This window comes from Pogona vitticeps, chromosome 3, assembly GCF_051106095.1.
Source record: "Pogona vitticeps strain Pit_001003342236 chromosome 3, PviZW2.1, whole genome shotgun sequence".
Lineage (NCBI taxonomy): Eukaryota > Metazoa > Chordata > Lepidosauria > Squamata > Agamidae > Pogona > Pogona vitticeps.
Window position 1 is genome coordinate 114,849,391 of NC_135785.1, and position 228,636 is coordinate 115,078,026.

General features: G+C 42.0%; 1 protein-coding gene across 45 annotated transcripts; it reads left to right on the forward strand.

The window, feature by feature from the left end:
- Nucleotides 1–3,974: 3,974 nt before the first annotated feature.
- CAMK2G (calcium/calmodulin dependent protein kinase II gamma) lies at nucleotides 3,975–219,661 on the forward strand. Of its 45 annotated transcripts, none has more exons than XM_072994965.2 (25): nucleotides 3,975–4,397; nucleotides 6,155–6,249; nucleotides 55,701–55,744; nucleotides 98,720–98,779; nucleotides 127,721–127,775; nucleotides 130,808–130,873; nucleotides 133,312–133,384; nucleotides 147,232–147,334; nucleotides 150,538–150,621; nucleotides 151,624–151,718; nucleotides 152,559–152,681; nucleotides 152,986–153,069; nucleotides 154,312–154,354; nucleotides 164,704–164,766; nucleotides 176,084–176,124; nucleotides 184,249–184,281; nucleotides 197,606–197,674; nucleotides 199,108–199,152; nucleotides 200,905–200,953; nucleotides 202,792–202,905; nucleotides 205,589–205,732; nucleotides 210,338–210,413; nucleotides 211,508–211,602; nucleotides 213,491–213,736; nucleotides 217,141–219,661. In XM_072994965.2, the coding sequence occupies exons 2-24, from the start codon at nucleotides 6,179–6,181 to the stop codon at nucleotides 213,721–213,723; spliced, it is 1,863 nt and encodes a 620-aa protein (XP_072851066.2). In that variant the 5' UTR covers nucleotides 3,975–4,397; nucleotides 6,155–6,178; the 3' UTR covers nucleotides 213,724–213,736; nucleotides 217,141–219,661. The 45 variants fall into 45 exon arrangements, with proteins under 45 accessions (XP_072851066.2, XP_020646876.1, XP_072851064.1 ...); XM_072994966.2 differs by having other exon boundaries at nucleotides 4,272–4,393; XM_020791217.3 differs by lacking the exon at nucleotides 55,701–55,744.
- The last annotated feature ends 8,975 nt before the right edge of the window (nucleotides 219,662–228,636 follow it).

Here is a 228,636-nt window from a genome sequence, read left to right on the forward strand (position 1 = left end):
GAACCAATTAAGTTTGTAAGTCAAGGCACCACTGTATCGAATGAAAGTACTCCGGCTTTAGAATTAGTTTCATTAGCTAAATGTATTAAATTAAGTATCCTTCTCCTTAAAAGTGACATTTGTCTACCTTGTATAAATCCATTTTGTTTTTTTTCAATATAAGCTCCCATAAAGTTACAGTGGTGCCTCGCATAGCGAGGTTAATCCGTTCCGGATTAACCCTCGCTATGTGAAAACATTGCTAAACGGAATGTAAAAACCCATTACTTACCGTTCAGTGAAGTTTCCTCCATAGCGGCAGCCATTTTCGCGCCCTCAGTAAGCGAGGGGAGGGCGCGAAAACGCTGCACGCGGCCATTTCGGGGCTTCCGGCGGCCATTTTGGAACCGCCTAACAGCTGATCTGCGGGCATCGCGAAGTGAAGATCGGTAAGCGAAACGCTTACTGATCGTCGCTATGCGAGTTTTGCCCATTGCGACTGTCGGTATGCCTCCGCATTAGCGATCCCGAAAAAGGGATCGCTATGCGGATTCGTCGTTATACGGTGCGCTCGTTAAGCGAGGCACCACTGTAATCTCTTTGCCATTATTGCTGTGAATATCTTAGCATCTTGATTTATCAGTGATATGGGTCTATATATACTCCATATTCATTGGATTTTTATATGGTTTCAATATTAAAACACTCAATGACTCTTTCTAAAATTGTGGGATTTCTTCTCCCATTAATATATTATTAAATAACACTTTTAACTCTGGTACAAGAGTCTTTTTAAATACTTTATAATATTCTGTGCCTAATCCATCTGTTCCGGGGGTCTTTCCTGTCTTTAAATTATTTATAATATCCTCTATTTTTTATCAGTAATTAACTGTTCCATTTTATTTTTATCATCATCTGAAAATTTTTTATTAAAATTATTTTTATATAATCTTCTATTTTTATTATAGAATTTTTACTAGTATATAAAGTTCTATAAAATATTTGAAATGCTTCCAATTTCTCCTTCATTTTATTACACCTTTTTCGATTCAAATCTTGAATTACTCCTATATTTATTCTTTTTTATAGAAGATGTTTTAGCTAGTAACTTGGAGCTCCTATTAATGAATTTTAAAAATTCTCTTTTCAAATGAATTAAATTTCTTTGCAGAAATTTAATTTCACCTTTTCCCAAATGAGTAACTTCCAATTCCTTCCTTTTTGCCTGTACAGTGGTGCCTCGCTTAACGAGCGCCTCAGTTAACGATGAAATCGCATAGCAATTTGTTTTTTGCGATCTCATTGCGATGTTCCCAATGGGAAAACATCGCTTTGCGACGATCGGTAAGCTGTTTCGCTTATCGATTTTCGCATAGCGATGTTCTCCCAACAGCTGATCGGCGGTTCCAAAATGGCCGCCGGGTAAAAAAACATGGCTGCCTGCTGTGTTATGGGATGGATTCCTCGCATACTGGGCAGCGAAAATGGCGCCGTATGGAGGATTTGCGCTTAAAGGTAAGTTTTTTGCCCATAGGAACACATTGAAGGGGTTTCAATGCATTCCTATGGGCTTTTTAAAATAGCTTAGCGATGTTTTCGGTTAGCGGCGATTTTTGCTGCACCGATTAACATCGCTAAGTGAGGCACCACTGTAATTCTATTATGGCTTTCTTATTCCTAATTCTTATAACTATTTTTTGTAATTCCCTTATATTATCCTCTAAATCCTGTATTCTTCCCCCCCCCTGCTTTTTTTAAGTATATAAGATGGTTTACTTGCATACCCTCTCTGCACAGACTTCATAGTGTCCCAGATTATCTTAGGTTGCCCTCCTTGCCTCTCGTTTATTTCCCATGTCTCTTCTAAGTTTTTTTTAAAGTTTCAATCAGGTTTGGATACCAATAAATATTTGTATCAATTTTCCACCTTACAGCCTCCTTATAATCATATTTAACCATCAGTTCCATATTCACTCTAGCATGATCTGATATCTGAATGACTTCAATAGCTGTGTCGTTCACCCTTGGGAATAAGTCTTTAGCGACAAATATATAATCTATTCTTGAGTATGTGTTATGCATCTGTGAGTAGGAGAATTTTCTTTCTTCACCCTTTAATTCTCTCCAAACATCTTTCAAATCTGTTTTATTAATTAATCTATTTAATATTGCACATTTAAATTTCCCTTCCCCAATTTGCAATTTTGACATCCGTCTTCATATCCATTCCCATGTTAAAATCTCCTGCTACTATCACGTAACTTTTCCTCAGTTTATCCAGCCTTCTTAATAGATTTTCAAAAAATTCTTCCTGTCTCTCATTGGGTGCATAAACATTCAGAAGTGTAAAGTCTTCTCCTTTTATTTTACCTTGCAATATCAAATATCTCCCTCGGGTATCCTTTCCCATTTTTTCAATTTTAAATTCACATTTTGCAGGAGGATGGAAGGCTGAATCAACCTTTAGCTGGCTACGTGAATCCGTGGGGATCGAACTCATATCCCAAATTAAAGCACTGCACAATTGCAATGAAACCAAAAGACAGTACAGCCACTTTAATACTGTGAAAAAACTACCCAGCCAAGTGTTCAAGTTCAAACGAATAAATATACCCCAAAGACCTTCGTCTCAGCCAAAGGTCTTGGGTATGCGCGGATTACTTTACTGCGGGTTTCAGTGTCGTTTTATTTTTCTTTGAAACGCCTTTTTAAAAGCCATGTTCTGCACTTGCTGCAATGGCACCAGCGCTAGCTGGCGTGTTCCCGAAGCACAGTTCCTCATTTATCGACGTCGTTCACCTGAGGAACGGGCAGCCAACCCTTTCGGCTCCTTATCGGGGGCCTCTTTCCCTGCTGCCACCCACAAGGGCGAGCCAGGCGATCCGATCCGAGCGGCCCTCGCTCGCCCTCCCACCCCGTCCACCACACGGCGCCTCCAGCCCAAGGGTACGCAAGCGGGGAGTTGCCAGGCGGCCTTTGGCGCTCCGCAGCCGCCTTCTCGCGCTGGATTGGAGCGGGTCAGCCCCGGAGGGCGCGCGCGCGCAGCAAAAGGGGGCCAGCGGCTGCAGAGACCAAGAGAGCAAAAGCGGCGTCGGCGTGTTTCCCCGGCGGCGCGAGCCACCGGCCCGGCGCGCGACTTCCCTGCGCGTCAAAGTTCAAGTGGAGGCTCTTCGCCCAGGCGTTACACCTCTTCCAAAACTGCTCCTGGTTGTATCCTAAAAAAGCAAGCCGGCCCACAACGCCCGCCCCCCCCTCAAAAAAGCCGCGGGACATGAGGTTGACCTTCGCTGGGCGAGGCGTATTAGGAGCTAGTCTCTGCAAGAGGCTTGAGAAGACCACCCTTTTTTGGTTGTGTTGTTGGAGAAGAGTGGCTTCTCCTTCCGGCCATTCCGTTGCCTTGCTTGCAGGCTTTCTTGGAGGTTTGTCCGCACCGCTGGGACTGGCGCCCAAATAAGGCACGCACGGACTGACCCCCTCGGCTGTTTGCACGGAAGGCCCACTAGAGACAGCAGTCTACTTCAGGGAAGATTGCCAGACTTACCTCTCCAAAACACTACTGAGGAAGGAAATAAAGCAAGGCTTTTTATTATTCTCCTCGGACCTCAACCCCCTCCACCCGCCCTGCCGCCGCCTTTCAGTTTCGCTGCGCCTCCCCGAAGCGGGGCAGAACTCCTCCAAGAACCGCTGAAAGGCCCGCAAGCGCACCCCTGAACCGCCGCCGCCTCCTTTCCTACGCGCAAGAGGCCGCAGCCCCGTTCGCGACCCCGTCGCCCCCGCCACACCTCTGGGGAGGGAGGTTGCCTGGTAGGCGGAGGCAAGGCAAGGGCGAGACGGGAGGCGGCCGAGGAGGAGGAGGAGGAGGAGGAGGCGAGGGAGGCGCTTCTTCACTCCCACCCCCCTCCCAGCGAAGATCTCGCGGTGCTGGGCGCGCTCCGCCTCAGACGCCTCCTCCTCCTCCCTCTCTCTCGCTGGGAGCGGTGACTGTGCGCAGTGGAGCGGGCGGGGAGCGCACAGCTGGGCGGAGAAGCACGCCGGCTTCCAGCTCGAGGAGAAGGAGGCGCCGCCGCCGGCGGGAAGAAAAAGAGGAGGGAGGGAGGCCGAAGTAGTACTCGGCGCCGTACTAGCAAAGAGTAGCCGCCGCCGCTGCAGGTGGGAGGGGAGCGCGTTTTGTTCCGCCAGCCGCCGCCGTCACCACCTCGTCCGTCCCAGTCCCGCGCCCGAGCCTCGCCCAGTCCGATGTCCCTGCTGCTGCTGAGGCGGCGGCGGCAGCAACGCCAGCAGCGGCACTGAGCGAGCCGAGGTGCTTGTCTGCAAGCCGGCCGAACCCTTTCCGCCTTCCGCAGCCCGAATATGGCCACCCAGACAACGTGCACCCGCTTCACCGACGAATACCAGCTGTACGAGGAGCTTGGCAAGTACGCAGTCCGCTTGCTCCTCGCCGGTCTCCTCCTCCTCCTCCTCCTTTCCCCCTTCCTCCTCTTCTTCCTCCTCCTGCTGTTCTGCCGCCGCTTAGCGCAGCCCCGTACAGAGGCAGCTGGGTTGTTATTGCGCCCGGGACGCTGCTGCTCCTTGCCTTCCGCACTCCCTTGCCCCTCATGGCTGGGTCGCATCCTGTCCCTGGGTCCCACTGCCCTCTGCTCCATTGTGCCAACCTCGGAGCTTCCCCTTCCCATCTTGTGTTGCATTCATTAGTTTAAGCTCAGGAAGTCTTTCTAGTAAACTCTCTCTTTCACACACACGCACGCACGCACCCGCCATAATGCGGACTTTCCTTAACTGTTACCGGATCCGGATCGGAACCTTGATGCGGACTTATCTTCCAGTCTACCTGTGCGTTTGTACTGCGGTTTCATAAACCTGGAGTCAGCGACCTGTTCCATAATTGGTTGAAGTATACCAGAACAAGCTGCTTATCAGTGAGGAAGAAAGCGACGTGTTTCTCTCTTGTTATGACAAGTCAGTTACAGAAAGTACGTTGCAGAGTAATGGAAACGTGGTGAAGAATTCGGAGTGTGTTACTCTTCTAGGTTGCACAGACTGGACTCTGCATGGTACCTAAGTGATATGCGATTCCAGGCACTATAGAACTGCCCCCTCCCTTATTAAAATGGTTGTTCTCCTTGGGGGGGGGGATCCCTGTCTTAGCGCCCCCCTCTTGTTGGTGCTGCAGCAGCTTGCAACTTGCTTTTCGTTCCCCATTTCTGTATTATAGCAAGGGGACATTGCTGCATTTTTCATGCATCCAGGAGACGTCCCTGTGCAGAGGTGTCACCACTTTCCTCTCTCGTACCCTGAGAGTTCCAGCGCTGGTCTCTCCTTCAGTGGATTCTGGAGGAGATGTGCCCATTGGCATTCAGCGAGAGGTGAATAAATTCTGTGGAGGGAGGAGGGATTAGATGCAGGTAGTGCTGCGTTTGATTCCTCCTCCTTTACTGCACCAGTCACTGGGTGCTACTGCACCCCCACCCCCAATTTTGAGCCCAGCTCACATGCTGCTGTTCTTCAGCTGTTCCTTGTTATCAGCTTCCTTCTGGCTTGCAGGAACATGGGAAAGAAATGTCTCTTCTTTAGTCGAAGCCTTGTTTGTAGAGGTGTATGTCCATGCTGGTTTGATGTGTTTCTTGTGCCAGGATGCAGACAGGTTTTTATTATGTGCAAAATAATAATTAAGCGTTCTGTTCCCTCCATCATAACAAATCTCCAGTCATGCCCTTCTCTTGTATTTCTGCCCGCTCTGTCAACCTTTGGGTCTGTTTTCCTGTACCTGTTCCCATGTCCTCTATCTTATCCGAAATGTGGGACTTCTCTTTACCAGCTCCCCTACCCACCCCTCGCCCGCCTTTTCTGTTGCACATCTCTTGCTAAACTTGTACTGATAAATCATACTAATTAGGATACATTCTGATAAACCAACCCATCATGCTTTTCTATGGGTTGGACAAAACTTTTCATTTCACAGATAGGATGCTAGGCTGCAGGAGGAGCAGTCTAAGGTGTCCTGATTTGCCAGGGGAGGGGGTAGGAAATAAAGCTCAAAATAACTACCTTCCACTTTTTGAGGGAACCTCAAATTTGTTAATATGTGCATCTTGAGATATTTTTGTTTCATTTCTTGCTTTAGGCTTCATTCTTAACTCAGTGTCACAGGTTCAGCCTTCCCTTTTTGTTCCAGGGGAGCTTTTTCAGTTGTCCGCAGATGTGTGAAGAAAACCTCGTCCCAGGAATATGCCGCAAAGATCATCAATACCAAGAAGCTGTCTGCCAGAGGTGAGTATTGGAATACTGGCTTTGAGGAAATTCCTTTGCCGGGTCACGGCAGCAGGTTAAACTTCTGTAGATCCTATAGTGTGGTGAAATGCAGTGTTGGCCTTTTTTAAAATCTGTGTTTCTTAGATTCTTTTAGCCTGTTCTCCCAATCTTTTATTAGCTATTGGACACTGGAGAACTGCATTACTTTCTGCAGTGGTATCTGTTAAAAGATTTGATGTTGGCTTTGTGAGTATTCTCAAAGGTACAGAAATAGATGCGTCTTGTCGTGAGAATTGGTTCCAGTGAACTGACTGTGAGCCTACTTCTGAACGAGTAGGAACACCACTGGACTGAAAGTGCTCCTCGAGGTAGCACGTACTATAATACGCAAAATAGATAGGTGTCGTCCCTTGCTTTTCAATGTCTGGATCTGATCATTCAACACACCTGCGTGTTGAACAAAAAAAAAATTGCTGGAAGAAGTCTTTACTGTTGACAACAAAAAGACAAGCACTTCTGAAGGAACTGAGTCTGGGTGAGTTTATAGGTTGTTGTGGAGTATTGTTTTTGTGGAAGTCTTAGCCCTTGTTGACAGTGCCTGCATGCAATCACTTTTTTTCTTGCTTTCATTTTGGTTGAACAAGGGGATGAAATTCAACATTGCAACATAGCTTCCCCCCCCCAACATGGAGACTTTTGTTGCATATCATGTAATATATATAATATATATATGAAGAGCTGGAGGGGTCAACTTGAAGCATGTTTTCTTTTTGTTAACGTCATTCTGAAACTGTATGATTGTCTAATACAGTACAAGAAATATGTGGCACAAACCAGTTACCTTATTGGCAAGTGATTGACTGTTCTATCTAGTAATTAATTAGGAGTTGTGGCTAACATGTTTCGGTGAAAGGTGGGGTACATATTATTATCCTTGACATAAGTTATTGTGAGAAATATAATCATTCTGTAAAAGGATTGCAGATAAATATGCCTGTTCCCAAGTTTCAGTATATAGTAAGACCTCCATTATCTAGGAGATTGGTATCTGGAGTTTCGGTTATCCGCAGTTTACCACAGCCCTAATATACGTACAACATACAATACAACAGACCTTGTGGCCTTTATCCTGCCTTCTTGTAAGTTGTATGTAGAGTTTGCTACAATCCACAGTGTCAGGCATTTGCAATAGATTGTGGAACAGATCCCCCGTGAATACAAGGGCCTTACTATAAGGGCAGGAAGACTTCTGCTTGTGTAATGGGTTGCCTTCGGTAAAACGTAACAGTTTTATTTTCTTTTGCCCGTTGCCCCCCTGCTACTCCCTCTCCCCATCCTGAGACATGTGGGTTTCTCAGGTACTATTTAAACAAATCTTACAATATTAGCCTCCATCCTTTTAATAATGGAAATTGTTCTGTTGGTGTTTTCTTCTACTGAGAGCAGGTTTAGCATCTGTACGTCAGTCTCCCAAGTGGTAGATGGCTGAGGACTGGCTAAACTGACGGTAGGCTAGCTGAAGCTGTGATGAATCCAAACCTGTCCCAGCTTGATGCTGTTGGAAGTTAGTTGCGTCTACTCTGTCTGCAGCCTAACCTTGTGCGGGACATGTCCTGGTCTACACCTCTTCCTCTCCCCCCCCCCCGCCCCGCTTCTTGTCTGCTCGCCAGTCTCAGTTTTCTCAGTGTCAGTTCCCATCGTGACTGTGAAGGTGACCGGCTACGTAAGGTTTTCGTAAGGCTTATTCAAACATTTGGTTATTTCTGACGTGGATTGTTTGAGATTGGACAGGAAATTTACCTGGATTATAACAGTATGCAGAGAATGAATCACTGTGCTGTACATTTAATCCAGGAGTTTTCTGTCTCAGCAGTTCCCTGTTGCAATACAGAAGTTTTATTGGAACAAGATATTGTGAAACACCTATACAGTCATTAGTGTTCTGATGCTCAAATAGGTTTTCCTGTGTTGCAATTCCCTTTCTACTTTCTGCAGCATAGGGGAGGAATAGCCGATGACGGTAGGTCATGTACCAAAGGTGGAGGGCGAAAAGCAAATAATAAAAATGGGCATATTGGTACTTAAATGTAGCTTAACTTGTTCTAAAAGGGTAATATGATGTCCTTGCCATAGGACTACAATACAAAACAATGATATAACTGAGAATTAATCTGTAAGACAACCTGGTCTAACATTAATGGATCCTTCAAAGAAATGAATGAAAGAAGTAAAAAGGGCATCCCCATAGATTCAAAGACAGTTCTGAGAAGATTGGAAAACAAAGATGGCATTAAAGGATCTGTTTCATTGCTCAGTCTCAAAATAAGTGAGACTAGAAATTAGTAAGAATCCTGAGTAAAAGTAGAATATATGGATGGGAGGAGAAAATATACATGGAGGTGATGAACATCTCTTCAGTGATGGCTGGCTTTGTCCTGAATTTGTCTGAGTCTTGTAGAGCTTTTCGAGTTGTCTTGAATATTTTTTGTCTGCAGAGTTGGGTAAATTGATGTTGTTTCTGCAGATCACAGAAGGGTTTATTTACTCATTATGGAGTGGAGGAAGCTAAGTGCTATTAACAGACAAGTGGAATGGTGTTCTTGGCTGGTAGCATGGATGTCCCAACCATAGAGGCAAACAAAGCAAATACTGATGGCGCCTACAGTCATGAGATATCTTCCCTCAGCTATGTAAGTGTCTTCTGGGAGAAGAGCAGATTATGGAAGGAATTGCGCAAAGATAGTTTGGCTGAATGAGAGATCTCGTGCAATCCCAGCAGCATGACCAAGAACTTGACTGCACAGTTTTAAAGGGGGGAAAAAGTGGAAATAAACAGTATTAGAAAATAACAATAAAAAGATGGTACAGCGGTGCCTTGCTTAACGACGATAATCTGTTCCAGGAAAATCGCCGTTAAGCGAAAACATCGTAAAGCGAAATAAAAACCCAATTGAAACGCATTGAAACCCGTTCAGTGCATTCCAGTGGGGTAAAAACTCACTGTCCAGCGAAGACCCTCCATATGGCAGCCATTTTCGCTCCCTGTATAGCGAAGAATCCGTCCCTAAACATAGCGGGGAGCCATTTTAATTACCCAGTCACCATTTTGAAACCGCTGATCAGCTGTTAGAAAAACATCGTTTTGCGAAGAATTGGTTCCCGAAGCAGGGAACCGATCATCGCAAAGCAAAATTCCCCCATTTAGACCATTGTTTTGCCATCGCAATTGCGATAGCAAAAAGATTGTCGTAAAGCAGATTCGTCGTAATGCGGGGCAATCGTAAAGTGAGGCAGCACTGTATCCCTGTCAGCTCTTGGTTGCTTAATGTGATGTTATTATGCTGTTCAGCATAAAAGAAGACACAAATGGTGGAGGACAATACTGTCTTATTTGCTTGGGGTAGCAAACCCACAGACTGTCAGTGCTGCTGCAGATAGCGAGGGAGGGATAGAGAGCAGGGAGAAAGGTGGCAATGGCATGGCCCTCTCTTCCAAACATGATTCTTATTTATTGCGTTGCTTGTCTCTTCCTGCCCTTCCTCCCACCAAGTCCCCAACACACCAGTAATGTGTTGGATTCAGGATCACTTCCTACCATGTGGGAAGACTGTAGACTACAAAGGCAGCTAGGAAATGCATTAAACAAGTAAATAAATGAAATCTGTTCTGAAGCTAGATTTGATTTTACCATCTGTTGTGTATGTGTGATGCGTTTGTCATACAAAACTGTTCCATGTGATTGCTCCACTAAGTGGTGACTGGAGAGGAAACTGCAGAATCAATCCTTGGCTAAGTGTATAGCCTGGGATAACAGTATAGAAACTGCAGTAGTTTGGGAAAATAAATATCTGTCACTCAGTTGTCATGGTGTCCAAATCATCAGATAATGGGCTCATGTAAGATTTTAAGTATCCAAACAGCTGTTGTGCTGCAGCAAAATAGGGGCCATCAGCAATTGCCAGCTAAGTAGAGGGCAATCTAATGAGATTCAAATCAGTGAAAACAACTAGGATGGAATGGTTTGATGGACAGCGTCAGTGACATGAGATCATTCCTGTGTCAGTGACTGTGAGTTAATTAAATTCAGCAGTTTTGAGAGTACGTAGCTGCCTAGGACACAGGGTTTATGGTCATTGCATATTGCACAGAAGAGAAGGAACCAGGGAAATACAAGGCTTGAAGGGTAGTGAGACTCCTTGAATTTCTGTGTCTGAGGAACCTCTGCTGGAAATGAATGGAATCTGGCAGGGTATGTAAGATCAGATATAGCTCTCTGTGACCTAAGAGGTGTTTAGTTTCTGTGGTGCTGCAGGGCAGCCATGCAAATCAAGGCTATGTCTAACTATTAGGCTCAGAAGGTACTGGAGCAAAAGTGACACCAGATAATGTAGTCAAGCTGCAGAACAGCAGTGGGGGAGGCCCCAAATCACTTTCCCTGTGAATCAGAGTAGGTTTTAAGAAGCTTTTGGAGAAAACTGTAATGCTGCACTGTTTCGTCTCAAAAGTCATGAGTTTACCTTGTTGGCTACTGCTTCTGCATGCATCCGCCGTTTTCCTGTTGCACCAGCATCCCACATTATAATCTGGTTCCACAATATCATGGTAAATTCATGTATTGTTTCTTCCACCATCTATTCCCACTTCTGAAAACAGCAGTTCGGAATGGAATAACTGACACATGCTTAACACGTATGTTGGAGAACTGAACATTGGTTTCTACAGAGATTTGTGAGGCTGCAATCTGGGGCTTGCAAATTGTAACCTACAGGCCACATGAACTCCTGGATCATTTTTACAGGGCTCATCGATACACTCATGGCTCAGAATTCAACACCCCCCCCAAGAAAACAGCTGTTCTGCTCCTGAAGGCAGTAGTTTCCCCATTAAACAAGAAAGGAGACTGCCCCCCCACACCTCTGGTCAGAACAGGAAGTGGACATCCAGACATCACAGGTTTTTATTTTAAAAAAATAAACTAGAAAAAATGGTCCATAATTGCACTATGCTAGTTATTTTTTTTTACATTGTTTAATGTGTTTTAATTTTTGTAAGCCGCCCCGAGTAGACGTTGTCTAGAGGGGCGGGGTAAAAATTGAATAAATAAATAAATAAAAATAAAATTTGCCTTGCAGCTCCACAAAAGACTTTCCCCCTAGGCTGTAGGGACATAAAGAAGGTAGGGGGCAGCTTGCTTCATTATTGGAGTGGCCATTACAGTCTTCCTTCTGTTTCCAAGTTTTATTTACAATATTTATTTATTTACAATATTTACAATATTTACAATATTTTTTAGCCGCACCATTGCCAGTGGCTTCTGGGCGGCGTACAACATTTTGACACACTTGAGGATAGTAACTGCAAGATGGAGAACCTGTCAGCCAATGGCCTGTTAAGGTGTATGGGTCTTTGAGTGAGATATCACTCTGGTGGTGTAGGTGCTTCATTCATTCATTAAACATACATATTTGTCGCTTTCTTGCCTACAAAGTGATGTCTATTAAACTTTATTTGAAAGCCCATTTTTAAAAAAATTAAGACAAGACCTTTTTGAATCCTATAGTTGGCTGTTTGCTGATGAAGACAGCCTGACATTACTCGGGAGGGAGTTCTGCCGTTGAGGTTCTGCCACAGGGAAAGCCTTGTCTCATTGAGTCACCAGCCTGGCCTGTTGGAGTGATGGGGCATGGAAGAGGGTCTCTGTAGAAGATGTCAAATTATGAGAGGCTCATAGAGGAGAAGGTGATCTTATCTTCTTTTGAGCCCACAGTCACACCTCTGCTTCCCATACTCTAGTTGTGTCTATGGCTCTTGCATAATGGTGGAGCCAATGTGGAGGCGGTATAGAGTTCACAATGTCACACTGTCAACTGTCCATGTGGATTTAGAATGGTAGATTCTAGTAGTGATTTTGGGACATGGCACCAATCTTTAAATTTTTATTTTCTTTTCAAGAAACTGATGTGATCATGAACAGAGGAGGATTAAGAATTGCTATTCTTTTTCATCGCTCCTCTTTCCCAAAGACCAAGTAGATCTGCTTACTGGAAGCAAGAGGCACAATCCCAAATCAGTCTTCTTACATCATCTTAATTTTAAAGTGGATTTAGCATTTTACTTTACTTCCAGTGAAAAAATATTCAAAGCTTTCCCTAAGAGTCATTTCACTCTTTTTGTATCAAGAACCACAACATATTTCCTTTGTTGCTGAATGGAGAGGCTGTGTATTATTCCAGTCTCTCCCGCACAATCATCTTTATGACTAAGAGTTGCCTTTCCCCCCTTTCTTTTTCCTTTTCCCTTTTCCTTCTTCCTCTCTTTTCCTTTCCTTTCGTGCATGTGTGATTTCAAGCTTCTGATCCAGGAATGTGACCTCTCCAGAGTTCTGGGCTGCAGTCAATTGCTCCATCCTTTCAGTGTGTGTGTATAGGATCACACAGTGTCGTGCTCTAATATTTGTGTCACCCTGAATGATTAGGAAGGAATGAGTGCCCTTTTCCTCTTCCTTCCTCTCCCTGAATTCAGTTCCTTTAGAAAGAGAGTTTACGGAAGAAGCCCTGCCCCCATCTCAGCCCAAGTACAGACCTCATTCTGCTCTGCTTTGGAAAGATCAATACCTCTTAAGGGAAGGCATACACTTGGTCTTGGCTGGTATGCAAGTTCCAAGACTTGTCAGTCTGGCTTAACATCTTTTCCCTACAACCTTTGAAAGTTGCCAGGCCTGATAGACTAGGAGGTAGTGGGGGAAAGAGGGGAGCATTGTGTGCTTTGCCACATCGGTACACACAGAGGGGCAGTTGTGCTTGCCCAAGGTGCATTTGTAGGTACCGTTGCTCTGCTGCAAAGCGAAGGGTTCAGACACTTGCACAGTTTGTAATTTCCTATTTGGCAGAGGAGAGGAGAAAATGCGACTGCTCTCTGTAACGTGGGAACTCTCTGGAAGTGAGCAGTTGGGTACCATATGTCATCAAGTAATATTTGACTGTAAAAGAGAGCATAATGTGTGATTAAGCCTCAGGAAAAGGGATAGAGGGAATCAAATCTGTCCTGGACAGTCAACGAACGGTTCCGGATCTCTTAATTAGCACTGATCTAATGTGTTTGTTGACGGTTACGCTAAATATCAGAAGTCGGTGGGCTGGCAATAATGTGTGGTTCTTTTGGCAGTCTTCTAACCCAAACCTTCAGAGCAAACATAGCATTGATATTTTAAAAAGGGCAGTACTGACAGCTTACAGTCTGTTAAAACTTTGTCTCTTTACAGAATAATAAAGCAAATATTGAACTAGGTAGGAAGGAATCTTGAGGTATTCACATCCTGCTGTTCAGCAACTAGCAAAATGTTTATTTGAAACAAATTGTTTGGCAAGCCACCCAGCTTAAAGAGCTGAAGAAGGGTAAGCACACAATGTAGGTTTTATTTCCAGGACTTTGTGATGGTTAAAACAGGGGCTGAAAATGTCCTACCTCCACATTCATGAAGTACTGTATAGTGTGACCCAGCAGGGTGTTTTTACATTCAAGGCAAAAGAGCAAAAACTTCTACCTCCGCCACTCCACCTCTTCTCTGAGTGCATCTTACCTGAGCAGCAGACTGCGTTGCCTGTAGTTAGGATGAGGAAGGAGAATTTTTTGGCACCTAGGTTGTTCTGAGACCTGGCTAGGCAGTTAAGATGATGCAGTTGACTTAAAAAGGCGTTCTGTAGTATGCTGAAAATCAGATTGCCTGCAGGAAGCATAAACACAAGGCTACAATGCAGAGAGACTGTGGGAAAGTGCCTGCTGAGTTTATTTTGTTTTAAAGTTTTTTAAAAAATTATTATTTTAATGAAGGTGGCTGTTAGTCTTTCGGAAACCTACTCCTGTCCCCAAAAGCTCTCTTACATAAGGGTGAAGATCTTAAGCTTAGTGAAAATCTTTCTTGTTCAGACCTAGGCTCCTTGATGAATCCCCTCACTGGGTTTGGGGAACTCTTTCTGTAATACAGAAGTAGTGGTGATAGCTTGTATTATGTGAAAGTATTAACAGGTTTTGAGAGCATGTGGAGTCAGGTGGTCATTGCATAGCATCTCTAGCCAGAAAATGATAGGTAGCAGAGATCAGGATCCAAACAACAGCTGGCTAGATGTTAAAAAGACCCCGCCTAGCTCAGTGCAGCTTCACAGAATTGCAGGTGGGAGGGGTCTCTAAGGATTATTTAGTCAAACCCTCTTCCAGTGCAAGAGATCTTAGGTAGTGTCTCTGAAAGATGGCCATCCAGCCTCTTTATAGCCTTTGAATCCTTGTGGGGGGGGGCAAGGTGCTGTCTTAATGAATAGGGATAATTAGAGTTCAATAAGTTCACAAATGCCATGTTTCTGTTTTGTTTAATGTCTTTGCTCTTCTTCAAATACTTTACATGTTTTAACCAGCGAGAAATATGCAGATTTATCTTTGTTCTAGCAACTTTTGGAGTGGAAAATATTCTACTTTATTTTTCTGTGGTAAGTGTTTTCAGCCTAAAAAGGACTCTTTTTCTTTCTTTCTTCATATCAGAGAGTTGCACAATTTAAAATTATGGCTGCATATGAAATACAGGTAAAATTTAAATGTTAGGATAATTAGACTATTTTTGACCAAAAGTGGGCTACTTCAATTGTGTTACCTCAGCTATTTGCTAGATCCTTTTTTATGCGTATGGTGGGACATAAATTGCAAGCATATCTGTGCTGCATTGATTGAATTCCTCCACAGTCACCAAACATTTGTCCTGTATTCAACTAGTCGCGTTTTATATGATTACTCTTTGATTTTCCTACTACACTTCAAAGTGACTTCCAGATGGTCCTGCTAGAGTCTCGTCCTGGTGGGAGAAACTCTTTAGCATTCATCCATTTGGCAAGGTGTGTTGCTTTTGCTCTCCATAGGTTTAGCCTAGCCTCTTCTGACACTAATTAACAACGTAATTAGTAACCACAGTACCAGTTCAATCTAGCTAAAGTAGTTGTCTTTTTTTTTTCAGATGACTGAGATATGTATGGTCACATGTTTTGTAGATCTGAAAGGGCTCAAATGCTCAAATGCACATAAAGCTCAAATGACATAAAGCTCAAATGCACATAATCCAAACATGCAGTTTGGATCCTTGTTTGTTTTTCTTCAAGGATGAAGAACTGGCTTTACATAGCAGGTTTCCTTACCTTGGGACTGTGTAGCAAATGTGGGAGGAACTGAGGTTGGCAGTGGACATGCCATCTGCCAAAAGTAAGCAAGGTCAGGGTGGTGTGGGACCAACGTTTCCTCTAATTTTCCTCCCTGTTGTGTGAGAACCTCACCTGGGGTTTTATCCAAAACTCGGAAGTAAAGGGGCATTGACCCTGGCTCCTGTTGCACTGTTCTGATGGAGCTCTGTGCGCCCGCGCACCCGCACACCTTAGAGGAAACATTTTATGGGACCCATATTCCTTCTCCTCCTCTTTTTTCTCCATCCCTCCCTGATGAGTCCCCCAATAGTACAATAGGTATCAGTGGATCCCCACCCCATGTAATTCCACTTTATTTTGGTGAGAGGGCAAAGAAGGGAAGCTGTGGGCTGGATCCAGAGTCACTGTGTGCTAGATCTTCCTTGATTTAGAATGTCTTCTGACTCATCTGTCTTACCCCAGCAAATAAGTTATCACTGATCCTAAGGTCTGGTGATGGTGATGATTGTGCATAGGGCTGAAGATCTTGCTTGCAGAAATTGCCTTTAAAACATGGTTGGAAGGTTCTTTGGATCCTCATCTGGCCTGCCAGCTTCTGCCCTGGTCTCTCTTTCTTTCCCCACCAGTAGATCTCTTCAGTTGCAGAGATGAGAGAGATTCCTTACTCTCTATCCATTGCACTTCAGTTTGAGAAAACCTCTAGTGGTGCCAATGAAAGCTTCGTGAAAGCCTCATTGCAGCATTGTTTTGCGAATGTGTTGGGGATACTGTTGCTGAAATTCCTGCCTCTAAAGGCAGTGGCTTTTTTTTTCTTATAGAGGCTCTTGAAAAAGCCTCATCCTTGCAGAGGGAATGGAGGTTGTGTGTGAATGAGATCCTACTGACCAGGTTGAGAACTCTTGGTCCCGCCTGTTGCTGGCATGCTCTTCCATTGTGTCGGTCTGGAACCAGTTGAGCTCCTGGCACAAAGAAGATCCTTTGCCTTTGCCTTAAAGTGAAATTTGGGCTGAGTTTTTGAGATGCGTCTGCCTAAAGGAGTTGACAGTTGTTCCATCCAGGATGCCACCCGCTCCTTCCCCTTTGAGTTCTTGCATTTTTGGGGGATGCAGAGTCTACCATAGCTACGTTGAGTGGTGTTATAGTAGGATTTTCAGTTGGTAAATCCTTATTTGAATTATGGCTTAGTCATTTTGGATTATGCCTGAATGTGCATTGGAGGATCGGCTGCATAATGTAGTGTCTGTTAATCGGGCACGTTGGATAGATGCCTGCCATTGAAAGGAGTATTCAGTAGAAGTTATACATGTTGGAACCAGGAAACTACCTGGTTCCTGGTTCCTGATGATGTCTGATTTAGGCCAGCTCATGCCAAAGCAGTTTCTTCCCATTGTGTGCTACAGCTTGTACCCAGCATGGCCATTGGCCACACAGACTGGGGATGATGGGAGTTATGATCCGGCAATCTTTAGAGAGCACCAGTCTAGGGGAGTCCTACACCTATGTAGTCAGGAGGTGGGTTATGTGTCTCTTGTGTATAATGTTTTCCCTTCTGGGTGATACTTTCGTGTTTCAGATGTTGGGACTGTGCTGCTTCTGGAGCAACCAGGACTAACTTTACTATTAGGCAGCACGAAGCAGATGCCTCAAGCCGCAGTTTTTGTATGGTGTGAAACAGTACCAGATGGAGACTTTCTTACCATTATATCTTCTAGAGATGTTAGGAGATGCTTATGCAATTAGATGTCTACATGATTTAGCAGTCTTGAATACTATTCAGCACAATGGGATTGGGTAGGGATCACCACCAGCTGCTCTGTCTTTCTTTCTTTCTTTCTTTCTTTCTTTCTTTCTTTCTTTCTTTCTTTCTTTCTTTCTTTCTTTCTTTCTTTCTTTCTTTCTTTCTTTCTTTCTTTATTTATTTATTTATTTATTTATTTATTTATTTATTTATACCCCGCCTATCTGGTCGTTTTGTAGCAAAGTGTCTTGGACAAGCCCTGAGAATGATAGTCTGCCTTGGAACTACTGTAGTATGATCTCGGGCTGGAGATGCTGGTTGTTTGTCTAGATTACACTCGTAGTTTAACCTGTGAAGATTTGATTTCTGCCATGAGGGTCAATGCTTGTCCTCCGCCCTCTCCTTTTCTGTCTCTGCAGTCATTTATGTTGTTCTCTGTGTCATGCAGATCAGTTTGGTTTGTTATAGACTTGAGTGTGGCAGAAGCTGGTGCTCACCTTGCCTTTTCCCACCTCACACAACTGAATTGGATACAGGCAACAGGGTACTGCACTGCAGCTTAGCAAAAGGTCTGTTAGGAAAGAAGTGAATCCACAAAACAAATTAACTGGAGCCTGAAGTGCTGTCACAGGCATTGATGGCCAGAACACTGGAAGAGAACCTTATCTGGATATGGGGAAGGTTGTGTGTCTGAAGACATTTCTCAACAGTCTGACTGCAAATTTTCTCACTGGTTGGTGCCCTTTTCTAGGTGGGGACTAGTTCTCCAAGGAGGAGCTTATTGATCATAATTGCTCTCTCTCTATGTGTGTGAGAGATTTGCCCTTTCCCCCAGCTGCTCAGCCTTCTGGTTTGTAGTATATAAATTATAGTAGCAGGTAGGTGTTGCAAGAGGAGGAAAGCTGGAATAACAAAACACAGCTTTCTTGATTTGTTGGTCTTGTTGGCTTATTGTCAACCAAAGCAGTCGGTGAGGAGCAGTTACTGGTCAGAATTTGGTTGGTTGGTTATTTTCACTCTTTAAGAAGATATTGTATTGTCATGATGGTGGAAGTCCTGGGCTTTGTATTTTACGATATATCCATGGAGCAGGAAAGTATGTGTGTATGTCAGAGGGAGGAGGAGAAATAAGGTGATGTCATAAACTGCAGCTTTTGCTGCTGCCAGCTGGCTTTTGCCTCGCGCTCTCCCTCGCTCTGTTTTGTGAGACCCTGCTTTTGAGCAGTATAGCAAGACGATGCACATTGTGGTGATAGAATCTTTATTTATTGTTGAAATAAATTGACTTAGAAGGGATCACTGAAACAGAAGAGATTATGTGATGGAGCTCTGGATCTTGCCAGAAGCTCAGGAAATATTTAATGGAGGATGTATTTCAGTAGTGCCTGGAATAACTTTTGCAGAGACTGGGGGTCCGGGCAAGGAGCAGCTTTGCTGTGGGCTCTCCCAGTAAGAAGCAGCTACTCTCTCTGTGTGGAATGAAGCATGTTTTCAGTCGGGATCCGCCTGCCTTACGAATTGCCTCTCGGTTTACACTATATATTTTATAAATGTGCTTTGGCAGGCAGGATTTCAGCCTGCTGTTTGTCTGTCCTGTCTGTGATCATGTGGAGTCTAGGATTACCTACACCAGTAATGGTGACTAAGAAAAGAGGATTAGAATAACTTGCGTTGTGAATGTCTCATGAGTCCTAAATTTCTAAGTTAGGGGTTAACTCAGCCTAATTTCAGTGTTGGAGGACAGATCTCATGGTTGTCCCTTTCTGTACAGGTATATTTGAGCAGACACCCTCCTTGTTCAGTCTGTTAGTAATCCAGAAGATTTTGGTTTCCCAGATGCTTTGTGGGTGCCCAAAAATCTAATCAAGATCTCCTGTTGGATCTGGATACAAGATTCTGGTTTGAGAAGCTGACAACAGTGTGACGGAGCATAGAGACCTGAGTCTTTACTGTCATCATTATATTATGGGTGACTCCTCACGCCGTTCTCCATTTTGTGAGAGGAGGCCGGCATGATCTGTGTGCTGCTGAAGTCTGTGTGCTGAAGCCCAGGATGATGCTGTATCCAAAGAAACATTTGGGTACAACACCATCCATTTGTTGTGGACTGTCAGTCCACTACAGGCAGCTTGCAATAGATTCTTGAATGACAGGAATAAAAAACATGGTTTGGTGTTAATAGTTGTAGTACAATTGCTGCCATATGACAACCCTTTGAAAAGTTGTTCATATATCAGATGTGCTGGGATGCTATTTAAATTCAGTGCTGTAATTGTAATAGTAGTGACCAAGGCACATGTATGCACAGAGGCACATGCACAGTGTGTAAGTCAATTTTGAACCCAGTTAAACAGTATTGGAGGAGGAGGAGGAGGAGGAGATGTCTGAATCTTTCTCTGTGTTTATGGTTAGCTTTCTTGGTGTTCATTTCCCAAAATCAAGCCTTCACAGAAACATATACTACAACACAGACAAACAAATAGACAAAAAATATGTTAGAATAAGTTTATGGCTCAGAAGATTCAGCAGCTTAATTAGCAAAGTGGCACTTCAAACAACCTCATGTGCAAAGGTCTGTTGTATGTTGTCGAAGCTAGTTGTATGTTGATCCTTGGCTTTCAAGTATGTCACTCCAAAGAACTGTATAAACTATCCTTGGTTTTTAATGCTACATTATTTATGCTCTGCCCTCTGCAGTAGCAATTTTTGATGCTCAGTTCCAGATATAAGCTCATTGCACCCTATTGTTAAGATATGTAGTACCTGTTTACACACTCCTTACCCATCAACTGTTCTCTGAGGTTGGTGTTCTCTGGAAGGAACCACACGAGCCAGTTGAAATATACAAGTTCAGTGGGCAGCAGTTCTTCCTCTGTACTACTGCTTTTCTTGTTTACAAAATATAGCTTCCTTTACGCAATGCTGGAACTAAGGGCAAGTTGGTGCAGACTGGTATTGGCTCAGAATGGCACATGCATTGAAATTTGGGCTGGTAATGATGTATAAGGAATGACCAGACATATAATGCAAGGGCTTGCATTGAATTTGGTCTCCGTGTGTTTAAATTCTGGAAAATAAAATTTATATGCTTTAAATGTATGAGTGGCAAGATGTTTCAGGGAAATGGTGTAGGGTTTTTTGTTTTTCTTTTGATGATAGTTGATTGTGTTTGCTTTTGGTGAAGTCATTATACCTTTGGCTTATTTACTTTATTTACAAATATATGAACAGAGTGTAAGTGAAGACACACAGTCCTTTCTGCAGTAGGCAACAGGTCTACCAACCATGCATAAGTTTCCCAGATGGTTGCCAGGCCCCATGTTGTCATAGCAACAGTCCCTCCTTTCCCATCCTTGAGTTCAAAATTAGAAATTGGCCTTCCCACAATGTCCCCTTTCCTCCCTGAAAGTATGGTCTTCTGTGTATGATGGTATATTGGGACCAAGAGTTCCCCACCTCTTTAATCCATACCTTACCACTGTCGATCATTTCTGATATTTTGTTTGCAGGTAGGAGCAGGCTTAATGGCAGTAGTCCTCAGAGATATAAAGCACATTATGATGTGGGGACTGGAGTTAGCGCCCTCCATTTCATCCCATTTTATTGAATGACTGCAGAAAATTGAACTTGCAGTTTGTGGCAGGGTTACGATGGGCACCCTTTTTATTTTGTTATACTGGGATATACAAGGTAATACAGCAGTGTGAGTGTTTAGTTGAATGTGGCTGATTGATACCCTTCTTTCAGTAACTTTTCTGTACTGCTGGTGTTGTAAATGGAATTGCACTGCATGATTTTCTGATCTACTAATTAGATGGCATTGACCTGTAAGGAATATGAATGATGCTAAATGCAGGCCCATTTTTCTCAGTTGAGAAGGAGGGTGTCATAAAATCCTAAAAAGAACGTTTAAAAGGTGCACCTCGTGCTCCAACAAAGTTCCCCTCACAGACGGTCACAATCTCTGTCTTTTTTGCTTGGGGGAATCTCACCAGCCTTCTATTTATCAGTTCTGCAAGAACTTCACTAAACAAGCCCTTAAGCTCAGACAACAGCATCTCAGGTCATTCCTTTTGGTAGAAAGGAGACATCAGGGAAAAGAGTCTCCTAGGCTTTATGGCCTCCACCACATTGACCATTCAGCACTCCAGGCTAAAGATGCGCTCCTTACAATCATGGTATCAGTCCCTCTTCAATCCTGCGACGGACCCATCTTCCAGGTTTCTCCAAGTCACCCCCAAGATCTCTTCTCAGCTCCTCTGGTGGGACACTCCATCCAACCTGTTCATCGGACGGTCCTTTGCTCCTCTCCAGCTATCGGCTCTGGTCACCAATGATGCAAGCCCTACTGGATGGGCAGCTCATTGCAGTGGCCTTCATATTCATGCTACCTGCTCCCGCGCCGAGTAAGCTTGTCATATAAACAATCTTGAGCTCTTAGCCATTTTCAAGGCCTTCCGAGCCTTCGAACCCATCATTCTCGGCAATGCCGTTCAGGTCACAACCAACAGTACCACTGTGTTGTTTTACATAAACAAACAAGGAGGCACCGATTCCCTTCCACTGCTGTATCTCACTGTCCAATTCTGGGAATGGTGTCTAGAACACCACATTTTCCCCGTAGCAGTACATATTGCTCCTCAAGACAATCTTGTAGTGGACACTCTCAGCAGACTCCATACCCAGATGCACGAATGGAGTCCAAACCAGTCCGTATTTCACCACCTTTGCAAGATCTGGGGTCAACCACGCATAGACATGTTCGCCACATCCCAAAACTCCAAATGTTCTCTCTTCTATTCGAGGGCAGGCATTGGACACAGATCCCTCGGAGATGTACTGATGGCAGACTGGACTACACATCTCATCTATCTCTTTTCCCCCATTCCTCTTCTTCTCAGAGCAATAGCCAAGATCTATCACGATCGCTCCAACGCGATCCTCATTGCCCCTTGGTGGCCAAGGCAACCATGGTTCACCATGCTCCACTCCATCACTACAGATTACCTCCGACTGCCTCTCACTCCTCACTTCCTCTCGCAACATCAAGGCAGGACTTAACCACCCTGATCTTCACACGCTCCATCTCACGACGTGGAGGATTCATCCTCGGTAGTTGCCATCTTAGCTATCTTCCTGGTTGCCATTACTTCCGCTCATAGAGCCTCGGAGCTTGCTGCCCTCTGGGTCGATCCTCCATTTCTTCAGTTTCACCTGGACAAGGTCACTCTTTCCCCTGATGTCACCTTTCTACCAAAAAGAGCTGTGTCGGATTTCCACCTCTCCCAACCTTTTGTTTTACCTACCTTTTTTCCGTTACCTACGACTGACTGAGAGCCGTCTTTACACACGTTGGACGTTGGACGTGCACTTACTTTCTGTGTCTCACAAACTTCTTCCTTCTGCAAATCAAAATGACTTTTTGTAACACTGCACCTCCCTCACAGAGATTGTCATATTTCATCTCAAACTGTATCCGATTGGCTTGTTGCAACTATAAAACTGGTGTGCCAACTCGCCAAACAGCTGCTACCTGTTGGTATTAAGGCTCATTCTGCCAGAGCTCTGGCTACCTCTCCGGCCTTTCTTCGTGGAGTACCACTCCCAGACTTTTGTAAGGCTGCTACATGGGCAACCCCATCTATGTCTGCCACCTATTATTGCCTGGATCTGAGAGCCAAAAAGGATGCAGCATTTGGGAGGGCTGTACCTTCTTCTGTTCTTCCGTGACACCCCTCCTCCAGGAAGTTAGCTTGTTAATCACCCATTAGTGTGCATTCACAGAGACCACAAAGAAGAAAGAGAGGTTACTTACCTGTATCTCTCGTTCTTTGAGTGGTCATCTGTGAATTCACACTTCCCTCCCATCCTCCCCTCTGTCCATCACTCCTGTATCACCTTGATGTAGTGGCGTGCTCTTCTTAGGAACTGAGGTAATTGCCAGGACAGGTGGACCATGTGTACTGGGGGGGGGGGGTCCTTGACGAAGTATCATAAAGCTCTAGAATATTCCGGAGACCTCTGCGCAAGCACAGATTAAACCCATTAGTGTGAATTCACAAATGACCACTCGAAGAACCAGAGTTAGAGGTAAGTAACCTTTCTTTCTCTTTCTGCTTGGTTGCATCTCCAGTGTTTTCAGGGTACTCACAAGCTGTAAATGAAGAAGAAGGTGGCCTTTTTTTTGTTGCAGTTTGTCTCCAGCATCTGTTATTCTTCATGAGTTCCTGTCAGTTGTCTGTAAGGAAGAGGACCCTGCTCTGTGGTGGCATCCCAACTGTAGAATGCTCCCAGAGTAGTTTGCTTTTATGCTGCTTGGTGTTCTGGTTTTTCATTTTACAAACTGCATTTATACTGTTCCTTTTATTTCTTGCACGCTCGGCATATTTTCTTTCCATTTGTTTTGTTGTAACTTTGTAAGCCACACTGGGAGGTGTAAAGCAAACAAACAAACAAACAAACAAACAAACAAAAATACTCTTAAGTCTGCAATCTTTGAACATGAAGGTTCTGTTTAGTCTATCTGATCATAAGAGTTTTAGCTTGTGTCCCTGTGCTGCTTCTTTTATACATGACTAAAGCTGTGTGGATCTTTGGCAGAACAGGGAGAGAATGGGATTGTATTTTTTCCCTCTTGCCTTGGATATATTTAATCTCCCATACTGTTTAACTGGTTGTCGCCAGAGGAGATTTATCCCTCTGAATTGTAAAAGAGATTCCAGAAGTGATTTTCTGCTTCTACCAAATGACATAATCATGATCACAAAAGTTCCCCGGGAAGTGATGAGTTGATTCTTTAAGCTCTTTTCCCCTCTCCAGTAACTCTTCATTTCCTGACACTTGCTGTGATCCTCTGTCGGTTGGTTAGAATGTTCTCTGTTTGGTGAACTCTGCATTGAGCGGCATGGTTGTTGCATAAAAGTATCTGCTTGCAAAAATGGAACTGAGTCAAATGTTGACCCATCTGCATATTCCATCTGCAGCTATTTTGTTCTCCTCTTTGGCCATGTATGAGAAGTGCTCTATAAGGGTTTCCTTGGCTTTGAGTTCCTGAAAAGGAAAGGTGGTGACAGGGATTTTTGAAATATGCAATTGGACAAAAAGTGTGCCGTTTGGGGGAAACTATGTGCAGTTAGAAATTCATAGACGTGTGGCTGGAGAAACGGGAAAAGAAAAGATAAGTTACACACATAGCTGTTTATGAAGAACTCAAATGACAATCAGTGTCATGTTAAAAGAATTTGTAAAAAAAGTTTGGAAGTGCTTGATTTCTGTATTGAAATCAGACTGCTCAAATCATATTAAAACAGCATTTTCCTCTTTTTTAAAAAAAGCTGGAACCTCCTCCTCTTCACTTTCAGCAGTATCGAAAGTTTGCAGTCTGTATTTACTATAGTGTAAAATGGACTAATTTAAGCCACCAGCTGAGTTTTGTGGTTCACCAGAAATCAGGGTGAAAGCCAGAGAAGGTAGGAGCACAAGGTTCGCCTGTTCTTAGCAGACACTAATGCATCCGCTCAGCCTGGAGATTCGTGCTTGGCTTTGGTAGGATGTTCTGATAGGACATTGTTGGAAAATGTACTTCTAAATGTACAGTACTGGGTTGTAACTGATGACAAATACTTATATTTGGAAGATAGTTTGGAAATTTTAGGGGACATGGTGGCACTATGGGCTAAACCGCAGAAGCCTGTGCTGCAGGGTCAGAAGACTAGCAGTTGTAAGATCTAATCCAGTGGTTCTTAACGTGGGCGATAATGCCCCCCAGGGGGCGATTTCATTTTTCAGGGGGGTGGTAGAACGAAAAGGGGCGTTGCGGGGGCGCTGGAGCAGAAGGGGGGCGGTAGGGGGGCTCTGGAGCAAGCCAAACCTGTGAAGATGGCTGCAGCCTTTTTACAGTGTGCATGAATATATATTTTCCTACAATTTTAATTTAGTTTCAGACTTTTTGTCTTGAAATTTTTAGTTCCTGCATTTGTTTTTATGCCCTTTTTATATTTCATCTTGCGTCTTAAAATTCACTAGCAACTAAATCATTAAATGTTACTTTTTGGGGGGCATTTCATTTTCTTGGAATTCAATTTTGTTTTCAGGGGTCATTAGATTTAAGTGTCTTAGATAGATAGATAGATAGATAGATAGATAGATAGATAGATAGATAGATAGATAGATAGATAGATAGATAGATAGATAGATAGATAGATAGATAGATAGATAGATAGATAGATAGATGCGAGTAGATAAATAGGTGGGAAGGTAAAACGGCGTTCCCTAGTCACGCTGGCCACGTGACAACAGAAATTGTCTTTGGACAAGCACTGGCTCTACAGCTTGAAAAACGGGATGAGCACCGCCCCCTAGAGTTGGACACGACTGGACTAAAAATGTCAAGGGGAACCTTTACCTTTACCTTTTGGAAATTGCAGCCAGTACAAAATGAGGCAAGCTAACAAGGTGTGCAGAATCCTCAGGATGCAGAAGAGTCACGTCATGTGGGATCTGTTTTGGGCCAGCCACACTAATTACTGATATAGTGTTCACCCCCTTGTAAAGTCCTGATGTTAATCTTTAAAATTTTGAATGGATTGGGAACCATTTTGCTACAAAGAATGCCTATATGCATACCACCTGCCAGCACTATTAGTGATGGAGGCTCTTCTTACATACCTGTATTTTGAAAGCAAGTAAGGAACCAAGTAAAAAAGAGGACATTTCTTGAAATTGCCCGACATTTTGGAATGGGTTGCCATGTCTGGTCTAGGTTTGTCGAGCATTGGAAAGTTTTAGGAAAGCTACAAGTCTTGCACATCTTTAAAGAAATCTGTTTTATTTGGCCTTACCTTGAGTGTGGATATATGTTTTGGTTGTTCCTGATTTCTAGCTGCAGTGAATTTTAGGTTCTGTTACTGCCTGTAATAGATGTTTTTATCATTGGAGTTTGATTTTATTTGTTTTTGATGTTTTATTATTTTGTGGATGTTGGCGTATCAATTGCTTTGGGAGGATATTTGCCCTGGAAGGCAGCTTAAAAACCCTTTTAAGTAAATAAATGGGTTTCTGAGACCTCTTTGGATATGTGTATCTAAGACTCTGTATGACAACAGATTTAGCTTCTTATACAAAAAGGTCTCTTTTATAGGATTGCATGCTTTTCTCCTTTTCCTTTTCTGCTCTTTTTGTTGAGCTCTTTTGTTCTTCGTTTTTTATAATTTGAGTGTAATGTACAACACTTCGGGCCTCTCTGTTTTCTTGGTTATTTAAGCGGTAATAAATATTTGCCAAAGCTGCGTATATTCTACACAGAACACAAACAAGAAGACAAACATCAAACCCTAATTTTGCAACACACATCATCCTATGCATCTTGAGCTAGTGTGTGTATAATGCATATGTGTAGTTTTTTTCTCCCTGAAACTTGCTTTGAAGTTTACTGTCTGCAAGGAGGCTTATACTGGGCATTGGAAGTCTGTATAAACCTATCTCCTGAAATCTGTGTTTTTTTTTTCTTTTGAGATTTTGAGGTACTGTTACTTTCACGTCTGCCATGACAATCATGGTGAGAAGTATAATCCTGCTGATTCTCTTGGATTTGTCTGTGACTTTTGGTATTGTGAACCATGGTGTCCTTCTAGATAAGTTGTCTGGGTAGGGTTGTGGGAGGTGTCAGTTGTCAGTTGGTTCTGTTCCTACTTGGACTCCTTAGCAGTCATGCTTCAATATGTTGTAGGGTTTTTTCTTCCATGTTGTTGAACAGCTACACTGAAATACAGGAAGAGGCTGTCTGGAGATTGGCTGGAGCTATTACCGCCAGTACTGTATAGTGCAATGCACGACACCCAACTTTTGCTTGTCATCAGAAGCGGGCAAAGCTGTAGCAATCCTGAGCTGATACCTCGCATCTGTCGTTATTGCTAGATTACTCCAGTAGATGAAACAGAAAATGTAGGATAGCACTTATCCAAGTGGGTTTTTTACTTTATGGAATATTTGTCAGTATCTTACAGTCATTAAATAAAAGATAGCAAAATGACTAAAATCCCAGCCATAGTTGATTGACAGTTGAGGCAGACTGTATTGGGATATATGGTTTGCAATCTGCCTGGGCATAAAGTAAATCTTTCACCTTTTCTTGCCTTGGCATAGAGAGACATCTTTGCCGTCTTTCAAATCTTAAAATATTTTTTGCAGACCTTCTGCTTTAATAGTCCTCTAATTCCTTATGGGCTTTGCAGCTGGTGGGTGAGCATGTGTCTAGGGGGTTTCCTTTTCTGTTGTTGCAGAAGGTAGCATGGATATAACAGATGACGTGTGTTTAGCTCTCTGGCTCCTTGCCTGGGACTTGATGCCATGCATCTGAACTGATGAGTGAAGCGTGACCCCAGTGAGAACTGCCCAAGACTGCATCTGCTAGGAAAACGCATACACATGGGGTTGTCTCTTAAACCCTCCTCACCCTGTTGGGTCTCTGTTGCTTGCTGGATATGTTTACGGTGCCTGCTTTGCTGCAGCTGCTGCTCTGTTCTGATACCATGGAGCTGTGTCAAAAGGTTATAGCATTTCATGGTGACAGGCTTAGGGTTTGCTTCAGGCTTGTGAGATGAGGGTCTTCATCCTCAGGACTGTCCTGTTAGGACAGGCAGGGTTTAGCAGCAAGGATGATGGCTCTTCCAGGCTAAACGTAATTGCTAATTTGCTCTGGAAGGCTTTTTGTATCCTCACCCTCTCAGAGAGAGTGTACTCAGCTGGCTAATATGAACTGTTGGAGACTTGAAGGACTATATTAATTCGTTGCTTACTGAGCTTGAAGGACCCCTTGTTTCTCCTGACGAGGATCTATGCCATGAAAAATGATTACAGTTTGAGTAATGTTCAAAGGATTTGGCCTAGAGCTCAGCACTGAGCTACACTGCTAGAAAACTCATGCAGTTGGAATCATGCAGGTTTGGGTGGATTTGAATGAATGTATTCCTGCTTTGTGTGAGGAGGTAAAAAGGGGATTATTAGGAGAGCTTAAAAACTTTACTGAGTTCTCAGAAGTCATGCTTTATTCAGGCACACACCTTAAGCTTCTAATAGAAGTTATCAGTATATTACTATAGAATACTTTGGTTTCTTTATGTTTCTTTTTGACGGTTCAGACCACTTTATATTTTTATCTTATTTTTATCCCTACAAGTAATAATAATAATAACTTATAAAGTAGGCCAGCACTATTATCCCCATATTTCAGAAAGGAGTACTAAGTACCGATAACATTTTGCCTTTTGATTTCATGGAAGAAGCAACATTGAATTGGGTACTATTTACATTTTATTTTAATTTCTCTGGTCAGATTATAAATGTCCTTCTTATTTCTTAATTCCTAAGATTCTGAGTAGTCTTTTGATTATATACAGTACAGGGACTGATAATTCCAGATAAACTACAAATAACCAAATCTTCTTTGTGGTGTCTGTGAACGTGCACCGATAGACTACTCTATGCATGTGTAGATGATCTCAGAATTTTCTAGAGTTGATCTGAGGCGTTTTGGTGGAGGCTCTGCCCATTCCTAAAGTATGATCTGCCCTCTCCACCTTCTTTAGCTTAGTTTCCTTCTGTCCACCGATGACTACAGATGTTATGAATTTTCAGTCTTCCTTTCTGCCTGCTGAGCAACCCATGAAGCACTCTAGCATCTTGTAAATGTTTTTCATATACTGTATAGTTCTTTTGGTCTTCAGTTTTTTTATGGCTCTAGCTCCTTGTTGGACTTCAAGGCCCTAGCATTCTGCAGTCACAGGACAAAACCCTTCTATAAATCCCAAGAACTGTTTGTCTGCTATGCATCCGAGAAGGAAGGTTTTCTTGTCTCTATCGAAAGGTTCACAGTACTGTATTGGGTTATCAACACTATCAAGCTCTGCTGCCACTTGTATTCCCCTTCCCAAGTTTGTTCTGGGACACTCTTGTTTAAGCCACTGGGACACTGACTGTGTTTCTCAGGGGAGTTCCACTCCTGGATATATGCAAAGCAGCAGTATGGAGCCAACTAGACACCTTTGTGTGACGCTGCTGCCTCAATATGAGGGCCTGTCTCAATACACATTTTGGTAGGGGGAAGTATTGTTGTATGTATTTACATTGACATTTGTCTCCTATCGTAAGGTAAGCTCTCTAATCGTCCGTTGGTGTATGTTCACAGAGGCCATGAAGAAGGACAGGTTGCTTACCTGTAACTATAGGTTTTTTTTTTAACTAGTCAACGGTGAACTCTCACAGTCCCGCTCCCCTCCCCTCTTGGATGGCTCCCATCTTTGTGGCAGAGCTCAACAAGATGGAGCTTTGGAAACAGAGCTTTGGAACAGAGCTCAGCAAGATGGAGAGGGGTGGAATCAATATCCTGGGAATGAATGGCACCCCTGCGAAAAAGGCCTAAGTTCAGTTCTATAAGACTCCAAGATGATCTGCGCATGCACAGAATAGGCCATTGGTTTGAGTTCACAGATGACTAGTTAAAGCACCAGTTACAAGTAAGCAACCTGTTCTTATTAGTTTATGTTTATGTCAGTAGGTTCTGATTGACTTCAAGAGACCACTTAAAAGATTTGCTCTAATTGAGACTGTAAAGACATATTCTGCACAACTTGTTTACTAACAACACTTGTTTTAGTTTTACCAGGTGCTCAGTTACGCACACTATGAGCTGTTGGTCATGGTTAGGACTTACTGGCTTTTCAGTAGCTTTTCATAACTGCCATAGTTGAATAGACTGGCATTTCCTTCAGAGACTTCACAATTGTTTTACTGGTAGAAGTAGCACGATTGTTAGTACAGTACACTGGTGTAATGACTGAGTGGGAATTAGTGGGCTGAGTACCTGCCCATAGCATAATATTGTTGAGCATTTAAGACTTCATGTAAGTGGTTTTTATACTCTTAACTCTAAAGACCCGTTAAAGGGAATTCTGTCTTTGTTTATAATATACAGTACCTGTCTGTCTACAGTTCCACATATTTCTGGTTCTTCTGATGTGTTGTTTAAAAAAAAAATCTAATTGATGGTCAGCTGCCTGGCAACAGATAATTTTCCTTAGCTGAGGATCTGAGCTTTTGGTTGATTGCAAGCAAACGAATGAGTTGTGTCATGGTTTGCATTCATCACAATGATCAATCTAATAATTTGAACAAATTCAGTCTAACATTCAATCTGTTTTCAGTAATAATACAGGTGAAAGCAATTACATCCTGTTAATTTTTCTCAAATCATAGAAAAATTGCATGTTTTCCTGTTCAGCTGCTTTTAGAAGCAGTCCTCTTCATGTCATACAAGGAACCCCAAGTTTATTATGTCTTAAAGCACAGTTTAGTCCCTCTGGCCTGTCAAACATGTTTTTAATTCCCATCATCTTTAGCACATATAATAGAATATTACAAACTCAGTCCAGAATCTTCATTATATGTTTACAAAGAGTCGCCCACATCTTGATCTGCAGGAAGCATAGCTCCTATAATGAGCCTCTGCAATCCTACAGTATCAGTTATCCAATATATTTCAAAGGCAAACTCATAGCAGGCCTGCTAAATGTCAGATACAAGGCTGTAACTGCAGAGCTTCAATGGTGCAAGAGCATCTTCCTCACAGGATTTCATGTTGTCAAGTGAAATAGCCTCCATAGCAGAGGTGGGATGACATATGCCAATAGGCGCCATGTGGGCTTTTTTCTGCCCCACACCCTGGGGGCCTCAAGCCCCCCTGTTAATATTTCATGCTGAGAATGTTCACTTGAACCCACTGTAGAGGTATTGGGGGTAATTTTTCTGTTTTGAAAGGCCCCCAGTGTCCCATATATCAGCAAAGATGTAATAAAATGTTAAAAATGTATATATTTGGCCTTTTAAAAACAATCTTTAACAGCTAAACATTTTCAGTTTACCAAAAAATGATAGTAGCTTTTACAAGAGGATTAAATAAATAAAAATATGCAAATAGTTATGCTCCTTGACCATGAGAGTATAGTCTTCAGGCTGTCAGGAAATCTGAGATGTGACTGTCAACCCTGCTTCAGTTGCCCTCTCCTATTATATAGGGACTTGCACACACCCTTTGCCTTAATTATTTCAACCTAAGTGAGCATTTTTCAAGCTTTTAGCTATTTCCTGCCTTTCTCTCAAACATGCTAAGAGCTTCCCAGCAGTTGCAGTTTTAGACATCTCCGGAAGTCTCCATTCTTTCTTAACTTTGGAGAGAGCCATGAAAAATGATTCCAAGGTAGGACAACTTTCAGTTCTGGGGAGAGGTGTTACTGATTTTTTAATTTTATTTTAAACTAGGCAGGATCTTTACATAAGAAAATGACATCAAGGGAGAGGGGGCTGTTCCATTAGATGGTAATAGATTTTTGATACTGTTTTTTTACTAAACTTTCGTGATGATACAAAAATTCACTTCAAGCATTGCTTCTGTATCCCCTTAGTTTCTCACATTTTAGTTTGGAGTTAGGGCCATGGAATTTGGATATACTGTATGTACCAGGAGCCTTGAACACAGACTAGCTTAGCTGGATCAAATGGAATGGAATTTCCATTTGACATGCTTCTGGCAAATTTTCATTAAATTCAGAGTGATCAAACTAAGTTTCCTCACTGTATAAGAAACAGACACATTTTTTTCTTTCATCTCTGGTGTCCATAAGCCAGTAGAATGGATGCTGGAGTTGGTAACTGTCCCCCCCAGGAAGTTGATTTCATGGCTGATGGACCAGAGGACTCAGATGGTGTGGTTGGCCCAGGCAGTTCTTGTCCCCATATTTCATCTGCATATCTCAGTGTCTCCTCTGGTGTCTAGATCTACTGAAAGTCAGTTAATTTCCCCATGGCCAGGGTACTAATTTTTTTACCAATTTTGAGGCTCTGTAACATCATCATCATTTGCTATTTGTGAGCTAGAAGAAGATGTATTTGTGACACTTTTCTGACCTGTGAATGGCCCTTAAGTAAGGTATTTAACATCACTTGGGAAGCCCTTTTTGGTACAACAGGAAGGGCAAAAATCCAGTAAAACTGGAGATTCTGGAATCATTATGTTTTTCCATGATAAACATGGTGGTTAGATTTTTGCAGTCTCTCACCAAAGGACCCAAAGCACTGGATTTCTTCTGCATCCCCATGACTTGGAATAGAGACCAGCTGGAGTTTCATTGCACTGCAACTCAGATACTTTTTAGTCAAAAAATCAGTGCATTAAAGCACCCACATGCCCACTATTTCAAGTAAGGGTGCGATTACACTGGAAAACCAAATTGGAATGACTACCATTCCAAACCACAGCTTTCCTTACTTCCTCTGGTCCTGTCTCTCCAAATTCTTCTCTCATTGGGTCCCATTTCTACAATTTGTTTTGTTTGCTGTGAAGCTGCTTTCTCATTGAAAGCTTCAGATTACTACATTTCACAAAAACTTTTCAATAGAAAAAAACATGGAAACGTACTTAACAGTCTAAGAGTACAGAACATCAAACATTTGAACAATGCATCATACATGTCAGAATGATTCCATAACCTTCCCCTTCCCATCTGATATTTTCCATTACTTTCAGGTAGCACATGCAGGAATTACCTCATCTCTGATCACCATTTATCATGCCAGTAGTATGCCATACATGAAGAGAGCTGATGTAATTCTTGCATGTATTACTTTAAAGTAAGGGGAAAAATTGATGGGAAAGGGAAGGTTATTTTTATGACATTTTAGACCTGTCAGTTAAGTAATTAACAGCATTACACTTTTGCTTCACAACAAAAGGGCCTTCCCACATGATCTGACAAGATTCAAGACTAGCACCCATTCCCTACATTAAAATCTTGGTGCTTTGAATTTGCATGTTATTATTTATTATTATTAATTTATTTGATTTATATCCCGCCCACTCTGGGCGGCTTCCAACAGAAATGTATACAATACAACATAAGAGTATTACAAACAGTATAACACAGGGGTTTTAAACTCAATTTACCTGGGGTCCACTGAAGGCAGAGTCTGGGCCACATCAGATTTTCCGCCAAGCGGAGCAAGAGCCCGAGGAAGCCGCCCAGGAGTTTCCTTAGCCGACAGACAGGCAGGCTGGCTGGCAGGCTGCAGTTCCGGATGGAGGGTGCAAGAGGCGCTGTCTTGGGAGAGAGCCGGCGAGCAAGGCAAGGCTTTTTTTTACTCTTGACAGCAGAGGCTGTGTGGGCTCTTTGGGGGGGCAGGCAAGGCGAGGGCCACAAACTATCATCGGGGGGCCGCAAATGGCCCCCGGGCCGCATGTTTGAGACCCCTGGCTCTAACACATACAAATATAGAAGGGGGAAAGAGTTAAATATTGACAGGAGGGAAGGGCTGAACGTATAACCATGTTTTTAATTGACTCTTGAAAGTGCCCAGCATAGGGGCCGCACGAATCACCGGAGGAAGGTTATTCCAGAGGCGAGGAGCCACCGCCGAGAAGGCCCGATTTCGTGTCCTTTCCTTCCGGGCCTCCCTCGGCATTAGGCTCCTCAGCCTCACCTCCTGGCTCATGCAGGTGATCCGAGTAGATCTAGGTGGGAGCAGGCATTCTGCCAGGTATCGAGGTCCTAAACTGTTTAGGGCCTTATATCTAAGCATTAACACTTTGAAGTCAACGCGGAAACGAATGGGCAGCCAGTGCAGCATGGCCAGAGTAGGAGAGATATGTCAGTATTTTCTCACTCCAGTAAGGAGTCTGGCCGCCGCATTCTGCACCACCTGAAGTTTCCGCGTCAGCTTCAAAGGAAGCCCCACGTAGAGCACATTACAGTAGTCTAATCTAGAGATTACGAGCGCATGTACTAAAGTAGTGAGCGCCCCCGTGTCTAGGTAAGGTTGCATCCGGGTAATCCGCCAAAGATGAAAAAAAGGTGGTGCGGACTACCAACGCCACCTGTGTTTCCATGGGGAGCGTCGGGTCCAGGTGTACCCCCCAGGCTGCAGATCCCACTCTTCGCAGCCAGGGTCACCCCCCCCCCCAAGACGAGAGAGAGTCACCCAAGCCACCAGCCACAGGGCCACCCAACCTCAGGACTTCCGTCTTGTCTGGGTTCAGCCTCAGCTCGTTCTCCCACATCCATTGCAGTACGGCCTCCAGGCAGCGCTGGAGGGACAGGACGGCATCACCTGCAGTTGGTGAAAAGGAGATGTAGAGCTGGGTGTCATCAGCATATTGTGACACGATGCTCCACACCCCCTCATGGCCACACCCAACGGCCTCATATAGATGTTAAACAGCAGTTCCCTACCTGGGCCTGAACATCACACCTCAGCTGCCTACATCATTGCAACATCACTTACAGACACACACCCAGTCTTTACAATAATGTATCACAACTAGCTGCATGGAGAAAAGCCCATTCACATCTTTCCAGCACGAAAAGAAGTCCTCCAGCACCAGAGGGAAAAAAATCCACCTTGGGAGCAAAAAGAGCTGGACCAATTTGAATCAGCCTTTGCACCATGCAGTCAGTACAACTACTTCTAAATCACCCATTGTATAAGCGGAGGAAATCCTGCAGTATTTGACCATGTCAGCACACTCTTAAGTCATAGTTGCCATAGCAAGAGTCAGTTCTTCACATCTGCAGATAGGATTTATGAATTTGGCACCATTTCAAGTGAACAAAAATCTGTGTATCTTTTCTAAGAAAGAGGTGACTGTCATGATGAACCATTAGTTTATTCTAATGATCAGTTGCTTTGTATTCTTGAAGGCTTTCACAGCCGGGATCAGATGGTTGTTGCGGGTTTTTCGGGCTCTTTGGCCGTGTTCTGAAGGTTGTTCTTCCTGACGTTTCACCAGTCTCTGTGGCCGGCATCTTCAGAGGACAGGGGTCGGAACTCTGTGCTCTGTCCATGCTCTCAACAGAGCATGGAAAAAGTTCCTACTCCAGTCCTCTGAAGATGCCGGCCACAGATACTGGACGAAACGTCAGGAAGAACAACCCTCAGAACATGACCAAAGAGCCTGAAAAACCCACAACAGCCATCAGTTGCTTTCCTTGGAGGTCTTTTGGCTATGTCTGAACCTTTGTGGCCCAAAGAAAAATAGAATTAGATGCAGGGAAGGTCCTGAGTCAGCCAAAAACCTATCCCAGTAGGTTTTTTCCAAACAGATAACTTGATCATTGAAGCTCAATAAAGTCACCTTGTGTACCTTCATGGAACAGTTACCAGTGTTCCCTCTTACCAGTCTTTCTTGCTCTGGAGTGAGAAAGGTCAGCTGTGAAATGAGCAAAGGGAAGTGCTTCATCTTGGCTTGGCAGGTACAAAACAATCACCACTTGTCTTTCCAGTTTTTGGATTTGTCAGTGTCGGGGATCCCACTGCACAATTTAGTTTCAGAGTTGGGAGGGAGGAAGGATGTTCATCGCACTTACTGGTGGGCATCTCCCCATGGACCAACTCAAGAAGATTGTGGGAGGTCCACAAGCAATATTTGTATGTTCCACATTCTGATCAAACCCCCTTTCCACAATCTGTTTTCCAGTGATATTGGGATGGCTGCTTGACCAGATCACTTGTATTATTGTATTGATTACATTTTCAACCATCACGTACTGTAATATCAAATCTCCTTCCTTCCTTCCTTCCTTCCTTCCTTCCTTCCTTCCTTCCTTCCTTCCTTCCTTCCTTCCTTCCTTCCTTCCTTTTTGGGGGGGGGGGGACAGGTGGTGGTATCATATCTACAGTCCTTAAATGAGAAATGGAATTAGCTTAATGGGAGATAATGTTTTAGAATAAAACTGAGGATTCAGAAGGTTGGTAATAATGACAAGAGATCTATGCATCTCTTTCTTGTTCTTATTTTTTTTTTTTGGACATTCCCCATGAAGTAGCACTACGTTTGAGAAGGTGGGCTGTGCGGATGGGTGTGCGACAGCATATGTTGCTTTTAGATGAGACCCGGCTTGTCATGCTCACTTTGGAAAAGCTGCCTGTTGACTTCAGTGTGGATCAGTGCTGTGCAGGCTGGCTTCGCAATGTGTGTGTGTCCACTTTAAGAGGGTTCATCTGCAATGCAGCTGTTAGCTGGGAAGTTCTGTAAATCAAGAAGGAGCAAGCAAGTTCTGTGCTTGCCTGCAGTTGTAGCTGGGTCCTTATTACATCAGTGAGAGGGAGAGTAACTTGCATAGAGAGGCATTTCATTGGAAGGGATCATTGTTAGCAACAGCGGCTGGCACTGTGGCTCATTGGCCAGAGCCCTTCTTCTGCCTCTGTCTGCACTGATTGCCTGGGTAGAAAGTGATCCAGACAGAAGTGGGCAATAGCTGCGAAATTCTGATGTCCTCATCTTCTCCCTCTTTTCACTGCCTTCAGCCATGCGTTTCCTTTGCAACTGATGCTCTTATGATTTTCTGTGGTGGCCATTTTAATTTATGACCATGTTCTTGTGAAGGGGCTCCACAAGATCCTGTTCTTATTCGGTATATGAAAGAATGTATAGGTTTTGACATAAATGCGTCTTTTTAGGCAACAGCAAAATGCTTCTGCCGTTGGGAGTGTCATGTGGCCATGTGACTTGCTGGGCAAAGCCACAGTGACAGTCGCATGATTTACTCACAGGCATGAGAAATTGTATTCGTACTGCCAGCCCTTGCTATATTTTCCACTTGTGTGTGACTGTAACTCCCTGCTTGGCCCCAGCAACATGAGGAACACACACTGCGGTCAGTTTTACACACCAGATGGCTGCAGTGGGAAGAAATGCGAGAGAGCTGTACTTCCTGTTTTCTCTGCAGCTGGTTCACCGATCAAAAAGGTGCATGTGGGGAAAATGTTGGAAGATGCTTCTGCATCCATAGCCTGAACGTAGCTCTGATTTACAATGCATCACAAGTCCTGTCTTGATTTTAATGGTTTTGCAGGATGCTGAAATACTGGGGGAAGCCTCCACAGATAAAGGAGGCTCTCCTTTGCAGACAAGACAGCCTCTATTGGTAGAGGGCAAAGTGAAAGGTAGAAAGGACCAGAGCTGGACATTCCGCCTAGCTCCACATGATTAAATTGAATGTGAAAGAACACTGTAATATGGCCTATGTGTTTAATGCAGGTGTGGAAAACAGGAAATGCACATCTTTGCAAGCTTCCAGGTAAAACATGAAGCCTCTTTGAGATTTGGTAGTACTCATTCTAAAATTCCATGGGGCTGTGAGGATAACACAGGGGAAAAACAGGAGACAGTGCTGAATTAGTGTTCATCTCAGAGTGCAGGACGTAATAATGAGCTCAAACTACAGGAAGCAAGATTTAGGCTGAATATCAGGAAAAACCTCTTAACTGTTAGAGTGGTACAACAATGGAACCAGTTACCTTTCGAGGTGGTGAACGCTCCAACACTGGAGGCATTCAAGAGGAAATTGGATAGCCATCTGTTAGATCTGCTTTGATCTGGATTCCTGCATTGAGCAGGTGGGTTGGACTCACTGGCCTTATAGATCCCTTCTGACTCAATTATTATATATTTCTGTCACTGTAATAATAGATTGGATGAAAGCAAACAAACAGAAGTTTGATCCAAATGAGGTGGTAGGGCTGCGGTTCAGTAGAAAATCAGATCAGTAATCATGCTATGGATGGGATTGTACTCTCTTTGAAGATTCAGGTTTGCAGTTTGAGTGTATGTCTGCATTCAACCCTAAATCTGCTTATCCAAATTTCTGCAGTGCACTGCAAAGCTGTCACATTAAGGCACCAGTCAGGAGAGTTCTCCTCCAGTAAGCTCCTCAACCAGTGAGCTGATTTGGACATGTGGAGGTTTGCCTGGCTGGGGAGACGGAGGAGAACTGGGTCCCTGAAAGTGGCCCCATCTCAAAGAACACTCCACCAGCTTGTGTGTTGATTACCGTGCCTTTGCTTGGCCAATATTTTCCCCCAACCCCCAGTGGGGAGAATGTGAGCTGGTGTATAGCGCATGAGGGAGTACTCCCTGTTAACTGTGGCAAGGATCAGTGTAAAATGTGGGAATTCTCCCCTTTGCTAGTTTTCAGGGGCTTGTGGTTTGAGTGCCCTCCGCCTAGGATGGATAGGAAGCCAGACTAGGCTCTCTACGGGGCCAAAAGGTTTCATTTCTTAATAAGTGTCAACATGTCTATTCCACCTTACTGTGACTCATTCCAGGGTTTCCTAAGTACAGTATAGAGTACTCTCCTTTCTCTTTTTCTGAGGCACCCTGGGGCTGTGGTGCTCACCCAAGGATATACAGGCTGGCTCTTCTCTTCAAAGATACAATAGGTAACTGAACTTTGGATCTCTGGCTCCACAGCCGGATGCCTAACTCACTGAACTATCCAGCCAACCCTTCCCATTTCTAGCATATAGAGTAAAATTCTGCCAAATAGGATGTTTACCTTTCTATATGCCATGTTGTTATCTTTAAAAAAAAGTTTGGATATCTTGCTTAGGACTCCTACCTCCCCATATCTTCGCATACTCATGTTTATCTACATATAAGAGAGAGTGCCAAGGGATCATGCTCAGACAAGACAGGATGATGTGTAAACTAGTATAAGCCACGTATAAACCATACCCCCATGTCCCATCCCCCTCTGACTTCTGCTGTGTAAGAGGCTATTTTTAGGGCCTGCTTCCTGGGATATGCTGCTCACAGCCGCCTATCGTGATGAAAATGTCACTGAGGCACAGGAGAGGACTCTTAAACCTTCTGCGAATATCTTTTCCATCCAAAATGTGCATGTGTTGGGTGGTAGCTCCAGAGAGAGCTCATGTGCTGCCATCAACTAAAAGGCATACCATAGAATGGCTAAGGTATTTTTCAATTAACTGAGGCACTGAAATTAGGTATTAAGATCCCCCAAGGTAATTGGAAAATGGGATATGAAGCTTGCCTTATTCCACAGTGTTCCTTGTTCAAATTTGGCATTTTCTACAGTGTACAGTTCTGTCTCATGGCACTGCTTGTTTCCTCAAAACTTTAATAAGTTGTTGGCAGAAAGGTATGACCCTGTCCTGAATATTTAATTTTACCTTTTTTAAAATCTTGGGAAGAGGGCATCTTCCTGTGGCACACTTTGGGCATAGAACTCAGTGCCCTATTTCTCTCTCCGTGTTAAAGCCAGTTTTAAGTTCACTTATTTTCCATATAGGGAATGGAAATCTTAAACACAAAGGCTGTGTGAAGGCGGAAAGATAGGTATTCATGTCTGAGAGAGAGAGAGAGAGAGAACTAAACACACTGGCTGAAGGATCTCTTGTGCCCTTAACTACTTATGAGCACATGTTAACTTTCCTTCTCTGCTTTTTCAGCAATAGAGTTTAAATATTTCATCCAGACCTTTTGTTCAAGCTTTGAAGGGTGGGAAGCTGTGGTGCCGTTGAAGCATTATGCTTAAATGTTTCTTTCCTGAGCCTGCAGGAAAAATAAAAAAGGCTTGAAAAGTTGTTTATAACTGCCATCCCAGAATGTAGCATCTCATTCCAGGCATCTCTTGGCATTTCTGGTTTCTGATTTTAACATTTAAGATTACATTTATCTGCAATCTAGAGGTTTTAAAAAACAAGCAAAACCCTGACCCTTCTAAAGGGTGTTTAAAACCATTTAAGTCCTTAGTAGTTGATAGGGCAAGTCGCTGATACCTCAAGGGCCACAGGTTCTGCATTCCTAATGTATAAGTGGTCACTTTGCGATCCATTCTTAAGAAATTTAAAAATTATTTAAACATAGAGATGGAATTAATATACTTTACATTTTGAAAGCATGTCATAAGTCATTCTTACTTAGGTTTAGTTTATGGTTCTTGGTAGAATCCTAAGAAGTTAAACTTTGCCTCAAAATGCTTTCATGAACTCCTCACGATTTCAGAGAAGTATGAAACTGGTCGTGAGATAGGTTGCTTAGACGTTTGAACCACTGAGGCAAGTAGAACAACCCAAGCCAATAGTTATCCCTGAGGGCGAAATATTAATCCATTTACCCCATTTAGACTTCTTTACGGGTTGTCTCACTTCCCTTTTTGATCTCTATCTATTGCTTTTCTGCTTTTCACTATAAATGTGGGCGACTATCTAGTATTGCTCCTAAATTACAGTATTTTAACAATAGTTCTTTGACTGTGTGGACCACAGCAAACTATGGCAAGTCCTTAAAGAAATGGGAGTGCCTGACCACCTTATCTATCTCCTGAGAAACCTATACGTGGCACAGGAAGCAACAGTTAGAACTGGATATGGAACAACTGATTGGTTCAAAATTGGGAAAGGAATACGACAAGGCTGTATATTGTCCTCCTGCTTATTCAACTTATATGTAGAATACATCATGCGGAAGGCTGGACTGGATGAATCCCAAGCTGGAATTAAGATTGCTGGAAGAAATATCAACAACCTCTGATATGCAGATGATACCACTCTGATGGCAGAAAGTGAGGAGGAATTAAAGAACCTCTTAATGAGGGTGAGAGCGCAAAAAATAGTCTGAAGCTCAACATAAAAAAAAAAAAAAAACTAAGATCATGGCCACTGGACCCATCACCTCCTGCCTAATAGAAGGGGAAGAGATGGAGACAGTGACAGATTTTACTTTCCTGGGCTCCATGATCACTGCAGATGGTAACAGCAGCCATGAAATTAAAAGACCCCTTCTTCTTCGGAGGAAAATGATGACAAACCTACACAGCATCTTAAAAAGCAAGACATCACCTTGCCGACAAAGGTCCTCATAATCAAAGCTATGGTTTTTCCAGTAGCGATGTATGGAAGTGAGAGCTGGACTATAAAGAAGGCTGACCACCGAAGAATTGATGCTTTTGAATTGTGGTGCTGGAGGAGGATCTTGAGAGTCCCCTGGACTGCAAGGAAAACAAACCTATCAATTCTAAAGGAAATCAATCCTGAGTGCCCACTGGAAGGACAGATCATGAAGCTGAGGCTCCAATACTTTGGCCATCTCATGAGAAGAGAAGACTCCCTGGAAAAGACCCTGATGTTAGGAAAGTGTGAGGGCAAGAGGAGAAGGGGACGACAGAGGCTGAGATGGATGGACAGTGTCACCGAAGCGACCAACATGAATTTGACCCAACTCCGTGAGGCAGTGGAAGACAGGAGGGCCTGGCGTGCTGTGGTCCATGGGGTCACGAAGAGTCGGACACGACTAAACGATGATCTAGTATTGCTCCTAAATTACAGTATTTTAACAATAGTTCTTACTCTGTTGGGAATTTCATCTGTACTTAAGTGTTTCAGATTAAAACAACTCAAAAGTTGCACCGGGGAACTGTATCTTAAGAAAGCTTTAATTATAGTCCCCCAAGAGTTCTCTTTCCATGTCCTTGCTGCCATTTAAATTATGCTCTGGCATTATCTGTTTCTGTCACCTCTGAAGAATGGAAGTAGAGCAGCCTGTAAACTCTGCTGAGGGAGGTAAAGTAGCACTTTTACCAGTAATTCAGGGTGCATTTGGATACCACAACCAGCCAGAGATCTGCAGAATCAGGACCAAGACAGCAGGCTGATGCATACTGCTTGGTTGCTCAGAACGGTTATAACAATCTGTCTCCTAATTAGTGCAACTTTATTGGCGTAATATATACCAAAGAAACTTGTTACATTTCAAAAAAAGAAAACACTAGGTTGTTGCTAATACTGAGTGAAATGCTAAGGAAAGCAGAATTTTTCAGAAATCGGGCTTGATAGGAATGCAGCAAAATGTTACTACATGCTGCCTGGTTACTCCTTTTACAAGAGGAAGGGCCTAAATGTATCACAGTGGATTGTGATGGTGGGATAGGGATAGGACAAGCCAGAATATTGGCTGTGGGTATTAGAATGGCTGAACTCATATTGCTTAGGATAGTAAATTGCCATGAGAGTATGCCCATTTGAATCTGTGGAACTTAATAGAAGAGTTGACTCACCAAATCACTGATTCAGTGGGTCTACTCTAGTGTGACCTACTATGCTAAGCAATGGAATTTCAGCCAATAAGCAAATCATAATTGGAAGGTATGTTTGTTGGGTTGCTCTGTCTCACATGGAGGGAGCAACTGGGCAATGTCCATGCTGCCTTACTAAAAAAAAAAAAATTCTCACAAACGATGTTTAATAAGCTTTTACTAGGTTCAAAAGATAAAATAGTTAAGAAAATGTATAACTATCGGTTAGAAATCAAAATGCAAGATGAAATGGTTAAAGAATGTATGATTAAGTGGGCACAAAACATAGGCCATAATATTGATATTGATCAATGGTTGAAAAAATGGCAAAATAATATAAAGCTTACAAGATCGGTTAATTTTAAGGAGAATATATGCAAGATGTTTTATAGGTGGCATATGACTCCAGAAAAATTGTCGAAGATGTATACAGATGTATCAAATGTGTGTTGGAAATGGGAAGCACATGTGGGAAGCTATTATCATATGTGGTGGTCATGTAGAGTAGCGAAGCAATATTGGAAAAGAGTACATGCTGTGTTGCAACAAATATTGCTCTGTAAGGTGCCATTAACCCCAGAACTGTTTTTATTGAGTATGATACCTGATAACATAGATAAGACAAAGGAGTATATAGTTATATACATAGTCACTGCAGCCAGAATTTTATATGCCAAAAATTGGAAAAGTCCGACGGTACCGAAACGAGATCTTATAGAGAAGATAAGGGAAAAAGCGGAAATGGACATTTTATCAGAAGTGATGAAGGACTGTCCTTTACAAAAAGCAACTGAAAGATGGGACTTATTCTATAAATGGATTGAGTCAATAGACACCCTATGAAGAGCATACAGTGAAATGAGAATTTAAATCTGGAAGGCAGAAAATAGTAAAAAGAGCAATCTGAAATTTTGATATGGCAATATGTATAGAATGGATGTTAGTATGTTTATTGTTACTCCTTTCCCCCCTTAACCTCAATTCCCTTTTTCCTTTCTGTCACCCCTTGTTAAAAATAAATTTTTTAAAAATTCTCAAGATATATTTTTATTGTAGCTTGTGTTTTATTTTTACAGTGAAACATGTTGCAGGGGCAGATGTTATCCCATTCAACTTTTCCTCACTATTCTATGAGGGGAAACTGAGATTCTAATATATATTTAATACATTGGAACAATCCCTACACCTTCATGGTACATCTGATACTGCAGCTTGTCTTCCCTTTTTCCTTTTGGCTGCCATGCACTTCAGCCAAAGGATATACCGTGCTTTTACTTTAGAGGTGAGAACTCTTTGGCTGTCCAAATCTTTCAGACTGCTACTTTCTTAACCTCTTACTTTTGTCTCTGTTATGTAGGGTTCTGAAACATCTGCAGTGGTTCTGCACTCCTGCTTTACATAAAGATAATCCCTCTTCCTCATTGAGCATGTATGCACACACATCTACACACACGCACACACACAATCAGAAAAAAAAAAAGAATGCTGAAAGCCTGATTGGATTAGCTCCTCAATTATAACAACTAGGTGTTATACCCAGCTTGCTGGGGTGTAGCCTGTATAATTAACATGTAAACTGCCCAGAGAGTGCTTAAAGCACTGTGGGGCAGTATTTAAGCAGCGTGCTTTGCTTTAGGTTTGTTTTTACTATGTGACTTGGTATGTTTTGTGTGATGTGTCTGAGGGAATGGATTGTAATCTTCTGCAGAGTCAAACTGAAATAAGACTGGTTTAAGATGTTAGAGTTCGTTTTTGTTGTACATATTAAACAGACTAACATGGTTTCCTCTTCAAAAAATCCTCAGTTATATTTATATGGAATTGTTGAAAAAGGAGGCAGAGAACGACCAACTGATTCAGTTCACAAATCTGTTTTTTTGTCTTTTTGTGGCACTGACAAATTTAAATCAAGGTGTGGTTAGAAATTAGCTTTCAAATTCTCATTTAAGGGAAAGTGACTCTGTAGCCCTCCTGTTCAGGCATTATCTATTCGCCCCTACTTCCATCCCCTGTATGAACAGGAGTGCCACCTAGCCCCTTCCCTATCCATTGTCACTTTTTAAAAGATGAAAAGTGACACATTTGCAGGGGGAGCGGTTCTTGCTTTTGAGCATAGCCTACATACATGCAGAAGTGTTTTCTTAACAAACGTATCATTTTTCATGTGAAGAAAGCAGGAATGGGGAAGAATAGAGCAGCTAGGCCCTTGCCTACTCTCATGATGGAGAAAAGCAAAGTAAGCAACATTATAAAAAGGCTTGTGTGAATACATCTGTGTAAATGATTCTAACCCCCCCCCCCCAAATCATCCACCTACTAAGAAAGCAAGGATTCCTCCTGCTGATCTGCCCTGTTTTGTATTTTCGTAACTGGCTCCAATGATTGATGACCAACTACTGTCCAGCTATCCATGCTTTGTGTTTGTGAATTCCATAAGGCTCGCTGATGTCAACTTTATTACAGAAATTGACCATCTGTTGGTGTGGGCCAATCTGCTGAGTCCTCCGTGTTGAAGCCTGGACGACAGAGGTACCTGAGAATACAGATATCTCACTCTAGTGCAGAGGCAGAAATACTTGCAAGCTTTTCTTGGCCCGTGTATCTGGAGCTGTTATATAAGGGCCTGGCATTTAGAGCAAGCAAACCTATCCTCTTTATGCTGCATTTTGAAAAATGAAGTTTTCACATGCACTGGTTTGGTCCAGCACATGCGTTCCTAGACACAGAAGCACTCACGTTGATTGACTGGAATTTCTAACTTTAATTCAGACACCTAATCCTCTTATGTGGTTATGATAATTAATATGACCATTCCTCTGCAAAACAGATTCTAAAAACCCCTTCAGACCTCGTGAACGGTAATCTTGCACTGCAGAGCTAGTTGGCTGGAAGAAAATAAAGGGGATCCTGTCATGTCTTGCCTTTCATTGACAATGTTTCGAAATGACTTGTTTGAAGAGTGATCTGTGGACTGGATATAGAAGGGCTGTGTGGGGGTTGTGGAGCTTTCCCCTCGTAGAAGTGTGGTTGTTGTTGGCAATTTGGAGCATACAATGGTGTGTGCGCTTTTTTTTTGAAGTTTGCAGTGTCATGTACAGAAATCTCGAGCTATTAGTAAAGTACATTACCTGCACATTTGTGTACTCACGGGGATGGGAAAGCCAGTGATGAAAGAATGTTCATTGACTAGAAATAAAAGGGTACTTAGATAATGATTCTAATAATGGAGGGACATCAGTGTTGCTGTTTGCACAAATCACCATCCTTTTCACCTTCTCATGCCTGTTTGTTCTCGTGCATGCTGTTTACTCTCCTTCCCTAGTTCCTGTGAATGAGTAAAAACGGAAGATTTCTATTTATGAAAAAAGAACACCTGTCCCTCCTCGCCCCCAGTAATTGTTTATTTTAATTTTGTGCATAGTAGAATTACATTATCCAGGTCGCTGTATGTATAATCTCCTATAACCCAATGTCTTATGGTTCGTTTTCCAGCAGGAATCAGAAAGAGTGTTCATCCCCAGGAAATCCTTGGAGGCCAGGCAAGCCCTTGTGCTTCTGTTTGGCAGTGGAGTGCAGTCCACTTACCTTATTATTATTTATTTAACTGATATGCCGCCCACACTACCCAAAGGTCTCTGGGCAGCTTACAACAATTACCTTTAAAAAAACTTAACCCTTCTTCCACACTGCAGTCTGTTACTATCACAAGGGAATAATGTTCTTCCTGTTGCCATCTTAAGAGAATGATGTCAAGATGGAGGTCCAAGAAATATTTTAACTGGATGCTAGTGTGTGTATGTGGATGCACAAGCACAAACGTACAAAATACTATCTTCTCTCTGGGACAGAAGAACCAATTGAAGCTGTAATAGTTATTAAATACAAGCACTAACAACTGATTTATGGAAGCAGTCTTTGGAAAAAAAAGTATGGATTTTCAGAAATAATATGTTAAGCTTGCTGTCCTTCGTGGGCCATCTATTTCTTGGCTGGATACAGCATTTTTTTTTTACAAGCTGATTTCAAGAGCATCTGGTTACAAGCATGTTATGTTACAACCATGGCTGCTGTGGTCTAAAAAAGAATTTGCAAATGCAGGATGCAGTTAGCTTCAGCGGGTCCAAAAAGCTCCAGCCAGGTTGTTAACTGTCTGGATATAGGAATCACATACCCTCCCAGCCCCCCAAAATCAGCTCCACTGATCGCCAGTCTGTTTCTGGGCACAGTTCGAAGTGCTGGTTCTAGCTTATAGATCCCTAAATGGCTTGGGTCAAAGCTATCTCAAGGACCATGTCTCCCTCCATGAGCCTGCTCAGGTGTTAAGATCATCAGGAGAAGCCTTTCTCTCGGGTGCATTTGGTTGGGACCCGGGAGAGGGTCATTTTTGTTGCTGCTACCAAACTTTGGAACTCCCTCCTGCAGGAGGCAAGGCTGGCCCCATTTTTCCTGTCCTTCCGCCTTTCTCTTCAGGCAGGCTTCCCATTAGTGCTTGGCTGTCTGGGAGTGTTGTGCCTTGTTGCTTTGAATCTGTTTTTGCTGTTGATTTTGTTTACCATTTTCAGTGTGGTATTTGTTTTATTCCTTCGGATTATGAGGGTCCAAGAGTGCTGGGAACTCTGATTCAGTCTTTTAATGTATTAACTACCCTTCCCAGTTTGGCATCCTCCACAAATATTAATATCTTCTATATACTTTTATCCATGTTGATCAAAATGTTAAACAACCCCAGGCCCAGAACAGAACTCTGTGGGCTTCCTGCTTGTTGCTTCTTTCTGAAATGATAAGGAACCTTTGGTGAGCACTCTTTGGGTGTGGCCCATCAAACACTGCAAACCCACTTAATAGTCACATTGTCCACTTCACATTTTACTCGGTTGGCCACAAGAATGCTACAGAGGGCTTGCTGAAATCTTATCTGAATGTTGCATGAACAGCCTTCTCCAGATCCTACCAAGCTTGTAATTATTATTTTTTTTAGAGCTCTTCCTACCACTTCTGCAGCTTGGGAAAAGAATTTTCTGGCTGGTGCACTTTCCTTATGTGGGAGCTGTGCCCTGATTTCCCTCGCTTTTATTTTATTTTATTTTACCTTTCTCTCCTAGTAGAGAGGGGCAACATATAGCAAATTTAAAATCAACAGTTAATTAAAATAAATTGATTACATTTTTAAAATATTATATATGTGCATTTTAAATATTGTTTTAAAAATAAATTGCAAAAGATCTCCCCATTTCAATTGCCTCCTGGCTTCCCAAAAGCCTCTTTAAAGAGATATTTAAGAGTCACGAGCTGTGGACCCTGGACCTGGGTCTCATGAATTAGTCCTGGTAGTGTCACTGAAACAAAATCCTCAGCAGCCGTCTGACCTATCCTGTTTCTTTGTATTTGTGAATTTAATCAGAGAATGCCAACTGGAAACCTGACTATTCAGGCAAGCCTTCCCTCCAGCCACCTCTTGATTTATTTTGTTCTCTCACCTCGAGTCTTTGTCTATTGATATATTATTTGTACCATATTTTAAATGGTTTATTTTATATGCTGTTAGCCGCCCAGAGTAGTCGGTTGACTAAATGGGCGACGTACAAATTCAATAAACAAATAAATAGAAACAAACAGAAAACTCAGAACTACCTCAAGAAGCAAAAGCTACTAATTAAGAGCTAGTTAATGAGATGAGAAAATAAAACAAATGCCGATACTGTATTTCATGAGTAAATAATACTGTATACGGAAGTAACAAGTTAGTATTTTATGACCAGAAAGTTTGGATTTGACATGTTTGTAATGATTTTTAATTCTAATAGTTATCTTTAGATTAAAATTTTATGCACAGTCTTTTTTTGTAAAAACTGAGACTTCTAAAAATCCGTTGTGAAGGAAATAATCAATCATTCAACCTGCAACTCTGTGATATTAACCGTCTCAGTGAGAAAATGAATATAATTTGCCACATGTCTCCATCTAATGAAGCCCATTTGTTCTGGGCAAATTTAATCAAGTAGTATTGTTTACATCTGGAAAATACAAGATTTGTTTCTAAAATCAAGTAGTGAAACAAATTCACAAGTTGCATAGTCAGGAATCGCATCCTAGTTGTATCAGAATGGTAGATATTTTGCCAGTAACACCTATTGAGGGAAGGTGACCAGCCTTTTGCAGCCTTCTTCCATTTTATAAGCAGAAAGAACATTCAGGTTTTATAATATTCTGACTCCAAACCATTATGTCCAGATTTTACCATTTTTTAGTCCTTGGTTTTGATTTCTGTATGATTTCTTTCTTTTCTTATAGGAAATTCCAGGCACTCTGATATAACAGGAGAAAATAGTTTTGCAACAGTAATGATTGCAGAGTAATTTTTTTAAAGTTTTCACATTGTGCTTTGTATGGAAATTGTACTTAAGTGTTCATTCTGATTTCTCAGTAGAAGAAATGTTTCTGTTCCTTAGTCATCATAACAGGTAATTATGCCCTCTTGCTCAGTCATGTCATCTTCTGGTTGCTGCACAATGGTGGGGGGTGGGGTTTCACTTAACTAGGGCTTATTGGGGGGGTAGCGCTTATATTATGAGCATCCTGAAAAATCATACTAGGTCTTATTTTCAGGTTAGGTTTTATTTTCAAGGAAACTGGGTCCTGAAACGAAATTTCAGCATCTTGTTGTATATTTATTGGTTTCATTCTAAAGAAATACTCTTCCTCCTCTTTCATTTAAGCCAGCAGGCCAAGGGTCTGAAGTTCTGTGGGTCAGAGAGTACATTTGGACTCTGGAGAAAATTCTGTGAGCATGTTCAGAGAATGACTTTTACTGTGTTAAGTAGCCAGGCAAAAAACCACAGATTTCCCAGAAAGCAAACTGGTGAAACTAAAAGAAAAGTAACATGCCCAAGAATCTAAGTGAAGGATAAATGTGAGGTTCAAAATTTGAAACATAAAATCACTCTTTCAAACCCATAGTTTTTTAAAAAAAAATTGTGTGTGCTCATTTACATACAAAGATCCCCAGCCATCAAAAATCTCTCTGGCAAAACATGTATCACCTCCAAACAAATCTATGTATTAAGAAGATTGCCAAGGTGAGGAAAACAGTCAGTTTTGTCCATTATTACATTAATATATTTACTTTACTTTTATTGAACTTTTACCCCGCCCCTCTAGACAAAGTCTACTCGGGGTGGCTTACATGAGTAATAAAACACAATAAAATAACATACATAATAAAACCTACTAACTAACAAACTAATGTCTATATACATTGTCAAGATGGGATAGTTAAGAAACAGAAAATCAGTTAATGGTTGAGTTTTTATCTCATTCATTGTAAACCACTTAGAATAGCACATTGCATTAATGGGGTGGAATACAAATTTAAGAAATAAATAAATGTGCCTAAAGAGGTAAGAACTCTCAAAATAATCTAAACTGGAAATAACTCTTAATTAAAAAATTAAAAAGTATAATCATATTGAGGAGTTTAAAACACGACAGGCACTCGATCCTTATAGGCATCTTTCAGTCTTGAGAGACTATGGTAGCATGCTCTGTATGGAGGACTTAGAACAGCATCTAGTGTTTTGATGCTGTATGTGAAGCTGGAGTGTCCTCTCCAGAGCACGAAGCCTGGGTAAAATAATATGGAGGATAGGCTGTTACCCAACCAGCAAATTCCCCCCCTCCACGTCACTGAAATAGTCCAATGGAAAGGCAAGAGCCAATACAACTGGTTTCAGCAACGTCGCAGAAGTTGACAGAATGACACGAACTGCCTCCGGGACAATTTACCCAATTTACTGATCTCAAAAGGATGGAAGGCTGAGTTAACCTTGAGCTGATTTACCTGAGCCTGTTGGGATCAAAGGTTGTGAGCAGAGTCCTGGCTGGAACTTGAAAGTTTTCTTTTATTTTGTCAACTCCTAGAATATTTCAGTGAGGACTACACAGGCAGTGCTTCCTTGGGGATTGCAGAAGTCTTTGATTTAAAAAAGTATATGTTTCCAAACACTTAACCCAACTAATGTGTAAATGTGGCTTGCAAGAAGCCAGTAGTTGCAGTCTCATGAAGCACTAGGTCTAAGTGAACACTTGGACCCAATTTAGATGTGTGGTATGTAACCATAGTTCCATCTTTCAGGAACCTCAAAATGCCAGATGCAGGGGAGGGGTATCAGGAGACAAGAATCTAGTTGTCTCATGTGCTCCCAGAGGCGTCTGGTGGGGCCACTGTGAGATACAGGAAGCTGGACTAGATGGGCCCTTGGCCTGATCCAGCAGGGCTCTTCTTATATTCCTTATGTTCTTATGAATCAACCTGCTGAGGAGGAGGAGGAGAAATATCTGATTCTTCATTTTAAGTAATTGCACTTTGTCTTTAGCTCTGAATTGACTGAAGTATGAAATTTATTAAATTAAAATGTGATGAATCTCAGCCTTTTAAAAACAAATCATACTTTAAATTAGCAAGAGTTTGGTCTTGCTAGTACATGAAGACATACTGTTGTTAGTTTAAATTTAGGGATTCATAAATATTTCTGCTCTGTATGTATATTTCATGCAGAAAATATTGCAGGTGTTTGTTGTTCACACACACATCGGTAAGTAAATTTGTGTATGATCACCAGTTGCATATATACATGTTTTCACTGCACAGCTTACCCAATATGCCTTTTTATACACTGTTATCCCTAATGTGCACATTTTTATAAGTCACTTCCTGCAATTTGAAAATATGAAAACTGAAAATTCTGTTTGCTTTACATTTTACTTTGGAACATACATTGAATGATATTAAAGTGCAAGCCAAGCAGATTACGCTAAGAGTGTAGGGTAGTTGTGATGGTCAACTTTAAAGTGATTGTGGCTCTTACTGAATTGTAGGACAATGGAAAAGAAAAGAGTAAGGGACACTAACTGTTTGCAGCAGTAAACTTCTAAAATCGGGTGCATGGATGTTTGTTGATCACCCTTCTGCATGCCAGGGCTTCTAGGGCAATTAAAATAGTCAAAACCAGATTTAAAACAGTGAGAACAAATTAGAAACATTAAAAAGAGAATTCTAAAATGTTTAAAAACAGATTTTAAACAGTCTTCAGAAGAAAATTTTTTAAAAATCATAGAGACCAGAGAACTTTTGAAATAGGTTTAGTTGCACATTGGAAATTGAACAGAAAGAAACTAGTTTAATTTCCTTTGGGACGAAGTTCCATAATGGAGTTGCTGCTACTAAGAAAGCCCAGTCTTTTGTATCCATCAATCTAGCCTCTTGAGGTGGTGGGGTATGTAACAGGCCTCTGTCGGAGACATCAAATTCCTTACAGGTACATACTAGAGGAGATGGCCTTTTAAGATATCCTGACCTCAACTTATGTAGGGCTTTATATGTCAACACTGACATCTTGAATTGAGCTTGGAAGCAAATTAGAAGCCAGTGTAGTTCGTTCCAGACCAGGGTTGCATGGTCTCTGAAATATACTTCAAACAAGAGACTGACCACTGCTTTTTGCACCAGGTGCATCTTCTGAACACTTTTCAAGGGCAGCCCCAAATACAGTGTCACAGTAATCTGATTAACTAGGTTCAAGATTTTATGTGTTTGTTTGTTTGTTTGTTTGTTTGTTTGTTTGTTTGTTTGTTGTATTTATACCCCGCCTATCTAGTCATTTCGACCACTCTAGGCGGCTTACAACAAGTGATAACAAGTTCTAAAAAATTTATAACAATTAATTAATTAGATGATTCTATAAGATGGGAAAAATAAAAATAAATCAAATAAAGAGAGAGAAAAAAGGAAAGAGGACAGGAATTAACTGGAAGGGAAGGCCTGCCTAAACATCCATGTTTTTAGTTGGTTCTTAAAAGTACCCAGCGAGGGTGCAGCGCGAATCTCTGGAGGTAGGTTATTCCAGAGACGAAGATCACTCCAAACTTACAAAACTGGTTCTTTGGGGAAGTACAACCCCATCCAGATCTGAAATCCCAATCCCACATAGGCCTTTTTAGTGTCAGTAAAGCTTCTGCATTGTCTGGATTGGGCCCCAGTTTCTTTAACCCGTGTCCAGTCTCTTAGTGCATCCAGACACTGATTCAGGACTTCTACAACATTAGTAGACAAAGGGTGCTGGAGCTGGATGTCATCAGCATAGTGATGAGCCCCAACTCCTGAACTCTGGATGATCTCTGCCAGTGACTTCTGTAAATGTTAAAGAGTAGAGACGGCATTCATGGGCCCTGAGGATGTTGTGAGGTTTATGTCTGATGTTGTGCTCTCTTGTGTGGAAAATAGGGTCCTGACAGATCAGACCCAGGCCTTGTCAGTTAGGTACATAAATCCTTCTTTCTTCATTTCATGCCTATCCCACATGTGAGGGATTCCCGGTAGGGATTATCACAGACTAAGATACTGTTATTAGAATAATCGTAGCCCTCTGTGTGGACCAGCTTGTAAGCCTGGAAATGATGGAAGAACATGACAGATCAGGCTACAGTAATAGCATCTTGTACATAGTGCTCCTGTTCACAGAGCATGGAGTGCTCATTTGATTAGCCTGTATTGTGGAAGATTCTATGCTAGTTCAGGGACTATGTGACCTCCAGCAGTTCCTGCCTACAGTTTTAGGGTTGGATTGATGTATGTGACATGAAGAGCACTTCCTTTTGGGGGCACAATATCACATAAAATTAATGAAGGATTTGTTAAGCCCAGGGCTGGTCACGTTCTGTTCTGAGAACCCAAATGCAGGCTGAATTTTTGCAGATTCATATCAACTGACTTAAGTTGCACATTTCATTGCCATCATTTTTTTGTTTGCTTTTGCTTTCAAGGAGAAGTTTTGTAGGTAAATGTGGGAATGAGTGAGCTTGTTTATACTGGGTGGCACCGCAATGGAACTGAAGGCTTCACTGTCAAATGCTGAGGTAAACTTGAACTAAACGGGGTGCTCCTGTAACCACACATAGCAATAGGGCATTTGTTTTAGAGCACCTCAGAAACCTTATTTTATCCTTACAACAACAGTTTCCTAAATTAAGTTGTTATTATCCTTGTATTCTAGGTGGGGAACTGAAGCTTACAGAAAGCAGCTTGCCTAAGACCATCCTGATATGATTGTGATTAATGGCAAAATTATAGTCAAACTGAAATCTTCCTCATTTGCAATCCCTTAGCCATGTGGCATCCATTTTTGGTATCACTGCTTTTTATAATCAGCATTTTAAATAAGCAACTTAAACTGGTAGTGTTGTGAAAGTCCCTGGCAGGCCATCTGCCATTCTTCTGATAGTGCTGGTGTGTGTGTGAGAGTGAGGGTATACATGTGCACACACACCAACTGCTCTTGATAATTGCAGTTTCAAATTTCTCCCAACAAAAAACTTTGTTACTGTTGTTGGGGACAATGCTTGCTTGTGTGGCCTTAGAGGTACTAAGTTCAGCGGGACACCAGGTATGGCGTTCGCCCTTGTGGCCCCTGCTTGTCTTTCCCTCACAAAGGCTCATGTCGCGTTTTCCTCTCACTGCCACCAGTGAGTGAGTGGATTACCTCAATCCACAATATAAATGATGTTTGTCTGAACACTTGACTTGTGAACAGAAACACAACTTATTTATTGAAGTGAAGCAGATTGAATAATAACAGAAGTTTCTCAGATAAACATTATACACAAGCAAATCATCAACAGTTCTCTCAGTACATACTTCTTTTCTCTTGCTATATCATTACCACCTTCTCTAACTATTTTCCTAACCAGCTCTCTCCCAGTATCTGTTCCCTCTCTCTGATTAACCAGCCCCTATCTGACTCTTCCTTTTCCCGCCAAGCCTCATGTAGCTGCTGACTCCGCCTCTCCAGTCCTCTCATAGGTTCATGCAAATCAGCTCATGAATATGAATAGCATGAGTGAAATGGGCGATCGTCACATTAGGCATCGTTTGTTTGTTTGTTTGTTTGTTTGTTTGTTTGTTTGTTCGTTCGTTCGTTCGTTCGTTCGTTCGTTCGTTCATTCATTCATTCATTCATTCATTCATTCATTCATTCATTCATTCATTCATTCATTTATTTATTTATTTATTTATTTATTGCATTTGTACCCCACCCATCTAGTCAGTCGACTACTCTGGGCAGCTTCCAACATATATGATAACAATTTAAAATATAACAAGATTTTAAACATCAATAAACAAGTTGTTCAAAATGGAAAAATAAGGAAAAAAGAGTGGGGGGGAAATCAAGTGTTAACTGGAGGGAAGGCCTGCCTAAACATCCAAGTTTTCAGTTGGCTTTTAAAGATGGCCAGCGAAGGGGCCGCATGAATCTCTGGAGGAAGGTTATTCCAGAGGCAAGGAGCTACCGCCAAGAAGGCCCGGTTTCTTGTTTTTTCCTTCTGGGCCTCCCTTGGCATCAGGCTCCTCAACCTCACCTCCTGACTCGATCAGGTGATACGGGTAGATTTTGGTGGGAGTAGGCTTTCCGCCAAGTATGGAGGCCGTAAACCATTTAGAGCTTTATATGTAAGCATTAAAAGTTTAAAGTCAACCCGGGACCGAATGAGCAACCAGTGCAAAGCGGCTAGATTTTCAAATATTATATTACCACAGTTCATGTTCTGCTTTCTACCTTTGACAGGGCAGGGAGGTGAATGCTGAAATAGTTCCTCAGTTGAAACTGAGATACTGTAGATTATTATCAGATAGATAATAGATAACATGAATGAAACTGAAATTCAGGGCTTCCACCTGTCATAACTCCAAAATCCAGAGGTGTGCAGTGCCTTGCTTAGGACTGACTGTTATCTCCAACCTTTGGATTTTGTTTTACTCCCTTGGATCAACATAGCCTCATTCTTTATTGTTCCTTTTGAAGAAATACAGATGTTAGTTTGTCAGCTTTAATTTGTGCATGAGATGAAATAGGGAAGTGAACTTTGTAGCAGAAGGCTACTTTCTATATGGTAGGGTGTATGTAGGCTCCTGATGTCTTCAGAGGAAGAATCTTAAGTAATACTCATGAGAGAACCTTTCCTTGGGTATCGCTGATAACTTTTGAGTTTTATAAACAACGATGTGAACAGTTTAAGTTTGCTGTCATGCAAATAGTATTTAGATAAAGCATATAAATTTGATTCCAAAGTTGGAAAAGAAGCACATAGTAGTGGAAGGCTTTGCTGAAAAGATGAGCAATGTTTTCTTACTTTATTGTGAATATCTGTATTCTATCTCTCCTCAGTAGAGCTCAAAGCAGCTCTCATATCTAAAGGAGGGTCATGACTGAGGGCTGTGTGGTAAGGAATGGGAAGGTAACAGCTGTCCTTTGAATCTGAACTGGACTTCATGCTCAACTGCAGATTTCTTTTGCATAGCCCTGTATGGCAAACAGCAGAGATGAACACTTCTCCTCACAGTCTTGTCTCTCTACTTTGGCATCCAGGTTTGTTCTGTTTCTTCTGAGGAATTGCATGTGGTGACATACGACAGTAGTTGGAACCACAAGCTCTTATTTTTCTCCGCCAGCTGTTGTGATCCATGCCTGTTTGTTTTTAATCAGTCAGTTGTGTTATTCCAATAGCTATGTATTAGTCATGAAGTCAAGTGGAGAATCAGTTTTAATAATCTGATTCACCCACTCTGTCCTTTCCTTGTAGGGAAATAAGGCTGAAAGATGACCGTCTCTTCTATCCCCAGAAAAGTACGTGGTGAATTCCTTTACGTTCCTGCTCATTTTGATGACTATTTACATGTGTCTGTTCTCTATGTGCCAGATGGCACTGTTTACACTGAACTTGATTACTTGCTCATAGAGAAGTACCACACCAACAGTCAACAGGTTTTCTCCAATTCAGTGGACGTATTTAAATCTTTTAGTTTAAAACTGTTTTAGTGTTGTATGCTACTTGGTTTTGTATGCTGCATTGCCTGATTTATTTTTATTGAATTTTAATGCGTTTAATTTTTTATTGTGAGTTCCCTAAGGACTTCCTTATAGGTGGCATAAAAAGATTAATAAATTAATGCATAATATATGAAACGTTTTCTGCCTGGGAAGGATTCAGTCTTTGGTGTGGCCTAGAACTCAAATTCATGAGCCTAAATCTCATTGCTAGCCCCAGGTAGAGCTAACATTATCTGTTGCATACTGAGTCATATGCCTTGGCGTACAACAAATAAATGAATGCTTATGAAATCTTTTTTAACTTACAGCAGTTTATGTATAAAAGTGGAACTGTGCAACAGAATTTTAGCATAGCTCAACACTTAAGTAAGTTCCATTGATTCAAGGGGTCTCTGATTGGGATAGAAGTTAAATTTAGGTCAGAGGATAACAACTTGAAGGTGATAAAAATGTTTGCATCTGTTTCAGATGCAAATAAATATAAAGCAAGTGTTCAGCTATAGTGCATGTAAAAAATAAAAGCATCCATTCAGTTTCCTTTTGACAAGTTGAAACATTGCTTCATTCTTTAAACACTTATTACCTGTCCCTTCCTAGATCATGGATTCCCAACCTGTGGGTCATGACCCTGATGGGGGGGTGTCACAAAGTGTTTTCTGGAGAGAGAGTTGCCACAGTTTTGGAAGGAGGGGGACACGGAAGCTGGTTGCCCAGACGTACAACCATCTCATTAGATATTAGGTTAGAATTATATTCTTAAAAATCTACTTTTAATATATATTTTCTCTACCCCATTAAAATGCCTTTTGATGCAAATGAGCAGGGGGTCATAGGTTACTTGGCTATTATAAATAGGGATTATGACTTGAAAAACATTGGGAAATATTGGGATGGTTATCAAATGCTTGCTTTTTATTTACATTGCCCATGGCTGCCTTCTGTGTTGGTTTTGCAGCTGCATGGGACCAGGTTTCATAAACACAACAACAACTTCATAGCACATTTCTCAATGTACAGTATGTATTAGAAAAATTTCAAGATGGTAGGAAAAGAGAAGGGCTGAATATGAAATGGACAGACTCAGTAAAGGAAGTCAAAGACACAGAATCTAGTTTGCAAGACATAAGCAGGATTGTAAATGACTGGACCTTCTGGAGTTTATTCACGAAGGCTTTCACGGCCGGGATCTAATGGTTGTTCTGGGTTTTTCGGGCTCTTTGGCTGTGTTCTGAAGGTTGTTCTTCCTAACATTTCGCCAGTCTCTGTGGCCGGCATCTTCAGAGGACAGCAACCTGTGCTCTGGTGTAGTTAGCTTGGGAGTGCTCTCAAGCACAGAGGACAGGTTGCTGTCCTCTGAAGATGCCAGCCACAGAGACTGGCAAAACGTTAGGAAGAACGACCTTCAGAACACGGCCAAAGAGCCCGAAAAACCCAGAACAACTTCTGGAGTTTATTAATTCATAGGGTGACCCATTAATTGCCAGCTAGAGGCAGCTAAATGTTATGGTGTTTGCCCTCTGCATTCAGAACAAATTCCGAATTTGTTATCAGCCAATAACAGCTGATGTGAAATTTTAAAAGGAATAGTGGAAGCTAACTAGACAGCACAATCCAAGGCATGTTTATTCAGAAGTAAGTGCCATTGTGTTCAGTTGGATTTGATTCTTAATATATGTACTTAAGGAGTTCTGCCATATTTAGCAACAAGTTCATTTAAAGGCACTCAAAAGAAATCTGCAATTACTGTGATTTAATGTTATAAATTACTAGTTTTGCCTTGAAATTATGAAAACCTTTTCTAGACTTGTTTCATGTGCATCATCCACATACAAAAAAGTAGCAGCGATTAATGTTTAGTAAAATATACTGTACAATGGCTTGGAAGTGCAGCTTCTGAAGCTCAGTTTTTGCCCAGGATTAGGAGATACCTTGCTTAGATCAGACCTAGTGCTTGGGATAAACCAGAATCCCTCCATCTCGCGTAGGCATAGGAAGAGGTCAGAAGTCTGTCTCCCTTTTTAGCACCAAACCTGGTCTGAGAAAGAAGACCTTCTTTCGGTTTTTGGCATCCAGGATACTCAATCACCTCTTATTGATCTTTACTGTCTGTTGCTTGACTTGGCAGGGGGTGCTACAGGTGTCTCTTGGAGTCTGGCATCCACTTTCTGCAGCAACAGCCAGCTTCTGCTTGCTCTACACCTTGAATTTGATGAAGTAGCTAGCTATCTTCCCAAAGCTAGGTTGAGCTCATCACAACTGGTGGAATGGCTCTGGCCCCTCCACAGCTCCAGACATGCAAAGTGGGCTTCCACCTTTCATTTTCCCCTAACATGGTTGTGTTGTGAGTGGCTGCAAGTGTTTGGGCCATATTAAAATCACTGTGTCTACATTGCCTTTCTCATAAAGAAAGAAAAGGAATCAATTCTGTGGTTGAGAAGTCAAAATTCACCTTCACTAAGGAAGGGTAAATACTGCCACCTGGAGAGGTTACAAAGATTAAGCAACTTCTTCTCCATTGCTGTTATCTGCCACAAAGGAGGAACAAAGAGAGATAAAGGGCGCTGGCTCTGTCTTCATCTTCCTCTGATCACTGGAACTCTGGCTCCACTATGTTCTTCACAGAGTACAGTACCAGGTTTTGCACTTATGCAGTAGACTTGTAAATTGCACGTTGTGCTGGGAATGGGAGTCCCTTTTGAATCTAGCAGTGCATCAACACAGGTTATTCTCAGTCTTGATTTCAGAAATTGCTGCTGTGTAGCATTGTCCAAAAACATGGGAATTTTTTGCATGCAGCTTGGGCCTCTCCCCTATAAAAAGTGGTAGATGAACAAAAAGAGACTAGAGTAGTGCAGGCTTGATTCCCCCCCCCTCCTGAAAATGGAAACAAGTGTGTTTCTTGATTTTTCTTTCTGCCTTAGGGAGATATTTCCAGTGTGTCTTGTAGTGTTAGCCTCTGGCAGGGAATGCGTTTGTGTTTGATCCCTGATAGTGTCACCACCCACACAGTGAGTCACTGGTAATGCCTTAGCTCTTATTTTTAGTCCTGTTGCTGGCATCCGTCTGTAACTGTTAGCCAGCAAGAGACTTAAGCATTGCAATAAACATGTTAATCTCTCTCTGCCCCATCAGTTGCTTTATCTCCGGACTCAGTTTTCTGTGGGCTATAATCACTGGACTGGGCATCCCAGCAGAGAGTAATTCAGAGATTTAACAACAAAGGTGCTGGAGTACTCAGTTTAGTGACAGTAACTAAGGAGGACCAATTTTCTGTGGCTAGGTTAGAGCAGTTTCCAGCCTGTTTCTGACAAAACAGAGTCTACTCAGAGCATCTTTGTTCTGGAGTTTTTTTAATTTAAGATGTCTGGAATTTCACAACCTACTGCTGGTTTTCTGACATTGGTGTTTCGTTTGAGTAGCTAGTTCTTTTGACCTTTTGTAGTTGTACTATTATATCTTCTTTTTAAGAAGTAGGCTTCTGTATAGCATATAGCTGGTGATTTCACAATTCTGAATGAAAGAATATTTGACAGCTCTGTATTCCAAGCAGTAAAAAGTTCCTCTTAGTATTGAGGAGTTCATGCAGTCACACGCAGGGCACATATGTGTTGGTGGGAGTAGATAATATGTAATAAATTGGGTAAATATGAAACATCCCATATGAGCTGGGCATGCTTTACCCCTACAAAAAGGAGGAAAAACATGCCTGGACTGCCTCTTAGAAGGTGAAGGAATCTGGCAGCTGAGTCACATGGCCACTTCAACTGCATTGCGGATGGGCAATAAAATTGGTAGGTTATCTGTTTCCTTTGCTTAATCCATATGTATTTGTTCAATATACTGTATGCTCCCTGTGTTTTTTTTAAATCTTGATAACAATAATGTCCCAGATCAGTCTGAAGGAACATGTATAATGTACTGACCACAAACAATGGAATTCAAAAGGCTGACAACAGCATTAGCATCAGCCAGTGGGACTTAGGATGTTGGTGTCCAAATATCCACTTGTTTATGAAATCTCCTAGGTGACTTTGGCCCTGTAACATTTCTCGGCGTGACCCACCTCACAGAGTTGTTGTCAGATTAAAATGGAAGAAGAAGTCACTTCGAGCTCATTAGAGGAAAGTCTCATTTTGCATGAAGATGTTTTGTTGTATGAAATGTGACAGACAAACAAACAAACGGGGTAGAAGGAACCCTAGGTGCAAGGATGCCCACAAGTCAATATTAGGGGATGTTAGGCTTGTACCAGTCGTGAACCTAAGATGGCTCCAGCAGTGGGGACAGACCACAGGCCATAGTGCTAGTGGAATAAAACATGTACATCCATCAATATCCATTTACACGTGGACCTGGCAATAAGGTACCACATCTCTGTGCTTCTGAGATATTCTTTATGCCTCTTCAAAGCTTGGGAGGTCCCTCTCCAGCAAACCTGCTAAGATAACCTTCTCATGCACTGATGGTCCTTTTTGGTGACACAAGTGCTGTTACTTTCTGGCTATCCTCAAACCCAGTGGTTTCCAAACATTTTGGATTTGTGACTCCCTTGATTTACTGACTACTGGCCATGGCTCCCCTTGCTTGGCAGGCTATCAGGAGTCTCACTGCCACCAGGAGTAGGATCTTGACACCCTTCCCCAGCCACCCCTTTTTCTCCCTTCCCCCAATATCCCTGAGGGCCCACCTCCTTGAAGCAGGAAACTCACAAGACCATCTGGCAAGTGCCTCCACTGGGGACCCTGTGGTCCAAGATGGGGCAAGGAGAGGCAGGTACATGACCATCCCTTCCAGTTCGTGTTTGACATTGAGCTATGAACAGCTTCTCTACATAGAGTTATGAACAGTTCCTCTAGTCTACAGTCTTCATAGCTCTATGTTCCATCCCTTTCCCCATGGCTCGGATCCTGGATGCCCCACAGGGCCACGGTGCACAAAGGATGGCATTCTGCGCTTATGTGGAGTGTGAAAAGAAGGGGAAAGCTGGTGGCTCAGAAGGTTTTTTTGGAAGGGGACAGAGGATCTCAGTTCAGAAGGTTTTTAGGTAAAGGTTCCCCTTGACATTTGGTCCATTCGTGTCTGACTCTAGGGCATGGTGCTCATCCCCGTCTCCAAGCCGTAGAGCCAGCATTTGTCCGAAGAGTTTCCATGGTCACGTGGCCAGCACAACTAGACACGGAATGCCGTTACCTTCCCACCGAGGTGGTACCTATTTATTTACTTGCATTTTTACATGCTTTCAAACTGCTAGGTTGGCAGGAGCTGGGACAAGCGACGGGGGCTCACTCCGTTGTGTGGATTTGATCTTACGAGGGCTGGTAGGTTTTAAAGCCCCCTAAACTCAGGATGTTGGCTTCCCAGTCATTTTTGGTCAAACCCAGGCTTAAAGCTAGTTTGTGGGTAATTTAAGCTCTGCACACTAAATTTATCTTGTGCCAATAAGGAACTCTTCCAACCTTGCTTCCTCTCTATGGCCTTTTCTAGCTGACACGGTCAAGCTGTGACTTCAACCTTTGCTGCAACAGAAAGCCACTGTAGGCTCTGGAAAAGGCTGCAGTGGGGTGGGGTTGAAGGAAATGGAAAATCTTCCCTAGCTACAGCAAGCAACGGAGAAAATCCTTAGTTGCCCTTTTCCCCCCTTGCTACCATCCCAAGCTTTCACAGTAGAATGTGATTATTATCGAACATGTTTTCTTGTGGCTCAGTACCACTCTGGAAATGTGAGAATTAACACGATATTGATGTGGCGTATAACAAAGGCAGGTGGTTCTTTTTTTTAAACCCCCCCCCCATCATTGGGAATATTATATAAGCCTATATTATGTAAACCACTAACAATATTTGATCTGATTTTTTAAAATACATTTTTCTTTTTAAAAACATAGAACCCATGCTAATGCTTAACGTAAACCCATTTGTAGTCTTTTGTCTGTCTAGACACAACTGAACAGCAGAAGAAACCTTACTGACTAACATAACTATTGTGAACTTTTCTACATTCTTTCTTCACAGATGGTTGAGTTTTCTTCCAATTGGCTATTAGCCAAAGCAAATTCAGTTACTCTGTGTTTTCAGACATTTCCTTATCTCATTTAGGGAAAATAGCTTGTGGTAGCAAACAGAAGCCTACCTCCTGTTCTGCTCTGTGTCATTGTTGTCCTTACCACCACTTGAAATAGTATGTCAACGTGATTATTTTTGTGACATCATATACAAAGGAGATGATCTCTGATGTTCGCATGTGACTTCATTACACATTTTGTTCAAATCACTGGAAAGCAACATATAAATAAGCATTTAATTACAAAGTACGTTGTATCTTTTTTACATAGATAGTCCAATATCCTGTGGTTAGCATAGTAAATCGCATGAGAGTAGGCTCATTGAATTTGTGGGTATTTGATGAGTCAACTTTTCCTCAAATTGCATTGATTCAAATGTTTTTCCTCATTCTTGAGCTAGCAATGAGAACTAGCAGAGGCTAGAATTTCTTAACGGGTATCAAGATAGCCCATTTCACTGAGACTGAGCAATTTTATGGGTATTCTTTATACCACTGGTCAGAACTAAGCTCCACTGCTTGAGATGAGTGTGGAAAACCTTTCCTCAGTTTTAGTCATCATCTAAGGCACTGGTCTCCAAACTTTTCAGAGTGAGGGCCATACCATATATCTTCCAGATTTTCAAGGGCCTAAGGGAGGTGTGTGCATGCATATGCCCGCCTGCACACCTGCACATACTCCCACATGCCTAAATGCACTCCTGCCCACCCGCGCACGCACACACACGCCTGCATGCCGGGCCAGATAAAAATGCAAGGTGGCCCGGATGTGGCCCACGGGAGACCCCTGGTCTAAGGGATTGTCGTTCATGAGCTGGATGAGTTTGATGCTTACCTTATTTCATTACTGTACCTTAATTCATTGATTATTTGCTAGCACCTCTCTATTTCTGGAGGAACAATGCCAGCCAAATAATAGACTTTTCCTATGGGGTAGGTTTCAGGTAGACAGTAATAATCCTTCATGATTCATTAAGAACTACTTGCAGCGTTTGGCATGTACTGATTTATACCATGTGGCATTTAAACCAGTTCTACTCCACAAAAGAATAGTACTGTATTTGTGAAATTAGTTACATTAGAAAAATCTTTGATGACATAGAAAAGTAAGTGCCAATTTAGTTCCAATTTCTGTTTATATTTGTTCCACAAATATATAATAATTGTCCATATTTTATTTTATGAGAATCCATTTTCTGTATTTTATGAGAATTCATTTTCTGCCTTCTGTTTCTCATGCGGTCTTTTATTTGAGCTGAGGTTCAATAGGCATAGTCATGTATGGAAAGCTGGCAAAGTAGTGGGCTGGCAAAAGAGGTGTGGAGTATTCTATGCCCACAGGGTGGGCTGCTAAAGGAACCCAGCATGGAAATCTGTTCTCTGGAAGACCTTGAGTCATCATTCATAGGCATCCTTCAGTCTCGAGAGACTATGGTGACATGCTCTGAATTGAGGAGTGTCCTCTCCAGAGCATGAAGCCCAGGTAAGGTAATATGGAGGATAAGCTGTTACCCAAGCAGCAGATCCCCCCTCTCCACATTGCTGAAATGGTCCAATGGAAAGGCAAGAGCCAATACAACTGGTTCCAGCGACGTCGCAGGAGTTGGCAGAACGACACGAACTGCCTTCAGGACTCCGGCTCTAGATTTTGCCTCTAGGTTAACTCCTGAAGCCTTTACCATGAGTGGATATAGCCACAAGGCAGTGGAGGTTTGAAATTGGAGTTTTCCTTCTCCTAGATGGGCTGCCTTCCATGGCTGACGAGCCCCACCTACCTGGCCTGCTCTCTAATAGTGCGGAAGGATGATCTGACCCTTAAAACTTTCCTGCCTCCCAGGCTTATGCAAATCTAATTGGATTTCCTATTTACCATATTAAGGCCAGAGACAGAATTTGAGAATTTCGCGCGCCGTTTGGGTATGCTGGTAAATATTTTCACAAACTAGTAATTTCTGAAGATTTGTTTATAAGACTGCTTTTGCTTCAGAACAGTGTGCTCAGGGAACACTTGCCTCGTTTTCTAAAGTATTGGGTGCTTGGTTAAAAACATGGAACATGAGTTGTGAACAACATCTTGAAACCTTGTTCTGAAGCAAAAAAAATTTTTAGAGAGTTGCTTTTCCTTTTCTGGCACCAGACTTGAGCAGCGAGCTCCACAAAAATGTGGAGTGCACATGCAGCCTGTATTCTTCCTGTTGTAGAAGAGGAGTTGCTGTATGGCTCTTGTGTAGTGCGGTGTGTAGTGTAGCACAAATGAATGGTCTTTTCTTTGTTTCCCAGCTGTGACTCACTGCGGTCAGGATTTCCACATGATAACAGTTTATAAAAACCTCCCTGTGTTAAACCACGTTTGAAGGCCTTCTGCTGCATTATGCTCGGTCTTACCCTTAAAGGTTTATTTTTTGACATGAAATAGCTGATTGGAGATAAAATTACTTTTAACTCCTGCTGTGGTGTTCTTATTACCATAGTTGGAAAAAAAGGATATGAATTTTGGCAGTACATTCATTTTTATACAGCTGCAGTCCTTGCCATCCATGATATTTTTAGCTTCCACCATGCATGGCTCTCTGTTACCTTCAATGAAATTATCCTTTTATTGGTCCTCACACTCTCCTTACACTTTTTATTCTATCGTAGCTCTGAAGGTTTACTTGGAAGTAAGCCATACTGAACACAGTCAGTTTTCCAAGTTGGTCATGCACCATTATTCTTTTCAGTATATGTGGAGGCGTAACTAAAGTCCTAAATTTATGCCAAGCTATATTTCCAGATGTATATATAACACATTGTTAGTTCCTTTACTAAAACTTTGGAATGTCTTAATCATTGCCATCCACATGGCCCTGGTTTAAATGTTTTCTCTAACAAATGAGAAAGTTTTCATATGGAAATGAGAGGGAGGGGTAGTTTATGTACAAGAGTGAATTGTTTATGTTATTAGTATAGGCAGTTCTCAACACATTTTAGGACTCTCATTTGTTTTGTCATGTCTACAGACCTATAAGTGAAATTGCACGGAGCCGTCATAGAGTGCAGCATTTGCAACACAAGAAAATTATCTTTTCCCTCCTTCCAACCTCTCTTTGCTTCATATTGCTTTGTTGTGCCATTGCTGATGCTGTATTGGCTTAATGTTGACCCTATGAATTGGTGACCTCCAGAAGGCTGTGTAATCTACAGCCCTGCATATCTTGTGAATTCAAGGCTTTGGTCGCTTTCATTGTTAGTCCATCTCTTACTTCATCTTACTCTTTTCAAATTTCCCCAGTGATACTGGCTTTTCCATTGATTCTTGTCTTCTCTTGCTTCTCACCCAAGCACAGTAGCCCCAATTGGCCTTTTTTTTTTTTTTTTTTTTGGCTTTAGACTCTGGTTCAGGCTTGATTTGACCTAGAACACATTTATCTGTCTATCTTGCAGTCCAGGATGTCCTCAAAGTTCTCCTCCAACATTACATTTCAAATGATTTTTTTCTTTCACCTTTCTTCATTGTTTATCTTTCGTGACGATACATAGAAGTGAGGATAATACAGGTACTGTATAGCAGAAGTTATCTTGGTCTTGCTCTCATATTATTACACTTAAGGGTCTTTTCTAGTTCTTTTATAGCTGCATTTTTGAGCCTGCAGTCTCTGCTTGGGCTGATGACTGAACTGAGATATAGCAAATCTTTTATACTTTCTGTTTCTTTACTTCCAACATTAAAGTTATGTAATTGTTTTCTAGACACAGTTTTTGTCGTCATAATATTCAGTGCAGATTTGGCTTTTCATTATATTCTTTCACCTTCATCAAAAGTTGTTTCAAGTCATTCTTACTTGCCAGTGATATCATACCATCTGCTACATTGCCACTAATACTGTATTATCTGCATATTTTAGATTATTGGTGTTTCTTCCACCAGTTTTCACTCCTTCATGTGAATCTAATCCAACATTCTGTATGATATATTCTACACACAGATTGAACAGAATGGAGACAAAATATATCCTTCTCTGACACTTTTGCCTCTATATTCTGGTTCAACTTTAGCTTGTTGTCCAAAGTTTCAGTTAGGCATTAGGACAATCAGATTTTGAGGCACACCCATTTCTTTTAGAGAATCCAGAGTGTTCCATGATCCATCAAAGGCTCTGCTGTAACCTACACATTGTAAGCTGACTTCTGAAATTATTTGGTATACTCCAGTAGCCAATGCATATTTACAATATGATATTTGTTGTCTCTTTTATTTATCCAGCTTGAACATCCTGCATTTCACACTCTGTAGTTGGCCAAAGTCTTTGCTGTACACTCTTGAGTATCTCTTTGCTTGCATGAAAAATTAGTGCAGTGGTGCTGTAGTTACTGCATATCCTTTAAGGAGATTGGAATGTATATTGAATATTTCTAGTTTGTGTCCCATTGTTTATTTTCCATATTCGTTGGCATATTCTTGTCAGGATTTTGTCATATTTAGTCTTTGTAGCTGGACTAGTTCTGTTCATATCCCATCTGCTCTTGATTATTTATTTCTTCACCAGAAATGGATGGACTTTCATGTCACTCTTTAAAATTGCAGATTCTATTTTTTTTATTTTAAAAAGAAAAATAAACTAAAAAATCACACAAACCGAACAATACATAACAGAACTAAAAAAAATTAACCGATAACAAATGAACAATAACACTTTGTCATGATAATCATAGTCAGTCCAGTTGCTTTAACGTGTACTCCTTTACTGGGACCAATATGGACACTTTCTTTTTTCCAGTTATTTGAATAATATTCCAGAGTCCCTTATACCCTTCAAAACTGCAATTTTTCTTGGAAAAGTAGCTATCATTTCCCTTTTAAAAATACAAATTCTGTGGTCTCCCCATATGTCCTTAAAAATATTCTTGTTTAACAATCTCTTTACATTTTTAATATGACATGTTAGCTTATTCTTAATAGTCGTATTTCAGATCTCATTATATCATTTAGATATCTGAACATCTAATTTTATTTTCAGAGTTGGTTGTTTTTTGTTTGTTTGTTTGCTATTGTTAATTTTGCTGCTGTTAATAAGGTAGAAATAAATTCTTTTGTCAACCCTCCACATTGAACATTATCTAAAATAAATAATAGTGCTAATTTAGGATGAACATCCATGTTTTAATTTAATATTACATTCATTTCCTTAAAACCCAACTTCCACGATTTCAGAATAGTTTTGCATTCTCATTACACATGTAAATATGTACCCATAACTTGATCACATCTTCAACAGAGTTTAGAATATTTAGTATCTGTATGATGTAATTTCTTGTTGTTGTTTAATCGTTAAGTTGTGTCCAACTCTTCATGACCCCATGGACCAGAGCATGCCAGGCCCTCTTGTCTTCCACTGCCTTCTGGAGTTGGGTCAGATTTATGTTGGTAGCTTCAATGACCTTGTCCAACTATCTCGTCCTCCGTCGTCCCCTTATCCCTCACACTTTCCCAACATCAGGTTCTTTTCCAGGGAGTCTTCTCATGAGATGGCCAAAGTATTGGAGCCTCAGCTTCCGGATCTGTCCTTCTAGTGAGCACTCAGAGTTGATTTCCTTCAAAATGAATGGGTTTGTTCTCTTTACAGTCCAGGGGACTCTCAGGAGTCTCCTCCAGCACAACAATTCAAAAGCATCAATTCTTTGGCGGTCAGCCTTGTTTATGGTCCAGCTCTCACTTCCATACATCATTACTGGAAAAACCATAGCTTTGACTATGCGGCCCTTGTTGGCAAGGTGAGGTCTCTAGTTTTTAAGATGCTGTCTAGGTTTGTCATCACTTCCCTCCCAAGAAGCAGGCGTCTTTTAATTTTGTGGCTGCTGTCACCATCTGCAGTGATCATGGAGCCCAAGAAAGCAAAATCTGTCACTATCTCCATATCTTCCCCTTCTCTTTGCCAGGAGGTGATGGGACCAGTTTCCATGATCATAGTGTTTTTTTTTATGTTGAGCTTCAGACCAATTTTTTTTTTTTGCACTCTCCTCTTTAACCCTCATTACAAGGCTATTTAATTCCGCCTCACTTTCTGCCATCAGAGTGGTATCATCTGCATATCGGAGGTTTTTGGTATTTCTTCCTGCAATCTTAATTCCAGTTTAGGAGTCATCCTATCCAGCCTTTCGCATGATGCAGCCTTGTTGTACTCCTTTCCCAATTTTGAACCAATCAGTTGTTACATATCCAGTTCTAACTGTTGCTTCCTGTCCCACATATAGATTTCTCAGGAGATAGATAAAGTGGCCAGGCATTCCCATTTCTTTAAGAACTTGCCATAGTTTGTTGTGGTCCACACAATCCAAGGCTTTTGCGTAGTCAACGAAGCAGAAGTAGATGTTTTTCTGGAATTCTCTGGCTTTCTCCATAATCCAGCGCATGTTAGCAATTTGGTCTCTAGTTCCTCTGCCCCTTCGAAATCCAGCTTGTACTTCTGGGAATTCTTGATCCACATACTGCTGAAGCCTACTTTGTAGGAATTTGAGCATCACCTTGCTAGCATGTGAAATGAATGCAATTTTACAGTAGTTGAAGCATTCTTTGGCACTGCCCTTCTTTGGGATTGGGATGTGGACTGATCTTTTCCAATCCTCTGGCCACTGCTGAGTTTTCCAAACTTGCATGCATATTGAATGTAGTACCTTAACAGCGTCATCTTTTAAGATTTTAAATAGTTCAACTGGAATGCCATCACCTCCACTGGCCTTGCTGTTAGCCATGCTTTCTAAGGCCCACTTGACTTCATCCTTTAGGATGGCTGGCTCAAGATTAGCAACCACACTATCTGGATTGTCCAGGACATCCAGATCTTTCTGGTATAATTCTTCTGTGTATTCTTGCCACCCCTTCTTGATGTCTTCTGCTTCTATGAGGTCCCTACCATTGTTGTCCTTTATCACGTCCATCTTTGCACAAAGTATTCCTTTAATATCTCGAATTTTCTTGAACAGATCTCTGATTTTTCACTTTCTATTTTTTTTCCTATTTCTTTGCACTGTTCATTTAAGAAGGTCCTCTTGTCTCTCCTTGCTATTCTTTGGAAGTCTGCATTCAGTTTTCTGTAATTTTTTCCTATCTCCCTTGCATTTTGTTTCCCTTCTCTTCTCTGCTATTTTGTAAGGCCTCGTTGGACAGCCACTTTGCTTTCTTGCATTTCCTTTTCTTTGGGATGGTTTTTGTTGCTGCCTCCTGTACAATATTACAAGCCCCCATCCATAGTTCTTCAGGCACTGTGTCCACCAAATCAAGTTCCTTAAATCTGTTCTTCACTTCCACTGTGTATTCATAAGGGATTTGATTTAGATTATACCTGACTAGCCTGGTGGTTTTTCCTACTTTCTTCAGTTTAAGCTTGAGTTTTGCTATAAGAAGCTGATGATCAGAGCCACAATCAGCTCCAGGTCTTTGTTTTTGCTGACTGTATAGAGCTTCTCCATCTTTGGCTGCAGAGAACATAATCTAATTTCGGTATTGCCCATCTGGTGATGTCCATGTGTAGAGTCGCCTCTTGTGCTGTTGGAAAAGAGTGTTTGTGATGACCAGCTTGTTCTCTTGACAAAACTCTATTAGCCTTTGCCCTGTTTAGTTTTGAACTTCAAGGCCAGACTTACCTGTTGTTCCTTTAATCTCTTGACTTCCTACTTTAGCATTCCAGTCCCCTATAATGACAAGAACATCTTTCTTTGGTGTCAGTTGTAGAAGGTGTTGTAAGTCTTCATAGAACTGGTCAATTTCAGCCTCTTCAGCATCAGTGATTGGTGCATAAAGGTGGATTACTGTGATGTTGAAAGGTCTGCCTTGGATTCGTATGAAATCATTCTATCATTTTTGAGATTGTATCCCAGTACAGCTTTTCCCACTCTTTTGTTGACTATGAAGGCTACTCCATTTCTTCTATGGGATTTTTGCCCACAATAGTAGATATGATAATTGTTTGAATTGAATTCACCTATCCCCATCCATTTTAGTTTACTGGCACTCAGGATGTCAATGTTTATTCTTGCCGTCTCCTGTTTGACCACATCCACCTTACCAGGGTTCATAGATCTTACATTCCAAGTTCCTATGCAGTATTTTTCTTTGCTGCATCGGACTTTCATTTCACTTCTAGGGGTGCCTGCAGCTGAGCGTTCTTTCGGCTTTGGCCCAACCACTTCATTAGCTCTAGAGCTACTTGTACTTGTCCTCCACTCTTCCTCAGTAGCATGTTGGACGCCTTCTGACCTGAGGGGCTCATCTTCCAGCGTCGTATCTTTTAGCCCTTTGTTTCTGTCCATGGAGTTTTATTGGCAAAGATACTGGAGTGGCTTGCCAGTTCCTGCTCCAGGTGGATCGCATTTAGTCAGAACTCTCCACTATGACCTGTCTGTCTTGAATGTCCCTGCACAGTATAGCTCATAGCTTCTTTGAATTACTCAAGCCCCTTTACTCAAGGGATGATGTAATTTCTACCAGTGTTAAAACTTTCTGCAGATGAATTTGAAATTATTTCCCTTTATTCTTACAGACATAAACTTTAAAATTCTTTTGTCCCAATATTCCTCAACATTTCAACATTTATTTCTTCTCCCTAATCTACTTCCCATATTGCTTTAAAGCCCTTCTTATGGTTGTTTCTATCAGTATTCTATAAATTTTTCCAATCATCCCTTTATTGTCATCCCATCCTGTTTTTCTCCCTGTAATATAATTCATCAGCTGTCTGCATTTACCACTTCTTTTCAGCCATTCAGTTTAATTCAATCCAATTAAATAAAATTAAATTAAACCAAGATAATATTTCTCTTTTTCAAACTTTCTGTATTTGCTTCCTACTATCTATCTTTTCTAGACAATATTTTAATCTGTTAATTCTTTTCTTTTTTATTAATTTCTTCAAATTCACTGGAAAATTTACTGTTGGATATATAGGAAAAATTATTGGGATTAATATTTTTCTATAATTATTCCAAATCTGTAACATATTTTTAGGAAAGAGGTTTTCTATTGTTTTCATTTTGCTCTTATTTTTTTAATTTAAAAATGATATTTATCAATATATCCATCTATATCCTGCAGTTCTAAATTAGACCATATTCAGTTATTTGAATAAAATATCTACCATATGTCTTATTTGATTACCTATATGATATAGTTTCGGCAATAGGAGTACATTGTTTGCATATTTCCCTGATAAAATCTCTGGTTGTGAGCCACAGTTTTTCTGGTTCATGGTCAGTCAAGTTCATTAATGTAAATCTGTTCTTGATATGGACTTTAAATTCATCTGGAATAAATGATGAAGTGTGGAAGAATTCAAATTATATTTAGCCACTGTTTTTCTTCTAGTGTTCTTCTTCACCTTTTTGATCCTTCTGTGGCATTTAATTGTGTTCCTCACTGTATTTATTTAAGTTGCTTCAGTATATATGCTTGCTTTTAAATCATGTAGTTTGCTCTTGCAATGTGTAAAAATTCTTTCACTGTTCAGATTTCTTTTTAAGGACTCCTAAGTTCGTAGTTGTGTTCTCATAAACATTTTGGCTTCGTCATTCCTCTTTGTGTCTTTCTTTAGCAGGTAGGTTGAGCACTGTTTGTTTTTGTTCAGCCTCAGTGAAAGGCCACGAAGAACATAAGAATAGGTAGATTCTTTTTTCACTTGCTGAAATTGATTACTGTAGAAAGAAACTTTTCTTTCTAACTCTTACAACCAAAACACTCATCATCACCCTGTTTCTCATCTGGGGGAAGCCCTGTTGAACACCACTCTCTATATATACCTCTGAGAACCATTGGAAGAGGGATCTTATGTACTGTAACACAGTACATAAGCTAATACAATAAAATGTAATAGTGTGCAGAAACAGAGATGAATCATATATTATACTGCATTTTTCAAAGTTGAAATGAAGAACAATTTTGCTCTAGCAGAAAAGCAATATGAAACTGTATTTCGATGAATGAGGATAGGAGGCATCAGTAGACGCTGGCTTAGAAGAACTAAAATTATCCACCAAGAATATTGAATTCTGGATGAACAAGCAAGGCACAAAAAGAATTGAAGACCACTCTTTCAATACACTGGGAAAGTATTGTCTTTAGTTCCTTCTTTCCCCCTTTCCTATGATTTTTGTAGACTTTCTCCACAATTCACCCTATCAAATTACAGTAGATGAATGCAGTGCCATTCATACCTAGCAATTCTGTTCTAAATAGACCTTTTCCCTTCACTTGTCTTTCCATAAACCTGTGTTGCTGATAGCACAAACAAACATGCAATGTATGTATGCATATTACATGTATAAGTAATATCACATGCTACATATCTACATTTTGTGTACCTTTAAGGTAGGTTTCCTTTTCTGCTGAGAGACTGACAAAACTGCTTTCCCTCTTGGAAGAAAATAATTAATGTGTATTTTGCATTTTGTGGTATGTAGTTGTGGTTCTGCTGGCTGACTGCAGTTGAGGAATGAAAAGAATATGTGTACTTAAGAGTGTACATGTATTTCTATATAAATAATTGCATAACTTTCAAATCCTTATATTTAAAGCATGTAGATTATTACAGACACTCCTGAGAACAGAGCAGCTTGAAACTGTGAGGATGAGTTAGAAAAATGTGTGGCAGAAATGATATGGTAGGAATTTCTACACCATTCCTTCTATCAGATTCTTTGTTTGGATGGTGCTGTTTGAGACATACTGTAGCACTGAGACAGATCCATTTGTCCTATGTGCCATATACTTAAAAAGACCAGTTTCTATATCTGTTCCTTTAAGTAATGAAATGCTACAAGATTAGTAACAAGGAGGAGGCTGTTTTCACTGCTGGGAGAGGTCTGCCAAGGTTGGAGTTAACTGGCAGCAGGCAGATGCAGGTTAAGAAGCTCAGGAGAGCCGGTCAATCCTTTTTGCTTTTTTAAAAAACAGTGTATTGGATCTTCCTCAGCAAGGCAACAAATCCGAAAACATCAACAACCCTGTTGTATCCAAGTAGAGTATAGCTCTGCCTGGTTCTTCAAGTGAGGTTCTTTTCACGTATTTCTCCTCCTCCCTGCTCTGCAGTTCTAAGAATATTTGGTTGTGGTACTGCATATTTGTGTCAAGAGAGCCCAGGTTCTTTCTGTAGGCATCCTTCAGTCTTGAGAGACTATGGTAACATGCTCTGAAAAGAGGTCTAGTGTGGCTGAGAAGGCCTATTTATTTATTTATTTATTTATTTATTTATTTATTTATTTATTTATTTATTTATTTATTTATTTATTTATTTATTTATTTATTTATGTATTTATTTATTTATTTATACATACATACATACATACATACATACATACATACATACATACATACATACATACATACATACATACATACATACATACATACATACATACATACATACATACATACATACATACATACATACCCAACCTTCCTGGTCATTTCGACAACTCTAGGCGGCAATTTGAGAGTGACAATCGCTTCCACACTGAAGAAAAATACAATCTGTCCCCCTGTCCAGCTCCCTGATTTTGCTAGTTTCGGGACTGCCTCTTTGCCTCAGCCTGCTGGACAAGTGTCTCTTCGAATTGGGAGAGGCCATGCTGTACTGCCTGCCTCCATGTTCTTTAGCTCCTTCAGATATGCAACTGCTCTGTTTTTCTTCACTACAGAATGTTAGAAATATAAAAGCATTTGTTTCTTCAGAGGCATAGGCCAGCCAAGGGATAACAAATCAGAGTAATGACTAGAACCTCAAAAGTCTTTTGTAAATTGGACAGGTGTGGAAACTGGAGAATAACTGATTTGAAAGCAGCTACTCACATGAGTCAGATGTAGCAAGGGGAAATTGGGTCCAGGTAGATTGTAAAAAGAAAATCAAAACTGTGTGTGGTTTTTTTCTCTCTCAGACTACAAATGACTGACAGCTAGTCTAACAAAAAGCTTTATCTTGCCTTGTTTATGAGGAGGGGGCAGGTTCTTGTAGGAGAGGCCATGAAAGTTTCCTCATTCTTGGTGACAGTCTCATTTTGTCCATGGGGAAATGTTTGACCATACAGTGGTGCCTCGCATACCGATCGCTCCGTTTAGCGATGAAATCGCTTTGCGATGTACTTTTTGCCATCGCAAGAGCGATCGTTTTGCGATGGCCCCTATGGGGAAATTTCACTTTGCGATGATCGCCTTTTGGAACAGCTGAGGGGCAAGCCTTTGGGCTGCTCGCAGGGAAGTGCTTCTCCGGAGCAGCCCAAAGGACCGCCCCTCAGCAGTTCCAAAAGGCGAGCCTTTGGGCTGCTTGCAGCGAAGCACTTCCCTGCGAGCAGCCCAAAGGCTCGCCTTTTGGAACAGCTGATGGGCGGGCCTTTGGGGGGAGAGGGAGGAGCCCCTGATTGGCACCTGCCTTGGGAGGAGAGAGGGAAGGAGGGGCAAAGGGCCTGGCCCCAATCCCTGGCCGCACTCCTGGGGCGGGCGTCGAGCCAGAGCGCTGCAAAGGAGGAGGCGCCCGCCGTGACTGGGATCAGGGCCGCAGAGGCTGAAGGGGGGGGGGCGGCGCACCAGAGACCTCCTCGCCCCGTCTGCGCCCTGCCATGGAGACCGGGCGTCTGGGGCTGGCTGGCTGGCTAGCGGTGGGTGGCGCGCCCCTTCTCTCCCCTCCTCCCCACCCCAGGCGGCTGCCTTTCTCCAAGTCCTCGCTCACCGGAGAAAGACCCTCTGGCCCCCACCTGTCTGTGCCCCGGGACAGCCCCGGCAAGGAGGCCGGCCGTAGTCCGGGGCTGGCTAGCAGTGGAACTTCGCTTTGCTTTGCTATGATTGGTTCTGATCATAGCAATGCTTTTACAACAGCTGACTGGCGGTTTCAAAATGGCCGCCTGCTGTTTCTGGGATGGATTCCTCCCTTACCGAAGAGCGAAAATGGCTGCGCTATGGAGGATCTTCGCTGAACGGTGAGTTTGAAGCCCATAGGAACGCATTAATCGTTTTAATGTGTTTCTATGGGCTTTTTTGCCCCGTATAGCGATGAATCCGTATCACTGTAGTTCCCTCAAACAGAATTGAAATAACAGAAGAGGCAGAATTTGTCACTGTAGCCAGAAGTAGCTTTCATTGAATGGAATTCTAGCAGAATTTACATAGTTGTTGTTGTTGGTTTTGTTGTTGTTGTTCTTCTTCTTCTTCTTCTTCTTTTTCTTCTTCTTCTTCTTCTTCTTCTTCTTCTTCTTCTGATGATGATGATGATGATGATGATGATGATGTATTTAGCAGTTGACTGAATCTTGCTCAGATCTTTTCCTCAAGGTAATAAATTCCAGGCATCTCCAGTTTTGGAAAATGAAATTGCAATACAGTACTATATTGGAACAAGCAAGTAACATGGAGAAAACACGAGATTATTTCCAAGCTCCCCCCCCCCCAATACTGAAAAGCATGGATTATATAGCTAACAGTCTGTTAGCTGTTTGTTAGCCTGTTCCAGGACTCCTCTGTACCTGTAATTTTATTGCAATGGGGCCTGTATGAGTAAGAACCAAGTTGAAATCTTCTCTCATTCCTTTGCTGAAGACTGAAGACAACAGTCTCCCTCCCCCCTCCCCCCTCTGGATTTTCTTAAAGACAATTAACAAGCCATTTCCTTATTTGCCTGAGAGTGTTGAGGAAGGTGCTGGCTGGAAGGCAGGAAGGGTGGGAGGTGGAAAACCTGCTATCCCAGGAGGCAGTTTGACTTCAGTTAGCACCCTTCCGCCTGCCTTGCCAGCCAGTCCAGCCCTGAGTTTTACAATACTGTTCTGGGAGGAACCTGCTGGGACTACAGTGGGGTCTCTACTTAAGAACGACTCTACTTAAGAACAATCCAACTTAAGAACAGCTCCATTTGCTAATTTTTGCTTCTACTTGAGAACAGAAATCCAAGATAAGAACAGGAAAAAAAACCTTTCCCGCTCTTTTTTTAACCTTAGGTCATCTGAGGTTAAAAAAAATTCTCCCCCTCATGGTATATGTATTAACCAGCTTTGCATTAGTTCCTATGGGAACTAATGCTTCAATGTACGAACGCACCTCTACATAACAAAAAAACAGCCAGAACGGATTAATTGGTTTTCAGTCCATTCCTATGGGAAATTTTGCTTCAACTTAAGAACGTTTCAACTTAAGAACACCATTCCAAAACGGATTAAGTTCTTAAGTAGAGGTTCCACTGTAGTTTCTATGGACGGAAAAGAGCAGATACAGATTAAATGGTTTTCAATGCATTCCTATGGGAAATGCAGATTCAACATAAGAACATTTCAACTTGAGAACCACCTTCCAATACGGATTAAGTTCTTAAGTAGAGACCCCACTGATGCAATATCAGTAGCTTACCCTACTAATGTAGTGTTTGGTTCCATCTAATGGCCAGTCTTATAATTACAACTTGAAAATCTATTTGTAGGTATTTTCATTTAAGATTTTTAAGATTTTCAGACCGTGGATAAGTGAATCAGCGGATAGTGATCCAGCAGATAGAGGGGTTCTACTGTACTTCTGAATAAACAAGAAAGAAAAACATACTTACAGAAATCAGAGTTCTGTCAACAAACAACCTCAGAAATACAGAATATACCAAAATTGCAACGGGCCAAACACTAAGGCAAGAAATTAAAAGAATATGGAAGCTCAGATCAGGTTATCCTCCTCCCCACATTAATTTCAACAACTGTAGTTATTCCAAAACCTTTGGTTATCCGTTTAAAACAATTGCCAGTAGCTGCTAATCGGTTTCCTGAAATTAAAAACAATAAATAAAAATCAGTGATTTTGCAAACATGTCATCTCAGGTGCAGATTCTTAGGACTTGACTCCTGATTTTTAGACTTCAGTGTTGAGTTGCCCCAGTGCACCAATAATGATGATGATGATGATGATGATGATGATGATGATGATGATGATGATGATGATGATGATGATGATGACGATGATGATGATGTACTGTTGGGCTGTTCCTGATTTATGGCAATCCTTTGCAGGATTTTCTAGATATAGAGTACTCAAAAGTGATTTACCATTCCTTTCTGGGGATGCTCAGGGGCTGTTTCTTAATTTTTTATATAAATAAGGGTTACAAAGAGTATCAGTTCATTATCAATTGGATAAGGCCTTCCATAAATCAGCATGTGATGTAGGAAGAGAAACATTCACTTGAGTTTACAAAGTGCATAAATTAGTGCCAAATTTTGTAAAACTGTGTGCCATCACTTCTTTGTAGAGTCTGGACTTGAGCAGTTAGGTTTTCCATAAGTCTTATGTACCACATATTGGCATATGAATGGGAAATGGTAATATCTGTCATATGGAGCTGTGTCATTTGCCCAAGTCTACAGAAGGTAACTCTCCTACCTGGAGATATAATGGGGTATTGAACATCTGATGTCTGCCAGGTACTGAGCTATTCAGCCAGCTACAGGGGGAATTATTAGACAGATTCATGAAAGGTAAGTCTAACAGTGGCTCCTAGTCATAATACCCATATTAAACCCCCAGTTTCAGAGACAGTACTGTATATCCTTGAATACTAGCTACTGTTTAGCAACTACCCCTGAATATCATCAAGAATGATGTTAGTTTCATGTCATCCTTGTGGGTTTTCCAGGGATGTCTAGTTGGCTTCTGTGGGTAATTGGGAGCAGGTTTTAGTGGAATTTTGGTCTGAAGCTCCATAGGGTAGTTCTTTTTAAAATAATACTTTAGTGTTGTCAACTTTCAGCATGGCTATAGTTTGCAGTAGGTAATGATTTATAGTGCTACGTGCCATTCTGGATTGTAATCTTTATTTCATTTTATTTATATCCCTGTTGCACACAGAGGCAGCTTACAACAGAAGTTATAAAACAGGCTCAGTTAGGAAACACAATATATAACAATATTAAAGCAGCATTAAAGGGATTATAAGATTGAAACAGAACATATAATTAATACATTTTAAAACCATTTAAAACCACTTTAAGCCACAGAGAAGTGCCAGTCCTTCATAATGTTTGGGCATTTTGACACCCCCATTTTTGTGAAATTATGTTGTGGCCTTTAATATCTGCTAATATCCAGTGTACTGTCATGTACAGAATCAAGAGTCAAGAGACCGGGGTTGAAATCCCTGCTTAGTCATGCAAACCCATTGAGGGTGGCAGTGGTAAAACCACTCCTTAACTATCTTACTTACCTGGAAAGCCCTATTAGCCATCGCTGTAAATCAGTTCCGACATGATGGGACATAGCAGGGAGACTCTACAGAGGCTGGAACTCAAGATTGGCCTTGGCCCTTCAGCTGCCTGAACCAGCACACATAGAGTACAATGGGGAGCTTATTTTGCTGGGAAAGAGCAGAGGGCACAAGTATGGTCTGATCATATAAAGAAGTGGCTTTAATAGGAAAGGATGGTGGGCATAGGAGAATTTATGGAGCATTAGATCTCTGGGCTGAGGGAGGGATAGCAACTGCTGGAGTCAGAACAGCTGAGCCCAGAGGAAGGAAAGTCAGTAAAGGGCATGATTCTCCAAGTGGGAAGTGTCAAGTGATTGGTTTTGACAAGTGTCTCTTACTGCATTGTCTTCACTTTGAAAGTTGGCAAATAAATAGTGGGGAAAAAATTAAATGAACAAAAGTAGTTTATTGCTTCTTTCTTGTAACTGTGATTGAGCAGGCTGCTGGTTAAGACCTCACCAAGACTGTATTCAAGTAAGCAGCCCGAAGCAAACTACTTGGGAATACTTCCTCCCTTTGCAGGGCTATTAGAAAAATTATAAAGAGACTATGACCAAAATCCTGTTTGTTATTGCACTGGAGTAGGCCCACTGAATCAATCGGGGGAGTAAATGAGTCCAGCTCCTCCACAAGTTCCATGATCACTCTGACTTACTGCGTCAAAGTAAATTGTAGTTAGAGTAGGCCCATTTGAATCAATGGAACCTATGGAGGTGTTGACTCACCAAATCCTCAATGATTTAGCCGACCTACTCTAGTGCAATCTACTACAGTGGGGTCTTGACTTGAGAACTTAATCCGTATTGGAAGGCGGTTCTCAAGTCAAAAAGTCTGTAAGTCAAGTCTCCATTGACCTACAGTGCATTGAAAACCGATTAATCCAGTAACAGGCCGTTTTTGTTCCATTTTGGTTTTTTTCTGGTCTGTAAGTCAAATCTCAGTCTGCAAGTCAAACCTAAATTTTGCGGCCAGAGAAGTCTGTAACTCAAAAAGTCTGTAAGTCAAGCCGTCTGTAAGTCAAGGGTCCACTGTACACTAAGCAACAGAATTTTCACCCATGTATATATATTTCAGATGTGGGAAATATACGAATTGGAGAGGTACCTTTTTGTGGTTTCGGACTACAACCCCTAGCAAGGTTCCTGCTAAGCTGGGCACTTGTATGCACGACTCTGATTCCCTCTACACATCTGTCTTCCTCTTCCGGATAGTGATCATGTTAGGTTCTGGTCACAATGGAACCCAGCGTGGGTGGTGGGTGGGGGTGGAGTTGTGCTGCAAGAGTCAGAGCCGTGCCCAACAGGGCTGAAAATGAGACGGTATGTTGACCTCCAGAATTCCCTAGGCAGCATGGCCAGCAGTAGAAATATTATGAAGATGGGAGAAGGGAGGAAAGTTGAAAGCAGATGGAAAAGTGTGTAGTCTTAAGGAACAGAATGGCAGAATCCCACTATTCCTGAGGCCCGTAAACGAGCCTGACCTGAGAAGTCAAAGATACAAATTACTTCTGGTAGGATAGTTTCTACCACAACGTTGAAGATTTGGCATGGTATTTTCAGTGACTAGAATCCAATTGGTGTCTATGTAAGTTTTGTTTAGACTTGCTCCAGCTAATTGCAGCCAGTTGGTGAGGTGCTGGGGCACATCTCAGTTACTCAATTGCACACGTGACCAGGCATGCGACTGAAACATGTCCTGGTGCCTTGTCCATTAATTGGGGCAAATTAAGCAAACCTTAGTACAAATAGCAGTAGGATTTGAACAAGTGATGGGCAATGTATGTGGATTTTCCTAAGCCCTGCTGCAGTTTTACTAGTATATCTGGGCCCCTGTCCTTGATTATGGTCATTGGAAGTCTGACAAGAAGATAATTGTCTTTGCTGCAAGAATTAAAAGTCTGAGTGTTTCCTCAAGTTAAGAATTCTCTGGCGATGGATATCCAGTAGGGTCTTCCCTCTATCATTTATTAGCTTTCAGCTAGGCGACTTCTGCTCTCAGCATAATCTTCAGTGGAGTTGTGCTAGTGAGAAGAGTTCTGTAAAGATAATGAATTCTACTACTGTGTTTGCATCTCTTTCTCCCTCCCACCCCCACCCCCATTTATTTCATTGAGGTGTGACCTTTTCCCTTTACTGTTTGGCGCTTCTCTTTTGTGCATCAACATCACTCATTACTTGTCCTAAGCTTAAGCTCCCTGTGATGATCTTCCGGTTGATTGGATACCACAATGCCTTCTAACCTGCAGTGAATACCAGCTGTTGTTTGAAGGTTAGTTTAGGTGCCCTTGAGCGGCTGGATTAGTATAATGGCATTAATTAAATTGTTAGGTTCCCAGTTAGTGGCCAAATAATGGTGTGGTGTTGTGAAATTAAGAGCTCTTGTATGGTGTGGGTGTTTATATTCCTATCAAATAATGGCTTTTATTTGTCCAAGAACATTGGAACTTTGGGTTGAAATTGGGAAAGGCTTGACTGTGGTGTAAAAGCACAAATCATCTCCAAATAAATTAAGTATAGAGTGGATGGGTTTGGGACTTGACTCAAAGGAGAATTTCAGATGAGTCACTGCATTTTAAAGGCTTGAATGCTTGCTCACTTTCCTTAGTCTTCTTGAAAATGCATACGAGTAATGCTACATGCAGTTAGTTCAGAGAGAAGACTTGTCAGTGGTGAGATTCTGGAAAGAACTCCGTTGCTTACACGTACAGTAATACGAGCAATGCAGTTGTAACTATTCACAAGTCTCTCTATGCTAGTTGTAAGTAGCATTATTTCTCTGTTACTTTGTATTTCTGCAAAGTACATTTTATATTCTGGACAGAGGCGTGACTTGCTTATGTTGAAATATGGAGTGGGCTGTCTGTGTAAGAACAGAACCATGGTTGCAAAATACAGCATCTTATCCAAGACACTTGTATAATTTTGAGTAGTATTTGCAGTCTCTATGACTTTGTGGGGGGTACAGTGGTGCTGCGCTTGACAATCACCTCGTTAGATGAGGAAATCGCTTAACGATGTGTTTTTTGTGATCGCTTTTGCAATCGCAAAACAATGTTTAGATAGGGAAAATTCACTTTACGATGATCTATTCCCTGCTTCGGGAACCTTTTTCCCCCCTTTACAACGATCAGAAAACAGCTGATCATCGGGTTTCAAAATGGCCACCCGCTGTTTAAAATGGCTCCCCGCTGTCTTTAGGAAGGCTGTTTCGCAAGACAGGCACCGGAAAATGGCTGCCCCATGGAGGCTCTTTGCTGGACGCTGAGGTATTTCGCCCATTGGAATGCATTGAACCGGTTTTCAATGCATTTCAATGGGCTTTTTCATTTCGCTTGACGAGGATTTCGTTCTACAGCGATTTTGCTGGAACGGATTATCCTCTTCAAGCGAGGCACCACTGTATATGGAAATCTAGGACCAGTGCCTTTTTTCTAAGGTGTTTCTCTCTAAAACAAAGAGCTACTCTGGCTCACTGAACTCCTGAAGCACCACCACATAAGAGAGTGGATTTCTTTTTTTAATACGGACAAGCTGATGCCGATCTGCCTTTAGCAACAGATGTGTAATCACTAAGAGCTGGTGACGTGTGTTCTATGCTCCTGAGACAGATGCTGCAGGGAAGTTTAAGCAGAGATTAAACTGCATCAGGATTGGAAGGGCAAAGTCATCTGACAAGAATATATCCATTCTGTCCTGCTCAGCTGACAGGCTTGTTCCTTGCCTGCCATCTGGCACTTTTATCTTCTTCTCAGAAGCAGTGAAGGGGCCAGTGATCCAGGTCCTCAGTCTGAACTGAACAGCATAAGAGCTAACTTTTCCAATGCCTGGCCTTTTATTTGGGTTATATTGTGTTTTGGGATATGTTTTATTGACTTTAAAAATAAGTGAACCCAGGTATCTGAAATTTTTGACCGGGCTTTGCAGCTTGCCATTTTTAAAAAGCAGTCTGCCTTTTGGTGTTTTCATTCCCTGCTCCAGAGAAACAAATACATCCCTTTTGTATCAGAAGTTGCATGACAGGTTTTATAGGGCACCACGGGGAGGAAGTAGGTTGTGTAACTTCTTCCTTCTGCAACACAGAGAGGTTCATTCTTGTTGATTTTGGCTTCTTACTATGTGTCTTTTATCACTGGTCTGTCAAGATGATTTTTTGCTTTGGGGACCTACATTTTGGACTTTTGTGGACACAGGATACTAATCCTAAACTGTCTGTCTGTCTATCTGTATAGTCTATTTTATGTATATTTCTGGCCTATTCCTTTGTATAATATCTTAGAACTGCACAGCTGGAAGGAACCCTATGGAACATAGAGTCCAGCCCCACTTAAGGAGGGCACAGTGGGGAATCAAACTCCCAACCTCTGGTTCCGCAGCCAGATATACCTAAACCACTGCATTATCCAGCAGTTTTGTGTTGTCTGTTGGTCACAAACTGGGTTCCTATTGGAATCATATAATCCTTTGCAGAGGCAAAATCGGGCTGATTACAGCTTTCATTTCCTTTTTCATGTGGAAGACTCTTTTCAGTCTTTCAGTCAATTTTTAAAATGTCTTCCCCCTTTCCAAAAATCTTTCCCTTGTTGAACATGGTTCTCTTCACTTTGAATCCAGTGTTCTTCCATGCTTATATCAATTAGTTCCTTCTGTCACATTTATCTTCTCTTTGCACTGTATAGTAATATGATTTGATAAGCCTGGTCTGGCTGCTGCTTCTGGTGTAAGATATACAAATTTTGGGGCCACAGTGTTGCCTTCATAATGCTTGTTATCCCACATGCCTTGCAGCCACATCTGGAGTATTAAGTTAATTGGATATAGTGTTGAAGTGCAAACTCTAACCCTGGGAGAATTGTTTCTATGTGCAGGATTGCAATCTTATTATGTATGTTACAGCTGTCCCTAGGGCCAAAGTGCTATTTGCCCAGTAAAGTCTGAAAGACTATTAGATAGGGAGAGTCTGTGTTGGGAACCAAGTGACACTGATATAGTTGAAATCAAAGTTATTTGGCTCTTTTTTGTGAGTGTCCTGTATACTACAGTACTTTGGATTTTGCACATACACATGTAGAAGTACGTTGTTAACTTTTCTTCACAAGAAGTCAATTTATATTCAGTGAAGGGAAGAGAGTATAGCAGAAACCAGATACAGTGGTGCCTCGCATAGCAATCGCTCCGTTGAGTGATGAAATTGCTTAGCGACAGAGTTTTTGCAATCGCAAAAGCGATCGCTTTGTGATGGTCCCTATGGGTTTTTTTCACTTTGCGATGATCGCGGGGAAACGATCATGGCAAAGCGACCCTTTTTTAACAGCTGATCGGCAGTTTCAAAATGGCCACCGGGAAAACAAAATGGCCACCCGCTGTTTGTCCTCGCTTAAGAGGCAGCGAAAATGGCGGCGCTGTGAAGGATTTTCACTTAAAGGTGAATTTTTAAACCCCTAGGAACGCATTAATTGCATTTTAAGGCGTTTCTATGGGCTTTTAAATTTTGCTTAGTGATGTTTTCGCTTAGCAACGTTTTTTCTGGAACGGATTAACATTGCTAAGCGAGGCACCACTGTAGAGTGGTGCCCTGCTTAACGCTTATCCCGCTTGATGACGAATCCGCTTCACGATGAAGTTTTTGCAATTGCAAAACAATGTTTTAATGGGCAAAAAATTCTTTACGAGGATCAGTTCCCTGCTTTGGGAACCGATTCCTCGCATTACGACGATCAAAACAGCTGATCATCAGGTTTTCAAAATGGCCGCCGGCTGCTCAAAATGGCTCCCCGCTGTGTTCAGGAAGGAATTTATCGCTGCACAGGCATGGAAAATGGCCGCTCTATGGAGGATCTTCGTGGGACGCTGAGGTATTTAGCCCATTGGAATGCATTGAACTGGTTTTCAATGCATTTCAGTGGGCTTTTTAAATTTCGCTTGACGAGGATTTCACTCTACAGCGATTTCGCTGGAACAGATTATCCTTGTCCAGCAAGGCACCACTGTACTGTCTTGAGGAAAGAGTGTTGGGGAAGGCTCTGCTTTTGAAGTATTCAAAAGAAGGAGGATTGATTTTTTCTTTTTGAGAAAACAAGTCCATTAAGCAGATGTGGCACATACTGTTTGTGAATGTGTCCTAAGACTGAATATGTATCAGCAGTGGAACCTTGTTTTCCAGAGGGCAGGTCCAGAGGCATATCTGACTAAGGCAATTAACAAACAATATGAAAATATTCAAAATAAGGCAAGTCAAAGGTAAAACAAGAGGGGTGGGAGGCAGGAAAATGTGTCTGGCTCCATTGCCATCTTGCTTCAGCCCCTTGATAAAGACGCAGCTGGCTCTCTCTGTGTGTGGGTCTGTACCCTGAATGGTCTCCCCCCCACACACTGTTGTTTGTCCCTGTTCTGTTTTTCCTCCTTTCTGGAGGACAGACTTGGATCTTAAGCAGGCAATGTCAAGCATCCCCTCTGTCTGTGGCTTAGTTAGAAGCGGTGATTGTTCGCTATGGGCTGATAGCTAATGTGCCTCCTGCTGCTGACTCACTCTTTTGGCATGGAGGATAGTTTGTGGGCCTTGGGCTGGCTGGGAGAGGAGCAGCTAGCGTGCCACAGGCTAGAAGAGTTGCTTCTCTGTTCCCGTGCTTGAGTGGCAGCAGTGCTCATCTAGGCCAGTGAAGGGATTCAGGGGGTGAGTGACTCACCCTAGGTTCCTGAGTCTTTTGCTGTTGTTGCAACAGTGGCCAGCTTTATTTGGTTCCTGCTGACAGTTGTAGACTTTAAGGGACTCTGAAGCCAAAGAGAGGTAAGAATTCAGCTCTTTTACCTGCTCAGAAAGAGAATAGCATCTTTGTGCCTTTCCTGCATCGTGGGAAAGCCAAGCCAGGCAACAGCTATAGGATTTTAGTTGTCCCCTGTCCCCTCAATAGGGAGCGCTCATTCCATGTACGTTGTGGGTCACGGGCAGAATACTCATGCTCTTATTAGCAAAAACGGTGGCGTTTACTGGTTTTGGGGGATGATGAGGCACAGAGTGAACCTATGGAACTGCCCGGGTGGTTGGTTGGTTTGTTGAACTAATACCCCACCCACCTAGTGACAAGCCACTACTCTGGGTGGCTACAAAATAAATAGAGGCACACCAAAACAAAAATTAAAAACAATAATCCCAACAGCCCCCCCCCATTATCTAATAGACATAATGTAACTCTCATATTGGCAGAAATAAAAGCAATTAATTAAACACTAAATAGTAAATAATCAACATGGGGCCAGTACAGAATTACCAAAAAAAAGTAGATTAACAAGGAATGAGACATTAAAAGGCCTGGGTGAAAAGCCAGTTTTGTATTTGCTTCCTAAAGCTAACAAGGGTGGTGGCCTGATGCTCTTCCATTGGAAGGGAGTTCCATAGTGAGGCAGCCGCTACTGACAAGGCCCGGTTTCTGATTGATAATTTCCCGGTGTCTCTTAGAGTAGTTACCCATAACATCAATAATTGGGAGGTGTGGGTGTAATGGGAGACCGACCTGAGGGAGAGGCAGTCACTCAGGTAGCAAGGTCTTAAACCATATAGGGCTTTATAAGTTAACATTAGCAGCTTGAATTTGGCCAGTAACATATTGGTTGCCAGTGCAAATGGGCCAGCACAAGGAAGATGTAGTCAAATTTTGAGGTGTCCATGACCAACTTTGCCACTGCACTTTGCACTTGTTGCAGCTTCCAAACTGCCCTCAAAGGCAGCTCCACGTAGAGAGCATTGCAATAGTTAATCCTCAAGATTACCAAGTATGAACCAGTGTTATTAGGGACCACTTGTTGAGAAAGGAGCAAAGGTGTGCAATCTGCCTAAGATAGAAAGAAGAAGAAAAAGAAAGCAGATCTGGCCACGGCTGAGATCTGATTCTCCATTCAGGGAGCTGAGTCCGGAAACATATCCAAATTATGAACCTGATCCCTCAAGGGGGAGTGTGACTCCATCAAGACCAGGAGGCAAACCCTATAACCAATCAAGATGCCTTCCTAACAACAGGAACCCTGTTTTGTCAGGATTTACTCAGCCTATTCGCCCTTATGCAGCCCATGACAACAGCCAGACAGCACCCCAGGGTCTGTACAGCTTCCCCTGCCGAAGAGGAAAAGGAGCGATAAGAGTTGTGTGTCATCAATGTACCGAGGGAACACACTCCAAATGTCCGAATGACCTCCCCCAGCGACCTCATGTAGATGTCGAACAGCAATGGGCAGATGACCAGCCCCTGTGGGACACCACATTGCAGGACATATGGGGACGAAGCAGCATTTCCAAGCTGAACCATCTGGCACCGGTTGTTGAGAAAGGGACGAAGCCAGCACAGGGCTGTGCCTCCAATCTCCAGTCCCATCAGCCGGTCCAAGAGGATACTGTGGTCTACAGTATCAAAGGCCACTGAGACATCCAGAGCTATTGTGGCTGGAGTCTTGTAGTGACTTACCTGTTCTTGACCAGAGATGTTTGTCCCTTATTCTCAAGTTCTTTGAGGGTGGCCTCATTTCAGTTCCGACTGGTAAATTTTTACTGTGACTTTCTATTTTTTTAGTAGTCCACCCTTCAGGAAATTGGGGTGGAGGTGGGGTGATGGATAACTTTCCCTGTCCTTTTCTTCAGCCATACTTGTGTTATTCTTTTATCCTCCACATGACAGCTGATTAGGCACACTGACCTTTTTCATCATATCTCTTTATTTGTGTTACATAAATGTTCCTGGTTGACAGCTCTGAGGTCTGCTGGGATTTGCAGATGGCGATTGCGTTGTATGTCTGTCTGAAAAATCTTCTGCCTGAGGCTTCCTCCCACCCTCCAAAGAGGGGGGAAAAAAGGAGGAACACGGAACTAGTTAAGAAATGCTAGTATGATTTTTGTGGGTAGGCTGAAGAATTCAGAGTTGAGATTTCTATCTCTTACAAGCTGTGAATTGCAAGCACCTTGGCTGCATTTTTGATACAGTATGCTGCTACTGGAAATGCAGAGTTATAGAGACTTGTCATATTGTTCAGTTTGAGCTTGGGATAAAGAGAGTTATGGAGGTGTATAACATTGCATCAAGTGTGATAGAGTTGACTGAATGATCAAACTCTGTTTGGAAGTACAGTAGGACTCCATATCTGTAGGGGATTGATTGATTCTCTCTCACATATATACACAGAAGCTCAAAAGGCTCTGTGGGTTTTCTTCTTCAAAGACAATAAAGAGTGCATTTCCTTGTTTGCCCGGGAGTGTTGAGGAAGGCACTGGTTGGAAGGCAGGAAAGGCGGTAGGTGGGAAACCTCTCTCAGGTGGCAGTTTGGCTTAGGTTAGCGCCCCTCCTCCTGCCTCACCAGATAATCCAGCTCTGAGTTTTACAAGGATGCTGCTCTGGTATGTAGAGAAACCTTCGTCAAGCTGCCAGCAGACTGGGTGAAATGGTGGTGGCTTATCTATACAGTGGACCCTCGACTTACAGACGGCTCGACTTACAGACTTTTCGAGTTACAGACTTCTCTGGCTGCAAAATTTAGATTCGACTTGCAGCCAGAGAATCGACTTGCAGGCCAGAAAAAAACCAAAATGGAATAAAAATAGAATAAAAACCACTGGTTATGGGATTAATTGGTTTTCAGTGCATTGTAGGTCAATGGAGATTCGACTTACAGACTTTTCGACTTGCAGCCACCATTCCAATACGGATTAATTCCTTAAGTAGAGGGTCCACTGTACAGCATACGGTACTGTATCATAGTGTCTGGTTCCCTCTAGTGGCCAGTTCTGATAATTACATCTTGAAAATCCATATTGTATTTCTGTATTTTTCCATGCAATATCTTTAATACCTGTATTGTCAGACTGTGGATAAGTGAGTCTGTGGATATTGATCCTATGGATAAGGGGATCCTCCTGTAATACAGTGGTGCCTCGCATAGCGAGGTTAATCCGTTCCGGATTAACCTTCGCTATGCTGAAGCATCGTTGAACGGATCAAAAAAACCAATTGGAACGCATTAAACATCGTTTAATGCGTTCCAAATGGGCCAAATACTCACCATTCAACGAAGCTTCGTAATGGCCGGCAGCCATTTTTGCGCCCTCGCCTCGCTTAACGAGGGCGTGAAAACGCTGCGCGCAGCCATTTTGGGCCATTTCCGGGCTTCCGGCGGCCATTTTGGCCGCCGAACAGCTGATCATCGGGCTTTGTTTTGCGAAGATCGGTAAGCGAAACGCTTACCGGTCTTCGCAAAGCGAATTGTGCCCTATAGGAAAAACGTTAAGCGATCGCATTAGCGATCCGAAAAAACGGATCGCTATGCGATTTCATAGTTATGCGGTGTGCTCGTTAAGCGAGGCACCACTGTACTAAACTTTAATTATGGAAGGTAATAATCCACAAACCTTGGGTTTATCCAGTTTTCTCCTCTGTTGTGGCTGTCCGGAGGAGGTTGAGAGTTTCTCCTTCTGTTTCAGAGCCATCACGTTTTAGTATTTCTGAACCTTCAACTATTTAATCATCAACTGAGTGGGAACAAGCCAGCTTTGTAACTACAGTTTGAAGAGGGTTTGTTTCAAAGTATAGTGAAGATCAGCCACACAGTCTCTGTTACTGTTTGGAGATCACAAAAAGTTGCTGTTAATCTGAAACACAATTTAGAGCTTTGAAATTTCTTGTGGCCATGACAGAGTCAGGGGGAAGTGGAGATGAAACAACCTAAAGTTCCGGTGGCTTGTTGTCATAATGTAAACTATGATATTGTATACACGCCAGCTTAATAATAGTTTAACTACAGATCCTATATATTGGAACATAGTAGTCCTATACTGTGTTATACATAACGATAAATATCTCACAGATTTGATGTTTAGAAATTCAGAAGTTATTTGCAGTCCCACTTCTGATGTTAAGAAAAGGGGTGAGAATGGTCTCTCCTTGAAAAGTTGATATGTTTTTGCCTTAAAATATATATTTTAAGTCTGAGAACATTAAGAACACCTCCCATATGTTTTAGGGCAGGGTACGAAAGATATGCCACCACTATTTGGTGCTTGGCTCCTTCATGAGCAGACCACTCCTCCAATATGAATAGTGCTGTTATCTTTGCTTACAGGTGACTGTACATCTTTCTTCTGTCTACCAGGATCTTTTTCTACCTTAAGTTAATTACATTATAAACCTGGTTCACATGTCTTGATAGCAGAGAAATGCACAGCTTTCTTGGTCCTAAGAGCCAAGGGTCATATGTGCTCTTGCATCCTAGCCAGCCTCTTCCTTGCTAGATGTGAATGAAGGCTGTTTGGTGACTTTGAGGGACCTGTCCACACTGTGAAATTTAGTGTGATCTGGAGGGTGCTTAAAAGGTTGTTATCTTCAGTGCAGTCTGTTTTAACTCTTGGTACCCATATGCAAAGGCAGAACAAAGAGCTATTTTTCATCTCAATGAATTCCCCCCCAAAATATTGCATGCCCTAGCCCTGTGCCAGAAAAAGATACAGGCCAGCTCTTAAAGGGGAAAGGCAAACCATTTTAAGTAGAAACATAAGTGGATGAGGACTTTTGCCAAATAGTTCACTCAGGAAACCGTATACCATAACGATATGCTAGTATGAACAGGCTCTGATTTAAATGAATGTGCCTGTTCAGATTCACATTACCTTGATACAAACTTTTGAATTTGTTTTACAGCCAGCATGGCTAACCTTTCTTTTTGTATGACTTTTTGGAAGTTTTTTTCCCCCCATGTCTTCAGCCACTAGTCATTGAGTAATTTCCAGTTATATATGGATTAGATCTTGCATCTTACATTTAAATTTTCATTTACTTAGGTGTATAATTTTTTTGTTCCACTCTGTCCTAAATGAGATAGAAAATGATTAGCGAAGTTGTCAGTAATAATAATAATAATAATAATAATAATAATAATAATAATAATAATAATAATAATAATAATAATAATAATAATAATAATAATAATAATAATAATAATAATAATAATAATAATAATAATAATAATAATAATAATAATGTGCTATCAAATCAGTTCTAACTTATGGTGACCAGGGTCTTCCAGGTAGAGAATACGCAGAACTGGTTTACCCTTCCCTACTTCTGGGGGGTGCCCGGGGACTCTGCAGCTTGCCCAAGGCCCCACAGGCTGGCTCCACACTCAGGAGGCACAGTGGGGCATTGAACTCCCTCCCTCTGGCTCTGCAGACAGATACCTATGGTACTGAGCTATCATACAGCTAAGTGGTCAGTACTGTAGATGCATTTAAATTCTAAAACAATGTAGGTAATACTATCAGATGACCTCTAGAACAGGGGTCCCCAACCCCTGGGCCGTGGGCTTTGCAGGACCGGGCTGCGTAGACAGATCTCGCCCCTGGCCCCCCCCCCACATGGTGAGTGTGATGCGCTCACGCACATGGGCAGGTAAGCAGGCATGTTTGCAGATGGATGTGGAGCATTCGTGGGTGGGTGGGGTGTGCACAGGCGCCCCACTCACCCACGAGTGCGTGCCGCACAAGCACACCATGCCCACCTGCAAATGTGCCACGCCCACCCACGAGTGTGGGGGTGCCTGCACCCCCTGCGCACAGACCCCCCCAACCGGTCTGCGGGTCCAAAAAGGTTGGGGGCCACTGCTCTAGAACACCTGTTAAGCACAAGATACGACAAGACATTGAAATATCGTGTGTAATGGTTCTCCTCTTGGGAAGTTTTAGCTTATGTGAGTTTCACTTGGAAGGGAGTTGCCTGGTTCAGAAATTGCAATAGTGGAAAATCTTATTCCCAACCTTTTGAAGGTCTCTCCTTGTGGCAGACTAGCTGTCAAAGACTCCAGTTATATTTACAGTGTATAAAGCTAGGTATACAAAACACATGGAGAGTCCTATTTAATGGACTCAAAGACTTATTTTTGACTGAAATAGATTGTAATTAGTCGGGGAGGAGAACAGGCAATGTGAGAGGTAACTGGAATAAATGTGTCTTGTTCTTTACGGTTTGTTTTATAGGCCTCCTTTCTCACAATTAGGGAACCCAAGGCAGCTCACAATCTTAAAAAGAATAGAATTAAAAACATAATACGTTAAGCATTAAAAAACAATTAAAGAATATGCTAATTAAAATACAATTGATTAAAAGCAAGTAAACATTAAAAAGCTATCTTAACCTTAAAAAGGCATTAGAGATTTGTTCATGGTTGTTAAAAGCCTGCCTGAAATGATGGGTCTTCGATTGTCAGCAGAAGGATAAAAGGGAGGGAAGCAGCCTGATCTCCTGAGGGAGAGCATTCCATAATCTGGGAGTTGCCACAAAGAAGGCTCCCTCTCATGTCCCCATCAACCCCGCCTGCGCTGGCAGTGGGATAGAGAGGAGGGCCTCCTCTGACAATCTTAGGCCTCCTCTGACAATCAAAAGGCTCATATGGAGAGATACAGTCCTTCAGGGAGCCTGGACCCAAAATGCATAGGGCTTGATTAGGTAATGGCCAGCACTTTGAACTGGGCCCAGAAATGGTCTGGTAGCCATTGCAGTTGATGTAGGTGGGGGTGTGAATAGGCTCCCTATGGCTGGCCCCAGTCACTAGTCTGGCTGTTGCATTTTGAACCAACTGAAGTTTCCAAATGGTCTTCAAACACATTCTTTTAATGAACGTAAAGTGGAGCACATGGTTGTCCTCCTCCTGTTCTATCCTCACAATAAACCTGCACAGTAAACTACGCTCAGGGGGTATGACTGGCCCAGAGTTATCCAGTGAGTTTTATGGCCAAGAAGGGATTTATTACTCTGGTCTCACAGGTTCTGGTTCCACACTCTAAATCTTTGAATCTAATTGGTCTTACAGGACTTATTAAAAAAGGGAGAGGGAATATGAAAGTGTTCCTTGTTCTGTATCAGGCTAGGATTAACATTTGTGAGTACCCAGTGAGGATCCAGTAGCCCATCATGGTCCGCCACCGACCCTTCGTCAGCACTTCTTGTCCCTAGGCAGCTGCTCTTCCTCTCCCACCCCACATGCCCCCACAGCCTACGGGCATGGCTCCCATTCCTTTTGCCAGTATGGAATGTCAGCTGCCACAGCAGGTATTTAAGTGGCCACAAAGTAAGGCACGCAAGTGACTACACCAAAGGGTTTTGTGCTTCAAAATCAATCTTGCTAAAAACAAAACAAAACACCCAGCAATAGATGATGAGGGAGGCATTCGGAGTCTGAAGTTTCCACATCCAATGGTAAGAAACCGTCACTGAGCATAAACCTCCTGTGTTTGTTCCTAGGTTCCTGGCAACAAACTTGCTTGGGGGTGTTTTCACCTTTACCACTGAACAATGAGGGTAATGACTTGTACCCCAATGTGCCCAGAAATAAATCTTTACTTATTGGGTTACTTATTCCTTAATGAATAGACTGGAGACCCTTTGTTACAGATGACAGCACGTATCTTGATGCATGAACCCCTCTTCTAGAGCAGGAACAAAGAGTGAGTAAAGGCTCCTAAATCGTCAGCATTTCTTTCTTGGCAAGTCAGATCGAAAAATTAGAGAAGTATCTCGTCCTGAAGGCCGGTGTGGAAGAGGATTCTCAGGTTGATTGCCTGAGTTTGTTTCAAAGTGAATAATTGCAGGGTATTCTGAGAGGGCCGTGTGAGCTTTCCGAATCAGCCCCTGGACTGGAGATCTGTCTGCATTCCAAGTGAGTCAGTGGTGGGGATCCCAATGCCGTTTTTACCTGACCTTTTACAGAGCTTGATGGCTAATGCTGTGGAGTTCCACGAGGAGTCCCATACAACCCGAGTGAGCCTGAATTCTTTGCTTTGTGCTTGTCTTGCCTGTTTTGTTGCCCTGGAGACAGAACAGTGTGGAATTCTTTCCCCCTGACCAGAAATAGTTTCCTGTACCTTATGACTGGAGTGCTTTCCTTCTTGGTTTTCAGCCTGTGCTGTGCGATTGCAGGAGAGGGGGGCTTGCATCTCTAAATGAGGCAGATTTCAGGGAGCATAGAGGTCACGGCTCGGTTGTTGTAAGTGGTGTGGTATCAGTACACTTGCACTGCATCTTCTGCCTCCTGTGTCTCAAGAGGGTGTAGGGTTTCCTGGAGCAATTGCTCTTGATTTACATCTCCTATGGCACTTGACTAGTTATGTCATGTCTGTTGAGGCCATGAGCCGGTCAGCTGTCCATCTTGGCTGACTGGCTGAACAGCACGTGGTTAGCTCCTATCTTCTCCAACCCACTCCAGCTTGGCTGATCAGCTGTTTGCTTCTCTGCATTGTTGCCCTAAGAAACAGGTTCACTGCAGGCATGCCAGTGACATGATCCCCATAAGATACAAACAGCTGGATGTACTGTATAAGAATTAGAAAGCTAGGATCCTGAGCCTCTGAAGGGGGTGTCACCTGCAGGACCTAGTGTCAGGAGGACACAGGGGAAGTTCCACTAAAAGATGGGTTGCATACCATTTTTCTTCATGTGGATGGCATGTTTCAGCTTAGTTTCAAGTTTCTAGTCTCTTATCTATCCAGCTTTCCTTTGACCAAGCATTTTTTACCCCAGACAACTGTTGAACATTCTTTTAAAATTCATTTTGAAATGCAGCTGGATTTAGTAATTGAGTGGGAAATAAAATTGCAGACAGCAGATATGTGTAGATGTTTCACAGAGGGTTATACTAGGAGTTCTTCATTTTATAGTGGCAAGTGGCATCTAAATCCCTTTGTTATGGTTCCTTTTAAAGCAGAATTCACTGCTTGAATGTTGTGGTGATGTGCGCAAAATGGAACGGGTGATTCCATTTCCCAGAGAGTAGGACTTTTGTGAAGTGCACTAATAACCTGCCTTTTCATCAATCCCCAGTCCATACATTTTAACAATCCCATATTTAACCCTACTGCCCTTTTTGGTGTCACTGTGTTATTATGAGGGAAAGCATCTCCCATATAATACAGGAGCTTTGACTATCATTTGAATAAAAGCTGAAGAGTAAGGTGTTTTTCCTGAATTCCTCTTCTTCGGAATATTGTGACTCAGGTAGTGTTTGAGCATTTGACCTCAGCCACTTTTTGTGTGTTGCATTAACGGAGGCTTTTGTTAACAGTGTTGGTACAACTTGATGTATGGCAGTGGGAACCCATGAGAGGCTCAGCCAGCCATTTGTAATACCTGAACTTTGAAGGAGGGTTTGCAGTTATTCATTTCTGTAGACAAACAGTGTCCAGGAACAAGATCTCAGAGGCCTCAAAAATGTGTAGTGTAGTGTGTTATACAGAATTATGTCACTAGATCAGTTCTTCGTCCATGTATCAGTCCACAACTATATACTGTGCTGTATAACTCTTGCATTATGTAAAACAATTATTAGGACATTTCCTCCCCTCCACCCCATGCACCCCCAGCCATGGTTGGAAAGATAAAGAGTTGCTATGATGCATAATATGGTTAGTGGTGATAATTGCCCTAGATTGAGTTTCCACATGTACTATTTTGGAAGGCTTTGGTGTGCAAAGGAGTTTGTTGTTTGAGAAGTGAAAGCAGAACGTGGGGAAGAGGAGCTAAAGAATACACACTTACTGTTTCCCATCTGATGCAGAGTGCCTCTCTCTAGCTTCCTCACCTAGGATGTGTACTCTGATCACCAGGTTGAATCTCATTTTGGGGCCAGAGAAGTACTGTTATACTGGTGGAGTTTAATATTTTTTTTTTCACTTACATGCCACATTTCTCCCCGAAAGGGAGATGCAAGGATGAGACCCAACCTACAGAGATAGAAATCTTCTGAAGTGCAATTGCTTGTGCACCTCCCAATCGATCAGATCATCAGAAGCTTGCATTGCAGGGAGGCATCCTCTGCAACTTAAAAAAGCACCATTGGTAAGGTCGGAAAGTGTCCAAAGTCAGCATCAGTGCTGTTAAAATAGTTGTATCCTTTGCTGACTTTCAAGTAGTTTTCACCTTGCCCAATGATTGCCTTCTCCCCTCCCCTCCTCTTTTCTTTCTGCTGCTTGTTGGAAAGGGGACTTGATCACTGAGTTGACAAATCAATTTTCTGTCTGATCCTTGGTGACTGGAAAGGGCCCTCTGGCATCTTTTCTCTGCCTTTCCCCACCCCCAACTTCATGTCACATTTTTCAGGGTTATGGAGAAGCTGCTGCCTCAATGCCTTTTCTTCCTAATCCAGATGACAACCCTGTTGGAACTGACATTGCTTTTCTGTTGCAATGAATGTCCTTCTTGGAATATGAAGGCAACTGGCAGCACCTCTTCCTCTGCTCTGCTGCCTTTCTAAATAAGGATTGCGAGTCTGGATTGCCCTGCCCTGCCTTCTTATTCTGCATCTCTCCTAGAAAACACAGATCTGTTTGCTTTACAGTGCAATTAATCTACTGTTTTTTGTAATTAGTTTCTTCATTAGTTCTGATGACAGCTTTGTTCTATGCTTTGCACCAAGCGGGTTCAGTTTCACATTCAAAATAAATTGATAAGCCAGTTGCTTATTATGAGCCCTATATTTGAGTTTGGAATTTCTGTTGTGCTAAAAAATATAACAATTTAAATGAGTCAAGAAAATATTTACCGGCCCAGTGTTTTGCAGGCTGTGTACCCTTTCTACAAATAAATATCTTGGTGTAGTTATAGGAGTGTAATAGTATACATTAAAAACTGAGGAAAAAGTTGAGCCCGTTGTAAACACGATGGAGTGCTATAAGATAATAACCTCCACACAGAAAAACTAGCATGTCATGATTGTTTTCAACATTTTTAAATGTCCATCAGTATGAGTATTTTTAGTATATTCACTGATTGTGAATTCAGTAGATATAAATATTTGTATCTTCCACTTGGGATGAAGGGATGAGCTGGGGTTTAATATGGTAGTTTCTAAATTTACCATAAAGCTGGATCACTTTCCCTAGTACTCTGGGAGTTGAGAGCAGTGTTGTTGGTTAAAGTCCAGATGGCAGGGGTGGGGGGAGGCAGGTAATGAATGCAGTCAGAATCTTTTGTCTCACCTCTGTTGTGATGATGACAATAAAAAGATCTTCTCTGACTCCATTTGTGTTTTCAGTGTTGTCAACTGGAACTTCTGGGGAGGGAATGGTAAAGGCCCTGGGAAGCAACAGATTTCATAGCAGGGCTTCAAAAGCATTTTGTGACTTTTGCTGAACATTGCTCATTGTATCTGTGCTGGTTCAGATGCTGCTGTTTCAACAGTCAGTTTGCACAGCCAGAGGGTGTGGGTAATCTTTCTGGAGCACTGAGGTCTTTCATGGGCTTTCAGGACACTTGACTGGACTGCTGTGTGAAATCAGCTAAGGATGAGCTAGTCAGAAATTTGGATTTCAGTGGTAATAAATGACTGATTGAGGAGTGGGGTAGATTCTGTTAGCTTGGAGGAAGCATTCATGAGGCCTCTCCTGAGGAAAGTTGGTTTAAATTCAATAATGTTTGAAAATGGGGTTATAAGTACTTAAAGCTTTTGACTTTGTTCAGTAAATGAGAAAATATGAGAGTTTTTCTGCAAGTTGTTAGAGGGTTTTTTTTTTTTACAATCTTAGAAGAATTTTGTACCTTTCCAAGACTGATTTTTGTCAATTTTTGGAAAATTTGCATTATTGAAAAATACGTTTTAAGTGTTCCCTTCCAGTAAACGTAGTAATATTGGGAGGCTACTTTTTCCCTTTTTAAATAATCCGCTTGCCCTTTTGTGCTTGTTCTGTGCATATGCTAAGTGGAAATAAACTAGTTTTCTACTGCTGCATTTTCAACAAAATGCAGAAAACACACAAAACGGGCATCACTTATTTCCATGCTGAAACTTTCACAGGAGTTGGAGAAATCCTGACATACTATCTCACCTTGTTGAGATGGCCTGTTTCATCAGGAAATAAAAAGCTGGCATGAATTCTCTAATTGATAATTGTCAACCTTTTTCGAATTTGTTATTTTTGGACAAGACACTGGAGATTCTGATAACTCTAGATAGGTAGGTGCATGCCACTGGTTTTTTAGGTCCATACTGATCTGTGTTCATGTTCAAAGCTATAAGTAGAATAGCTTTGCTCATCCATAATGGGAACAACGTGATCCTATTGGTGGGCCTCTTGGCACCTTTCAATGTTATCAACAGTGGTAACCTTTTTAGCTGGTTTATCTGATTTACACGTAGAGGATGTTGTAGTATAGTCATTTCAGAAGGTGATACTGGGAGATTTTTGCACAGTCCTATGGCTGTTGGTCTAGAAGATGTGGCCAGACTTGTGTCCCATGTTTTTCTATATCTGAATTTCAGTTGGTAATGAAAGTTATTGGGAGGTTTGGGCTGAAATGCCATTATTATATGAATAGCAATCAGCTTTCTCTCACCTTTCCACTTCATGAAAATTATGTAAGGAGCCTATAGAACCATTGAACCAGTGTCTGCAGTGGGATTGATGTGGGGAGGGGTTGAGAAAGAGATACAGTGGGTGGTAAAATTAACAGTTTGGAATAGAAAAATATATTTTATGTTATATGGGGTGCACTTTTTCCGAGGGACCAATAAACAGTTTCAAATGCTGCTGGATTTGGTGTTAACTGAGGGATGCTCAGGTGGCGGTAGCAGCCAGGAGTGCTTTACAGCTTAGGGTGGTAGGACAGCTGTGAACCTGTATGGAAGGGCGGATCCTGCATTGGTGACTTCTGTGCAGGACTCTACACAGTATGGTCTGTGTATGTATTCTTAAAAGAGCTTCCAGAACTTCAGCAGATGTCATTTCCAGCTTTTCCATCTGTTTCTAGCCAAGGTTCATCACTATTTTGGTGTACTTATAAGCTATGTGAATGCTAAACATCACTGTGTGTAGTGGCTGGAGGGATGAACGTGTGTGCAGCTATTTATATGGAATCAGCTCACTGGTTCATATAACTGACAACAGTTCTTCAAAGTCCCAGACAGAGCAGAACGTTTTTCCAACCCTCCCATTAAAGACGGAACTATGGGCCTGGGGGGGGGATGGACTTCGGATCTGGACTGGACAGATCTCAGTCCAGTTCTTACTCAACCGTGAAATGTCACAGGGTGATAATTTGACTCAGAATCTTAGGCTGCCCTTTTTTATGAGGTTGTACTAGAGATGACTGAGAGAGCACTTTGAAAACTGTAAGTTCTGTGTAAGTGATGCTTTATTTGTCTGATTATTCTAGCATTGTGTGTAGGAGAAAGGGAGAGCGACTGAGACTATGATGGGAGAAGCTGGGAACAATGGCTTTTCTAAAGTAACCCTAAGACTGACTTTCAGCTAGGAATGTACTAGTTCGTACCTTATATTCTTTATCAGTGTAGCCCTTTATGTCTGGTAGTAATTGCTGTAGCAATGAGATGGCAATTCCCATAACTGAGTTGAACTTTCCCCCCAGCATTTAGTGCAAGAAAATAGATTGCCCTTTTTGTAGATCCATTGCTTTCTATTTATGGTTGGTCTGATGGTGTGGTTTTTCTGTTTCTTTGTTTTCTTCTCCAGATCACCAGAAACTGGAACGTGAAGCTCGAATCTGCCGACTATTAAAACATCCAAATATTGGTACGTGCTGCTGAAACATGCCCTCAAAGAGACATGAAGTCTACTAGACTCCTTCCCCCCCTCCCCCTCTTGTGAATGGTGAGGAAGTGCATATGTAACAAGACATTTTGTGAGCTGGAATCGGATGAATAGGGATGGAATTTAGTGTTGACAAATCTTCACAGTAAGGTTCAGCCTCTGGGATTGAGATGAGATGTTTGCATCTTTTTAAATACGCTATTTCAGAGGAAGTGTGTTTCACTATTGCCCTCCATCTTCCTTCCCATCCATCCCATTTTCAGCAGCAGCAAAAAAAAGGCTGTTACAACAGTTTGATAGTTCCTCTGGCTTAGCCCGACTCTTTTGCCATGTCCCTTTGTGATTCTGTTCTGCTTAGGGGCAAGGGTAGTGGTGGGATGCATAACATGGGCCAGATGGGAATATCTTATTGAACCAGACAAAGTGACACCTGTTCTTCATTCAGCTTCCTAGAGCAGGTGGCCAGATCACACTGAAAGCTCACAAGCAAGGCATGGAAGGTCATGTGTTTTGGTTGTTGTGGGTTTTTCGGGCTCTTTGGCCGTGTTCTGAAGGTTGTTCTTCCTAACGTTTCGCCAGTCTCTGTGGCCGGCATCTTCAGAGGACAGCACTGTCCTCTGAAGTGCTGTCCTCTGAAGATGCCGGCCACAGAGGCTGGCGAAACGTTAGGAAGAACAACCTTCAGAACACGGCCAAAGAGCCTGAAAAACCCACAACAACCATTAGATCTCGGCCGTGAAAGCCTTCGCGAATATGTCATGTGTTTTCTTTGCTTGTCTCTGTTGATAATTGATCTTTGGAGGTCTTTAGCTATAACAGCTGATAGTTCATAGACCCATCACCCTTCTGTAGGCATTTGTGCTATTTCTGGAGTGAAAAACTTTCCACTGTAAGGTCTCTCTAAATTACTTCTTAGGACAGGTAAGCTTAAAATATATCACCTCCTCTACTGAAGCATAGGAACTCTAAGAATCCCACTATTTTGCAAGTGGCATTTCAGTGGAAAGGTAGAGTACACATTTAATGAAGTGAAGTGCAGAAAAATAACTGCAGAGGGAGGTTGCAAAAGCACAAATCAGACTGGGAAAAGATTGAGCAGACTCACCTTATCCAATGAGGGAATCGTGTTCAACGACCACCCTGCTCAATGAAGGAATTCAATTCAAAGTATAATGAATTACTTTGATTTCACACTTGGGGTCATGCTCTTCAGCATCCTTGATGGGTCATGAGTGATATACCCCACCTCACCCCACACCTCTCTGCAGTCCCCCACTCACTGCTTTACATGTCATAGGTTTGGGTATCCTGTGCTTCCTGCAGAATGTGTAGATCCCTCATTTTTGTTAAAAAAAAACTGTTCTATGCTGTGATAGAATAAAATGCGGAGCCTTTGGCTCTCAGTCTGAGCTCCTTAGCAGGGCTTTTGCTTGACACATTGTGCCCCAACTGAACTCCTGGATGCATCTCCACTTCCGTCTCTTGGCTTTTCTCTCTGGGTGTCTATTTAAAGGCTGCTTTCAAAAGATCCAGAAGTCTTTAATGTGGAGTCTTAAGCTGCCAGCTTCTCAGCCCTTTGACCACTTGCTTCTGAATACGAGAGAGCTGATAATCTTTAGTTCTACTCTATAAATTGTTTTGTTTCTTTCTGGAGTGCCATTCACTCCAGACCTGTGTTTCCATGGTTTTCATCCTGTATGCAGGATTTATTTCCCTTCACACTGAGGAACAAGGAGCAGGATAATTACCCGCTTGGAGGATTTGATGAAGGACTAAAACTTAAGTGGTGGGATCGTGGGAACAATTTCAACTTGTATTTTTTTAAAAAAAAGGAAAAATAGAAGTTCAGTTCTTGACAAAACCACTGTTTACTAGAGCTGCCAAACAGCAGCAGGGTTGTCACTAGTTCTGTAGTCCTGTGGAATTCTGCCCTTTATGTCCCACTCATTGTGATTCACCATTTGGAGCACTGGGGTGGGGTGGAAATAGGTCTTTTTTCCTTTCCTAGGAAAGGCAATCTTGATTTGGATTTCCTTTGTTGCCCTGCAATACTAAATAGTCAAGATTGCATTTCTGGGAAGGAACACTGATTTGCACACTACATAGTTTAGAGCTGGAATAGAGCTAGAAGAGTAATTAGTTACAAATAATCATAGAATCATAGAATAGTGGAGTTGGAAGAGGTCTATTAGGCTGTCGAGTCAATCCACTTGCTTAGTGAAAGAATCCAAATCGAAATATAATGAATTATTTTCAGCTAGGCAGAACTAAGTTATATTACTATTGTAACTCAAGGAGGAATAACTTCATACTTCTTATAATCACAGAGGGAGGGGGGCTCACTAGTGTAGGAGCAATATTACATGCTTGTCCTGGTAGATGCTATGCTTTGGGGTTCTGCCTTGCACTCAATTGTGGGTGCTGTGGTGCTGAAGAGGAGGAATAAGTTTTGTACCAGGAACTAGCACCTGTGTTCTAATTTTAAAATAAGTCTCTAAATTAACTGTGATAATTACTTCTGAAAATGGGAAAAGAACAAGTTATATTTTTTAACTGTAATGGTACCTACCAGATACTGAGCCTTCAAACAGTAGCTGGAGTCCTGTTGGTTATTGTAGTAAAACACACTAGAGGAGGCACATAGAATCAGTGGGGATTTGATGAATCAGTTGAGCCTGTTCTAGTTGCAACTTGCTTCAGCATAGTAAGTCACAACTAGAGTAGGCCTGTGATCAGCCCACCTGGCTAATCACTTTTCCAACTCTCTAGTCCCACTGCTGGGCTATCCTTAAGCTCAAAACGTAAGAGCCAAACTGATTCCATTATAAAACAAACAATAATGTATTTTTTTTGAAGCGTAATGGTTATGTAGCTAAGCAGTTTCTTGTGTGTTAAAGCAGGGGTCCCCAACCCCCAGTCCGCAGCCTGGTGCCGGTCTGTGGGCTTTCCAGGACTGGGCTGTGGAGACGGATCTGGCCCCCCCACATGGTGGGCATGTCGCGCTCATGCGCATGCGAGTGCAACACGCCCACAGCCAGCACGACATCCCCGCCCACAAAGCACGGGGGTGCCCCAGCCCCCGCACGTGGAGCCCGCTCCCCAACTGATCCGCGGTTCCAAAACGGTTGGAGACCATTGTGTTAAAGAACCAACTTTGTAACAAGTTATTCCTCAACAATGTAACTATGATAGACAATTCTCTTTTGGAAGCCCACACTCCACGCTGTATGCGAAGCCGGAGTGTCCTGTCCTACTGAGCAGGTAAACTATGAATCAACCTCCCTCCAGCCCTGTCTGACTGTTGGCTCCCTCTTCTTTTTTTTTTCTTCCCTTGAATGCACCTGGCGAGACGTAATTGGCTCAGCCCTAACCAATCAGCTTCTCCTTGCTGACACTGAGACTGCCTGTCACAATGAGGGTTTGATGAGTCAGCCTATTCTGGTTGCAACTTGCTTCAGCATGGTAACACACAACTAGAGTAGGCCCATTTGACTCAGTGGAAGGTATGGAGGAGCTAACTCACCAAATCCCCACTGATTCAGCTGCTCTAATGCGAATTGCTTCAGGGAACAGCAGGATTCTGTAACTAATTGCTTTTTAAAAGTAATTTTTCAGTCTGGGGGATAGAATGAAGAAGTTACCAGAAACATGGTGCTCTTGTTAATTCCTTTGTTGGTGAATGGTCTGCTGATGTTTGAAACTTTTGTAGGAAAAGAAAATGCTGGTTCTTGGCAACCCTGGCCTCCTTGAACATGTCCCAACATGTCAATGGCCCCACCCACGTGGGTGGTCATAGTTAGACCTGTTTTTTTCCCACCAATTGGAGCGAGTGTGATCTGATGGTGACTGACCTTATGTCGGTCCCCTTGTCATGGTCAGATCACCACCTAATAAAATGTAACCTCTCAGTTGCTCTCCCCCCCCCCCCCCCCGCAGGGAGCAGGGACCTATTTCTATGGTCCACCCTCAAAGACTACTGGATCCTGTTGGATTCCAGGATGTCATGAGAGAGGTTACGGCAGACTTGGCCGGCACTTCTGTCGAGGCTCTGGTTGATTGCTGGTTTACTGCCGCCACCAGGGCTGTAGACATGATTGTTCCTAAACACCCTCTCCAATGCAGAGCTCGGCCTGCGCCCTGGTTTAACCAGGACCTACGAGCGATGAAGCAATTTAGGAGAAGGCTAGAGCGCAAGTGGAGAAAGAACCCAACAGATTATAATTGGATAGCTGTCAGGGTCGCGACTAACCTTTACCTGGCCAAGGTAAAGGCTGCTAGCCAAGTACATCTCGCTAACCGGATAAGCGAAGCTTCAGATCAGCAGGTGGAGCTATTCTGTATAGTGCACGACCTATCCAGAGTTGGTCTAAGTGACAGGCCTCCCCCTAGTATTTCACCGGACCAATTTGCAGCATTTTTAAAATCTAAAGTGGAGGCCATCCGCTAGGAGATATCTCCTTTTTTAGATACAGTAAGTCGAGCAGAGATGTCCAGCGCTCCGCCTTGCCCGGTGACTCTTGATTTCTTTCAGACTGTGACGCCAGATATTGTGGACAAAGCGCTTGATCACTGTCGGGCCACCTCCTCATCCCTTGACCCTTGCCCAGCCTGGCTAATCAAAGCAACCAGGCCTATAACAACAGAATGGGTCACCACAATAATTAATGGGTCTTTCATTGAGAGCAGAGTACCTCCTGCCCTCAAGGAGACACTCATTAGGCCCATAAGAAAGAAACCTAGTTTGGCGGCGGACAAAATTGGCAATTATAGGCCCATCGCCACTGTTTCTTTTATCAGCAAAGTGGTGGAGAGGATGGTGGCCAATCAGCTTCAGGCTCATTTGGATGAAACAAATGCCCTGGATCCATTCCAGTCGGATTTCAGGCTGCGCCATGGTACAGAAACAGCATTGGTCACCCTGTATAATGACCTATTGAGCGAGGCTGACAGGGGTAAAATATCTCTGTTGGTCCTTCTCGATATCTCTGCGGTCTTTGATACCGTCGACCACAGTATCCTCCTGAGGAGGCTCTCCGAGTTGGGAATTGGTGGCCAGGCTCCGATCCTTCCCTGGGGACTGTCCTCAGAGAGTACAGCTTGGGGAGAGAGTATCAGCCCCGTGGAGCCTCAATTGTGGGGTCCCACAGGGGTCGATTATCTCCCCAGTGCTGTTTAATATCTACATGAGGCTGTTGGGTAGGTTCATCAGGCGGTGTGGGGCGTCGTGCCATCAGCACGCTGATGACACTCAGCTCTACATCTCCTTTTCTCCAACTGCAGTGGATGCTGTTCTGTCCCTTCAGCGCTGCTTGGAGTCTGTGCTGCAATGGATGCAGGAAAATGGGCTGAGGCTGAACCCGGACAAGATGGAGGTCCTGAGGGTGGGTGGCCCCATCATTAGCAGTCTGGGAAACTCTCATTTGGGACGGTGACTCTTACCGCAAAGAGTGAGGTTCACAGCTTGGGGATCTATCTGGACCTGGCGCCCACCATGGAAACTCAGGTGGCGTTGGTGGTCCGTACTACCTGTTTTCATCTTCGGCAGATAGCCCAGCTGCGTCCCTATCTTGATGTTGGGGCGCTCACCACTTTGGTACATGCGCTTGTAATCTTGAGATTAGACCACTGTAATGCACTCTACGTGGGGCTACTGTACCTTTGAGGCTGATGCGGAAACTCCAAATGGTGCAGAATGCAGTGGCCATACTCCTTAGTATAGTGAGAAAATATTATATCTCTCCCACTCTGGACACTTTGCACTGGCTGCCCATTCAGTCCCGGGTTGACTTCAAAGTTTTAATGCCTACATATAAAGCCCTAAACGGTTTAGGGCCTCGATACTTGGCAGAATGCCTACTCCCACCAAAATCTACCTGCATCACCCGATCGAGTCAGGAAGTGAGGTTGAGGAGCCTGACGCTGAGGGAGGCCCAGAAGAAAAAAACAAGAAACCGGGCCTTCTCGGCGGTAGCTCCTCGCTTCTGGAATAACCTTCCTCCAGAGATTCATGCGGCCCCTTTGCTGGCCGTCTTTAAAAGCCAACTGAAAACTTGGATGTTTAGACAGCCTTCCCTCCAGTTAACACTTGATTCCCCCCTTTTTTCTCCTTTTTTTTCCATCTTGAACAACTTGTTTATTGATGTTTAAAATCTTGTTATATTTTAAATTGTTATTATATATGTTGGAAGCCGCTCAGAGTAGTCAATTGACTAGATGGGTGGGTATAAATGCAATAAATGCAATATATAAATGCAATAAACAAACAAACAAACAAATAAATAAATAAATATTGTATTAAACTGGCTGTGAACTTAACTAAGGGGAATTGAGTGCAGGCAAAATGTCAGGTCCATATATATTTTCTGTTGCTCTGGAGGACAGGACCAATTTCACCAATGGGTGAAAATTTTGTAGAAGCGGAATTGGACCAAACGTTAGAACCAATGTCTCAACAGTAGTGGCTGTTTTAATGTGTAACACACTGCTTTGAAGAAGATAGTGAGCTATCTTTCATTAGAAGCTGTTTAATGAGAAGCTGGACCATCATGTGGTGGGTGTTGCAGTTGCATCCCATAATGTAGTTCCTGCATAGCAGGTAGACTAGTTAGTGTTGATGGAAAATTGATCTTTTTCCTCTATGTTAAAGTTAACCTGAGAGCAATAATTTCTCCTCAGATTATGTGCAGTTGATATGCATATGCACACAAACACATTATTAATGTTGCATTATATACAACTCTACACATTTTCTTTAGTTCCTTTAAAATTTAAACAATTAGTTGGCTTATTTCTGGATGCAGCCCTGCATCTATTTATCTGGAAATATGTTCCAGTGAATTCAGTGGGTTCAAATTTATAGTACATATAGAATACAGAATGAATTTATAGGCTAGAGTACATCTAGGACTGTGTGGTAAATGTCCATAAGGAAAAAAAAACCAAATCTGCTTTCTGAAGAACTGGGAGAAAGTTTTTTGATTATGAAATAACTCATACATAAAGCGACAAAGTTGCATCCACCCTGAAATTGCCAAAATGAAGCCTTTAATTATTGGAGATTTGCAGCTGCTGCTGTCATACCTGTTGCATACACAGAGATGTGCAACAGGATTTCAGTTAGTTTTAACTTGGTGAAGAAACTATTTTGCTGTCATAGTGCAGAATGATGTTGCAAGAAAATACTGATATACAAAATCGCCTCGCAACAAGTAGTGTTGTGACTAGAAGACTCAGCTGCAAATCAAGAAGGCGGTAGCTTTAGTCTTGCCTCTGCCATTCCACCGGTTGGTTTTAGTCAAGCTGCTCTATGTTGATTCCCACATACTCAATGCAATATTTGATACCACCCTAAACATACCCAGTCTGATTTTAGCACCTAAGATAAATCAGATTTGGTTAGTTCTTGAATTATTGATTCAACTTACACAACTTATACAGCTTTATTTTAAAATGGCAAATGTGTGGGGAGTGCTTGGTACTCTTAAAAGTGCTAACAGTATGACGGTAATCTAAGGTTCAGTCATTCACATTGATTTCAGATGAACAGTTTATCAATTTGTTGTCAGTGGTTATATATGCTTCACTTCTGAATGTCAAATTAATTAGGCATTTTTAAAGGTTCCATCTTGTCTTACACTTCCAAATATTTTCAAGATGGCTTGGATCCATTGGAAGATCATTAGAAATCTAACCCTACAACTGTGGTTTGATACCTTTTTTGCTCCCGATACTTCGCGCTTCAGTTCACAGAAACCCCTGCCAGCATCAGGGATGCTGAGAGAGCAGTGTAAAATAATGTGAAGGGCCAAAAAACTAAAAACTCCTGTCCCGTATGATGCTGTGTAGTGTTAGTATAATTAATCACAAAAGCTTCCAGAACACACACAAAAAAGACAATGTTTATTTGTTAATTTGTTTATCCTAGTTTTCCTCCAGTCAGTTTAGAATAGAGTCTATGGTTCTGCTCCCTGCTTTCTTCTCAGCAGCAATACACCCTGATTGGTCAGCTTTCTAGATTTCTTGTAACTTGCCCAAGGTCACCCAGTGAGTTTTATGGACAATTGAGGAATGGAACCCAGGTCTCTTGAATCCTACTTGAACACACCAGCTACCCTGTTTCTCGAAAATAAGACCTAATCTGAAAATAAGCCCTAGTATCATTTTTCAGGATGCTCGAAATATAAGCCCTACCCCCAAAATAAGGCCCAGTTAAGTGAAACCCCCCCCCTCCAACATTGTGCAGCATTGTGCAGCAACCAGAAGATGACATGACTGTAAAATAAAACATCCCCTGAAAATAAGCCCTAATGTGTTTTTTTGGAGCAAAAATTAATATAAGACCCGGTCTTATTTTCGGTTCTCTGAAACTCACTTTGAAACAGTGAGAGAAAAAAGAAAGATGCCAATTCATTCATTTAAATTTTAAGTGTCTTAAATAAAGAACCTTTGCTTGTCACCTAAGGCCTATTAGGCTAAATAACCAGTGAAGATAACTAGAGAGATCATTGCAGAATCTGGGGTGCCAGAGTGAAGAAGGCAGCTTTTCTGTAACTTGAGCCCATTGTTGCATGTTCTACAATCTGGAATGATTGAGAACAGATCCTGGCCCTCCTCTGTATGACAGCCTTTCATGTTTTTGAAAAGTGCTATCACATTTCCCCTCAGTCTTCTTTTCTTAGGGATAAAAATGCCCAGTTCTTTCAGCCTTTCCTCATAAGGCTTGGTTTCCAGCTCCGTGATCATCCTTGTTGCCCTCCTTTGAACGTGTTCCAATTTGCTGGCATCCTTCTTGAAGTGCAGGGAGTAGAATTGGACACAGTACTCAAGATAAGGTCTAACCACTGCAAAATAGAGGGGGACTAGTACCTTGGGAGATTTGAAGACTATACTCCTGTTAATGCAGCCTAAAATAGCATTTGTCTCTTTTTTGTAGCCACATCACACTGTAGACTCATAGTCAACTTGTGATCTAAACAACTCCAATATCTTTTTTCACCTGTAGTATTGCTGAGCCAGGTATCCCCCATCTTGTAACTGTGTGTTTGATTTCTTTTTCCTAGATGCAGTAGTTTGCACTTATCCCGTTAAATTCCATTGTTTTCAGCCTAGTGCTCAGGCCTCTCCAGATCATTTTGAATTCTGTCTTCCATGGTATTTACTATGCCACCCAATTTTGTGTCATCCGCAGGTTTGATTAACATTCCCTGCACCCCCTAATCCAGGTCATTCATAAAAATATTGAAAAGCACAGGACCCAGGACTGAGCCCTGGGCTACCCTACTTGTTACTTCCACCCAGTTTGAAAAAGAGCCATTAATCATCACCATGTGCATATGATTCTGTAGCCAACTGTTTATCCACCTGACAGTTCTATCCAGCCCACACCTAGCTAGCCTGCTAATTCAAAATATCATGGGGCACTCTGTCAGAAACTTTGCTGAAGTCAAGATATACAGTGTCTACAGCATTTCTTCTTTCTGTCAGGGAGGCTACGGCTACCCAATGAAAAATGAGATAATATTAGTCTGGCAGGATTTGTTCCTGACAAATCCGCGTTGGCTTCTAGTTATTATTGCATCGTTTTCTACGTGTTTGCATAGTGACTGCTTTATGATCTGTTCCAGAATTTTGCCTGGGATTGATATCAAGCTGACTGGTCTGTAATTCCAGGTTCCTCCTTTTTTGCCCTTTTTGAAGATAGGGACAACATTAGCCCTCCTCCAGTCGTGTGACACCTCACCCATTTCCCATGATTTCAAGAAAATAATGGATAGTGGTTCTGAGAGCTCTTCAGCCAGCTCCTTCAATACTCTTGGATGCAGTTCATTCAACCCTGGAGATTTGAACTCGTTCAAGGTAATAAGGTATTCCTTGACTATTTGTTGATCAATCTCCAGCTGCAATCTTCTCCCCTCCACCTGCACTTCACAGTTGTCGGGGGGGGGCATAGTCTGTCCTTTGGGAAAAGACTGAGCTGAAATAGGAATTGAGCACTTCTTTCTTTTCTTTCTTTTCTGTTATTTTCCCATCGCCATTGAGTAGCTGAGCCACTGTTTCTTTTCTTTGTCTTTTGCTACGGATGTACCTGAAGAATGCTTTTTTGTTGGTTTTAGTGTCTCTAGCTCTATCCTCAGCTCATTCTCAGCTTTTGCCCTTCTAATTCGATCCCTGCAATTCCTTGCTACTTGTTTATACTCTTCCTTGGTGGCCTGGCCTTCCTTCCACTTCCTCTGTGTGTCCTGTTGTTGTTGTTGTTGTTGTTGTTGTTGTTGTTGTTGTTGTTGTTGTTGTTGTTGTTGTTGTTGTTGTTGTTTCCAGGTCCTTTCTGAATCTTTTGTGAAGCCACCACTGGCTTTTGCTGTCTCCCACCTATTTTTCATGTTGGAATTGTTTGTAGTTGTGCTTAAGGCTAACTGAGACCATTGCAGACACCTAGATGATTGGCTATTTGTCCCCTTTCAGACTCCTCACTCTTTGTTAGGGTCTCATGTTTTCAGCTGGACCTGAAAGTCAGTCCATGAGGTCCTGCATCACACCATCATTGTCATAGTCTGGATTCATGGACAATAATGGTTTCATTCCTGTTCAGGGGGGCACATACTGTCAAACTCCTTTCTACTGAATAATCAAGAGCAAGGCAAGTGCAGGTCCCCCTTGGAATGTTTGCATTCACCATGGGAGTTACTCCACTGGTACATCTTTGCATGTGGTCTTTCTAGCTATGCTTCCTCCGCATATTCAAAACAGTACAAGAAAAACAAAGAGCACACTTGTGTCCAAACACTGTACAGTGATGGACCTCCTGGTCACACATCTGCAAAGGGCTCCCATTCAACTCCCCACCCCTGGCACCAACAATTATTGCTGCATATGTTTCCAGTCAAGATGTAGGGGCTGCACACTGCAAATGGTACGGTGCCCATGGCATTTGGACTGCAACCCAAAGAAGGCATTACATAAACGTGCAGTTTCTTGTGACCATTTATGCATTCTGCTCTTTTGAGAGGATATTCAAGGGTGAATCATACATCTTGCCACCGACAATAATACCATTGTTTACTATGTATATAAATAAGGGGACACAAAGTCTGCTCAGCTCCTTTTCATGGCCTTACAACTATTCGATTGGTGTATTGCAAGACGAAGCCATCTTGTTGCAGTACATGTCCTCAGAGTGGAGAACACCCAAGCAGACCTCCTCAACAGAAAGTCAGTTATGTTGCACGAATGAATTTTTACCCTCTCATAGCATGCCACCTTTTTGCCACAGAGAGAAAGCCTCAGCCACAAATATTCATTGCATCTGATACTGTTCCAGGTACCCAGGGTTTTGCAGTTCTCTAGGGAGTGCATTCCTGCACTGTTGGGATGATCTCCTCCTGTTTGCATTTCCCCCATTTCTGCTGTCAAGATCTGTCACCACAGTGTAGATTGTATCCTGGTAATGATGTGGTTGCCTTGACAGCCATGGTTTACCTCTCTCCTTCTCCTGTCAGCAAGGGAGTATTAGGTTCTTCCCCTCTGGCCAAATCTCATATCCATACACCCCAGCAACATTCTTCATCCTAATATTTGCTCCCTGCGTCTGATGGTGTGGAGAATTTGTCCAGCAAGAAATATCCACCATACACCCAAGAAATACTGCCACCCTCCAGAAAACCCTCCATGAAAAAAAATCATGTGTGTACAAATGGAGTGCATTCCAGCATCCTGTAGGCCTCTCTACAGATGTTTGGGGCCCAGTCTCCATTCAGGCTATCCTTCCGGTACTCCTACCTCTGAAAGCCAGGGGCCTGACAATGTCTTATCTGAGGGTTTACACAGCAGCTATCTCAGCCTTTGCTCCTCAGCCTAGCTGTTGGTCTTGGGTCACCCATGCTTTGTACACAGGTTCCTCAAGGCCCTGAGCAACACATTTTCCCCTCACACTCCCCTGGTTCCACCAGGCCCAAATCTGCCCTTGTACCAACTACTAGAGGCCCTTTTAAACCCACGGTTACTGTGACCTTCAAGCTCCTACCCATGAACGAAACATTCCTCGTAAATTATTATTTCTCAGCCAGGCCGGCCAATGAGCTCTGTGTGCTTCTTGCTGACCACCTTAACTTATTTTTCACCAGGACAAGGTTGTACTGAGGCAAGACATTTGCCTTTCTCCCTAAGGTGATTTTGGACTTTCACATAAAACATATCCCTATGTTCTACAGCAGTCCTTTAACAACCACTGAGCACTGTTTCCATACATTAGATGTTTGCTGTGCCCTTTTGTTCCATGTACACAGAATTAAACTTTTTCACCAATCCCAGAGACTTTTTGTCTGCTGTCTCTTCAGGAAACAGAACTCACCCATCTCATCACAATAATCTAAATGGGTTGTTGATGCTATCAAGCTCTGCTACCAGCTGGCCTGTGTTCCTTTAACTAAGACTGGGTCATTCCATTCAAGACAAACATCACCACGTCAACAGCATTCCTGAGGGGAGTTTTCCTTCCTGATATCTTCAGGTTGGAAACATTGGAGCCAGCTGGGCACCTTTGTAAGACACTACCACCTTGATATGAGGTACCGTCTATACTCACATTTTGGCAGGAAAATGTGGTCATCCATCCTCAAGTGACATCTGCCGCTCTCCAAAAGGCGAGCTTTCGATTCACCCACCCATGTATGTTCTTGGAGACCACAAAGAAGATCAGGTTGTTCTTACCTGTAATTGTGGTTGTTCAAGTGAACTCTCACAACCTGCCCAGCTCCTCTCTCAGATGTCTCTTCTTTTACTGCGGGCCAAAACTGAGTCGAATGGGACAGAATGGGGAATCCATACTCTTTGAAAGGGTGAAGCTACCACCAAAATGTATCTGTTAGGCTCTAGAAGGTTCTGAGATGGTCTGTATGCACATATTAGCCGTTTGGTGTGAGTTCACCAGTCATCACTGAGAAAATCACAGTCAACACGTAGGCAACGTGTTCATACGCTTCTGAACAGAACTGCTTAATGTAATACCATTCCAGTTACAAAGGGATACATTCCTTGGAAACAGTTGTAATGTCAGGACTAAGACTTACCTTTCATAATTTGTACACCTTTTAGTGACTCAACAGATTCTGTATCTGTTACGGGCCAACACAATGCCCTACCTCGTTTTTCTCATTTTCTTTGGTTTTGTTTTACGTCCCTTGCTCTGATTCTACTTGTCCTTTTTCTGTTGGTTCTTTAAGGTACAGGAAGGGGCTACATTGCAACCATCTGCTGAGTTCATATTCAAAGTACGATTCATTCTTGTTGCATATATGAAATAGCAGTACTATCTCAAAAATGTGGAAATTCCTGATGTTATCATCCTATTTCTTCACTTTTTTTTTCTTGGTCTTGTTTCTGGCAGTAAGCTACCAGCAGTTCTGTGTCTGGAATGTGTCTGTATGTCTAGATCCTGCTCGTCTTTCTTGGCTCACCCTGAAATGTTTTTCTCACATTGTCTCTTGAAGAATAATTAACCTTGCTCGTTGCCTGGCAGTCCTTCTTAATTAAGAAGAAATGAAAAGTTCTTACTAATCTCTTTGAAAGAGAACTTTTGCTCCTCCTTTGGAAGGAGAATGTGTATGTTACTGTCTAGAGATGGTCACAAACTTCTGGTTTGGCTGTTCGTGCTAGTTTGGCTGTCGTCCCAAAAGGTGTTCTGCAGTTCCAATGCAATTCTGAGTCCCACCTTTTCTGGTGGGCACCCACTCAGAGGCAGTACCCTGGCTTCCCTGCTATGCCTCTTGTTGGCGTAGCCTCTGAGTGAACCTCCTTCTGTGTCTGGACATGCTTTCCCATATATAATCAAATAGGTCTTTAAAATTGATTTTTCTTGACTGCCCCACACCGTTTAGCCCAGTGTTTCCCAGCCTTTTATGAGTTGTGACCCTGTTTTATAATAGCCAAGTAACCTGCGACCCCCCCGCTGCATTTGCATTTTAAATGGGGTAATGAAAATACATTAAAACAGATTTTTCAGAATATAGCGCTAACCTAATAGGTTGACATTAATGTAATAATACAAGATTGGAGGAGGGGAGCTGTAAATCTGCCTCTGCTAGATAAAATTTGAGAAGGAAACAAATACATTTTGAGCTTAATGTACTTCTTTAGGTGTCGAAACAACTCTCCCTTCATGCTTACTCCCCCCGCCCCAAAAAGCCCCGTCAGTGAAGAGCCCCTCCCACTCAAAGCCAAATAAACACCTCCCCCACAGGCCCTACCCTGTGCCTCACTCCTCCCTGGTTCTCCCTCACCTTTTTGCCCCTCTTGCCATTCTCTTCCATGATTCAGGTCGGGCCCAGAGGCATCTTCCTGCTCAAATCCTCTCTTCCTTCATTGCACCACCACTGGCCGCACCTGGAAGAGCAGGAGACTCTGGTGGTGTGAAAAGCACCACTGCCGCAATGGCAACAACTTTCCAATCCTGCCATCATCTTAGGTGTCAGTGTTCCCAGCATGCACTGATGCTCACCTCATTCAGATCTCTTTGAGCCAGGCTAACATTTGGGTTCAAAGGGCTTGTGTCAGTCCTCCAAAGGCCGTTGAAGAGGAGCAGAGAGAAGCAAGCAAGAACGGCACTTCCAGAAGGGGTAGGAGTGATGTTCACACATAAAAGGGAAATCTTCCCTAAGGGATAGAGACACAACTAAGAACTCTAGGTTGCCTGCAATTCCAGTTCAGGTTAAAATTATCTATTTGTGGGCCAGGAGGATTAAAATAAAACATCATTGTTTATACCACATTTAATATAATAAATGTTAAAATAACTGCAACTAATAATGTCAGCGACACCCATCCTCTGAAACTCTTTGAAACCCCCTTGTGGGTCATGACCTCCAGGTTGGGAACCTATGCTCCTTTGTTCTAGCCATTCGTTGTTTCTTGTGCTTCAACTGGCCAATGGCTTATTAAACTTTTGGTCATTTTTCTGAGTCAGCTTTATTGAGGTTTGGACAACCAGCTGTTATTATACAGCACTGCAAGAAACGTCTACATTGTAACGTTTATTGTTTTACTCACTCTGTTTCTAATACACTTAACGATGCCTCGCTTAACGATGTTAATTGGTTCCAAAAAAACATCGCTATGGGAAAACATCGCTAAGCGAAACACCATTTCCCATAGGAATGCATTGAAAACCGGTGGGAATGGGAATGGATTACCGTCCTTAAGCGAAAATCGCCATAGGAAACATCGCTAAGCGAAACAATGTTTCCCCCATTGGAATGCATTGAAGCCTGTTCAATGCATTCCAATGGTTTTGCGATGTCCGTTTTCGCTATTTTAAAAGTGTCTTAAAATGTTCAAAACTGTTTTAAATGCTTGGGATCGTTAGTGCACCTTGTAAAACCTTTGCAAACTTAATTTGGCTTTGTTCTGAATCTTCGTTAATTTTTGGTGAATTTTGTTCTCCCCCATTGAAATGCATTGAACTGTAGGTTTGACAGCAAAAAAAATCACCAAAAATTAACGAAGAGTCAGAACAAAGCAAATTAAGTTTGCAAAGGTTTTACAAGGTGCACTAACAATCCCAACATTTAAAACAGTTTTTGAACATTTTAAGACACTTTTAAATTAGCGAAAACGGACATCGTTAAGCGAAATAGGGGGACCTAAACTGTCATTGCTAAGCGAAGCAAGGTCCTGAACATCGCTATGTGAAATTTCCCCATAGGGAACATCGCTAAACGGAGCGCAAAATCGCTCCAAAAACCTAATCGCTAAGCGAATACATCGTTAAACGAGGCAATCGCTAAGCGAGGCACCACTGTACTAAATTACTACTGCCACAACTGTGTTAACATACTGACTATTGATTCCAAGAATTGTTTCCTGGACAACTACGGGAAGCCTGTCGCTCCACTTATGGCTCAGTCAGCATTTGTGTGAATTTAAAGTTTGTTCTGTCCTAATTTACACTTGATCACACTGATAACATCTGCTGCACTGCAGCTCGTCTACCTATTGATGAGATGTATGGAATCATGTGCGAAGGATTAGATTGTTTGATATAAGTTAAGGAACAGCAGGGTTCCAGGTGTAACTGTGAAGGAAGTGTTGGAGTTTCTCCTGGGGGTCCAAACCCTGGGCTTAATGTCCAGCACTTCAGTAGGTAAATCTAAACCTTTTCTAGTATACATGTGGCTTGCAGTGAGCCTTTCTAGACTTTGGATGCCTCCTTACCCAGAATTCCAATTAACTATAAGGAAAGCAGGATTAATTAATTACCAGTAGAGTAGAGCAGTCTCAAAAATAAATCAACCTTTTTGTTGGATCTTGTCTTCCTGAGAAAGTGATTTTTTTTTCTCCCTTGTAGTTTGCCTGTCAGCTCCTGTCAGAGTATGGAAATTGCTGGCTTAAAATCTCCAGCTACGTAGCAGAGAAGAATCCAGACAGAGAAGGGGCCTACAGAACAGATTATTATAATTAGAAGTCTCCCTTAAATATACCACCCCTTGCTGTTGTTAGTTTAGTTACCTCAATTGGCAGTAGTCTTAATAGATTCTGATTAGAGATGGGGTATTCGTATACAAATATGCATACCCCCGCACAGGTGGCAATAATGAGGGTCCAACCCCACGGGGTCGGATGGTCTACTCACAATGCTGCTGCTGCCACAACCTCAACAGAACCTTCCATTGGCTCCGGAGATCGCAATCGGCTTGCCACTCCTGGAAGGAGGCGGGACGACAAGCCTCTCTGCCAGGTTGAAGAGTGGCTCACTGAACGTGATCTCTGGAGCCATTGGAAGGCTTTGTGGAGGTTGCGGCAGCGGCAGAATTGTGAGTGGACCGTCTGGCCCTGTGGAGCTGGACCCTCTTTACCGCTACCTGTGCGGGGTTATTTGTATTCATATAGGAATACCCCCATCTCTAATTCCGATGTTAAGAAAAATGTAAAATGTTTCTCTTTTATTCGCGAAGGCGATTTCACTTATAAAATCTTCATATTTGTCAGATTACAAATATACTTACTACGTACATGAAGACATGCAAATGGCAGGTGGATTTTTTTTTGTTGCCCTTGGCCTAATGTGTAAGATCAAGGGACTATTCCTTCCCAGCTAGATTATTTACTGCCTGATGTTGTCACTGTTTGAGAACTTGAAATCAAGGGTTTAGAAATATTATGTGCCTGAGAAATCAAAGGCCAACATACTGTACCTGATTGGGTCGCATAGCTGAGCACTTATTCCTTCAACAGATGCTACTTTATCTTCATTTTTGTCTTACCTGATACACCACATTTTTTCGTGTATAAGACACCCCCATGTATAAGACGCTCCCCACTTTTCTAACCCAAAATTAAGAAATCTAAGTGGGGTTTAACAAATGTAGGGTAAAAAGGATCAAAAGTGCTCCATTTCATAGGTTTCAGGGTTAGGTTTATGACCTCATGCCTGAGTGTCTTTTGTGCCACCATGATTATTGTGCCACCATGAAGCCTACAATTAATGTTCCAGAGTATGGAAAACAGAAGGTTTTTTTTTCCTTCCAACCTTTCATTGTTTTCCTCACTAACCTCTATTTGGAAGCCATATAGTGGCTCCCCAGGATACTGTCAGTAGTGAAGTCCTAGTGATTGAATCTGGACATGTTATAGATAAAGCATGTGGTTTACTACTGAGCATGACTTCTCTTCAGTTGCATAGAGTTTATTGAAGAGAATTGTGTGAAGTGAAACAGGTGGTTTCACCCTCAGTTGCCCAGCATCAGTATTTATGGGAATGATAAGCCAGAGCAGAAATTCAGAGGTAATAATCAGTTTCCCAATTTTAAGAGATTTCTCTAAAAGTTTTCCTTGAGCTGAGAAGTTCAAGTTGCATTTTAAAAGAGCTTAGGAGTAGTTGTTCTAACAACATCTTGAAAATCTGGCTGTGGATTTTCTTTCATTTCTACCCCCAGTTTCTCCCTTAGCAAAGCTGAATCACTACAAAACTTACTCATGCCAGTGGCATGCACTACAAGATTTATGCATGCCAAGTTGGCATCTCTGCCCCATGTGTTCTGTGTGGGGTACTCCATTTTTCCCATGTGAACATGCAGTTGTGAGGGAAAGGCACACAACTGCCTTCTTTAGGCCTTTTTGATAGTAGGCACAGTTCACTGTTTCCCCAGCTCCTGCTTTGAATAGTTGTGCCTTGGAATAGTCTCATAGCTGCTGAGGAGAAGCTTAGCTTGTCATGGTTCCAGGAGCTGTTTGTAGGGTAAAATATTAATCCTTATTGCAAAAACACTTCCCAGGCAATGCTTTGCCACTGGGTAATGGGTGCTGTGGGGAGATTAGAACAAATTGCTTGAGGAAATGTTAGTTCTCCTTTCCTGGAAGTTTTAAGAGGATGATTGATTAACATCTGTCATTGAGGACTTTTGTGTAAATATAATTCTGTCATTTTGGAAAGGGAGAAAAGTTAGTGTGAGTGGCTTTGGAGGTACATAGGAAAATTAATACTTCTAGGGACTGCCTAAAAATTAAACGTCCAATATTCTGTTTCTTTTCCTTGTTTTCATTCAACATTATGACTACTGCCAAGCACTGCAGTTTTCAGATGCTTTGTCTGATCCGTCTGTCCTTATTTCCCCCCCTTATTTTCTGTTTATCTTAGATAATTCCCATACTGAGAACACAGCTCCTAATTGAGCCTTTTGGGTGCTTTGTGATTGCTTCTCCTGGCTCTTGCAAACAGTTAATGTCTTGATGGCTCAGCATCTCTATGCTGCCGTTGGCCCTTGTCATGACCTTCAGTTTTTCTGTGGTATTTTCTGAGTTGTATTGCCAAAGCAGGGGGATGTGCTGGCACGGAGACGGTGAGCCATATTGTATTGTAATGGGCAGTCGAGGAAACAATTCTCAAGTTTCCTGAAAAATCTCAAGAGAGGGCAAGGCAAATGTTAGATATCTGCATTTTATGAAACGAAGCTTTGAAGAGAAAGGATACACCAAGAAAGATCAACATTTCAGCAGCCCCAGCTTGAAGTACTGCTAGAAAAATGGCTAAAGTTCCATCATTCCTTTAGAATGTATGTGCAAACTGTTTCGTTGGATGATTTTTCCACATATATGAGACACTTATTTACAAAAAACCCAAGGGTTAGCAGTGTTTATCTGTTACGGGCCAGGGAAAAAAGTTGGTATTTTGAAAATTATCATCCGTTTTCAAAAATAGAAAAAGACTTCTGTAACAGAAAGTTAATCGTAACTGTACATCCCAAAAGAAAGATGTTCAGATGGCAGAGCAACCACTCTCAAAACATGGCCACGTTGACCCACCTTTTAAACTTCCACCTCAGGCAAAGAGTACAGCGTAGTCCTCCTGGGTGCTCCACCCTCTATGTAGCACTTCACCAGTGGTGTGGAAGACCCAAAATGAAACACAGGTTTTGATGATGTCAGCATCCACAAATAACAAAATTTGAAGAATAGCCTTACCCACAGTTATGGACAGATGTTGAAGTGGGTTGAAATTGCCTTGTTTTTATGGGTAGAATTTCAACCATAATTTCTTATGTTACACAGAAAATTCTTTCTCTAGGGATTTCCTTGTTTTTTGATACGTAATTTTTTGTCTAATGTAAAGATTCATTTTTATTAATTTCAGGTACATCTTCAGAGTTTACATTTATAATTTATATTTTTATCTGTTCTGCAGCATCTTGAGGTAGCATCTGCTTTTCTTCATAGAATTTCTCAGTAACTTTTTTCCTGTTTCTAATTTTATTTCCATCTTTGTTCTCTATAACATTATTTGTTTTCACTAATGGTCATCATATACTTTTCCAATTTTTATTTTCACGAATTGCTTGTTCAGTCATTCCTTCTGTTTTTTTATCTTTCTTTACTGATTTTTTTAAAAAAGTTTTGCTAGTTTCACTGTATTCTGCCATACTTTGTTTCCTTTGTCATAGAAGTTCTCTTCTTCTGTCAAACAAGCCTTTCATTTTAAGACTCCATTCTTTTCTTTTCTTTTCTTTTTTTTTAAGAAGAACAAAGTGCCAGGAAGATACGGAATTGGTAAGGGTGTGTGTGAAACAATAATAAAAGCACTACGTGTACTTTTCAGTAAATGTATAATGGTAAAGTAGCAGAATACTAGAACAATTGTCTAGTACTAGTAGAATTTTTAAAAGGAGATAAGAAAACTATAGACCTATAGCCTTGTTAATGCAAACTTGTCAACTTTTAATAAAAAATAATAAACAGCTTAGAAAAAAACTAGAATTTTAGCATTCTGTTGAACAGTCAGAATTCAGGAAGAATTTCAGTTTATGAAAACATTCTTACTATTAGAACACTCATAGAAAAATCAGCAGAATATAATTTACCTTTATGTCTGGCGTATGTATATTAAAATGTGATAGCACTGAATTGTGGGCAATAGGAAAAGTGCTACAGAATAATGGAATACATTATTGATATGTACAGTTTACACAATTAATTTATGAATAAGAAACAGTGGTTCCACAGTTGTACAAAAAATACAAGGAAAATTCCTGTTTAATGCAGAGTGAAACAAATAAACTCAAACGAGTCTAAACTGTTTTTAATAGCGTTAGATGATGTGTTCAAAAATCTCAGCTAGGAACATAAAGGAATTGGTATTACTGTAATGGGAGGTATTCAATCACCTTAGATGTACCAGTGGTGTAGTTATAAAAGATACCTTTGATGACTTACAAAATGTGTTTGAAGAATTGAGGATGAGCCAGAATGGCTTCAAAATAGGACAATAGTTAATCTAAATACCTGTTATCTCTAATTTTCTGGGAAGGGTTCATTGGTTCTAATTATATATCTTCTCGAACATCCCTCCGCCATCATTTTTTCCACCAACATGGCTAGTTTGTTAATAAATGTCAAAAGTTGGTAACAAAAAAATTCCATTGTCATTTATGAAGCTCCTAATAATAACTTCATCCTGCTTTCCAGAGTTGGGTCATTCTGTTGTGTCTGGCCAAAGTATTTTTAGCACTAGTGTGAGAAAATTCAGTGGGATCCTCTACTGTTGTCTACAGTCCACCAGGATGTTCTCCTGTATGTTAGATTACATAACAGGGATGCTGTAGTGCTTCTAACATGTCTTCCTCTTTGCCATTGAGATTATTATAAGCCATTCGTAATGGTGCTTCTAAATCTCTAGTAAATGTTGCTCGTGGTAGAGGCTTCTCAGTTGTTCCTTGTATCTTATTACAGCCAGGCTGTGGCACTGCTATCATCGCTTGTCATATGAAGGAATCTCTTTGTCTTAGCTTGATAAGAGAATGTGCTCAGTTTTCAGTTTTGAAAGACAGATAATGAATATTTTTTGGCTTGAAAGGTATAAACCTGTAAGTTCCCGGCCATCTTTGATATGCTTTAGGTAGGATTGCAGGGTTTGCATGTCGGGAGGATTAATCTCAACTATCCTGTTGGCTAACCATCCTTATGTCACCAGTTACCACTCTACTGAAGCCTGTCATTAGCTTTTGAAGCAGATGATTTGCAGAGGATTATTTGTATTACACTCGCTAATGCTTTCTAATAGCAAACTTCTAATTAAAAGGAAAGTCTTTCTGGAAGCAGTCTCAGCAGTTGCAGCAAAATTCTCCCTGTTTTAATATAATTAGGAAGAGGCTGGGAATGGAAAGTGGTGCTGCCCTTGATAGTGACTGCTTTACAGTAAACTTCTGTTGGGTATTGCATCAGAGTGCTGGGAGTCACACTAGGGATAGGTTACTACCTAGCCTCTTGTTGACATGATGGTGAAACCCTGCCTCTCTGATGTGTTGGGAAAGCGAGCAGTTGGGAGAAAATGGTTAGTGGGTGGCAGCCATCTGTACCAGTTTGTCTATTGCTGCAGATGCTTGCAGTTGCTTTGCTGTCTGCCAGCCCATATGTGTTCTCTCTTTGCAATGGCAATGTAGGCTTTATACTAAACATACTGTTTGGAAGAGAATGTGGAGGGAGAGAAGCAAGTTGTGGAATAATTCATTCCAGCCATACATGTCCCCTTATGACTCAACCTGTGGCAGAATTTGGTAGCGTAGGTGCTTTGCATTGCCCAATAGCCAATGTAGTAGTGGTGATGCGCAGTGAGGGAACGATTGCTGATACTGAGAGATGCGGATGCTTCCTAATGGCTGCTTGGCATAGGCCCAGAGCTAAATGAAGTTAGTGCTGACTCCTGAGTACCTGGCATTTACACAGAATATCTCATTGCAAGAGGATCCCTAGAGCCATTTGGAGGCTGAACCGTGTTTTGAGGCTGCACTATTGCAAGAGAAAGAAAGGGAAACTACAGTTATTGTACAAAGAATTTGAGATTCCTCACTGCATAGTTGGCTGTGTGTGCATGTCCATTTCGAAAGACAGACAGCTGCAATTAAGCAGCCTAAATCTTGCAGAGAGTTTGTAACAGTATGGAAATCTGCCCCCTTTTGGGTTGTGAGGTAGAGGCTTCTTATACTTCAGGGTTTGCTTTGGGCGAGATGTAAGAGAACAGTGTATTTGCTGGAAATGAGAGCAAGGAAGTAGCTTCTAAGAGCAAAGGGGTTAAGGTTTCAGATGGCTAATAACAAGTATATTAGGCATGGGATTCATTTATTATTCATGCTACTTGTTGCATTCTTTGCCCATGGATATTTTCTTTCTTTCTTTCTTTCTTTCTTTCTTTCTTTCTTTCTTTCTCTCTCTCTCTCTCTCTCTCTCTCTCTCTCTCTCTCTCTCTCTCACTCACTCACTCACTCACTCACTCACTCACTTACTCCATCTTTCTCCTTGAAAAGGACACAACAGTGGTTAACGTCATTAGACAATATTTAAAACTACTGTATGAACAATGAGTAAGGAGGCATCTTACAAAGTTAACAGGCAATATTAAGGCAAAGATAAATAAGTATACCAAAAAGTCACTCTGAGAAATGGAAAACACAAGTAGTACTAACGTGGATACACCAAGCAGCACCCCGCAATTTAAATGCAGTAAAACATGACAACACCAGAGAAACTGAAACACATATAGACACTAGCTACCAAGAAGTAAAGATGGGCGTTAGATCCTTGACTGTGTAAAAGTGAGTAGAAGGCTAAAAGTAGCATGTGGGTTTGAGTGGTCCAGATGGGTAGAATTTGTTTTTAAATGATTTGATAATCGTTCCAGTTTAGAGATGCCATATTGCAGAATTTTTGTGAGATGTATACTGCCTTTTATTTCACTAAATGAGAGCTGAACCAAAAGGGATGTGTGTCCTTTTTTCGCGGAACATACTTTTCAGTGTGAAACACTTCACCACCTGGAAATTTTCTACATTTGTTTTCATCATGTTAGAATTTCATTACTTGCTTGTTATAATCTGGAGGTTGGACAAAAGGTTTCACACTAAATGATAGTGTCCATCTATGATTGCTTCATGACAAGTTAGTAAAGTTAATGGATCCAGTTTCATTTTATATTCAACCATCTCTTCCAAAGAATAAAGAGCTTGCTTCCAATCACTACCCCATTTCCTAGCTTTTTCACCGGATATGGAAGATATCTGTGATTTATCACAGCAAAACTGGCAGTTAATTTGGATTTTGGTGTGTGCAGCTAGTCTTGCATGAGTGGACTTCCCCATCCCCTATTTCAGCATACATGCTGAATGGAGTGAGGAATGGTGTGATTTGGAAAGGGGGGGGGAAGATACTCCAGAACTGGGTGGAGGGAATGGAAGACAAACCTTGGATCCAACCTAGAATTCATAAATCTTAAAGATGGTGGAGGAAACTGTGACAATACAAGAATCTCTAGTAGTTCTCCTTAATATTAAGATAGGGAAATACTGCAAGATTGTAATACTGTGTTCCGAACATTTTTGGAAGTAATTAAGTATAACATATTTTAGATACAAAACTATAGCTCAAAAACCAATGAATGAATATTTGTGTGTCAGTGGGTTGGGGCACCTGTCTGTGGAGTCAGGGTTCTTGATCACAGAAGTGTTGCAAGTGTGTTCTGATGAACATATTTATAAGTGCTTCCTCAGACATTCACAATGAAATAGAAGAATCCTGGTTGAAATCTGGGTGAAAGGGACATTGGGGGTCAGGATTTATTATGTATGCTTCTGTCTGCCCCATAGTTAACATATCTACCTGCTTCCTGGCTATAACAAATGAATAGGGCGGTAATCATCTTGCAGAGGTGCAGTGAGAAGCTAAAGCCAAATTATCTCATGGTCAACATTTAGCTTTTTGTCACAGGAAAGGTGCTCATACCTTTTGATAATTTTGATTGCTTATTGCTACAACATTTCCTGTGATATTATATTTTTTCTGAGATGGGATGAAAATAACTGTACACAGTTCTCCCAAGTGTGAATGAATCATAGCCTCCATGAAAGCATTATGATATTGGCTTTTTTATTTTCATAATAAAACCTGTAATCCCTACAATGCCTTTTTCTGAGTTACTGCACTCTGAGCTGTTGTTTTTCATTGAGTAGTCAACCATAGCTACCAGATCTTTTTCCTGGACAGCCATGGCCAATTCAGATCTCGGTGTATATGTGAATCAGCATATTTTACATTAATTTATACAGCATGGGAGTTCTTACAACTCCCCTTCACTTTGGAGAGGTCCTTTTGAAGCTCTTCAATCAGTTCTTTAAGCAGCTGGAATAAGATGTTATTCATTGAGAGGAATGCTTGCTCTGCGCTCCCTCTGAATTGCAGTCCTGGTTGTAAATAGTTTTTAAAATGCCATTATTGTTACTGTTTAATTATGAAAGAGGAGGAAACAAGTTTATTTTATGATGCTTGTCTGCATAGATGGATGGAGCTTCCTGCTTGATAGGAACAGTAAGTACTTCTGGCTATTACATTTTCAGAAGAGGATTGAAAAATTGCTGTAGTAATATAAAGTTGAAAAAGGTAGAGGCAAGTGAGAAGTCACCCATACCATCATTCCATTTTTTTTAACTATCATATTTTTACAATTTGAAAATGCTAATTTTTTTAAAAAAAATATATGATTGAACTTTTTAATGTTACAAAAGTATTGTAAAACAAGAGTAAGTTAATTGGTGGTTGCAGCAGGCACTCATCGTGTTAACTAAATAACAGGAAGTTGATTAATTTTGGGTAAATGTCCCTTAGCAGCAGCTTTTCCAGTGATGCTCTCAAGTCCTAAATAGTCTTTTGGGTAATTAGTCCAAAATTATTTTGCTGGAAGGAGGGATGCGGGGCAGAAAAGCCTGTCCTCTGTAAAGGCCACAGAGAGGAGAAATAATTTAACCTACAGTAAACCCAAAACACTGAAATGTACTCAGGATTATGCAGCATTATTTTGGCCTGCCAAAGAAGAAGAAGAAAAAAACAATACCTGTCTACATAGCACTGTAGACGCATTCAGATACATTTCTGGCAAGCTTTATTACAACCCAGGTCAATGATGTTATCATTAATTTGAAGATGGCTGTCTGACTCTGAGAGATTGACTTACTTAAGGCCACGTATAATTTATGGCTGAGCTGTGATTTGCAATGGTTGTTCTGATTTATAATTTATGCAGCCATTATCCAGTTTTTGCTGTTAAAGGGTGAAGAGGTGCTCAGAATGGAAGCTATAATCTTGGCCATTTTTCATCTTCAACACCCAGCACTCGTTTGACTCTAATTTTTTTTTCATTTGGTTAGACATAGTATGTCAATATTAAGGTAGGAAGAGTTGGAGCCCAACATGCTACCCTGTTGACTAAAATTAATGCATTTTCATAGACAGCAGTTGCTTGTTTTCTCTTCAGTTAACTTGCTCTTCTGCTATAGAAGTCACAGATGACGTTCTTCAGCGTTCCTCTTTGTGAAGCTGTAAGGGTGCCATTCTGTTCTTCTTGTTTTTCTTTTATGGTGCTTTTGGTTGAGGTCTTGGCTTTAGTCTCATTTTTTTCTGTATAGAGGCCAGGCTCTATCTTGACCTTTTGAATTCCTAGCATACCTCATATTTCCTTGTTTTAGAATATCAAAAATCCATGGCTTGCAACAGCAGCAGAAATTTGCTAATCCTTGCTCTTTTCAATTTCAGTTTTTCTTTTTCTTCCCTCTTAAACTTGAAGAATTGCTAACTGCTGCATTAGTCCTTTGTCTCAAATTTGTCTGTGCTGCAACACTCATCCTTCACATCTGTGCCTGTATTCACCTGGCTTAATGCTTTGCATGTAGTCTTTGGGAAATCCAGCATGTGGAGTTTGCTGCTGCTGGCTGCTTTTACAATGGTGCCTTGCTTGACAACGTTAATTCGTTCCAGCGAAATCGCTGTAGAGTGAAATCGTCATCAAACGAAATAAAAAACCCCATTGAAACGCATTGAAAACCGTTCAATGTGTTCCAATGGGCTGAATACCTGCTTGTCCAGTGAAGATCCTCCATACGATGGCCATTTTTGGTGCCTGTAATGCAAGGAATCCGTCCCTAACATAGCGGGAAGCCATTTTCTTCAGCCGGTGGCCATTTTGAAACCTGACGATCAGCTGTTTGCTGATCGTCGTAAAGCGAAAAATCGGTTCCCGAGGCAGGGAACCGATCATCGCTAAGGAAAAAAAAAACATCTAAGCATTGTGAAGCAATCGCAAAAGCACTCGCAAAAACTTCAACGTGAAGCAGATTCATCGTAGAGCGGGGTAATCGTCCAGCGGGGCACAACTGTAGCTCATATTGTCACTTCAGACAAGGCCTGGTTGGCAGTCTTGGACAAGGCCAGTATTCCTCAGCCCAGTCCTCTCCAGAAATGTTGGACTTCAACTCCCATAGTCTGTTATTCAGTTTACAAATGGCTTTTTTTATGAGTGAAGCTGCTTTGCCTCTACAGTACTACCTTCAAATCCTTCTCAAGAGCTTCTGTTCCTTTATTACGCATGGCAAACACTGTTTATAATGTTTTGCAGTATTCACAAACTGCTGGTGAAGAACTGGAGTTTTTATTCCATAAAGGCTTGAATTAATGGTCTAATAAAAAGATCACATTCTTCTACATTTGTGTTGTGTAATGACGACATGGCTTCCTTTGTTGATTTTGTTCTTTATGGTATGTGAGCTACTGTCTCAGTTTGCACTGATACAGAGCAGTGGTTTCCAATCTTGGATCCCCGGATGTTCTTGGACTAAAACTCCCAGAAGTCTTCATCACTAGCTGTGCTGGCCAGGATTTCTGGGAGTTACAGTCCAAGAACATATGGGGGACTCAAGATTGGGAATCACTGATATAGGGGCTGCAGCTCTGTGCTGGGTTTTTGGCAGCAAATGCTTTACCTTTTCACCCTTCCCCCACCCACCCACTCTGCAAATATGTTTTTAATTGCTAAACTCTGTTTGCCACTCTGTAGACACTGACTGTTATAGATACTGCACAATCCAATTTTGGAAGGTTACCCTCATGACATGACTATTAATGGAGAGTGCCTTGAAAAGTTTGGCTACAAATATAAAACCTGCTGTATATTGAAAACAACAAGCGCTCAGAGGTTGCTTACCTGGCAGCCAGGTGTAAGAGTTTATAAAAATGGTGGTGCTCAAGCAGCTGATGTAGTGTGATATAGTAGTCTGGGGCTCACTCAGCTGGTAAGCCCATGGTCAGTGTGTATTTTCAGTATACAGGGGAGGACGTCATGTGTCTGAATAGCATCCCCCTTGAGAAACATTCCCACGCAGTGCAGACTAGAACATTAGTGAACATTCTCCCTGTGCTACTGTCTGTGTGCAGGGAACTTATTTGTATAGGGACAGATTGAGACTTGCTATTGTTCTGAAGTGGGACATCTCAAATTTATTTATTTATTTATTTATTTGATTTTTACCCCGCCCCTCTAGCTTTGTGACAACTGGCACTGCACATCTTCTTAGTGCTTCTAACACATCTGCATATGAGGCTAGTTTTAGTTCCACATTGCAGACAGTAGCAGCAGAAACTGAGACAATAATGACTTTGATTAAGGCAAACTAGGAAGTTTGTGGTTTGGATATAGCTCAACAAAAGGGAAGACAGCTGCAATCTGAGTTTCTTTTTAAGTGATAAGCAGCAGGGGTGGGGGACAAATAATACCACAGGTATGGGGCACACACACACACAAAAAGGAGTTTAGAGCTTTTTTTTCCTTTAACATTATTTTTGGTGAGGCGAATTGCCCATGAATTCTCTTGTTTACTTCAGGAGAGGAAATTTACATGGATCATAGCTGCTTTTGGATATAGTGACTTAATTGTAGAGATGGTGCAGGGGAAGAAAATGAAAATCTCTTTCCTCTCTAGCCAATTCAACCTTTGCCTAGTTGTTAAAACCCACCCACCCACCCACCCACTCACTCACTCCCCATTTCTAGGACTCCTTTCAACAGAGAGAGAGAGAGAGAGAGAGCTGGGATGGGTTACAAATCAGGAAGGAGGGAGCCGGGGAAAAGGAACCTGTGAGATTATGGGTCTCCTGTTTGTTGACCACTTACCACCCTAAGGCTGAGTTGGGGATATCCTGATTCATATAAATCATCTACTATCTGTAATCTCCCTAGATCACGGCCTTAATATAAACTCTTATTTTGTATTTCTCCTCATTTGGAATATGGTGATGAATGTCTTCATGCTGTCTTAATGTCATCATGCTGTGTGGTACATTCAGTACTTTTGAGTACTCAAAAGCACTATATAAATATTTGCGATTTAATAATTACTAATCACTGGATACATATTTTTGGCAGTAGTGCACATTTAAAAGATGGTAATGTAAAAAAAAAAATGAAACATGATGGTTTCGGGAGGGGGACACTGCATTTAGACAGAGGAGCCCTAGAACCTTTTGGTTCAGATTTTCCAGTGGGTTCAGCCTGTTTCTGAAGGAATTAAATGTTGCCTTTCTTGCTCCATTCCTCAGTTTCTTCCTTCTGTCTCCTTATTTTTATTCTAGTTCGGCTCCATGATAGTATTTCAGAAGAAGGTTTCCACTACCTTGTCTTCGATCTGTAAGTGTTTTCTTTTTGCATTTGATCCTTCATCACTGGTACAAATGTGTAGAAAGAGTTGCTAAACAAAATATGTTTTTGGAATTATTCTGACTTATATTTCCATTTTGTTCCTTCCGTCCTCTCAGTGTAGCTATATCTGTTGATAAGCTCAGGACTCCCTGATCTTTATATTAGAAACAGAAGATGCAACTGCATTCAGTGGCAAAGTGCTGTGTAAGAAAAGCTGAGTTCTACAAACTACAAATTCTGTCAAATTTCTTGTTGGGCAGATATCTTCATGTCATTCATGCTGTTCCAGCCATAGTTATGTTTGCAGTTAAATCAAGACATGTATTTTCTTGCTTAAAAGCATTGTTTTCTCTTCCCCTTCCCAAGTGCAAAGCCTACTATTTATGTGGTTTTCTAGATCGTAGTTTTATATTGCCGTTAGTGCTTCTTGGGTGACTCTTGCTTTTTCTTCTGTCTATCATCAGAATTCATTCATTCATTCATTCATTCATTCATTCATTCATTCATTCATTCATTCATTCATTCATTCATTCATTCATTCATTCATTTTATACCCTGTCCATCTAGACCGAAGTCTACTCTGGGCGGCTATAACAGTATATGAAAATAAAAGCAATTTAAAATAAACAGTAGTATTAATTCAAGACAGCAACAAATAAAGTACCATATTTTTCCATGTATAAGACCATACTTTTGTATAAAAGCTTTAGAATAAAAATTGAGGGTCGTCTTATACACGGAAGTAAGCTGAGGAGAGAACAAAAACAAGTGGAAGGGAAAGCAGGGATCTAAGTCACACTTAGATTTCTTACTTTTGGGTTAGAAAAGTGGGGGGGTGTCGTATACACGGAAAAAACGGTAGGTGATGACAGGAGGGAAGGCCTGTCTAAAGAGCTAGGTCTTAAGTTTGCTCTTAAAAATATCCAGCGAGGGAGCTAGGCAGATTTCTGCGGGTAGACTGTTCCAGTGGGGAGGGGCCACTGTTGAGAAGGCCCGGTTTCTTGTTCTTTCTCTCCGGGCCTCCCTTGGCGTTAGGCCCCTCAACTGCCCATCCTGGCTAGAATGAGTGATTCGGGTAGATCTAGGTGGGAGGAGACATTCCACTAGATATTGAGGCCTTAAACCGTTTAGGTCTTCATATGTTATCATTAGCACTTTGAAATCAATGCGGAAACGAATGGGCAGCCAATGTAGGACAGCTAGAGTGGGGGAGATATGCTGATTCTTTTTCACCCCAGTGAGAAGTCTGGCCGCCGCATTCTGCACCATTTGAAGCTTCCGCATCAGTCTCAAAGGTAGCCCCATGTAGAGCGCATTACAGTAGTCTGATCTCGAGACTAAAATCGCATGCACCAGAGTAGTGAGCACTCCAACATCAAGAGAAGGATGCAGCTGGGCGATCCGCCAAAGATGGAAATAGGCAGAGCAGACAGCTGATGCTACCTGGGTTTCTATGGTGAGCGTTGGATCCAGATGATCTTCAAGCTGCGAATCTCACTCTTCATGGCGGGGCCACCCAGTCTCAGCACCTCCGTCTTGTCCAGGTTCAGCCTCAGTCCATTCACCTGCATCCATTGCAGAATGGCCCCCAGGCAGTGCTGAAGGGACAAAATGGCATCCACTGTTGTTGGGGGGGAAAAGGAGATGTAGAGCTGGGTGTCATCAGCATACTGATGACATGAAGTCCCACATCTGCTGATTACCCAACCAAGCAGCCTTATATAGATATTAAACAGCATTGGGGAGATAATCAAGCCTTATGGAACCCCACAATGGAGACTCCACGGGGCCGATACACTCTCCCCAAGCTGTACTCTCTCTGATGATGGTCCTCCAAGAAGGATTGGAGCCAAGCTAATGCCAGACCACCAATCCCTAACTCGGAGAGCCTCCCCAGGAGGATACAGTGGTCAACCGCATCAAAGGCAGCTGAGATATTGAGGAGGACAAGCAGAGACATTTTCCCCTGTCGGCCTCCCTCAACAGGTCATCAAACAGGGCGACCAATACAGTTTCCGTACCATGGCGCGGCCTGAAGCCCGATTGGAACGGATCCAGGGCATTGGTTTCATCCAAAAGGGCCTGGAGCTGGTCAGCCACCACCCTCTCTACCACTTTACTGAGGAAAGAAACATTGGCGACAGGCCTATAATTGCCAGTGTCGTCCACCACCAAATTTGGCTTCTTCTTGATGGGCCTAATGAGTGTCTCCTTGAGGGCAAGGGGAACCTTGGCATCCTGGAGAGACCCATTAATTATTACAGTGGCCCATTCTGTTGTTATAGGCCTGGCTGCTTTGATTAGCCAGGTCGGGCAAGGATCAAGGGAGGAGGTGGTGGCACCACAGCAATCAAGCACTTTGTCCACCATACTGTATCTGATGTCACACGCTTAAAAAGTAAGAATAACTGGAAGGTTCGGCCAAGTGAAATAATATCCCATCTTGGCTTCTGGATGTATCTACCAAGAAATACATTTTGTTGGAATATAGTTTATGAATTGCTTGTTAGTGTTTTTACGTCATGGTTCCTCTTAATTAAACTTGTCTCATCAGGTGCACTGGCATTTTTTCAAGCTTGAATAGAGCCACAACTTGCCATTTGGTATCCAGGCAATGGCATCTTGCATCCACTCGGTTTATGAGACAGGGGTGTGAGCCCCTGCTCCAATGGAGAAGGAACAGAATGTGGTTTTCTTCCAATAAAAATAGAAAGTGTTTTTTTTTAAGGGAAGAGGATAGGGCTAAAGGTGTTAATTGTTTATCTTCCTAGCACTCACCAGTCGATTCCCTTCTGGATTCCAGTGCTCTCTAAATGTAGCTTGAACTATATCCTAGTTACAGTCCTGACTTCAAGCTAATCTATCTGGGAAGTATGTCTTTCCAAGAGTTTTCTTTTTAATGAAAGTATTATGAAGAAACAACTACTTCTTGCTCTTTTGTGCTAAAGTGTGAGTTTTAGCAAGATCCTAGCACAATGTCCATTAGGTGTTTTATCCTCATGAATTTAATCTGATTTCAGGGTCACTGGTGGGGAGCTCTTTGAAGATATTGTTGCCAGAGAATACTACAGTGAAGCTGATGCCAGGTAAAGACACTTTCCCTAAAATGCCTCATAATTTGGAGTGGCCATATTGGGTTGTGTGGCACTGTTATTGAAGCTGTGTACTGCACCATCCTTACTTTCATACCAAAGTTCAGACTCAATCATCCATAGGGTCCCTTCCAGCTCTGCAGTTCTAAGACTCTTAAGTAGGACTTCAGTAGCCAGGACATTGTGTTAATTGATGCCCTGGTGCTTCCTTTACTTACAGCAGTGGTTTCCAAGTGTGGGTCCCCAGATGTTTTCAGACTACAACTCCCAGAAATCCTGGCCAGCACAGCTAGTGGTGAAAGCTCCTGGGAGATTTAACCCAAGAATATCTGGGGACCCAAGGTTGGGAACCACTCACCTGCAGGGATATTTCCTTCCTGTAATCTATGATCTCTAACCCCTTTCCTTTACATCCTTACCAAATGATAACAAGACATTGTGGCAAACGACAGTAAGAGGGGCAAGGATTTCAGTGAAGCCTTCTTGTTATGAAAACACAGTGCCTCCCCACTGTTGGGGAAGAAGCACAAAGCCACACAAGTTCGGATTGCAGAAGATTAATTCACGCAAGTTTCTCTAGATAGTCCTGTCCCCAACTGACCTTATTGTACACAGTCTCTTCCTTGCTCTACCCTGAACAGGTTTAACATTGCCTGGCTTGAGTCAATGCTAGCTTGTCCCCTGGCCGCGTAAAGCTGCATTCCAGAGCAGACTGAGAGAGCAAAGCGAGTGAGAGCAGAGTTTGTGCCAATCTGACCCTTTCCTGGGACTCTGTGCTTTTGCCATTTTTGGCCAGAAAGTCTCCTGCTGTGGATTTGGCTCTGTTTGAGTTGTTGTAAAGATTTTTCTTTTCATGTCCTGGGACTGAAGAGATAGACATTCACAGAGGCTGACAAAACAGCTTAAGTTGCTAGGTCATTTGGTTTGATGGTGGGGAACAGAATGCCTTGCACAGCCTTGTTCGTTCCCAGAGCAAGTCTCTGTCCTCCACACTTTAAAAAAAAAAAGGGGGGGGAAGCAAATTACTCTCACTGTGTATCAGTTGGTACTCATACCTTCCCCTGTGTACTTTACTACTGCTATTAGTACTTTACAGAATTCTCATGTATCAGCCTTTTCTTCTCCATTGCTGTATTTTATTGTGATTGCGGCATTCTTTCTGCAAATAGAATAGATTTTTTAAAAAGGTTGTTTGAGAAAAAGGAATTTCTTTAAAAAGAAAAAAAAAGTCTTTTAAAGAAATTCTACACAGAAACATTTGCCCTCTCGCTGCTATTACTGCTCTTTCTCAAAGATTTTCATTGTGACGAGGCTCACTTCTCTGTCTTTATCAAGAACAAAATTGCTACAGGATGGTTTGAGGCCTGTAAACTTCCCAGGTGTCTTGGAGGAGCTGTTAAAATACAATCTGTTTCCCACATCAAAGTGCCGTGCTTGCTTGCAGTAAGTCACTTACACACCAGCTGCTGTGTCTGCTTCATTCCAAGAGCCTGGAAAAATACTAGGTTGATGAACATTCCCTGAAATCTATATGTGTGCCCTCTCTCTCTCTTCCTCTTCCTCTCTCTCCCTCCCCCACACACACTTCTGTGTGTGTGCGTGTGCGTGTGCATGTGCGTGCATGCGCGCGCACACGCACACACCACACACACGTGCGTTGCCTCATGTACTCACAATGTGGGAGTAATGTTGTCCTGACATGAGAGGTGTAAATGGCAAGTTGCTCCACTCTCTGTAGTATTGACTGCAAAAAGAGAGAAAGGAGGACAGCTGATTTTCCTGGCACTTGCAGGAAGTGTGTGTTGTGCCACTTGAAGAAACCAGGGAGCTGAAAATGCAAGCTAAGTGGGCTTGGTACTTAAAAGGTGCCCATCCCCTCTCTGCAGACACACCATTCTGATAATGTGCTTGCATTTATTGCTACTAAAAGCTTTTCCTGCCTGGCAGGTGCCCAATCTAGATGAGATGGGAGAAACTGCTCTTTGATTCAAGGAGTCTGCATGGAGCCTTACTAAAAGCAGGCTAGTGTGACATCAGCCTGCAAACTGACTTGAGGCTTCCCAGTCATGCTTTTACGGGGTTTATATGACTTCTTTGGGGCTGCTGATGGAGTGATCGAAGGAAAGGCATTGTGGGACTGGGATATCCACTTCCAAGCAGTCTATGGTGCAGTAAGTTGAAAGGGCAAAACAGCACTGTGATCTCCATAATTTCCAAAGAAAAATAGGCACACAACAATAGGTAGAATGCTTCCATCAGAAAATGGTTGTTTTTTGTTCAGTGCATCTGATGAACTATTGAACTGTAAGCCCACTCTCTTGGGTGTATTGTCTAATACTCCTGCCTTGCGAGCCTTGTTAGAGAAATGGCTTACATATTCTATAAAAGGAATATGTTAATGAATAACATTATTCTGCTTTTTTGTTCCACAGCCACTGTATTCACCAGATTCTGGAGAGTGTCAACCATATTCATCAGCATGATATTGTACACAGGGACTTAAAGGTAACTGTTGCCTTCAGTACAAAATATCGTCATCATGGGCCATCAGATCAGTTCTGACTTATATATAGACTTGCTTAATTGGATGTAGTGGTGAGGGGGGGGGAGAGATTGAATTAACACAGTCATGCAAATTCTTTCTCACCAATCTCCATCTGATCTGCTAGGAGTGGGAACATGTCTATATTAGTGCCTTTGTGTTCAGTAGTTTTTACTTTAAGGACCTTTTCTCCTGCAGATGATGAACCACTCTCAGAACCATGCATTTCCTCCTACCAGCATTGGTCTGCTATTAGGAATGGTTGCATTCTGGGCTTCATACTTGTTTCTGGACTTAATTAATTTGCAAGCAGAACATTTGCATTAACTCCAGGGCTCAGTGGGGAAAAAATATGTGTATACTGGCCATTGGGAGTGATACTTTCTTGTGCCCACTCCCATCCTCCCCAGTTGGCCATCATCTTAACTTGCAGCAAAACAAACTGTAACATATGAGAAGACTGGCCTTGATTCCTAGCAATGTACTCCTATGCAGTCAGTAGCAATTTGAAGGTTCTTAAAAAACCACTGTACTGCAAATAAAGCTAATCCTGATAGTACATCTGGAGGGAAGAGCCAGTTATTGCAGCATAAGTAAATCCATGCCACAGGGAAAAGCGGAGTGCAGACTGGATCTATAAGCACTGCAGGGAGCAGAAGACAAAGGGCAAACATGCTTTGAGCAAAATTAACCAAAATAGAACAAATCTGCAGTGCAGGCACCCGGCTTGTTTTGGAAGTTCCTGCTTTTGCCTGGAAAACTTGTCTAAGAACCCTGCTGAGTGTTGTTACACCCACAGAGTTCTTTCTCAGACAGCTGATGTCCTGCTTGTTTGCCATATCCATTATCTACCATGTGGCGGTCCAAAGAAGTATGAAGAGAGGATTGTTTCCTTGCAGAATTGTTTAGGATAGCCTTTTTTTCCCCGGTGAGGCGTCTGATAACTGTAAAACACAGGACGTTTAACTTTAAAAAACAGCAGTGGTTGGAGGTCCAGCCTCTGTGACATGTGGAGCAATCAATATTTCATTCTTGTTTCATTCACCCTACTGCTCATCACATAATCAGACCTCTCCTGCTGTAACCTGAGTGATCCTACCTATTCTACATTCTACTGACAATCAGACTGTTTGACTCAGAGTACTCTCTTGTGAAAGATAGCCTTTTAGTAGTGACTGTTGTATACTCATCATAACTCCAAACCTGTGTTTTGAGCCTACGTACGATGGCCCGTGTCTGTATTGTGTTGTGTTTTAGCAAAGGCATGAAAATTTTCTTGATTTTGCTAGCAGTTGTGGATCTGTACATAGGTAGCACTGGGTATGTATATGCATACCCTCCTTCCTCTTACAGATCAGTTTGTCTGCTGCATATTAAAGATATTCATTGATCAGAATTGTATTTACTGATCAGAATACAGTATTCTGAGAGTAGTAACACAGCAGATTCTTATAACTGTGTTATAGTGATAGCAGTTGTATTTTCAGTCCTTGCCCTAGTGATCTCTAGCATGGAAGTTGCCTTTTTAACAGTAGTGTCACACAGGATTGATGTTTCTGCTGAGTTATTTACTGCAATTTCTGTAGGTCCTTTCTGGTCTTTCATCACTACGTCAAACCCGGTCAATGTATAAATTGGGGGATTCATCCTCACCACCCTCTGACCATGTTTCATACCACCTTATACTTACTTAACTTGAGTGGCAGTTGCCATTTTGTTGGCCATTTTTTCCCAATGTGGAGAGATTCTTCTGCAGTTCTTCTTTGAATCCCATTTATATCCTTATTAACATCCCTCAAAAAAGCAGAAGCCAAAGTGAGCTGCTTATATACCAACACATAACATTTAAAGCACTCTCTGGGTAGTTTACAATTTAATTATGTAGGCTGCACATTGCCCTCCCCCGCTGGTTACTCAATTTACCAACCGTGAAAGGATGGAAGGCTGAATCAACCTTGAACCAACTACCTCAGCCCCTCAGGATCAAACTCAGATGATGAACAGAGTCTTGATTGCAGTACTGCAGTTTAACCAATGCTCCACAAGGCTAAGTACTGTATAATGATATTGCCAGGAAACTCACAATTCATTCCAAATTCCAGATCAGTTATGAACAAGTTAAAAAGCCATGGACCCCAGTACAGCTCCCACATTCTATTTTATGAGAATTGTTCCCTTATTTGTCTTACCTGCCTTACATGGCAAGGGGGTGGGCGGGGTGGGGCTGCTCACTTCACATGGCCTGACCAGCATCCCTCGTGAGCCAGGCACATACCCCTAGATCCCTTGCAGAGTGGCAGAGTTCCACAGCAGGAGATAAAAGATTCATTGGCAGACAAATCAATGTAGACAAGGAACCCTACAGGTAAGAGGTTTGAAAATCACTGGCTCACCAGACCAGTGAAAACTGTGAAACGTGTTTTGACTTTGTCTTCCTCAGCAGCTGTTTTACAACACATAGTGTTTCAGTTTTTTGTCTGCAGTATATATACAGCAGACATCATTCATAGTTTACTTGCCCGTGAAGAGGTAGGTTTTGTGTCTATTTTAAGCTTTAAGCTGTTGATTTCAACCAAGAGTCAGCAAACACTTTACATTCAGTTACAGAAAAACAGGTGTCCATCTAGAGAGAAAAGGTCTATGTCTCCTTTTTTGGAAAACAGCTATAGCTAGTGCAGTCGTATCTTGGTGAATACCTCTTTGTACAGACTGTGTTAGTTGTGGAAGTCCAGGGAAACAGCAGGAACATTCCGTGAAATAGTAATAAGGTTTCCCCTTTTGCCTCAGTCATCTGCTCTCTCCTTCAGCAATGTGTTTTTTCGCCAAAAGATGTGAAAATGCTGCTAGCCTTACAGTAAGTGCATGTTAGAGAGATTGACACAGGAGAACTACATTTGTTCAAGACTGGGATGATCTTGTGACAAACCCAGACCTACTGGGATATGCCACAGTTTCACTAAGCTGCCACCAACCATTCCCTATAAGAAGTCACACAGACCAGGGATGGATTTTTAACAAATAAAAGAACAAGGTTTATTAAATAACACACAGGGAAAAATAAAAGGATCAAGTGAATAAGATACAGTAACGTGGCTTAGTCTCAATCATACATACACACAGTTTGGTTCACACAGAACACTTAACTTGAAGCACAGACCCTGAACCTATCAGTTCTGGCTAACCATACAGACACCTGAACCTATCAGGTTGGTACTGACTGACACACAGTAGTACCCTGTCTGACACACAGACTCCCACTCAAGCTTCTTCTCTCAGCTCTTCTCCAGCTTCTCCTCCAGCTTCTACACAAGCTCCACATATATATACAGTACAGCCCCTCCTCCTGATGTCCCGCCTTCCACTCCCCATAGGATGGAACTTTCCCTCCAAACCCATGACAGACAGGTAACATCAGTGCTGTATGTAACACCTCCCCTCTTTATAAGTTGTTTTGTAGGGGGAAAGCTAAGGTGCTTTTCACCAAAAAACAACCTGGATCCAAAACAAACAAAAACAGTCATATAATAACATACAATACCATACTTACTTATACTTACACTCTATTAGGCATTTAAACATTTACTATTAACAATACATCAAGTTACCTTTATTCATACAAACCAACATGTTTAATAAACAGACACATTTGACTTTTTGTCATCAAAATATATACATAGTCCATGTTTCTTTCGCCGTCTTCATTCTTCAGGTCTTCTTGACAAGGCGTCAGCAACACAGTTCACTGACCCTCTGACCACCTTCACTTCAAAGTCATAGTCTTGCAGATTTAAAGCCCACCTCATAAGTTTACTATTGTGGGTTTTCATTGTCTTTAACCATTGCAGTGGTGAATGGTCAGTGCACAGAATAAAATGTCTTCCCCAGATGTAAGGCTTGGCCTTCTGGATCGCGTAGACTATGGCCAGGCACTCCTTCTCCACGGTTGCCAAATGTCTCTCACCTTTCTGGAGTTTCCTACTCAGGTAGGACACTGGATGCTGGTCACCATTCTCATCCTCCTGGCAAAGAACTGCTCCTACCCCGCTGTTAGACGCATCGGTGTAGATGATGAACTCCCGGTCGAAGTCTGGAGCACGCAGCACTGGATAGTTGATGAGGGCCCCCTTCAACCTCTGGAACGCCTCCTCACAGTCGCTGGTCCACGGGATGCGGTCATCAGTCTTCTTCCTCGTCAGATCGGTCAGCGGAGCCGCAATCTCGCTAAACCTCGGGATGAACTTTCTGTAGTAGCCCACCAACCCAAGAAATGATTTGACTTTTCTCTTGGTGTTGGGTCTAGGCCAATCACGAACTGCTTCTATCTTGGCCTCGAGGGGTTTTATCACTCCTCCCCCTACTATGTGACCCAAGTATTTTATTTCTGGGCTACCCAGCTGCAGTTTGTTCTCTTTACAGAGCCTAGGCCAAAGCACTTCCTCCCCTGGGTCAAAGTGCCTCTCCCTGCCTTCCTGGTCATCCCAAGTTTTCTTTCTGACCTTTTGAGCTTGCAGGGTCTCTGCTGCTAGCTCTAGGTTTCTCTTTAAGTCATTCCTTAAAGTGCCTATATATGTCACAACGTCTTGTGGGTCATCCTGGGTGATCTGCTCCCAATTTTGTTTGATCAAATCAAGGGGCCCTTTCACCCTTCTCCCAAATAAAAGTTCAAACGGACTGAACCCGGTACTGGCTTGTGGCACTGATCGATAAGCAAACAAAAGGGATTGCAGCTTCTGGTCCCAATTGTTTGGATTCTCTGCCAAGTAAGCCCTAATCATGCGCATTAGAGTCCCATTGAACTTCTCAGTTAACCCATTACTTTCAGGGTGATAGGCAGTGGTTTCCTTGTGCTTAATTCCACAGATTTGCCATAAGCGTTTCATGAGCTTCGATGTGAACGATGCGCCCAAATCTGTGATTATTTCTGAGGCAAATCCCATCCTGGACATATACCCCACCAAGGCATCTGCCACTGTGTTAGTTTCAATGTTAGTCAAGGGTATGGCTTCAGGGTACCTCGTGGCATGGTCCACAATGGTGAGAATGAACCTGTTCCCCCTCTTTGTGGCCTTGGGCAAAGGTCCCACAATATCCACCCCTATGCATTTGAACGGAGTGTCAATCACAGGCAAAGGGCACAACTTTGCTTTGGTCCTGTCGCGGCTATTCCCCTGCCTTTGACACACATCACATTGTTTACAGAACTCCCTGATCTGCTTCCCTATGTCAGGCCAGTAAAAATTCTGTGTGATTCTCTGCTGTGTTTTGTTCACCCCTAAGTGCGCAGCAAACATGTCAGAGTGCCCCCTTTGTAAGATCATGGGGCGATACTTTTCAGGTACCACTAGCTGACTTCTGATCCCATCTCCCCCTGTTGAGATATTCCTCAGGGTCTCTCTAGATAAAATTCCCTTTCTCTCACAAAATCTCACTGGGGTCTCAGGTGTTAGCTGGGCGTCTGTCACCTGTTCAAAACACTTTTGGAGAGTGGTGTCTGCCTTTTGCTCTTGGCCAAATCGGCTGTCTGTGGTTAAGGTTTCCACCACAGCTTCGGAACTCCCCCCACCTGCTTCCGTCTCTGGCTCATCATTACCCCCCTGAACTGTCCCCGTGGTGGCTTGTGAACGTGTAATCACTAGCACCTGTTTCACATGTTCAGCCAGGTTATTTCCCACGAGCACGGCTGCTGGCAGAGTCGATGAAATCGCTAGCCGCCAAACTCCCCTCCAGCCTTGAAAGTTCACAGGTACCTCCGCTACTGGCAGTGAGATCACCTGCCCCTCAATCCCTGCCACCTTCATGCTCTAATTTGGGATTATATATTCCCTAGGAATAATATCTGGATGGCACAGGGTCACCTGGGAACAAGTGTCCCTCAGCCCCCGATACTGATGGTCAAGTATTCCTACATCCACCCCTGCTGTTTCAAACAACTGAGAATCTGTTCTCACGAGCAAGCAGCGCTTGACCTCCACAAGAGGACCATTTTCCTCAGCCTGATCAGCAGATGTAACTGTTCCAGATTGAGTAGCCATGGCAACAGGCTCCCTCAGTGACAAGGAGCTTTGCTCTTTCTGGACACAGAACACAGCTTTTGGCTTGGTTCCACTCGAATCCTGAGGCACAATTCCTTTTAGCTGCTTTAATTTCTCACACTCTGAGATTAGATGGCCCTTTCCCTGACAGAAATAACATTTTCTGCTATATTTTGAGTCTTTCTCATCTTGTTTTGGTTTTCCCTCCAAAATCTGAGGTCTTGGTTTCATGTCTGAGGGCTTCCCTTCACCATGGGCCCCTCCCCCTTGCTGGCTTTTCCCTGGTCCCTGAGAGTACTTGCTGTAGGTTTCTTTAGGTTTCCCCATCGATTTCCCCTCACCCAAGGGCTTTCTTATTTGGGAAATAAAATCTGCGATCTCGGCTGCTTCTGCCACAGATTTCGGTTTCCTTTCCCTCACCTGGAATTTCAGTTCCCCATGCAGGACTGAATAGAACTGTTCCAGCGCTATCAAGTCTTTGAGCTGCTGAAAGGTCTCTGTCCCCTCCTGAGATAGTCATTTCTCTAGCAGCCTCACCAATTGGGCCCCCACTTGGGTAAAAGTCTGCTCTGGTTTCTTGGTGATTGACCTGAATCTTTGCCTCAGCTGTTCCGCATTTATCCCATGTCTGGCAAACACCAGTTTTTTAAACTCTGCAAAATCTTTCATCAGTTCCTGTGGCATCTCTGCATAGACTTCTGCCAGGCTGCCACTGATTAAAGATCGCATAATGGTCATCTTCTCAGTTTCCCTTACTGAGAAGTCCACAAACGCTCTTTCCACGAGGGAAAAGAACACCTCAGGACAATCTCCCTTGTGGTACACAGGGAATTTCTTCAGGTCAGCTTTAGACAATTGGCCTCCCTCAGAATCCCTATTGTTATTATTGTTCTGATTCATCAGTTCCAATTTTCTTAACTCAAACGCCATCCTTTCTTTTTCCAGAGCAATTTTCTCTCTCTCCCTCTCCCTTTCAAACGCCATTTTCTCTCTCTCCAATCTTTCTTCCATTTCCCTCACCCTCAGTTCATGCTGTTGGGCTAGGAGTATTTTCTGAGTTCTGGGTTCTGTTCTCCCGTGCTGTCACCTTGCACTGAGCCAAATTCATCCTCAGAACCTTGGTCAACCTGGGGGTCTTTCACTTCACCCATTTCTGCCATTTGGCTTCGAGTCAAGGGCATAATCCCCCCCCCAGAACAGGCTGCTTTCAAAAGTCAAGCCTCAAAATAAAGCGACCACTTTTTTTCTTTTCTTTTGCCTCAGAACCAGCTTTCTATAGATTACTGCTGTTCTTCAGCACTAACTTGCAACAGTTGCGAGCCAGAGTCTACCCCCCTCTGCTAGGCCTCTCAGCAGGCAGGCTAGATCACTGCTACTTCACAGTTTTGCCTCAGCCTTTTTCCCGCCAAAACAGGCTGCCTCAGAGCTCCCTAATCTAGTCCCCAATCTGAGGTTACACGTTCTTCTACTAGCGCACCTCCCCGTGAGGTACACCTAGAAGATTACCTACGTGCTCTCAGATTGTCCCTGACTAGACCCCCCTTGCTCTGGGCACACTTGCCAAGGCTTTGCTGGACCACTGGACAACTGGACCAGTCGTATCCCACACGCTGGACACCAATCAATGTGACAAACCCAGACCTACTGGGATATGCCACAGTTTCACTAAGCTGCCACCAACCATTCCCTATAAGAAGTCACACAGACCAGGGATGGATTTTTAACAAATAAAAGAACAAGGTTTATTAAATAACACACAGGGAAAAATAAAAGGATCAAGTGAATAAGATACAGTAATGTGGCTTAGTCTCAATCATACATACACACAGTTTGGTTCACACAGAACACTTAACTTGAAGCACAGACCCTGAACCTATCAGTTCTGGCTAACCATACAGACACCTGAACCTATCAGGTTGGTACTGACTGACACACAGTAGTACCCTGTCTGACACACAGACTCCCACTCAAGCTTCTTCTCTCAGCTCTTCTCCAGCTTCTCCTCCAGCTTCTACACAAGCTCCACATATATATACAGTACAGCCCCTCCTCCTGATGTCCCGCCTTCCACTCCCCATAGGATGGAACTTTCCCTCCAAACCCATGACAGACAGGTAACATCAGTGCTGTATGTAACAGATCTTAGCTCTTCTTGATCAATTTATTTTCTTGGCTAGGGAGATGTCTTATCCAATATGGTGAAACATGAGGTTTTCAGTTAGAAACCCCATTAGCTACTAGAGAAAAATATTGTGATGAAACATATATATAAGCAGCTTTGGAAATAGCCAAACAGGAAAGCCTTTTCAGATGTCCTTGTACAAGGTTGTTGAATTATAAGATGGGGTTGAAATATTACTTTAGAAGATGCATGGATGGTAGATTTGTACTAGGAAAGTGGATAAGGCATTCTTAGGAGTGGTGTGCGAATAAATGCTGCTCATTGCTTAGGTCTAACTAGATGTAAAGGAGGCAACTGGAGTGGCTGGACACAGGACTGCTCTGGTCCTGCATAAAGTGGGACCTGGAAGGGGTCGTTTGAAAAGGTGAAAAAGGGGCACATAAGAAGTTCCACCCGCCCTTGCCTTATCTCCCTACAGTCTGTTTGCTGGAGCTTTTTCCTCGGCTAAACTCTTGTATTAGGAGTTAGACTGCCTGGCGATGAAGGGCCAGGGAGAAAGGTAAAGCAGGGACGTAGTTCATCTCCTCTCACCCATGCACCACGTTGAAAGCTAAAAGTAGATGCTGTGCAATATGTGTTAAGTGGTGGCAGCCATGTCAGCAGACATGGAGTCAGTCAGACCTTGGGTGTTCTTGGTGAAGAATAAAAATCTCTCTGACTTTGGTGCCAGCATTTAGTAGAAATGTTCTACATTATGTTAAGTTCCAGGTCTGCCAGCAGTTAACCCTCTATCCACTCTCAGGAGTAGCAATGTGCATCACATTTTTCACAGATAGTAATTTCATTTAACAATTATATTGGCAACCCTCTTTTTTTTGAGGACTATCCTCTAATTTGTCTTTTGATTGGAGCATAGTAAAAATCAGACTACCACAGAATGCCCAAGCCTTTCTGCTGTCAAATGAAATTAAACTATGGTAAAAAAAAAATTTGGTTGATAGGTTAGCAAATGAATTTTTTTTTAAAAGAACAGGGCAACATGAAAAATCAGTCTGTTTTGAGCATTGACATATTTTTCCCACACTTAAGATTGCTAGGATTCACAAAGTAGACGAACTGCAATAGGCTTCCACTAGCCACTCAAATTAAATGTTCACTGGCAACTCACCAGCTAACTAGCAGCCGCCAGTAAACAGGGTACTTCTCTAAACTGACTTACCCCACTGAAGTGCAGAGTAAGATCTTTGACAATGTCCTATCACCAAACCTTTCTGAATATTCCTGGAGAGGATTCCAATGAGATGATGTGAAGTATATTGCAGGAAAGACATTTGCATGAATCTGGTGGGAAAGTACATTTGTGGTGCTATAAACAACTGCAGGAAATGTTTCTGAGAATAGTTTTCTGTAGGCTAGTGTTTGAGCACATGCAATGCAGGGATCTATCCTGAAGCAAATCTTACATTGGCCGCAGGTTCAAATGGAAGAGAACAGAAATGAACATCATGGTGGGTGGCTGCTTTTCTCCAGTCTTACAAAGACACCCCCCCCCCCCGCTGTGCCAGTGATGATCTCATTTCTGCACTAGGAACTCAAAAGCTCCCTGTACGGAGTAGCTGGAACTTGGATGACTGCCCTTTTTTGACAATGTTCTGTCTCTCACCTAAAGAAAAGCCAGGAGCTGCAATAAGTATTCACTTAGCCAAAGAAACAATAAAGCATTTTCTGCTGCCACTGTGGAAAGAGAGAGAGGCTAATATGGAAGCTCTGAATGCCCGGAAATGGGTCTAGCATAAAAATACTTAGTAGTGGACATAACAGTACAGTACCACTGCCATTGTTGAGCAAATATTTACCTGAAGGTATAGAGTGACACTGGTGCTGGAGCCTGTGCAGGTCTTTTTTGGTTCTTGAGTAGATTGATACAGTCGGCTCTGGCTGACTCGTATTTCCATTGATGTGGTTTATTGTCTGTCAGTCCTTATTCTATTCTTGATGATGAAGGGATGTTAACAAGAGCCTTATGGCACAGTGATTAAACTTCAGGGTTGCAGTCCAGACTCTGCTCGCAACCTGAGTTTGATTCCGATGAACGTAGGTAAGCCCGCTCAGGGTTGACTAAGCCTTCCATCCTTCTGAGATTGGTAAATAAGAGTACCCAGCTCACTGGGAAGGCAATGTGCAGCCTGCATAATTAAATTGTAAATAGCCCAGAGAGTGCTTTAAGCACTATAGGGTGGTATATAAGCAGCACACTTTGCTTTGCTTTGTTCTTACTTTTAACAGCCACTGAGCCAGAATGATTGTATTGCACTCCCTTTTGAGTTGTGTAAAGTGATAGTTTTAAATGTAAAAACAAGATAATTCAAATGGAGGGGAATAATCATTGTAATGAAGTCCTAATATTTGATATTGATCCTGATGACTCTTATGCATTATCTGTTTCAGTATAATGTTTCAGGTGTGGTGGCTACGGCCAATACAGGCAGGCATCTGTAGGTAGCAACTCCAGCCAGATGTCCCAATTCTTCTGGACAGAGAACCGGGAAAGCAATGGTCTATTTGTAAAAAAAAAAAAAATTGTCATGCCTAATCTGTTGGGAATATAGTGAGTTTTTTCCATTGGTGGCAGTGGTTACTTGGTTATTTATATTAATGTATGCAAGATACCTTTGCTTCACCATTTCGCTCTAAAGGCCCTCAAAACTGTTCTACTGTGGAAACAAAACAGATACCCTATACATTGGGTCTGTAGTGCTTTCTTGACCCAATGTGAAGAAGAGGGACTGCATGGGCATTTGGTCTCAGCCAGGCCAAGCGAAGGAAGACTGGCTGCTTTGCCCCCCCCCTTACCAGAGCTTGGGAAAGTTGTTCTTTCCCAGAAACCCCTACCCAGCATGACCTCCTGGGAGTTACAGACTAGAAAACAATACGTTTTCCATGCTCTTCCTCTTCATCTCATACAGATAGAGAGGACCTTAATGACACTTCTCCTTGTGAAATGATGTGGAATGGCTGTAGGAGGGCATGGCTGTGGGTGGATGGAGCCAGACAGAAGCTGGTTTTGAATGGAGGTGATGCACTTAGCTTTACCTGTTGCTCATAGGATCAGTCTCACTCAGGTGTTGCAAGAGAGCGGGCTCCCTTTTGTCTCTCCCTGCTATTCTAACTTGCTAGAGCAGCTACAAGCTATCTCCTGTTCATTCTTCCTGCACTCATCTTTCTCTGGGAAGAGAGGTCACTCAGAGCTCACATTTCGTTTCCTGATAAAGGAGTTGCTCCATATTACAAGAAGGTGCTAAGAAACCAAGAAATTTTAGTGAGCTTATTCCCCTGTGACCTCACCTTGGAAAGTAGACACAGAGTGGTATTGCAATCTCTTAGTCTAGCCTGGAGAAAGATGGGACAAAGATTAGCTAGTCATAGTCTTTTGGATTCCCAGGCATAGTAAACAAATGGCTAGATAGTTACTGGTGTCAAACTGGATCCTTGCTTCAATTTTTAATTTCTACGTTCAGAAGCTTGAAGTGCTTGTCTTATCAATTGTCTGAATATTTCCTATCAGGAACGTGGGATTTGCAGTTTCCTCTGTCTAGCGAAAACCTGTGTGGTGATTTTGAAAGTAGTATAACTTCTAGTTCAGGAATCAGGCTGGTGAGCCTCTTCTGAAAACCCTCACCATGGTCACTTACCCCAGTCCTGTGCAAAATATAAGGTTGGGGGGGTTGTTTGTTGCTTAAGGAGGGGGGATAGGCAGGCATAGATGTATATGTTTGTGTAAGAAAATGATGTTGAATAATGTTGAAGGGTTGAGCATTCAAAAGCATAGCTGCTTTCAAAACACAAATTATCTCTTGAATTGGGATCAAGGGGTTGCGAATCACCAGTGTGGGTATCAACAGACTCTTCCATAGTAGAACAGGTTATCAGATCAGCTTCTCACTGAGGAATAATCAGAAACAAGTGTATAAAATGTGGATTTCATTACAGCTATTATGTCCTTGCATAAGAACGTCTACCATTTCATTCAAATTGGGGGTGAAACATTTGTTCCGTTAAATGGTAGTCTGGAGGCACTTCGGTCTGTTTTGAAACTCCCTATTCTTTTGTTAGATATGAAGGCCACAGTTCTTATACTCAATAAGCAGTAATAATCCTTATTGAAACCAGAGTTTGTGAAGTTTATTAGTGGAATCGGGATATCTTAAGCTCTGACATGTGGGTGACTTTGCAGTGAAAAATCTGCTAGTTGCATATGAATGTTTCCAACAAGATGATTTTAAGCCAGTGGTGTGAAGTACACAGATGCTAGAGTGAGCCATGATATGACTTCTGTTTCTGGAATCCCAGATTTAGACACCCCATGGCCTTACACCTTAATGTCCTGTCCGAAGCTATGTTATTACATGCCCACATTTTTTTTGCCAGTTACAGGTAAAAGTGCTCTCCTGAGTCTTAAGAAAGATTATCCCATCTGGTGTGTTTGCAGCGGATGAATGTCTAATTGTTGTTCCTCCTGCTGTAAAATCTTACTGGTGTGAATGTATGTCTTTGACATTCCAGATATGTGAAAGGCTGTACCTATACCCTTTTCACTTTTGCAACAACCCTATGATGTAGGTCATTTCTAGCCAAAAGAAACAGAACTAGAGGCAGTTTATACACCAATCAAAATAAAGTGGCAAAGCTTTTCCTAGACAGGGAAGAGAATGTGCACTCAAACACTTCCCACAAAAGTGTCCCCTATATGTAGAAAGCAGGCATGCTGCGAACATGAAATGGTTCAGCCTCAGCCTTGTACATTCAAAAACCAACATTTCCTTTCATGCGCGGACTCTAGTTTCATTTGCAGTGCAGTGACTACATGCATTTCATGTTGGATCTCTGTAGCAAGGGGTAGATGTCCTATGACTTTCCCCAGTCTGGATGTTATATTGGGCAAAGAATTGTGGATATACAGAATAGGCTGCCAAAATAAGTGGCTTGGTTTGGCCAGGACCTAATGGGAGCCAAACATGCCTTCCCATGGTGAGGATGGAGTTTGAGTGTTTTCCGTAGCATCTTTCAGCTCCACATAATTTACAGAAGTAGCATAGATTATGAAGACTCCTGCTTATCGGCATAGCTTGAATGTCCAGCTTTTCTTGGTGCCAGTGCAGGTTCTTTCGCTACAGAGTTCTGTGTCAGCAAATTGAACGAGTATATACATGCTCCTGACAGATCACCCTCCATCCAGTGTCTTGGGGACTTGCTATCACTGCAGCTTGTTATGTTTGCTGCAGTATTATATCTCTGGACGTTGCTGTATCCTGAGCAAATTTGAATAAGATGCACAATCAGTGCCATCTATTGGCACTACTGGGTATATACAATGATATGTCTTGGGCAGATTTACCAGCTGTATTGCAAGGGTGGCCAAGGCAAATGCTGTTGACTTACTGCATCTTTTTAAAGGGGGCATTCATCCTCTCCTGTGAAATTGCTGCATGTCATAGTTGCACCTTGGACTTTGAGAACAAGGAGGGCCCTCTTTGAAGCCCAAAACAGTGTGTGTGTGTGGGGGGGAGAATTTCTACAGAGATGAAAAAAGATTACAGAGGGAAAATACTAATGAATGTTTTTCTTCTTTCTCTCCATTCCCCCCATGCCACTTCAGCCTGAGAACTTGCTACTTGCAAGTAAGTGCAAAGGTGCTGCTGTGAAGCTGGCTGACTTTGGACTTGCAATTGAAGTTCAAGGGGAGCAGCAGGCATGGTTTGGTAAGTGTTTCAGAACATGTTGCCCTTGAGTTTTGGGATGCTTCTCCTAACATCCCTTTGCACAAAAGTGTTTTTTAAAAAAAAGGGGGGGGAAGGGTATTAGATGAATAACAATCCATGTCGAAGAATCTTTTATCCTAAATACGCAGTTAGGCAAATTTTCTTTTACATACATTTATTTTCCAGAGTGTTATCTAGTCTGTATAAGGTGTATCACCCAGGTAATTTGCAAATTACTATATCCATTTAACCTACACCCACAATATGTGGCTGGTAGGCAGAAAAATTCAATTGTCATAGTAACAAGGCACACTAATTAAGAGTAGGGTGGCTCCCACTGAAAGCACCAGCTCTGCACAATACCACTCAAGTTATTTTGCTGCTTATGTTGTTGTTGTTTAGTTGTTAAGTCATGTCCGACTCTTCGTGACCCCATGGACCAGAGCACACCAGGCCCTCCTGTCTTCCACTGCCTCCCGGAGTTGGGTCAAATTCATGTTAGTAGCTTCGGTGACACTGTCCAACCATCTCGTCCTCTGTCATCCCCTTCTCCTCTTGCCCTCACACTTTCCAACATCAGGGTCTTTTCCAGGGATTCTTTTCTTCTCATGAGATGGCCAAAGTATTGGAGCCTCAGCTTCAGGATCTCTGAGGACTCAGGGTTGATTTCCTTTAGAATTGATAGGTTTGTTCCCCTTGCAGTCCAGGGGACTCTCAAGAGCCTCCTCCAGCACCACAATTCAAAAGCATCAATTCTTTGGCAGTCAGCCTTCTTTATGGTCCAGCTCTCACTTCCATACATCATTACTGGAAAAAGCATAGCTTTGACTATGCGGACCTTTGTTGGCAAGGTGATGTCTCTGCTTTTTAAGATGCTGTCTAGGTTTGTCATCGCTTTCCTCCCAAGAAGCAGGCATCTTTTAATTTCATGGCTGCTGTCACCATCTGCAGTGATCATGGAACCCAAGAAGGTAAAATGTGTCACTGCCTCCATATCTTCCCCTTTTCTTTGCCAGGAGGTGATGGGACCAGTGGCCGTGATCTTTGTTTTTTTGATGTTGAGCTTCAGATCTTTTTTTTTTTTTTTTTTGCACTCTCCTCTTTCACGCTCATTACGAGGTTTTTTAAATTCCTCCTCACTTTCTGGCATCAGAGTGGTATCATCTGCATATCGGAAGTTGTTGATATTTCTTCCGGTAATCTTAATTCCGGTTTGGGATTCATCCAATCCAGCCTTTTGCGTGTATTCTGCATATAGGTTAAGTAAGCAGGGAGACAATATACAGCCTTGTCGTATTCCTTTCCCAATTTTGAACCAATCAGTTATTCCATATCCAGTTCTAACTGTTGCTTCCTGTCCCACATATAGATTTCTCAGGAGATAGATAAGGTGGTGAGGCACTCCCATGTCTTTAAGAACTTGCCATAGTTTTTTGTGGTCCACACAGTCCAAGGTTTTTGCGTAGTCAACGAAGCAGAAGTAGATGTTTTTCTGGAATTATCTGGCTTTCTCCATAATCCAGCGCATGTTAGCAATTTGGTCTCTAATTCCTCTGCCCCTTCGAAATCCAGCTTGTACTTCTGGGAGTTCTCGGTCCACATACTGCTGGACTTTGTAGGAATTTGAGCATCACCTTGCTAGCATATGAAATGAGTGCAATTGTGCGGTAGTTGGGGCATTCTTTGGCACTGCCCTTCTTTGGGACTGCGATGTGGACTGATCTTTTCTAGTCCTCTGGCCGCTGCTGAGTTTTCCAAACTTGCATGCATATTGAGTGTAGCATCTTAACAGCGTCATCTTTTAAAGATTTTAAATAGTTCCACTGGAATGCCATCACCTCCACTGGCCTTGTTGTTAGACAAGCTTTCTAAAGCCCACTTGATTTCACTCTCCAGGATGTCTGGCTCAAGGTCAGCAACCACACTATCTGCGTTGTCCGAGACATCCCGATCTTTCTGGTATAATTCCTCTGTGTATTCTTGCCACCTCTTCTTGATGTCTTCTGCTTCTGTGAGGTCCCTCCCATTTTTGTCCTTTATCATGTCCATCTTTGCACAAAATGTTCCTTTAATATCTCCAATTTTCTTCAACAGATCTCTGTTTTTTCCCTTTCTATTTTTTCTCCTCTATTTCTTTGCACTGTTCATTTAAGAAGGCCCTCTTGTCTCTCCTTGCTATTCTTTGGAAGTCTGTGTTCAGTTTTCTGTAGCTTTTCCTATCTCCCTTGCATTTTGTCTCTCTTCTCTGCTATTTGTAAGTCCTCATTGGACAGCCACTTTCTTGCATTTCCTTTTCTTTGGGATGGTTTTTGTTGCTGCCACCTGTACAATGTTACGAGCCTCCAACTGTAGTTCTTCAGGCACTCTGTCCACCAAATCGAGTTCCTTAAATCTGTTCTTCACTTCCACTGTGTATTCATAAGGGATTTGGTTTAGATTATACCTGCCTAGCCCAGTGGCTTTTCCTACTTTCTTCAGTTTAAGCTTGAGTTTTCCTGCTTATAGTGGAGCCTATATGTATCATGCCCCTTTTGCTTGGCTTGTCACTTTAAAAAGACTTGCTCCTCCATTTAGACTCCATTTCCTACCATTACTTATTGTAGTATCCAGCACTGGTTTACGACATGCTCAAGCTCTAAGCTATGTCTGGTTTAAGAGGCTCCATAGCATTCCTACAAGAGTACTTTTTAAAAAACAATGGTTTTGCAGTTGTATTTAGAAGCTCTTTATAATCTGAAGTCCTAAACTGTAGTTTATTTGGTTTCTGTGTAAATCTGGGCTTGATGGTGCTGTGTAAAGCAGACTGCTTTGCTCTGCTAAATGGTAGGGCTAATCTTAGTTGTTCTTTTTTCTCACCCCATAAACTCTAATAATTGAAAATATATGCTAGGACCTCACTATTCTCTGGGTTTCCTGTCTGCTGGAAAGTACTGATGGGCATATTGAGCACAGTAACTAGAATATGATATGGCACAAACAGTGAACTAATGGAAGTCTGTGTCGGTTCATTTTTTTTACTGATCACCTCCTGCCCCAGTTCGTTTCTCTCTTTTGCCTGAGTCCCTTGCTTCTTGTTTTGAAGCTGCTGGGAAGATATGTGTTTCACTCTCTTCTGAGTTTTATACTGTACTAACTTTGTACAACACTATCACTTTCATTTTGAGGTACTGCACTGAGTCTATTCGGCATGATTCTTTTCACAGGGTTTGCTGGTACTCCGGGATACCTGTCCCCTGAAGTCTTAAGAAAAGATCCTTATGGGAAGCCAGTGGATATATGGGCATGTGGTAAGGTTGCCTAGCATTAATTTTTCTTTTATTGTTGTGTTTTCAAATGGTGCATGACTTCTTTTGCTTTTATCAATTTTCTGCGTTATTTAATGGTAAACTACTTTGAGTCCTGTTTGTGAGACAGAAGTGGGAAATGAACAATAGTGGTGGCATCTTGGTAGTTCTGTGTGCATGTGTAGCTTAAAACTGTGCCTAACCTCCATGAATTTGTCTGACCTCTTAAAATTGGTCTAATTTCATGGCCATCTGTATCTTGGAGTGAGTGAGATTGTGTTGATTATTTGTTCTGCAGGGGAAAAAATGGAGAAAACAAAGTGAGCAATATTGCTGGGTTTGTTTTATTGTACACAAACCCTAAGGGGACCTGGGTATGATAAAGGAAATTAATCAGACATATTGCCTTATTAGTGACTGAATATAGAAGACACCATTACCTGTTTCAGTGCTTCTTCAATGCTTAAAGCCTCAAAGCACTCGAGACTTGTGGTTTGGTAATCACAAGGATATGTGACGCGCTGAGGTTTTATCACTGAACTCTTGGTGTTTCAAGTGAATTATGGTCATTTCAGAAGTGTGTAGCCTAAGACACAGGGAGGGCTTGATGCAGCCACACATGGTGGGAATGACTAAGAGTTGATCTGCATCGTCCTGTTACATCATTATGTTCAAGCAGTTTCCACGGCACAGAGGGTTGTGCCTTCTCAGCTGCCATGCCTCTGCACAAGTTTCCTGAAGTCGCTATTCCATTTGTGGAAAGTTGTACAAGCATTTGTATTTTCTTGCAGTGTTCGGCAATAGGGAGGATTATGTGCTTGTGCTGCTTACTGTGCGGTGCCTTGCACAACAGTGTGACTCATACAACTCTGCAATTAGAGATTTGCGCTACGCAAGTGTTGAATAGAATCACCTGGACCAACAGTTTATGTGACTGGGTCTCTTATGGCAATGGGCTTAGTGGGTTGTAGCTTGTGTAACTATAACTCTTCTCTTCTCCCACAGGAGTTATTCTGTACATATTACTAGTGGGCTATCCCCCGTTTTGGGATGAAGATCAGCACAAATTGTACCAGCAGATCAAAGCAGGAGCCTATGATGTAAGACAGTGCTTTTCATTCCTTCCATTTGAATGGCTAAAACCAGCCTGTTTAGATAACTCCCATGGTCTGTGCACAAAGTACAGAAAGGTGTTTACACATGTTGCTGTGCCAGTCCTTTGTAGGTGCTGCTGTGTGGAGTAAATGCGAGGAGGAGTGGGATGGCCCTCAGGTGATCTTGTATGGACAGCCCTAATTAAAGAGACTCTCCTGTCACAGAAAGGTTTAGCTCTGGCCTGTGGTGATTACACACATTGCATGAGTGCACCAGTTTTCTGAAGCAATTGTAGTGTGAGAAAGAAATGGATATGAAGCATCACCAGTTTAGTTTTCCCTATGGGAGAAATGGTAGGATGAAGCTTTCAACAATCAGAACAGGTTGGCAGGTGAGTGGCCCAAGTTCTTTTAGACTCTGTGCCTCCAGTTTCACGCTAGAGATTCTAGCTGAGTGGTAAAGCGTATGATTTGCATGTGGGAGATATCAGGATCAATCCTACTTAAAAAGAAATAAGTTAGATAAATAGGTTAGAGATGATGGGAAAAACTTTCTCAGCTTCAGAGCCTGGAGAGGAATGCCACTATATGGAGAGTTAGAAGCAAAATGGACAATATATGCTGTCCTTTCTAATGCCTTTGCAGCAGTACAGACTTGATTAGCACATAGCTAGAAGGGGAAGGGAGAGTGTAGAGATTTGTTTCCAGTTCTCATGTTAGCCGAACATCAGCGGAATTCCCACTAATTAACTCTTACTCAAATTCTGATATTTAAAGCCAGAGAAAACCATGAAATTACATGAAACAAGTAAACGTATTCCAGTGGCTTCTCTCTCTGTCTCCTAGTTTCCTTCTCCAGAATGGGACACTGTGACTCCCGAAGCAAAGAACTTAATCAACCAAATGCTGACAATCAATCCTGCAAAACGCATCACAGCTGATCAGGCTCTTAAGCACCCATGGGTCTGTGTAAGTTTCTCTGTTTTCTGACCCTGTCTTACTGGAAGAGCTCCTAGAACCCTGGCTATGTTATCCTGTTAGAGTAAGGTTTGTTGCTTTGAGTGCTGGCGAGTTAGCAACATTTGTGTTATTAACAGGGTTGTGCAAAAACTTGGGAGGGAAGAATGTGAGTGATGAGCTTTTGCAAATACCAACAAATACTTTGGTACAATTTTCCTTTTCCTTGCTTTTCTATGAGAGCTATGTGTACATACATGTGAGGCTGAGAGAATGAGAATCTAACCAGGTTCCTCGTTTGTTTGTTTTTCCCCAGCAACGATCCACGGTGGCTTCCATGATGCACAGGCAAGAGACTGTGGAATGCTTGAGAAAGTTCAATGCTAGGAGAAAGCTGAAGGTGGGTTTGAAGGATGTGCAGTCTCACAGGTGGGAATTACGGTGGTGCTGATGGAGCATGTTTAGATCATTTGCTGTGGACACAGATATTTTGGTTTTTGCTCAGTGTGTTTAGTGGCTGGAGTCAAGGCCTTTTTCTACAGCTCTGACTTGCTACCTTCACTATATCGGAGATAAAACCAATTCTATATATTGTGATGGACACTCTCCTAATTGCCCATGAGTGGAAAAGTAGAAAGAAAGAATTCTGTTTATGCTCTGGAGCAGTAATGGTGAACCTTTTTGAGCCCAACTGCCCAAACTGGAACACAAAACCAAGCAAATAGGAAGACCTATTTGTGCCTGGGGAAGCGGCTGGAGGACCCAGATGCTTGCACTGTGGCTGAGTCTGGGCATTACTGAAGAAGACGCCTTGCCGTGGGTGGTTGGACGGAGGCAAAGTGGCTGGATGTGGAAGAAATATAGTCAAAGGCCGGGAGGGCCAAGAAAGTGGAAAGAGGAAAGTGTGGGCAAGAAATTCGAGGCACCCCACGTGTTGAGTCCCCGGAAAAAGTATCCACACTTGCTTACCCACAGCTCTGTGCCCCAGTCCATGCTGGCCGCGCCTTTGGTGTTGCGCTTTCTCTTCCTCGCACAGGCCCACTCGAAAGCTGAGTCGTCGCCACCACGACCGTCCCAAAGAGTCCCACTCCTCCAGCTGCACAACCTAGAGGAAGTAAAACTTTATCTTACAGTAACCAAACCAAACATGCATTGTTTGCATTTAGAACACTTGTACCACAGTGTATTACAGCCCAACAGAAATATGCATGTTTTCTATCATGATGCAGAGTCCTGTCTTTCTTGTACCCACGGGTTGGTATCCTGTATAAGTATAGCTGTGTTGATTGGTGGAGTCTTGGAATTACGTCGTTTCGTTTAGTCGTGTCCGACTCTTCGTGACCCCATGGACCAGAGCACGCCAGGCCCTCCTATCTTCCACTGCCTCCCGGAGTTGTGTCAAATTCATGTTGGTTACTTCGCAGACACTGTCCAGCCATCTCTTCCTCGGTTGTCCCCTTCTCCTCTTGCCGTCACACTTTCCTAACATCAAGGTTTTTTCCAAGGAGTCTTTTCTTCTCATGAGACTTGGAATTACAGTATAGTCCAAAAAAGCAATGTTTCCAACTTGTGTCTATCCAATCATTTGGCTGTCTGGCTTACACTATTAATTCTCTCTCTCTCTTTCTCTCTTTCTCTATAGGGTGCCATACTCACAACAATGCTGGTGTCACGGAATTTTTCAGGTAAGTATTCCTTCTCTGTCTGTCCTTCCATGGTATATGTGCCAGAGAAATATTGGAGAGTGAATCAGACAAATCACATTTAAGTTGGCTAAAGAAAAATCCATGGGTGTCAAATCAGGGGATTTTCTGCAGTCACTGTATGAATTAAGTTGATTTTGAAAAGGAGTAGTCATGAAGCCCTTGAGAATTTGCTATACATAAGAAAGTCCTTGTAAAGCAGTGGTCCCCAACCTTGGGCCTCCAGATGTTCTTGGACTTCAACTCCCAGAAGCCTTCACCACCACCTCTGCTGGCCAGGATTTCTGGGAATTGAAGTCCAAGAACATCTGGAGGCCCAAGGTTGGAGACCACTGTTGTAAAGGACTTATCTCCTGGAACAGGCTCAGGAGCATAATGGCCGTGCAAGAACAAGACTCGCTACTCGAAGCAAGGGAGTGGTAGATCTCTGAGATCCCCATATGGAGAGTCTGGAACATCTAGACTGCTCCTGCTGCTTGTTCTTCCTGAGGTTTTTGAAGCTGCTAATCTCACAGCCAGAAGCTTAGACTAACACTGTGCTTTTTGTTAAAATAAAGGTGCTGCGGAGGGAAAATTTTTAGGGGAGCAGTCAATATGCTCCTTAACAAGTAAGTAACAGGCTGGGGGGGTGGGCAGCCCCTCCTCTTCATACTGCAGCAACCTTGGTCCTCCCTGTATCCAAGAGGAGGTCGTATCCCAGATGTTATAATTGGCCCTGCTTCATCTCAGTGAATGTGAACTTACAGGTCAGGGGCATTTCCTTTTCTCACTTCAGCCCATTTTGTTTGGATCACCAAGTTCCCTTGTTATATGTGGAACTTTTTTTTCTTAGATATCCTTTGCTTGGGTGTTACCATCTTGAGCTCTCCTGGCCTACTGGGAATAATCGAGCAGTTAAGCCATAATAAATCACCCTGACACCCCCTTCCTTTTCTCTATCTGTAATGAATATATTTCAGTACAGATAGATTCTCTTGCCTATGAAATGTTTTCTTGATTTCTATTTATGGATATTGTTGAGAAGGCAGAACTGCTAATTGAGAGAAAAGTCTGTACAGGTGCATCACACACATTCATGGAGTTTGTTTAGGAAGATCTGAAGCAATCTTGTCCTAATCAGCATTTATATTTATCCAGTGATAAATATTGTTGTGCTTTTAAAAGAACATTTTAAATCAAGGCGCATGGCTATATGTAAGACTTGACAAAATGCTTTTTGTGTTACACTGTTTCCCATGAGTCCTAGCCACCCTGTCCAGTGGTTAACAGGTGATGACAACAGTAGTTTATCACCACCTTGAAAGCCACTCACCTGGGCTAAATTGTGCCCTCGGAAGAGCATTCTGAGTTGTTATATCTAGTGTTAATAAATACTGTACCATATTTGTACTTGTTACTATTTTCTGTTATCTGTAATTTTATTATTTGGTTTTATTATTTTTTTATATTAGCAGGCAATAATATAAAGAAATTAAAGCAGTGAATGGGTTCCTTGAGTATTTCCTGAAAAAGAGAGTACAGTATATCAACCTTTCCTCCTTTTGCATGCATTTTTCTTTTTTTGGAATGGATGGTTCTTATGGTAAAGGTATCTTTCTAACTGTGGCAGGAAACCTGAGAGATCTACTATTGTCTCAGCTCTTCAGTTAGACATCTACACATGCAGTAGGAAACGGTGATACATAACATATTAGTTTGTTTTGAGTAACACTGTTTCTGTTCTCACCTCTGTATTCTGTATGATTGTGACAGAGTGAATTAATCTTTCTTACCTACCCTATATGTAAATCACAGTATTTGAACCAGGAGATACCCTTTCTTGAAGTTGTAGTGAAATGAGAAACTTCAGAAGGGGTTACTCATTGCAGCTGAGTCTGGGCATTACTGAAGAATGGATGCCCAAATTTTTGGCTTAAAGGGTGAATCATTAGAATAATTCAATACTAGGTACAGAAGCAGGTACAGACGGGGAACAGAGATGCTTTCTTGCCCACATCCTTGCTTCTGTGTCATTCACAGAAGGAAATATTAGCAGTTGCTGCTGTTTCTGATAATTTCAAAGGGTTTCAGTGCTCCTAAGTATTTCAGGCTTTCAGACAGTTTCTTTTGTCTCTTTAAAGTTTGAAATAGGAAGGGAGATTTCACTGGAGAACCTGTCAGTGCACTCGGATCAAGAGAAAATTATACAGAGACACTAAAATCATTATAAATTACAGGCTTATGTTTTCATAATAATGGAAAGGACAAGTCACTAAGAGCGAATTATATTTATGGTTTTTAGCAGGTGTGATAGGGAGCATGTAGCAGGAGGTGATGCCTTTATTATCCCTGCCTTAACTATTGTCCTCAAGCATAAAATTCCAGCCAATAAGAGCACTCCTGGAAGATTGAGCCCTGCTTTACTGTAGCATTGCTGAAGTAGGCTGTAACTTATAGAAGTTCAGGTACAATAAATTGTCTCAAGGCATCAGCCTCTGCCTTTATCCTGTGTTTCCCAGATCCATTACACTTCTTACAAAGGGAATGATTAAAGCAAATCTTGCTCAGCTCCCTTTGATCCCCTCAAGTGATTCTGTGCACAAATCAAAACCTAGTAGTATTAAATTGTCAGTTAGTTCCCCTTTGGGCTGATCCCAGTTCCTTTTGTTCTTTAATTTTGTTCTATGCAGAGAAGAATTTTCCTCTGCGAAAGGTCCATCAAGTTCATAAGCTCGTATCTAATCCTGAAGATGAACCGCTGTTGGTCTTAGTCCCCACCACCAAAGTTCTTCTCAGGTGAGGGAGGGCCCTTCCTATACAAGTCTTTTTGCTCTTTCAAGATGGCAGAAGGTATATAATCTTGGGTGCTTGTGACATTGGTGGATATACGTCTTCCCATTTGCATATTCCAGTCAAGTAAGGTAGCTCCTCTTGATCACTGACAAGTCTGGAAAATGTAAGAGTTTTAAAAGGCAAACGGAGATCAAAGAGCTCTTTCCCGATCTCCCTTTTCGCTCCTGTAAAAGTGTCTTACAATGTTTGGAAGCTGTTTTAAATGATTGCAAAGGTTAGACCACCTCCTGAAACGTATGCAAACTGATTTTGGTGTTGTTCTGACACTTCGTTAATTTATGATGATTTTTTGTTTTTTCCATTGGAAACCATTAGGGAGACCATCCAATGGTTTCCAATGGAGAAAATTCAAAAAATCATCATAAATTAACGAAGTGTCAGAACAACACCAAAATCAGTTTGCATAGGTTTCAGGAGGTGGACTAACCATTGCAATCATTTAAAACAGCTTCCAAACATTGTAAGACACTTTTACAGGAGCGAAAAGGGAGATCGTTGTGTGAAAATCCCCCATAGGAAACATCGCTGTGTGAGGCAGCAAATTTGACAGAAAAAGGCATCGTTGTGTGAATTCATCGTTGTGTGAGGCACTCGTTGTGCGAGGCACCACTGTACAGATATAATACAATGAAAACATAAATACATTAAAAGATGGAGCCCAATTGTCTTAGATGGAAAAAAAGGAAAAGGAAAAAAAAATAAAGCTGATGGCTGTTGGGAAGGCCTGCCTGTAGAGCCAGGTCTTTAGTTTGCTCTTGAAGGCCCTCAGCGAGGGAGTCAGGCAGATCTCTAATGGTAAGTTGTTCCAGAGACAAGGAGCCACTGGTGAGAAGGCCCGGTTTTTAGTTTTTTCCCTTCAGGCCTCTTTTCGAGTTAGGCCCCTCAGCCGCCCAGCTTGGCTGGAACGGGAGATATGGGCAGAACTAGGTGGAAGAAGGCGCTCTGCCAAGTATTGAGGCCCTAAACCATTTAGGGCTTTATATGTAATAGTCAGCACTTTGAAATCGACACGGAAGTGAATAGGTAATGAGTGTAAGGTGGCCAGGATGAGGGAAATATGATGGAATCATTTCACCCCTGTTATTAGCCTGGCTGCCATGTTCTGGACCATTTGAAGCTTCCTCATCAGTGTCAAAGGGAAGCACCACATAGATATTATTACAGTAGTCTATTCTTGAGACTATGAATACATGGACAAATGTGGTGAGAGCCCCCGTGTCTAGATAGGGATGCAGCTGGGTGATCCTCCAAAGATGTAAATGGGTGGATCGAACCACAGACGCTACCTCGGTCTCCATGGTAAGCGCTGGGTCAAGATGAGTCCCCAGACTGTAAATCACACTCTCCGTGTTGAGAGTCGCCCCCCCAAAAGAGAGGGAGTTCCCCAAACCACTGACATCAGGGGTGCTGACCCACAAGACCTCCATCTTTTCCAGGTTCAACCTTAGTTCATTCAACTGCATCCATTGCAGAATGGCCCTCAGGCAGCGCTCAAGAGATGGAACGGCATCCATTGCAGATGGAAAAAAGGAGATGTAGAGCTAAGTATCATCAGCATATTGGTGACACGAGGCTCCAAACCCTCAGATGAACCCGTCCCAGCGTCCTCATATAGATTCTAAACAGCATTGGGGAGATGATCGAACCCTGCGGTACCCCACAATTGAGGGACCACAAAGCCGATACATTCTCCCCAAGCTGGTCTCTCTGAGGACGACTCTCCAAGAAGGACCGGAGCTAAGCAAGAGCAAGGCCACCAATCCCCAACTCAGAGAGCCTCCCCAGTAGGATACCATGGTTAACGGTATCAAAGGCGGTTGAAATATTGAGGAGGACCAACAAGGACGTTTTGCCTCTATCGGCCTCCCTCAGTAGGCCATCAAGCAGGGCGACCAATGCTGTTTCCGTGCTGTGGCATGGCTTGAAGCTGACTGAAATGGATCCAGAGTGTTGGTTTCATCAAAAAGGGCCTGAAGCTGATCGGCCACTACCTTCTCAACAACTTTGCTGAGGAAGGAAACATTTGCGACGGGCATATACAGTAATTGCTAATATTGTCTGCTGCCAAACTGGGTTTCTTCCTGATGGACCTAATGAGTGTCTTCTTGAGGGCAAGAGGAACCTTACCCTCCTGAAGAGACCCGTTTATTATTGCAGTAGCCCATTCAGCTGTTACTGGTCTGACAGCTTTGATTAGCCAGGCCAGGCAAAGGTCAAGGGAGGAGGAGGAGGCTTGGCAGCGATCAAGGACCTTGTCCACCTCTTTGGATGTCACAGGTTGAAACTGAATAATTCTACAAGACGTTGTGCTGGATGTCTCAACTCAACCCACTGTTTTCAAATAGGTTGCTAGATCCCGGCAGATAGCCTCCATTTTTGATTTTTTTTAAAAATGCTGCAGATTGGTCGCAAGAGATGCTAGATGGAGGCCAGTAATTTTGACCAACTCCAGAAAAGTTCTGCCTGCTGATTAGATGCTTCGTTTATTCGGACAGTGAATTAAGCTTTTCTAGCAGCCTTCACCTCGACTAGGTAAAGGTTAGATGTGATCTTGACAGCTTTTAGATTGTTTTCCATCGGGTTCCGCCTCCAAATGCTCTTCAGCCATCTCCTGTTCCACTTCATAGCCCACAGTTGCTGGTTAAACTAGGGTGCTGGTCGGGCTTTGCGTCAGAGAGGATGTTTAGGGGCGATTGTGTCTACAGTCCTGCGGCGGCATACCAGCCATCCACCAGAATCTCAACAGAAGTGCCAGCCAGATCAATCGGAATCCCTTGCATGGAATCCAATAGGATCCAGTAGTCTGTGAGTGCAGACCATCAAAATTGGTCTCTTCCCGCCCGCGGGAAGGGAGGGCCACTGTGAGATTGCACTTTATCAGGTGGTAGTCTGACCACGACAAGGGGACCAGCTGAAGACCATGGAGACTGAGGTAGCGTCTGTTCACCATCGGGCCACACATTCTCTGCTCAGTGGAGAAAACCAGGTCCAGCATGGGACCACCCACATGCATGGGGCCGTTAACATGTTTGGACATGTCTGAGGAAGCCATGGTTTCCAAGAACTCAAGAGCTGGACTAGTAATCTCTGCCTCCGCTTGGATGTTAAAATCACCCAAGACGATCAGCCGCATTTTAAAATGATGATCAGTACTTAGAAGTAGACCCAGGAGAAAAAAAAAGGGCATCAAGATCTGTATCAGTTTCTAATTGTTTTGTGGGCTTCTGATGCTTCTATGTGGCATTCCATGCATTCTTTTAAATCTTAGTTATTTTTCTCTCTAGAACTAAATGGCTAGTGCCATCTAGTGTTCATAAAGAAAAATCCTTTTAGTTAATTGGCCCATGGGGAGTTTTAAAGATCTCAGTGAGTTAGCTGTCCCACTACAGAGCCAAAGGATAGGAGTTCAATTCATCCCAGGAGAAGAGCCAGCTCGTATTGCCTTGAGTGATCAGCAGTTAACTACACTGTGATTGAGTACTAATAAAGACTTCTCGTTCTTGTTGCATAGGAGAAAAGATAATCCACCGTACCTGACTACTCTTTGTGTACTCAGTTCATTTATTTGTATCTTAAATTTTCATCTATGTCATGACAAAGAAAAATCTTCATTGACTATCTGAAAGCTTGATTTAAGTGGAATATCAAGCATAAAAGTTCTTTTCCGTGTGTGAATTAATTGATGTGGAAAACCTTTTGATTTGAAGCTGGCCTGTTATCAGAAAATGCATACTTTGATAAAAGATAAAGATCCACAGAGTGGTTGGATGTCAGTAATCTGTATTAGCAACTATTCTAAAAATACAACAGCGGTAGCACTTCTGATGCATAACAAAATACAAACCATTGTACTTCATGTAATTGTTAACAAAGAAATATAGACCAAATTAATTGATGGTATTTAATTTTTTAAAAAGCATCCCCATCACAAAATCTCATGGTTACACAAGAGCCTAAGTATTGTATCAGGTTGCTTGACATTCAGCTGAAGGAGACTTTATTCTGAAGAAGTCTGATAATCCCATTCTTATTTGTGTTTCAAGTCTGTGTATAGAGATTTTTCTAAATTGATGGTTGCTTTTCTTCTAGCTGGATACTCCCAGATGTAGCATCATTTGGGGAGGAAAATCATTCTTGTTTATATTATTTATGAGAGAAGGCAACAAAATGTTGCCATGTATTCTTGTTCTCTAAGAGGAGTGCTCCTGTTCAGAGTCCTATCTAGTTCTGTCCTCCAGGTTAGTGCATGGAACTGAAACTGGCTAATACGCACCTCTCCTCCAGTGCCCCCCCCAGCCCCCATTTTGGAAGGGAGGATCAGGATACGGTGTTTTTTCCAGACCCCTTAGTGTGCTTCTGAACTCTGCTCAGTTCCTTCTCTGTGATCAATAGAAGCAGAGTTAGTATACAAAATAAAATGAATGGTGGAGATTTGCTTAAATTGTATTTTGAGGAAGAATATGTAATTCACTGTAAAGTACACACATTCACTGTATAAAGTAGGTGTTAATTACACTTCTCTAGTATACTATTGTTGCAAAGATTGTCTTCAAATTAGGATGGGAGGGAGAGAGGGAATAAGATGATTAGAATTTTCAAATAAAAATTGTGTAATTCTTGACTGTAATGAACAATATTGTCTCCAAGTGTTCATACTTCCATCAAACATTTTTTTAATCGTATATGCAGGCCGAGTTATGCTAAACACACAACGTTTGTGGAAAGCCAAGCATAGAATAATTTACGTGCACACGTAAAACGTGAAGTGTGAATTGACAAACTTTTTTTCAGACACATATGTCATGTACGTACTACATTCGTAGCAGCATGATTGGCTATGAATATATTCTTGGTAGTAGCCATACAGCTGAATTCAAAATAGAGCTGTCCTGAATTTGCACTTTTGGCCATTTTCAGTGCAAATGATAAATGTGGAATGGAAAAAAGTTTCAGGAAAAAAGTATACTCTTGTGTCTGTGCATATAGATGCATAACAGACAGTTGCTTTTTTTGTGTGATACAGAAGTTCTGATGCTGATTGCAGGAGAGTATATGAGGATAAGATCAGAGATCCAGGCATTATAATGACAGCATAACAATCAATTAGAATTGAGGAAGAATCCTTACACAGGATAACGTTTTGCTCCACTTCTCAGTTCCTTTTCCTTGTATAAGGCTATGATTTTCCGAGACACCCTGCCACCGCCTTTGTTTATCAGACCATACCTGAGATCAATTAGGGTTGTTACGTGCAGCAAAAGCATACTGGATACAAAGGGATACTTATTACATGGATAGAAATTCATTTGTCACAACCAGAGGGTGTCAGTGGGCATTGGGAGTTGCGTATCCTTTAAGTAGGTCATGTGTACATAACATGAATGTTGTTTAATGCCTTGTGATGACTTCAGTCAGTTATTCTTGACTAAATGTATGAACTTCCACTCTGTGGAAAATTGTGTCCACATTTATACATTGAAGATGGTGGTAAAAATGCTATCTATGGGGCTTATGTGAACTTTGATTCAGATTAATGGGAGGGAAATGCGAGGTACATTCTATACTCCAACCCCAATATGGTGGGATTTTGCAGCTCCTACTGGGATCTGGAGCTTATTGGGATGCTCCCAGGGCAAGTGAGAGACACCTGCCCCTATGGCAATCCACAGTGCATTTGTGCAGATCGCTCCTTGATGCTACAGTCTTCAGGTGGGGAGCCTAGTAGTGCAAACCATCCCCAGTATGAGCTGCGACACTAAATTCGTATGGGTGGGAGTTCTGATGAGAGTGCAGGGTAACTTTTATTTATATACAGCTAAAAATGGTTGGGCAAGATGGTAAACAGGGTCCTTTGAATGTATAGAATGGTAGAGAAAGAGGTGGAGGAAATGAGGAGATGGCAAGTTGTTGGCTGAAGCTGGTACCCATCCTCCATATATCATTTTCTTTTTGGCCTCACCTTGTTTGCCGATAGGCAGGCCTTGCTAGAGGTGATGAGGGATTCATATATCGTAGTGGCTCAAGGGTTAGTCGTGAGAAGCCCATACCCATACAGCTTTTGCTTTGCCCTCAAATTTACCAGATGGCCTTCAGCATTTTTTTTCCAACTTCAGATCTCTATTAGCACTTGCGGCGCTAATACTAGCTGCCTTACAACATGGCTTTTATGTTATTCTGCAATAGTGTACATGAAATGCTTTGAATAACTTATATGTGTTATGCTGAGTCTCCCAAGAAACTTTCTGCTTTTAATCTCTCTTTTCATTTTAGATGGGGGGAGGGACTTTGAATTTCACTACAAACTGGCAAGTAAATCTAAGCTTGCAAATCCAGATTGTCACAAGCTACATTTCACTGAAAATGTGGCTGTTGCTTTTTTTTTCTATAGTAGCACATTGTGTAAATCCCCTCTACCCAATTTTTGAGTAGTTTGTTCGTTTCAGAATTCTGTCTCTGTTTTCAACATGTTTTACTATCCAATCTTGCTTTTAGGTGGATGTGACAGTTTCTACAGGGCCACCGAGATGCTGAAATACTTAACTAGTCACATTTGGACACTCTTATCTTCATTTTCTTTATAATGTTTCAGATAGTTTAACAATTTCCAAACTGTTAATCACCTATTTAGATGTTAATATTTTGGATTCCCATTTTGATTGGTCTTGGTCTTCAGTGGAATAAGCCATCGTGCATGTGATGATGGTGACAAAGTTCGGAAAAAAGTATTGGGGTTTTTCAAAGAGAAGGTATCCAGCCTCTCCCAATGCATTTCATACTGGAAGAGGCTGTTCACGTATCTGGAATATTAAAGAGGCAAGCTCCTATTTTTCCACTAGCAACCTATGAGAGGTAATGTTTTGGAAAATATTCTTAATAATCTGCTGCTCAGACCTGGTTAGGATTTTATACTTCCTATTGAAAAATTGCTAATTTCCTTATTACTGAAAATGTGTTTAGCACTCAGTGGCTGAAGAGACTGTTGTAATCATAACTCAAACTTTTATGGTCACTTTAATCCACATTTCTTTTTATTTTTCATTTTTTAATATCATAAAACAAGATACTGATATGAAATCTGAATGCCGACCTGCAGCATCTTCCAACTCATTTACCCCTCACTGCCTCTGATGTTAGAATATATATAAACCAACTTTTTGTCATGTAGATATCCTTTTCACTCCTGTTGCTGGCCTTGAACTCTCTGTTAGAGGGCCTTTCATAAACAATTCTTTACAGCTAAATCTTCCAGCTTTCTGAACACTGTTCCTGAAGTCCAACCCTCTGTGCTGGTTTCTGTGCTTCTGTCTTCATGTTTAAAGGGGAATAGCTTACTTTTTTTCCTTTTTCCTTTTGGTAATACTGTGTTTCCCCTTTCCAATCCTTTCTCTCTTCCCACTGTTCTTTATAAAACTAATTTACTTGCACCTTGCTCTCTTGTTGCTGTTGGGCCTTTCTTGCTTTATTATGGCTCCTCCCACTGAATGATTATGTCCAATCAGTTGGCAGGCAGAGCTCCGCCCCTGCTTCAGCCGCCATGAGTGCTGCCGGCCTGGCTGAGCAAGGTATGTGGCATGAGTTGTATCTCCTGAGTGCCTGAACCTAAAACCACCCACCCAATCATCCTTCACCAACTCCACTGCCAGTAAAAAAACGGCATGCCAGTGTTTGTACACCCAGTGAGACACCATCCATGCTTGCTGGCTGAGAAATGGGCATGCACTAAGGTCTCCATATAACCAAGAGCCATAAATGTGGATTTTCAGTCTACTAACAAGGCATGCATGTTGGACATAACCCAGACCTGCGGTGAATCGGCACATAGATTTCGAAACAGGGAATGGTGTAGCGTGAGGTGCCATTGCCTGCTCTTTGAGAGGGTGTCAGAAGGTGAGTGCAGCTATTACAGTCAGTCACTTAGACCAGAACTTGCCAGCAAACTGCCTAGGTAAGACAAGGGTGATGAAATGCTACCTTATGCTTAAGGATGCTTCTAAAAGAGTGACATTTTTTTAAAATGTAGGATTAGTATACTATTTTCCGAGCCCATTTGGTGTTAAGCAGTGGCTTTAAGTAACATAGAGATAGATATAGAATTCTTAAGCGGAAAAAAAAGCTAAATTCTGTATTTCCAAAATTGTGGTTCTAAATGGTGTATACAGCGTCCGTCTTTTTATCTGCAGTATGGGAACTCAGGCACTGCAGGGAATTGTATAGGAATTAGCAGGACATGGTCTTTTCCAGTGGTAAAGACTATGATTTACTGTGTATCAGAAGTGAAGGGGAGGGAATGCTAATGCAAGAGATAACCAAACTTACTGGCATCTTGTATTTGCATATCTGCTGCCCTCCTTTACACCTAAAGCTCTAGTAGCAACAATCAGAGCATAGGTATATGTGGTTAAGCAGTTAGGAGGTATAATTCTCTAGGGACTAGAGAATAGTTTTCTGCCCGTTTCCTTTCAGTTAAGCAGAAGGCCTTGTAGTGGGTTCAGGCAAACCAAGGGAATAAAGGGTTTCAGTTCTAAACCAGTTAAGAGCTGCAGTCCTCGGACACAGGGAGGAGTCCAGTGGGCCGTGTTGATCAGCTGTGCTCAAGCCAAGCCTCTGAAGTGGCATCAGGGCCTCAGTCTTCAGGCACGACAGCCCGCTCTGAGGTCTTGAGTGAGTGCCAGGAATCCCCTCAGCTACCTGGTTCCATCAGGTGAAAGGGCTCTGAAAATGCCTGATATTGCCTTTCCAGAGCTCTTGCAGTATGTTGCAAACTTCCCCTATGGGTGAGGAATTTGCAAGAAATGGAAGGTAATGGAAACCATTGCTCCATTTGTCCTACACCTCACCCCACTACACCTTCTGCACAGGGCCCCAATTGTTTTACTTAATTTGCATGTTTGATTCCAGATGCACTATGTGTGTGGTGTTTGATGCAATATATATGAATCACACATTGCGAGTTTTTGATTTTTATGTCCCAGTGTTTCTGCCACAGAAGTAAGGGAGGAAGAGTAGGATTGGGCCCATCTAAATAACAGTGACAAATACCTCAAAGTAGATACAGTACAAGAAAATAACTAAGAGTTATATTTTATTCGTACGTCTGCCTTGTTCTTAGAGAAAATGTAAGAGTGGGTCCTGCTTCTTACATGAAATGTAACATGCGGCTGTGAGGAGGTACAGTCTTTTGCCCCCTCACTGTGCCCTAATAATTCAAGCAATTTCCTCCCTCCCCAAACTGGGTCACTTCTAAGATCAGAACTGAAGTGGAAGGAAATGGATTCAAGTACAGTGGGTATGTGGAGGAGATGGCGTGCTTTTGCCGCCTTCACTACTGCATTTGTTGTACACTCATGTACAGGGCTTGAAAAATTCACTTGTCCACTCATCTGTGATGAGTGAAAGAATGCTGCTTGATGAGCCACAGCTCCCTCCATCCCTCCTTGCCTCTTTACCCTCAGTCCGTCTCTCTCTCCCTCTCCCTCTCTCTCTCTCTCTCAATCTCTCTCTCTGATCCTGCAGTCCTCCCCTCCCCCTTCCCATTGCAAAAGGAAAAACAGCCCTCTTCTCAGGAGAAGAGAGCTCCAGCGGCACATAGATATATAGCCCTGCTGAAGAATGTAGAGTAGTCCCATGCTGGAGAATATGAAAGCACTTTTGCTTTCAGTTTTATTTTTGCTCCAGACATTCAAAAGAAAGGCATTTCAAAATACTGTGCAAGCTTCATGACCCACAGGCACTCAGGCAATAAAGCAACCCAAGTCTGAGGGTATATTTTGGGTTTGTACACATTGTTATGTAGAAAGTGCCTAGTTTAAGTTTAAACATCAGTTGCAAGGCTATAGCCCAGTTATGTTGACTGGTGAAAATTTTGACTGACTGGTGAGACATTCTAACGTTTTTCAAGCCCTGCTCATGTAAAAAGTAGCTCCTGTACATTTATATTGAAATTGGCAGACCTATGAATGGTACACATGAGTAGCCCAGTTTAGCCCTGAAACAGAATAATAATCAAGGGCTAGTGCAGGTCAGAAAACAATATTAGTGGAAGCAAAACACCAGTTTTCCAGTCTCCTGGTTCTTCTTATGGTACCTTCCCCCCTTTCCACTTTCTTGCATAGTTTGTTTCTAATGTTTTCTGATTGTTAGTTCAGAAACAATCAGATTAACTGGTTATTTTCTGTTAATTAAACTGGGGAGAGGGAGTCATCATCCCTAAACATGATTTGCAAATTCTTTGCCATTATATGCTAAACATTACTTCAGAAACTGACATTTCCCCCACCCTCTCCATTTTGAAAACTCTGCATTTCTGGTGGACATCTTAGCTACTCATTGCCACTAGCTTAAACCTGTGATGGTTCGTTCTACCAAAACAAGAAGCATGTTGCCCTCTCGTTGGAGATCATCAAAGCTTTTCAAAAATACATAGTGGCTCAAACCTAGCATATGTCATCAGCCATTTTGTGAGTTGGTTTGTTTTGTTTTGTGGGGGTTGGTTGGTTAGTGTGTTTTCCCCCCTAATGAAAGGGATCCTAAAGGGAACCTCAGATAATTTGGGGTAGGGAATAGGAAATCTTTCATTTCTGAAAACCCACCATGGCTGATAACATCAGCAGCCTTGAGCAACTTAAGCCTTGCTACTGAATTTCAGCCATTGTGTTGGATCAGGCTCTCTATTCCCAAAAAGGACACCTTAAGAAACTAATTAAATTTGGGAGATCGTTAGTGATGAAAACGTGCTGTTGCTAGCTCTCCATGAGGGGTGGACAATGTGTGGCCCTCCAGGTGTTGAACTGCAGCTCTCATTAGCCAGCATAACCAGTGGTGGTGAATCATTGAAGTTGTAGTGCAGAAACATCTGAGGGGCCACAAAGGCTCATCTCTACTCTTCCTATTGAAAGCATGGACCATATTCTCCCGAATGAGACAGTTTTAGATGTGATAAATTTAAAGATTAGCATTTGAGGATTGGACTTACTTTCAGGGGAGCTTCAGAGCTCCTCAAGTAGATGCCTTCTTGATCTTAATTTTATCTCCACCTAAAACCTTTAAGAATATACAGTAACAAGATCTGTAGGTCTAGTGGCTCACACGTCTATGCTTCAGACTGTATCTTCGCCTTCTAATATTATAATTTTGAAGGGCTTATCAAAGCAAAGTTTTACCTAAGCTCACACACGAGTTAGGACTGAGAGGACTTGGAATGAATGGCAGGTAGTCCCATGTCAGGGGATCTGCAGAGCATGGATGCAAAAAATATTTCTCGATAGGGAAAGAGATCCTTCTGGGCATCTTTCCTGGAGTTGTCCTGCTATCATCTTGTGCAAAGTTGTGTATCGTGCCCCCCCTTTTTTTGTCTTCCCAGTTGTCTTTCTGTAAGTCTTGTGCCTGTGCGTAGTGCTTAGCTATAGGAATCTCACCTGTTTTTGTTTCTAGTGCGTCAGCTGACAGTTGTGGGTCAAAGTTCTGAGCAAACATGGATTGTGGTCTTGCTTTGTCTTTGCTTAGGATGTCTTTTTCTATTTTTGTGTTTGTCACTGTGTTGTAAATTAACTTGTAACAATTTCCCTCAACCATGTTCTGTTGCATGAACCACTTCAAATAAACAGCAGACTTTTTTTTCTTGCAATGACATGAGAGCAACTAGATTGAAACCACATATGAAGCATGTAAAATGGAGACTGTTTGTTAAAGATTGTATTGGAACAGATTACTAGCTAGCACTTTTTCATTGTAGCTGTCTGTAATATTTAGCATTGATTTGCAGTGCATGGAGGCTCAATAGAAAGTTTCTTCATGTCACTGTTTCTCCCGTTTTCTAGTCTTGCTATAAAGGAGGAGCACTTGTTTCAATCAAACACGGAGTTAGGGAATTATATGAAGATGTATTCCATGACCAGCTCTTAATACATTGTGGTGTGCAACACTTGCGATTCTTCCTGTGCTCCTTTCCCTACTTCAGACACCCATGAGCTTAGCAGATCCTGATTTTTCCAACTGCCAAGAAACACATGATAGCAATTACCTTGGGTGTAGTTGCTTATATTCTGGAATTGTGCTAATACATCTGTGCATTTTATGTAATGGTCAAGCATAATAACTGACAGGGCCAAACAACCTGCTGGACAGGTAAGATTATGCCCTTTCTTGGTTATGAATTGAACTGGCAAAAACAGAGACAAACTTTTAGAGTTACACAGAACTGGTCATAAGTTCTTTGTAACTATACATCTTGATTATTTTTCACTATAATTATTTAATAAACCATTATTTTTCATTACTTCCAGAGTGGATGGGAATTCCAATAAAAAGTATTGCATTTCTCTGTTCCTTTTCTCTCTTTTTCATCTCTGTTTTCCAGACAAACTAGAACTCATACATGAACATTTTGTAGCCTACCTCTGTGATTGTATTGTTTGCTGTTTGGCTCAACAGCTCTTTGCTTTTTACTTGTCCCATATTAAGTAATTTATGGCTTCTATAGGTGGCATACCTGGCCCTTAAAAACATGCATAACTGAAACATCACACAACTCTAAGCCAATATCAGCTGCTCTTCCTTTGGATAGAGCTTATTGTCTTAAATGTCTCTACATTCCTGTATCTACATATATGGAAGTGGTTTTCAGTGACAGTTCTGCTCTTTATGGGATATAGATTTTAGTCAGAGTTAGGTTCAGTCTACCTCTTTAACCCAGAGAGACCTTCTTCCAAGTTCTTTCTTATACTCTGTTTCTAGAAGGACAGGTCCCACATGGTTACTATGTCTTTTCCATGCGTTGATCATCACTTCAGAGGTAGGAATGCAACCTTGTTCTTAGCAAAATGTGCTTATACACATCTTTACCCTGTTTGTAGTATGTAACTGATGTTTGGTTTGTATTGCAAATGTAAATAATTAATCTGAATTCCAGAAGGGAGCCATCACTTTTTATAGTGGCCTAAATGCATCTACACATATGAGTTATGGATCTGTGCAATGCTCCATTTGGAAATATTCTAGCTAAGTTTTCTTGTGGAAACTTCAGTTTCCCTGTACATGCTGAGGAACTTCTACACTTTTCCTCAGTTCCTTCGATCACTGTACAAGCAGCCTTGGGAAACTTGTTTTCCAACAATTTCATCTTGGAGCATTTTTCTCAGGTTTTTTTCTTTCTTTCTTAGTTTTAGCATTATGTTCCCACCACCACCATCCCAGATTTCTTTTCTTGGGGCTGTCTATGGCCTTGAATGATCCTTTTTGGAAGTGTTCTGATTCCGGGAGCCATTTTCTGTTGTCCATTTACCCAATCCCTATTGGCAGGAGGTTGAGGAATACAGTGCCTCCACTTGCTCTATTACTCCTCAGACACAAAGAAACAGCTTATGTCTTTGTGTCAATGTGAGGGAAAATTCTTCAGGCTGTGGATGTTTGTTCAAAAAGACAAAAATAAAACAGTGCTAACCCACTCAGTAATCGTTGTCTGTTGGTTGGCCATCCTATTTTACCTGTTCTTCAGTTTCCTTGGCAGTAGTTTCATTCAGTCCCTCTCCAACAACATGCCTGGCCTGCAAAGGATATTCAGCTATTTTTGGATCAAACTTTGCCATTGCTGCTGACGATTGTCAGCCAATTCAGTCTCATCCTTCCACATTGCTTGGTCAACCAAGTCACCCCCTCTGATGTGACTTTGACACTTCTGTCCAAGAGATACAAAGCTGAGCATCACAATGAATCTGAGCCTAAAAAAGCCTAACCTGACTTCTTCACTGGTAGCTCAGTCAGTCTCAGCCAGTTGACCTCTTCAACAGACTTCTCAAATTTCTCAGAAAGGAAATAATTTTTGCATCATGCTCTTCAGTAACAGAAGTATAGTCTCCAAACCCCACAAAGTACTAGTTTCCCTCTATTTGGCTCAGGTTAGGCCTCATCTTGGATTCTGTGTCTAATTCTGGATGCTGAAAAACTGTTTGGGTTCAAGAGAGGACAACAAGGATGATCAGGGGTCCTCCTATGAGGAAAAACTGTAAGAACTAAGCACGTTTAGCCTTGAGAAAGACTGAGGGAAGATATGATAGTACTCTGCAAATACTTGAAAGGTTGTCATACAGAGAAGTTGTCATACAGAGCAGGACCTGTTCTCAAGTCTCCTAGAGTGAAGATCATATAATAATGGGCTCAAGTTACAGGAAGCCAGATTTTATTTTATTTTTTTAATAGCGAGAGAAACTACCTAATTGTAAGAGCAATATGACAGTGGAACCAATTGCCTCAGGAGATGACAGGTGTTCCAAAACTGGAGGCATTCAACTAGACAACAATCTGTTAGATATATTCTTTGATTTGAATTTTTGCACTGAGCAGAGAGTTTGACTCAGTGGCCTTATAGACCTCTTCCAACTTCCATTGTTCTATGAATCTATGAAACTGCTACTACTGCTTCTTCTGTCCCCCATACTCATACCAGATGAAATTCAGTAACTTTGGACTTATGGATTCTAATTGACTCAGTTTCTGCCATTGACTTCATCCCTGACCCTTCTACTGCAACCATCCACATCACTTTCTTGAGTGCAGAACTCATTCAAGAGTTGTTTGACCTCCTACAAAAGGAGTTATCGAACAGATCAATTACTCCATTCCAAACACCTTTGCTTCCCATTTTCAAAATATATTTTAGATCTATGGGCTTTCAGTCATTTCATTCATTGTATGAAGTTCTAAATCATAAGTTTCAAACATATTATCCCATTACTGCGGGAAATAGACTGGTTAACTTCCATTGATCTCTTCAGTGCCTCCTTTCGTATGGCAGTCCACCCATAGCATTGCCCATTTCTACATTTTGCCGTAACCAGCTGTCAGTTGCTAGATCTAACTGCAATCTCTGTGAAAACACCTACTTTACTTACTGAATGCACAAAGCTTGGGCTTTTTGGTGAGTTTTGAAAAATCCAACCTTACATTTTGAAAAATCCAATTCTTAAATTTATGGGACCCCTTGTCAATCCCACCTTAGCTTGGACATTTTTACCACTACTGAGAATGAACACCCTGATCACTCTGATAGTCAAACTGGTATAATAGGCAACATATTGAGCTCAGTTGTTCCTCTACCTGCTAGGTCTTAGGACCTTGAGCACAGCCATAGTGGAACATGACCACTTTTACATGCAGACCTTTCAAGCTTGGTTCTCCCAGGTCTTTGACATCATCACAGACCATGAATCAGTCTGCTTTCATCCTCCAGATCCCATAAGTTGGTTGTTGCTCTGATGGACAAATTTGACCCACTTGACTGGAGGCACGCCAGTCCTTTCCCAAGAACCCAGTCACTCCTTCTTTACAGATGTTTCTCATACAGGATGTGGGTGTAGCATGCAGCACAATGGCAAGTGAAGACTTTTAGTCAAGAGCATAACAGGTTGTCCACATCAGTATTTTGGAGTTACTAGCACTTTGGAAGGTCCTAGTTCATCTGAGAGTCTTGTTACCAGTCATTGTGCTGAGGTTGTCACAGTGATGCTCCAGCTGAATAAGGAGGGAGGAACTTGATCCTTTTCTCTCCTTGTTTTGACAGTGGTGCCCTGAGAGGCTCCCTGAGGGATGCTTTCTTATTACATTTGGTAGGTCCTCTCCTCTGTTTCTTCCATTCTCTCTGCTCCTCAGGATAGTAGCAAAGATTCAGAGGTACAAGTCCTGTTACAGTATATCATAATCATAATGAGGGGTGCCTTCTTCAAAGCCATTATTGTCACCTGCCCATAGTATTGCATTTATTTACTATCAACAGAACTCACATCTTAAACAGGGACTTATGCATGTTTCACCTAACATCATAGTACATCCACCCCTTAACACCTTCTTGGGCCCAGTAAAGGACATCTTTCTGGTAGCAAAGAAACCTTGATCGTGGGAATTCTGTAAATTTAATTGGAGTCGATTATCAGCCTTTGTGGTCAAGGAAGGTACCAAACCCTTAGGTCTTGACTTCCTGCTTCCTGTGGAAGAAGTTGGAGTCTTACTATTGTCCATCCAAGTCTACTTGGCTGTAGTTTGAAGTTTTTCTTAGCCATATATTTACTGTCCATATTTATGCATTTGAGAACCAAATTGTTCTTGAAAGAACATATGTGCAACTTCCCTCAATACCATCCATTTGTTCCAGAGTGGAAGCTTTCAGTAGCTATCGTAACAAATCTTTTATCGCTGTTGTTGAAACCAGTAGCAACCTTTCCATTATGTCCTTCTTAGAAAATGGACTTTTTATTGTTATTGTAGTAGCCCATAGGGCTAGAGAGCTCCACCCTGCATGATCTTAAAAAAAAAAGAGTTATATATCAACCCGATACTTCTGCCTTCCAAAGGTAGTCTCTGAATTTAATTTAAATCAAGACATAGTTCTTTTATCTTTTTGAAAGAATTCTAGTACAGACCTAGAGAGATCCTTACCCATCCTAGATACCTGTATAGCCCTAGCATTCTGTAAGAACCACACACTGTGTAAGTATCTGAGGCTATCTGTATCCTACCTTGTTTTGCTTTTTTTCTCCCTGGCATCTCCCAAAATAGATGGCATGTATGATCACTCTCACTTAACCAGCTGGCAAACCTACTTGTTCCAGACATTATTAAGTCTTCATTCACAAGGACAGCGTCATTATCCGTTGCCCTAGGGAGAGGAAATCCACACAGTGATGGATGTACAGAATGTATCTGGTTGCAGCCTTCCACATGTGCGAGACTTTACTGTCTTGATGCTGCCTTTGATTGTAGTCATCAGTCTTTTTTCAATCATAGAGGCACCTGCTTCTCTCCAGTAAATGAGCTTCTATTCACTTACACGTTTAATACACAAAGACTGCATTGAAAGAGGAACCGGTTCTTTACCTATAACTGTGGTTCTTTGAGTGCTTATCTGGGGCATTCACACAACTCCCACTCCATCCCCACTGTGGTGCCTTTCACTTGGAACTTGGTTCACACTTCCATTTCAAAGGAACTGAGGGAGAGGATGTTTCCACCAGGAGGCTGAGTTGGAATGTTGCTGAACTGGGCTGTGTACAAATGCAATGCACAGAGGACCAATCAAAGGAACTGTGGTTATGGGTAAGCCACCTCTTCCTCTCTTGGTTCAAAGTTAGGCCTGCTTACATCTCAGGTGTTACAACTGAAATAGTACACAGATTTTATTTACATAATGTATTTGTTTCATACATACATAGCATTTTCATGTTACCTCTCTCATCGTTCCCTCTGTAAAAAATTTTTTTAAAACCCTGAATTTCCCTTGTTGCATATAGAGGACTTTTTGAGAAATAAATGCCAGCATGTCTTTTTTAGTATGAAAAGTATGAGCAATGCAGTTTTACAATGAGAAGGAAGAGATATGCTGTTTTTATCTCTCTCTTATGCACACAAAAGCAAAACCCTGCTCGTAAATCTTTGTCTCAATGTAAAACTGAGGGCTAAAAAAACTTCAATTTTGCTTTTGCTTTGTTTCCAAGTGACTCATTTTCAAGGGCACAGATATGTTTTAATTTCCATGCAGGCATGCCCATATTCAGGACAATCTGAATTCCACATACAGTACAGTGTGTAGGAAATCTAAATCCTGCCATTAAGTTTTGCAGGTTTAATTTGCTCAGTGTGATTATTTCATAACCTTTTTGGTCAATTCTTTTTCTTTTTTTAAAAGAATGAGTCTGTTGTATTATCAAACAGTGCAGCTTTTGGTGCAAAAGTGGGCTTTCAGGAGTACAGTTCAACCCTTTTGTTAAACTTGAACGCATTGTATTTTGTGATGTGACTTGGTAGGCTAAAGAACTGCAAACAAAAGCTGTTTTGCTGTTGTATATGAAGATGCCGAAAGGTTGTCCTTGGGCATGTATAGGTGGTCTCATGTGTGCAGCTGAGGTCCTCTGTTACACATGTGGCATATCATCCTCCTCTGTATATGTGTGTGTACTTCTGTGGGTGTGGGTGTGTTCCTGTGTCTTTGCAAGCTGGTTGTTCATTCAAAACGAGGTGACACTGCCTTGCGCTTTTGAAACTGAAACAATTAACCTTCATCTTGCACATGGTCTCTTGTCAGTTCTCTCACTTGGCAGCTGCTAGTGCTGCCCTGCTCCTGTTTACCATCCCTTAGCCTCAGAACAACATGCTTAATATTTTTTTAACAGTTATTCCACATACATTCTCAGTGGTGAATTGGACTTTTCATATTATTTAAAGTGCCCAAATTTTTATAAGAGCCCTTCAGTGCTACAATTTTGCAGGTAATATTGGCAATATGCCCTCCTTCACAGGCAAAATATCTTACATGGAGACACTATATGTTGCATGCATGTGTTGATGTGCCACAAACTTGGGGATATTCAAGATACCTTCTGCAGTCATTACCCATTGCAGATGGTTGTCAGTACACACTTTAAAATGCTGGTGACTTCTTTGAAGAAAGCCTGGCTTGTGTAAAGTAGTGTTAGTAACTGAATTCAGAGGATAGTAGTCATTGTTCTGAATTTTAAACGTTTTCTGTTGTCTTGTTCTTCACTATTCATGTTTAATATTGAAGGGAAGGTGGCGGTAATGTGGACAAAGAAGTCGAAATGAAATTGAAATGAGATATTTCAAAGGCTTGTTTCCTTAACAGTGTCTTTGAAAAAGATGCATGATGGAGGTGTGGGATTCTGAATGCTGGGCAGGCTGTTGTCCTTGCATTAATATGTTGTTTTGAACAAGCAGGAACCTAAAGTCAATCTGGCTTGACTTTTGCAGCCATTCTGATTAACAAGGGAACACTTTCTACTAACACTCCTGGAACATTGAGCTGAAGGGGAAGAGAGCAAGTGTTCATAAAATAAAGCTCACCTGCTTCTTTTATTTTTTTTCTCTCTCTCTCTGCAGCTGCCAAAAGCTTACTGAACAAGAAGTCTGATGGGGTAAAGGTAAGTTGTGGCTTTTAGAGCACTCCGCACCCCCTGATCTGTTCTACAGGAACCATTGTCCTTCACTCAAGGCCCAGAACAAGTTACCTGCAAAAGAATGACTATGTACTTTCTGCTGGCGCCATCTTCAGCAGTTCCACAAATGAATGGTACAGCTGATTGTATCCCAGATCTTTACTTCTATACCTCCAGCGCTGGCAATTGTCCACACCAAGGAAGCATTCAGTGGTGCTAGTGACCCATTGTGGATGAGGTGGTGTTTTCAATCCTCTGCTCTCTTTGGATTTATTCAGTAGGGGGTGTCTTGATAGTTGCAGCAAGCACAGAAGTGGGGTCAGTATAAGACAAGAGCCAGCTAATGCTAGAAATTACTTTTGCAGAAACAATTATCTTATGGCGAGTGGAGTATCTTTATGACTACTTTCCTGTTGGGGCAGATATTTCCCTTTGCTCATGAAATAGTTTAAGCTCCTAATCCAAGCTTCCCTACATTTATGAGTGTTTCGGAGGTATGTCTAGAGTTCCCTGTGCATAAGGAATCTCTCATTCAGTGGAATATGAATATTATTTGGATGCATTAAAAATCACATAGGTGGAGCTCATCCCAGAACTGTGCTGAATAGGGAAACTAATGTCCACAAAGAGTTGTGTGCACACACTGGGATGTAACAGTCTAGGTGCAGAAATATTGAGATTTGGATTTGGTTGGCAAGCTGCTGATTCTCAGAGTGCAAATTTGTCCCTGCTGTACATGCTTGTGTGCGTTATTTTTCATTCAGGGGTTGATAATACTGCTGCAATATGGACACTATTTTCTGTTTCATCTACACGATGTAGTAGACAATACCATTATTTGAACCATTGTTTCTGTTCCATATAAGCCAAAAGTCATCACCCTAAACTGATATCCCCAGGCTTGTTCTAAAGTCTGCTTCACTGTTGATTATTCTCTCTGTGTCCTTTTTATTTTGGATATTTGATTTGTTTATTTGACACTATTTTTGTTAGCCATAAAACATTTTGGGGCTACATGAGGCTACCTTTGAGATTAATGTGGAAGCTTCAAATGGTGCAGAATGCAGCGACCAGACTTCTTAGTGGGGTGAGAAAATATCAGCATATTTCCCCCACTCTGACTGCCTTGCATTAGCTGCCCGTTCAGTTCCGCATTGATTTCAAAGTGTTAATGATGACATACAAACCCTAAACGGTTTAGGACCTCAATATCTAGCGGAACGCCTCCTCCCACCCAGATCTATGCGAATCACTCGTTCTAGCCAAGAAGGGCAGCTGAGGGGCCTAACGCTGAGGGAGGCCCAGAGAGAGAGAACAAGAAACCGGGCCTTCTTAGCAGTGGCCCCTTGCCTCTGGAACAGTCTGGCCCCAGAGATCTGTCTGGCTCCCTCGCTGGGTGTTTATAAGAGCAATCTTAAGACCTAGCTCTTTAGGTAGGCTTTTCCTATCATTACTTGATTATTTTTTGCCATCTTGAACTATATTATTACTGTTGTTTTTATTTTATTGTACTGTTTTTACTTTTACCTATTATTATTAGCTGCCCAGAGTAGACTTCAGTCTAGATGGGCAGGGTATAAATTTAATAAATAAATAAATAAATAAATAAATTAATTAATTAATGAATGAATGAAGGAAGGAAGGAAGGAAGGGAAGGAAGGAAGGAAGGAAGGAAGGAAGGAAGGAAGGAAGGAAGGAAGGAAGGAAGGAAGGAAGGAAGGAAGGAAGGAAGGAAGGAAGGAAGGAAGGAAGGAAGGAAGGAAGGAAGGAAGGAAGGAAGGAAGGAAGGAAGGAAGGAAGGAAGGAAGGAAGGAAGGAAGGAAGGAAGGAAGGAAGGAAGGAAGGAAGGAAGGAAGGAAGGAAGGAAGGAAGGAAGGAAGGAAGGAAGGAAGGAAGGAAGGAAGGAAGGAAGGAAGGAAGGAAGGAAGGAAGAAGGAAGGAAGGAAGGAAGGAAGGAAGGAAGGAAGGAAGGAAGGAAGGAAGGAAGGAAGGAAGGAAGGAAGGAAGGAAGGAAGGAAGGAAGGAAGGAAGGAAGGAAGGAAGGAAGGAAGGAAGGAAGGAAGGAAGGAAGGAAGGAAGGAAGGAAGGAAGGAAGGAAGGAAGGAAGGAAGGAAGGAAGGAAGGAAGGAAGGAAGGAAGGAAGGAAGATTGTGGTAGTGGCTGTTATCATGAAACAGTTGTAATAAATTACAAATCCTTGCTGAGATAGTGAGTTTATTCCAGTACCAGTCCTAGACCATCCCAGAGGACTAACAACATTCATTCATTTTAGTGAGTCTGCTCTAGATATGACTAAGTTTGGATTTAACATTTTTATATGGATTTTTATGCTTCGGAACACAATTCTAAAATCATCATCTACATTCTCCTGTAACCTCACTTGCTATTTTATTTATTTATTTATTTATTTATTTATTTATTTATTTACTTACTTACTTACTTACTTACTTACTTACTTACTTACTTACTTACTTACTTACAATTTTTTTTGCCGCACCATTACCAGTGGCTTCTGGGCAGCTTACAACATTAAAACGTAAACATTAAAAACATTTTAAAAGACAATATAAAATATCATATATTAAAATAATTCTTAAAACATTAAAATTAGTAAGTCCTGCTGCTCATGTGGCCAGCTAGGGAATATTGTTTAATTAAAATGCTGGCTAAATAGAAAGGTCTTTAGATCCTGTTGGGAAAATGTGCAGCATTGCAGTGGGATAAAGCACCATAATATTGACAAAAGAAATGTAATGATGGTGGTTGGTTGTTCAAATGGGATGATAAGCTGCCAAATGAAAATTATGGAAGTAATGTCTCTTTAGATTTCTGCTAATTATAATTTTTCAGTTGATTATTTCATTCAGTTGCTTCTTTGGGTGTGTGATATCAGGTTGTCTTCTTTATGATAAGAACTGTCAAATATGATTATTGCCTTTTGGTGGTGATGTCGTATTTTGAAAACCCAAAAACTGAACCCAGTAGACATGTATCATAATTGTTCATCCCATATATTGCTGATTCTTCTCTGATAAACAAGCTCAACCTGCCAGTTACTTCTCCTAACTAGTTCTAATACTTTACTCTGAGGGAGGGAGGGAGGGAGGGAGGGAGGAAGGAAGGAAGGAAAAGTGTATCCGCTGGGAAGTACGGACTGTTTACTCATCTCATAACTCTATCTTTTTCTTACTTCATTCAGTCTAGATAGAGTTTTTTCTACTTCCTGCCCTCAGTCCATATGGTGCAGCTTATAGATGACTTAGAGGAAGGTAGAACATTTAGAATAATAAAATAACACACCCAGATTTGGGTGCATTGGAGTTGCCCAGAAATTAGGTCTTTGAAATCTAATGTTGGAAAGGATGTTTCAGCTAGTGTTGCACAGAAGGTAAGAGACAGAGATAGAAGTTTCAGAAAAAAATAATTAGCTTGAATCTTGCCTCTACTATGACTGTAGTAGATGACTTTTGGCAAGTCACCCTCTATTGGATAGTTTAATATAGAACTATCAACAGGATTGTGGTAAGGATTATAGCAAGAAAATTTATTGTAATAGAACCATATAGGATCTTTGAAGTCAAGATATGGTATAAACCTATATATTGGTGTCATTCAGTGCAATAAATACTGATATATAATTGTCTTTAATAGTGATAGAGAAGGGTGAAGCAGTTGCTCCTCTTTCTAAGGGGTGAGTTACCACCTAAATTTGGTTGGCATGGTAGACTAGCCGTCTTCCTTCATGGTAAAACTATATAATGCATTAGCATGGTGGTGTGCATCTTTTCTTCTGTTTTTGTTCACTTTAGAATAATATTCCAATCCGCATGCAGAGAGGGAAGGTTCAATGTTTCTTAGTCACACCTCTCCCATAATTACAGTAGTTATTAAAACAAAGAAGAGGGTCCTGTTAGAATTATTTTTGGACTTTTTTGAATTTAATATCTGAAATCCTAAACTAATATGTGGGATCCTGGCTGGAAGAGAAGGATTCATTTGCTATGTGAAGGCCTCCCTGATATTTAGGGAGGAAAATATCAATTTGGTTTTTGTTTATTTGCTTGTTTTCATTTTGAACTGCATTTCTGGATAGGGCAGGTACCAATATTCTTTGGATGATACAGAGCAGAATTAAAAACATGAACTAAAAAATAGCAGCAGGAGTTGGAAAGGTACAATATGTAACGTTCATGACAGTGTAATGTAAAGTTATGTTGGTGCAAATGTGCTGGGCATTATGCGCAGCAACAAGGTATACCATTACAGAACTGCACAATAAGTTGTGTATTCCTGGCATGACCGTTGCACAATGTGCTTGAAGAAGTGCTTTGAGGATAACACTCTCACTTTGATACTAAGATAACTGCTGCACACACAGCCTTAAGTTTTGTAAATGGACAATAAAATATGAAATAAGAATAGAAAAATAAAATTAAAATAAAAAAGTAAAGCCAGCTTGAAAAATAGGTCTGTGCAAAGGATGCTGAAATGGAATACTTCTTCAAGTACCAGGGGTGAGAGTAAAAAGAACTCTATGTGCTTCCTAAGAGACCAGAAAGAATATAAAGGGTGGTAGAGTCACACTATATGTAGAAAAATACATATTCCTGCACAACAATATAAGAGGATGAGCTTGGTTGGTCATCGAGAACATGTAGATTAATATAATTGGAGTGAAAAATAAAAGGAATGTGGTACTTTGAATCCACTACCAACCGCCCAATCAAGGAGAAGATAAAACTTTTGAAAAACAAATTGCAAGAATTTCAGAGACACAGTGTAGTAGTAATGGGAGATTTAAATTATCCTCCTGGGAGGCAAATTCTGCTTTTCCAAAACATTCCTGGCTTGTGGAGCTGATAATTTTCCCCCTACAAAATGTGGAGGAGGAAACCAGAGGAGTAGCAATCCTAGACTTGATTCTAACCAATAGAATTGACTTGGTAGAAGTAGTGGCAGTAAGGGGAGCTCTAGGAGAAAGTGACCATGTTCTACTTGAGCTCTTGATTTCAAAGGAAAGAAAAGCAGAGTGTAGCAAAGCTAATTTTAATAAACTCAGACCAATGCTAAATAAGGTCTTATGGCAGAAGATCCTAACAGGAAAAGGAATTCAAGATGAGTGGGAGTTTAATAAAATGGAAATTCTAAAGGCAAAACTACAAACGATTGCAACAAGAAAAAAGATGGAGGACAACAAAAAAAGGCCAGTATGGCTTCACAAGAAGCTAAGAGAGGACCTGAAAACAAACAAAAAAATGCATAATACATGGAATGAAGACTAAGCCACAAAGGAAGAGTACAGACAGTTAGCATAAAATGTGCAGGGATGGTGTTAGGAAGGCAGAAGCTGAGAATGAGTTGAGGTTAGGAAGAGACACTAAAAGCAAGAAAAAACATTTTTAAGTAGACGTGTAGCAAAAGACAGAGAAAAGAAATAGTAACTCAGGTACTCAGTGGGGAAGGAAAAATGGTAACAGATAACAAAGACAAAGCAGAAGTGTTCAATTCTTTAGTATTACCCCAAAACTAAGCCTGTGGCCTTCCAGGCAAATGTGAAGTACAAAGGGAGGGAATGGGATTGCAGTCTGTGGTTGATAAACAAATAGTCAAGGAATACTTTATTACTTTGAATGACTTCAGAACTGCAGGCCTGGATGAACTGCATCCAAGGATTTTGAAGGAAGGCACTGAAGAGCACTCAGAACTGCTATCTGTTATTTTCTTAAAATCATAGAGAATGGGGTGAAGTGCCAGATGACTGGAGGAGGGTTAATGTTTTCCCTGTCTCCAAAAAGGGCAAAAAGGAGGCACTTGGGAACACAGACCAGTCAGCCTGACATCAATCCCAGGGAAAATTCTGGAGCATATTACAAAGTGGTCACTCTGCAAGCACCTTAAGAACAATGGAGTAATAACCAGACACCAACACGGATTTGTCCAAAACAAATCCTGCCAGACTAACCTTCTCTCTCTCTCTCTCTCTCTCTCTCTCTCTCTAAATCAGGTAATATCCTTGGTAGACGATAGGAATGTTGCAGATGTAATATCTCTTGACTTCAGCAAAGCTTTGGGCAGAGTGTTTCATTATATTTTGTTTAACAAACTAACTAGGTGTGAACCAGATAGAACAACTGGTAGGTAGATACGTACACTGTTGGTTACAGAATCATACTGAGAGAATGCATATCTTAACTGTGACTGTTTTATCTTAACTGTGATAATGGAGCCAGTTACCTTGGGAGGTGGTGAGTTGCTTTAATGTTGGAGGCATTCAAGCGAAAATTAGACAACTATTTGTCAGATGTGCTTTCATTTGGATTCTTGCATTGAGCGAGGGTTGGACTCAGTGGCCCTGTAGGCCCCCTCTGATTCCATAATTTTCTGATTCTATGCTAATTGAGGTTCTGATTCTATGATAATTTAGGGACACATGCCACTGATTGGGCTTCCCTTCTGAAATGGCCAGCTGCCTCACAAGGCTAGTATGTCTCTGAAGACTTAGCACTAGGCAGTTCGGAAACTATATTGTCCAGAATACCCTGAGGATTTTGCTCCAGTGTAAGTTAAATTGTTATCAGTCATGGCAATGAATTGCAGCTGATTAACATTCTGCTGAATACATGCCTCGGGCAATTTACATGATTTCATTTATTATGGAGAATTGCTATAAGATTATGGCTGTAATCTTAACCTTTGACTAGTTGGAAAGGACTAATGGGCTAGTGAAGGAATAAATAAGTTTTCATCTTCTAAGACAGACTGCATCTAATGTCATATCTGCCTGATAGTGCCTGCCAGAAAGAAAGGAAGAAAGACAGCATAATCTTTGTGGATCACTTAAGATACAAGTTGATCCCTAAGCATGTGATTGAACATAGCAGTATGCACATTCAGCTTTCCTCCCACAATCTGTGCCTTTCTCTCCTCCCCCCATCAATTTAACTGAAAAATATCTTGGACCTTCTCTGCAGTGTTTGTTCTTAGCTGTTTTACGTTTCTCCTCTTACCTCAGCACGTTCAAGAGGTTTTCATTATTATCCTGACTTGTTTTCAAAATACCATATTCATTCCTCAGATTTGGGAGCACACAGAGAGGTTTTCATTTATTTATTTATTTATTCTATTTATACCCCACCTATCTGGTCATTACGACCACTCTAGGTGGCTATAAATTCTTCCATAAATGTCATAAATTCTTTGATCACCAGATGAAACCCTCAGAATGAATCCATACATTGTTCTTTATAGTTACAAACTGCTGAGCATACAGTATTTTAGTACCTCTTTTTGTGTTGTTAGTGATACACCCACTTGTCATCTTGTCCGAAGCATTTGGTATCTGTATGCAGTTGTCTATGATATGGTTTAATCTTTTTAGTACTAGTTCTCAGGGCTGTACTTTGTCAACAAGCAAAATGTCTCTATTAATGGAATGAAAACTTAGAGTGGAATTCCTGATTTGTTCTTTTTGACAGTTAGCAGTTGCTCTGAGGGTTCTGAAATATGCTGTGGAAGTCTGCATGTGGATTTGTGTCATAAATTGAAATAGCAGCCCTTGCTTGTAACTATCATTGCAGTCCCCATCCTAGTCCATATGAATCAGACATACTTCATTTATGTGAGAAGATAATGTGAATCCCCCATATCAGTGAGTACTTGGCCAATAGAAGGACCGAGGTCCTATAAGTTACCTGGTGAAGTCTTAGCTTCCATGGCTCATTGCTGTCCTCTTTAGTAGAGTGTATTTGAGTGTTATGTCTTTTGACGAGAATTGTGTGTGATTCAGATGTTTGTAGGCAAATCTCTTTCATCTCTTGTTAGGTTGCTAGGTGTGATATTTGGAGGACCAAATGTCTGCTGCTTTCAGTCTCTCCTGTGTTGCACCGGCTGCCTCTTTTACCCTCACTCCAGCTGAGTTTGGAAGGTTATGTCTCCAGGTCTCTGTGTTTAGTTTATAATTGGGCCCACATGTTTGGGGCCTGGTATTACTTTCCTTGGTGAACATGATTGGTAGCAGGGTCACTGCTGACACACAAGTGCCAACATTTGCTTCTCTTCTCTTCTCATCTCTTCTTTCCTTCTCTTTCTTCCTCTCAATGGTGTGCGCAGAAAAGGAAGTCAAGCTCCAGCGTGCATTTGATGGTGAGCACCTCCCATAAATTGCCTGTGACCCCGTGGAATCACCATTCTCATGCCATGCACGTATAGCTTGTGCTCATCACCCCACATAGCATGTCTGGGCAAGGGTGTGTATGGTGGGACAGAGAAATGTGTTGCACTTCGAAAGGTCCATGTCCTTACAAGAGCAGTCATAGTTGCTGATGAGGCCGCTTATAGTAATGATTCTGCTTGATTAAAAAATATTGGATACCTTTAAATTCAGCTTTGGATGTTGAGTGAATTGAGCAGAGGCCTCCCACAAGCTGGATCAGTCCTGCACACAAGAAGGCATGGTCTCTAGTCTATTGTATGGGCATGGAACCTTGGCTTTTTCATTGCAGATGTTCTGAAATGGACACAGGAGCAAGCCTTCAATAAGGCCGAAGCTGCTGCCCTTGGTGGTTAGCAGCCTCACTGCAGTGCAAAGCCAATTGCCTTTCCTGATGTCCTGGATGGATGCTGTAGGCACAGCATCATTCTGTGGCTAACAGCTGCCATTTGTTTCTTCTCTCCCCCCCCCTCAGGAATCTGTGCTAAGACCTCTTGGGTTCCAAAATCCTTTTTTCTTTCTAACTTCTCCCTCCTTTTGCACACCCCTCCGCAAATCCTCAAAGAATACGGTTAGCATTAATGCCAGTGTTGATTGGCATTAATCACATATCAAACAGTTCTCCCCATTCATTTCCTCTACATATGAATGTGTCTTTTCCCTGAGATGTGTTGGGTATGTAATTCAGTCATATGTCAAGAGAAGAAAATCTCATTCTGTGTTGCTTGTGATGATGAAGAACTCACTTCCTTCAGGCTGAATTTCCTAGAATCCTTTAGAGTAGCCGCTTTGTTCCAGTCAAGCAGAGCAAAAACTCTGGACCAGTACTTTCAATAGGAAGTGGTTCCATGTCCTCTGAGACCACTCCTGCACAGTAGCAGAGAAACTGTCTTTAGGCAACACTCTTGCAGAAGTCACCTCTTTAGATTTCTTAAGTTACTTCAGAGTTCACTCTTTCCTGTTTCCCTTTCCAAAATGCCCTTGAGAGAGAACACTTTTCATAGGTAGAGCAGGTTAATCTTAGAAAGTCATGATTCCTTCAGCCAGGATTTGGCCGTCAGAACCAAGCTGTGAGAGAGATGGTACCTGTACTTTAAAATGAACCAAAGCACAACAGTGCACTATAGCTTGTCTCAAACAGGGAACCTGGTGCTAGTCTGTGCCATGAGAAGTCACTTGTTATTTCCTAACAGCAGGACCAGAAAGCAACAACGTCGCAAGGGAATGAGCTGCCTTAGACCCAACAGCATTGCTGCAAAGTCTGGCATAATGGAGAAAGTTCCAGAACGCAGCACAGGAATTAGCATGCCCTTCATTGGGTGAGAGTCAGTTCTCATAAGCCTCAAGATGGCCCTTATGCACAAATTCAGGATGCATTGCTTTTTTTTATAAGGAAACGAGTGACTCTGGAGAATACCCCTTTCACCTTTTCCCTGCTATCAGTGGGCATGAAGCCCATTGTGATCTCTTGTCACTGCTTGTTTTGCTTGTGATCTCTTGTCACTGAGGAGGAACAGTGTCTACAGAGCTAAGGAATATACCCTCAGCTAATCCCACTCTAGGTCTGCAAGCAGGAAGACTCACAATAACCACAAAAAGCAGTGTAGTGGGTTCAAGTTTAAACACAGATAGGGTGTGGATCCTTTTTGAGCAAGCCCTCTGGCAGCTTTACACGAACAGGTCCATCCACCTTATGTTTGTTTGTTTTTTTGCTCTCTATAATGTTCTGGGAGAAGGCACTCCTGCATAGAACATCACACAAGTGTGCTAGCAGCCCTGCCTTACTTGGAAAAGAGGGAACTTCAACCTATTGGTGGTGTGTAATCTCTGTAAGGTTTCATGCTTCCTTCCTAGATAGTAGCAGAGGAGCAGTCATAACATTAGGTACTGGTAATATTAGCAGCTCTTCGTGTCAGCTAAGTTCTGACTTTCAGTGGCCTCTACCAAGAGAGAGAAATGAAGCTTGTAATTTTTCTAGTCAGGCCTGTCTACATCCTGCTGATATTTCCCCTATTTTTATATATACCTATATCTTCTTACAAAAATTTGCCACAACCCAGCTTCAGAGAGCTGCCTTTGCCCCAAGGAATGGCTCCCAAAGAGAATAAACTTTCTCAGAATATTTTTGACAACTGATTGGTTCAGTCTACACAGCTGACCATCAGCTGGCAAATAATGACTATACGCTTCCAGACTGCATAATTGTGTGCTTTCTGGTGGATGAGCTAACTGCTGAAATCCACATCTAATCAATGCAAGAACCATCTGGGAAAGTCTTCTTCTCACATATCTGTGGGTAGATATTCAAGGGCCTGTGGCTGTGAAAGGTAATGTCATGGCTAGCAGAAATATTTCCCTTATGTTTGATACATCCATTCTGAATCACCGTTATTTATTACGATCTTTAATAGTTCTTCTTATAGTGAGCTTCTGGAAACTGCCCCATGGACAGGGGAGTGGAAAATCCCCTGTCAAGAAGGAGTACCAGGAGAACAAGCCAAGCTGTCTTTTTAAAGTCCCAAGCAGGCGTTCAGAATTGGAGGTGGGGCTATGGAGCTCAGCCAGAAGGATGAGCCAAAAGGAAGGGAATGTAGCATTTTGTTTTCTGTTCTTCCAGAGAGGGGGGAAAAAGATCTAAAATACCTCTAGAAGATCTTTGAACACACACTCTTGTGGTCAGAGATAACCGCCATATACCAGAAGATCTGTCTTAGTATTTCTTGATCTGTTGCAGGCATATGTGAACTTCCCAAATTGATAGTCACTAGTTCAGAAATTTCCATGCAACCACCAGCACTTCCAGTAGAGACCACTGTTGTTTCACCTTGCTGCAGCAGAGTTTTCAAGAATTTATTATTCAATTCACTGTTGTGTGTGATAAACCTGGACACTTTCCTCTAGGATCAAAGGACATGAAGTCACTTTGTCATGTTGTAAGTTTTTCTAGATTTCATAGTCAGTGTGGAGAAGAATCCTCTGCCTCCTTCCCATTCTTTGGATCAAATGGGACAACAGCCGAGCTCTTGCTTGTATATAACAACACTTTCAGAGGATGTTTTGGCATTAACGGTGACTTGCAAACAGTTCCACCTCGAAGAATCAATATGATCAATATGCTCATGACAGAGCATGATGATTCTCTTCTAGGATAGTGGGATAGAATTCTGTTCTTTTCAAGTAGATATTTACAGTGATATTAACCCTGTGATCTCTGACTGAGGAAGTCGGAAGCAGCAGCCATGTAGCTTTTTTGTAGTAAATGAAGTTTCCCATATCTACCATGGACCCTAAGCAAATTATTTTAATTATTAGGACCATCAGTTTTAAAACAAGAACTAAAGGCACAGTGTGTTCACCAGAGTGGGGAAGTAATCAGACTGGAATCTGTGGCATATGATCCTAAGGCCATTTTGGTGACCCCAGCAGACTCCCCACCCCTCCCTAAAAATGATGAACTCCTGCTTCTACAAGCCTCCAAGACTGAAAACTTGTTTTTAAAATAACCTCCAAAAGTATCTAATATTTAAAAACAAGCAGCCACTTTTGTTGTCTTCAGTTCTTCTGCATTTTTGGCAGTCTGTGCAGCCCCAGAGGCACAAACTGCCCCCTAAACCTCCAGAGGTTGCTCACCCTGAACCACAGCAATAGACAGGACACATTTGTTCCCTGTCTCATTGTTGGGGAGCTGGGCAGAATGTTGTTCCTTCTCCATCTGCCTAGAATGTTGAAGTCAGTTGGATGAGAAGGATAACTCAGAATCCAAATGCTCTCTTCAGTTACTGATTTTTGTTAGTTACTTTTGGAAACATGCAGCATATCTGACCACATCACTCAAAAAACAAACAAACCCCCAGCTCAGCATGAAACAATCATGGCCTAATATGACTCGAAAAATGTCATAAGAACAAATGCCCTCAGTGCAAACTGAGAGGACAGTTCCTGGTATAAGCAGCTCACTTTATAGCCTCTGGTCACTCTATTTCAAAAGAAAAAAAGAACAGAACACAAAATGTGCTCTCTTGGTACCACATTGACCCAATGTTTCTTAGATCAACCTACGATATAAGTCAGGGTGATTTGATTTAATTTTTTAAATGGATTTTTTTTACAATTTAAATCAAATTATTTTTTTTTTAAAAAATTAAACCATGATTTAAATCAATTTGGTTTTTAGAAGTCATTAACTCTTATCCACCCTGATATCAATGATGGTACTCCTGTTTCCTGTATTCCACCTGGCAGCATGGAAGTTAAATGACATTAGCTGAAACTGCTGGATTAAATAGGTGCAGTGGGACATATTATTTCATCATCGAAGGTGACAGCCTGCTAACAAGGCATTCATGAATTGATGCGCTGGCATCACAGACCCTTGGGGCAGTAAAGCTCTTTAGCTGATGTTGGATTCCAATTTCCATCAGTTTCAGCTAGTATTGCTGATTGTCAGGTATGATGGGATGGCTAGAAGTTCCTTGTCACAGCCTTAGGAGGTAAGGTGTTCAGTGCATTCTACAGTTTCGACAGAAAATGCTCATCATGGACCTGAATGACAGGTTGGGCAGACTTCAGGCCTGAGTAATCTATCTCTTCTTTTTAGTAGAATGATCAACTGGAGGCTGGTGTAAAAACATATACAGTACCTAGAATTAACACATTTAGAACCATTAATTTGCTTTGGGTACCAGAAGTGAACTGATATAGACCTTTCCACATAAAACCCCAACTCTGATTATCCATAAGCTTTCAGAAATAATCTCAACATAATTTAGGGTGGTGGTTAGGGTGGTGGTGGTTGCTTTTTTAAAGTTGTTGCTACTTTTAGACAACCGTGAGTCAGAAATCCTTACCAAACTACTTCAGGTTATTCAGAGATGTAGCAGTAAATGTGGATCTACTATCTTTCCATCACACCTTAAGACAATCACACTTGAGTTGACAGATGGGCACCTTTATAACTTATCATGAGAAGGGAGCCATTTATGGCCAGCCTAGTAGCTATAGATTTCCAAAGGGTATTACTTAAATTTTTCAGCAATTTACAAGTTTCCTCCAGGAATCTTCCATTGAGAATTTCAGACTGGATTTGGTCAAAATCCATTATGGTTCCCGAGTCTGAATATTATTTTTCTTGTAGCCATTGTTATCTTAGAGCAGGATTTCACAACGAGATGGGGGTGCATTATTTTAATTGTGATTTACAAATCTATCACACAGACACAGTGGAAGAATGATCAGACTCCTCATGTATGTCCCAGTAAATTCTCTTTCCATAGGTTTCAAGAAGAATATTTCTTGTCTTTACCAGTTCAGTTAACCAACAAGAGAAGAACTGGCACAGATCTGAAGAACAAATTCTGGTTCTACATGAGTAGAGTGGTAAACTGGTTCTTGGACTTCCTTATATGAATCTTCCTCTGAGAGTCTGCATTTACTAATTATTTTCAGGTCCCAGATGACCTAGAGTAGTAGTTCCCACCCTTGGGTCCCCAGATGTTCTTGGACTAATACTTCTAGAAGCCTTTACCACTAGCTGCGCTGGCCAAGATTTCTGGAAGTTGTAATCCAAGAACATCTGAGGACCCAAGGTTGGGAACCATTGGCTTAGAGAATATGTTATACTAGGTTTAATGTCACATCATACTAGGTATTCCATCCACAAGGATTACAGATTCATCTGTCTATAATGGTAGTAGCAGGTTCTTTCATGGCTAAGAATATAGAAAAAACCTATATAGCTGTAATAAAGCCTACAAAATATGTCTGTAGGCATTATAACATGGATGTGTTTACTACAGCAAATGCTGCTTTGAGAGTATTGGTTTGACTATTGATTAACAAATACCTATCAATGTTCATGTGCTTGATGAAAATGGATATCCCAGTGCATTGAGACATGTTGTTAAAACAACTGATCAACTACTGTGATATTTTTCATTTCTGCATGAGAACAAAATGCTAGCATGCAACATTTTAAAAGATGAGCAGCAACATTTGTCAAAGTCAAAAATACAGAAAAAATCTGTGGGTTTTTTTCCATGTAAAACCATGCATTTTGTGTGGGAAATCTTGTATTCTGTGCAAAAGAACACTGTGAATAGCGTTTTGCAAAAAACAAATAAACCTAGAACACAAAAATGCACAAATACTTTCATAATCATGCCCAATAGGAAGAACAAGTCTGAATGTTTTCATTTTCACCTGTGAAAACAAAATAAACCAAGATTTACACTCCGGTGCCCAGTTCAGCTGCATGCCCAGGATATCAATGCCTTTGTATAATACGAAGGATTAGAAATGCTCCCAGAAGCCGGAAGGAAAAGAAAGGAAAATTCATAACTCTGAATTCTGGAGAATATTTTCCCTACTGGTGCCTGGTCATCTGGAATAGATGTGTTTTAGTCTTCTTGTTCAGTAGTCATCAGAAGGAGGGAGGGAGGCAGAGACTTGTTGGAATGCCTTGCTGTTCTAGACTTCTATTCTTCTGTAAATTCATGTTTATCTAGTTACTCTTTGTATGTTCACTATCTTTCCTTTGCACTCTAGGTCTAAGGGGGTTCTTTTCCAGCCTGGCTCTCCCCCGACTCTCTTTGGAAGAGTCAGTCTAGAGTTTTATCCTTGTATTATGGCCCAAATGGGAGAATAGGAACTCATGAGAAGGAAAGAACAACTCAGCTCTTTCCCAGTGATATGGTGAAAGCCAGCATTGATATAGCAGTGCTTAGTATATGGCACAAGACCTTCATTTTATTTTACTTTTTAAACTTTAACTATTTTTATCTTGTCTTTGAGCCCAAAGGGCTTCCAGAGTGCCATGCACAAATCTGTAATAAGCCAGTTCCTGTCACGTTTTCAAGCATTGATCATGTTCTCTAACATCTTTTCACTCCTTGGGCGAGGTGCTATCAGTGAAAGTACTAATAAATATTTGCATAGTATAATACAGTACCTAGATTAAATTTCCCTCTATATGTGGATTAGAACAGTGATGGGGAATTGATCCATCCCTGGAAGCTAGGCTACATCCCAGAATGACATTAGGGTGTGAGCTGTGTCCCCACAACATCAAGAGACTCCAATCTCTGTTATGAGGTGATAGATCTGTCCCTTCCTCTGTATAGAGAAAAAGGCTCTCTTGCTTTCACAATGACTTATTTGGCAAGTCCTGGGAAAGTATGTGGCAGGCCCCGTGTGAAACCACGGGGACCAAAGATTTCAGATTCCTTTGTTAGATATATCTCCAATTTTTGGTATAAGAAAGATGGGATTTCAGTGGATGGGTGGACTTTTTTTCCCCTTTCCTGCTGTTTCCATTTCGATAGTTTATGCTGGTTGCTGGTAAGGTAGAAAAGCACCTGTCCTCATTGACTTTCGTTAATACCAAATTTATTGAAATTTATTATTTGTTCATTGTACTTTCTGTGTAGCCACTTGAGCTGTTCTATACTGTTCATTGAATTAATTATGGAGTGGCAGTGTTACCAGAGTGTGACTTTCCCTAGTCATTTTGTGTGACATGCTTTTAGAATACACTACTTATTATGAGATATGGTATACAGTATATGGTATATACTCTGCTGTGCAACTTTTTATTTTTGAATATTGAAGAAAGCCATTGTGGAAGTTTTTTTCTAATATTAAATAACTGAATGTCTTTTAAAAAAAATTAAATACTTGCAACATAAATATTGGAAAGAAAAGTAATCTTGTGATAACCATGTCGTAATCATAAGTGTAAGAATCAAGTCTTCATCAACGAAGAATTTCCTTCTGTTGAAGGAAATTATATCTGTACTTGTGCCCATATTATTTGCTCTGTTGTACCTATTTATCCTTGGTGGTGAAGATAAAGATAGGTCTTCTTGTCAATTTTGTGCTTGAGTTACAGTCTTGAAAAAGGAATAAGTGCCAGTTCTAACTAGTGGAAAGCCACTGACACTCACTCTATTCTTTGATCAGACATTTAATCTTAACTCCCTACGAATATCACATGGAGACATTATGCCTAGCTGATTTCCATTTGTCTCTTTATTTTTCTCATGATGCTCCCTTAGTTTTAAATCTGCATATTAAATTAGATTTGAATCAGCTTAGCAAATTTCTAAAACCCACCTTATTTATGCTATCATTTAATCAGAAATGAAATATTCGACCTATAATTGAAGGTACAGTGGTGCCTCGACTTACGAATGTCCTGACTTACAACAATTTCAAGTTATGACCAGCTCCGAATGCAAAATTTTGCTTCGACTTGTGGCTGGAGCTTCCAGTTGTGACCGGAAAAAGGCAGGGAAAAAAGGCGGGGAATTCAAATTTGCTTACTATTGGTAGGCGAAGAGACTGCTTCTTTGTAGCTCTTTCGCCTCAACGGTTACAGTGAGTGCATCGGAGGAGGCTTAGGACTGCCTGGTAAGGTAAAGTTCTGCTTTCTGCTTTTAAAAAACTGTTCTGAGTGGAGTTTGCAGGGTGGGTTTGGGCTGGGGGGGTTATGTTTCTGTGCTGTGTTGTTTTGTTTTGTTTTTTGGTGGGTTTTTTCAGCCCCAGCACCTTTCGATGGGGCTTGCTCCGTTGTTTAATTTTGGTTTTGTTTTGTTTTGTTTTTTAAGCCCAAGCACTTTCAGGGCTTGCTGTGTTGCTTATTTTTTGTTTTTGTTTTTTGCAACCCCAGCGCCTGCTGGTGTAAGTTAGCAGAGTTTTTGTTTCAGTCCAGGCAGTCCAGTTGAATGACACAGACAAAGACAACTTCTTCCAACACCAAGTGTATTTACAATACAGTGGTGCCTCGCATAGCGAGGTTAATCCATTCTGGATTAACCTTCGCTATGCTGAAGCATCGCTGAACGGGGCAGCGATTTCTATTGGAACGCATTAAACATCGCTTAACGAGGGCGCGAAAACGCTGCGCGCGGCCATTTTAGGCCATTTCCCGGCTTCCGGTGGCCATTTTGGCCGCCGAACAGCTGATCGGCGGGGGGCGTTTTGCGAAGATTGGTAAGCGAAACGCTTACCGGTCTTCGCAAAGCGAATTTTTCCCTATGGGAACAACGTTGTGCGATCGCATTAGCAATCCGAAAAAACGGATCGCTATGCGATTTAATCGTTATACGGTGCGCTCGTTAAGCAAGGCACCACTGTATATTCAGAAGTTCAGCAGTACAAACCGGCAGCATGACAGCATGACATTTCTTAGAAGAGATCCGTACATCTTCTCCACAGGTCCACACAGTTATACACATGCACATTTACATACAGCCGATCAGTGTGGACATTGCAACATCCCAGACTACATGATTCAACGATTTGCACACCTGTCAAGTATGGCTGCTGATTACCATAGGCCTTGTTCTGCTACAATGTGGAAATTATCCTTGACAGGGTCTTCCAATGGGGCTTACTCCATTGTTTATTTTTGGTTAGGTTTTGTTTTTAAGCTGCAGCGCCTTCAGGGCTTGCTCCGATGTTTATTTTTGGGTGCAATTTTTTTTTTTTTTTTTTTTTGCAGCCCCAGTGCTTCCTATGGGGCTTGCAGTATTTTATTTTTGTTTTATTTTTAGGGTTTTTTTTCTGGAATGGATTAATCACATTCCAATGCATTTCAATGGGAAATGGTGCTTTGACTTACGACTATTTTGAGTTACGTCCATCTTCTGGAATGGATTATGGTCGTAAGTTGAAGCACCACTGTATATAATTCTGGCTTAAGCCCACATGTACGCTTATCTTTGGCTATGATAGGATTTGTCTGCTGGGCATTCACGTATTTTAAAGCACTGGTAGAACTTGCCTGTCTTTTAAAGTACCACTGTCAAAGCCGGTTGCTGGTTACCTCCTGCTGCCTTAGGGTATAGGCTAAGTCTGTGTGGAACACATGTTAATTTATGGCCCGATGCGGTCTAGAGATAGGTGCACTGTAGATATTCTTCAAGCTACATCGAAACCACTTATTTGTGAACCCCTGTTGCTGTCAAAGTGGCAAAATTTTTAAGAATCCAGCCACGTGGACAGGAACCAGTTGTATGGAATGGCCACTATGATAGCCCTCTTCCCCTGAGCTGACTGAATCATTTTGTCTATAGCCAATAGGGGCTAGCACTAGGCAAAACAGTTGATCTGCGGCTGAAGAGAGGCTGAGGCCTTGGTTTCATAAACCTGGGCTGTACCACTTAAGATCATTTGGTGGCAAACATAGAAAACAGGCAAGGGAGTTGTTGTGCATGTGAGTCACTGGCAGTCTGAAGTCTCATTGCCAAGAAACCGGTTGACCTCTTTGGTAAGAATTGGGCCCAGTGGACCCCACTGGAAATGGAAGAAGAGGTTTTTTGTTTTTTTTCACGAGGCGTAGCTTCTGCCTTTGCAGTCTGTCCTGTAAGACAAATGCAAACTGTGTGTCAAGGGCATATAGTAAACGCCAGAAATTTGGTTTCAGATGTCTGTGCTGGAATAATCTATGAGTATCTTTGCAGCAGTTTGTGTATGCTAGCTTCCTGCAAACCTCTTTGGCAACAACATTAATGAGGAAAACAAAGTGGCCTGTTAAGTTGAAGCGTTTCCACAAACATGCTCTCTCCTTGGACCTTCCCTATTAATTGGTCCTTTTGCCTTATTCTAAGTAAATTAATATAGGAGAAGTGTACAAATACAAACTTTCCACAGCCTCTCCCCTTATAAGTTTAATCATTGTTTTTAGAAAACCATCTGGCTTTTGCTTAACCCCATTTTGTGGCCTTACTTGTGTTATTTTTGGCTGCTACTGCGCTAGAAAACAGATTGGGAAAGCAAGGTACATGAAAGGTCAGAGGAACAAGAAGATGCAAGACCCAATAGATTTTGGGGGAGGAGTTTTGGCTTGTGCTGAAACTTCTGTGCAGTTGCCCTTGAATTCAGCTTTGGAAAGCTAAGGGAGAGAGCAGTCCAGTCATAAACTTCTGTCTGATTCAAAAAGATTTACTTCTTCAGTAAAATCCTACCGAATTACTTTAGTAGATTTCTTATAATTTGAGACACTTGATTTCTTACTCAAATCATCCACCTCTGTCTTGCCAAGTTTAGAATCTATCTACAAGGTATACTTACCATGTGAAAAGCAGCCGGATATAACCCAGGCTGTGACAGCTGGACATTCTGAAGGTTCCCTTGAGTACAGGCTGAGCAAGCTGAAAGGTGTTGTGTCCTATCCCTTGTTTATCTTTTTCCTCCTTAGAGGCATATTGTGCCTATTCCTGCTCCTAACTCTGAAGGCGCCATAAAGGAGATAAGTTGAGCATAGTTAATCATTGTAGTTTGAGTGACTGATCACGTTGGCTTGTTCTGCCTGTCTTTTGCAGGTGATAGACAGAGGAAATATTCAAAGTTTCTGCCAGTCACGCCCTGCTCAGGCATTATTGAATCCAGTTTCCCTAACACAGTTGGAAGGAAATGCCTAGCTTCATCCCTTCTATTATTGCTTTCTTCACACAATCAGCAAGGAATCTAAAGAGGAGAAGCTAAAAGTAATGGAAGAGTGTCTTCTCATTGATTGAGTCAATGACTCCTGAACAGAGCTACAGAGCTAACTTGCCATTGGTCTTCTTCATGTAGGATGCACATAAAATGTAATAGAACCATGGAAGGAGTAATGGAACCATGGATGCAGGGAACCCTGTCCACAACATACAAGGGGGTGGGACAAAGGCTACACGGGGGTTGTCCTTGTTTGTTCTATGTTATATATATGGCTGCTGCAAACCGCTGATAAGTGAAACCGCAGATATCAATCCCATGGATATGGTGGGGGATGTCCTACTCTGTATAAAAATGGCTTTCATCACAGTCACAAAAGTGGCCCTAACTTTGTCCCTGCAACTTTTTTCTAATGCTTTTCTAATATAACAAGTGTTTAATGCTTATTTTAAACACTTGAGGGATGAATTGTTTGCCACCCTTGCTATGTAGAAGCAGTTTAGTTTTTACAAACTCATACTGTTGATTTGTGTTTCAGTGCACATGGAAGCAATAGCCATGAAGGAAGGGGCTTTATAGCCATTGAAATGGATAGCAGTGGGGGGGGGGAGGTATTGATGTCATAGTAGTTAGGGTGCTTAACGTGGCATTTCTATGTCCAGATACATTTTTGTCGTGACATTTTATTATTATTATTATTTATTTATTTATTATTATTTATTTAATTTATATCCCGCCTATCTAGTCGTGGTGGACTACTCTAGGCGGCCAATGGAGGAGATTCTGCCTCTGTTATTATTTATCATTTATCCATTGTGCTTTTGAGCTCAAGGTGGCTGGAACTTTCAAGTAGTCTCTTGCTAAGATAGCTGATGGCATCAGATTCGTTTGCCTTCTGTGTTAGAAATGCATCATGTAACTTTAGATGACTATTAAACTTGCAAACATACAGCTATCTGTAGTCCCCTCTCATATTTCTAAATGGCTTCACTGTGGACAGTGTACGCTAAATAAATTGTAGCTCGGCAGAGTTGTACAGCTCAAAAGAGGAACAGTAGGAAATAATGTCTGCTTTTTATCTGCCCTTCCCCAATCCATGATTGGTTTATCCAGCAGGAGCTCTGAAATGGACTATTTCTCCACTGGAAATGCATGGATTGGAAGTCTTTTCACTCTGGGAGTAGTGTAGTCAAGAAATCTGAGCCAGACAGCCAACACTTGCTGATAGGATCTGGAAGGAAAGGATTTCAGATGAAAAGATTTTCATTAACTAGGTGCATGTGACCATGAATCTACAGGTTCAGTATCTAAAATGTAAATAGAACTGTAAAAAAAAAAAAAAGCATGGGTTTTTCTAGCACACTTAGGGAACAGCTATGAGTATCTTTCTTCATTCTGCTTCTATCTCAAAGTTTCTAAATATAAACAGCCAACAAATTGTTGCCTCCAACAAACTGCTCTTCATCTGAAAGTGTTGCTTGCTTTTGTTTCCTCCTTTTGTGTTAACTTTCCGGTTTAGACTATGCATTTTTACTCCATTTGCTGCCAGATGGGCCAACCACTTTTGCCCATCTTTTTGGCATGTTCATACTTAATCTTCCATGTATATCTGGCTATATCTTTGCCTTGAGGAAATAACAGATCAGTCAGCAACTCTCCTCTTCCACCACCACCTCCTCCATCATCTTCCTTCTCTCACTGTGATGATTTTGGGAAGGGACTGAACTGATATGTGGATTTGCAGGAATAGTACTGTAATGTTTCTGTGACTGTTGCCCAGCAGGGCAGGGGGAAACTAAACCATCTGTTTTTCTGTCTTAGCCACAGACCAACAACAAAGCCAGTGTAGTAAGCCCAGCAAAAGAAACGCCCCCAATGCAGATGTCCATGGTATCTTTCCCAGCCATTTCTTTGTCCTTGTTTGGTTCCTCCCTTGCCCAGAATGCTGCCTGTGCTGCTCTGTGTTTGGCTTAGTTCTGTCTGCAATTCTTTGCCCTGGGGTGGTTCCAGTCCCGTTGCAAGTAAGCGGTGCAAACCGTAGCGTGTCTGTATGTAAGGCCTGCAGCTTGTCCAGCAGCTCCCGTGGTCCCTGTGCCTGATGTTTGACCTTAAGGAAACTGTGATGAAGTGGTCAATGGCATCCAGTCTCCAGAGGGAGGGAAAAATGAATGGAAACCTCATCACTTGTCTTATTTGCCCTGAGGTTTTCACTGTTTTCCCTCTAATACTCTTGCAGCAAGCCGCACATTCCTGTGTGTTTTGCAACTCATGCCAAATGCCCTCCCTCTGGCCTCCTTTAAAGACTGGTCAGGAGCCTAAACGGATGGCAGATGAAAGGATGTGTGAAAATTGTGGCACTGTCCTATTGCTTAAGCGGCTGTTGCTGCCAAGCCGAAGCTTGGAGTGAAACTTGGCAGTGGGCCAGCTGTCTCCATAATAATTCAGGAATGAGTGCAAGTGTAAGAGCTTAGTATGGGCTCTTAGAGACTGTGTAGGTGCTTTTTAATCCATGTAAAGCTTCAACAATTTTTCCCCTCTTGGGATATTTCATAATTTCAATCCCTTCCATAAACACTGCACCCCAATATGGACCAGCTTTTTACATTGCTGGTCTTATGATGCTCAGCTGATCCCCTTTGTTACAAAAATATTTCACTTTCAAAGCTCCATTTGAACATGATGTGTGATTTTGTAAGGTCTCTGCCTAAGCAATTCTTTGCTATAGACTGCCGGGGTGATTTGGCTGCCAAAACGGCAGGGAAATTATGAATGTCCTTCTAGAGAGAGAAATAATAGCAGAAAGCTCTGTGGGCAAGCATTGGAGACAAAGCTCTACTGTTGATCTCATCATATCTCTTTAGTGGGTGAAATAGTGATAGGGGTTTTTAAAATACATTATTTGTTTACTTATTGAGTAGATTGTTTTAAATTTTTTCAGTATTATTAACCCTCCCAGTAAAAATGCAACACTTTTTTTGTTCATCTAATTACTTGCTTGGGTTTACACAGGGTTTGTCTTAGCCCTGTTGGAGTTTCTGGGCTAAGCAGAGTTCACAAGGTAAATTGAGAATGTAGAGCCGCAGGTATGGCTTTGTCTCCTTGGGAATTCTACTGTGACAGCTGGGTTTTTCTGCTTTGAAAGTCTTTGAGTGAACCTGCAAGGGAGGTGATGTCTGTGTCCATGTTTGTACTCACACCATCCTAGCATAGAGGTTTTGTGCTTTTTCTTGTTTGTCACCTTGCTCTCCCAACAGACACTGTACAAAGAAATGAAAACTTTGGAGCTGGAATCTGATTCTTTATTTCTATCCTCTTTCAATTAGGAACCACAAACTACTGTTGTCCACAATGCTAATGATGGCATAAAGGTAAGGTGAAGTTCATACAGGACCTTCATAGTATCAAGCATCTTATTTATTATCCCCCCCCCCAACTGTTGGGTCTTACAGACAAACAGTTTTATGTGTGATCCATTGTAAAACAAACACAGGGGAATAGTTGATCCACCACTCCTGAATTCCATGCCTATCATTGTTTTTATTCTACTTACTGGATTTCAGGCACAAAAACTTCCGTTTCAGTAAAGAGGTATACATACGTCTCCCAAGGAAAGGTGAGGTTAAAGAGCCTTTTGACATTGTGGTTAAATTGCAGTGCTGCAGTCAAGACACTGATCATGAACTGAATTCAGTCCTGACGGGCTCAGGTAGTCAACTCAAGGTTGACTCAACATTCTTTCCTTATGAAGTTGCTAAATTGAATACCCAGCTCTTGGGGTGGGTGGGTGTGGAGGCAATATGTACCCTGCATAATTAAATTGTAAACTGCCCAGGGAGTGCTGCAAGTGCTGTGGGGTGGTAGATAAGCAGCACACTTTTAATGCATAGGCAAAGCATCCCTAAGATATAAGTGTGCGATTGATCCATGCAGAACTGCTTGTTGTAAAACATAAGAGGTATGTGCATGGAAAAGGCGTCCTCATATTGAATGCTTCCCTTCCCTTTCTTAGCAGAACTGTTGAAGTGCCACCATCTGAATGTTCTGCTTTTTTCCTTTGTTGATAGGCTGCCTGGGGAAGAGGGCAGTGGGATACACAACAAAGGTTTTCCAACAAATTACAGAGAGGGTTTGGGAAAATTCAGTGCACAGCTGTGGGTGGAGTTAACAAACAGCCCTATTTTCCCCATGTATAATTGCCCTTGTTTGGCTGGCTGCCTCCTCCCTATTGGACTGTTAGCTCTCCTTTGGTTTTAGAGTCCCTTTCTGTCATTGTGGAATGTGTGCCATTGCACTTTGCTACTTCTCTCACACCTGTTTCCTTAAGAACGATCTTACTTTCAAAAGAGGGAGGGGCTACATACACGGCAACATGAGTGTAGCAATTTTGCAATGCCATTTCAAGCTTTATACCCCTTACCCCACCCCCAGTTTTCTGTTGCAGTTGGTATGTGTTGATACTTGGGTGCAGTTATACAAAACTCAACTTATTTTCAGAAATCAGTTTTAGAAATGGTCAGTTTTGGAAGCAGGAAATGCAAAAATACTTGTACTGCCAGCAGAGGGGCAAAACTGATACAAATTTACACTAAGCATAATGAGGAGTAATCTGGTCGCAGCATTTGCTCTCTCTTTTTTTCCCCCCAACAAACAAAAAGCAAAAAGCAAAGCATGCTGCTGATATACCACCCCATAGTGCTTCAAGCACTCTCTGGGCAGTTTACAAGTTAATTATGCAGGCTACACATCCCCCCCTTCCGCGAGCTGGGTACTCATTTTACCAACCTCGGAAGGACAGAAGGCTGAGTCAACCTTGAGCCAGCTACCTGGGATTGAACCCCAGGCTGTGAGCACACTTTTGGCTGCAGTACAGCAGTTTAACCACTGCGCCATGAGGCTCTTTTTTGTTCACAATTGAACAAACAGCTTCTGAGAACAAAGTGCATGAGAGAAAATGAAAAGTTACTCCTCTCTGAATGATCATAGTTAGACTTTTTCAGAAATTTGGTCTAAAATCCCCTTCTCTTTCCCTGCTTTTACCCATTTCTTCCTGCTGTCTCTTGAAGAAGCCTGCTCAGTTTCAGTGTGCTGATATTTCCATCGGCTAACGTTCTGTCTTGCAGGGTTCCACAGAGAGCTGTAATACCACCACTGAAGATGAGGACCTGAAAGGTAGGTGTTATCATAGCAAGCAGCAAGAGAGTCCAGCTTCACTAGCAGAGCAGTTTCCCATGACAGGCTCTTCTTGATTTGGGTTGCTCTGCACAGTTTTTGCCCCAGTGGCAGGAGTTGTGGTGTTAGGTTGTTAACTATATAGAGAAACTGCTTACTTCTGGACTCTCTGATGTCTAAACCAGACATGTCTAACTATCTTATTTACTTGTCCTAATTTTTACAGACTGCCTTCAAGGCAGGAATCTACAACTTAAGAAATCCAACAGCAGTTTGGGAGAGAATGAAGCTGCTGTATTTTCTCAAGCAAGCATAAGAACATAGTTTTTCCTTGAGTTAACTCATACATTGTTTCAACCTGCTCAGATAATGCAGGCAAAACCAGCTTGCCTTGTTTTCAGCAGAACAGACAATAATTGTTAGTAGAGGGCCCAACATAAGGAGCTCACCGATGTGGAAGAGCAGGGCTCTTTCTCTTGAGGAAGAGGTTGTCCTGTTAGGAATCACCAAGAAGTTACAAATAAGATGAACTCTGTAGTTCTCCAGAACTCTCCATCAGGTCAAGATGGTGTCAAGTTAAGGAGGTTATTTACCAGGGAAAGGCTCTTGAATTCAAACTTCAGTGCATCATCATCCAGCAGCTGTGCAGGGGACCTAAGCAGCCTCTCTCTCCAGCCTGACTGGTGGCCTTAGCTGGGCAGCCCAGAAAGGCAGCTGCTCCATTGGCTGAGAATATCTCATATCTAACTCTGCCCCCACCAACCAGACCCAGATCTTCAACAGGTCTGGTGATCCTGTGGGTGCATTTCATATGATGCCTTGTTGAAAGAGCAGAATAAATGGATACTTGGGGTGTAACAGCATTTGCTGTTTGTCTCCTTGAGGAAAACTCCTGGTGGGCTTGCTTTACTGCAAGAAGGGTAATTGAGCTTTTGCAGGAGAGGTGCTATGGAGGTGGGTGCCTAGTGTTCTACAAAGAGCAAAGTGATTGAGAGAGAATGTTTCCTATACACAAAGTTCCTCACATTTCCACTTTAAAAAGATCTCTGGAAACAGGGCCAAAACCTCCCTGTACTATGACCCTGGAAAGCTGCTGCCAGCAAAACAGTAGACAAGAGAGGCCACGTGTGCCACTGGTCTGTTCCCAGTATAAGGCAGCTTGCAATGTTCATAGCCCGCACATTGCTAATATACATTAATGAAATCCATCAAGATAGCAAAGATGAAGTGCCCTCTCAGCAATGTCTTCTCATCCTACAGTTTCTGTGCGAGCTTGAACAAAAATTTGGGCCATAGAGAAATCAATTATAGGAGCCTTTGGTCAATCCCATTCAGCTTTCAAAAGGAACCTCTGTGTCAGTGTTGATGTTTTGGCTGTTTCCCTGTTGTGTCATTTCTGTCACATTCTGCTACACATGTATTTTCCCCATAATAAGCCAACCTTTCCCAAGTAGGGTGGGAAGAGCCTTGGACAAGCCAGTCTTCTACTGGAACCAAGTCCTTTACCAGCATTTTTGCATGACTTCAGTTTATAGGTTAGCTCCTAAGAGACCTTCATATCTAGGACTTCTTTACTGTTGATAAAGGACTGGTGCAAGTATATGAGAAATCATGCTGGATTTAGTATTACTGGATTCAGTAGCCTTGGAGTTATAAGAGCCATTTCTACCATTGGCTCGACAGTGCCCGCAGCAAGGTGTTTTTGTACAGAACGTTATAGTTGCTTTGATGTCCTGTTCCATTCTCTTTTTTTACTGAATGTACATTGTTTTTTGCTTTTGTTTTTGTGTGTGTGTGTGTCCTGTGTGTATTTTTTTTTAAATTCTTTGCCATGCAAGCGCCCCCTCTCTCCATCGGGGATGGCAGTTCAGTGCTTGAAGGACGGAGTCACTGTGAGAGCAAAACCCAGACTGAGTCCATGCAGTCCCAGCTTTCTCTCTGTTATTCAGCCAGTAAGTCCAGGGGTTATAGCATCCTTTCCTTGCCTTGACTCACTCTCGCTTCTTCCTTTTCCCTTCCTTCTCCCTTCTTCCTCACATTTCTCTGCCTTAATCAGTTCCCACAATATTCTTCCAGAATATTGACTATCATTTGTAAGACTTCACTATCCCAATCCAATTCATCTCTTTTCCTAGACCCATTCCTGGCCATATAACACTTCCCAAAGGGACTTCTTTTCCTCTTTGTTCCTATGTCCTAATAAAATAACACCATGATTTAGCTGATTTCATTCCCTGTTTTCCTTTGTGCTGAATATCAATTTTTCCTTTGTGATTTTTTTTAAAAAATGTGCTTGATGCTTGGTAATGTGTATCCTTTTCCCCCAAGGACCTACCATATTTGTGGGACCCCTGTAGGATAAGAGGCATAACTCTCCACCAGTGTTCAGGGATGTTTAATAATAAGCTGAAGTCTGCATTAGCCATGAAGATCACCTAGAATCTCTGTTGAAATGTTTGTCAGGTTATGAGTCCTATGGACTGCTTCCCACATTACATTTTTTTTTTCTACAAGGAAAGAGCAATATGTACAAAACAAGGACAAGCAACCTTATGCCTTTCAGATATCTTTGATTACCAACTGTCATCAGTCTCAGGCAACATTATTAGTGTATAGGGATTATGAGAATCGTAGTTCAAAGTGTCTGGAAGACACCTCTGGATACTTCCCTCTTGAGTTTTCTCACACTTTTTCCAATCAGAAAAGGTATGTGTGAAATAGTTTGCTATAAATTGGTATAAAACTAGAGCTGATCTGAAAGAAGTTCTTAGTTTCATTTTCACATATTTATCCAAAATTACCTTGGTTTTTCATTGCACTTTCACCTATGCTACTATCTATTGTTTTGCCAATTCCTCAACACTAGAAGCAAACATGTAATTCTCCAAGGCATTTTCTACAGGATCCTCTATAACCCCTGACTTAGCCTATAATTTGGTTCAGGAAAGAGCCCAAAATCTTGAAATGGAAGGCCTTGTTAAGCTGTACCAAGTAACAGAAACTGGACAAATAGGTTCCTTGCCATTGGCCTAGTCTTCGTTCTTTGGGAAATGCACGCATAAAGGCTGATGCGTATTAGAAAAACAGTTTGAAACAATAAGGGCAACTAGCAATCAATTATCAGCAATCCTGCAGAGACTTCTGTTGAAGCACCTCTTTGTTTTTACCTTGATTTACAATGGAATATGTCAGACGGTAAATCTTAGGTCCTTGTTAACTTCTGCTAGTACAGAATCAAGATATATTTTGCATTCATACCAGTCAACCTGTGTAATGAGACCAAAACAACAACAACAACAACAACAACACCATGCAGATCTTATATAACTAATTTTGTTTCTAAGAGTGTGTAGTTAGAGAAAGGATGGGACTGAAAGAAATGGAAGCTGTGGGTGAGACAGGACATGGACATTAAGAGATGGTAGGTAGGACAAAAGACATAAGACACAAAAAGCCTTACTTGGGCCATCTTGTTTCTAAACCAGATGTTCTCCACACATTCCTTGCCTCTGCTTGCATTTGTGAAAACTACAAGCAAGGGAGCCCATGGCTTATGTGAAAATGGCCAGGCAAAGCCTTGGCAGCACACATTGGAGACTCTGAGAAATCTTCCTTTAGGGCTCCCGTCTTCTACTTCTCTTTCATCTTTCCTGTTGGGACATGAATGGAGAAAGGAAAGCATTAGGATGAAACCAGTGAAGGCTTCTTTGGCATTTTGCTCAAGAGTTAGAGAAGTAGCATGGTTATATTCATTTATTTTATAATATTCACCCCTGAACACTCAAGGCAGCTTATATTTTATTCAGCCTAGGAGGAGAACCCCTTTCCCCCTAAACTTGGAGGGGAAGAAGAGGGATGGTGGGGATTCCATTGCCACTTGAACTCTGAGATTGTCCATAGCAGGAGCATTTTCCATGGGGAGAGAGGCAAGTCTCCCTCTGCAGGAAGAATAGGAAACTGCATGTGGCAGGATGTGTGAGACCTGAGTGGGTTTGGAGGTGAGGGTATTATCCCACCCATCAGCTTAGTCCTGGGGCCAATCTAGTACCTGGGGCTGTTCCATTTCTCCACCCCTGTATTTTCTAGATTTTCTGTCTAGCTGCTGACCAGACCCAAGCCTGCTGAACTTCAGCAGCATTGCAAAATTGGATGTGCATAAAGCATTCCCCCAAGTCTGTGAGGAGATACCTTTTCTCTCTTTTCTTGCCAATCTCCCCCATTCCCATGGACTGATGTGGCAGGAAAACATGTGTTTGGCTGGTAGGTTCTGACATTGCCCCAACTGAATTTTTGTCCCTGAAACCAATACCCGGCTCTGTCCCTTAAAACAGAATAACACTAAAACAGAAGCACACTGCAGATGTGTTGCCTAATGTAGAAAGTCTGCATGGGTGGAAGCTTTCTTCGGTGTGACTTTGATTATGCTTGTTTTTTATTTGTCTCCAGTTTCTAATCTTACTGGGTTTTCTGGTCTCCACTTCGGAAGGGTTTCCACATTACCCCAATGGCACCAGATCTGCTGCATCTGGGAGCAGTGTGTGCTGTGGGATTGTCTGTGTTTTGTGTGTTTTCAGTGCAGTCCTTATTTTGCTTTATGTTGTAATTTTTATTTTAATGCTTGCATTTGTTTTGCAGCTACTACTACTACTACTACTACACAGTCTTGTGACGAGAAACTTCTTGCCTGGGACAGCCCAGGGCAAACAGTGGAGTTGGATCGTGCTCAGTCGGAGCCTGTTCTAACTCCAGTAGTTCCATTTGCACTTAACAATCCACCATGTAAGTTAGTCATTAATTAGCAGTAGCAGCAGGAGTTGAACGAACAGTATTGGATTCCTAATTTATTTTCCTTTTCTTAACCTTTATACCCTTTATTTTCCCAAACAATATATTTATTCCTTGTCTTCCCCCAAAGTTATTATTTTCTGGTTGTTCTGGGTTTTTCGGGCTCTTTGGCCATGTTCTGAAGGTTGTTCTTCCTGACGTTTCGCCAGTCTCTGTGGCCGGCATCTTCAGAGGACAGCAACCTGTACAGAGTACAGAGACTGGCGAAACGTCAGGAAGAACAACCTTCAGAACATGGCCAAAGAGCCCGAAAAACCCAGAACAACCATTAGATCCCGGCCATGAAAGCCTTCGCAAATTATTATTTTCTGTTGGGATGAGCCAGCTAGTAAACCCATCATTACTAAGTGCTTAATCCACTAGGACAGTGGTTCCCAACCATGGGTCTTCAGATGTTCTTGGACTACAACTCCCAGAAATCCTGGCTGGCACAGCTGGCGGTGAAGGATTGTGGAAGTTTTAGTCCAATAATCTCTGGGGACCTAAGGTTGGGAAACACTGCACTAGGAGGTTCTCCTCTGCCATGCTGTTGTGCTGCTTGCTTTCATTTGAATGGAACCAACACAAGCTAGCCTCTTTACAGATTGTATTGTTAAATTAGCAGGCATCTGACTGTGGCGGGTAGATATATTGGCCAAAATTCTATTCAGAAAAACCATGCATCTTCATTTATTTCGTCATCGCTTGTTATCAGTCATGTGACTAAGCATGCAAATGGGTGCATGGCTGCTTCCCTGACCTAAGAGCTGAGGAAATCTGAGAACTGGCCGGCAATGCGGGTAGGCTCACGTGTATAATTGTTTTTTACCTTGCATTAGACCAGCAGGATTATGGCCACCATACTTATCATGAGGAGATTGTTCCAAACAGGCATTGAATTTGTTCCAATAAGTTAGGAAAATGGGAATTTAATAAATGGAAAACACAATGAATCTGAGTTGTTTTTTTCTTTACTTGCTTCTTTCCTTGGTTGTTTAACTGTTTCAAGTGCTGTGAATATTTTCATAATGAATCTTAAGAGCCTGTTTAAATTCTGTGGTCTCTTTTTACAAGTACTGTGTGTTGCTTCTGTGGTGCTAGACACTGTAATTTTACTATGTAATGAATAATTATCAGAAACAAGGCAAATGCTGAGATTTACTAGAAGTTCTTAACATTTTTAGGAGGCCAGTCCCAGACCTCACACAATACTGTTAAATATGAAAACCAGACAGGCTTGTTTGGCTGATTATCAGAATTCACCCTCATTATTTTTTCAATAAAGAGAATTGGAACAACCTCCTCATGCCTTAAGAATTGGTGAATGTGCAAAAGTCTTTTCCTAAATAACCCAGTGTAGCTCAGAAACCACCAGGTTTTTCTAATATACTGCTTAATTCACTTTCATCATTTATTGGTAAATGTCAGCAGCCTTCCAGGGTATGACAGGAAATGTTCAGAAGTGTGATGAAATGGTTGGAAATCTCACATTGCAGTTTCTTTAAATTTATTATAGATATGCTAAGAAGGGTGTTTGGTAAATCAGTCTGATGTCATGAAGTAATTGTTTTCATTTTCATGTGCTGAATTAGACTCCTAGGAATCAATTATGTTAAAGCAGAGGTAAATTTCAGAATTTTGGAATGTAATACAATTGGCCTCCAAACGTGCTAAAATTGTTAGCAGAATTTCTGTCACTTTCACATAAGCATCTTCTTCTAAATGACTATGTCAAAACTATATCCTGTTTTTCTTCATTCATCTTTGCACTTGGGACAATGCAACCAATTTTTACTCCTGTCAGCAAGTTCTGTGCCCATCTCCAGAGATGTGGTGAGAACTCTAGCATTCTACATGAAATAAGTTTTACTGAAGTAAAGAGGTTACTTGTTGGCTTAGAGAATTGTTTAGCTAATATTAGCTGTCAGTAAGAGATTTGAGAACACGTCATCAGAAATTATTTGATAGCACATAACAGCCTAAGAGACTGAGAGTTGATTTCATGGCCACAAATCTATGGCTCAGTGCAAATTCCACGCAAGAAAAAAATTTGGTGTAGGATGTCAGATGCAACTATTGTGAAAGTCACAGGCTGAGTTCATTTCCATGCCTCTTTCTTTTGATGTAGAGGACAATATTTGATATAGATCTTTTTCTGTCGTATATAAAATGCCCTCGCAGTGTATCGGTGCTTTTATTGTAATGAAAATAGTTAAAGTGAGGAAACATCTGTTCTTTGCAGAATCTTGTTTTTCTTTTAGTTGTCACAACCCAAACTACAGTTAGCTTCTCCATGTTCAGAATTGTTTTGTATCCTGCCTTTGGTGTGAAATTAGAATTCGGAGCAGTCCCTAAACAGAATATTAGGGCAATTCTGCTTGTTTGGGCCACTTGTTAAAAAAAACAACACAGTGTTGGAGCAAGTGTCAGTGAAGCTACCTTCAGTGTACCCCAATATACCTGGAATGCTACAGTGATACTTACAGGGGGGTTTCCACAAGATTGTCCTGTATGTTCTCTCTGACCTGGTTAGTCACACTTGGTTCAACCTTGGTTCAACCATTACTTTAATTGGAGATAGTGCCTATATTGCACACTCTTTGATAGATGTAGATTCTTTCAACACTGATAAAATCCACCTGTTGTCATGATGGCAGCATTTCACTTGCAATTTAGAATATGAGCACTTAGACTAATCATGCTAGCAATCATATGAAAAAGTCAGAAGGCAAATAAATGCTGACATCTGTATGGAGATAATTGTTTTTCAGTGGCTGAAAAAAAATACACTGATGGATGAGAAATCAAGTTGTTTACATTTGCTTTTCGAAGATGTTTCTACATGTGGTGCAGTCTTTCTTAGTGACTATGTGCTCTTCTTGGTAGTTAGATATTTTGAGTGTATAAAACATTGGGAAAAGAAAATAGTGTCAGGGCTATTTCATTTAAGAGGCAAGGGATGTTTTGCTTATAATGACCTCTTGTGGGAGAAATGAACCTTTGTGGAGAAATTCATTGTGCTTTATTCTTACCACTCTCTCAGAACTGCTAAAATGTGGTAGTTCCACCAACTCTACTAAGCCGCTCTTACCAGCTAAATAGAACATCTGTGCATCTGAAGCAGAGATGCTATGGACAAACCCAGGAGATTTTTCATCTTCATGCTTGTCTAGAGGGCTACAGAATTCAGATTACATCTTTTAAAAAACGAACATCTAAAAATTGAGAAACAGTTTTATAAGCACTTACAAAAGAGTAGGTGTGCATTTTCCATATATTGTACAAGAAGCAAATGGTCTGGATGTGGGTTTTCGGGCACTTGAAAAACTGTGCTCGTTGCCATTTGTCTTTATCCCGCTTGGTTCAGCATCAACAAGTTGTACAGTCATGTTCTGTACATAGGAGTCATGGCTGAGTTTTTGCTACTGCAGGCTCACAAAACTAACTGCTGAAACATTATTACCAGAGTTATCTCCAGGCTTTACTACAGATAATGTGTATCGGAATAATTGGTGGTTACTAACTTGGCCATAGAATAATACAGTGATGAAGTAGAAGCAGGTTATTTAAGTTGGCAGCAGTCAATAGAAGGATGACGTGCTTTATATTGTCAGGTTACAGATCAGAGTGAGATTAGAGTTGAGAATCTTTCATGAGTACAATCTTCTTATGGGAGATTTGTTTTAGACATATCATTGTATCTTTTCTTCAAGGTCTGTGGAACTTGGGCCCACACTTCTGTACTTCCTGTTGTGTAGTGATGCAGTACTAAGAAACAGAGGACTTTGTGATGTGACCAGTGCAAATATGTTTTTCCCTTGTAACAGCAGTTTTCAAAACAAGCCTCATTTTCCACCTTCCTCCTTCACCTCTTCAGTGATTCTTCTGTCCCTTCTTTCCATCTAACAGTGGTTTTGCATTATGTGTGTGCAATACAGCCTCCATTCCTTTGAAACCATGGTTTGTAAATCAGCTTCAAATTATGGTTTAAGCCGTTGATTTATGAGGAAACTATAGTTTGTGTTAAACGTCAGTTGAAGCAAGGAATACATGACATGAAATTGGGGTGAATGGCAGAGATTGAGGAAGTGAGCGAGGGATAAAGCGTGTGAGTTTATGACCTTGCTTTCAGTCTTGCAACTAGGACTGGATCATTATGTGAGCATTGGATTCATCTCTTCTTTTCTCATCTCCACTGCAGATAAGAAAGGCAGCCTTACAGCAGATTCAGAGTAGTCTGATCCTTGACTGTCAGTGCATAAGTCCTTCATAAGCAGCTGTACCTGATCCTTAGATATAGTGTTCGGGCGGAATTTTTCTGTAGCACGTCTGTTGTCATGAATGTTGTCTTTCCCTTTTTCCTATTTTCCTTTCATCTACCAGACTCCATCCCTTCAAATGGATTGCAGTCATCACTACTCTTCTTTAGTTCAGAGGTGCATCCACCACTGGGAATAAAGCTGGTGGTTGTTCTGTTGACTGTTCTGAAAAAGGTACTTCTTTGCCATGTGCTTCTCATAATTCCATGCATGTTAAAGCTGCCTTTTTCATTCTCCTTAGTGCGTAAGCAGGAGATCATCAAGATAACGGAGCAGCTGATAGAAGCAATCAACAATGGAGACTTTGAGGCTTACACGTAAGTAGAAGTGCAGAGGGCATGACAGCATTCCAAAATCAAAATAGGATTTTACCCACAACCCTCAGTAGCCAGAACACTGGAAAGGTAGGAGTAAGTGTCTCTTGTCATTTCAGAGAGTCTCAAATGTAAATTGGATGTAACAAGTGTAGCACTCTTGATATAAAATATGCAGATAACATGAAGGCAAATACACCGATATAGGGTTGTACCACTTCTCAGGCAGTTGTAGCTCATGTGATGGTATACCCCTGTGAAATGAAATATCCCTATACATAGAGGGCTAGCATACAAGGGAGGAGATTTCTAGTCTACTCTTCTTTGGTATTCTCTCTCTCTCTCTCAGACAGGTTGTGCTGTCTTCAAGACAGCTACTTAGGCCTTCTTCTTAATAAATAACTGGATTAATATACAATGTTTTTCTAAGATTGAAAATCAACATTTGCATGCTAAATGAAAACAGCTTTAGTAGCAATACAGAACTGAATGCTAATATTTGCAGTAACGCCGTTATGGGTTATGTACACAGGTACCTTTGCAAATGCAAATTTATTTTCCCACTAAACTAGGTGTCACAATCCAACACATAAAGCACACTTGATGATTAGTAATTCCCCTTTTGTTAGCTCTTACCTTGTGTATTTTTTAGGCAGAGCTTTTTCTCTGCAAATATGATCCTTAGTAATTTGAAAATAAATATGCACTTATAGCTGCTTAGTGGCACAGTAGAAATGAGTCCCAGTGAGGACAGTGAATATAGCTAGACCAGGTGCATGAGGAGGATGAGTGAGAACTGAAGAGTAGTTTGCTGCTTTTTTGAGAACAAGATGGAAGCTAGAATCCTCTCACCTGCATCCCAAGCACTTGTTCCGTTCCTTTGAGAACTGAAGCAGAAGGATTCTAATCCTAAAGTTTCAAATTGCTTGTGATTTGTTCTTGAAGAAGTTGGAGCTTGTGTTGATCCCTGGGAAAGCACTCTAGAAAATCCTCTGCATCAGAAGTATATGGTACTAGTTACTTGCATGGCACAGGCTACAGAATTCCAATAAATGATCCAAAGGACCAATGAGACAGGAATGTTTTGTTTGTTACAGGAAGATCTGTGACCCTGGGCTGACCTCTTTTGAACCTGAAGCTCTAGGGAATCTCGTGGAGGGGATGGACTTCCACAAGTTTTACTTTGAGAACTGTGAGTGGTAAATAACTGGCAACAACAAAGTAAACCTTCACACTTTCTGCTTAGGTTAGGAGGGAGCTCTAGTTTTCTTGGAGGTTTCATTGGATGTTGCTTCCAAATGTTTTTTCTGACTTTCTTCCCAGGTTTTGGAGTTCCAAATTAGTCACGTTTGTGAAATTGAGCTAATGTACTGGGACAAAGGATTGAGTCCTCTGGCCCACAGACCAAATATGGACCACTGATGGTCTCATCCCACCACTTCCTAGTATTTCTAATTTAAAAAAAAAACATAATTCAGGGCAAGTGGAAAACAAGGAAGAGTAAATAATGGAACAGTAAAAGAACAGAATAGGGGAAAAAACAAACAGCAGCATTTATCTTGCCAGATTTTCTTCAGACCTGCATGTGATGGTTGAAGTGTTGGTCAGATTGTGTAAAGATATCCCTAGATTCTGTTCTCCCTTCAACACACACCATCCCATCTATCCATATGAGGGTATACCTAAAAGTGCCCTTGGGGAAGTACAGCATCACAGAGAAGAAAACCACAGTTTAAAATAAGTAAAAGCAAAGTGTGCTGCTTATATACAGCCCCATAGTGCGTCAAGCACTCTCTGGGCGGTTTACAAGTTAATTATGCAGGCTACACATTGCCCTTGCCCCCAGCAAGCTGGGTACTCATTTTACCGACCTCGGAAGGATAGAAGGCTGAGTCAACCTTGAGCCGCTACCTGGGATTGAACCCCAGGTTGTGAGCACAGTTTTAGCTGCAGCACAGCAGTTTAACCACTGTGGCATGAGGTAATACCCTCCATGTTAACCTACCAGTTTGAAATGTAACCATAGGTGAGCCATGTTGTGTGTTGCAAAGCCTTCCAAGAGATAGGAAGAAAAAGCCATGGACCTTTCCTCTGAAATGTTCAGCTTATTCTTGACTTGGTAGCTAATTTTCATTATGATGCCAAAAGTCTGACACCTTCCTTAACTGATTGTTCTTGAAATGTTTTGGATGGTGGTATAATGGAGCCATTGCTCCCAAGGTGGAAGCCCCAGGGCATTCTGAGTAGCAGAAACTGACATCATTGGCCTGCTCTCTTGGGCTTCAGCTGAAAGAGAAATTGATCTTTCCAGGAACTGTAAATTGCTACAAGCCATCCCTGTTGTAATGCAGAGGCTGGTTTTGTCTTAAATAGGCACTTAAGAGCCTTAGTTTTCAAAAGGCCCATTCTTCAGTTTGTTGATATAGACTGACACATCATTTTTGGGGCTGGGGGCTGATTGTGGAGGCGACCATGATGCACATCTACACTTCAGCATTTGCTACTACACTACTGGGTTTGGACCACAAGTTCTACAATCTCTAGCCATTAACCCTGTTGGCTGGGGCTGATTGGGATTGCAGTCCAAAGCATTAACAAACTATTGGTGGCTAGCCCAAGAGATAGAAGATATCCTAGCCATGTGCAGTAATATCACTATTAATTACTATTATTTTGTTGTAAGCCGCCTAGAGTGGTCTTAATCGACTAGATAGGCAGGATATAAATAAAATAAAATAAATAAATAAATAAATTCTGCTTTCCCAATGACCTCCTAGGTTGAGAAAAATGACAGAAAATATGGTTCTTGCAGAATTTGCATAGACATGTGGGGAAAACATCTGATGCTAATTCTCTTTCGAAAGCTTGGAAACTTTGTACTGTAGAGATAATTAGAAAAGAAAACTAAGATGTTTCATGGGTGCTCGGGTACAAAAGTGTCTGGGAATCCTGCATTGATTGACAGACTGGGATGGAAGAGTCGATGACGCAGCAATGAATGTAGTCAAAATAGCAATTGATAGAGCCAGTTTCTGGTGGTGATGTGGTGGGAATCCTGATTGTTTTTAATGTTTCCTCAGTACTGTCCAAGAACAGCAAGCCAATCCATACCACGATCTTGAACCCCCATGTTCATGTTATTGGCGATGATGCAGCCTGCATTGCTTACATCCGCTTGACTCAGTATATTGATGGCCAAGGCCGTCCTCGCACCATGCAGTCTGAAGAGACCCGTGTCTGGCACCGTCGTGATGGCAAGTGGCTGAATGTCCACTACCACTGTTCTGGGGCCCCAGCGGCTCCGCTCCAGTGAAGCTGAAACACGGGTATGTTTATCCAAGATGCCCCCAAGTACAAAGAGGAGCAGTATATAGGAGCAAAGATAATCTTTACAGGGACACTTGTGGCTGGGAGTTTGTTGAGAGGACTTGGCAGTTTGAATCTCAACAGCCCTGGCCAAATCGAGAGACCACCACCACTATTTTCCAGCAACAAAAAGCAAAACATTCTCACGGTGTCAGGCTCCCTAGGTGGGTAGTGAAGGCAGAGATGGAGGGTGAATAAGGCCAATGTGATCTGTAGCAGCAAGAGCAGGTTCCTTAGCAAGACCCACCAGGAACAGTCTTCTCTCTGTCATGCTTCACTTATTGGACCCGTGGTTAATGTGGGTGATCTCTCTGCGGTGCTTTCAGTTGGTCAGACCTGGGTGGTGATGTACTTCCTTGGTGGGTGGAAGGGTGTACGACAGAATAATTTGGTTTGTGATTTTTTAGAGAACTTCAGGAAAAGAAAAAGTGAGGGGTAAGGGGAAAAGGATAGGAATGGTAGTATGAGCAAACCTTTTCAGGGTTACAAGAATAGCCTGCCAAGTCTCCTGATTGCTTCTTCCCCTCTCCCATTATGAGTCAGGGACTAAGAGAGTCATAATATGGGAAGTGGTGCTGGTTCCTATTTACTAAAATTTTCCTGTCCCTCTCCCCCCCCCCCCAAAAAAAAAAATGATGGCAAAATCATCCTTCTGGCCTTTGCTCAGAGCAACATTTGACTTCTGTCCTCCTACTGCTCATGCTAGAGCAAACTCCCACTCTTGTTACAGCGCTGCCTTGCTTCATCACACCACACTCACAGGGAAAGCATTTTTTTTCTAAGTGCTAGTTCTTTCTCTGCTGTTCTTGCTGCTAGAACCAGGACAGTGTAACATCTTGAGATTGTAATAAGTGGCAGCCAGGGCTAGGGACAAGGATCACATTTTCCCCACCACTTTATGGGTACCATTTCCTTCTAGGACCTGTATTTTGTGTTATCTTTGTAAGCATACCCATTGTGGTGTGGTGTAGCATTCCCTGCTTTTCTTGGACTGAAACTCTCAGAAGCCTTCACCACTAGCTATGCTAGCCAAGATTTCTGGGAGTTGTAGTCCAAGAACATCTGAGGACTCAGTGTTGGGAACCCCTGGTATAGTGAATAAAGGACTAACTAGGACTCTGGAGACCAGGGTTCAAATCCCCACTTGGCCATGGAAACTCAAGGAGGGAGTGGAACTGGTAAAGCCACTTATCTCACTCACTTTGAAAGCCACATTAGGGTCACTACAAGTCAGTTCCTACTTGAAGGCATGCTACTATTTTTGTAAGTGCTGACACTTTTGTCTCAGAAGTAGGCAAGGACAGCCTGTGAACCCTCATTCTTAGGCAGAGCAGCTGATCACAGGGCATAGCTCTTCAGAGGGAAGCGAACAGGTTATTTACCTAGAACTGTACTTCTCTGAGTGGTCATCTGCAGCCAGTTTGGAAAGATGTGTCAGAACCTTCAAAAATACAGTTTTAAAACAATCCAGGCCATAAAACCACTGATGAGCAATTACTTCGAGAAATGAAAGGATCTCTAGAGTCTAAAGAGGGTGAATAAGTTCTGGTAGATAAGCAAGGTCTTCAAAATGCCCTTTGTCCTTCTGGCAAGTGTAAACTAATGAGAGTTTCTCCTATAGATAGACCTTCCGTAGACTTGATATTGTCATCACTGTTTGCAAAAATTCAGCTAGTAGAAGGATCACCAATCTGTACCACTTGGTCATTCTGTAGTTGCCCTAGGCCCCGGGCTTTCCTCTAGTAGCTCATGTATGGATTGGTGGTAGTTCTCTGCTATGGCTGCTCAGATAATCTCCAAGATTGAACTATGGAATGTGGCAAAGTGACTATGGAATGTGGCAGCCACAGTTGACATGGTCTGCAGGGATAGTTTCCTAATGAAAAAAGCAAATAGCTCTATCCAGCTGACTTTGAGAAAACAACACAGAACAAGCCCATAATAATGGTAAGAATAATTTATTTAGTATGTCTTTTCCCATAAAGTGCCTCAACACAGCTCACAATAATTAAAATGCGAGAAAGGTTAAAAACACAATATATTATTCAACCAAAAATGATTAAATGTACAAGAGTATAAATATTAACAATCTAAAACACTAAAAGAACCTTTCAAAAATATACTTAGGGGATAACTTAAGATATCAAGGAGAGCCTTATGTACTTAAGAAAAGCCTTTTTAAAAAGCAACATCTTTTCTTGGCACCTGAAGGGCAAAAGAGAGTAGCCTAATCTTGCCTGTGGACATAACCTGGGATCAGGCCCAGAGGAAACCCCTCTCTTGCGTTCCCACCAGACATGCCTCTGAGGGCAGTGGGACTGAGAGAAGAACTTCCTTGAAGATCTTAGGAGCTGAGAAGGCTCTCGCGGTGAGATGTCTTTCTTCAGATAGCCTGGACACAAGCTGTATAGGGCTTTATAGATCACAACAAGCACGTGGTGTCATACATTTGTCTTTTGACAGTTCTCATGACAGATCTCTGGGTGTAATCTTAGAAATGCTTCTTCTAGTTCCTTTGCAGCATCTTTAGGCAGCTTTTCTGAAAGTTGTTACTTCCCTCGTTCTCCCTTAAGTTCTAACTGTAATTTGGGTGGCTACTTGGACCGCTTCCTATGTAGTTTTATTTGCCAATCTTTTTAAAAACAGTTTATACTGCTTAACTGTTGTGAAGATGTGTAAAAAAGTTCCCCATATCCTAAAAAAGAGAGTGTTTTAACACTGCCTTCTTGGCGGGAGAGCCTAACTTGGAATGCAAAAAAAGAATAAGAATTCTCCAGATGATAATTTTGCTATCTTCGCATGGTGATCCTTAGGATGCCGTCATTGGTGGCTACCCTGAGCAAAATTTGGTAATGTGTATTTTTAAAATAAATCTGTGTACAAGGAACACACTATGAGCTTCTCCCCATGGTCTTCCTTTGGTCTTCCATTTCCTCCAACATCTGCCAAATATATATTGCTTGCTCTGTAATTTCACTTCCTCTGATTTAGAATCAGAAGCGTAACTTCTTCCCTGTGGGATTCTGACCTGTTGTTTGTTTATTGTGACCCCAAAAAAACCCTCCATCAAAGTGTTTGGTTAAATTGATATAAATTAGAAGGTGTCCCTCCCCCAATAGTGTATAATTGGGGGAGGGACACCTTCTAACAGTCACATTCTGTGCCTCTGAGTGTGAACGAAGTCTCTGAAGAAATCACTGTACTGTACTATATAGTGACCTTCAGAGATCTGCTTTCCCACCTTGAGTACACCTGATGTGTATCTTTCTGAGCTTGAAAGTTACTAATGTAAATTCTTCATCTAACATGGCTGCATTTTCTTCTCTTCCCACCCTTCCAATGTTTGTTCCTTTTCTGACCACAGCAGCTTTCGGAGATACTCAGCAGGAGGGCGATATGTTCTCAGCAAGCAGCTCTGGAGTGCCTGAATTACAGCAACGGTCATGTTCGTTTTGACGTTTAAAAAAAATATGAATTACAAACCGGCAGCAGCCAATGCACGAAACCCTGCATGAATCTGATGCTCCAGGCGCTGCCACCTTTCTGTTGTTTTTCCATGGATCCATCGTGTCTGTTTCTGCTGTATGAAGGTGTCTTATAAATCTTGAGAGAAACCCATATTGTTTGTATAGAAAAGAGATCATCCATGATGGAGTGTCCTGCGCCTCCCTCTCCAGGGCTGAAAATGGGGCAGCAGCTGTGGAGCATCTTTCAGAACCGGAGCAAAGAAAGGGGGTGTGAGAGAGCAGCTTAGGCAGCAGAATGCAGATAACTTAATGCTCTGCGAAGGCACAGTGGGGACTAACATTATGTGTTCAGGGGATGCTGCAACTTTACATGGCAAGAGGTGGCTGGTGACAGGCTCCCCAGGGCCAGCGTGGTGAAAGGGGGAGCAAGATGGAAGTAGGACATTTCTCAGCCCTCTGCCATCCAGCAGACTGACTTGAGCCCAAGTGTCAGCAGTGGAGATGCAGGAGTCAGCTCATGGCCTGGCTCCCACTGACCAACTGTGTAAAAATGAGCAAGAATGTTTTAAGGAACAGTAGGAGTTGGTTGGAAATAGCTTAAGAGCTTGCTCTTCAGAGGTGCACTGATTTTTACAAACAGCCACTCCTTGGAGATGTGAAGTCAGCTTATAAAGGTGAAGCTTAAGAGCAAATAGGGAAGAAAGTACACAAATGGCTTGTTTTATTTTAACTTGTTTTTCTTTATTTAGAGTAGGTGGGATCCAGAATGCTGCAGAGTATGTGCTCCTTAGAAAAAAGCTTTTGTGTTACATTCTGCCCTGAAGATTTGCACACACCTGCGTTTGCTTCCTGTGTGTAACTTAGTTTGTGTTTTTTTTACTGATATATAGATATATAGATATATATAGATATATATGCGCGTCCCTATAACTATAGGGCTAACTGGTTTCCCAGTTTTGATTTGTTTTCTGATAAAACTAGCAAAGGGAGCCAGCAGTTTCAGGCAAGTAGTTTTTCCACTACTCTTGTTCATCTGACATCGCTTTATTTCCAGTTGATTTTTTTTCTTATATTTCCTTCCCAACCTATGATGGTGTATTTATTCAGTAGACCATTGAATTAGAATCTCCTTCTACTACTTCTACTTCACACAGAAGGCTTTAGAGTTTTTGCTGCATTTTCCACTGGTAGAAACCTTGGTGCACCCCACAAAGCAGGGGATTTCCATTTTGTACCACCCACATTTGTCTCCTTTGCTACAAAGGATGGCATTCAATGTTCTTTACTCCTTCAGTAGGAAATACTTGATAACTTTGCTTTTTGGCCGTTGCTTTGTCCTGTTTCTTAACAGCAGAAGTGGGATAGAAGCTTTGCTAGTCAACGTCCATGTTCTGTTTTACTTTAGTAGTTTCTCTGTAGCCTGCCTATGAAAGGCATCAAAGCCGTTTGCATATCCAATCACGATATTTTGATAACCTGGGATTCTGTTAAACTAAACCTTTTGCTCCCTAAATAGGTCTGAGCAGAATAACAGAGAAGCAACCTCTTAATGGAGTTTAGGACAATGGGAAGTTAAAATATGATCTCATGGAACACAAAAGATGTATTTCTGTTTTGCAGGAGACATCTCCGTTTTTGTTCTGCTGATGAGAAATTTCTGGGTCATCCCCACAGTTTATACCCAGTGCAGGAAAAGGGCATTTACCCTTTACGAAGTTGGTCTGTGCAAATCCTCCTTTCTTGTTTTCAGTGTCAAATCTCAGTAAGAGTTATATGGAGGGAAAATAGGGGAGGGGCATTCAATCAGAAGGAAGGATAGGTGCCAGACTTTAATATAGAACATATTAGACAGCATTAAGTAGTGAGTGAGGTAATGAAGAAAAGCCTTGATACTTCTCTTCACGTTTTTAACAAATGGGGAACAGGAAATTAGTTATGCAGCTTTTTAAAAAACAACAACAAAATTCTGCATGCTTTTAGGTCTGATCTTTCCATGTCTATTTATCTGAAAATTATTAATAACAAACCCTCTGTAATAAGTATCTGCATCTTTCAAAAATATTTTTGGAACAGTTTGAGTTGCAATTTTTTTGTCTTTGTTTTTGCACAGTCTTTTAAGACATGCTCTAATTTAACAAGAACCTTAGCTTGGTATGGCCATTATCAAACACAGTTAATAGACGTCTATCATTCTTAAATGTTCTCTTATGGGGTTAATGTAAGCATCTATATACAACTATATCAAGTTTTAAACAGGAAATGAAAGGCGTTTGATGCAAAAAATTTGCATGGTAGAGAAATAATTGGAATCAAGTTAGGCTTTTTTTTCCTGAATGTTGGTAGAACCTTCATAGCTTTGTTATAATGAAACCTTGAACTGAAAATATTTAATAAAATAACATTTAAATGGTGCAATAAGTCAGACAGTACTTGTATTCTCATGAGTTCCTGGGGAAATGAGACTGGGTGTATTTATAGACATGCTTCTCTTTGGTGCCAATATATTCATTTGATGCTATTTTGAATTTCTGATGAATCAGGTTTGGGTATGACATAGAGAAAAAGGAGTGTGAGCTTGTGGATAAGACAGAGAAATTTAGAAAAGGATATCTCATTTTTCAAAGCATCTTGAAATAACAACGGATTTGATAGAATGCAACAAAGGTTGGTTAAATATCTGCTGACTAGCTAGAAATTTAAAAGTATATGATGATACACTGCTCTTTCTTGAAACTTTTTATTAGTTATTTTTTAATACAGAGGAATAATACCAAACAAGATCCCTCCACCACATCACTTTCACTCTCAACCCCAATTTTTCAGCAACTAGTATCTAATCTAATCCAGAAATTATTGTAGCTGGTAAAATACCATATGTATACTCCTTGCTGCTTTCTCCAAGAATGGAAAACTGGAAACTGGCTGGTAATTATTCACTATGATGCAGTTCAGTCCTGGCTTTTTCTCCAGAGGTTTTACCATCGCTCATTGGTTTCAAAGCTTGGGTAACCCGGGTGTTCTTGGACTACAGTTCCCAGAAGCATTCACCAGCAACTGTAATGGGGGCTTCTGGGAGTTGCAGTCCAAGAACACCCAAGTTACTCAAGGTTAGGAGCCACTGTCATAGCCTCTTTTGCATGCCTCTGCCTTGCTGTAGAAATGCATTCACTATTCCTCTTACCTGCTTGACCAGTATCCTGTTGGCTGCCTTAGTGAGCCAGGATGTGCAAATAACATGTTTTGTGGTTCTCACCTCTTCAAGGAAACTGTCTGCTTTCTCAGGCTGTACAAACTTTATTATCTTGGGACAAATAAGAGCCAAAGTTCTTCTCTTGGTTACATCTGATTTATTTTAATCTGAATATAAATGGCTGTCTCGCCTTTTGTGTCCAAAATGTAGTGTAAGTCAAAATTCTGCTTGAGAGAAGTAGTGCCCAGCTCACCTTTACTCAGATTATTCCAGTTTTCAGGAGTGGATGATTTGGAAGAATAATTAATTAACTGCTGTAATCTATTATCCTGTTTAGTTCATATTTTCCTGACAAGCCATCTTAAACAAATATTCACATGCTGTCCCACAGTGCAGTGATTGCCATACATTTTACGTTTCCAGTGTTCTTTTCTTCTGCTATTCATGGTCTCCACTGAGCAGAGTGAGTGTGCTCCAATGGTGACTGACCTAGTGCCTCTCCCTTTGTCATGGTCGGATCATTGCCTAATTAAATTCAAGCTTGCAGTGGCTCCCCCCCCCCCCCCGCCGTCGCCGGGGAGGAAGAACCTGTTTTAATGGTTTGCCCTCGAAGGTTATTGGATCCTATAGGATTCCAGGACACCATGAGAGGGATTCCGTCCAATTTGACTGGCGCTCCTGTCGACGCTCTGGTTGATAGCTGGCTGACTGCCGCCACCAGGTTGACACAATTGCACCTAAACATCCTCTCCGTCGCAGAGAATGCCCTTTGCCCTGGTTTAATCCAGAGCTGCGATCAATGAAGCAAAATAGAAGAAGGTTAGAGCGCGTATGGAGGCGGAACCTGATGGAAAAGAATCAAATAGCTGTCAGGATCGCTACTAACCTCTACCAATCTAAGGTGAAGGCTACTAGTCGATCTTACTTCGCTTTCCGGATAAGCGAAGCTTCCAACCAGCAGGTGGAACTTTTCCGTATAGTTCGCGATCTATCCGGAGTTGGTCATAGTGACTGGCCTCCCACTAGCAACCTTCCTGACCAATTTGCAGCCTTTTAAAAATCAAAAGTGGAGGCCATTCGCCGGGATCTTACCCACTATTTGAAAACAGTGAATCAAGCTGAGACGTCCAGTGCTCCGTCTTGCCCGATGAGAGCCACTTTCAGTCTGTGATGTCAGACATGGTGGACAGAGTGCTTGACCGCTGTCGTGCCTCCTCCAGGTCCTCCCTTGATCCTTGCCTGGCCTGGCTAATCAAAGCAGCAAGGCCTATAACATCTGAATGGGCTACAGCAATAATGGGTCTCAAGGAGACACTTATTAGGCCCATTAGGAAGAAACTGAGCTTGGCGGCAGACAACATTGGTAATTATAGGCCCGTCGCCAATGTTTTCTTCCTTAACAAGGTTGTAGAGAGGGGGTGGCTGATCAGCTGCAGGCTCTTCTGGATGAAACCAATGCCATTCCAATCGAGCTTCAGGCCACACCACGGCATGGAAATAGCATTGGTTGCCCTGTTTGATGACCTGTTGGGGGAAGCTGACAGGCAAAATGTCTCTGCTGGTCCTCCTTGATATCTCAGCTGCCTTTGATACCATTGACCACAGTATTCTTCTGGGGAGGTTCTCTGAGTTGGGAATCGGTGGCCTTCCTCTTACCTGGCTCCGTTCCTTCTTGGAGGACTGTCCCCAGAGAGTGCAGATTGGAGAGTTTCTTGGCCCCGTGGAGCCTCAGTTGTGGTGTTCTGCAGGGCTCGATTATCTCTCCAATGCTATTTAACATCTATATGAGGCTGCTGGGAGGGGTCATCAGGGGATGTGGGGCTTCGTGTCATCAGTATGCTGATGATACTCAGCTCTACCTCTCCTTTTTCCCAACAACAGTGGATGCTGAACGCTTCCTGGGGGCTGTTCAGCAATGGATGCAGGTGAATAGACTGAGGCTGAATCCGGGCAAGACAGAGGTCCTTCGGGTGGGTGTCCCAGACATCAGTGGTCTGGGAAACTCTCTTTCCTTTGGGTGGGTGACTCTTAACACCAAGAGTGAGGTTCACAGTTTGGGTGTACATCTTGACCCGACGCTCACCATGGAGACCCAGGTGTCGTCAGTGGTCCGTTCCGCACAGATTGCTCACCGGCGTCCCTATCTTGATGTGGGGGCACTCACTACTCTGGTCCATGCGCTCGTAGTCTCGAGATTAGACTACTGTAATGCACTCTGTGTGGAGTTGCCTTTGAGATTGACGCAGAAACTTCAGATGATACAAAATGAGGCGGCCAGACTTCTTACTGGGGTGAAAAGGTACCAACATATTTCCCCCACGCTGGCTGCCTTGAATTGACTGCCCATCCATTTCCACGTTGATTTCAAAGTTCTAATGATGACATATACAGTGGTGCCTCGTATAACGAGTGCCCCGTTTAACGACGAATTCGCATAGCGATGGCATTTTTGCCATCGCTTTTGCGATCGTATAACGAAGGTGCCTATGGGGAAAAATCGCTTTGCGATGTTTTCCCCGTAAGCACCATTTTCCCCCAGCTGAGCGGCGGGAGCCTCCAAAGGAGCACTCCCGCCACTCAGCTGGGGGAAAATGCCTGCGGTGGCCTTAGAAGGACCCTTCCGAAGGGTCCTTTTGAGGCCACCGCGGGGGGAGGGCGGGGGGATCCGATGCCTGTCAGGCATCCCGGGCTTGTATCCCACCCGCCGCCGGTTACCCAGCCTTGGGTAACCGGCGGCGGGTGGGATACAAGCCCGGGATGCCTGAAAGGCATCCGGATCCCCCCGCTCTCCCACTCTCCCCCCGCCGCCTTGGATCGGACCCACGGGGGCTAGCCCTGCCATGGCTGGACTCCCAAGAGTCCAGCCATGCCCGGGGTAGCCCCCGCGGGTCGGATCCAAGCCGGATCCAAGCCGCGGGGGGAAGGTGGGGAGACCCGATGCCTGTCAGGCATCCTGGGCTGGGCAGCGCGGGGCGGCAGGGACAGGGTGGAGGGGTCCCGAAGGTTTCCAGGCTTTTGCCTGGAAGCCTGCGGGATCCCTCCCCCACCCTGTCCCCTTCGCTGGCAGCCACCCCTCGCTGCTTTTCCCAGGCTGGATCGGGCTCCTGGGAGTCCGATCTGGGCTAGGGAAGGCAGCGCGGGGCGGCGGGGACAGGGAGGAGGAGTCCTGAAGCCTTCGGGATTCTCCCTCCTCCCTGTCCCCTTCGCTGGCAGCCACCCCTCGCTGCTTTCCCCAGCCTGGATCGGGCTCCTGGGAGTCCAATCTGGGCTAGGAAAGGCAGCGCGGGGCGGCGGGGACAGGGAGGAGGAGTCCTGAAGCCTTCGGGATTCTCCCTCCTCCCTGTCCCCTTAGCTGGCAGCCACCCCTCGCTGCTTTCCCCAGCCTGGATCGGGCTCCTGGGAGTCCGATCTCGGCTAGGAAAGGCAGCGCGGGGCGGCGGGGACAGGGTGGAGGGGTCCTGAAGGCTTCCAGGCTTTTGCCTGGAAGCCTTCGGGATCCCCCACCCACCCTGTCCCTGCCAGTTTTTAGTCAATTGGAACGCATTAACCAGGTTTTAATGCGTTTCAATGGGCTTTTTAATTTCGCTGTACGATGTTTCCGTATAGCGATGTTAATCCTGGAACGGATTAACATCGCTATACGGGGCACCACTGTAAAGCCCTAAATGGTTTAGGACCTCGATCTCTGAGTGCCTTCTCCCACCCAGTTCTGGCAGAGTCACTTGTTCCAGCCAGGCCGGGCGACTGAGGGGCCCAACGCCGAGGGAGGCCCGAAAGGAAAGAACGAGGAACCGGTCCTTCTCGGCAGTGGCCCCTCGTCTCTGGAACAACTTGCCTGTAGAGATCCGCCTGGCTCCCTCTCTGGGTATCTTCAGGAATAAATTTAAAACCTGGCTATTTGGGCAGGCTTTCCCTCCTGCCATATCTTAACTGCCATATCTTAATTATTTATACTTCACTATCTTGGACTTTTTGGTTTTTGGTTGTATTGTTTTTAAATTTGTCAACTGGCCAGAGTAGACCCTTGGTTTAGATGGGTGGGATAGAACTCTAATAAATAAATAAATAAATACAATCTCTTTCAATCCTGGGTCTTTAACATTGATGCAGCTCTTACTCAGTTTCTGGGTAAGTACTGTTACCTGCCAACTGTTGTTTTTTTAACTGAAACAATGTACCACCACAAGTGAAACAGTCCACCACTTCAACCTACAGTTTAACTTTTTCAGTGGCTGAAATCCTGTTAATAGCGCAAGCCGGATTGTAACTTTCTTATCTGTCCTCCGTGGTAAACATGCCTCTCCTGCCATGATTCTTGAGGGTGGGGTAGGGTGCATGTACCAAGTGTGCGTGCATGCGTGTGTATGCACATACACCCCCGCAGATAGAAAGTTATCATTTATACTACAAATAGAATTTCATCTAGTGAAATGCTTAAACTGTTTTTGACATAAAGTGAACTGCCCCCACCATCTCTGGTGTTCACTTGGATCAGTGGCTTAGACTACATAAACATGCTTTGAAATGGATGTTCTTTATTCCAAGAAGTTAGAATCAGTAGCAGAGAATAAGATCTCGTATTACAATTTATAGTCAGATGTTACCTATGTTTCCTCGACATATGAGGAGGAGTGGCCTAGCCTGGCATCTTCTCTTGCTCTCCTATGTGAAGAAGAAAGAAGATGACATGAGGAATACAGCCTTTTCTGTCAATGGAGGCTGTCTGTGTGTTCCAGAACCCTGGAAGATCAGTGGTCCGATTGCAAAGCAAGCTTCCACATAAGAGTAACAGAAGAAGCAGAAGTAGTGCCCTTCCTTCTTGTGTGTTTAACATACGTAAATGGGGAATGCTGAAATAGAGCTATGCTGCCCTGAAGAAATACAATCTTTTACAACCTTTTCAAAATGGTTACTGGCTAGTTGCTGTCAATTATTATGCTTACAAATCATGGACAGTTCTGGGTGACTGAGACAGTACCCTATTATTTAGAAATATGAGGAGCTCCAAAGTTATCTCTCCAAATGGGGCTAGTGGCATTCAAATGGCAAGTGAAATTCAGTGTAAGCAAGTATATAAAGTGGATCATTCTTGGGGCAAATGATTCCAACTTCACATGCTGATAGGATCTTTGTTGTTGTTTAGTCAAGTCATGTCCAACTCTTTGTGACCCCATGGACCAGAGCACACCATGCCCTCCTGTCTTCCACTGCCTCCCAGAGTTTGGTCAAATTCATGATGGTACCTTGGATTACACTGTCCACCCATCGCGTTCTGTATTGTCCCCTTCTCCTCTTCCCTCACACTTTCCTAACATCAGGGTCTTTTCCAGGGAGTCTTCACTTCTCATGAGATCGCCAAAGTATTGGACGCTCAGTTTCAGGATCTGTCCTTCCAGTCAGCATGCAGGGTTGATTTCCTTCAAAATGGATAGGTTTGTTCTCTTTGCAGTCCAGGGGACTCTCAAGAGGCTCCTCCAGCACCACAATTCAAAAGCATCAATTCTTCGGCGGTCAGCCTTCTTTATGGTCCTGCTCTCACTTTCATACATCACTACTGGAAAAACCATAGCTTTGACTACGCAGACTTTTGTTGGCAAGGTGATGTCTCTGCTTTTTAAGATGCTGTCGAGGTTTGTCATCACTTTCCTTTCAAGAAGGAGGCGTCTTTTAATTTGTGGCTGCTGTCACCATCTGCAGTGATCATGGAGCAAAAGTAAAATATGTCACTGTCTCCATCTCTTCCCCTTCTATTTGCCAGGAGGTGATGAGACCAGTGGCCATGATCTTAGTTTTTTTGATGTTGAGCTTCGGACCGTTTTTTGCACTCTCCTCTTTCCCTCTCATTAAGAGGTTCTTTAATTCCTCCTCACTTTCTGCCATCAGAGTGGTATCATCTGCATATCTGAGGTTGTTGACATTTCTTCCAGCAATCTTAATTCCGGCTTGGGATTCATCCAGTCCTGCTTTTGCATTATGTATTCTGCATATAAGTTAAATAAGCAGGGAGACAATATACAGCCTTGTCATACTCCTTTCCCAATTTTGAACCAGTTATTCCATATCCAATTCTTACTGTTGCTTCCTGTCCCACAAATAGATTTCTCAGGAGATAGATAAGGTGGTGAGGCACTCCCATTTCTTTAAGAACTTGCCATAGTTTGTTGTGGTCCACACAGTCCAAGGCTTTTGAGTAGTCAACGAAGTAGATGTTTTTCTGGAATTCTCTGGCTTTCTCTATAATTCAGCACATGTTAGCAATTTGGTCTCTAGTTCCTCTGCCCCTTCGAAATCCAGCTTGTACTTCTGGGAGTTCTCAGTCCATATACTGCTGAAGCCTACCTTGTAGGATTTTGAGCATCATCTTGCTAGCGTGTGAAATGAGTGCAATTGTACGGTAGTTAGAGCATTCTTTGGCACTGTCCTTCTTTGGGATTGGGATGTAGACTGATCTTTTCCAATCCTCTGGCCACTGCGGAGTTTTCCAAACTTGCTGGCATATTGAGTGTAGCAACTTAACAGCGTCATCTTTTAAGATTTTAAATAGTTCAACTGGAATGCCATCACCTCCACTGGCCTTGCTGTTAACCATGCTTTCTAAGGCCCACTTGACTTCACTCTCCAGGATGTCTGGCTCAAGGTCAGCAACCCCTCTATCTGGGTTGTCTGGGACATCCCAATCTTTCTGATATAATTCCTCTGTGTATTCTTGCCATCTCTTCTTAATGTCTTCTGCTTCTGTGAGGTCCCTCCCATTTTTGTCCTTTATCATGTCCATCTTTGCACAAAATGTTCCTTTAATATCTCCAATTTTCTTGAACAGATCTCTGGTTTTTCCCTTTCTATTATTTTCCTCTATTTCTTTGCACTGTACATTTAAGAAGGCCCTCTTGTCTTTCTTTGCTATTCTTTGGAAGTCTGCATTCAATTTTCTGTAACTTTCCCTACGTATCTCCCCTGCATTTTCTTTCCCTTCTCTTCTCTGCTATTTGTAAGGCTTCGTTGGACAGCCACTTTGCTTTCTTGCATTTCCTTTTCTTTGGGATGGTTTTTGTTGCTGCCTCGTGTACAGTGTTACAAGCCTTCAGCCATAGTTCTTCAGGCACTCTGTCCACCAAATCGAGTTCCTTAAATCTGTTCTTCACTTGCACTGTGTATTCATAAGGGATTTGGTTTATACCTGATGAGCCCAGTGGTTTCTCCTCCTTTCTTCAGTTTAAGCTTGAGTTTTGCTATAAGAAGCTGATGAGCAGAGCCACAGTCAGCTCCAGGTCTTGTTTTTGCTTCTCCATCTTTGGCTGCAGAGAATATAATCTGATTTTGGTATTGCCCATCTGGTTATGTCCATTTGTAGAGTTGCCTCTTGTGTTGTTGGAAAAGAGTGTTTGTGATGACCATCTTGTTCTCTTGACAAAACTCTATTAGCCTTTGCTGCTTCGTTTTGAACTCCCAAGGACAAACTTCCCTGTTGTTCCTTTTATCTTATGACTCCCTACTTTAGTATTCCAGTCCCTTATAATGACAGTAACTTCTTTCTTTGTTGTCAGTTCTAGAAGATGTTGTAAGTCTTCATAGAATTGGTCAATTTCTGCCTCTTCAGCATCAGTGGTTGGTGCATAAAGTTGGATTACTGTGATGTTGAAAGGTCTGCCTTGGATTCGTGTTGAAATCATTCTATCATTTTTGAGATTGTATCCCATTACAGCTTTTCCCACTCTTTTGTTGACTATGAAGGCTACTCCATTTCTTCTATGGGATTCTTACCCACAATAGTAGAGATGATAATTGTCTGTATTGAGTTCGCCCATTTCCGTCCATTTTAGTTCACCGACACCCAGGATGTCAATGTTTATTCTTGCCATCTCCTGTTTGACCACATCCAGCTTACCAAGGTTCATCGATCTTACACTCCAGGTTCCTATGCAGTATTTTTCTTTGCAGCATCAGAGTTTCCTTTCACTTCTAGGGGCGTCTGCAGCTGAGTGTCCTTTCGGCTTTGGCCCAACCACTTCATTAGCTCTGGAGCTACTTGTACTTGTCCTCTGCTGTTCCTCATGTTGGATGCCTTACAACCTGAAGGGCTCATCTTCCAGTGTCATATCTTTTAGTCTTTTGTTTCTGTTCATGGGGTATTCTTGACAAAGATACTGGAGTGCCTTACTAGTTCCTGCTCCAGGTGGATCGTGTTTGGTCAGAACTCTCCACT

Coding starts and splice junctions, on each gene's coding strand:
- CAMK2G (XM_020791217.3), top strand. CDS start 4,333: ATGGCCACCCAGACAACGTGCACCCGCTTCACCGACGAATACCAGCTG. Junction 4,398..6,154: donor CTGTACGAGGAGCTTGGCAA/GTACGCAGTCCG, acceptor TTTTTGTTCCAG/GGGAGCTTTTTCAGTTGTCC. Junction 211,603..213,490: donor CAAGTTTTACTTTGAGAACT/GTGAGTGGTAAA, acceptor ATGTTTCCTCAG/TACTGTCCAAGAACAGCAAG.